At 32.5% G+C, this 277,617-nt stretch overlaps 28 protein-coding genes, 2 long non-coding RNA genes, 4 other non-coding genes and 1 pseudogene across 49 annotated transcripts; 16 read left to right on the forward strand and 19 right to left on the reverse strand.

Moving 5' to 3' along the window:
- Positions 1 to 11,140: 11,140 nt before the first annotated feature.
- Positions 11,141 to 22,143, forward strand: LOC11413448 (phosphoinositide phosphatase SAC7). 2 transcript variants are annotated; one of them, XM_003612289.4, is made up of 21 exons: positions 11,141 to 11,324; positions 11,904 to 12,069; positions 12,194 to 12,277; positions 12,905 to 13,032; positions 13,122 to 13,213; positions 14,194 to 14,251; positions 14,782 to 14,838; positions 14,935 to 14,968; positions 15,121 to 15,201; positions 15,656 to 15,762; positions 17,380 to 17,466; positions 17,549 to 17,626; positions 17,838 to 17,908; positions 18,012 to 18,110; positions 18,444 to 18,543; positions 18,690 to 18,798; positions 18,936 to 19,008; positions 19,443 to 19,536; positions 20,047 to 20,139; positions 20,740 to 20,806; positions 21,616 to 22,143. In XM_003612289.4, exons 2-21 carry the CDS (start codon positions 11,922 to 11,924, stop codon positions 21,744 to 21,746), a joined length of 1,791 nt encoding a protein of 596 aa, XP_003612337.2. In that variant the 5' UTR covers positions 11,141 to 11,324; positions 11,904 to 11,921; the 3' UTR covers positions 21,747 to 22,143. The 2 variants fall into 2 exon arrangements, with proteins under 2 accessions (XP_003612337.2, XP_039690187.1); XM_039834253.1 differs by having other exon boundaries at positions 13,125 to 13,213.
- Positions 22,144 to 26,044: 3,901 nt separating this feature from the next.
- On the reverse strand, positions 26,045 to 26,557 carry LOC11405454 (uncharacterized). Its single transcript, XM_003612291.3, has one exon. It carries the CDS (start codon positions 26,555 to 26,557, stop codon positions 26,045 to 26,047), a length of 513 nt encoding a protein of 170 aa, XP_003612339.3.
- A 3,047-nt stretch (positions 26,558 to 29,604) lies between these two features.
- Positions 29,605 to 32,211, reverse strand: LOC11420510 (probable serine/threonine-protein kinase CST). Its single transcript, XM_024783391.2, has 6 exons — positions 32,063 to 32,211; positions 31,453 to 31,811; positions 31,177 to 31,312; positions 30,945 to 31,087; positions 30,456 to 30,579; positions 29,605 to 30,351 (listed from the first exon to the last, which is right to left on the reverse strand). Exons 1-6 carry the CDS (start codon positions 32,130 to 32,132, stop codon positions 29,978 to 29,980), a joined length of 1,206 nt encoding a protein of 401 aa, XP_024639159.1. The 5' UTR covers positions 32,133 to 32,211; the 3' UTR covers positions 29,605 to 29,977.
- Positions 32,212 to 51,338: 19,127 nt separating this feature from the next.
- LOC11409882 (seed linoleate 9S-lipoxygenase) lies at positions 51,339 to 57,735 on the forward strand. Its single transcript, XM_003612297.4, has 9 exons — positions 51,339 to 51,712; positions 53,463 to 53,752; positions 53,826 to 54,066; positions 54,154 to 54,474; positions 54,865 to 54,950; positions 55,665 to 55,772; positions 55,884 to 56,185; positions 56,357 to 56,620; positions 56,784 to 57,735. The coding sequence occupies exons 1-9, from the start codon at positions 51,475 to 51,477 to the stop codon at positions 57,535 to 57,537; spliced, it is 2,604 nt and encodes an 867-aa protein (XP_003612345.1). The 5' UTR covers positions 51,339 to 51,474; the 3' UTR covers positions 57,538 to 57,735.
- A 2,561-nt stretch (positions 57,736 to 60,296) lies between these two features.
- On the reverse strand, positions 60,297 to 61,040 carry LOC112422011 (uncharacterized). Its single transcript, XM_024784711.2, has one exon. The coding sequence runs from the start codon at positions 61,038 to 61,040 to the stop codon at positions 60,297 to 60,299; it is 744 nt and encodes a 247-aa protein (XP_024640479.2).
- Positions 61,041 to 68,825: 7,785 nt separating this feature from the next.
- LOC11410905 (FBD-associated F-box protein At3g52670) lies at positions 68,826 to 70,249 on the forward strand. Its single transcript, XM_024783760.2, has 3 exons — positions 68,826 to 69,357; positions 69,603 to 69,776; positions 69,872 to 70,249. Exons 1-3 carry the CDS (start codon positions 69,238 to 69,240, stop codon positions 70,208 to 70,210), a joined length of 633 nt encoding a protein of 210 aa, XP_024639528.1. The 5' UTR covers positions 68,826 to 69,237; the 3' UTR covers positions 70,211 to 70,249.
- Positions 70,250 to 82,992: 12,743 nt separating this feature from the next.
- On the reverse strand, positions 82,993 to 86,544 carry LOC11426252 (protein RKD5). The gene is made up of 5 exons (XM_003612302.4): positions 86,362 to 86,544; positions 85,964 to 86,216; positions 84,361 to 84,608; positions 83,936 to 84,150; positions 82,993 to 83,395 (listed from the first exon to the last, which is right to left on the reverse strand). Exons 1-5 carry the CDS (start codon positions 86,411 to 86,413, stop codon positions 83,171 to 83,173), a joined length of 993 nt encoding a protein of 330 aa, XP_003612350.1. The 5' UTR covers positions 86,414 to 86,544; the 3' UTR covers positions 82,993 to 83,170.
- A 6,191-nt stretch (positions 86,545 to 92,735) lies between these two features.
- Positions 92,736 to 95,669, forward strand: LOC11415506 (beta-galactosidase 7). Of its 2 annotated transcripts, XM_039834159.1 has the most exons (2): positions 92,736 to 92,875; positions 93,185 to 95,669. In XM_039834159.1, exon 2 carries the CDS (start codon positions 93,277 to 93,279, stop codon positions 95,578 to 95,580), a length of 2,304 nt encoding a protein of 767 aa, XP_039690093.1. In that variant the 5' UTR covers positions 92,736 to 92,875; positions 93,185 to 93,276; the 3' UTR covers positions 95,581 to 95,669. The 2 variants fall into 2 exon arrangements, with proteins under 2 accessions (XP_039690093.1, XP_003612351.2); XM_003612303.4 differs by lacking the exon at positions 92,736 to 92,875 and having other exon boundaries at positions 92,994 to 95,669.
- Positions 95,670 to 98,136: 2,467 nt separating this feature from the next.
- Positions 98,137 to 103,602, forward strand: LOC11416508 (glutamate-rich WD repeat-containing protein 1). Its single transcript, XM_003612304.4, has 13 exons — positions 98,137 to 98,417; positions 98,725 to 98,781; positions 98,898 to 99,049; positions 99,202 to 99,280; positions 99,646 to 99,822; positions 99,924 to 100,022; positions 101,669 to 101,822; positions 101,930 to 102,036; positions 102,177 to 102,313; positions 102,404 to 102,485; positions 102,794 to 102,912; positions 103,051 to 103,168; positions 103,299 to 103,602. Exons 2-13 carry the CDS (start codon positions 98,743 to 98,745, stop codon positions 103,401 to 103,403), a joined length of 1,368 nt encoding a protein of 455 aa, XP_003612352.1. The 5' UTR covers positions 98,137 to 98,417; positions 98,725 to 98,742; the 3' UTR covers positions 103,404 to 103,602.
- Positions 103,603 to 105,495: 1,893 nt separating this feature from the next.
- LOC11426253 (pentatricopeptide repeat-containing protein At3g02330, mitochondrial) lies at positions 105,496 to 107,559 on the forward strand. The gene has a single exon (XM_003612305.3). It carries the CDS (start codon positions 105,496 to 105,498, stop codon positions 107,557 to 107,559), a length of 2,064 nt encoding a protein of 687 aa, XP_003612353.3.
- Positions 107,560 to 111,005: 3,446 nt separating this feature from the next.
- LOC112422345 (U5 spliceosomal RNA) lies at positions 111,006 to 111,121 on the reverse strand. Its single transcript, XR_003012707.1, has one exon. It is a non-coding gene; the product is annotated as a U5 spliceosomal RNA (small nuclear RNA).
- Positions 111,122 to 114,079: 2,958 nt separating this feature from the next.
- LOC11409369 (F-box/FBD/LRR-repeat protein At1g13570-like) lies at positions 114,080 to 117,493 on the forward strand (annotated as a pseudogene).
- Positions 117,494 to 118,221: 728 nt separating this feature from the next.
- Positions 118,222 to 121,318, reverse strand: LOC11413449 (stearoyl-[acyl-carrier-protein] 9-desaturase, chloroplastic). Its single transcript, XM_003612308.4, has 3 exons — positions 121,065 to 121,318; positions 119,382 to 119,886; positions 118,222 to 119,042 (listed from the first exon to the last, which is right to left on the reverse strand). The coding sequence occupies exons 1-3, from the start codon at positions 121,178 to 121,180 to the stop codon at positions 118,482 to 118,484; spliced, it is 1,182 nt and encodes a 393-aa protein (XP_003612356.1). The 5' UTR covers positions 121,181 to 121,318; the 3' UTR covers positions 118,222 to 118,481.
- A 4,164-nt stretch (positions 121,319 to 125,482) lies between these two features.
- On the reverse strand, positions 125,483 to 125,602 carry LOC112422347 (U5 spliceosomal RNA). The gene has a single exon (XR_003012709.1). It is a non-coding gene; the product is annotated as a U5 spliceosomal RNA (small nuclear RNA).
- A 158-nt stretch (positions 125,603 to 125,760) lies between these two features.
- On the reverse strand, positions 125,761 to 126,537 carry LOC112421781 (uncharacterized). The gene is made up of 2 exons (XR_003012027.2): positions 126,297 to 126,537; positions 125,761 to 126,150 (listed from the first exon to the last, which is right to left on the reverse strand). It is a non-coding gene; the product is annotated as an uncharacterized lncRNA (long non-coding RNA).
- A 100-nt stretch (positions 126,538 to 126,637) lies between these two features.
- On the reverse strand, positions 126,638 to 129,728 carry LOC112421780 (uncharacterized). 6 transcript variants are annotated; one of them, XR_003012023.2, is made up of 5 exons: positions 129,037 to 129,728; positions 128,247 to 128,316; positions 128,045 to 128,127; positions 127,556 to 127,776; positions 126,640 to 126,705 (listed from the first exon to the last, which is right to left on the reverse strand). It is a non-coding gene; the product is annotated as an uncharacterized lncRNA (long non-coding RNA). The 6 variants fall into 6 exon arrangements; XR_003012026.2 differs by lacking the exon at positions 127,556 to 127,776 and having other exon boundaries at positions 129,037 to 129,159; positions 129,458 to 129,722; XR_003012025.2 differs by lacking the exon at positions 127,556 to 127,776 and having other exon boundaries at positions 129,037 to 129,348; positions 129,458 to 129,722.
- LOC112422307 (small nucleolar RNA U3) lies at positions 129,480 to 129,694 on the forward strand. Its single transcript, XR_003012675.1, has one exon. It is a non-coding gene; the product is annotated as a small nucleolar RNA U3 (small nucleolar RNA).
- A 1,122-nt stretch (positions 129,729 to 130,850) lies between the features above and the next one.
- LOC11406283 (rab escort protein 1) lies at positions 130,851 to 137,216 on the reverse strand. Its single transcript, XM_003612310.4, has 9 exons — positions 136,354 to 137,216; positions 134,924 to 135,046; positions 134,718 to 134,817; positions 134,195 to 134,233; positions 133,838 to 134,075; positions 133,647 to 133,722; positions 132,028 to 132,220; positions 131,787 to 131,867; positions 130,851 to 131,471 (listed from the first exon to the last, which is right to left on the reverse strand). The coding sequence occupies exons 1-9, from the start codon at positions 137,058 to 137,060 to the stop codon at positions 131,370 to 131,372; spliced, it is 1,659 nt and encodes a 552-aa protein (XP_003612358.1). The 5' UTR covers positions 137,061 to 137,216; the 3' UTR covers positions 130,851 to 131,369.
- An 8,254-nt stretch (positions 137,217 to 145,470) lies between these two features.
- LOC11407325 (HMG1/2-like protein) lies at positions 145,471 to 146,942 on the forward strand. The gene is made up of 7 exons (XM_003612314.4): positions 145,471 to 145,631; positions 145,732 to 145,830; positions 146,037 to 146,094; positions 146,196 to 146,240; positions 146,332 to 146,412; positions 146,518 to 146,598; positions 146,686 to 146,942. The coding sequence occupies exons 1-7, from the start codon at positions 145,591 to 145,593 to the stop codon at positions 146,701 to 146,703; spliced, it is 423 nt and encodes a 140-aa protein (XP_003612362.1). The 5' UTR covers positions 145,471 to 145,590; the 3' UTR covers positions 146,704 to 146,942.
- Positions 146,943 to 153,508: 6,566 nt separating this feature from the next.
- Positions 153,509 to 156,175, forward strand: LOC11411926 (cancer-related nucleoside-triphosphatase homolog). 4 transcript variants are annotated; one of them, XM_024785295.2, is made up of 6 exons: positions 153,509 to 153,648; positions 153,749 to 153,836; positions 153,916 to 154,006; positions 154,751 to 154,835; positions 155,381 to 155,537; positions 155,634 to 156,144. In XM_024785295.2, the coding sequence occupies exons 1-6, from the start codon at positions 153,607 to 153,609 to the stop codon at positions 155,792 to 155,794; spliced, it is 624 nt and encodes a 207-aa protein (XP_024641063.1). In that variant the 5' UTR covers positions 153,509 to 153,606; the 3' UTR covers positions 155,795 to 156,144. The 4 variants fall into 4 exon arrangements, with proteins under 4 accessions (XP_024641063.1, XP_013453589.1, XP_024641065.1 ...); XM_013598135.3 differs by having other exon boundaries at positions 155,664 to 156,144; XM_024785297.2 differs by having other exon boundaries at positions 153,922 to 154,006; positions 155,634 to 156,069.
- Positions 156,176 to 156,271: 96 nt separating this feature from the next.
- On the reverse strand, positions 156,272 to 167,990 carry LOC11407835 (uncharacterized). Of its 2 annotated transcripts, none has more exons than XM_024785293.2 (25): positions 167,946 to 167,990; positions 164,214 to 164,347; positions 164,001 to 164,085; positions 163,826 to 163,879; positions 163,606 to 163,697; positions 163,027 to 163,127; positions 162,798 to 162,870; positions 162,096 to 162,474; positions 161,603 to 161,926; positions 161,132 to 161,335; positions 160,719 to 160,814; positions 160,550 to 160,610; positions 160,138 to 160,253; positions 159,767 to 160,019; positions 159,496 to 159,650; positions 159,289 to 159,413; positions 158,946 to 159,069; positions 158,811 to 158,869; positions 158,570 to 158,663; positions 158,310 to 158,487; positions 158,103 to 158,204; positions 157,363 to 157,484; positions 156,928 to 156,987; positions 156,680 to 156,790; positions 156,272 to 156,339 (listed from the first exon to the last, which is right to left on the reverse strand). In XM_024785293.2, exons 1-24 carry the CDS (start codon positions 167,988 to 167,990, stop codon positions 156,689 to 156,691), a joined length of 3,138 nt encoding a protein of 1,045 aa, XP_024641061.1. In that variant the 3' UTR covers positions 156,272 to 156,339; positions 156,680 to 156,688. The 2 variants fall into 2 exon arrangements, 1 of the variants encoding a protein (XP_024641061.1); XR_005646380.1 differs by having other exon boundaries at positions 156,301 to 156,339; positions 156,891 to 156,987.
- A 578-nt stretch (positions 167,991 to 168,568) lies between these two features.
- Positions 168,569 to 171,331, forward strand: LOC112422012 (zinc finger MYM-type protein 1-like). The gene is made up of 2 exons (XM_024784712.2): positions 168,569 to 168,603; positions 168,751 to 171,331. Exon 2 carries the CDS (start codon positions 168,848 to 168,850, stop codon positions 171,329 to 171,331), a length of 2,484 nt encoding a protein of 827 aa, XP_024640480.1. The 5' UTR covers positions 168,569 to 168,603; positions 168,751 to 168,847.
- A 23,054-nt stretch (positions 171,332 to 194,385) lies between these two features.
- Positions 194,386 to 199,460, forward strand: LOC11408564 (uncharacterized). Its single transcript, XM_003612319.4, has 6 exons — positions 194,386 to 194,682; positions 195,343 to 195,529; positions 195,747 to 195,823; positions 196,291 to 197,868; positions 198,222 to 198,390; positions 198,579 to 199,460. Exons 2-6 carry the CDS (start codon positions 195,448 to 195,450, stop codon positions 199,211 to 199,213), a joined length of 2,541 nt encoding a protein of 846 aa, XP_003612367.1. The 5' UTR covers positions 194,386 to 194,682; positions 195,343 to 195,447; the 3' UTR covers positions 199,214 to 199,460.
- A 524-nt stretch (positions 199,461 to 199,984) lies between these two features.
- TRNAT-UGU (transfer RNA threonine (anticodon UGU)) lies at positions 199,985 to 200,056 on the reverse strand. The gene has a single exon. It is a non-coding gene; the product is annotated as a tRNA-Thr (tRNA).
- Positions 200,057 to 202,769: 2,713 nt separating this feature from the next.
- LOC11424785 (DNA mismatch repair protein MLH3) lies at positions 202,770 to 212,697 on the reverse strand. 3 transcript variants are annotated; one of them, XM_039834416.1, is made up of 25 exons: positions 212,420 to 212,697; positions 212,275 to 212,326; positions 211,979 to 212,026; positions 211,081 to 211,235; positions 210,933 to 210,990; positions 210,175 to 210,232; positions 209,956 to 210,048; positions 209,716 to 209,881; positions 209,583 to 209,598; positions 209,239 to 209,459; positions 208,064 to 208,133; positions 207,891 to 207,968; positions 206,239 to 207,687; positions 206,073 to 206,151; positions 205,866 to 205,975; positions 205,405 to 205,478; positions 205,082 to 205,276; positions 204,548 to 204,592; positions 204,421 to 204,474; positions 204,200 to 204,306; positions 203,876 to 203,924; positions 203,713 to 203,772; positions 203,539 to 203,611; positions 203,273 to 203,358; positions 202,770 to 203,193 (listed from the first exon to the last, which is right to left on the reverse strand). In XM_039834416.1, exons 1-25 carry the CDS (start codon positions 212,543 to 212,545, stop codon positions 203,020 to 203,022), a joined length of 3,696 nt encoding a protein of 1,231 aa, XP_039690350.1. In that variant the 5' UTR covers positions 212,546 to 212,697; the 3' UTR covers positions 202,770 to 203,019. The 3 variants fall into 3 exon arrangements, with proteins under 3 accessions (XP_039690350.1, XP_024640987.1, XP_003612368.2); XM_024785219.2 differs by having other exon boundaries at positions 205,082 to 205,273; positions 207,891 to 207,971; XM_003612320.4 differs by having other exon boundaries at positions 207,891 to 207,971.
- Positions 212,698 to 214,201: 1,504 nt separating this feature from the next.
- LOC112422013 (F-box/kelch-repeat protein At3g06240) lies at positions 214,202 to 215,039 on the forward strand. Its single transcript, XM_024784713.1, has 2 exons — positions 214,202 to 214,912; positions 215,007 to 215,039. Exons 1-2 carry the CDS (start codon positions 214,202 to 214,204, stop codon positions 215,037 to 215,039), a joined length of 744 nt encoding a protein of 247 aa, XP_024640481.1.
- Positions 215,040 to 217,525: 2,486 nt separating this feature from the next.
- LOC11410596 (SRSF protein kinase 1) lies at positions 217,526 to 221,470 on the reverse strand. The gene is made up of 4 exons (XM_003612322.4): positions 221,038 to 221,470; positions 218,983 to 219,771; positions 218,305 to 218,352; positions 217,526 to 218,227 (listed from the first exon to the last, which is right to left on the reverse strand). Exons 1-4 carry the CDS (start codon positions 221,218 to 221,220, stop codon positions 217,907 to 217,909), a joined length of 1,341 nt encoding a protein of 446 aa, XP_003612370.1. The 5' UTR covers positions 221,221 to 221,470; the 3' UTR covers positions 217,526 to 217,906.
- Positions 221,471 to 232,554: 11,084 nt separating this feature from the next.
- LOC11416523 (amino acid transporter AVT3C) lies at positions 232,555 to 234,506 on the reverse strand. Its single transcript, XM_003612324.4, has one exon. It carries the CDS (start codon positions 234,292 to 234,294, stop codon positions 233,026 to 233,028), a length of 1,269 nt encoding a protein of 422 aa, XP_003612372.1. The 5' UTR covers positions 234,295 to 234,506; the 3' UTR covers positions 232,555 to 233,025.
- Positions 234,507 to 240,774: 6,268 nt separating this feature from the next.
- Positions 240,775 to 243,072, reverse strand: LOC11410937 (pentatricopeptide repeat-containing protein At2g17525, mitochondrial). The gene has a single exon (XM_003612326.4). The coding sequence runs from the start codon at positions 242,930 to 242,932 to the stop codon at positions 241,070 to 241,072; it is 1,863 nt and encodes a 620-aa protein (XP_003612374.1). The 5' UTR covers positions 242,933 to 243,072; the 3' UTR covers positions 240,775 to 241,069.
- Positions 243,073 to 244,866: 1,794 nt separating this feature from the next.
- Positions 244,867 to 247,913, reverse strand: LOC11409906 (probable protein phosphatase 2C 47). The gene is made up of 4 exons (XM_003612327.4): positions 247,133 to 247,913; positions 246,805 to 247,002; positions 246,516 to 246,721; positions 244,867 to 245,906 (listed from the first exon to the last, which is right to left on the reverse strand). Exons 1-4 carry the CDS (start codon positions 247,310 to 247,312, stop codon positions 245,351 to 245,353), a joined length of 1,140 nt encoding a protein of 379 aa, XP_003612375.1. The 5' UTR covers positions 247,313 to 247,913; the 3' UTR covers positions 244,867 to 245,350.
- Positions 247,914 to 250,351: 2,438 nt separating this feature from the next.
- LOC11408589 (glutamate receptor 3.6) lies at positions 250,352 to 255,333 on the forward strand. Its single transcript, XM_013598139.3, has 7 exons — positions 250,352 to 250,881; positions 251,233 to 251,514; positions 251,832 to 253,183; positions 253,270 to 253,547; positions 253,982 to 254,013; positions 254,103 to 254,509; positions 254,710 to 255,333. Exons 2-7 carry the CDS (start codon positions 251,247 to 251,249, stop codon positions 255,226 to 255,228), a joined length of 2,856 nt encoding a protein of 951 aa, XP_013453593.1. The 5' UTR covers positions 250,352 to 250,881; positions 251,233 to 251,246; the 3' UTR covers positions 255,229 to 255,333.
- Positions 255,334 to 255,351: 18 nt separating this feature from the next.
- Positions 255,352 to 259,357, reverse strand: LOC11405487 (putative pentatricopeptide repeat-containing protein At3g05240). 3 transcript variants are annotated; one of them, XM_024783970.2, is made up of 3 exons: positions 257,275 to 259,357; positions 256,930 to 257,019; positions 255,352 to 256,680 (listed from the first exon to the last, which is right to left on the reverse strand). In XM_024783970.2, exon 1 carries the CDS (start codon positions 259,310 to 259,312, stop codon positions 257,606 to 257,608), a length of 1,707 nt encoding a protein of 568 aa, XP_024639738.1. In that variant the 5' UTR covers positions 259,313 to 259,357; the 3' UTR covers positions 255,352 to 256,680; positions 256,930 to 257,019; positions 257,275 to 257,605. The 3 variants fall into 3 exon arrangements, with proteins under 3 accessions (XP_024639738.1, XP_024639739.1, XP_024639740.1); XM_024783971.2 differs by having other exon boundaries at positions 255,352 to 256,683; XM_024783972.2 differs by lacking the exon at positions 256,930 to 257,019.
- Positions 259,358 to 265,228: 5,871 nt separating this feature from the next.
- On the forward strand, positions 265,229 to 266,176 carry LOC112422014 (serine/threonine-protein phosphatase 7 long form homolog). The gene has a single exon (XM_024784714.1). It carries the CDS (start codon positions 265,229 to 265,231, stop codon positions 266,174 to 266,176), a length of 948 nt encoding a protein of 315 aa, XP_024640482.1.
- Positions 266,177 to 266,230: 54 nt separating this feature from the next.
- Positions 266,231 to 267,346, forward strand: LOC112421843 (uncharacterized). Its single transcript, XM_024783818.2, has one exon. It carries the CDS (start codon positions 266,231 to 266,233, stop codon positions 267,344 to 267,346), a length of 1,116 nt encoding a protein of 371 aa, XP_024639586.1.
- A 2,787-nt stretch (positions 267,347 to 270,133) lies between these two features.
- Positions 270,134 to 271,420, reverse strand: LOC11405488 (increased DNA methylation 1). The gene has a single exon (XM_003612331.1). It carries the CDS (start codon positions 271,418 to 271,420, stop codon positions 270,134 to 270,136), a length of 1,287 nt encoding a protein of 428 aa, XP_003612379.1.
- Positions 271,421 to 277,617: the final 6,197 nt, after the last annotated feature.

Raw genomic sequence — 277,617 nt, forward strand, 5'->3', positions numbered from 1 at the left:
CACGGAAACTTTCCTCCTTCTTCTGAGATAGGGACCTGAGAAACTCCCTATTTGGCTTCAGTCGGGTGTTAAACCCGTAGTGGCTCTTGAAAGCAGCGGCTAATTCATCAAAGGTATGGATGTCATTCTTGCTCAAACTAGTATACCACTCTGCGGCGTCTTCCATCAAACTATCCTGAAAACAGTGGATCATAAGGGAATCATTGTCTTTGTAATTGCCCATCTTTCGGACGTATTTGATGATGTGGTTTTGAGGACAAGTTAGCCCGTTGTACCGGTCGAAGTCCGGGATTTTGAACTTTTTAGGAACATCCACTTTTGACACTAAGCAAAGGTCTTGAGTTTTGAAAGAGTCCGCATTCCCCCGATTGGCTTTAATCTCATGACGGAGTTCTTTAGCAAGTTCCTCCATCATCTCTTCCATGGTCTTGGTTACGGGGATGCTTCCGTGCTGCGTGTTGATGTTAACACCTTGGGGCAGGGTATGCACAAGAGGCTCAGTGGCAGCTGCTGTTGTTTGTGGCAAAGTAGCATTGATGGAGGCAGCATTTGTTGCAGGGATCAGAACATTGTTAGCAGTGCCCGAAGCGCCTGCTGCAGTACTGGGAGTGAAGAACGGTGGAAGCCCATACGGAAACCCAACTGGCATAGCAAAGCGAGCGTCTGCAGAAGTGGTTGGGAGCACGCTTGTAGTCACCGGTGCAGTTGTGGCTGTAGGGATAGCTGTAGCTGATTGCTCTTGAGCGGCTAGCAGAGCAGTCATGACATCATTAGCTTTAGCCAATTCCTCCCTTAGAGTGGCTAACTCGGTGCGGAGCTGAGCGTTCTCTTCTTCCATAGCCTTTTTCTTTCTTCTGTATTCTCTGGTTCGATCAATTCTATCAGGTTCGTAGACCCTCTGAGCACGAGCCACTTTTCACACTGAGGTAGAGAAACCAGGAGAGAGTGAGCACTTGGAAGCCTTTGTGACCAATGCATGATGCATGATATGCAAATGCAAATGCGAAAGACTTATTTTTTCATCGAAGGATTTTTAAACAAATTAGAAATCTTGCAAATAATCAAAACTACATAGTATTTTCAAAAGGAAGACTTTGAAATTTCAACAAGATAAACAAATGAAGCCCTCAAGCATAGGAAGTAGTCGGAGAATCATCGGACTCGGAATCTGAATCACAGTATCTGGCAAAGAAGTCTCGTCGTCCTCTGGCTCTCTTGGAATCTCTCATAAGCAGCTCGTCTTTCTCTTCCAATTCCCTCCGGACTTTAGCTAGTTCCTTCTTCAACATCAGGTTCTCATGAGTCTTCTGCTCATCTCTACCATCCAAAGTCATGATTAGATTCTCGGCTTGATTGTACCGAGCTTTCCACACTTGCTTCTCACGACTCTCCATAGCTAGATGTTCCTGATACATATCCTGAGTCGCGGGGAGCAAAGGTAGAGGCATAGATGGAGTAGACGAAGACACGTATCTCATAGCTGGATAAGGCATACCAATCTCCTCAGCTCGATCTATCACCCACTGAGTATAGGCCTCATGAGCAACACCAGATCTCACACCTAGATGCTTCACACTCTTCCTTCGAACCTTGGACCAAGCATCCGTGAAAGCTTTCCTTTGTCCGGTAGGAGCATTCGTGTAGAAGAAGAACTCTGGAGATGTAGCAAGATTGATGGGCTTCGACTTCATAGGGAAACCAAACTGTCTCATAGCAAGCTCGGGGTTGTAGTTAATTCCTCCACGAGTACCAAGAAGAGGTACATTGAGAAAGTCCCCACAACCCATAATGATTTCCTTCACCTGAGCGGCAGGAGTGAGCCAGACGACCTCATTAGGAGTGAGGGCCATAATCCGCTGCGAGTAGGACCAGTTCTCCGAGTTGTCATGGAAGGAACTCGGAAGGTGCGAAATAAACCACCTATACAAAAGAGATATGCAGCAAAGAATATACCCACGGCCCTTGAGAGTCCTGTCATGAATGGCGTGGTAGGTATCCGCTAGCAAAGTAGGAACCGGGTTCTTGGAATGGAAGACCTCGATAGCATTCATGTCCACGAAGTTGTCGAGGTTCGGAAAGAGAATGAGCCCGTAGATAAGCAAAGCAAGAATAGCCTCGAGTGTATCCTGACAAGTAGTACTGAGATTAGCCTGCTCAAGAAGATACTTCGAAGTAAACCCCCGGATGTGAGACTTGGTAATAAGATGGTTGGAGACGTCGGAAGTCTTGAGGTAGAGATCCTTAGCAATAACCAGAGGAGTAAGAGAAGTCCCGGGACCGGTGAAAGGCGTCTTCTCGGCTATAGGTAAACCCACTAGATTGGAGTAAGCCTCGAGAGTAGGAACCAACTGGAAGTCCGGGAAGGTGAAGCAACGGAAGCTTGGATCATAAAATTGCACTAGAGTGTGCACTAGCTTCTCGTCCACATCGGTTCGGAGCAAAGTAAGCAATCCCCCATACCGGAGTCGGAACCCTGTTTGACTCTTGACCTTGAGTGCCAACTCTCTTAAACTGACCAAATCCACTTCCTTGAACTTGTAGCACTTAGTCTTCTTCATACCTGTGATTATTTACAAAAATTTCCACTTGTTTAAGCCCTTCGATGAATGCATGAAAAATGTTTATGCATGAATGCATGTATGCATGATTGTGTTGTTTAGTTTACAAAGAACAAGGTGGGTTGAGATTCAAAGTAACAGGGCCACGGATGGACACGGCGTCCGGTGAACTAAGGCTTTAGATAGTAGTAACCAAGGTTCTAACACAGTTCCCAAACTGCAACCTCTCTCACATATATCATGGTAGTACAGGACGACACCCGTTCCATAATTATTTGTGAGAAGGTCTAGTTTGAGTGTAGTATCGCGTGACGACTAAAGTTTGAGACAACACTCAATTTAGCCACCGCACTACATCCTAAAAAGGCTAGGATGGGTTTGGTAACTACGGTTCATAGCTTCGTCGAACAATTGAAAGTGAAGTGCCTAAGCATGACAACACACGCCGACAATATCACCTTCAAAATGCCTCAGCTATGTGAGATTGATCGCATAATCCAATACACGAGGCAACCCCCGGATCGAATTGTCGATTATATCTCTACCTAAACATAAGTTCACTCAGCCCGGGTATAGGACTTTTGATATTCTCACCTCACACGTCAAATGAAAATAAACAAGTATTCACATATGTAAGTAATAAAACAAAGCGTAAATATAAACTGAGGAAAACTAGGCGCGACCCGCTAAAAAGACTCCCCAGTGAAGTCGCCATTTCTGTTATCATGGTTTTTGGGTGCCAAGCCATTAATTGGACTTGAACCTTTCGACCGTTGATATCTCTCTTTTTTCTTGGGAAGGGTAAAAGGAGAAAAACCCTTAAAAAGTTCTAGATTCGGGGGTCGTTTTCACTACGGGAAGGTGTTAGGCACCCGGAGCGATTATGGTATTCCATAAGAACCGTTCTCCTAAGTTTATTTCTACGCTTTATTTTTAGAGACTATTTGTAAAAAAATGAAGGTGTGATTAGTTAAGAATGGGGGTGAGAAGAAGTAGAATTTGATTTTATTTCGGCTTGGAGGGGTTAAAGTCCCTTGCCTACGTACCGTTTTACGGGATCAAAACCGATCGTAGTTCATTCTCAAAAAATAGTTTTTGTTTTTGTTGGTTGATTTTAAGTTTGAAAAGAGATTTTGAAGAATAGAGATGAGAGGCCTCAAGGGCATGAGATTTGGAAAAAAGTGAGGTGGAGTTAGCTTTTTCTAAATGAAGTCCAAGTATAGTTAAGTTTTATTAGAAATTTTACTTAAGAAAATAAAAGGGAAATAAGGAGTTTTGACTCCTATTTTATTTTCAAAAAGGTTTTCAAGTTAGGTTATTTGCATGTTTTGGAAAAAGTTGGATTTTTCTCTAAGTGTTTAAATCTAAGCATTCATCTAAACATGCAATCCTAGCCATACATTTACACATACAATCCTAGGCATACATCTAGGGTGAGTGTGTGCGTGCCGGTGCGTCATAGTGTCCATAGTCCATATTACAAAAATTGCCTAAATACATTCTATGGCCCCTTTGCCAAGCTACAAACCAATGATAACAAATTACACCACCAAATGAATTAAAACTTGCAAAAGTAAATGCTAAGCTAAAGAAGTGGAGGAAATAGTGGGATGCTATGAAATGTACGTCACATGAGATGAAATGGTTAGTAATCATAAAGCATGAAATAGTAGGAAATAAATAAAAAGAGATTGTATAAGAATAGCAAAAAGGAAGTAATAAAGTGGTAAAAACCTATAAAAAATTTGATATGATACCTAAATGTGCTTGTGACCCATAATCATCACATCATGGCAATTTTGAAAGAGATTTAGTTTCAAGCCATGATGTGAAATTAATAGAGATACATGCAAGCAAAGTATCACACCAAATTCATAGAGGAATTTGACACTTTATTCCTTAAGACACACACTTGTTGCTTGCAAAACAAGAAATTTACAAAATCATATCCAAAAACCAGCAAGAAAGCACATGACCAGAGGCATATTCATCATAAGATTGGGTATCATTTATTCATGTCACACATCAAAGTGTCAAGAACAAAAACATAACCAAAATAATACCCAAAAATGTAAACACACATGGAAATTAATTCATGCCGTTTTACCATTTTTTTTTATGCAAAAACACCATAGAAATACCAAAAATATATCAAGAAACAACTAGGATTTTTTTAGGAATTTTTTGTAAAAAAAGTGAGCAAGCAACAGGTGCAGATAGCAAAGACATATGGTGCAGATAGCAGGAAAATAACAAAAAAACGTAAAAAACCTAAGCCCAAACCAAAGCCCAACACACAAAACTCAGATTGCACAGGAGACGTTGGATTGATCTAGAGGCTGAGAAAGAAAGGGAAAAACCGAAAATAAACCAGACCGGTTCAAAGCTCTATATATATGCTTCAAATCCGATTTTTTTTCATTTCTTTCTTTTCCTTCTCTCTCTTCTCCCCTCTAGTGAGAGAAGCTCTCACTTCTCTCTAAGATTCCGGTCATCTTCTCCGGCTAACTCCTCCGTTCCGGCGCGGCGGATGGCGGCGGCGCCACCGTGCCGGAAAATCAAACTGCTCCGATTCGAGAAATTTTTACATTTTTAGATATCCTTTTTTATATACTTCTCGAATCCGAACTTAGATTTTTCGAAAAAAGCTTGAATCGGAGTAGATCTGAGTTTGAATCTTGACGAAAAAACTTAAGAAAACGGAAAGGAAAAGAGGGAGAACGACGGCGGTTACCTCACGATTGCGATGACTCTTGGCTTGGCGTTGTTGCTTCGTGTGCTTGTGTTTCTGTTGTTTCGCGTTCTGCTGCTGTGCTTCGTGTGCTTGCTTGCGTGTTGCTTGCTCGCGTTTGCTTGCTCGCGCTTGCTTGCTCACGTTTGCTGGCTCTTTTGCTTGCTGTTTTTGCTTGCTGTTCTGCTTGCTGTTTTTCGGTTTCTTCTTCTTCCTTGCAGATTCGGTTCCTTCTTCTTCTCCCACCGTGATCGGTGCTTGAGTTCTTCACTTCCGGTGAGGAATTCGCACCTTGTATTGCGGTGGAATCGATTCGATGATGAAGATTCGTACACGAATCTCTGAGAATTGATGATGAATTTCGGTTAGGGTTCCTTTTGTTCTTGAGAAATTTCTGTTTTTGATCTAACAGAAAAGAGAGAGAAAATGGGAATTTGTTTTTGGTGATGTGTATTGTAATGAATGGATCTCATCTATGTGGCACTGTGAACAGTATTTATAGCTGACATGTGTGAGTGATTGGACCATTAGAAAGCTGACATGTGGCATTGGAAAAAAAAGAGGCGCTGCCCTGTAATTTTTGACTTGAAGGACCTGTTTGCAATTTTGAAAGAAATAGGGACTGGACTGAAAAAATAAAAGCAAGGACTGAAATGAAATAAAAAAACTTTTTGGACAAAAATGCAATTTTGGAACCTCAATTGAGGGACCAAAATGTAATTGAAATAAAATTGAATAAAAAACGCAATTTGACCAAACGTAAAGCGAAACAAAAGTAAAATTGACAAAACGGACTAAAACGAACCAATGGCCTAAATGAGGTACTTCAAAGTAACCTCTCTATGCCAAAATTTTGTGTGAAATGACCAAAATGCCCCTAGGGCTAAAAATGACCTAAACAGATTCAAATTGACTTGACACTGACTCAGATGCAAGTTTGAAATGAGTTTAATAAGGTTTACTGATAAAATGTTAAAAACAATCTGAAAAAGACTCAGAGACAGTCACAAGGATGAAAATGGGTCCCACTGCAGGAAATGACCAAAATACCCTTCTGTACGACTTTTTGCAAATTTTGAAATAAACTGTAGAAAAAGCAATGTAATGATTCAGAGACACTTTTGAATGACTTACAAGACAAGTAAAGACATTTCGAAAGGTTTTATGCAAGAAAAACATAGGTAAAATTGTGATTGAAAATACTGCGAGGCAGAGACAATTTGAACTGTGCAGTTGAAATTTGATAATTGACAAAGTTTGAAATGAAATTGGGCCCAGTATTTTTAGGTCCAAAAACAGGGTATAACAACACCCCTTCCATCAAATCGAGATATTCAACTGTTTGACAACATGTTTATCCAAACTTCCATCAAACCCCATATGATATTATATACATTTATCAGATGCATACAATTTTAGTTTAATTTTTTATTTTTATTACAATTAAAGTGTATACTTAGATCATGATGCATGACCATATCCCACTCCAATCACCTAAATACCACTGTGCAAATTCAGGTGATCGTTTGATTTCTTAAAGGGGCTATATTGTCTTTGAGTGTCTTATTTGGTGTTTCATTTGTATGTTCATCCCCTTGTACGGATTCAACTAATCTAAAGTTAGGCTGTCAAACCCTGTTTGATCACCATATATCCTTTTTCAATAGTTCTAAAATATTTTGGGTTCAGAGAATGACAACATGGCCATATCCATGGCTGGGAAATGATCGGTATCAGTGACCATTTCCAAATATTTATTATCTACTAGCTTAATATTGCCTTCCTTAACAACCTTTTGGATGACTCTTCGGAAGACAATATAGTTAGTCGTGGCTTGATTGTAGGAATTATGTCATTGGCTATATTGTTTGCATTTGATCTCCTCATATGGGGGATTTTGTGACCATCAAGTAGTCAAATATGTTTATCTTTGAGAATATAATCAAATACATGGTCAACTTTCGTTATATGGAAGTCATGCTCAATTTAGTCTTTTGATTAACTTATGTCCTTCCATTTTGCCCACATTAAAGCAAAACACAAATAACTTTTCCCTTTTAAGGAATTTAGCCATGAGAATATATGTCGTTGGATTGACTAACATATCATCATCATATTAATCCTCTATGTCAATGATGGAAATTAGGTATGGACTTCTCCCTTGGCAAGCACGCATCGTTTCTCTTTATTTGATGAATTTCTCGATGGATGATCCTCAAGAAGTCAATTCATATGAATCATGGAAGGCTTTCCCAACCAATTTCTCTGTTAGTTGTGGTTGCATGACAATGATGCAAATTTAGCGCCAGAAAATTAGATTGAGCATTTCTCAACCATTTTAATGAACCTCTCGATGAAGTCAGTAGTTGGCTCATCTACTTGTTGCTTGAGATTTATTAGTCATACTGTTGTAACTTCTGGTTGAGGCTAATAGAATATGCCATGGAAACATTAATCCATGTTTGTCCATATTTGGATCGAATTTGGTGGGAAAGAAGAATACTATATAGATGTTGTTCTTGTAAATAATAAAAGGAACATTGTAACTTTTGAATTCATTTTAGTTTCACCTTACCACACTGCGCAATAAATCTTTCGATATGCCCCACAATTGACTTACCATATTCCCCAGAAAAGGTAGAAAAATCATGAGTTTTATAACCTCTAGACAATGGAATTAATCATCGACTCATTATAGTTATAGCTTTCCATGCACAAACTTATCCATGAGTTTCAGTTGTATCCCAAAGTTCTTGCCTCGGAAATAACTGGTTGGTGCCACACATTTTCAGGGAGTTTTGGAAACATGGTCGAGTTTGAATTTTAGGTAGAGGAATTCTTCATGATTGCTATTGATTTGGATCACCATTGTTTCTCCATTGATTTATTGGAACCAAAGGGGTTATGAATTGGTAAAATGGATTCATGATTTATGATTGTTCACAAGGATAACTCACTATTGGTCAAGGTATCGTCAAACCCATCAGGGGGTTGTACAAATGCATCGAGTTGTGGAAAGTATTTTACAAGATCAAACGACAGAGGTGGATAATTCCTCCATGGTTGCTTCATTATATAATCCAAAACAAGACTTTGTATTCTTGATGATGGGACGTAGATGTATCCTCCAACGTAAGACATATTGTTGGCTTGCATAATACTGTAATAAGACAAACTTGCGACATGCCAATTTGCCATACTGCTTCAGGTGCCCTCCTCACCATATGTACATGTTCAGCTTGAAGGTTAGTCCAAGAAGGGTCGTCTCAATCAATATATAGGACTAAGCCGACTTTAATAGTGGGACCTTTTTAAAATTAATATTTTTTTAAGAATATTTTATGTAATTTGTATTTTTTATGGTTTTTGAGATACAAAATCGTTTATCACTTTATCATAATCGATTTCATTTAAAATTTCATTTCAATAGATAATGAAGCTAACACACAAAGATAATTGTGAGACGAAGAGTAGGACATGAATAGAAATACAATGCCTAAACCTTAAAAAACGAGTGTGAATCATAGTGTCAAAGAAGAAAACTTCAAAAATTAATCTTAGAAAATCGCTATGTATTCCAACAGAAACGTACATGGTAATGCAACATTAACCACAATTAAGGTGTGTGAATCACAGAATATATACTAATTGAAAAGGTTAAAAACTTGAGGCCTAAAACAAGGGCTTTACTGACCTAATAATTCATACGACCCTAAGTTTGGTTAAAAGTATCGTTCATTTTTGGGTGGCCATAGGGTTAGCCGTGGCATAAATACTAGGCGATGAATAAGGAGTACAATGTACTTGTTGTATATGTATCGACTAAACCTATTAGAGTCATAAGAATGCAATAAGCGGTTGGCTTTGATTAACAACACCAACTATATTTTGGTTCCCTTGTACCACTTGTGGAGTAAAAATGACTGAGTTGTCACCAAAATTGGCTCATAGAGCTTCCAACTCATTGACTTGTCAAACCTCATTATGCACCAGGAGTTTAAAAATGTCAGCAAACTTATGTGGAGATCTGATACATGATGTGATGTATCAACAGGTCAATCTATTTTCTAATGAAAGACGTTGGCATTACTATTTGAGTCGTAGTTGTATCAATTAGTTGTGTCTCATAAACAATAGGTGGAGCAACAAATGTTGGCTGGCAATCCCAACATTTGTGAAGGCTTGTTTGATCGAGGTTGGCCTGACCTTCTAGTTGTTAATTATGATGGTTGATCCATACTGCTGAGACTTTTTCCATACCTTAGGTGCATATGCTAAACATAATCCTAACCTAAGGAACTAGGATTTTCAGTGTTAAAGGCCATGTTGTCCCACTAGGTGTGCCAAATTTGTTGATGAAGCAAGTATTTAGTCGAGGCTTGACTGGATTTCCTCAACTATGATTCCATTTGTTTCAAGCGATTAACAACGGTGAATGAACTTCATATCTCAATTGTGGGTTCCCTAACTTCTCCTAGAGAGCGTGCTTTTGGGGTTTTTGAGTTACATTAAATGACTTAATGTCTTAATTACAATGTATGAATTTAGTATTTATAATAAAACTATTACCTGTTGTCCAAAAAATACCGCTTACAATGCTAAACTTTGCTCGACTAATTTCACGAGTAATGCATCAATTTTCCTTTTTTAGGGGATTATGGCACCCTACATTTGGTTGCCAGACTCCCTTTTCACGACATGATTCATCGACATAATCCTTGGTGCCTAACTCCACTATGATCGTGCTTCCTCCCTCATCATCTTTGCAGTTAGTGTCACAACAAACATGGAACATGGGTTTTGGTTGTCATTGTTCAGTTCGACTTCATTTTGGCCAAGTCCGAGGCCATTAGGTGTCCTCGCTCGACTGTCCCAACATCGTCTAACCTTTCATCGGCTAGAGTGTTCTAACCCTTAAAATCCAATTACCTATCTTCCAATGTTGGCAACACATGATAAATATTTTTAGGTGTAAACACGACTTAAATGCACTTTTGATCCTTCTAATTCAAAAATATTTATGTTTTGGTCCCCCCATTTTAACAATCAGTTTGTTGGTCCTCAAATTAATTTTTTTTTCTTGAGTTTTGGTCTCCCGCACATTTTTGGGTAAAATTTGGTGACCCGAGCTTATTATTATTAATTTATTTTTTGGGTATTATTATTTATTAATTTGTTTTATTCAATGATTATTATTTTATAAATATTCTAATGATTAAAATATATTATTTTATTTTAATTATATCATTATTTAGTCTTTAAAATATTATTTTAATTTAGTGTGAACACTTTCATCCAAATTCAAATTAAGAGGATAAAATTAAGCTTGAAAATGATTTTAGATTTTATACATCCAAAATTTCAAGACCCTACCAATTGCACTTTTGGATCTCTATCTTTTCAAAAGTTGCGGTTATGGCCCTCTAACTAATATAAATACAAAACAGCCTTCTATGTTTTGATTCTTTGGCAGTTTTGGACCCCCAGTCCATAAGTGAGGTGCCACGTGTATTATTTAGGGGGCCACGTGGCACCTCACTAATGGACTGAGATTCAAAACTGCCAAAGAATTAAAACATATGGGGCTGTTTTGTATTTAAATTAGTTAGGGGTCATAACCGCAACTTTTAGAAAGATAGGGGTCCAAAAATGCAATTAAGCCTATTTCTAACCATCAATTTCACTTCAGTATTCACATCCAACGGTAGATACAATCCCACACGTTGCTCCTCTATTGACCATGTCATAATCATAAGGCTCTCCATAGTAGTAGGTCCCGCTCACACAAACCTCTAATCCACCCCCACGTGTATCGCTAACACACACCCCCTCGGCACCGTTTAAGCAGAACCGGTAAGTCACTTCACCCAAAAGCCTCATTTGGAACACCACGAATACAAACCAGCGATTATGTCCACATCACCCATCATTGACGAACATTCCAAACACGCCCTTAACTTTAGCTTAAAACTAAAATGAATATTATTATATCATTCTAAACGCGAATTCGAATTTGGATCTTAATTTTTATTCAGGTACATTTTCTTCTCTGTCTCTTCTTCATTTTCTTTCCTGAGAAAGTGTGAGAAAATTTCTGTAACTAGCTTCAACGGTTTTAGCGGGAAATTAGTTTTCTCTTCCTTTTAGATCAATTAATGTTTGATTTGAATGATTTGAACTTCGGATTACTGCTTTGATTGATCTATGAAATTGTAGAAAGGTGAATTGAGATTTGAATCGTTGATGATTGATCGTGAATTTGGTTTAGTTTGAATTTGAATTGTTAATTTGAATGAACAGTGTTAGTGCTGGATTTGATTACTGCTGGATTTGAACAGTTTGAAGTTAGTGTTCTTGTTTCGGTTGATTTGTGAAATTGTAGAGAGCTTAAACGGTAAATTGAGATTTGAATCTTTGATAATTGATCGTGAATGTAGTTTAGTTCGGTTTGTTAATTTGAATGATTTTAACGATTTGAAGTTAGAATTAATGCTTTGGTTGATCTGTGAAATTGTAGATAGCTAAGAGGTGAATTGAGATTTCAATCGTTGATGATGATTAATTGTGAATGTAGTTTAGTTTTAATGTGAGTGGATTGTGTTTGATGTTTTCAGTGAGTTGGAGTTTCAATAATGATGGAGAGAGCAGATTCTGTGCAGAAGCTGTACACACGTATGCGATTATGGGAATTTCCTGATCAGTATGTGATTGAGCCAACAGATGGATCTTCTGGTTCTTCTTTGGCTGTTAGTCGAGTTGATGGATCCATGAAACTCATCGGTTAGTTGATTCGATTGATTTGTCTTCGTGTAGTGCTTTTTATGCAATTCATCTACAAAGGATCCATCGATCATTTTAATTTTTTTTCTTTTCGTTTTATATATGCGTTGTTTTGCTTTGACAGATGAGGTTCCAGAATGCACCACTGTTCGAGTTCCGAAGATTTATACGATTTTCGGTGTTGTTGGGATATTGAGGCTTTTGGCTGGTGAGCAATCTTAAGAGAGACATGGCCATGTTTTGCTTTAATGAAATTTTACATGAAGTGGCTACTGTATGTTTGTGTTGCTCTTTAAGTTTTAATTTCCTGATTATCGGCAAGGTCGATGTTCATCTTGATCTATATGATTGTGTAACAATGTGAGATGATTATATTACGCATTTTTTATTTTTTAGTTGTGTGGGCGGGGTGATTGAAGTTAGCAATTGGGATGTTCGACTAATGATAAATGGTCATTGATTTTGGCACACAAATGGAAGTAAGAAATGAATAAAATATCAATGATGTTTGGTGCCATATGGGCTAAGGAAAACAAAGTGTTTTTTTTTATTTCTTCATTTATTTTTGCAAGAACTGGCACATGGTTTAATGATCATGCTAGCTTTTTGCATTTATATAGATTTCTTTTAGTTCATTTATGTTTATGGCTTAAGAAAGTCCTTACTACCCTGTTTATTAATTGCTTACAATAGAGAATTTGATATTGTTATCCTGTTTTCTCGATCTTGTTTACATAATTGATTTCCTTTTAAATACCAGATAATACATTATTTGAAAAGCATAGTTCAATTTGGGCAATTATTTTGATGTTGCTAAGTTTTACCATGCCCTTAGGATCATATTTGATGGTCATAACTGAGCGTGAATGTGCTGGATCTTACCTGGGGCATCCAATTTTCAAAATTTCATCCATGAAGGTTTTTCCATGTGATCATTCACTTAAAAGTACCCCTGCCGAACAGGTATATTTGCTACAGCTCCACCTGTTTCCTATTTGCTTTCATGTATACTTCCAATTTGGAACTCATAATTGCTGCACCATATTTGGCAGAAGAAGGCGGAGTTGGAATTTTCTGGGCTACTAAATGTTGCTGAGAAAACTACTGGTCTGTTCTTCTCATATGAAACTAATTTAACTCTGAGGTGAACTTCTTTCGATATTCCTAGTAGTCTTTCATTTTTATGTCTCTAGAATATGTTATGGTTCTATTTGGATTCTAAAATTCACTGCCTTACTTATTTACATACATTTATGAATATACAGAGAAGAAACTACCCATACATTCTCGGTTTAATTGGTAGGTGCAATCATGCAGCCTGTAAACCTACGTAATATGCAGTTCCCACCTCCCTATTTATGTATTGTAGTGTGTAGAACTTTTAGCATGGCACCTAGGATGACATTACTTCACTTTGACATTTATGTCCAGAGTATCAATAATATATGTTTGAGGGCTTCTGCAAAATAATCATTCATACTACATGTTGAAAGATATCATAAATCATTGCATAGGAAGGGGGAATATGAGATACTTTAAGTACATTTTGCCATTGGTTGCAAACCTCTACGCAGCTGATATCTAGGATAGGAACTTATTTTAATATACAGTTCTATTGATTTTTTTTAAAAAAATGAATCTGAAGAAGAAGGACTTCTGCAATCTGACTTTTTTAGAGCTGCAGGTCATTGTAACCTTGGTTAAATTAAAAGGCATTAGTTTAGTGATAATAGTGACAATAATATTATCTTAGAAAAGTTGGCTTGTTTTTTTATCCTGAATGAAAATTGAGTGCATGCTACGTAAATAAAGCATTACCATGTAAATGTTCCTTCTAGCAAAAATAGTTATCACATATAAATTAAATTCTATAAATAATGCTTTATGTTGCCTTACCATTCCAAGACAAAATTATTTTGGTAAGTTTTTTAATAAGACAAGATTAGATCACCATCAATCTATCTATCAATAAAAAACTCTGTACAAAAAATATTTGTAATATACTATCACTTGTTTTTTGGGAGTAGGATATTTACAGCCCCCCATAAAGCACATAATTTATGGGGGTTAAAATAAAATGTAAATTTGTATTTATTAATACAATAAAATTATCATGTTTTGCAGTGCCCAGCGGTTGAATGACCTGGGCGATGAATCTAGATTGCTTCCTCTTTGGAGACAGGTATCTATTGCCTTTTGTTTTGCCACTGCCCTCCTAGTTTAGAGATTTTCTTTTATTGTGTTAAACCATGTTAGTTGAAAGAAAGTAAAGGGAAGCATATAGGAAAGAGAGGAAATGATAAACCAAAGAGATAGGAATCCAAGACTCTGTTGTGTGAAATTGATGAAATAATTCACTGAAACATTCAGTAACAGTTAACATATGGGGAAGTCGAGCCTTGAGAAGCTCAAGGTAAGTAAATCATAATATGTTGATTCAGCATATTTTGTGTTAACACAATTATTAGCCACCTATGGCAATAACATAAACATACTCTTATACTGATATTTATAGAATATTGCCGTTACACTGATATACCCACATATGCTGACTCTGGTAGAGAAAAAAGAATCACAGTTTCTTCTCGATACCATTCCTGAGCGACACTCCTCATGTTTAGGAGATAATGTCCACTCCGAATTGATACCTTCTGTAGTTTTTGATTTTCCCCTGCTCTTATTCTGCTTATGCTACCAAATTTTTGATCACAGGCAGAACCTCGATTTCTATGGAACAATTATATGTTAGAAGTGCTCATAGATAACAAGGTAGGTTTATGGTAGTTTTTTCACTTGTTCAATTTCTTCATGACTTCCACATTTTTATAGTACTAACTAATAAATTTGTGATTCTCTGCTTGCCAGCTTGACCCATACTTACTCCCTGTAGTCCAAGGCAGTATCCTTATTTGATTATTTCAATGATAGATCATCATTTATGGATGTTCTTATAACTAATGCATACTTTTGGGGTTCATATAAGTTTTTTTGTTTATGTTTTGTGAGCACATAACCATTTCTTTTTCAATGTTATCCTTAGCAAGATATCAGGTTTCCATTACTTTCAAGCAGCTATTGGGAAAGATATTATTGATGTCACTTTGATTGCTAGGAGATGCACAAGAAGAAACGGTATTTTAAACTTTTGGATGAACATATATTTATTTCTGTCCAACCAAAAAAATCTTGTTTCTAGCTTGACTGTGCACTTACAGATATCACGTGTTCCTTACCATTCAAAGAATCAATATCCTGTAGGCCATGAACTTAGTGAAATTAATGCGGTGATATTGAAAATAATCATTGAAGTTTCCGAGGATTTTTACATTACCTTGTAGTTGTCTGTTAGGAGCATATACAGATCTAAGTTACACCTTAAGAAAAAGATATATTGTTTCCTTTGTTTTCATGTTAGGGTTTGAATTTGTCATGTTTGAGGTTTAAAATTATTTTTTGAATATATAATTTGAAGTAATTTTGTATGAGAGAATATGGGGTTGAAATTTATGACTGCTTAAAGAAAGCAATCATAATCTTTTACTGATTGGTTGGCTGATGGTACAAATGAAATTTTATTCCTTGAAAGGAACTCGAATGTGGAGAAGAGGAGCTGATCCAGATGGATATGTTGCCAATTTTGTGGAAACAGAACAACTTATGCAGTTCAATGGGTATACTGCTTCATTTGTTCAGGTATTACTTTCTACGACCACAAATCGATTATTCTAAGAATTAAAATGATGGGCTTGTCATGCAAGATATGTGTGTTCTGTTGACTTAAATCAGAGCAGCAGTCCTAATCATCCTAAAGAGTTGTCATTATTTTGAAAATAAGATGGACATTATCTTGTACACTTATAAGCTACTGCATAATTAATGAACCAATGATATTTAACTAGATTATTTTTCTTAGAAGTTGGAAAATTGATTTCAGTTTTTTATGTCTAATATATTTAAAAAGTTCTTAATTGTCTATACCTATTTGCATTTGGTATTTTTGGACCGTCCAATTAATGGTGTTGAACTTTCAAGAAGCCAGATTTTTGGGGGCTGACAATTGACGAACTAAGAAGTGTTTAATATTTTGTAAATGATGCTTTGATATCCTTCCAATTGTATATACGTATTTAGGCTCTTTTTGGTGATAGTGTGACCAGGAACTAGAAGAGAAAGACTATAGGAAGTGAGAAACTAATATACTTTGGTAGTAGTAGGCATGGAAGTAATATGAATATTAGTTGCCATTTTCATCTTGCTAATAGCAAATTATTCAAAAATAAAGTTCATGTTTAATGATGCTGGTGCAAAAGCAGTGTCACAGTCTCGCAGACAGAAAAGAACATTTTTGTTTCATTGCCAATAATACCTGGAGCAGCTTTCCATATAATGATACAGAAAGCAATTGCCTTTTCTTTTCAACTCTATTTTTCTGTCACTTGATTTTTTTCATTGGGAAATAATTGTTTTAATTCTACCTACTTTCTCTTGATCTCTTGTGTGCAACTTACTATATAACTACCTGGAAGTTATCCTATCTCTTTTTATCTGCTATTCCATGTTTGTTTAAATACAAACTCTACCAAACATGACCATTGGTCCTTGCTAGATTTTGATACTGGCATCATTAACTGTTCAAATTTATATTAGCTTTCCGGCTGGGAAAAATACCAAAACTAAATTCCTGACTAAAATATTTTGCATTTAGTAAAAAATTTATGTTTTGCTACAAATCATCATATTTTGTTGTTCATTCCATTTTTTTTTTGTTATATTAAGTTACTTTTATTATTGTTAATTTGATTTTCCAGTTTCAAGATGGGTTGATGTTGAACTGAAAAGGTTACTCTTATACTTCTAAGCCAAAGTATTCTCACATGCAATATTGGTAGCTTTAAGGTTAATACAAAAATAGCTTAACCTTCAACTATTTTGGGTATTTTTTTTTAATTTTGAGACATGGACCCTCTGAAAAGATTTGTTGTGCCTATTAGGATATAGGACTTCTATATTAAAAAATGCTGAGCTGGACTCTTATTTATTTGGTTTGAATGTAGCAATACTAATAGTGATAGTTGAATGTAAACTAGTATTTCCAGGTTTTTCGTGGATATCACTACAACTCTTGTATTATAGTGAAAATAGGGGATTCTTGCTATTATATGATTAAAAGATCAAGCCAAACAAGGGGGGCTAGGATGCTCAAATTCTGATTTTTGGGATAAATGTTAACTGTGTTTGTACCAAAATATAGTATTAAACTTTTATTTCATTTCATATCAATTAGAAAACATCATGGTTGAGCTTTTGCAGATTCGTGGTTCGATTCCTCTGCTCTGGCAGCAAATTGTTGACTTAACATATAAACCGAAGTTTGAGTTATTGAAACTCGAGGAAGCTGTAAGTGTTTGTTGATTGTTGTATTTCTGTGGTTTTTACATATTTTGTGTATTTCACTTCCATTTCATTGCTTGAGATGCAGCCACGAGTCCTGGAGAGGCATATATTAGATTTGAGAAAAAAATATGGAGCAGTGTTGGCTGTTGATCTTGTTAACAAGGTGAATACACTTCCATTGTATTACAAACTGAGAATGCTTGTATATTGGTTGGGGATTCTACTAAATGATACTAGTCTATGTAATTGCATGGTAAATTTCATTGACAAGTGACAACTGTAAAGAATGCATGCAACTTAAAATGTGCATGGAATTGTTATGTATCGGCATGCATCTATTTGAGTGATCTTCTTTCTCCTTTGTATTTTATCAGCATGGAGGTGAAGGACGGCTATGTGAAAAATTTGGCAGTACAATGCAGCATGTGGCTAGTGACGATGTAAGGTAGAAGTCTCTTTCAATTAACTTTTAGATTGATTATATTGATATGCATGAATTCTTCAGTTTTTTTGGGGATTGCTCATGTGTGCTTAATTATTCTTTGCAGATACGTTCACTTTGATTTTCATCATATCTGTGGACATGTTCATTTTGAACGTCTATCAATGCTATATGATCAAATATCAGATTTTCTTGAGAGAAACGGGTATGGAATTTTTTTAGTTAAGCTATTCAATATCTACTTTCTCGAGAATTGTTTAGTGACATTTATTGGTGTCATTGAAGCAGGGAGCTATTTTTAAACTACTGATTTGCTAACAGATTCTAACAAGTTATATTACTATGTTTGTTTATGTTGCTTAATTTGGACCTATCTGCTATATTATCATTGACAATTTTCCAGCACGATGTCATGATCTGTCTTAAAAAAAACATTCACCTTATTATCCTGTTTTATAATAAAATTTTGCGTTACCAAAGCATTTTTTTAAAAAAAAATAAAAAATGACCCGAGTTGTTATTTTTTATGCAATTGTAGATATCTTTTGTTGAATGAAAAGGGAGAGAAAATGAAGGAGCAACTTGGAGTTGTTAGGACCAACTGTATTGATTGTCTAGACCGTACAAATGTAACTCAGGTTGGTTGGTTTCTATTATTGAAGTGTTCTGTGCCATCCCCAATTAATGGAAAATATTTCTGTCCCTCTATAAGGAACACTATCTTTTCTTTTTATTTGTTCTGGGCATCATTTTTCAGCTTACTAATGTTAAAATACATGTGTAGAGCATGATAGGCCGAAATATGTTAGAATACCAACTTAGAAGGCTTGGTGTCTTTGGTGCTGAAGAAACCATTAGTTCACATTCAAATCTTGATGAACGCTTTAAGATCTGTAAGTTTATTATTACTTTTCAGATTATGTGATTTGAAATATAGATATATATGTTGTAATATGTAGTTATTTTCAAGTTTTCATTGTTTGTCTCTCTTGAAACCTTTGATTCAATTTGTAACTGATTTTGTGATCAGTGTGGGCTAATCATGGGGACGATATAAGCATCCAGTATTCAGGAACTCCTGCTCTGAAAGGAGACTTTGTCAGGTATTTTCCCATTAGTCTTTACAAAAAAATTCATGTTCCTCGCATATTTAGAGGATCATGAAATTATGTGTCCATAAAGGCTTTTCTATGTTGAATTTACAATAGCATGAAATGATTTTGAACCATCATTGCATCTCTCATATGATATGCTGACTCTCATTGTATACGTTTTCTAGGACGGAAATTGTGATTTTCTTTTCCATGTTAGTCTGTTGCTTTCAATTAGAATTACAAAAACTGGCACCTGGCAATATGAAAAAAAAAAAGTAATGTGATTGTGCAATTCTTTTATATGTTATGGTTGAATAAATTCCGTGTGACAATTTGATAAGATCTCCGGGTATAAAGTTTCAAATATGTTGCTATTGCGAATTATATGATTTGAAATTTAACCTTTTGTGACTGCTCTCATTAATTTTTTTGGTGGGATTCAGGTTTGGGCACCGCACCGTTCAAGGGATAATAAATGATGGTTGTAATGCTCTCCAAAGATATTATTTGAATAATTTTGTCGATGGAACAAAGCAGGTTTGTAGACCTTATTTAACATAATATATGAGGAAAAACCAAGTCCCACATAGAATGAAGATAAGTCATGAAACGAGTTTATAAAAGAGGGACACCCTCACATTATAAGCCGATTTTGTGAGGATGCCTTACACTCAATATAAAAATCTAATAATATGTGTGGGGTACTCTAGTTATGGTCTCTAGAGTTCGTTAGGTGTCTACTAGTTGGCTATAACTCAACTTTTTTTCATCTTAGTTTTGTCCTTTGTATATTTGATTTCTCCCTTCTGCATCCTAATCTGTGCTGCCATACATAGTAATTATGCTGCAGAAGATGCCGAATTTTCATGTACATATTTCAATGCTGATTACTCTTATTTCTTATGATACCGTGTCTGAAATGATCTCGAGTTAAATTACTTTTAAGCTTCCTGGATCTATTACCGTTTATAAATTTGTTAATTAACAACTTATTAATTTATATGTAATTGATGGTTTGTATTGTTCATATATTTATTTTATGTGAAGGATGCAATTGATCTTCTGCAAGGACATTATATAGTTTCTGTCGGCCGAGATACAGCTGCCTCTTCCCAGAAAGGAGGCCTTGAATCTATAGCTGTGAGTACAATATCGATGAATTTTTTTAATTGATGTTTGTGGCATCAATTTTATTTTTTAAGATCGGTTCTTAAAATGCTCGCACAATTTATAAACACATTTTAATTTATATGTACGGCTAAATTCATAGTGGTATACTAATTATGAAATGATTGAATTGAAATGTATTTTTTGTGGAAATTTCTTATATCTCAGAAGAAGAAAAAATTAAATGAAAACTTACTATTTTCTCTCTTTTACTGTGTTTTGAAAGACATGTGTTCCTTTCAAGGTTTACATAAAGCTGGTTTTGTAACCCTACCGCAAAGTGGTGGGATGCAACGGGCCTCATGAAGCCAAGTCGTTTAAGCTTTATTTAATAAGAAATAAAATCTGCCATTGATAGTTAAAAGAGCAACCAGATTATTCAGTCAAGGAAATGTTAAAGTGACTATATTGCTGGATAATGCATTACAGCATTGCCCTTATGTTTGAAGACCTAATATGATTTTTATTTTGCATTCTGCACTTTGCTGATATGCAGTTCGCTAATAGAATTCTTTAAGGAAGTCATGTGCATTTAATGGAAATAAATGTTGATATTATTGTTTATGTTTGCAGTCATTTCCTTTGGCTTTGGGTCTGGTTTTTACTGGATTTCTTTTTGCAACCATGTCGTTGAGACAAGGTGAGTTTACTTTATTTAGTTTCAAGGTTTAAACTAAAAATTAATTGGTCACTCATATGCGCACACATTTGTGCATGGATGTATCTCTGTGTTGGTTTAAAAAAAAATAAAATAGAATCAGCTTACTACTTTAAAGGCGCGTGGTCTAAAATCCAGTGTGACCTTTTCAGAATTAGTTGGGGCAATAAGTTTAGACAGGGACAATATAGAGGTGGTAGAAGACAATCAAGTGAAATGGAGAATGGGGGACTAGGGGAATCACTGAAGTTTTTTATGGCATGTTAACTTTGAGAACTTGCTTTCTGTTTATTTTATTTTTTTTACAAGCAGTGAAAACAATTTGCTTTCACCTTACAAACTTTTGAAAATAGAAAACAAACCACAAATAAGATGAATTTTTTTTATTAAAAGTGATATCTTGCCTACTGCTGACAAATGTTGGTGGTTTATTGAGATGTGGTTTAAAGTGTTCGGATATCTTGTAGCCTACTGCTGCCAAATATGCATGCCCAGGGTTTCTAGACATTTAAACTTTAAAGCAAAAATGTGTGATGTGAAAGTTTACGAGAATTTCTGTGCTTAACTCTTCACAAGCATACAAGCTCACAGTAAAAAATATTGCATATGCCTGTACTTAGTTACATTATTACAAAGTGAAATTTTGTCTGTAGTCTTTAACTGGATAATTATACAGACTTTGCTAGGGTAGAACAATGACTCTGTACTAGTGATAGGTTAATCAACTATGCATTACATATATTGTGAAATCTATGCCCTTAAAAGTGTTATTTTGTTTATTGTTGCTGCAGTTCGATATGATTTTCGGCACTTCTTCTTTTCGCTAATGTGGGCAAGCATTAGTGTCGGTTTGGCAGCATTTGTGAGGGCCAATGGACGGGTTTTCTGCAACAGACCACGTCTACACAATCCCCCACGTTAAGTTAACTTCTACATGAATCAATTTGAGCAATGAAATTTTTGTGAAGTATTCAACTTCTGCAGCAGGAGTCACCGTCAGGGGATTTAGTTCTACATTTAAATCACGTCAACGAATTCTTATTTGTTATTTCTTACTAATTTGTAGTCATTGTAACTCCCATAAATTATTTATATCACAGTCAATGACATAATAGTCCAATGACATCCTACTCAAGTGCTACTCAAGTGATTACTGCTTGATTGGTGTTTCTTACTACGCTTCAACCCCTCCATGTATATTTGAGTTTTTGTCTGTGCCCTGTGTAAGATGGAAACATAGGTTCCTTGGATTATACTGTATGCTTGTAAGCAAATTAATGCAATAATTTTACATTTTATTTTAGAAGTCAAAGTTACTACATAATATTTTTCCTTGATGAATGTTGGCAGTGGGTTTAATGCAACTCGACACTGTTCTTTTTCTCTTTTTAAAGTTTAGTTATCAAAATGAATAGGAGGATGATTGATAAAAGTCATGTATGCAGTTGCGTACTTCCTGGTGTAGGCGATTCGACTGCTGAATGTGACCCTTGTTTAGGATAAAAAAAAGAGAATGCAGTAATCTTTTAAAACAACCTTCAAATGTATCATTTGACATATCATCATTCTATTCACCAAGTAATCAAATCTGCTGCACTTTGTAGAAAATCCAAGTTTTCACCCTTAGTTAGAACTGTAGAATAGATGCTCTATTCATTTCCTTCAATCATGTGTACTTCTCACCCTTCTTTATGTGCTCAAATTTTGAAGTTATGAAACATATTGAAAGTCTTCTTGCCCGTTCTTCAATTTTTTTACTTGTTCCCATCTTCCATGACCATACAATTCAATTGACTCCTCCATTATATAAATTTTAAAACATAACATGAGATAATACAATATTTAGTTCTGTCAGAACAATACAATTTTTGTGCGAGAACACTAATAAATTGAAAATAAAGTCTTTTCTGAAATAATTTAACACTACCAGTTTTTTTATTGGTTATTTCAGCTAACCTTGTGTTCATCAGGCATCAGTTACTCTTCCATGCCTTCCTCAGCAACCTTCTTTTCTTATCCTTGTACTGTTGTACACATACCACTTTGCTCAAGCCAAATATATCAGCAAATTTATAATTACAGCACTCAACAAAGTCAAAAGCCAAGAATGGTCATAAGCCTCCCTTGGTTAAGGTAATCTGTAATCCATGGCTTACTTGGACCTGTTATTGTATTCCCTGCTGACAGTGATAAAGAACTAAAGAAAAACCTTATACGAGTATACTCTTTAGATATTGTAAAAGCGGAAAGAATGAGATATTGAGAACAAAAACCATTCGTTGGGCAGAACAAACCAATCCAAGACGTCAACTAAAAAAACGTTTAACAAAGATCTACAAAAATAAACAAGGAAGCTAAGAATCATGACTCATAACATAACTACAACCAGACAAACCCGATCCATAGGACTTTTCATCCCTAAATGCGTAACGAGTAATCAGAATAGTCTTTCAATGTATCGAAATTCTAAAACCGTTATTGTTTTGCACCTCATTAGTCAAAATAGTCTTTGACGTTAAAATAGTCTTTTACCGTTGACACAACCTCTTTTTTTTTTTTTTTTTTTTTATGGAGATTGATATGACAATAAATATATACTTATAAAAACTAATATGATAGTAAGTAAAATATTGAAGGACTGATACGACAATATTAAAATAATATTTTAACGTCAAAGACTATTTGACTAACGTAATATACAATAAATGACTATTTTAAAATTTCGATACATCCCAAAGACTATGGTTACTCATAACACATTCATGAAAATAACTATTTACCATTTTTCTTTGTCTCCCATTTTTCTTTACCTTTCAAAGACTGAAATATTTACTCAACTTGTATTAGTGTTTTACAGTACTAATATCTTTAGAGAGTTGGATATATAAATGTGTTTGGATATTTCATTCATTGAATCAAAATTTAGTGGTAAGATTCAAATTCATTTATCGGAGTTATATTAGATACTAAACTAATTGATTCACAAAAGACTATTTTTAATTAACAAACCATTGAAAAAAAATAAAATTGTCTTGTGAATAGTTTGTATATTATGTAACAAAAAAAAAAAGTTTGTATATTATATTACAATTGGTGTATTATAATTTTCATCAAAATTCAATCTAGAAGATACTCAAAAGAAACAATTCTAATTACATGCTTATATTTTAGCTATTTGATTCGAAAAACACCATACTTTAAGTAATTAACCAATAACAAACATTTTTTTTCGTGTATGATTTATATCTAAGTAGTTTAGTACATTTTTCTTTAAATGTTTATGCAGAAGACATTTAAGAGATATACTATTAATGAAATACATATTTTTCTTTTAATTAATGGATTCATAATATATAATCTTTTAACTCATTGGTGAGTGATAAATATATATATTTTTTTAGAAAACGTAAGAAGGATAAATGTGAAAGTTAAAAAATTAGGATGTCCCCCCTCAAAAGAAAAAAATAGGATGTCAAAATGGCCTAATTGAAAAAAATCCATAAGCTCAAAAAAGTTTGTTTTGTTAAATATGACATTGCTAATCAAATTAGTTGTAAATATAGTCGAGAATTACCCTAAAAGAAATTTTGTACAAAACTCTTTCTTTTGGTTTCTCAACTTGTATTTACAATCAATTCATTAGCATTCTCCTTTTGTAAGAATAAGGCAGATGAATAGTTTCATCGTAATATGTCACATTGAACTGATTTTATAACTTGAGGAGTCTACTGTCAATTAAGCGGTAGCCAATATGGGCTCTAGTCGCAAACATATATACACACATATGCACCAACTCACTCAACGATCCTTCAAGTACCTTGACAATAAGTGCTTATTTCCCAGTGGTCCCTGATCCACTCACCCCATTGAAATGCTGAATATTTTCTTCCACTTTCATAAGCTTTGAATCAGCTTATATTCCATACCTCAAAGCAAGAAGATACACGTTTTAGACATTGCTAATCGTTACTTCCAAGTTGCTATGTTTATGTTACATCACATTAAATTTGGTCTTCCTTCTCATGTTTGCAAACTGAAGCCTCCCTCTTCCTTATACCATGATATACTTCTATAATTTTATCTAAGAAATATTCAAGATACACACTACTAATCAAATATATTTTTATAGAATCAACAAGATTCTAAAAACGCCATTATCTAACCCCGGTTAAACCCTACTGCCACACTTTCATCTTCTTATATTCATTTTGTATTTATCTTTCTCGATATTTCGGTACACCTTAAAAAACCCGCATTGCTTGAGAATCGAGGTCAGTCATAGTTTATAATACAACACCCACACTCCGTGCCTTTTACAAATAACAAAATTGTGAAGGCTCACACAACAATCCAAGGGTCAATACTTCAAAATGTAGTGGAGTCAAGAACATTTTGTCTCACTTAGCCTCGATTGCGGGTAACCCTTGCAAACGAGCTGGGAGGAAAGATATGAGACGATTGGTATGACTTCTTGTGGTAAATGGCCATCATCTCCTCGTGTCTTCTAGAATCATTGTCCTAAGTCTGCAACTATGGACAATTTATAAAAAGCTAAATTGTCCATTTAAAAATTGAGGGTTAAGATTCTTTAATCAATCACTTACTAGACATTTTCTTCATTGTTTGAGTTAGTCACATTTTTTTAAAGTGAAAAAATATTTTCTTTGGTAAATAATGTTAATTTCTTTGTGAAAAAAAAAAATGTTACTTTTCTGAAAGACCAATGTATTTTCTAATAACTTTTACGTGACTTTATTTGACCATAAACTTTGTGACAATATCACACTTTCTAAGAAGGAATTGGATGTTTAGCTTTCGAGGACTCTCTTCCAATCAATCACTCTTGTTATCCTCTCATGTTTTCAACGTTCTTTTTCTTTCTTTAATTGTTCAAGGATTTGCCTGATATTACACAATTTTCTCTTGTTCTTGTTTCTTACCAAGGGATTTCACTTGTACCAACAAACTTCTAAAATAGCCACATAAATGTTATTTGGACAACAATTTTGTTGTCCGACACCGTAAGCATGCTAGAACTGCTTAAGAATTCTTGCTTTAGTAGTGTGCAGTAAATTTTGAGTATGTCTGGAAATAGTGTCAGTTTCACCGAGCTTACAAAGTATAAAAAATAAAATAGCACCTGTATTCATAGCTTATACATAAAATTTAAAAAAGCATTATTTTTTATTTAAAGCTCTTGTCTGAAGAAAAAATAAAAACTTAACTGTTTATTCCTTCAATCGGTAAAACGCTTTCCTCAAAATAAACCATTATCGGACAATAACATCTATCACCTTTAACACCAAGCTCTACAATTTTCTGGGTGATTAAATTAAACCTAGCTAATTGATTATCCTTTTTTCTAAAGAATATGTCACCCTTTTTACCAACTCCTATAGGATGCTTAACATAGAACAACGGATCTACGATGAAGAGTTTGGTCCATGACTCCTTCATTCCAACTTTATCCAAAACTGATATGTGTAAAATAGTTGTTCCTTCATAATTTAAAATCCATCCAATTAATCCATTGAGCACACTCAAGTGTCTAAAAACAGGTCTAGAATCAATACCATCCATGCTTGAAGGTATGGACGTTTTCACAAATACCTCATTGCTTAAGTTAAATGATACCAGATAAACTTCATCATGTGTTTCAGTTTCACCCCACCAGTGACACACTCCATCGGTGTACACTTGAACATCCACTCTATCATTATATTTTGTTGGCATATCTATATCGAGTTTTCTCCAATAGTTACTTTTTAGACAATATATCTCCCACAAAGGGGGTAATGAGGTCCATCTTTCCATATCTCATCGCTATCTTCTACAAAGTTGGGATAAAATGATACATGTCGAATTACTTTATAGTCATATGTAACTTGGTCATAACCAAATCCATGAAGACTTACTATGAGGCCCAAGTAAAGAGATTCAAACGCAAAAGGACTAGGAGGAGTGACTTTGAATTGATTGGTAGCTGGGTTCCACAATACAACTCTATGTGGTTCGTAGTCAATACAAAAATACTAGTCATCATCAACTCTCCCCGCATCTTCAAGACAAAGTATGCCATTAACACTACTAGACTCACAAACATAAAAATAAAATTGCTCTTGAAATGAATTTGGCCAATCAATTGGGTCATATCCCCAAACCTCCCACCAGGAAGAGAATACAATGTAGGTTGAAACATACCCTTGACACCAAACGAATGATATAGGAGGAAAGATGTATCATTGTAATAAGAATGATCCTTGTATAAGAAATTCCTCCTAAACATGCTCATGAAATAAGGGTTTTCAAACAAGAGAGTCCATAATTTTTGTACACAGCAAAATCGAATCAAAGATTTGAAAGGTAATTTTGACAAAACGACAAATTAGGCAACATCATCATGTATGTGATTATTACTAACCTTTTCATTTGCTGCATCCATTGATCACTACACTTGACTCTAAAGACAAGCGGAACGAGTTGAGAGAAGCCTGTTAAGCGTTATCTCTGTGGAAAAACTTTTTTGCAGCAATTGGATTATTGGATTTGTAGAAACAAAATTATTAGGTTTAATTTATAAACCTAAACTGATTTTTCCGCTCCCATGGCACCATGCGATCATTAGACCTAACTTTTGGTTACAGTTATTATATTTTTTGACAAAGGTTACAGTTATTATATTGTTGTTTTGCTTCAAAATAAGTACAATGTATATTTTTTTTTTAGATTTGTTGATACAGCGATTTTTATTTATAGGTATATTTTGTTTTTACTTCAAAATAAACAAGGAAGCTAAGAATCATGACTCATAATATAACTACAACGGGAGAAACCAATCCATCAGGATTTCGATTTATATATGTATATTTTTTCCACACGGAAAATAGCAATTTTTGTCCCTAAACGTGTAAGGAGTGGTTACACTAGTCTTTTTTTTTTTTTTTTTTGGTCTTAGATGAAGCGGGTGAAATTAAACTCACATACAACTGTGAGGTTCTGGGTTCGAACCCAGGTCATGACGTCTGGCCTTGCAATTTCAGCATTTGCCAGTTGAGCTAGGACTTCTAGACGTTACACTAGTCTTTTAATGTATCGAAATTTTAAAATAGTCATTGTTTATGCACCTCATTAATCAAAATAGTTTTTGTTGTTAAAATAATTTTTCACTATTAACACAATCTCTTTTCTTTTTATAGGGATTGATATGACAATAAATATATATTTATTAGTAAGTAAATATATTAAAGGATTGATATGATAGTATTTACAATAAATTTGTCCCGTGAGTATAACTCAGTTGGTAGGACAATGCATTATTATATGCATGGGCCGGGGTTCGAACCCCACTTATTCACCTTATAAGGTGAATTCTAGCCACTAGGCTACCTGACCAAAAAAAAAAAAAAGTTTAACTTCGGACTATTTGACTAACATAATACACAATCAGATACTACTCCCTCCGTCCCAAATTGTATGACGTTTTGACCATTTCACACGTATTAAGAAATGTAATTAATATTGTGTGGGGAAGAGAAATTATGAGTTGTTTTACAAAATTATCCTTAATAAATGTATGGAAAAGATAAATGAAATAATTGAAAGAATAGGGAGTAATTAATAGTTAAGGATATAATAGGAAAAGTAACATTAATATTTCATTGGTATTGTAAAGCGACATATAATTTGGGACGGAGGGAGTATTTTGGAATTTTGATATATTGAAAGACTATCCTTACTCGTAACACATTCATAAAAATGACTATTTAGCATTTTTCTATATCTCTCATTTTTCTTTCTTCTTTTACTTTACTTTTCAAAGACTGAACGATTTACTCAACTTGTATTAGTGTTTTACATATTTTTCTTTGGATTAATTGATTCATAAAAGATAATCTTGTAACTAATTGGTTAGTGATATTTTTTTCTTTGGTTTTCTCGTGTCTAAGATACATAAACGTCAAAATCGCATAATTCAAAAAATCCATAAGCTAGATTTTTTTTTTCTCAAACAAGACCTTGCTTATTGATATTTTTCTTTAAATTAATTGATTCATAAAAGATAATCTTTTAACTAATTGGTTAGTGATATTTTTTTGGTTTTCGCACCTAAGATGATACATAAACTTAAGTCAAAATCGCATAATTGAAAAATCAATAAAAAAAATATTGTTGTCAAACAGGACCTTGCTAACAAATTTCTTGTAAACCAAGTCAAGAATCACACTATAAGAATTCCATGCAAAACTTCTGCTTTTGGTTTCCTCGATTAGGAGTCCAAAAAATTCATTAACATTCTCCTTTTTAAGTATAAGACAGATGAATAGTTTGATAAATATATGTCACAATATTGAACTGATTTTATAGTTTGAACAATCTACTGTCAATTAAGCGGTATCCGATATGGGCTCTAGTCACAAACATTGTCATCCAACTCACTTCATTGAAATGCTGAATATTTTCTTCCACTTTCATAAGCTTTGAATCAGCTTATATTCCATACCTCAAAGCAAGAAGATAAACGTTTTAGACATTGCTAAGTGTTACTTCCAAGTTCCTATTTTACATCACATTAAATTTGGTCTTCCTTCTCATGTTTGCAAAATGAAGCCTCCGTCTTCCTTATACCATGATATACTTCTATAATTTTATCTAAGAGCTGTTCAAGATTCACCCTACTAATGAAATATATTTATATAGAATCAACGAGCTTCTGAAAACGCCATTACCCCGGTTAAGGTTAAACGCTACTGCCACACTTTCATCTTCTTATACTCTTCATCTTTTTCGATATTTCGATACATTCCAAAATCTCACATTACTTGAGAATCAAGGTAATAGTTTATATACATACAACACCAACACTCTAATATCCATTGAGGACCCACACAACAACTCAAAAGTTTATGGTCAAATAAAGTCACCTACAAGCTATAAGAAAATACATTGGTCTTTCAGGAAGTAACATTTTTTTTTTTCCAGAAAGGAATTAACATTACTTACAAGTTACAACAGAAAATAGTTTTCCACTTTAAAAAAATGTGACTAACTCAAACAATGAAGAAAACAAAAAAAAATTCTCCTCCAATTAACTAACAAAATAAACTAAAACATAGAAATGACCAGAAAGTGACTTATAAAATCTTCACCCTCAATTTATAAACTGTCCATAGTTGCAGACTTAGTACAACGATTCTTAGATATCTTCCTTTTAACCTTGATAGCTTTTATGGCTTCCAATATCCCTAAAACATCCTTCATTGAAGGACGTTTTTTAGGGTCAGGTTGAAGGCATTTAAGAATAAGGTGTGCTGTTTCAAATGCTGCCTTTGATGTATATTGACCCTCTAACCTGTAATCAACAATGTTGTTACTTTTCAACTTTCTTTTATCAGAGAGAGATGGCTTTATCCATTCAATTAGGTTTTGCTGCCCTTCAGGCCTATTTGAATCAAATGCTTGCAATCCTGTCAACATTTCAAGCAGCACTACACCAAATCCATAAACATCACTCTTCACATACAAATGACCTGTTGAATAATTTGACATAATAATCCATTAGACTATTTCTCATGTTCAATTATACAATTATTCTCAACTTCAAGTATATATCCATTACAAAATTTCTATTCACCTGTTGCCATGTATTCCGGAGCAGCATAACCATATGTGCCCATGATCCTAGTAGTCACATGTGAATCTCCACCAGATGGCCCAAATTTAGCCAACCCAAAATCTGAAATTTTTGCATTGTAATTCTGTAGAAGACATATAATTGACCGTTAATAGATATGTGGATCGAAAGAGAGAAAAAAAGAGATGTAGAAAATGTATATTAAAATATGATGATTGTTCTGTGAGGTTTATGTATGATGAATGTTCAGCTAACACACTATAGTGTGTTAAAGGTTTAGTTAACAGAACAGTTAGTGTCCAAATTCATATACTTGATGAATATCGCAACATCTAAAAGATGTTTTCATAATCTATTCTGGAGAGCTTAGGAAAATAACTAGCTTATAGCCGTGTCATAAGTTGTTTCCATAGCCTCTCACAGAGTCTTATAAGTGCTTATGTTAATATATAAAATCAAATAATAAGACCATCAGAAAAAATAACTAACCCCATCAAGAAGTATATTGGAAGCCTTGAAATCTCTATATATGACTTGCTTATCCGAGGAGTGCAAGAAAGCTAAGCCTCGAGCTGCATCAGTCGCTATTTTGAGTCGAGTGTTCCAAGAAAGTGGCTCTATGTTAGTATTTCCTAAAAAAACAGAAACAAAATTGAAATTAAACTCAGATCCATAGAAAATAAGTTTGTTCTTATTCACTTTATATTGTCTCAGTTCATACTTCTAAAGAGATGATTCTCCAAGCTTCCCCTTGGCATGAACTCGTACACAAGGAGAAATTCATCGTTGTCCCTACAGTAACCTAGTAGCTTCACCAAGTTGGGGTGAGAAATCCTTCCTAAAAAATTGATTTCTGACTGAATTGTCATATGAACAAAAAAAATATTTAAGTCAGTAGCTGATTATACATATTCATCATAAATAATCATACACTGCATTTGACTCTAAAGATTGTGAAGAGTACAAAGTATCCTCAAAGATTTGGAAATTAACTGACCTGCCATTCTTGAAGACCTTGAACACTATCACGTTTCAATTTCTTGATAGCCACTATCATTCCAGAACCAGCTTTTGCAGGTGCCAGTGTCACAGCATTTAACCAACCTTTATACACTTTACCAAAACCTCCTTCACCAAGTAATGCATCTGATTTGAAACTCTTTGTGGCAGCCTTCAAATCTCCATAACTAAACACCTTTAAATTTGGCATTTCTAGAAACTTCCCACTTATCTCTATGCTTTCATATCCTTTACTATCACTTTCACTATTTCCAATCTCCCAAACTTTACTCTTATTACATGATGATGATGATGATGACTCTTCCTTTGTACTATCATCATTATTACTCCCTAACCCTGTAAATAATATAGTTAATTAATTAAAATTTTGAGCTTTGAACTAAAAAAAGTGCATAAAATTAAATTCTTAAAATTCCAATCCGCTCCCACACAATTTTTCGACGGTCCAATTCAGTCTCTCACAAAATATATATATATATATATCAAGATTAGTCATGTACTAGAGAGACTAACTTGTTTCTGGTATTATCTTTTTTGTCATGACTGAATTGAGCCGCGAGAAAATTGTGAAGGATACGATGACTTGCCTGAATTGTTATGAATATTGAGGGAAGAGGGTGGTGATTGGTGAGAGAGTGAGGTGAAGCAAAGACCCATGTTAAGGTTGTAAACAAATGAAACAAAGGAAAAAATGAGAAAGAGAAAGAGTGTGGATAACAAGTGTAAAAGTCGTAGGTTGTTTGAAGTATATATGTGTGTGATTGCCGTGTTAGAGTCGCGTTCGTCAAAAGGACAGTAAACAAACACAAAAATCACAATCATTTTGGCGTTTTCTAGCCATCATTAAAGAAACTCAGGTCCACACGTGCATATATACAACAACATTATAAAAATAGGATTTTCATTTAGAAAAATGATATTTGAACATCCATTTAGTGATAACTTTTGTGACAACTTTCTCTTTCATACTCACATTATTTTTTACTTTATCTCTCTATTGTTTTGGTTTCCGTGCAAATACCTACTTTTTCTTTGTAAATTATGGTTGTCACAAAGTTGTCAATCAAATTGGTTGTACTCCTCTTTGAATTATAGTGTAGTATAGGGGTCTTAGAAATCTTCCTTGTGTCTAACACAACCTTATAGATATCCGTTAAAATATCCACTATTTATGTTCATGAACCAAACTTAATGGTGTTAGTCGTGAGGAGTGTGTTAAAAGTCTCAAATTAGACAAAAGATGATATGGATATGTGTTTATATAAGTGGCGGCAATTCTCACATTTTATGGGATTGTGTAAGATCCAACCATAATTTATAAGAATAGGTGCAGTGTTTTATTTCTCAATCTCCCATTTATTCAACTTGCATTAGTGTTTTACTACATTGCTAATATTTTTAGATTGTTGGATATATATATATATATATATATATATATATATATATATATATATATATATATATATATATATATATATATATATATATGTATGTTGGTATTTCATTTTGACTCGGTTTTGAAGAATAAGATTCAAATTCATTTATCGAAGTTTTTTGTTAAAGAAACTAAATTAACTCACTCAAATTAGTAGATTCGAACATTTATCAGAGTTATATAATATAAAAAATATATATCAATAATAGTTATATTGGAGTTTTAAATTGCTAAGTTTCCAGCAATTTTCTTCTAAGTGGTAAATATTAATTTTACAATTAAAATTATAGAAATTACAAAATTTTATAATTTTCTTCAAAATTCTATCTAGAATATACTCAAAAGAAACGATATATTAATTACATTTTTATCTTTTGGCTAATTGATTCGCAAAAGACCATATTTTAAATAACTAACCAATAACAAATATTTGTTTCATGTTGATTTATATAATAAGTTAAATACATATTTTTCTTTGAATTAGTTGATTCATAAAAGATAATCTTTTAACTAATTTGTCAATGATAAATATATTTTCTTAAAAAATGTAAGAAGGATAAAAAATTAGGATGTCAAAATCGCATAATTGAAAAAATTAATAAACTAAAAAATGTTTGTTTTGTCAAATAGGACCTTGCTAACAAATTGCTTGTAAGCACAGTCAAGAATTTCCCTAAAAGAAATTTCGTACAAAGTTTCCTAAACTGTGTCTCACAAACAATTCATTGGCATTCTCCTTTTTAAATATAAGAAGACAGATGAATAGTTCGATAAATATATGTCACATTGAACTGATTTTATAGCGGTATCCAATATGGGCTCTAGTCACAAACATTTTCATCCAACTCACTTCATTGAAATGCTGAATATTTTCTTCCACTTTCATAAGCTTCGAATCAGCTTATATTCCATATCTCAAAGCAAGAAGATAAACGTTTTAGACATTGCTAAGTGTTACTTCCAAGTTCCTATTTTACATCACATTAAATTTGGTCTTCCTTCTCATGTTTGTAAAATGAAGCCTTCCTCTTCCTTTTAATTGGTTCTAGATTTTTGTCTTAAAATTCAAGCCAAAACAACATGTTAAACTTTATCAATCAGAATTTGTTGAATACAAAAAATTATACTTTATGGAAAAAGTTTTTTAATTTTAAAAAACGTCAATCACATTGAACTAAACCAACATATATTTCGTTGGTTTTTATGAGAAAATACTGCAAAACCAAATGAGATAGTTTATAAATTGTTTGGATTGAAAATTCTCCAATATTAAACACATAAAAATAAAAATAAAATGGCTTCTTAATTCTTGAATTTATTTTTTTAATTGAAGAAAAACCAACTACCTTTTACGCGGCTGTGTAAAATAATGTACTCCAGCTAGGAGGAGAGTAAAATAACGAAGAAGCATCGCCGTTCATATTCAACGGCGCGTCGAGTTAATTTCAACACCACGCTCTTGACTTTATTTATTTGCTTGCATGCTTTCCCACTCAGTGGGAATACTTTGTACTATTTGCTAGTAGTTCTTTTTCTTTTTTGGATGCATTGTATTTGCTATAATTTTAGCATTAACGAATATAATCCATGTCATCAATCATGAATTAGTTTAAGTGATAAACAATTTAAACCTTTCAAGTTAGAGGTCAATGGTTTAATCTATGTTATTGGGTATTAAGAAATTTGGTTAACAGAGAATAACTCATAAATTCATCAATAAAGATTAATCATTGTTAAATGACGATACAAGTATCGTACATAAAATGTGGTAACTCAAAAAATACATATTATAAATCTCTAAAATATATTTATGAAGTTTTATTGTAATTTTATCAGAGACTATGCAAGACAATGTGTATGATCTCCATCTCCATCTTCGTCCCTCATTGCATTCAGAGTTTTTTTTTTTTTTTTTTCTGCTTATCCTCGTCCACGCGAACAAGTCTTCTATAGACATAACCCCAAATCATATTATTTGAATTTCGCTGGGTAGTCTAAGATGCATTGTATATATGTTGCAATATTATTTGGACACTGCAAAAATTTTGTATATATGCTACAATGTATGTAATTCGTCGACTATTAACAAACAGTAGGGTAGTCTAAGACGCATTGATCGCACTATAAACCTATATTAATCAATTTACAAAAACTTCACTTTCAATATCCTCTGTTTCACATCACCTAAACAGCTAATTAAAAAAATTCCCTAAAAAAACTAATTGAAAAATTATTTTTAATCGATTTTTTTTTTAACTATTGTAGTTTTACAAAATTAAATCATCATCGCTTTCAACTTCATATTAAAGTAAGAAATTTAAACTCTGGTTTTCTCATCATCGCTTTCTTCGTTTGAGCCCTTAATCTCTTAACCAATGTTATGGAAGATGATTTCTATTGGCTCCAAGAGTGAAACCAAATCATTGTGCTTTTTCTTCACCTCCATTTCATGAAAGCCAACAACTTATTAAAAGAATGAACTTCTGTCATCGTGAGTTTAACTCAGTTGATTGGAACAATGCATAAAATATGTAAGATTGTGTTTCAAACCCCGATCACTACCAACAAAAAGAATGAACTTCTTCTACATAGAAAACTCTTACAGCTCTAAAAATCCACCCAACATGATCTATTCTTGTAAAGTCAGATAGTTTTATTTTCTTTACCCATAAATTCTCCATCACTTGCTTTCCCTCAAGAATCTAGGAGGTTGAACCAATTGATAGGAACTTGAATTGTAGCAAATGCAGAAATTGTATTATCAATGGAAAGGCAAGAAATATTACAACATACCTCTATAATTCTAGAGCAAATAATTTTACTCTATCAAACCTCACAAAAGGGTTCTAATCGTAAAGACACTCCATGAATAATCCATTGCTATATATTAACACATCAAGAAAGAAAAAAAATCAAAGACGGAATTTTCCGTCGCACAGTAGTTCAAAATTCTGTAACAAATAGAATTTGAGACGGAATATGCAACAAAATAATTTAGTCGCAATAATTTGGGGACGGATTGCTACTGTCCATCGCAGAGTTGAGACGAAATCGAGGATGCAATATATTTATTTAATAAAACATAACTCCTTCATTTTGTCCCAAAATATTGACAGGATCACTAAATTCGTTCCAACTTTAGATTAGTGATGAAATTTATTTTTGATTTATTATTTATAAATTCATTGTGAGGAAAAATATAAATTAACTCCGTCACAAATATATTAAATTTTGACAAAATCCATTTTCAATATGTCACAAATTTATCACATTAAATTGTATCTATTTTATAAATTATATTTCAATAAATTCATACACAAATGCTTATCCATTTTTTCAATACGAAACATGTCATCATACTAAGCACAACATATAAGTATCTCTCAATACCATCAAATTTTAGTCAATTCATTCAAAGGATAATATTTTTTGAAAATTCGGTATTCGATCTTAAAATCGAATAATTTGAGTAATCCCATTTAAAATCAGAGTAAAGCTCTGTATGGATTTTCCCATTGAAATTGACATTAGAGGGAATCAAACCTGAAATCTTGAGAGGAGCGAACTCCAAGATCCTAAATCAACAACTAAATCAACCCCAAATGGGTTCATTCAAATGATAGTTGATTTGAAAGTGGCTATAAAATATCCAACTACATCTTCATTCTTTCAATACTAAATATTCCATCATAATAAGCATAACACATAAGTATTTGTCAATAACATCAAAGTTTACTCAATCTACACATAAGATAAAAGTTGATTATAGAAGTGTCTTCAAAATATCAAACTAAAATTAAAGTAGGTTCTTCATTCCCAAAGTCAACAACATCATTTGTACCATCTGGTTCTAGGACTAGCTTTACAATTAGAAGAATTGATATCCAAATCTATATTTGCATGTTTGCGAATATGGAAAATAATTTATTATGACAAGCGATGATTGATTGATTTCTGTTATGCAATCTTGTTCCTCAATCGTTCTTCAACCTCTCCATTATACCATGAACAATATCAATATAATTCAAATATTGATTCAACTTAGAAATTGAGGCACGAGCATGCACGATTCCATCAAAACCAAGTCCATATAGGCATATACTAAACCCTTTCCATTTCTTCCAGCAACAGCTCCAATCATTAAAGTATCATTAATTATCAGACTTAGGTTGAATACAACTCTCATCATTACCAGAATCAGAAGGTTGAGATTGAGACTCAACTTCTGAACATAGATTTAAGAAGTTATCGTTGAAAAACAAAAATTATCAACTAGGAGATTGTTAATGCTCTAGGAACAACAAAAACAAATCATTAATAGTCCAATCATTATGTCCAAATTATTATATACTGACTATTAAACAACTAGATCATTGAGCTATGTTTGGTAAAAATAGCGGATAGCTGATAAGTTAGCTGATAGTTTTTAGCTGATAAGCTAGCTGATAGCTTTTAGCTTATAAGCTAGCTGGTAGCTTTTAGTTGATAAGCTAACTGAAGTGTTTGGTAAAAATAGCGGTTCAACTAGCTGATAAATGTAAAATGACATAAAGGGTATTCATAATTCATAATAAAAATTATATCATTAATTTAAGTATTTGTAATTTTGTAAACTAATTTTTCTTTAAAAAAATACTTTAAATTTATTAATTTAATATATCCTATGTATTATAAATTAAATTAAATTTTATTCACTAAAATTTTATCTTATATTTATTATCATTTAAGTGTTTCTACTTTATAAAGAAAATAACATTTACCTCAAAAACAAAAAAAAAAAGGTAGCACTAATAGAGTAATACTAATAACAGAGAATAAAGAAAATAACACTTACCTCAAAAAAATAAAAATAAAAAGTAACACTAATAGAATAATAGTATTTTGTTTCGTAAAAAAAAATGAAGGTATATATTTTTTCAAAAAAAAAAGAAAGAAAAGGCCAGCTGATATATATACAAAAATTGGAATAAAGGGATAATAGTCTTTATTACGTAGCTTATTATAAAAATTATAATGGATAAAAATACAATTTAAATGAAATAATAAGGGTAAAATTGGAATAAAAAGTGAGAAGCTATAAGCTCAAACGCTACTTGGAATAGCTTCTGAAAAATAGCTTATAAGCTCGTGAAATAAGCTATAAGCTCATGGTGAAAAAGTGTTATCAAACAGAACTTTTTTTTGTCAAACGAGCTTATAAGCTATAAGCTATAAGCTAAAAGCTCTTTTTTTTAATTTCCCAAACAGACCCGAATAAGTAAACAACAAGATCATTGAATAACTATGGATATATCAATGTCTTTATATAACTAGTGAATTTCTTATCTCAACTTACTGACTTTTCGCGCGTCCTATTGGATTTTAGATTATACTTCCGAAAATGTAAAACACGTTGAAAAAGAGTAAATAGACAATTACCCCCCTGAAATTGTAAGTTTCGTCAATTATCCCTTTAAAATTAACAAAACTTCAATTACCTCTCTGGAATTGCACAACGTTAATCAATTTACTCTCTCCGTCAAATTTTTCTATTAATGAACATGACGTTTTGTAAATACCCCCCTAAAGTTTTGCATTTATATGCAAAATGCCCCCTGAACTTGAAAATTTATATGTATTTTTTTATGTGCAATGAGAACTATTGTTGTTCTTTTTTATTTATTTATTTGGGGGGAAATAGGATACAAAGGTAACATATTGATTTCCTTGATGATTGATTTATTAAATTTAATCTGGAGAAGTGAATGAATGATACCATCTCCAAAACGTTATGTTCACAAACAGAAAAATTTGACGGAAAGCGTAAATGGATTAACGTTGTAAAATTTCAGAGAGTAATTGAAGTTTTGTTAGTTTCATGGAGATAATTAACGAAACTTACAATTTCAGGGGTGTAATTGCATATTTAATCCGTTGCGGGTAAATTGGAGAGTGGGAAATGAAATTCTCACACATCCAATTTGTTGAGCTAAGGCCCAAAATGGCTATCTAACATAAGGAAACAACTTTTCACACCCTTTTTTTTTACAAGATCTTTTCACGCCCTTTAGTATCACTTGGAAGAAAAAATTGGGGGGGGGGGGGGATTTTTTTTTTTGTTGCTAAAAATATATTTCTTGATAAAAATGTCATTCAAAAATAATCTTTTGGAACAACATAACAACATAGTTAGTTATTGGGATGGTTGCTCTTTTCACCCGTGTGTCTATGGCTCGATCCATTGGTGATTATTACTCTTTAAATTACGTCGGCTAAAATATGGTTTTGGTCCCTGCAAATATTTTGCACGGACCTTTTTCAAAATCAAAAGATTTTGCATGGACTATTTCTCTAATAAATGGGTTCAGTCATCATGTGCCACGTATGTAAATTATCACAAAAGTGGAGTCAGCGATCAAAACCAAAATGAGGCATATTTGCAGAGACCAAAAACAACAAAAAAATTTACATGGACTAAAACCAAAACGAGACATATTTGCAGGGACCAAAAATCATATTTTAGCTAATTCTGTCAAGAACAACATAACAACATAGTTAGTTATTGGATGGTTGCTCTTTTCACCCGTGTGTTGCTCAAAATACTTGCATCATCTAAAGATATCTTTCGTTAAACAGACAGAGTAAAAAAAGTACTTTAAATAAAGAGCAATAATCTAATTAGTGTAGATTACATTGAATTTCAATCGTTCATGATTTGGCTAATTGGATATTGGTCTAACTTGCCCGTGATTTTTTTTTTCGACAAACAAAAAATTAAGAACTTGCCCATCATTCAAGGGTTCATGTTGTCACACCATATGAGCTGGAATGGATAGATTTACTATGTATAACTGATTTGGTAAAAAGTCAAATGTCTTTATGTTTATGTTTTAATCTTGATCATTTGTGGTTTGATCTAATGACAATTAATTTATTTATGGATATTTGGATGGTTTTGGTGTCTTATTTGTTTAAATATTTATTCTACAAGAATTTTTTATTCTCAACAGATCCTAAGAGATGAAAATTTTGGTCACTTAAAGTCATCAGACTTCCTTACATACGGATTAAAATCATGCTAGATACCACAATATATGGGGATCTAACAAGTACTATAACAAGGCAAATTCTATGGTACACCCAAAGATATGAGTGTATTGGCACACCAAATCATTAAATTAATAGTTAAATATGTTATTTTTTGAAGAAAAAAATTATTTTCTATCACCTATAATTATAATAATTAAATCTTATTTATCAAAAACATCGACGAAATAAAATTTGATTTTTCTGAATTTTTAGTACTAGTGATAGAGAATTTTGATTATCTTTTACAATAAAATGTAAAACAATTAGTATGATTTTTATAAACAATGAAATGATGCTTTTTTCTCATGAAATGATATTTTCTAAAGTATAAATATCAACAAATAGCTTTTTATTTCATAAAAATGATAGTTAATTTATAAATTTTTGAAGTAAGAGTACCGATACACCTTAATTTGTGGATGTACCGTAGAAGTACGCCTATAACAAAAGAACACATAGAGATTAACCTAGGTGGGCTCGCATTAGAAGAGGTAATACTATAAACAGAGCCGGTCCAATAATCATAAAAAAAAATAAAAAAAAATAAGTGTGACTTAAAACAAGTTTTAATATTTGAGATCTCATTCGTATGTATATGAGGTCTTTTTGCCTTTAAAATTTAATGAAAAATAATTCTTATGTTGGTAAGCCTAAAACGAGGGTTTTAGTAGCCTTACCCTTAGACCGGTCTTAACTATATATATTTCTAACTAAAAAGTCATTGGCTTGTGATTTGTGAATCAATCAAAAACTATAAACCAAGTGATTAAAATTAAATTTGTGGAAAGCACTTAATGATAAGAGATTATTTTATCTTACATTACCATGATGTGGTCATGCCTTATATGGAAAGGATCAACACGAATGCAACGGCTTATGCGACAAGGCCGATCTTGTTCTTGAAACCAGTATCATTGAATTAAGCATACCGCACTCAACTCATAAGCCATCTTGCATGCAGATCAAGGTGTTGAAACTTGAAAGTACAATTTGGCTATTGGCCAAGGCTCGTGTAATTGTAAATGATTCATGCTACCATGCTTCAACTCATAAGCCACTGGTATGGTATGACCCCCTAATAGCTAAATATACTACTTTTTCTGTATCATAATAATTGTTACATTTGCGCACACAAAAAAATATTTTAAAAAAAGTGTCATTTTTAGGTAAAATAAAGATTAAATTAAATAAAAGGAAACAAATGCAAAGACCGGGAGCATTAGACCCTGATCCTCGTATAGCCAAAAGGTGATACATCGATAAAAAATAGACCTAGTGGATAAAAGACCATGTCTCCTTGTATTACCCAACTGATGAGGCAAAAGAATAAAAGACACTGAAGTACAAACTTGGTGAAAGGAAGTTGTAGAAAAGGGTCATGGTGACTTAAAAGACAAGCAATGGTGGCCTAGCATGCAAACTCTTCAAGACCTGATTCAATCTTGGTCCATTATCATATGGACTACTCCTGCTCTTCATGCTGCTGTTAACTTTGGACAATATCCTTAGATGTTTTATCCTAAACCGTCCAATAGTTGGTAAAAGATGGATACCAGAGAAAGGAACTCTTGAATATGAAGAAATGGTGAAAAATCCCCAAAAGCCATATTTGAGAACAATTACGCCAAAAGGGCATTACAAGCCTTCCAAAAGTTTGGAATAATCATAGAGGAACAAAATGATTCTAGTTTCAAAAATCGATATGGGCCAGCTCAATTGCCCTACACTTTGCCCATGTTAACTTTTAGAGGAATTCCCATGCTACAATATCTACAACGTTAACACTCAAATTATTGATTGAATTTGTAATTGACTTATGCCGATATTTCAATAAGAACTAAACGAACACATGTGAAGTCAAACAACGCCGCACAAGACAATGAACAACACAACACCATACTCAGACGAGGAAACCATGAAAAAAACACAAGAGGAAATTTGATATATGCGGAAACTACTTATTTAAATTTAAAAGAAGATACGAAGGGTGATTCTATGTGAAAATTTAACCTTATACCACCATTCCTCAATGAGTGAAGAAGAAAGAGAACTAAAGAGAAAGTGGAGTTTGCGACGTTTCCTTAGATATGCAGAATCCACTTATTGCATAAGGTAATCCGAATTAAAAAAAAAATTTGTTGTTTGACTCAATAATTGTACAAGCCTCTTATAAGTTATACTTCCTCCGTCCTAAATTCTATGTCGCTTTAGGAAAAAAATTTGTCTCAAATTGTATGTCGCTTTACAATATCAATGCAACTTTAATGTTATTTTTCCTATTATAACCTTAACTATTTATTACTCTCTCTTATTTCAATTCTTTCATTTATTTTTCCCATATTATTTATTAAGGACAGTTTTGTAAAACAACTCACAATATCTCTTTTCCACACAATATTAATTGCATTTTTTAATATGTGTGAAATCCGGTGAGGTCTACATTACCCTCTCTTGTTTAGAGGGTAATTTACCCTCTCATGATATCAACCAATCAAAATGTAATATACATAGGTAACATTAAATGTCAAATAAATGAGAAGATTTTTTCTAAAATTAAAAGAGTTAATCTTAATTTTTTTTTTTTAAGGAGAGTTAATCTTAATCATAAGGTTACTTTTAATACTTTTAATTTTTATTTATTTATTTTTTTAAAACAACAAATGATTTATTTTTTTTTTATATTAAGGTGTTCAATCTTAATTAATTTACACTACAAGACTTATAACAAATAAAATTTTACATCAAATTTCTTTCATCTAGATGTTGTTAAATTCATCATTTACATTCATAAAATTTCTTCCATTCCAGAACCCTGAACGTGAGAACAAAAACATCTCATTCTTTCAAATTTCGTCTTCTTTATTCTTCCATATTGATCAATTTTTGTTTCTTTTTCATTCTTCTTCCCATTTTGATTGTTCAATTTTGTCGTTCCAAATTACAGCAATTTCCAATTATCGTGAGAATTGTCGTTGTTTCTAGAACCGCGTCAGATATCGTGACTTATTTTTTTTATTTAAGCAGCCAACGAAATAAAATATGTTAACACGCATAGACCTGTCTCACTATCAGCAAAAGCTTTTAAGTCCAAATAAAAGAACAAAAGCCTCATCACATAACCATTTCAGCAGCAACCAAAAAAATGCTAGCAAACTCCCACAACATCACAACGGCAACACTTGCTAGCAGCCCTCAAAGTACAACAGATGATTTACTCAATTGTTATAATTAACTACCTCACAACCAAGAAAAATCAAATCAAAAAGAAAAATCAAGTCATCATACCTGACGTTGTACTGGAAATAACGTCAATTCTCACGATATTTAAAATCATGACGATTCTCACGAAAATTGAAAAATGCGACAGTTGGTAACGATAAAATTGAACAATCAAAATGGGAGGAATAAATTTTATGAATATAACTGATAAATTTAAGGACATTCAGATGAAAGAAATTTGATGTAAAATTTTAATTGTTCTAAGTCAGTCCTGTGGTGTAAATTAATTAAGATTGAACACCTAAATATAATTAAGGCAATATTACATTATGGGTCCTTTATCTTATTTATTTGTAACACTTTGGTCCTTTGTCTTTATTTTTTCCCGTTTAGGTCCTTTATCTCTCTTAAAAGCACATATACATCTTTTTTTCGCATTTTTTTTATTAAAAAATACATAATTTTATTTTTAAAAATATATTTTTATTAAAACTGAAAAAAAAATCCAAAAATATGATGAAGATGTTCATCATCTTCATCTTCTTCCTTTGAATCTTCATCATCTTCTTTAAATAAATAAAAAAATTCTACTAAAATATATCTCAAAATATCGGTAATTAATGTTATATTCACCTCAAATCTTATTTTAAACACAAAAATCAAAACCTTAATTTCACAAATGTTGCAAGACGGATGGTGGAGGCTTAGTCACTGGCGGAAGGGTTAGGCTTTACGAAAGTTAAGATTGTTCTGGAAACAACGAAATTGATGTGCAAAGCTGCTATCAATTTTGGGGTTATTTTTATGTCGGACTTGAATATTGAGTTATAAAATAATAATAATAATAATAATAATAATAATAATAATAATAATAATAATAATAATAATAATAATAATAATAATAATAATATACAGCGTGACAATTTATATAACTAATTTTATTTTTTTTGTGATGAAACTAAATCTCTTTCTCTATAGGGGTTTGATTTTTGTGTTTAAAAGAAGATTTGAGGTGAATATAACATTAATTCATGATATTTGGAGATATAGTTGTGTAGAAATTTGTTTGATTCAATGAAGATTCAAAGCAAGAAGATGAAGATGATGAACATCTTCATCATATTTCTGGATTTGTTTCATTTTTAATAAAAAGATATTTTAAAAAATAAAATTATGTATTTTTTTAATATAAAAAAATGAGAAAAAGGATGTATATGTGCTTTTATAAGAGATAAAAGACCTAAGCCGAAAAAAAATAAAGATAAAGGACTCAAGTGTAACAAATAAATAAGATAAAGGATCTCTAATGTAATCATGTCTATAATTAAAGAAAAATTAAAAGTATTAAAAATTACCCTATGATTATAATTGATTCTTTTTTAAAAAAAAAAATTGACTCATTTATGACATTTAATGTTGTCAATGTATATTATATTTTGATTGGTTGATATCATGAGAGGGTAAAATACCCTCTAAATAAGAGAGGGTAATCTAGAAAAAACCATGAAATCCGCAAAACTTTATACAATTTGAAACGGAGGGAGTAACATATTATACTTGTTTTTGTCATTAAAGATTATAGGAAGTTTCAAGTGTGTAACAATATAATATATGATATGATATGATTAGTTTCATGTGTTTGAAATATTTATCATTGAAATAAATTTTTTATATTTAAACTTCCATTGATGAACTTCTAACTTGCGCATTTTTTTTCTATTTCTGAAATTTGACATTATTAAATGTTTACATCAGCATAGCATACCTCTTCAAAGCTTATCTGGTGTAGATTACAAATGCATTTGTTTGACGGAAGAAATTCAAAACTTTGACTTTATATTTATGAGGTGGTTTCGATTTTTTTTTTTTTTCAACTCTCATGTTTTTAAGGGAAGGAGGCATAATAATTTAAAATTCGATTGAGAGATAGGTAAAGTCTTACTAAAAATTGTTTTGATCAGCTGATAATTGTTTTATCCATAAATCAAATTTGGATTCTCTTAAGCAATTTATTTTTAGAAGAAATTTATTAATCACTCAACCTCAATTATTTGGTTGAAATATTCATTTTCAGTAGAGAAATGATATTTGTACAACCAATTTGTGACAACTTTTGTACAACTTTCTCTCTCATACTCACATGATGGTCTTATCCTCTCTCTTTCTTTTTCTCTCTCCATTGTTTTTGACCAATAAGAAGAGAGAGAAATAAGGTTGTCACTAAAGTTGTCATGGAATGGATGTACAAATATCATTGCTCTTTTCAGTACTAGCAACTACTAATGTACATAATTGGCGACTGCTTTGTTTGTTCATCCTTGTCTTCACTTTCTTGGCGACTACGCAGTGTTATGTTGTTATCTTATTCGGTTTGTGTATCTGGTTGCGGTGAATCAAAAACCGTAGCCCATTTATTTTTTAGTTGCAACATTCTCAGTTTGCTTTGGACTCATGTGTTACATTGGTTGAGTCTCTCTGGGGTGCTTCCAGGTGACAGTCGACAACATTTACTTCAATTTACTAATATGGTTGTATTGCCTAGAGTCACTTATTCATTTTTGAGAGTAATTTGGTTTGCTACTGTGTGGGCTATTTAGAAGGAAAAAAACAACCATGTGTTCCAAAATATGACCTGTGATTCTTCTACTATAGCTGAAAAAAGTTAAACTAAATTATTTCTTGTGGCTGAAATCAACACAGACATCTTTTAGCTATAGTTATCATGATTGGTGGAAAAATTCACCTCTTTATATGGGTGTTCCTGTGTAACTTGCTCTAACTTTTTTATGGTGCTTTTTTAAGAGCAGCACATACCTGTTGTATTTTGTTGGTTGAATTACCTTTTGCATGTCTTGTGCACGGTAAATTAACTTTGTTTATATTAATATATCTCATTTGTTAAAAAAAAAAACTTTTACATAAATTAATAATCAATTTTGTGAATCAACAAGCTACTTTAGTACTTTCTAAACCCATGTAGTTTAAGAGTCATTTCATAAAAAGAATATCATTCATTGTCTATGAGCGCCAATGTATTCTGCTAATTTTCAATATTTTCAATTATAAAATATTTAACAATCAATGTTTTTTCTTTTTGTTGAGATTTTCGGTAAATAATATTACATGATAGTTATTGCAAATTTTGTCATCGTGAACATAGCTTAGTTGTTAAGGACAATGCATAAAATATGTAAGGTCGGGGTTCAAACCCCGGTCACCATAAAAAAAAAATATTATTGCAAATTTTAAATGATATTAAATCGTTTTTATCCAAAATATTCAATATTACATGCATAACCTGATGAACCTCTAGTTACACCGCCCATAGTCTCTACTTGATTCACATATTTATCATGTCCGGTGCTCTAAGTTAAAGTATGTCCAAATATATGAAAATTGAAGATACATGAATGAAGTTCACGTCAGTCTCCATGAACTCATTTTGAGTAGGTATACGTGAACTCAATTCATGTGCACCCTAACACTTTGAAGGAAAAAAAAAAAGAAAAACATAACATGTGTAGAAAAGAGAAATGGAACATGTGGTGGAGCCAGAAAAAAATGTCAGGATAGGCCACTAAAATTAACTATTAAAAAATTGTTTAAAGTCTCGTAAATTAGATCTATAATTGAATTATTTAAATTTTTCGGGTGGGCCACTACACCAATTTGCAGGAATTTGAATCAACACAAACCTAAAACCGACATAAAATTGTATAAAATCTCACAAAATAGATCTATAATTGAATTATTTAAATTTTTGGGTGGGCCACTACACCACTTTGCAGAAATTTGGATCAACTAAAATATAAAACCGACACAAAATTGCATAAAATCTCGCAAAATAGACATATAATCGTTGATTTTTTAATTTTTTTGGGTGGGCCGTGGCCCACCCCAGCCTTTGAAGGGCTCCGCCGCTGGGAACATCGAAAATGGGTAAAAAAATGAGAGGAAGAGAAAAAAGAATGAAATGGAGATGGAGACAAGAAAGAGGATAGATAAACATGAAAAGAGATTATGATATGGGTACTGATTGAAAATTTGAATAAGAATTAGTCGTATTTTTTTTTTTTTTTTTTTTTATCACCTTGGGATATAACAAAACTCTCATGGAATGAAATTAGAAAATTCGATATATAATGGTATAATTTCTAATTAATTTCCATCATTTTTTCGCTTACGAACTTATATATTTCTGTACAAATATTTATAAATAATTATGCCTCCACTTGTTGAAATTTTGGATAGTTCCTACAACATACATATAAACAACCTTCAGATCTATGAAATATTCATGAGCAATGATATTTGTACATTCATTCCATGACAACTTTAGTGACAATCTTGTTTTTCTCTCTTCTTATTGGTCAAAAACAATGGAGAGAGAAAAAGGAAGAGAGAGGATAAGACCATCATGTGAGTATGAGAGACAAAGTTGTACAAAAGTTGTCACAAATTGGTTGTACAAATATTATAAAAAGAAGGAAAGACATGTAACAAAAATCAATTGGTTTATGGTTCTTTTTCAAACGGAGCTCTTTATGTCTTAAATGATCTTCAAGTGGAGAGAAGAGGCCATATATGAGAAAGGATTACAAAGTGAATAAAAATATTATTGCATAACTTAATAAAGATGATTAAATTTTTCAGAGGAAGTTCGATTGGTATATTAGCATGGTTTGGATTCTAAAATCCTTAATGTGTTTTTTGGATTATAGAATTCAAGCATGAGTAAAATTTCAAAACAACAGCATAGCGGTTTAGAGGCATTAGGAGTGAGAAATTTTTTATTTCCCCCAATAATTTTTCATGAATTTCTTTTTTTAACTTCCACATTTCTCAAACACATGCAACAAAAGTTTAAAAAAAAAACCCCTTTTTACACGTCCAAATTCAAACTTTGAACAAATGAAGAACATCTGATAAGTGTGAAGTTGGAAGACAAAAATTCGCTATTTTTTTTTATTGGACGTTAGGAGACATTTTGTTTTTGAAGAATTATGAGCCACTTTGTTGTGAACACAATTTGTTTTCGACAATTATACTTTATACCCTTACACTGAAAACACTCACGAAGTAATGTATCCCAAGGTGGCAAAAAAATCCGTGCCCGCGGATATCCATGGATAAAATCCGTGATGGGCACGAGACGGGTAGCTAAAGGGTACCCGCAAGTATAATAAATGGGTATTTAACTATCCGTTACTTTATGGACACAGACACGGATTTAATGATACTCGTGCCCGCGAGTATCCGTACATTTTAATAAATTAAGTAAATTATTAAAATAGACATGTGAATGTATAAAAGAGTTTGGTGTCTCAAAAACTCCCTAGTTTTTTTTTTTGAATCGGCAAAATATTATTAACCAACAAGCCTGTGCAAGAAGCACTAATAAGGTGTCTCAAATTCTATTCTTGAAGCTTGTAATTCATATGAAATTTTGAATGTTTATTTGAATTTTAGTCTTTTCTAGCTTTTAATTGGAGGTTTTGATGCTTTTTGGATGTTTATTTGAATTTTGGATGTTTTTATCCTTTTATTTTACTTTAAGAATTTGTATGGATTACGTAAGAATCATGATTTTTGTTGGTTTAGGGTATGGATTATGAAATTTGAATGGAATATATTATGTATGGATCTTTAAAAGTTTAAGTTTGCAGGTAATTAAAAAAGTATTTTTCTTTATAAAGAAAATAATTCAAAAATTTGTTGGTACCCGTGGATATCTAAATATCCGTGGATTACCCATATCAAAATACCCGCACGGGTACGGGTACCATACTTATCCAACGAAACGGGGACGGATATCATACTACCCGTACATATGGATATTCATTGACATTACAATTTTATTTTTATACCCTAACTTCTAAAAATCCAATTAGTCATGTTTTCAACGAACTTATAATCATTGGATCTTGTTAGCATCGTCAGAGATACGTTGTTATTGATGGGCGTTGGCTTTTTGACATTTTCCACAAATCTTTATCTTCAAATATTGATCTTCATGATAAAAAAGATAGTTATTTGATTTTTATGTTAAATAAGGTCATTGCTCAACATGCACAAGTGATACATGCATGATACACAAATAATTTTATTTTTAGATTTATTTATTAACACAAACATATGATGAACTATAAATATATTTTTTAGAGAAACTATAAATACATTATTTTTTTCCTCTTAAATTTTGGTTATAGTTTTTTCCTCTTAAATTAGTACAACTTTTCTTTTTATTTTAGATAAATAAATTTGATTAATGTCGAAATTACAACAATAACCTTCAAAGTTCAAATAATAATTGGTGAAATGGTCAAACACGTAGGAGTGCATTGTAATATGAATATATTTTGTGTTATTTTAGATAACGTATGCTTCCACCTTTAAACACTACTTCCTCCGATTACTATTATAAGCAAATGTTAACTTTTTAAGTTCATTTAATATATCTAGTGTTTTATTAGAGTTTTTGACGAATGGTCAAGGAAACTAAACAAAGCTACGACCCTCAAATTAAAGTATAGTTTTTTTTTTTTAGCAAAAATTAAAGTATAGTTAAATCATTATTAGATGGGATAACTAATTTATTACATTTTGGTTTAATATATCTCATTTTACTTTGTACAAAAACTAATCGAATTACACATCAAAAAGAAAGAAAAAAATAGTCAAATTAAATAAAATCAAAGCATCCTTCACTTACCTTTAATTATCGATCGGGGAACTAATGGTGTCTTTTTTTAGGGAACTAATTGTGTCTTTGTGTCAAATTAAACCAAAGTTCAAATATATGTTAAAAAATGTACCATATTTTGGAAAGGCTCAGGGTTCGATCCACCGCATCTCCATACGTTCTTATTATTTTTGTTTCCGTGAATATAAAGCAAAAGATTGAGAGCCTCATAATTCCTAGCTCAACTGACAAAAATGTCGAAATTGTTAAACCAGACGTCTTGATCGGGGTTCAAACTCTGGTACCTCCACTTTGTGTGTGTGAGCTTATGATGACTTTGCCATTTCTTCTATGTACCAAAAAACAAGCAAAAGATTGGGATATTGTCATATGTTTAGGTGAAGTTCAAATTTTAGATTTTCCAACTACTCATTTTAATGGATGAAATTTTAGACATTAAACTAATTGATCATAAAAAAATGTACTATGTTCTGTATCCGACCGTATATTAAACACGATTATCTTTAGTGAAGGAAATATGTGAGAAGCAAATAATGATAAGAAATGATTTGAGCAATGATATTTGTACATCCATTTTATGACAACTTTATTTTTCTCTCTTCTTATCGGTAAAAAACAATGGACCATCATGTGAGTATGAGAGAGAAAGTTGTACAAAAGTTGTCACAAATTGGTTGTACAAATATCATTTCTCAAATGATATATATCGCTAAAGAGCCGTTCACGTGTTTATATATATATATATATATATTAAGCTTACATACTCAACATGTTTTACGCCCATGAACAATTTTAACTGGTCAACCCATGTTAAATTATTTCCGCGAGTCAATCGTGAAAATATTTCTTTTTTGTATAATAGTCTAATGACTAAATTGAGTGTTTGAGATTTAAACCTAGCTTTATTTGATATATATATATTATGAAATGTTCATACCAACTGATTTAAACTCACAAAGATCCTTATGAAAATATCTTTAGCCAGAAATAACACTTCTCATAAATTATAACATGTAACTTATAGCATTCCAGGTGTAAGAAAAACGTAGTAATTTTTTTTTGGTGTGGTGATGGCTGGGATTTGAACCCCGATATCGCTTATATTTTGCATTGTTCCTACCAACTAAGCTAAACTTACGAGGAGAAACGTAATGAAATTTACTCCAAAAGGATAAGAACAAAATTTAAAATAAATTAAAATTACAAGAATCTTATCGCCGTCGGATAAGAAATAAACATTTATAATGCGTGTCAAAAGAATTCCCAAGTTAAAAAATAATTATACTATTACAACTTACAATTTAATATACAATAGTGGATCCATGACAGCAATTAATATATAAAAAGTTCATTTCATCATTCTAACGAATGTTTTTGATATATTCCACGTTTGACATGTGATGGCACTAAAACAATATTTTCCATTTGTACACACACTTGTAAGCATGATTATAATCCAATCTTCACCATCTATAAGTACCTTGGCTTCTTCAGAGTCTAACACAACAGGCTTTAAGCTTATTTTCTCTCATTTACATCAAATAATATTGTTGATTTAGAAATAATTAGCTAAGATGTTTGGCATATTTGATAGGGATCATAGCCAAAAGATCAAGGGCACTGTGGTGTTGATGCCCAAAAATGTTTTGGACTTCAACGCCGTAACGTCTGTCAAACAAGGTGGTTTTCTTGATGCCGCCGGGAACGTTCTTGATGCTGCTGGCAGCTTGGTCGGCGGGATAATTGACGGTGCAACCGCCTTTTTAGGCCGCAACGTCTCCATGCGGTTGATCAGTGCTACCAAGACGGATGGTTTGTAATCTCTACCTAGTTATTTACGTTTATTCAACTCATTCTCCAATTCTTTCCATATTCCAAAAGAGACAAATATTTTATGCTTTCAGAATTTTCACAAAATTATTAATATGCTAGCCAACTCACCACATTCTCATGTTAAATATTAACTGTGATTAATAATAGATTGATGCAAGTAGTAAAAACTTTGAACCTTTAAGTAAGTGGTTGGGGAGTTGAACTGATCTATGCATGGAAAAATTTCGGTTGAGAGAAGAAAATCACTCTTGTATGCTCAACAATTTTTTTTACGGTGATTAGTTAACGTTAAAAGATATATAGAGAAAACTTTATATATATATATATATATATATATATATATATATATATATATATATATATATCAAGTCGACTAGATTTAAAACAAAATAATAATACATGATGCTACAATATATAGTATACATATAAATAATTTTTTAGAACTTCAATTAATAAGGTCGGATCATTGCAAAATACCTGAAGATTGAATTTTAACAGGTACAATCTTTATTCAAATTTTACATACCTTTCAATTAAACTTTAAATTATTAAAGTCTCTTTCTTTAAAAACTAGAGGTTTGAAGACCCAAAAAATATAATAATTTTTGAGTAAATTAATGGTGACGCACAATGGTATATAAATTATATACTCCTTCCGGTCCTATTTACAAGAGAAAGTTGACTTTTTAGATACATTGAATAATGTATGTATCTAGTCAAAAATCTAAACCAAATACATAAATTATTTGATGTATCTAAAAAGTAAATTGTCTCTTGTAAATAGGACCGGAGGGAGTAGTAAACAAGAATTTTTTGCTGTTCCCTATTGAAAAGAAAAAAATTTGTGTTGTTAGTAAGGTCTAGCCAACTCAACTAATAATATCGATAGCATTAGATTAAACACTTTCATCTGAATTTAAATCTAAAATTCACAACGATGTATGTAAGTTTTAGGTCGTGTTTACCATCTATTTTAACAAAAATAGGAGTCTTGTGTTTGATGTTCACTCTAATAATAATTTGATAGAAACTAGTGGCCGATACATGTGTGATCTACTTGAATTTGTTTATTCAATTAATTATGTTTATTTATACAAGTGGTCATCGTTTATTCTAAAGTAATCCCTTCTTTAAACGGTCATTCATAGAATGAGTCAAAAAATGATTATTCACACAAACCCCTTCAAAAAATGATTATTCACACAAACCCCTTTTTTAATGTTTAGGATTTTGAATATTATACATAAAAGTGACTCTTTCCTAATGATTATGGAGATGAATTGGGTGACTTTACTATTTGATAATTTTAGTACTTTCAATGTATCTAAATGATAAACGAACGATTAAAATAAGAGGTTTTTTTTATCCTATGTAATATTGCATAGTTTAAGACAACTAAAAATTATAATTTTGTTATTGAAAATAATAATTATTTATTAATTCATCCGTCAAAATTATTTATAAGAATAATACACATTATAGAACTGCGACATGTATTCAATATAAAATGTACAAGTTTTAAGATAAATTTGCTATTTTTGACTTTTTATACCATGCAAATTTACACATAATTAAATGAGAAAGAATGATTGATTAAAAGGATTTAGATAAAGTTACGAAAGTTTTAAATGTAGTACATTTTGATGATGATTATGACTAATGTTTGATCATGAATTCATCTTTTAAATTTATTGATTCATTTATTTGTTGGAATATGTTATTTTTGTAGCAAATGGCAAGGGATTAGTAGGAAAGGAAGTATTTTTGGAGAAACATGTCCCCACTCTACCAACCTTGGGAGCAAGACAAGATGCATTTAGTATTCACTTTGATTGGGATGCTGATTTTGGAATCCCAGGAGCATTTTACATAAGGAATTACATGCAAGCTCATGAGTTCTTTCTTGTTAGTGTAACTTTTGATGACATTCCCAATCATGAATCCGTTGAATTTGTTTGCAATTCATGGATTTACAATTTCAAAAACTACAAAAAAGATCGCATCTTCTTTACCAATGATGTAAGCTTCAAATCCTTAAATACATTTACATTTTTCTTAAGTAAATAAAACAAATTAATTGACTTTGTTACAGACATATCTTCCAAGTCAAACACCAGCTCCATTAGTCTACTACAGACAAGAAGAATTGCAAAATCTAAGAGGAGATGGTACTGGACAACGAAAAGAATGGGAAAGAGTTTATGATTATGATGTCTACAATGATCTTGGTGATCCAGATGAAGATGTCAAGCTTGCTCGTCCGGTCCTTGGAGGGTCTAGCACTCATCCTTACCCTCGAAGGGTTAGAAGTGGTCGAAAACCAACTAAAAAGGGTAAAAAAAAATATTAATTTTCATATACTTTAAAGACTAAATATGAGAGACAATAATGCGGTTCTAATGATATTTTATTGTTGACAGATCCTAAAAGTGAGAGACCAGGTGTGATGTATGTTCCAAGAGATGAAAATTTTGGACACTTGAAGTCATCTGACTTCCTTACATATGGAATAAAATCATTGTCTCAAGATGTGTTACCTTTGTTTAAATCTGTAATCTTTGATTTGAATTTCACTCCAAATGAGTTTGATAGCTTCGATGAAGTGCGTGACTTATTTGAAGGTGGAATTGAACTTCCTACACATATATTGAGCAAAATCAGTCCCTTACCAGTACTCAAGGAAATTTTCCGCACTGATGGTGAACAAGTCCTCAAGTTTCCACCACCACATGTAATCAGAGGTACATTATTAATCTTTTGTAAAATAAATTAACATATTTTCCAATGCCCTAACCCTTAGGGCAAATGTTAGCATTTCCCATAAATATAGATTATAAAGTCACAATATCTGTGTTAGCATTATATTAAGAGTAATGATACATATACATCCTTAGGTGATAATACACTCATTCACACCTACACAAAAATCTGACACATGGTCATATGGACCCCATACAATCACACTTTCTCTTTCATTTCGTCTTCTCTCTTCTTAGTGCTTGGGATGTACAAAGGTGTATGAGAATAAATGGTGTCTACGTAACATTTTACTTATATTAAGTAAGATAAAAGAAACATGTGCATTTATTGAAACAATCCAATTTAATATATATATTTCTTATTTTTTATAGTCAGCAAATCTGCATGGATGACTGATGAAGAATTTGGAAGAGAGATGGTTGCTGGAGTAAACCCTTGTGTGATTCGCCTTCTACAAGTAAGTTTCAAATCTATTCTTGATCATCAAAAGTCATAAAATTTTATTTACAATTTTCTTTATTTTATAACAATGATATTTTTTTATCTACTGTATCTATATCAATGAGGGGGTCTGTTTAATGATAAGAGTTTTTTTCTTGGTTACAATTTAATGATAAGAGTTTGATATTGTAGTTTTTGAAAGAAATCGGTTGTAAAATGATGAATAATGTAATGTCACTTAATGAATAATGCTTTCCACATTCCTCAGTTTAATATATATTTTTAGAGAACTTCTACGGTACACTCACAAAATGAGGTGTACCGGTACTCCTACTTCTTAATTATATAAATGAACGATCATTTTTTATGTATTAAATAGCTATTTGTCAATATTTATATTTTATAGAACAACATTTCATAAGAAAAACATCATTTAATTGTTTATAAGAATCAAAGTAACTTTTTTTACATATTATCGTAAAAAATAATGAATGTTCTCAATTATGAGTGATAAAAATTTAAAAAAATAAAAAATTATTTCTTTGACACTTTTGATGAATAAGATTTAGTTACTATAATTATAAATGATAAAAAAAAAAATATTTTTCTTCAAAAAACAATTCATTTAACTATGAATTTAAAGAGTGAGTGTACCGGTACACTCAAATATAGTGGGTGTATCATAGAATTTGCCATATTTTTAAGCCATATTAAATTATTTTTTTGACAGGAGTTCCCACCGAAAAGCACGTTAGATATTGCTGTCTATGGTGATCAAACAAGTATATTAAAAAAGGAACATTTGGAGATTAATCTAGGTGGGCTCACAGTAGAAAAGGTATAATGATATAAATATAAAACATGTTTCACATAAAAGTCATTATTAATTGGCTTATAAATTATTTAAATTTATGAAAAGTAAGTGATTGAAATTAAACTTGTGAAACAGGCACTTAATGGTCAAAGATTATTCATCTTAGATTATCATGATGCATTCATGCCATTTTTGGAGAAGATAAACAAAAATGCCAAAGCTTATGCAACTAGGACAATCCTTTTCTTAAAAGATGATGGAACTTTGAAGCCAGTGGCCATAGAATTGAGTTTACCACATCCAAATGGTGTTAAGTATGGTGCTGAAAGCAAAGTCATCTTGCCTGCAGACCAAGGTGTTGACAGTACAATTTGGCTATTGGCCAAGGCTCATGTAATTGTAAATGATTCATGCTACCATCAACTCATGAGCCACTGGTATGGCCCCTACTAACTAAATCTACCACTCACTCTCTCATTTTTTTTTTCATTTGCAGTTTCTTCTTAATCTATGTGAAATGACCTAGTATAACGGTTTTTGTGGAACGAAATGAGTATTAAGTTTAGTATAAGCAATGTATAATACTTTTTTCAACTCGTACGTACTAGGTTGAATACTCATGCAGTGGTTGAGCCATTCATCATAGCAACAAACAGACATCTTAGTGTTCTTCACCCTATTAATAAGTTGCTAGATCCCCATTTCCGTGACACAATAAATATCAACGGACTTGCTCGAAATGCTCTAATTAATGCTGATGGAATAATCGAGGAAACATTTTTACCTGGGCCGAATTCTGTTGAGATGTCATCAGCAGCATACAAGAATTGGGTTTTCACTGATCAAGCATTACCGGCTGATCTTATCAAGAGGTAATTCGCCACCATCTAAATTGGATGCATATTGCAATTATGCTATGCTAGTGTTGGAAATACGTTGTTCTCCACCAATCTAGCGGCCAATTTAAAAAATTGGTCGCTAAATTGATAACAAAATTTTAACTGTTATTGATAAGAAATTGTTTGCTTGATATAGAGGATTAGCCGTTGAGGATCCATCGTCTCCACATGGCCTTCGTCTTGTGATCGAGGACTACCCTTATGCAGTTGATGGACTCGAGATATGGGATGCTATTAAGTCATGGGTCCAAGACTATGTTTCCTTGTATTATCCAAATGATGAGGCAGTACAAAAAGACACTGAATTACAAACTTGGTGGAAGGAAGTTGTAGAAAAAGGTCATGGTGACTTGAAAGACAAGCCATGGTGGCCTAAGATGCAAAATATTCAAGATTTAATCCAATCATGTTCCATTATCATATGGACTGCTTCTGCTCTTCATGCAGCTGTTAATTTTGGACAATATCCTTATGGAGGTTATATTCTAAACCGTCCAACACTTAGTCGAAGATGGATCCCGGAGAAAGGAACTCCGAATTATGATGAGATGGTGAAAAACCCTCAAAAGGCATATTTGAGAACAATTACACCAAAATATCAAACCCTAATTGATCTTTCTGTGATTGAGATATTGTCTAGACATGCTTCTGATGAAATCTACCTTGGAGAGAGGGATGTTAAGTTTTGGACATCCGATTCAAGAGCATTGCAAGCATTTCAAAAGTTTGGAAGTAAGCTGGCCAAAATTGAAGGAAAAATCACAGAAAGAAACAATGATTCCGATTTGAAAAATCGAACTGGGCCGGTGCAATTGCCCTATACTTTGCTTCATCGTTCTAGTGAAGATGGATTAACCTTTAGAGGAATTCCCAACAGTATCTCTATTTGATTTAAAATTACGTGTTTGTGTTTTTAATATGATTTGCATTTGTGATTTATAATAACATCTGTATGATGCTTGTGGGATGATTATTATGTATTGTTGTATTTGGGAGCTCCAATTCACTCCCATATTATAAATTATTTGTGTTTCCACTTACTGCATTGTCAATTGAATTTAATCAATGTCATTGTAATATGTTTTCTACTTTGTAGTGTGTAGTCCCTTTTTATAGAATATTTTATATTGTCGATCTTAAATATAATGTCCTCTACGAATTTCTAGATTCATTTACTACTATTTTTTTTAATATTTCTCTTGTTAATTCTATCAATTTATTTCCGAATATTAAAAGTTAGAGGTAATTGTTGTTTTGATCTCTGAATATGGAAAAAATACTCATAATAATCCATCAATGTATCAAAATTTTAAAATAGTCTCTGATTTTGCAATGTGTTAGTCATAAATATAATAGTTCCTGATGTTAAAATAGTTCTTCAATACTAACAATAACTCTTTTCCTATATTGATTGATGTGATAATAAGTAAATTTATAAAATTGAAATGATAATAAGTAAATTTATAAAATTGAAATGATAATAAATAAGTATATTGAGAGACTGATATGACAATACTAACGGAACATTTTAACACGAGGGATTATTTTGATTAAGAAAATGCACAATCAGTGACTGTTTTAGAATTTGGATACATTCAAAGATTGTTGTGGCTACTCGTTACATATTTAGGGCCAAAATAACTATTAACTCTTAAATGTTAACATTGAATATATCTATAACTAATGATAATTTAGTAACATAGACGTATATTATATTTGAGATACAACTTTTCTTATTAGTCGTGTTTTTTGTTACAATTGCTATTTTACTAATCAGAAACCGAATTTATGGATATGAAAAAATAAAATTTGATTTAAGACTTAATTTGATCTCTCAAAATTTGGAAGCGACCCAATTCAGTCTCAGACAAAATATATCATCTAAATAAATCTCTCACATTTTTATACATGGAACACATTCCCTTTACCCTCTGTCTTTTGTATATCATTGTAATGTTTTCTATTAATCTCAAATACACTCTACTTCAGATTTGGTCTCTTCTACTAAAAGATTCCATTGTGAATGCTTATTTTAATCAAAGACGAATCTGTTTGATGGAATTTAAATCCACTGTGTTTGTTTCGCCACGCCAGCTTGAGAGTAAATTGTTTAATTAGAAACAAAAGAATAATAATCACTATGTATGCTTTTCTTTATTGCTCTAGTGTATAGAAGGAGATAATATTGTCATTGTCGGAGTGATAAAGTTATCTAAAATGTGTGTAAGTATAATTTATGGAAAACAAATTTTATTATATAAGACATCTTTAAAATGAAGCTGTTGAACAAATATTCTTTTTCGGCGTTCTGTCGTGCTTATAAAATATTCCAAATGTGGATATCCATTCAAATGCATTTTTTATGTAAAGCAATAACACTTTTACAGCTAACCTGTAGATTCCTATAACATAATCATTCCTTAATATTCCTTTTTTTAAAACCATATGCATGCGTACAAAAATACTATTTTTTTTTAGAGATACTCTCTACCATCCTTTATTACAAAAAGAAAACAAAAAAAAAATATTGAAATCAATCGATTGTTGATTGTTTTCTCTTCAACAAATCTAAATGGAATATATTATCAAGAACAACATATTCTAACATAAGGTGTATCTAGATAGAACGCTAATAGTATTATAGACAATTACAAATCCGAAACAAATTAAGGGATTAAGTCACAAGCCATATGATAACCAAAAAAAAAATTAAATTTTTTTCGTCTTCAGCCACCGGTAAAAGAGAAGCTTTATTTTATCCAAAAGATGATGCATTGAGTCTTCTTTGTGGTTGAAGATATCTTTATTCCTTTCTTTTAAAATCACTCAAAACAAAATAACCAAATTAAATGCATGAACGATCGTTGACATTTTGAATATCCACCCTATTGACCAAACTAAATAAAGTGTCGAAGAAATGTCAATCCAATGACGAACAAGATGTCAAATACAACCGAAATAATGATAGCTCATGTGTCGATTCCACAACACCACATCCACCCACACAAAGTTGTGATCCTTGTAGAATGATACCCTGTCTAAATAAGTTATCCAATCCAATTATGGAGTAGTCGCCAAACAAATAAAGATATTTTCAAAGGAACTTCCTTATGTCAAATAAAATCCGATGAGTATGAAAGAGCATGTGATTCAATATTAGTGAAAATTTGATAAGCGCCACTAACTAAATAACCATCAAAAGGGTCTAATTGCCAATGCCGCAAAAGTCTACTATTGGCACAGGTGAGTAGCTTAATAGATAATCAGAGATAAAATAAAAATATATGTAGACTACCCATTAGTTAATGGATACATTATACATAGATGTAGATAATGGTATCCGATTCTGTTAGTAACTTAGTAAAATTATTAAAATATTATGTTACCAAAACATAAATATTACCTAAATAATTAAACCTGTATCTACTTTCCTAGTGATTATACATAGATGTAGATAAAATCGCAGATATCCGTTTCTGTTAGTAAAATGGTATTTAAAATCGTAGATATCCGTTTCTGTTAGTAAATTAGTAAAATTATTAAAAATTATGTTACCAAAACATAAATATTTCCTAAATAATAAAACCCGAATCTAATTTCCTAGTTCGTGTTTATTGTTTAACTAGTAGTTTTTTTGACAAGAAGAAACTTATTGCATTTCATACAAAATAATAGTAGAGATACAAGATGGAATCCTAATATGAATATGGAAACTAGCATGATGCAAAGCCACTCTAGCGAAGCTATGAGCGACTTCGTTGGCTTGTCTCCGAATGAACCTAACATCAGAGGTTACTAAATCAGAAGCTAACAGACGTCTACAATCATTAATAACTGCGCTAAAATTAGAGACGCCACTAGTACTACCATAAAGACTGTCTACCACAATTTTGGAGTCAAGCTCAAAGTCCACAATACCTAGTTGCAGATCACGAACCCAGTGCATTGCTGATAACAAACCCAAAGCCTCACCCAAATCGACATCAAGGAGCGGAGTCATCCATTCAGTCTTGGCTAAAACAAAACGACCTTCTTCATCTCGAATGCAAACACCAATACCAACCCGATTCCGAGCTTGAGAAAAGGACGCATCAACATTACAAGTAAACCTATCGGGACTTGGTTTAATCCACTTCAAATCATTCGGGGTGGAAGGATTTTGAGGGCTAGGATGCCGAATATTCTGAGCATTCCTCCAGCTAGTAAGAAGAGAACCTGCACGAGCACAAATATCTTGAGCTGTATCAGTGATGTTGTTCCATACCTTATTGTTTCGATGCTTCCAAATACTCCAAAGGGTCACACTGAAGATTTGCTTTTGTTGCTGATCCAGGTGTTGTAGGATAGCAAACACATTGGTTGGAAAACTGACATTAATATCAAAGACAGCCATCAAAGGGCTCCATAAGCCAATACGTTGCCAACAAAGCATACTTTTACTACACATAAAGAACAAATGGTTGCTATACTCTCCGAAATCATCACACACTGCACACCTGTCAGTACACTGAACTCCTTTAGATTGCAAACGAATTCTCGTGGGCAAGCAATTGCGGCAAGCTCACCAAAGAAAATTCTTAACTTTCGGGGGCAGTTTTAAGCTCCAGATACAATTCCAATTACCCGGTACACGGTGTTGAACAATTGCCATATCATGATTCAGCATATCTTTATAAGCACTTTTAACTGAATAATTACCATCCCTTTCAAATTTCCAAACAGGCATATCATGAGTTACTGAAGGAAGTAACGGAGTGTTAAAAATGTTTCTGGCAGTACTAGAGTCAAAGAAAGTATTAATGAGCTCCATATTCCACTGTTTCTGGGGTGTAATCAACAAGTCAGAAACAGTGATGGAAGGCCACTCCAATTGATGATGAGTTGAAGGTAAAATTCGTGCAACATTACTGATCCAAGGATGATCCCAAACTGGTATGTGTTCGCCTGTACCTATACTCCACTGAAAACCACGCCGAATCACATCTTTAGCACTCCAAATACTACGCCAAACATAACTAGGATTATGGCCAATGCTTGCTCCAAAATAGTCACTTCGAGGAAAATATTTAGCTTTGAGTAAACGAGTGATTAGAGACTCTGGAGAAGAAACCAACTTCCAAGCCTGCTTACCAACCATAGCCATATTAAAGGCCTTAAGGCCCTTAACTCCCATACCTCCATATACCTTTGGAACTGAAAGCCGCTCCCAAGATAGCCAGTGTAATCCTCGAGAATTTGCTGAATTATGACCCCACCAGAAGGAATTTAACATTTTTTCTATCTCATTTATGAGGGAACCCGGAAGAAGGAAAATACTCATCACATAGGAAGGAATAGATTGCAAAACAGACTTAATGAGAACCTCCCTACCAGCCTGCGAGAGACATCTACTACTCCAGGAGTTTATTTTACTCCAAATGCGATCCTTAATAAATTTAAAAGTTGCATGTTTGCTGCGGCCAATCATAGAAGGTAGACCAAGATATTTACCTGTACCCAACACTTGACGAACACCGAGAGTAGTAGCAATGAGATTCTTCAAATCATCTGGAGTATTGCGGCTACAAAATAATTCAAACTTTTGGAGATTAATGGCTTGCCCCGAAGCTTCTTCATAAGTAGTCAAAATATTTTTCATACAGACAGCCTCACTCTCACAGGCTCTAAAGAAGAGAAAACAATCGTCTGCAAAGAGAAGGTGAGAAACAACTGGTGCATTTGTGCAAATCGAAGTACCTCTAATATTATTGCAACGTTCGGCTTCACGAATAAGGGAAGAGAGACCTTCAGCACAAATGATAAATAAATAAGGTGAGAGAGGATCCCCTTGACGGAGTCCGCGTCCTGGCACAATAGGACCCACTGAAGCTCCATTAACCAAAACCGAGTAATCAACCGTCTCAACACAAAGCATAATCCAACTAACCCATCGAGATGAAAAACCCATTTGAATCATGATTTCTCGTAGGTAATCCCAATCTAATCTGTCATATGCTTTACTAATGTCCAACTTAAGTGCAACATCTCCACTCTTACCTTTTGCCTTAGCCTTCATATAGTGAACAATTTCAATAGCCACCATTGCATTGTCTAAGATAGATCGACCTGGGACAAAAGCTGACTGATTAATAGAGATACATTTACCTAGTACCTGTTTGAGCCTGTTAGGAAGCACTTTGGCTACAATTTTGTATACAACATTGCAGAGAGCAATAGGTCGCCAATCCTTCATTGAATTCTGAGAATCACCTTTAGGAATAAGAGTAATATTAGTATAATTGACATGTGGTGGGAAAGCACCACTAGCTAGCCAATGACAACCTGCCTGATAGACTTCATGAACACAAGTATCCCAAAAATGTTGATAGAAACCTGGAAAACCATCTGGACCTGGACATTTATCTGCTTGCATGGAGAAAGCCGCCTGTTTGAATTCTTCTAAGGTGAAATTCGCAGTCAACATATCATTATCATCTCCGGTGATTGAAGTTGGAACCAAATTAATGACACTTGCACGCGAGCTTGGTGATTTTTGAAAGAGATGCATGAAATAATCACGTGCAATGTGCTTCAGACCATCTTCAGTTCGACATTCAATACCATTCTCATCCTCAAGATGCTCAATTCTATTCAACTTTCTTCTGGTGCTTGCTGCCGCATGAAAAAACTTCGTATTAAGATCCCCATCTCGATACCAAAATGTCTTAGCACGTTGTTTCCAAAACATATCATCTTTGATCAACAATTTATCTAATCTCTGTCTTAACATATTGAAATAATTCACATTAGAGGCATCCACATGTGAACGGATAGTTTCAAGCTTACGTTGAGTCTTGCGAATCTCTTGTCTGGTGTTTTGGTTAGTATTCATACTCCATTTAGATAGATCCACAACACATTGATTAAGTTTATTCACAAGAGGACGATCACCATAACCTTGCCATCTTTGAGAAACAAAAGGCCCAAACTCAGGTTCAACAAGCCACGCATTCTCAAATCGAAAGCGACGTTGACCGGGACTAGGCGTAGGCTGCGGAGCACAATCCAACAAAAGAGGGTAATGATCAGAAGATGTGGTAGTAAGACATTCAAGCTTAGCGTTCTGAAATTTATCAAACCAACTATTATTAGCCATAGCTCTATCCAATTTCTCCTCCACAGCGCGGACAGTTCCAAGACTTTTGAACCAAGTGAAAGCATAACCATCCATATGAATATCAGCAAGCCTAGCATCCAAAACAGCTTGCCGGAAACCTTGAATAAGCCATGGTTGACGATCAGACCTTCCTTTCTTTTCATCAGCTGATAGAATATCATTAAAATCACCAATAATACACCAAGGAAGTGGAGACATATTGGATAAATGTCGAAGTAAGTTCCAAGACTCTCTTCTCCTCCCTCCTTCTGGCATACCATAGAATCCAGTTAACCTCCATCTTCCCTTAACAGAGTCATTTACCTCCATATCAATATGATTCTGGGAGAAATTTGTGATAGTACAATTAAAGTTCTTATTCCGTAAACAAGCCAAACCACCTCCCCTACCAATACGGTCAACAGAAAAACAGTAATCGAAAGCCAACATATATTTCAATTCTTCAATTTTATTAGATGTTGTCATTGTTTCAGACAGGATTATTGCATCCGGTTTATAGGTCCGGACTAGGTACTTTAAATTAGGAACTGTGCTCGGGCTACCTAAACCCCGACAGTTCCACCAAATAAGACTCATTTGCCTTGGCGGGCCTGGTGTTCAGGTCCCGCCATTACATTATTAATCCCACCTAGTCCCCTATCCCTCATGTCAACATCCTTGCTAGCCGTATCTTGACCACCATCAGAAACATTAGAGCCTTTCGTCGCAACACCTTCCTTAGTCTTCTCCACAGTGTCCTCGCGATCTTCCATGCGAAGCCTTTTGAGTTGCTTAGGTCCTTCGGAGGCAATCTTAATTGTACCATTATCACTAACTTTCGGTTTAGGCATTCCACTTTGGCCAACCTTCAGCATGTTAGCCAATGACGCTGTTAACTGTGATATAGGAGGCTGGGCAGCGGCATTAAAACCGAACGGAGCACTTTCAATTGAGAGAGGATTCTTGAGCCTAGCTTCTTGAACCAATCGGGCGATGCGTTCCTCATCACTTTCAGTAGCACAAATACTATGCGGACCATGAGTAGCAAGCTGCGGAACTGGAGTAGCATTACGAGTAGTTGGAACCTCTTGAGGCTCACTTTCTTCCAATAAGCACCTTGTTGGATCAAAAGACACCCAAGTACCATTCACAAGCTTAAAGAACAGCAACACTTTTGTAACCAAATCCCTACCAATCTTCACCCTACCAAACTTAGCATGAGTGAAAGAATGCACCACTTCACCCATACCAACCTGCACTGCACCGTCTCTCTCACCACCACTCTTCCTACTATCATGAAGCCATTGATTGTCCAACCCTCCGGTACTGCTGCCCTTGAATTCAACACGAAGAAAAGGTCCCCAACGCTTACCTTCTTCAATATAGCCGTCCTCATAACGATCCGGACAGTAGTTGTCATTATGACCCATCCTACCGCAAACATAACAAAGATTACCGAGTTTTTCGTAGCGAAAAAACACAGTAACAGCATCAGCACCCTCTCTTTCAAATTGCCAACTCGCCACAAGAGGTTCTCCAACTTTCAGAGCAACACGGAGACGCATGAACCTCCTCCAAGAACCGAAGTTATTCTCTGCATCATACTTAACAAGACCACCAACCTGACTGCCGAGAAGAATACCCATAGATTCTGTCATGAAGCCAAAGGGAAGGTTGTGAGCTTGAACCCACATCTCAATAGTGTCCAACGGAGAGGTTGTTGGGTCATCACCGAAGGAGACTTTCTGCAGCACTAGAGGGAAGTTATCAAAGAGCCAAGGACCAGTACGAATCACACGTTCCATGTCCTTATGATGAAAGAACTGAAACATGAAGCGATTGTTGTCAATTCTTGAGATTTCGACCTTACGTTCAGGTTTCCAAATTTCAGCCATGCGATCACGAAACGAGTTAAAGTGAACTGGTTTAGACATCAGCAGCCTGCCCACCAAACAGCAGTCCAGCAAATCAGAGTTGGAATTTGCAGGAGCAGACCGATTGGCAGCAGTGTTGTTAGCAGGGAACTTGGAGGCCATTGTGAGGTAATCGCAATAGATATGAAGGTAGAAGAAGAAAAAAAGCTTGTAATTGCAATTTGATTGAGTGTGGAGAACTCCTTTGTACTGAATAATATTTATAGAACCAGGAAACTTAGATACTAGAACCTTCTGTTGATCCAAAAAGCCCATAGCCAGCAATAAAAACCAACCAAATCTTACTTTACGAAACATAAATTGAAGCTGAATATCCAATATATTTTGGAACCAAATCAAAATATTTTTGCAACCAATTTCCATGTACAAACCGCCACAAACCAATATATGAGAAGAAAATATAAATATGCAAACTCCACCCATGAGCTGATAGTAAAGCAATGAATTTTCTAACCAAATATATCCTCTCAATAATACACACCAAATAAAATTGAATCCAATAAACATATTTAGAGAAGAAATAAATTTATTATGAGAAAGAATAACCTGAAGGTTACTTCCAGAACTATCTAGAAATATATTTTTGGATTCAATATTCAAAAACTTGTAGTAATCTGCCAGGTAGCATCCTATGCAAGGAACTGAAGTGTAATATACCAAAAATACCCTACCATGTATCACTGTTCCAGATTGAGCTTTCTGATGAGAGACAATCACCATACCACATGAGACCGTAAGCAACTGATAACTAAAAGTGCAAAGCATGCTCCTAAAACCTGAAGAAAGGCTAGCCATATTCTTAAGTGCAAGAGTACTACAAGTAATCACATAAAACCTCCTTCGTCCCGAGACTGCCATCGCTCCTTGCTCATCATGATCCTTTGTAATAACTATACTCCTATAGGTTGATATAGCATCACAAAGATGAGAAGAAAAGAAAGGAACAGACCATACAGAGAACATAACACCACCAATCATTCGAAATAACCACTAACACAACCCAAAGAAAAAGCAGAAACACAACAATCAGTTTGAAGCACAAACGATTGAAAACAAGCTCTCACAAGGGTAAAAAGAGTGGAGAACTGATAAAACTAAAAGGAAGATGGTGAAAACCCTAGGAGAGAAAGCGGCGGCTTATAGCCTCGTTGTTGTTTTCTATTTTCATATTCTTATTAGTTGTCATTAGGTTGTTGTTTAACTAGTAGTTTTGTTGTCAGAGTTATGTGCAATATATTAATATTCTTTTATATATTAAGACTCTTTTTTCTTTTTTTGTTAATAAAGAAGGAAGTAATTCAACATAATTACAAATAAAATACTTTTATATATAAGATATTTTCAAAATTGGACATATATTCGTATTGTGTTTGTTACATTTCTTTTTTAAATTTTGAATTCACTCCCATCAATTATATTTTTTAAAGAATAAATAAATGATAAGAAAAAAATTGATATTTTGTAGACAATAAAGATTGAATTTGTTACACTTTTTTTAATATTTGAATTTACTTTTATCTATTGATTATATGTGTTATTTGTATTTAAAGTTGATGGTAATTTAGGAAAGAGAAAAAATCAGCACAAAAGAACCAAAAGTGATTATTTTCTTTATACATAATATAGATAAATAAATTTATTTATTTACCACAAACAAAAGTTGTCTATTCATAGATAGATAAATAAATTTATTTATCTATCTATATTATGTATAAAGAAAATAATCATCAACTTTAAATCAGCACAATATATTATATATTTATGTACGATATAGATAATGAGATGATGAAATTACTCACAATTCACTTTGGAGGAAGCCTCAAGCAGTCGTTGACAACAACAAAGTAGTAGTAAGAGCGGTTTGTACATCTAACAAATAAGAGTGGTAGATTATATAATAATAAAAATTGTTACAAGGAAAATATAACAAAATAATAATAATAATTGTTACAAGAATAAGATAACCTAATAATAATAATAAGATTGTTACAAAAATAATATAATCTAATAATAATAAAAGTTGTTACAAGATTAATATTGAGATTTGAAATTAATTTAAGGATAATTATGGCAATGCAATAAAATTTTAAAGAGATTTGCTCCCCTCCCCTCCCCTTCCCTTCCCTTCTAAAAATTGAACCAAACACTTCAAATTAAAAATCTCCCCTTCCCTTCCCTCCCCTCCCCTCCAAAACTCTCGAACCAAACGGACCCTAAACAGGGTTTTCTTTTCACAACAATACCTACATCACCAATTTTCCTCTACACTTCAACCAAACCTTCTTATTCGATTTCCTCTTCAATTTTCTTCTTCACAAGATCAACTTCCTCTAATCAATTATAGATGGAAAACATTCTTCACCAACCACTGCCTCCTGCCACAAAAAGGCCACGGCTGTCATTGTCGACCACAATTAACAATTTACCTGATAATATAGTAACTCACATTCTCTCTTTTCTCCCACTCAAATACGCTTTCAGAACTATCGTTCTCTCGAAAAGGTGGGTCCCATTATCCCACTCACTCTAAGTTCTCGACTTCCACAGTAACGATGTCGAGAACACATGACTTCTATCGATTAATCAACGCAGTCATGATCTCCGTCTAGCGTTAGTATTAGGCTTCTCCCCTTTGCCGCCTACCATTTTCTCCTCCTGCGAAACACTTGTGATTCTCCATTTTGGAGTTTACGTGTAGCCACTATGACTCATTGTTCTGTTCATCTTCCTTTACTTAAGACCCTGGATATGATGAATGTCCGTTTCGATGATATGGAGGATTTAAATAAACTTATCTATGGGTGTCCCATATTAGAGAATTTGACAATTTCATATGTTAAAGCAGAAAGTGCCGGAAGCATTATAGCTGGAGGAGGGTACTCTAAACCCCTACCGAAGTTGATCAAAGCTAGTATTCATTTATTCGAGGTTCCACTCAGAGCAGTTTCTAATGTGCAACATCTAAGTGTACTCGAGGTAATAAGATATATCATATTATGCATGCTCTTTTATTATGAGCAATGATACACCAACCACCATAGGTGGCAAAACCATTCTTGTACCACTCATATGTGGCATTTTTTATTAATTTCATTAAGGGTAATTCTGTCTATTCCAACTCTCTTCCTTCACCCTCTCTCTCACGTGTTTCTTTCTTTCCTTTCTTCCAACCATTTTCCCTCTCTCTTCTCTCCCTTTCCACACCACCTCCTCCTCCTTTCTCTTATTGACCACCGTCTTCCACCACCGGTTGTCGCTACCACCACCCTCGTAAGCCATATTAGCCTCAGATCTCACCACCACAACCATTAGATCTCACAACCACCGTTTCATCCTCATATCTGACCACTACCACATCTCCGACTCACCACCGAAACACAGAACGGCGACGACAACAACGAGTTCTGGCGAGATGAAACAGTATCGTCGTGGCCATTGGAGGTTGAAACGGAAAATACAAGGAGGAGCGCGGAGAGAATACGGAGGGGAAGAGAACCGGTGGCCGTGAGATAGAGAGAAAGATGTCGGTTGGTGGTGGATGGGGTGAGAGAGGGACGAAAATAGCAGTCGGTGGCCGGCGGAGGCATGACCGAGAAAGTGGAGAGGAAAAGAGGAAGTGGCTGAGAGTGAGAGAGAGAGGGGTTACGTTGCTGTGTTTTCTTCTTCTTCTTCTTGTTTTTTTTTTTTCTTTTTCTTTTTTTTGAGAAAAGAGGAGTTTTAATTGGTTTTTGTTGTATTAATAAAATAAATAAAAAAGAAATTAAATGCCACCTAAGGGTGGTACAAAAGAGGTGTGGGAAAAAGGGTGTACACCAAACTTAACCCTTTTATTATACATCTATTTTGCTTAACAAGCTATTATTTGATTTTGTTTGTATTTTTGCAGTTGTGGAAAACTCATCCCATTGAAGAAATCAATTCATATTACATTGACATTCCCGTGTTTGAAAACTTAACAGTACTTCGACTATATTGGATTTTTCATGTCCTTTTTGACTGGGATGATGTAATGAAAATGCTCCAAAGTTGTCCCAAACCTCAAGATTTTACCATTTCGAAGGTAATTGTTTGTCACGTCCGTAGATAGTGTTAATGGCTTTTATTTATTCTCTCTTTAACCGTTTTAACAAATCCTATTTTATTTTTGATTGACAGTGGACAAGCGATTCAGAAACCAAAGAGGATTGGAAATACCCACATCATGTTCCTGAATGTGTTTCATCTCATTTAACAACATGTAACATTTTACACTATCTAGATGTGGAACCTGATTTTCGATTTGCAAGGTATATTTTTCAGAATGCGAGACTTCTACAGGATATGAAAATTCACCCTATATCTTATAGACCCAAACGTGAACTTTATGAAGAATTATCCTCCTGTCCAAGGATCTCTAATTATACAAATAAATGGTCTTCTAATTATAGGGTGCACTTAATAACTGTGCAATGTATGTTATGCTTAGCATTTTCTGTAACCAAATTGCTTGAGTAAAATAATTTGTGGCTGTTATATATAATGTCCATACTTGCATTTATGATATTGAATATTGAACTTATTTTGAAAAGAGCCGTTACTTCTACTTCCGTAGTTGGTTCTAGAAAACCTTTCTCTACCTCCAAAGTTCTGCCCTCTTTGGTTGCGGTCTACCCTCCTTTGCACAAATCACTTATTTGTCAGATTTGCTGGAGCTTTTACCTTTCATACATTTGAATTTCATGTGACTCCAAGAATACTTGCTAATCATTCAGCGTCGTTGTTTAAGATCTTTTGGCTCTTGAATGGCTACTACGGCATAATCGAACTGCCTTGTAAGTGTGCGCGCAATTTTTTCCCTGACCAACTTATCAATTTTGAAAAAAATAAATCATTTTCATGAAATTAGCAGCTCAAACTGTCGGTTAAATTGGATCCATTCCTCGTTGTTTTGAGCATAATTTCCCATGCTTCCTTAGCTGTTGTAGTATGAATTTTTTTCTAAAAATCATGCAGCTCGACATATATGCACATATTAAAAACCAAGCTTTTTAATTGGGTATAATATCCTTTTCTACCTGTTTTTATAATCAAACCTTCGATTTTTCTACTTTTTTGGTTCAGCAAAATCTTATTTTAAACGTAGTTTCATCGAACTTGTAAATTGTTGATTAGACTTGCTGAAGTTTGGTTACTCGTGCACTTGAAATTGCAGCCATTTTAGTTCAACCAGGCTCTTGATACCATTTACTGGCAATTAATACAACCTTCTAGATAAATATAGATATAATAAAACTGGGCTGTTAATGTAACATGTTCAACTCCAACATAATTTTAATCACAGTCTGCACCAGGAACTTATTGTGGTGTCTGCATTTTGGAATTCTCATGTAATTCCATTTGCTAGCCTAATTGAAACAAATAAGAGTTGGTTGAATGACACCATTGGGAACATGGCTATGAATGTAATGAAATAACCCTTACATCTTTGATCACACGCAAAAAAAAAAACCTTTAGGGACATTTGATACGCCTAAATATATAATGTGTACTGAAGATAAAATTTTGATTTGGAGTCGTACTTTTCAAATATGTTTGTCGCTTAGTTTTGTTGTTAGTTATCGGCATGATTATTTCTCATTATGAATCATCCAACTCTATATTCTTGTCTTAATGCAGTTTCGCGATTATTTATTTTATCGATCAGACCTCTAAACTCTTACCGAAACCTTTCCAGCTGTTTGTATTTCTCCATTACACTATATATGTCTTAGCCTCCTTGCGAAATTGTAGAATTGATTTAGACTTAAACAACTTTTTGGTCCATTCATTTATAAATATACAAATTTAGGCACTTTAACCTTCTCCATTTTTACCCGGTCAAAAACTAAATAAAAACTTTTTTATATCTGTTCTTACAAGAAGTGATCCAGTGCATGTAGTATGATAAAAAAAATATGAAGCCACTTGAACTAAGATGCATGTCCATTCCAGATTACAACAGCTTAAGACAATACCTACTAACATTTGAATTCTCATTGACACATGATTGGATTTGGGAAGAAAATTGTCCACTCTTGACGCATTCACTCTACATTATAGGAAGGCTTACATTCATCGTAATATTGAGGAGGCAACCCATCTAGAAGCACCTCTTCCTTTTCCTTGCTGAGACATCTTAAAACTGTCTGTGAAAGTCAATGGCAAATGTGAATTGTTCTATAAAATATGGTAACTTACTAAGTAGAAATAAAAGCACCCAAAAGAGAGTAAATGTAGCAACTGCCAGCCTGAACGGTCTTTTTTGTTTTGCTTCTTTAGAATGGATCTGTCCTTTGTTATGTAAGTCCCACATCGGTTTGTTTAGAGTGATTAGTGTAGACTTTGTGGTATAAAAAGAACAAACCACTTTATATATGGTCCATAGTCATAGTTAATTAATATTGTTATTGAACTTTGCTTGACACATGGGGCTACTTTGATGTTGTTTTTCATAAAACATGTGAATGTGAATTAAGTAGAAATTCACGAATAACATGAAACTGGTCTCATTTGTTAAGATATTTCAAACAATAAATTTATTGAATAAATTGTTAGGGTTACATTTTTACTCTTTTTTTTTAAAACATTGCACATTAAAGCAACTAAATATGTTGTTTTTACTTTCTATAAATTTATCAACTTTCCATTTTAGCCCCCCAAAAATTTTCTTTGTTTTTTAGTCTCCAAAAGTTTTACATTTTCACTTTTGGTTCTTCAAAACTCATATAAAATTTAAATAGAATTCTTATTTTTGAATAAAATTTTGCAAGAAAAGTTTACAATATTACAAGAATTTCTTTCAAAAAAGTTTAGATTTTTTTAACATAACATTAATTAAGTATGAATTTTTATATTTGGGAAAAATAAGGGAAAATGAAAAAACCTTTCACATTTTTAAAAATAAGAATTTTTTTTCAAGAGAATGATAAATTAATATGGTTTTGATTCGAATATTTTTAATTTTAAAAATATTATAACAATATAGATTAAATTTGAAGAATTCATATAAACCTTTTTAAAAAAAACCTCAAAACCCGCATAAGATATAACTCAAATTTTCTATTGTTTTGCTTAAGATATAACTTTGAATTGGTATTGTATTGTAACATATCAATACAACATTAAAATAACCCCACATGTCATGGATGTCAATTAACTCCAAAATCAATGTTCCTCTTGTATGTACTTAGAGCATCTCACATTGGGTGTTTAAGTGGGTCCACTATGTCCACATCATCAATTCTACCGTAATACTTAATAAGCATCAATTTTCTCCAACCTAGCATCTCAAAAGAGATTATTATTAACTAGGCCCCACAAATAACTCTATATCATTACATATTTTAACAAAGTTTATTCATTTTACTAAGATTTATTAAATAGGACTCATGAAAATTGAAGAGAGAGAGAGAGAGAGGGTGCTTCCATAGTCACCCTCTTCCATAAGCACTCATATGTTATACTCCACAATGGGGGTGTCTATTTAATGTGGTGCTAAATAGGTGAAGCACCCACCATTGTGGATGGTCTTACTTACCAGTTTAAAATTTGCATCCATTTGCAATCAAGTACGAAATATACTGAATTTTACTACCAATCTAGTCTTACCACAATGGCAATCTTCAACTCCCACGTTTTATATCATGCCATTAGTACTCAAAATGAATCTTTTGAGTGACACTTGAGAGGTTTTCTACTCAAAATTGGTCATGCATAAGAGTTAATGGATTAGATTTTAACTAACGATCTCTCATAGCCTTTGGCATGCATATCATCATCGGTTTAACAAAAATTATTAAATTCCACGACTGCTATGTGGTTATATTATACTCCTACTTTAACTATTTGTATCTTCTCTTCAAAAAAAAAAAAAAAACTATTTGTATCTTAATGGGGGTGGTAGATGTGAATTGGTGTATAAAATATATCTTGGGGAAATGACAAATAGTATTTAACAAAAAAATATGATGCAACTGTCAGCTTGAACGGTCTTTTTTGTTTTTCTTCTTTAGACTGAATTTGTCCCATGTTTTGTGTCCCACATCGGTCTGCGAGTTCATTGAGCATATGGATGTGAATTAAGATCTAACCTTCACAATTCTATGCTCTAATATGGATTCCACTCTCAAGTTTTAAACTAGTTCAAGTAACGTAATAGTTTAAGTAATATACAAATTTTAATAAAATGCGAACTTATAGTCAACTTTTTTTTATTTCCATATCTAAGTTGACAACTTGCTTTTTTTAACAATCAACTTTCGATCTGTCTCACGCACAAATGCTCCCTCCGAGCTCATATCGTCATTTTCTAGTACACCTTTAACTGCCATCGTTGATTACATAACTCATTTACACTCCCATCAAATTGGAAGCAAAGATTTAAACTTTAACAAAACCCATATGCAAACAAGGTTACCCAAATTAAAACCCTTTAATGGGGGTGCATATACAAAGCAACTAAGAGTAAACATTGTTATCGGTACTCAATTAACTCCAAACCAATGTTACCATATTTTTGGACTTTTACTTCCATCTAATCTAGCCACAAAATGACAATCTTGAGGTAGTAATCACTTCCCCTCATCTTGTTCGACCTCAAATTCCTCATGCCACATCATCATTAATTTACAATTAGATCCAAACTTATTCTTAACCAAGTGATTGGACTCAAGTAGTTAATATGCTCCCTAAAGAACAAATCTTTCTCAAGAACCTGAATTCAATTCTTAGGTGGAACAATTCTTGATCAGTTTTAATTACCTTTCGGTTGAACTTCGGATTAGGGCCCTGCCCCCAAGAATCAGAAGGTTAACAAAAAAAATCCAAACTTCTTGGTTTACTCCTCCACCTTTTTCAAGATAAAAAACTATAGTATCTTGAAATAGAATAAAGATTGATATGAAAGATGCGAGACCATCTACGTTCGGAGTAACTTAACTCGATAAACTTAATAGTTGATAGGTACTCTTATCGTGAAAAAAGAAAAGTGGTACTTAGTCGAAGAGTATATAAAAAAACATTCTCTCTTTCCAAGGATCCCACTCTACTTAAATATTAAAATATAATGATTTAAATATATTAATAGATGATATAAAATTATTATTGGGAACCTATTTTAAAACGTTGTAGATAACGATATGATGGTATACTTGAAATAGCAATTTCGTCAGTTTGATGTCCCGAAAACAACTCCACATATTAAAAATCTAATCAAAATACAGTTTTCTTTCTTGCTATATTTACCACTTTTCCTTACAATTTTGATACAATTATTTTTTATAAGCCAGCATACTTACTATCATACGAGGAGAAAATTTTCCTTTTATCAAATGGCGTTGTTGCCGGACTGCCGGAGACTTGCATCATATAGTTTAGAGATTGGAAGCTTGCTCTTATTTTGAATATGGGCATATTTTTGAAGTATTTTTCTCTATTCTGTGTAATTCTCTAGAAGAGAGAAATCCACTAGACGAGAAAGAAATTAATTTCTCTAGGTGCTTAAACATAGTTCCATCGAACTTGTAAATAGTTGATTAGACTTGCTGAAGTTGGGTTACTCTCATGTGCTTGAAATTGCAGCCATCTTAGTTCAACCCGGCTCTTGATACCATTTGTTAGCAATTAAAATAACCTTCAAGATAAATATGGATATAATAAAATTGAGCTGTTAATGTAACATTGTTGAACTCATATATAATTCCATTTGCTTCCTTTAAATTGACTTAAACAATTAACAGATGGTAAATTACCATTGTTATCTAATTACTCTAGACCCTTCAACATGAGTTGTAATAATTAAGCTTTGCTATAATAATTCCAGTTGGTTCGATTTCAATTTAACATCTATTCTGCAATGGCTTGATTTCAATTAAAATGTTCCTGCAACTTTCTTCTCAAAGTTAGAGGCATGTAAAATGCATGTTGAAGATACAAAGGAGTTTAAAAATAGTGGTTCTTTCGCATGTGTTGAGTACTAAAAAATATGCAGCAACTGCAGCTTGAACGGTCTCTTTTGTTTTGCTTCTTTAGAATGAATCTATCCTTTGTTATAAGTCCCACATCGGTCTGCTTAGAGTGAACGGTATAGACCTTGTGATATAAAAAGAACAAACCACATAATATTAGATCCAAACGCAAATAAAGTTAAAGTTCATCTACGCTTTTACTTGTTACTTGAACTTGGCTTAACGCATGTTTGAAATAGTCATGTGAATGTGAATTAAGGTCAAAAGGTCACAGATCTATGCTTTAACATGGCTATCATCATGTTTTAAGCTAGTTCAAGTAATACTTTTAAGCCAGTTCAAGAAATAACTATATAAAGGAAAATAAGAGAAATGTTAGGGTCATATTTTCTAAGATAGAAGATGAAACCTTTGCTTTCAGATTTGAAGATGTTCCCTTTCTAGCTTTGATGAAACAATGAGGATCAAAGATGAAGGTGAGAGAGAGGAATTCTGTCAAAGAAATAATGATAGAGTGTGGTGGAGGATCAGCTAATGTAGCAAATTCACACAGTTTGTCGCAGTAGCAAATATCAGCTATCAATCCATGATCTGACGGTTCCAATTCATAACACAGATTTCAACAATTTCACGCAATGTCAGATCTTAACCGTTCACTTCAGATTAGACGGTGTAGAACAGCTAAAGCGTGCAACTGCGTGTAAATATTACAGCAGTAAATCCCATCCCGTGGAGCAAACGTGCGTGGATGTGTGTGGGAATGTCTAGCTGATCTCATCTTTATATCAAACAAATCCGAACCATCAATAAAATCCAACGTTAATTTTTTGGGTTGGTTGGTTGCACGGATGAAGGATTTAATTGAGCATGTTTTTGTCCTTATAAATATTTTAATTTTTTGTTTTAGGTTTCATAAAAAATTTCTTCTACTCCCCTTCAAAAAGAAAAAAATTCTTCGACTTTTAGTTGGACAAATTCTATAATTGTTTATTCTTCGACTTTTAGTCCTCATAAATTTTTTAATAAATTCATACGTATCATTTGAAAATTTGATTTTTCTATTTACAGTTGTGGTTAAAATATTATAACAACATTTCCCAAGAAAAATAGAATTTTTGAACAACATGAATAAGAATTTTTATGTTTAAAAATTCATATTTAATTCTTGTTTTGTTAAAACTTTTTAAAAAAAATTGGACAAATTCTTATAATATTCTCAACATTGTTGCAAAAACTCATTCAAAAATTTGATTGGTATACATGAAATGACTTAAAATGGAGTAAAAATGATGATTGAAATTTTTTAGAAGACTAAAAGTCGAAGATATTTTTTTATAGAGACTAAAATGAAAATTTGAAATATTTATGAAAACTAAAATCATATTTAACCCTTTTTTTTATAAAAATTTAACACTATTTTCTAACCCACTTCAATTGTTTTACATGTTCCATTATGGAATTCTTGAAATGGAAGCGACGGTGGTGGGAGGTTAAAGTGAACATGAAAATGAATTTAAGTTTTTCTTCAAGTAATGATAAATAAAACAAATGGTTACTCTATTGCTCAAAAAAATGGAGGTTCTGTTTGGTAAAAACAACAAATAGCTTATAATAAGTTAGCTGATAGCTGATGACTGATAGATTATAGCGGATAGCTGATAGCTGATGACTTATAGCTGATAAACTAATTAAAGTGTTTGGTAAAATTAGCGGTTCAACTAGCTGATAAACATAAAACGACATTCCTGATTCGTAATAAAATCTATATTAACTAATAATATTTCAGATATTTGAAAAATTCTTGTTTTTTAAAAAAATTGGTAATTTAAGTATTTATATATTATTAAATTAGTTTCTTTTTTTTTTTCCTAAAATTTTATTTTGAATTATTTTTCATTTCAGTTTTTATACTTTATAAAAAAATAAAGTGTAAAGTTTTATTTTAAATCAAAATACAAAATAATATACCCATAAGCTAAAAAAAAAAGTGCTAAAGGAAAAAAACAAAGATTCATATATATTGAAGGGACAAGTTGTATATATATACAACGATAACATTTTTTTTTAAGAAAAAGAAATTGCTATAAAAAAAAATTGTATATTAATTTTTATATTAACTTATAGCCTCATTTTGTTTTAAATTATATAAGTAATATTATTATTATTATTAAGGGTAAAAGTGGATTTTAATTAAAATAATAAGAGTAAAATTGGAATTAAAAGTGAGACACTATAAGTTATAAGCTCAAACGCTACTTGAAGTAGCTTCTGAAAAATAGCTTATAAGCTTCTGAAATAAGCTATAAGCTCATTGTAAAAAAGTGTTATCAAACACAGTTTTTTTTGTCCGACGAGCTTATAAGCTATCAACTATAAACTATAAGCTCTTTTTTGGATATTACCAAACAGACTCTATATAGACCATGTGGTTAATTGTTATTGGAGCGTGTCAGAAGGTGTCATTCTATAATTGTTTATCATTCTATAATTGTTTATTTTGTGTTATGCGAAGTCAATTAACTCCATCTAATCCAGTCACAAAATGATAATCTTTAGGTAGTATTCACTTCCCCTGAGCTTGTTGGACCTCAAATTCCTTGTGCCGCTAGAATTAGATTTAAACTTCTTGATTTTCTCCTCACCTTTTTCAAGATAAAAAACTATAGTATCTTGAAATAGAATTATTGAATAAATATCGATGCTCTTATCGTGAAAGTGGTGGTACTTAGTGGGAGTTTATCTCAAATAAGCATTATCTCATTCCGTAGATCTCATTCCGTTTAAATATTAAAAATATTAAAATATAATGATATAGAGTTATTAATAAATAATATAAAGTTATTAATGGAAACTCAGTTAGATACGTTGATGCTTACAATATAAAGGTAAATATGAAATAACAATTTTTGTTGTCCCAAAAACAACTTCAATGCGCTCACCATCAAAAAAGGTTAATACAAAAGATGCATTAAAGAGTAGTTCTACTTGAACACGACAAACACTAAAAAGAGTGTGCACTTAAACACGACTCCAACCGTACAAACACTAGAACATCGAGTCTAAACAAAGTTTACTATCTTTTATTTTTGTTACACAAAATTTACTATCTACCATATCGTTAGTTTCACCATTACATTTATATATGCAAAATAAATAAAATGAAGAACTATATATATTCTCATAATATTAGAATGCACGTCTTCGTGAGCTTAACTCATTTGGTAAGAGATAATGCATAATATATGCAGGATTCGGGGTTCGAACCTCAGACACCCTATTTATTCACCTTTAAGGTGAAATTCTTTAGTCGATAGGCTACTTGAAGAAGAAAAAAAATGTATACTCGTAAGTGTAGTTTCAAAGGACATAAAAATTCGTGTTCTTTTTTGTGTGCATCTGAAGCCGTGTTGTAGGGTGAAGAAAGTTTCTCACATTATATTATCTCTGTCAACCCCCTTATATTGGGGTTATATGTGCACTTCAACACCTCATCGTTCATTCTCTCAAAAAAGAAACACTTCATCATTCATTTTATGGCTACTTAAGTTTGGCATCAATCGTCTTTGTATCATTCAAGCAAGGGATTCAAAGCCAAGAAGAAGAAAAAACTACACACTTAACCAAAAATTGAGAGCAGTAATTGGTGAGCAATTTAATTTGTCCAAGTTGATAACAATGACATGTCAAATGTATCACACATTATAATCCTCAACTTTGAATGAAAGTGACCATCATTGTTTGACTTCAATGGAAAAGGACAAACGGGATAGAAACACAGTAGAATGCATGTTAAAGATACAAAGGAGAAATTTAAAAATAGTGGTTGTTGGCATGTGTTGCTGATGTACCTCATAACCGGTTGAGTGACACCACAGGGAACATAGCTATGAATGTAATTGTTGAAAAGTAATTCAAAATTGATGTTTGAAGTTCTAAAAAATCGTGGTGATATTGGGAGCAATCGTGACACGATTTGGTAATGCTACAAGCATGTTTTAGTTCGTCAAAAATCGTGGCGCGATTGGAAGCAACCGTGACGCGAATGAGCAATCTGACAAGATTTGACTGATGACAACATAATACATATACGTAACTGGAATCATTCAGTTGAAAATCTGTTATTCATATATAAGTTGGTAGAGACTAACCTGCACTAGATGTGCACTTGTTAGAGAAAGACCAACGTGGATTGATAATCTCTATTGCAAAATATTGAAATAAACAATTTTTTAGGCATGTGTGGAGGAATGTCGAGCTGATCTCATCATTATATCAAACAAATTCGAACCATCAATAAAATCCAACACTAGTTTTTTAGGTTCCATGGTTGAGAGAATTAATTTATTTTTTTGTTCTTATAAATATTTTAACTTTTTGCTTAAGATTACATTAAAAAAAAAAAAATCGACTTTTAATCCTCATAAATTTTTCAACTCATGTTATGTGTATCATTTGATATTTTGATTTTTCTATTACAATTATGGTTAAAATATTATAACAATATTTCCCAAAAAAAATAAAAAAAATTTAACAACATGAATTTGAATTTTTATGTTTTTGATTTTTTTTTTTTTAAAGAGTGTTTTTAATGTTTAAAAATTCATATTTAATTATGTTAAAACATTTTAATTCTTTTTGGACAAATTCTTATAATATTATAAACATTGTTGCAAAAACTCATTCAATTATGTGAAAATTGACTTAAAAACATGAATAAAAAATGGTGATTGAAATTTTTTTAGGGCGTAAAAGTCGAAGAAATTTTTTATGAGAACTAAATGAAATTTGAAATATTTATGAAAATTAAAAACATATTTAACTCTATTTTCTAACACACATCAATTGTTTTACATTCCCTCAAAAGAAAAAAAAAATCAATTGTTTTACATGATCTGTTGTGGAATGCTTGAAATGGAAGAGACGTGTGGGAGGTTGAAGTGAACGTGAAGATGAATTCAAAACAAATGGTTACTCTATTGCTAAAAAAAAAAAAGGCAAATTCTATGGTACACTTAATATATTTGAGTGTACCGTTACACTAACTCTTTAAATTAATAATTAAATGAATTATTTTTTTGAAGAAAAATATTATTTTCTATCATTTATATTTATAATAACTAAATCTTATTCATTAAAAGTGTTAACGAAATAAAATTAATTTTTTTTGAATTTTTAGCACTCATAATTGAGAATATTGATTATATTTTACGATAATATGTAAAAAAAAAATACTATGATTCTTATAAACAATGAACTGATGTTTTTTCTTATGAAATGATGTTCTATAAAATATAAATATTGATAAATAATTATTTATTTTATACTTCTTCTAGTCCTTATTATAAGAAACAATTAATTTTTTTGGTTCATTGTGTAAGTGATATATTTAGATTATATTTACAATAAGATACATTAATTATTCTATGAATCTAAAAAATCAATTTTTTGTTATAATAAAGACCGGAGGGAGGGAGTAAAAAATGATCGTTAATTTATAAAATTATGAAGAAAGAGTATCAATACACCTTATTTTGAGAGTGTACCGTAGAAGTTAAAAAAAAAAAGATTATGAGGACCATGTCATTGATTGTTATCGGAGTGTGTCAGAAGGTGTCATCCTATAACTGAAATTTTGGGTGTAACCTTTGTTATGGAAAGTCAATTAACTCCATCTAATCCAACCACAAAATGATAATCTTAAGGTAGTACTCACTTCCCCTAAGCTTGTTGGACCTCAAATTCCTCGTGCCACTAGAATTAGATCTAAACTTCTTGGTTTTCTCCTCACCTTTTTCAAGATATAAAACTATAGTATCTTGAAATATAGTTATTGAATAAATACTGATAGGTACTCTCATCGTGAAGAGAAGAAGAAAAGTGGTACTTAGTGGAAAGAAAATGGTACTTAGAGGAAAGAGTATCTCAAATAAGCATTATCTCTTTATGTGGATCCTATTCCATTTAAATATTAAAATATTGAAATATATTGATATAGAGTTAATAATAAATAATATAAAGTTATTAGTGAAAATCCATTTAGAAACGTTGTTGCTTACAATATGAAGGTAAATATGAAATAGCAATTTTGTTCCCAAAAACAATTTCAATGCGTCCATCTTCAAAAAAAGTTAATACAAAAGGTGCATCAAAGATGATTGGTTCAATTTAAGATGATCAATTTGAACGTTTAACTAAATATTCATCTTTTTTTGAGCATATCGACTCTTTACATCTAGATACACCAATTTTACCGTCCAAATCATCATATTCATCTAAAAAGAGTGCGCATCTAAACACGACTCTTATCGTACAAACACTAGAACATCGAATCTAAACCAAATTTACTATTTTTTATTTTACACAAAATTTACTATCTACTATATCGTTAGCGGTTACTTTTCACCATTACATTTATATATGAAAAATAAATAAAATAAAGAACCACGCATATTCTCATAAGCATACTTTCAAAGGACATAAAAAATCGTGTTTTCTTGTTAATGTGTTCATCTAAAGTCGTGTTGTAGGACGAGGAAAGTTTCTCACATTTTATTATCTATGTCACCCCCTTATATTGGGTTATATGTGCACTTCATCATTCATTCTCTCAAAAAAAAAAAAAAAAAAAGCACTTCATCATTCATTTCAACAATGGCTACTTAAGTTGGGCATCAAGCTCCTTCAAAAAAAAAAAGTTGGCCATCAAGCGACTCTATGTATAATTCAAGCATGGGCAAAACAAAATTCAAAGCCAAGAAGAAGAAAAAAACTACACACTTAACCAAAAATTGAGAGCAGTAATTGGTGAGCAATTTAATTTGTCCAAGTTGATGACAATGACATGTCAAATGTATCACCACAAATTATATAAACCTCAACTTTGAATGAAAGTGACCATCATTGTTTGACTTCAGTGGAAAAGGCCAAACATGAAGCGAAAATATTCTCTCCAAAAGGAGACATTTTCAGGATTGAAAGTGAAACCTAAAATCACCTTAGTTCCTTGTTTTCCAAAACCACCTGAGTTTCTAATCAGGAATGATTCCAGTTGGATTAACCTCTAAGCGTCTCCGAGTCTGTTAAAAAAACTTAATTAAGCACTAATTATATACAAGTATGTGTATAATACAATCAAATTTAAATAAACAAAAAAATATTATAAACTTTGTATACGTTTTTTCTATAAACTATTCTAGAAAGTTTCAAAAAAAAAAACTTAAAACAACTTAGCTTATGATATATCATAAGCTCTTCCAAACACTTAGACTAGTGCTTATGTCATAACTTATTAGATAAACCAAAATAAACTCTTCAAATACCCTTTTAGGTTGACTATAGACATTGCAATCCACATACAAGTCACAGCAAAATTATAAAGGTCAATGACCAATTAGAAGAGTTTGACAGGTTTTGGTGTTAATGTACAACTTGCAAAATATGGTTTTGTTTTTCTTTGTTCCATCAGAAGATGCTAATTGCTAGGTTTAGGTGCTTGCAACTGTAGATTCTGTTTTTCAATAACTCTAGCTCTGTGCCTTCTCTTGAAAATATCTTGCCTGAATCGCTTGGTCTCAATTTGTATGTCCATGAAAGGCCTCTTCTCTATGTTTTCTTTTTCACTTTCCAACATCTTTTGCCTTCTTATCACTGCCATGGCTGCATCTTTATCCTCCATTTCCTGATGTTTTGCCTCTTCCTGCAGGGATGTTGTCATGTGTATAAGGAGTTCGCTTAAAGATTAGTAGGAAAAATGAAGCATAAAAGAAAATAAAGCGAAAGATGAAGATTTTATAGACCAAATGCTTTATAGGCTTCGGTGCATGTTTGGATTAGCGTTGAGACTGCCCGAATCATGGTGAGCCACCGTGATTTTGGCACAAAAGCTACTCTTTGTAGCTTAAACAAAATCTCGGTGACATTGTGATTTTATCAAACTCTTCGCTCATCCAAACATATACTAATTGACAACAAAACTACAGAAAAGTTTTGTATAAGGTTACCTATCTAAAGAAGCCTCAGATACTATAATTTTTCATGTTTATATTTCAACCAAATACTATAAGGTTTGCAATCACATTAAAATGACAGTCATGTTCGAATATCTAAATATTAGTTCAAGAGTTGGCTGTAAATCATAGAAGTTTTCTTGGAAATTGATATATATGTATGTATGTATATATATAGCTCAACAGAGATTCTTAAAGTCATAATAATAAATAAAAAAGTGGAGTAGAACCTGAAGATCATGAATGAGACTGTCAAGTGATTTGATCTTCCTATGAGGCCAGCGAGGAATACCAAATTCTCTGCACTTTCTTTTGAGAACAGTAAGCCCGACATTTAGATTATTTGAGGCTTCTGCAATTGGCATATCAAAGTACTTGGCCAAATCTGATAAAGTAATCTTTGCAACATGGTCACTGGCTGCCCTCTTTTTCTTTCCTAAAAACCCTGCAAACACTCAATTAACTCATCATTAGGAAGAAATTATGCATTGGCAACATATTTATCGCACTACAACTTTTTTATGTCCATGATTCCTTATTAATAAAATAAGTGTATAAAGCCAGGACTGAGTTGTTAGAATAAAATGTTCAAAAGCAGGAACAACGTGATAACTGACTAGGAGCATTTGAATCTAAACCCGGTGAACTTTCAAACCTGCTGAACTTCCAAAATCTGTCTCATCATCCAGTAACTCAGCCTCGTCTTCTTCATAAGGAAGACAATTGAGATCCTGATTAAGCACAGGCAAGACTTTTTTTGGTGGTTGGAAATCATTGTTGTTTCCTTTCAATTCTTCACTTGCAGAGCTCTCTGGTGTACTTTTTTGTTCCTTCTTCGGTTCCAACTTGTATATCATGTGGAGATCATTGAGCAAGTTTGGAATAGCCTGAAGCTTTGGATTCCTGAAAATTAAAGAAGAACAAGACAGAGGAAGTTAGGTATATGGCAATGTTGTCACTCGCTACGCTTTGCTAATTTCTCAGGACAAACAAGAAATCGAAAAACATATTCAAGTCAAACATTAATTTTGTTTTGTTTGTTATGATTAAAATATGTACTAAAAATAGTTACAGAGAGATATATTTTCTAAATTTTATGCCATCCATTGTTGGACCATGCCCTCGAATTCTAACTTCACCAAAAGTATGTTGTGGAACAGTTAGGGATATGGATACCCTGCAATCAACATTTGCAGCAGCCGCAATTGCAACTGTAGGATAAAAATCGGACAACTCGGATTTCAAATCATATTTGGAATTCGATTTAATAAAGTTAAAATACAAGTCATCTGATCTTCATCCAATGCCAAACATTTACTGCACCATTTCATAACTGTAAGGAATCCGGGTTCAAAAATCAGTTACCAATGGCCACATACATAAAGAAATCAATACTTGAACACATGTACAGACTGCAGTTACCTAATCTAACAAACAGGACTGTTACTTATAACTGAATTTGAACCTTTATGTTTATGAAAAGAAACTGTTTATTATAGAGTGAAACGCCGTTACTTGTGTAGGGACTTTATTTTTCATTCTCATAAGAGAACTGAACTCTCTCATTCTCTCTCAAGGAATAACAGAAATCTCAATCAGTTATAAATCATAACCTAAAATTAGCTTTAAGCTAAAATACATTTATATATCATTCACAGGGTCCAATTTGTACACAGTACACCATTTTGCTGCTCTGTGTGCTGTTTTACAATACAAATTGATTAAAGCAGGGAAACCTTGACCAGGCCTAAAAGCTAAGGCCCTGTCTGGATAAACAACTTAGTTAAGCACTTATGTAAAAACTACATTTATAACAAAAGATGAACTAAAGTCGAAGTATTTTCATATATGTTATAAGTTGTTTTCATAAGCTATTTTGGCGAGCTTATTTCAATAAACTGAAAACAGATTATGTACATTTCAATGTTAACAGATTATGTACATTTCAATGTTGTCAATTGCAGATTACAGAAAATAGCGGTTTGTTCAAATTCCGCTACGCAACATTGCTATAGCGCCGCTATAGTTGCTATTTCAAAATATTTTATACAAAATAGTGTATGCGGAACAATAGCCATTTGTTCAAATTCCGCTAAGCAATGGCACTATAGTGCCGCTATAGCCGCTATTCAACAACATTGGTACATGTCATAAGCTATAAGTTCAAATAAGTTAATCCAAGCAGACCCAAAAATACATAATCATACAATCAAATTAACCAATTCAAATTCAATAAAAGGGTAAGCAGATATACATACCTTGTAACCAACAAAAAGGTTGGAATGTGAGAAAATTGAGGGACATTATAAGCATGAAAAGCAAAAACACAAAGCCAAACTCCATTCTTATACCCTTCAAAAATCTCTTCACAGACAAAAGATTTCAACAACCTAAGAATCGGAGTAGCTTTCATTTCAACATAAGAACCATTCTCAGAAAACACAAACTCTCTTTCAACTTCCTTTTCTCCTCCATCACATTCACGGTACACATGCACGCTTCTCATCAACTCTATAAATTATTATTCACACCCCCCAAAAACAAAAAACACCCCACAAACAAAAAAAAAAAAAATTATCAATAGCCCATTAAAAAAAATCAATTTTTTATACAATTGAAGATGAAAATGAAAAATGGGTATTGCATTGCATGGTACCTGGTTGAATGGTGTTGTTGAAGAGAAGAAGGGTAATGAGCGAGGAATCCATGAAGATGAAGAAGAAGTTGGAGAAAGCATGAAGGAATGAATGAGAGAGAAAGAGAAAAAAAGCAGCTTTTAAGTGTAAGTTTGCATGATCTTCCGCTTTTTTCGTTTGTTTTTGGATCAGTTATTGTACTTTAGGAGTCCTTTTCCTGCTTTCATTCACTTGCTTACTTCATCACTTTTCATTTTTCTTTTCTTTAGAAAAAAAATAATTCATTTAATAAATATATTTACTATAGGTGTAATTTAATTTTATATTGACATTGTCTTAAAAAAATTATGTTAACATTTTTTTACAAGAGTTTTATATTGACCATTTAATGAGTGTCATTCAATTAAAAACAAAAAAAGTTTGGTCAAATCTTTAAAAGAAAAAAAGTTTGGTCAAAATAAAAAAATTAGTGTCATTCAATTTTTCGATTGAGCAATGATATTTGAACAACCATTTGGTACAACCTATTTGACAACCTTCATTTTCTCTCTTTTCATTGGTCAAAAACAATGGAGAGAGAAAAAGGAAGAGAGAGGGTAAGAATATAATGTGAGTATGAGAGAGAAAGTTGCCTAAAAGTTGGCACAAAGTGGTTGTACAAATATCATTACTCTTTTCGATTACAAATTTACAATTTGAACAATTCTTGATCTCATTTACTTTAATTTTAACCAAACAACTAAATTCTAATTGTTTCATCAAAAAATGATTTGTTCATGAGAACATGAATTTGATTTTCGAGTAGAACAATTTTTGTTAGGTTTTATTTACCTCACAATCGAACTACGCATTACTAAGATCTCTTTTTCATGAGAATCAGAGTATGAACACACAAAAAAAATTAAAATTATAACAAAATATTAATAAATCTTGTACTCTCTCCGAATTTATTTATAAAAGATATTTTAAGTAAAAAAGAAATATTATATATGATCCAAATTTTGAACTACATACATAATTTTTTTTGTTAACTCAAATATCTTTTATAAATAAGGTTTGAGAGAGTATTAAGACTATGTTTGGTAAATATAGTGGATAATTGATGGTTTAAAGTTGATAAATGATGGGTGATAGCTTATACTAGTTGATGACCGACGATCAATAGATGATAAACTAATAAAATTGTTTGGTAAAATTAACCGTTAACTAATTGATAAATGAAATTTAAATTAATTTTATTTTTGTTCAAATTTTATTTTAAATGTATTTCATCCCCGTATTTACACTTAGAAAATATACAATGTGACATATGTTTGTAAACTTCTTGCTTTTCTTACCGGATATATCTTTTTTTAATAAAAAGTGGCAGGACTTATCTTTTTCTTTTTGAAAAAAATTACAAAATACAGTATATTTTCTAAACTTATAGTACATATTTTGACACATTTTAATAATCTAGGGATTATTTTGGTCAAATGAGATTATTTTGGTCAAATGCTTGAAACAGCTTGATTTTGAAATAAACAATAATAAACCGTTTTTATATTGGAATACATTAATTAAAGTAACCACTCGTAATGCTTGACAATGACATGAATGAACCATTAATAAGTTGGTTTGCATTGGACTACCGTCAGTTTAAAATTTACAGTATAGGAGGATTTCATCACTTGAAACCTCCTCTGGTTTTACATCTTTGGAAACTGTTCAAATTCACACAATTTGAAGCGATTGTTCAAAAGCAATAATTTCTTGTTTTCAAAACACACTCATGGACTGGTTAAAATTGCTCTATTCCCCATCTCATCTCATAAGTGATTTATTTTGACCATATAGAGGATTTCGGGTGGTAAGGGGATCTAGCTCCCACCCCACCACCCCACATGTTATACTCATGCTAATCTATGTTAAGGATACAAGTCAGAGAATATTAAAATGGTGAATTTTATATTAAAAACAAGTTTGATTATGTATATTATTTATACGGTAACATATTTTAACCATATCTTTTTACTAATATATAAAGATAAAAACCATATTTTAATTATTAAATTGATTGATGTCTTCGTAAGTGATTCTCAAATTAATGTATGCATGATTCTATTAATATTTTAAAATAGTCTCTGTCTTTGTCATAAATTTTTCAATTAAATCCCACATCATTTGAAGGAAAAAACACAGAAACATTGGTCTAATTGAGAAACTTTTGACAAAGACATTGACCATTTTAAAATAATAGAGTTAGGGACTAATTTGAGAATCACTTACAAAGACACGGACCAAATTGATGGTTTACTCGGTTTTTATTTATAGGGATATTTTAGTAAATGACACATATTTTATCATTAAAATCAACATTATTAATCATTTCCTTAATACTCGTATAAAACTCAAATGAGACATCTAATATAAGATGGAGGGAATATATTTAAGAACGGATGGAGTAATTTAATGTACAACTTTTGAGACAATTTCTACAATAAGTTTTTTAACCTATGTTATTAGAGCACATGTTAGCATTTTCTTTATGCAGAGCATTATAGTATACTTTATGAGCTTATAATTATAATTTTTTACTATTTTTTTAGATATATATTTTATTAATACTATCAATTTGTTTAGTCATAGATAAAAGATACTCCCTCGACTTGGTTGATTTATGGATTCCTCGGCTGGTAAGATGATATGTAGGCTAATTTACACTAAGACAATAATCTTTTATTTAGATCAAATGATTACGCTGAGAAAGAGACTATGTTTCTCAGGTGCAGGTTCTAGATTACTCTAAAAAGTGTCTATATAATGTAGAAGGGTGAACTACTGGATTTCACTTGTGTGACATTGTGGTGGGAATGTCACATGACATTGCCCAATCATGACACGTGGATTCTCATTTCTAAATAAAACAAAAAGCCATTGTAAAAGAGAGAGAGAAGAAAATAAAAAATCTATGTGTCAAATGTCACGTGATATTTCCACCACAATGTTACACAAGTGAAATTTGTGAACTACTACTTAAGAAGACATAAAAATAAAATCAAAATCAAAATGATAAAGGAAAGAAAAAAAAAACGTAAAGATTTGTTTGATTTGATGTATGTTTGAATAATCTTTAAGATGAGGTATTTACAAAATTAGAATAACTAAGCAGCCTACTCTAACATTGCTTGCCACATTTTTGACCCATTATCTACCATATTACAGGTATGATCATGACCAACATCATTAATGTAAGTAACAGGCTGAGTTATAGCCTAACACCAGTTTGTTGGGGGTGTTATATCAGCTATCCATGTCCTCCATCATCCTATTATTAAGAAAATAAGTCTTTATGTACATTCCAGACTTAGTCAACTTATATCTTGCTCATACGACTGAGTTGAGGGAGATTTTTTACTTGTACGACTGAGTGTTTGATTAACATCTACACATGTTATCCACCTTTTTATTTTGGAGGGGTGGATGTTTGACCACGTTCTATATTTCAAACTGGCCTTGGAGTTAGTTCTATCCCTTTTTCTCCCTCTTTGATCACTTCATTTATCATGTCACATATGTAGGAAAGTGGTTGTATAGTCTTTGGACTTTGACAAATATATGTTGGAGCCTCTTGGACTCTAATTAATCATTATCATGACCTCAGTAAGATCTAATAAGTAATAACAACCTCAAAGTCTATTGCGACTTGGTAATCACCTTTAGTCGTTAGTTGAAAGAACCACTCTTTAACTATGAAATATCAACCATATTCATTAGAACTAAAATCATCTACAAACATATTATGCATTGTATAATTAAGTTTTTTTTTTTTTTTAAGAGTTTGCTTCTTCACTTTTTTTATTTGTTAATTTGGCAAACCTTTTCTCCCTATTGTGCTAATTCAATAAAATTTTGATTAACTAGCTTATTTCCAATATGGAATTTCAACCCACGGAAAACCCTTTTGACCAACTCACTTCCAAGATAGGTGTGAAACATTTGACTTTCATCTATCTAAACCTAGAAAGGTAACCATCAACAAATTCATTACATTTTCTATAGATATTGAACAAATCTTTAACCTTAAATGACCCCTAAAGAACCGATTTTCAATTGGGCCTTAAAATTAAAAACCAAGAAGAAAAAAAACGTTATTTTTCAATAAGTTCGAGAAAAATTTCATTTTCAAACCTTCTTCATAGACAATTTCTCCTAATTCTGTCATATATTTGACAACATGTTTAATAATTGATTCTCCACTTTCACCATAAACTTTATTAAGTTTACGGACTTTAATCTCCCTTGAAATTTTAGACTGTTGTACCCAATCTAGGAAAGAGAAATGCCTTTGATTTGCTTATACACAATCTAGACCAAACCTATTAACAATTTGGTTCACATTCAATGTCTAAATCGATCTAGTCTTGAATTTTGCTCATTCAAATAATTTCTATTCAACAAATGTACATGGCTATAGTGCAACCCATGTTGATTAGCATCCCCTACATCCAAGTTCAAATTATTATTTTCATTATAATTTTGAACAATCTCTAATCAATAAAGGGTTGTGGTGCTTGAACCATGTCTCTGTGCCCTTGTTGGACATTAACATCATTTGGAGTTATTAATCCCAATGCTTGGTTCAATCTTGTCATCTATGTGGCTAATGAAGCACAAGCATTATTACTAGTATTTTATATTAGTTGTGTAATGACTGCACCCATTTGTTGGGTTAGTGTATTCACCATATCATGATTGTAACAAGATTTGAATTAAACATTTAAACTGTTGTCCAAAAGTTTTGTGTCCTACATTTTATTCCTTGTGGCATGTTAACATATGCCATCACAAGTATAGAAACCATTATATACCATGAACATTGCTATTAAAAATTACAATTACCCCTATCAGAAGTAACCGCTCCAAAAGTTACATTTGTAACTACAGGAACAACAGTTAAACTTCTTAGGATTATTATTATTATTATTATTATTTTGGTAGATAGACGAAATGGCAAAGCCATTATAAACTCACACACATAAGTGGAGGTACCGGGGTTCGAATCCCGATTATAGCATTCGGCCTAACAATATCGGCATTTTGCCAGTTGAGCTATGACTTCTGGATGAATTATTATTATTATTATTATTATTATGGGTATGCAAGCAGCTAAATCCTGTTTATAAGGGTCTCAACATAGTTGGATATCTTTTAAACATTTCCGTGCATGTTAATACTCTTAAATTAAAAAAAAAAAAACAATTTATCATAATAAAATATAATAAAATTAATTTAATTTATTTATAATCCGATAAGTTAGCAAGCAGGGTGGAAAAAAGGTAATTAGTAATGAAACTATATATTGTAATTTATTTGATCAGAAGAATGGAATTGTAAATAAAGATAACATTAATAGGTACATATAATTTTATTTTTGAAATAAGATTCACAAAAACTTTGTGTTTTACACATAATAGTTACATACTTCCTCTGTCCCAAATTGTATGTCGCTTTGGAAAAAAAATTTGTCCCAAATTATAAGTCGCTTTACAATACCAATGAAATATTAATGTTACTTTTCCTATTATATCTTTAACTATTAATTACTCCCTCTTCTTTCAATTATTTCATTTATCTTTTCCATACCATTTATTAAGGATAATTTTGTAAAACAACTCATAATTTCACTTCCCCACACAATATTAATTACATTTCTTAATACGTGTGAAATGGCCAAAACGTCATACAATTTGGAACGGAGGGAGTATAATTTTATTTTTGAAAACACGGTATCCGACGTTAAGGATTAATTAATCTGAGAGGTTCAATTATACCATTCATTTGTGAGGAGCGCATTTAAATCCATAGCAAATCTGAATGAGCGTGACTCAAAATCGCAAGTCAACATCGTCAAACCATTACAAGTAGGTTATGATATATATCCATATTAATGATAATATTTATCTAGTTTCATATCAAATATACTTCAAATATGATTAGGTCCTAGTCCTACAAGGTACGTCCGTGTCAAACTCTTCTATCCTATATGTATCTTATTGTGAACTCAACCCAACCTTAAAGGACTTTTAATCAATATTTGCAGAGTACTTATCCATTCTTATGAATAAATTAGCATAATAACAAACTTAAATCTGGTAATAACAAACTTAAATAAGCCAACTCAGTCATTGCGATGAACCTAATTTTGTGTTATTTCTTCAATTTTCGTTTGTGTCATTTATTATTTTCATTACCAAAATTGCAAATTGAGAAATTAACTTCCATATTTTTTGAGAGGAAATTAACTTCATGCATATACAAAATATAAGTTTTAGAATTTACATTATTATTTTAGTAAGATATTTATATATTACTCTACCTAATTGGTGAGTGCTTATCCATTCCTACATGTCTTCTTATTGTTGGTCTCATTTATTATTTTCATTACCAAAATAGCAAGCAAATTAAGAGATTAACTTCTTACACACACACATAAAAGAAAAATATTTACATTCTTTTTTGAGTAAGATATTTACATATTACTCTAACTAATTGGTAAGTGCTTATCCATTTTTATGTCTTATTGTTGATTTGTTGTGTCCAACTCACATGATATATACTTCACAAATAAGGAAAAAAATATGATTTAACATTGATTAGTTATAAAAACCAATTACTATGCTCCTCTGTATAAACCACTTGCTAAGTTATATTACAACAATAACAAACACAACAATCATATATACATCCTCTCAAAAAAAAAAAAAAAAAAAAATCATACATACATGTTTACAATGAGTTCTTTATCTTGTGCTAGCATTCTCTTATTGAGTCTAATAATGTTGTACTCATGCTTTGCAACAGAGGTTACTTATGATTCAAATGCTCTCATTATCAATGGAGAAAGACGTCTAATATTTTCAGGTGCAATTCATTATCCAAGAAGCACTGTGGAGATGTGGCCTGACCTTATTCAAAAGGCCAAAGATGGTGGCCTAGATGCCATTGAAACTTACATATTTTGGGATCGTCATGAACCCGTTAGGCGCGAATATAATTTCTCCGGAAATTTGGATTTTGTCAAATTTTTCCAGCTTATCCAAAAAGCTGGACTATATGCCATCATGAGGATAGGTCCTTATGCATGTGCTGAGTGGAACTTTGGAGGGTTCCCATCGTGGCTTCATAATATGCCGGGGATCGAGTTGAGAACCAATAATTCGGTTTACAAAAATGAAATGCAAAATTTTACCACAGAGATTGTGAATGTGGTAAAAGAAGCAAAGTTGTTTGCATCACAAGGTGGACCTATTATTCTAGCTCAAATTGAGAATGAATATGGGGACATCATGTGGAATTACAAAGATGCTGGGAAGGCATATGTTCAATGGGCTGCTCAGATGGCTCTAGCACAAAACATTGGTGTTCCATGGATCATGTGTCAACAACAAGATGCTCCTCAACCTATCATCAATACTTGCAATGGATATTATTGTCACAATTTTCAACCTAACAATCCAAAAAGTCCTAAAATTTTCACTGAAAATTGGATTGGTTGGTTCCAAAAATGGGGTGAAAGGGTTCCACATAGAAGTGCTGAAGATTCAGCTTTCTCTGTGGCACGTTTTTTCCAAAATGGTGGTGTATTAAACAATTACTACATGTACCATGGAGGAACAAACTTTGGTCGCACCGCAGGTGGGCCGTATATAACAACATCATATGACTATGATGCACCAATTGATGAGTATGGGAATTTGAATCAACCTAAATGGGGACATCTGAAGAATCTTCATGCAGCAATCAAATTAGGTGAAAATGTACTTACAAATTATAGTGCAAGGAAAGACGAGGATCTCGGCAATGGACTCACACTAACAACATACACTAATTCCAGTGGAGCAAGATTTTGTTTCTTGAGCAATAACAACAATACTGACCTTGGTGCAAGGGTTGATTTGAAAAATGATGGTGTTTACATTGTTCCGGCTTGGTCTGTTTCAATTATTAACGGTTGCAACCAAGAAGTTTTCAATACTGCAAAGGTTAATAGTCAAACATCAATGATGGTGAAAAAGAGTGATAATGTTAGTTCTACTAATCTCACTTGGGAATGGAAAGTAGAGCCAAAGAGAGACACCATACATGGAAATGGAAGTCTCAAAGCACAGAAGCTTCTGGAGCAGAAGGAGCTAACCTTAGATGCTAGTGACTATTTATGGTACATGACTAGTGCTGATATCAATGACACTTCAATTTGGAGCAATGCAACTCTCCGTGTGAACACTTCGGGCCATTCACTTCATGGTTATGTTAATCAGAGGTATGTAGGATACCAATTTAGCCAATATGGAAATCAATTCACTTACGAAAAACAAGTTTCTTTAAAGAATGGAACAAACATTATAACTTTGCTAAGTGCCACTGTTGGGCTTGCAAACTATGGTGCATGGTTTGATGATAAAAAAACCGGCATATCAGGTGGTCCTGTTGAATTGATTGGAAAGAATAATGTGACTATGGATTTGTCAACAAATCTTTGGTCTTATAAGATTGGTTTGAATGGTGAGAGAAGACATCTATATGATGCTCAACAAAATGTTAGTGTAGCATGGCACACTAATTCATCTTATATTCCTATTGGAAAGCCACTTATTTGGTATAGGGCAAAGTTTAAATCTCCTTTTGGAACAAACCCTATTGTGGTGGACTTGCAAGGCTTAGGTAAAGGACATGCTTGGGTGAACGGCCATAGCATTGGTCGTTATTGGTCTTCTTGGATTTCACCTTCTGATGGATGTAGTGACACGTGCGATTATAGAGGAAACTATGTACCGGTAAAATGCAACACCAATTGCGGAAGTCCATCACAAAGGTGGTACCATGTGCCAAGGTCATTCTTGAATCATGACATGAACACATTGGTTTTATTTGAAGAAATTGGTGGAAATCCTCAAAGTGTTCAATTCCAAACTGTGACAACAGGAACTATTTGTGCTAATGTATATGAAGGTGCACAGTTTGAACTATCATGTCAAAGTGGACAAGTAATGTCACAAATTCAATTCGCTAGCTATGGAAATCCAGAAGGTCAGTGTGGTTCTTTTAAGAAAGGAAATTTTGATGCTGCAAATAGTCAATCTGTCGTGGAAGCTTCTTGTGTAGGAAAAAATAATTGCGGATTTAATGTGACAAAAGAAATGTTTGGTGTAACGAATGTCTCAAGTATACCCAGATTAGCAGTACAAGTGACATGTTAAGTTTAGGTTTCCTCCAAATCAATGTAAAAATTCAATGTTCAGGTCTATGTTTTCCTTGTTGAGCTTAAATAAATTGTGCTTAAATTCAACGTGCTATTGTAAAAATTCAATGTGCTAGTTTTTTATTCAATTTCTCAGCATGATGTATTTTTTAGTACCTTGTAACTCAAGTTAATAGGTTAATTTCTGATACAACAATTTGTTGGATTTCAGTAGCTGGTTTAGTCTGAAAGTGAACCATGATTTCAATCAATATTACATTGTTGGGGTATTGGTCAATTGAGAAATCATGTGTCTAGTGTCTAGAGCAATCATGTGACAGCATTTTCTCTAAAGTTGGCGCGGGAATATCACTATGCCTTTGGAGAAATTTGGTCTGTCCGGTACCATGATAAAAAATATGTTGTTCCAAACTAAGTCATGTGGTCCTGTCTAATTTTTTAAGAAAAAACTTAAAACAGAACAGAAGGTATGAACTAACAAGCACAAAAAGTTCAAGTGAAGAAACAAAAGGATAGTCATATGCACTCATTTAGATAGTTAGCATTTCATTTTCGTTTCATTGTAATTTCAATTTCATAAGTTACTACTTTCTGTTGGACAATTTTTGTTGTCATGTAGTGTTACCTTCATATATATAGCTTCACTCTATAAACTCTTAATTCGTTCAGAACACCAAGTAGATAAATTGAATACCACTCAAAGAAATTTTCATATAACACATTTGTATACAATTTGTCAATTGATGGGAGAGGTGAGAAGACATAGCTAAAAGTTGTCTTACTTCAAACCTTTATGGACCCTAGCAGCAGGGCTTAGCACATTTTCAAGTACATTACTTCAGTCTTTTGTTTCCAAATAGATGATTTTGTTAGTGGTAGTTTAGCTCATCATCTTTTTATCGCATGCAGAACATAGAAGCCTAAAATTCCCGCGCTTGCACCTACAAATACAAACTCCTACTTGCTTCAAGTTTCTTTTTACACATGAAATTTCATGTATTAAACTTGAAAATACAAATACATATGTATTGCAGGGTTGTCCAAATTGCTATATAGTGTGAAGGAACGTCCTGAGAACTCACAAAAGTGGCTAAATAAAAGCCAGATATAGTGGAAATTTCTTAGCAGTATGCTTAAGGGAAAATGTCCATTTTCCATAACTGGAATAGGATTCCAAAGTAGAAATTCCAATGTGTTACAGAAATACATAATGTTTACAAAAAATTTCATACCTTGAACAAGGACAAACTTTTGGCCCTCAAAAACTTGAACAAGGACAAACTTTTTCTTTTCCTATTGGTTTGAAACTGAATCTAACAAGGAATTTTCTGTTTTATGGTAAAGAAAACCAGGAAGAGGACTCACTTACTTTCCATGTTTCCTGTTTCAATTTACACAAAAAATAGTAAGCATTACAAAATGCATTCTAGAAATTTTCTATGTCGACGCGAAGACCTCTTTGGTGGTGATTTGTAAGCGTTTCTTGAGTTTGACGCCTGCCCTGACCTTGGCTAGTCCCAGAAATCAACTCATCTGAACTTTTCCTCATTAAAAAAAAAACATTCACATTACTGAAAATTATAAAAGCAATTGACATTTGTATATGTTTCCGGAACAACGAGAATATTGCAAAAAGAAATTAGTACTATACAAAAGAATGGTCTCCAAAAACTTGTCTAATATTCACTACTTAAGAGTTAACGAACCGACAAAATGGCGAACCCTAGCTAAAAAACTTTAATTGGAAAATCTTCTCCAATACGCGTCAAATTGTATCAAACATGTATCAGTTGCAAATACGTATCGGACACATATACTTTGACAATTTTGGAGTGTTTGGGCTTCAGAGGCAACCACGTTTGTTAAGACATAAAAAATTTAGATGACATAATGCATTACATTTAAGGGAAATGCTTAACTTCCCGATTAAATTATAGCGAAATGTTCCCGATGAATGTTGCTTATTGAAACAAAAAAAAAAAAAAAAAAAAGCACCATAATCACCTTTACTCCGCTAATACCGGACTTTATGCCAATCCACATTAAACATAAACACGTAGGCATTCTAGATTTTTCACGAGCCGTTTGTTCGCACTCTATAGCAGTGTACATCTCAAATCATGGTAGAAATAAGCCGAATTGAATTAAAATTTACAAAATCTAAAGTCCGGTCTGCTAGCTTGTTGAAAAACCTCTTTCATATAAATGTATAAGTAATATATAATTTATGTTTAAATACACCAACGAACTAATAAACTAATCACTAATGAGATTAAACTCTCTTTTAATTTTAATGTAACATAATATTTTAAAGAATTTGATTATATTCCTTAAAAAAAAAAAGATTATATATTATATATTTTTCATGTTTTTTCTTTTATAATAATACATTCAAATATTTCAAAAAATGAATGTGGATTAATAAGCTTGAATTAATGAAAAAGTTAAAAAATAAAAATAAAAATAGGGTAACAAGCCTCCACCAAATCACTAGAAGCACCCAAGTGACAAGACTACAAAATAGATTTTTTTTAAAGCATAACTTTTCTTCATTTTTCGAAAAAACGAGATTTTGATCATGCAACGGCCGTTCCGTGAGTGTCAAGTCAAAGCCAAGAAATAGGGTACACCAAAAATGTCCATTGTTATTTTATTTTTTTTAAACTCGGTATCCGGCCCAAAGACTAATTGATCTGGGATCAATCGCTCCGTCCACTGGCGGACCCAATTGAAGCCCGAACAACTTCTTCACCACAGCCGTCCAGTCAATCACTCCGCCGCCCCCACCGCAATCCTATCTCCCTCTGTCACTCAAGCAGTACAAACAACCGACAGGTATGTCAAAAGTTCAATTGTTAACCTTGGATTACCACTTTCACAAATAAACATTCATAAACGTGTTATTATTATTATGAATTACGTTTCAACGTTATTGATTTTGTAGTCATTTTCTGCGTTTCATAACATGTTATATACTTGCTATCTCTGTAGCAACCAGATTGAATGCTACTCACACTGACACATACGATTACATTCAATTTCGCAAATTATTATCGTGTCTGTATCTTTGTCGGTGTTTCATAGCTTACTATTCCTTTATAATTCATTTGGCTTACTGTTTTTTTTTTTTTTTTTTTTTAAGACTCTGAGCTAATCAAACATGACTCGCTGCATAAAACATCGCCAAAGAAAGACCAAGGTGTATTATTGTTTGCTTCATTCAATTCAACCACTTCATTATTTATTTTATTTCTTTCATTGTGAACACGTCTAATTTTTGTGGCATTGTGCAAAATTTATATCCGGGACTCCAAGAAACGAAGCGAATCATCTTCTTCAGTGCCACAGCTTCCAGTTAAAGTGTGGCAACCTGGTGTGGACAGGTTGGAAGAAGATGAAGAACTTCAGTGTGATCCTTCTGCTTACAACTCTCTTCATGCTTTTCATATTGGATGGCCTTGTCTTAGGTAATTTCCATACAGTTGTTAAGTTCCTTTTGGCATTAGCATTGCAATTCAAGAGGAGAATCTACGCCACATTTTTTAGTGTTTGCTTAAATTCTGCTTGGTATATGTGGAATTCATGTCATGAATTCTGTTTCGTTTGTGTATTTTGACAGCTTTGATATTGTAAGAGACACCTCGGGCTTAGTTCGAAAAGAATTTCCACACACGGTGTATTTCATGGCAGGGACACAGGTTAGCTTTATTTGTTTTGTGTGTATTCATCGTTTATAGGATGTCTCATGATTCAACTTAGAGGCTGTTCTATTCATTACCAATCAAATGGTGCAACAGTAAAGTAGATATTGTGTTTTGTAGACGAATATCTAGGAGAATTTTTTGTCCTTTAATGGACTTTTGAGCTTTTAATTCACTTTATTTTATTTTGATGCTATATGCTAGCTTTTGTATTATGTTCATCATCATAACTAGTGATTATCACTATAAAGAATAACAATTAGCATTTCCTAGTCATGTTATTCTAGCTTTTTTCTTGCGTCTTTCGATTTGATTAGCAATTTCATTGATTTCATTGATATGATGTTGCATGTGCCCCCCAGGCTGAGAAACCTTCTTGGAATTCTATTGGGATTTTTAAAGTATCCAATATTTCTGGGAAGACACGTGAGCCGGTGCCTAACCATGAAACTGATGACTTTGGAATGGATAGCGAGGACAGTGATAGTGAGGATGATAGTGAAGATGAAGAAGGTGTTGTCGGGGGTCCTAATTTGCAGGCAACTTCCTCTCCATTTGAGTTTTTATTATTTCACTTAATCACTTCTTGACTGTTATGAAGTTCATCTTACTGATATTTTGGTTCTGTTCACACCTACAGTTGCGGAAGGTAACTCATGAAGGTTGTATCAACCGGATACGCTCCATGCCACATAAGCCCCATATATGTGCATCTTGGGGAGACTGTGGCCATGTGCAGGTTAGTTTTAAAAACCTTATGATTTAGTTTTTTGCCTTGTGGTTAACTTTGATGAAAGGTTTGTTTACAATTTTGAATTTTTTAGAAAATTCATGTGATAAAGCAGTGTCAGTGTTCAATATGTTATGATAATATATATAGCAACACTAATAACAATTGCCTTTTGATTTATAACAACACATATCTGTTGGAGAAACTTCCAAGTGAGTTTTAATTTGTTGATTTTGTTCTGTTCAATGATTATTGTGGGACACCTATATTTGATTTTAACATAACAGATTAATTTTATACATGATCCCTTTTAGAACATGTATCGATAACAACTGTGACTTGTGTGCAGCATTGGTACTATCAATGACGTATAGACTCGACCTTAACTAAGTAAATATTCGGTTACGCTAGTCTAGAGAGTTATTTTTTGAATTGGCTGATCATATTTAGTTATTGATTTGTGCAACCAAAAAGTTGTTCATAATTTAATCAGAGATGAATTCTGATTATGTTAGTGTAGGAAATGAGCCAGTATTTGGAACCTTTGAACTCTTTTGTAGTATCGCATCTTTCCTAGATGCTACGAAGTACTAATTTAAGTTTATCATATTAGATTTTATAATTTCTCTTGAACCAAGTTATTTCTATTGGGCTGGAGGGTTATTTTTACGTTTCAATGATCTAGCTGAATACCATAAAGGGTTCACATTGGGAATAGAGGGAGGATACTATTAAAACGATCAAGCTCTTTTCAGCAAACTGTACTGGTTGGTTTTGTTTTGATTGTTGTGATTCTGCCACGGGCTTATGTACCGTATTTTGTTAGCACTTATTACTCAAAGCATCCTTTGACAGATGTTCTACTAAGAAGTAAAGAATAAACACAAACCTCAAATTAACTGTTGAATGATTGAAATTTGCTAGTAATAAAAGCGAGTATTTGAGAGTTTGGAAGTGGAACTGACTACTGAGGGCTCATTTGGGATTTATTTTGGTCGATTACATAAAAGCCACAAAGATTTTGTCATTTTGATTCTAATGACTAATGAGTTTAGGTGTGTTGGTAGAATGTATAAGATTGAAGTATCTGTAAAAAGATAGTTAGCTACATGATTGTGGCTGGACTTTATTGTGTTGGTAGAATGTCTTGCTTTTACAAACCATGAAGCCACTAATTGTGAAACATAGGGATAAAATAGAACCACACAACCTTGTAAATTAATTTTTGAAATAAGGCTCATAGAATGTTTAGCACTATAACAAACAGTTACGTAGATCGATGTTCCGATCCCATGGTCTGATTCGTGATCCTACATACACTGGTAAGATAATACTTATGCGGTTCTATAACATGTTGGAAGATAATACTTACAAAAAAATTCAGAGCTAGTTACAAGTTCGATTTGATATGATTAATATTGTCCAGATATAATTCTTGCTCTATGATAAAAATGAGGTTACTCAATCCTAAGTTTTGCAATTGCAACATATTGAAATTTCTGAAAGTTCTTAAATTTTAGCAGCAGCTAAGGTTCAGGGTTGCAATTTATCTTTTTCTGCATCAACTCTTTCAATCACAGAAGTTAAACTCTATTCATTCTTACCGAGTCGTATATTTTTGTATAAATCTGATACTTTGAGTGATGAACTTGTAGATCTGGGACATGAGCTCTCATCTCAAGGCTCTTGCAGAGACAGAAACGGAGGGTGTCCAAGGAGATGATGTAGCTCAGGTTCCACTACAAAAATTTAAGCACAAAGATGAAGGTTATGCTATAGACTGGAATCCTCATGCATGTCTTTTATCTGGTAATCGCTGTTTTTTTTTTACTTTAGCTATATATTTTTCTGTAGCATGTCTTTATATTTGGTTATTAAAGAGATATGAGGCTAAATGCTGATCTTCATGTTTGAAGGGGATTGCAATAATAATATTTATCTATGGGAGCCTACGTCTGCTGCAACATGGAATATTGACCAAACTCCCTTTACGGGACATACGGGTAGTGTTGAAGATCTGCAAGTATGTACTAATGTGCAAAGTACCACCTTGTTTTCTTCTGGTTTTGGTTAAATATTTAGAGCATTCCAACCTCTAACATATTTAGTTTTTATTTATTTACATGTATAATGAGAGTTCTATTGTTTAATGAATCCCTGCAGTGGAGTCCTAAGCCTGATGTTTTTGCTTCTTGTTCTGTGGATAAAAGCATTGCAATATGGGATACTCGTTGTAGGAGGTCACCAAGGTTGACTTTTATAGCACATAATGCCGATGTGAATGTCATTTCATGGAACAGGTATTATTGCATTGACTTTTGGTGTTGTTCTGTCAACTCAATTTCCATTCTATATCCCTTCATGTTGTTGTACTTCATTGTACTGAATAGGTCTGCCGGCTACACCAGTAATTTATTGGCATCTGGTAGTGATGATGGGAGTATATCTGTTCATGATCTCAGATCGCTTCAGGTATGAATAGAATATTTCCCTTCCGCCATCTCCATGGTGCTTTAGTTATGTCAGATTTGGCTTCAATGTTATTATTTTTTCCTTCTGTCCTAGTAATAACAAATTACATCATTCTGAACCTTGAATCAAGCGCCCGTTAATGCATTCTTTAAGTACCTTCTAGATGCACTTGGGGAAGAACTATCATGACATGAACTGGGTTTTGAAAGAAACTTTCATATTGTCTGAGTTCTTGTCTTCTTCCCGCCGACTATTTTGCCTTTGTTATTTATTAAAGATGATGTGAAAATGCATTATTTTGTGGATAGGAAGGGAAAGATCCCGTGGTGGCACATTTTGAATACCATAAGCATCCGATCACATCCATTGAGTGGAATCCAGACAATACTTCTTCTTTCGCTGTTTCATCCTCGGATAATCAGCTCACGTAAGTAAACACGATATTAATAGCAGTACACCATCAAATTGTTTGTCAAATTCCTAACAAGTTTTAGGGCTTTATTCTTCCCCTTTTTCTTTATCATTACCTTTGGATTTTAATAAGTTTTTTAATCCTTTGCCACAGAATATGGGACTTATCTGTAGAAAGGGACGAGGAAGAGGAGGCTGAATTTATAGCTAGAAACCAAGGACAAGTAAGGGCTCCTGAAGATCTGCCTCCCCAACTATTATTTATTCACCAGGTAATTTGAACTTATCTTATGACATAAACACTAGTGTAAGTTTTTGAAATTGAAAGAAGTTTTGAAAATAGTTTGCCGTGTCTATAAATTGTTTTCGGCTTATCCTCTTATTTCTTTTAACTTGAAACAGGGACAAAAATACCCTAAAGAATTGCACTGGCACCCAAAGATTCCTGGAATGATAGTATCTACTGCAGCAGATGGATTCAATGTCCTTATGCCTTCAAACATTTGAGAGCACCCTGTCATCAGACGGTGCTTGATACATGTCATTTGTTGTTCAGTTTTCAAGCATGTTACCACGGAGTTATGCCAAAGAAATTTTGATATTTGTTTGTGCTAAGTTTTGTAATATTTGAGTTGAACGTTTTCGGATGGTGGTGGAAGATAAGCTGAGATTTTATCATTATTTATGCAAAACTTTGATTGCATTATGCTTCTTTTCGATTAAAATTTTCCTTGTTAATGTTAGATGATGATAATGAGCAAATTTTCTGCTGTGTCCATTTTAGCTAAACTCATTTGTTTTGGGTTGGGGTAACATCATACCACATATATGTATGTCACTGATCACTATTTATATCCACCTAAAATCACAACCGTCCCATTGTGGAAAGGTGGTCATTGAACCAGTGACGGAACGACATGAAATATGGCGGTAGTGGCAAGAAAGATATAGATATCGACGACGTTGTCAATGCAGAACAAAAACTGCACCATCATGGTGGTTTAGTGCAGTCCGGTAATGTTAGACCGATAATTATGAAAATTAAAAATAGATTAACTTGTTAATATAATTAAACGCAGTACACCAACAAAAAAAAACGACATAAGAGCATTGTTAGTTGAATTAGCAAATGTATGTATTTTCACCAAAGTACTATTTAGATTAACTTCTTAAACACGTCATTTACGCAAATGTACTTTTTAGATTTTGTACTATTCTCTCTCAAAAAAAAGATTTTGAACTATTCAAAAATATTTTTTTATCATTTTTTTGGTTCCACTTGCTTTGTCATCCACCCTTTTCACTTCAACAATGTGTTTTAACTATTGAATTTTGTTATTTTATTAATATAACTAAATACTAATTAATGAAATGCAATTCGATACTTCATTTAGAAACTCCATTGTATTCCAATGGTGGAATATAATATTGAAAGAAAAATACTCTTTAAATCAAACAAATATTTGAATTGTTCCCATCTTATTGTCACGGGAATACAGATAATTGGAAACGGATTACTACTCCAAACTTAATTCTTTTTAAGACTTTATATTTCGATGAACTGGTTACCACCAATCTTTTCTAAATATGAAAAACTTTTTCATCGAATCCCCTGATCAGTTGTCAATTATTTAATCAATTTAATCAATTCATTTTTTTGGAATACTAAAAATAAAAAGATTATTTTTTTCCCTGCGTATTCTGCACCGATATTTGCCCGATACTTCCCGATACGTATCGGAAGAGTATTGGATGATTAAATTTTATTTTTTTTAAAAATAATTATCCAATACGTTTACGATACTTCCCGATACATATCGTAAGAGTATCGGAATTTTATTTTTTTATATTATTTTGATTTCTGTTTTTTCTTTAAAAAAATAAGAAAAAAACATTATATTGCTATAGCACACACTAACAATATTCCTTATGGATATATTATAACATCAATGGTGCTCTTTTTGTGATATATTGTGTATGCAATTGACTAATCATCATTTTCTTAATTGTTAATATTACTTATATTTATGTTGATATGCCACAAGCCTATGACTGGTTTCTTGTGTTTGTTAATATATTTGCATATTAAAAGAAATTGCTATAATTATATTGTACATTTAATTATATAATATTTTTTATTAACGTATCCCATCGTATCTTGATTTTAAAAAATTTATGTATCGATGTCGTATCGTATCTTGTATCCAAACTTCACATTACCCATTACAACAAAAAATGATAAATAAATTGGTATCATAACCATTTCCACATCTTCTTCTAGCAAAGTTACCATTTTTATTACTCAAATTTCATTTTTATTGCATGAGTAAATATTAAAAAAATGATTTACTTCTTCTAGCTAAGTTACCATTTTTATTACTCAAATTTTTTTATTGGAATGATTGGGCGTGCGTTGTTGGAACCATTTTTGCTATCACTAGCAAAGAAATCAAATCCCATAATACTAACACAATGCAATCAAATCCATGCACAACTCATAATCACCCAATACATTTCACAAACCCATTTAGCAAACACCCTTTTGAGTTTCTACTCAAAATCTTCAAACTTTCACTATGCCCACAAACTGTTCGACAAAATGCCTAACAGAAATGTTGTCACTTGGACAACCTTAATTTCATCACATCTCAAATATGGGTCTGTTTCAAAAGCCTTTGAGATGTTCAATCACATGCGTGTGTCGGATGAGAGACCAAATGAGAACACTTTCGCTGTTTTGCTTCGAGCATGTACCAACCGTGAACTTTGGAGTGTTGGTTTGCAGATTCATGGCTTGCTTGTTCGGTGTGGGCTTGAGAGAGAAAAATTTGCTGGGAGTTCTCTTGTGTATATGTACTTGAAAGGTGGCGATGATTTGAGGGATGCGTTACGTGTTTTTTATGGATTGTTGGAGAGAGATGTTGTTGCTTGGAATGTTATGATTTCTGGGTTTGCTCAAAATGGTGATTTTCGCATGGTGCAAAGGTTGTTTTCTGAAATGTGGGAAGAGCAAGGGTTGAAACCTGATAGAATCACCTTTGCTAGTTTACTCAAGTGTTGTTCTGTGTTGAACGAGGTAATGCAAATTCATGGGATTGTGTATAAGTTTGGTGCTGAAGTTGATGTTGTGGTTGAGAGTGCTATGGTTGACTTGTATGCCAAATGTAGAGATGTGAGTTCCTGCAGGAAGATTTTTGATTCCATGGAGAAGAAGGATAATTTTGTTTGGAGTTCAATGATTTCGGGCTATACCATGAATAATAGAGGAGAGGAAGCTGTGAACTTTTTCAAGGATATGTGCAGACAAAGGGTGAAACTGGATCAGCATGTGTTATCTAGTACTTTGAAAGCTTGTGTTGAAATAGAGGACTTGAATACTGGTGTTCAAGTACATGGCTTAATGATAAAAAACGGGCATCAGAATGATTGTTTTGTAGCAAGTGTGTTGTTGAATCTCTATGCTAGTTTTGGTGAACTAGGAGATGTGGAAAAGTTGTTTAGCAGGATTGATGATAAAGATATTGTAGCATGGAACTCTATGATCTTGGCTCAAGCTCGGCCAGGTCAGGGATGTGGTCGTTGCATGCAACTATTTCAAGAGCTTCGACGGACAACCTTTTTGCAAATTCAAGGTGCCACTCTGGTTGCTGTTTTGAAGTCTTGTGAGAAAGACTCAGATTTACCTGCAGGTAGACAAATTCATTCACTTATAGTGAAATCAAGTTTGTGTCGTCATACTTTGGTTGGCAATGCGTTAGTCCACATGTACTCTGAGTGTAAACAAATTGATGATGCATTTAAAGCTTTTGTTGACATTGTAAGGAAAGATGACAGTTCATGGAGTTCGATTATTGGAACTTGCAAACAAAACAGGATGGAATCCAAAGCTTTAGAGCTATGCAAAGAGATGTTAGATGAAGGAATCAATTTTACAAGTTATAGCCTTCCACTGTGTATTTCAGCCTGCTCACAACTTTTAACTATAAGTGAGGGTAAACAGCTCCATGTTTTTGCCATCAAGTCCGGTTACAGCTGCGATGTCTACATTGGGAGTTCCATTATAGATATGTATGCTAAATGCGGGAACATAGAGGAGTCAGAGAAAGTTTTCGACGAACAATTAAAGCCAAATGAAGTAACTTTCAATGCCATAATCTCTGGATATGCACATCATGGAAAAGCACAACAAGCCATAGAAGTATTAAGTAAGTTAGAGAAGAATGGTGTGGCCCCCAATCATGTCACTTTCTTAGCTTTGATGTCAGCCTGTAGCCATGCAGGGTATGTAGAAGAAACTTCGCATTTGTTTACATTGATGCTTGACAAATACAAGATTAAGCCAAAATCGGAGCATTATTCGTGCTTGGTTGATGCCTATGGTCGTGCGGGAAGGCTAGAAGAAGCTTACCAGATAGTGCAAAAGGATGGAAGTGAATCAGCTTGGAGAACGTTACTTAGTGCTTGTAGGAATCATAGTAACAGAAAAATTGGAGAAAAATCTGCCATGAAGATGATAGAATTGAATCCTAGTGATCATGCTCCTTATATTCTTCTTTCGAACATTTACATTGAAGAGGGAAATTGGGAAGAAGCTCTTAATTGTAGGAAGAAAATGGCTAAGATTCGTGTGAAGAAAGATCCAGGAAATAGTTGGTTGATTTGAGGATCAGGATCGGTGAGACTCGATAAGGAGGATGTGTTCCTCAGTGACTCACGGTTTTTGGAGGGCAGCTAAACAAATTTTCTGATGCTTTATCATTTGTTTATAGATTTTGGCAGTAATTATGGCTCTGATCACAAGTTCACATCATTATTGTCCTACAACTTGCTGAGTGACTCACAAAAGATGCAATAGAATACAATAACTATGAACACTGAAGTGTCCTCCTGATATGTATTGGATTTGGAGTGATTGACCAGCCAGTTTCTGATTGATCTGTTGCCTGAAGGAGCACAATTTGGTGATGTTTAGCATGGTGATATAAAAACTCAAAAGATATCATTATCATGAAACTATGGATTTGGACTACAGGTGTAACATCAAATAAAAATTCAATGGTCAAGATTTGAGGAGTGTAGCTTGTTGCTGACTGTAGTGTAGTGGGAATGAAAACTCTTTGCACAAAGGGCTCTAAAGGATAGTGGTTTACTTGCTTAGATATACTAGTGAAGATTTTTGAAAATAGAAATCAAGTTCTCTAGTAATTTTGCCTCATTCTTGATTGGTTCAAAATAAACAAGATCTTGCTTGCTTTCATTCTTCTTTTAGATTTTGCACATGGTAAACAAAATCAGTTTTTGAGTGAATCATTATTTTGATCTTCAAACTCGTAATGGTCCCTCAAATTTATAAAATAGTAGTAATTTAGTTTCTTAAATTGAAGGATGGTAGTCAATTGTCCCTCTACCAAAATGTATCTTTAAGGAACATTCATCGAACTAATGAAATATATATATATATATATATATATATATATATATATATATATTATTAAATCCTGTTGTATGCGGCAAGACAAACATGAGATCCTTAAAACTGTAATTTAAAATTTGAAAAATGACTAAATTGAATACCAGTCATTAATTTAATGAAATAAATTGTCAATTTATAAATGTGATAAACTTAATTCTCAAAACCTCACCTCAAAAAAATAATGCCAAACCCTCATAATTTTGATTCAATTTGTTAAATCTGGTATGGCCTTGCACCCAACTTTTGTTCCAACAAAAGAAAATGGACACATGTGATTTGTAAGTGTTGAGAAACGGTTCACTGTCCAAAATGCAGTTACTGTTAATAAAACATACAAAAGATAGAGTTAGTTTAATTCATATATTGATTCATATTGCAGTTGAATTCAACTGCAGGGCAATCTCAATCCATGTTTTTAGTCTGACATAATACATGAAGAATGTATGATCCCCAACATTTCTCTACTATACAGTACAAAGTAGATGATACAAAAGTAAATTATAAAATATTATTCACAGTACTTCATGTTACTGCTGAGTAAAAGTCTAAATTTAAAAAATGCATTTGATTCTGATAATTACAAGATTCACACGAAAAACTTCAATCTAGTTTGAGTGGAATGTGTCAACTCCGTGTGCTATATATAGCTCGATAGCATGGATTGTGACACGTTTTGGGGCCATTATTCTATTTAGAATTTAGACAATAAAGGAGTCTAGTGTAGTGAGTTGCACTCCTTGATGATGGAGAATGGATTTTTTTCAAGTGATATTCAATCAATTTTGTTTTAAAATGTTACATCTAAACCACATTTAATATCCTCACTTGGGAGTATTCATTCCCTACAAGATGGGCACACACTTTTTTTGTTTTGTTTTTTTTTTTATGATTTTGGGTTGAGTTAAGAAGACGTTGAAGTTTATTCCAAAAATAAAAAAAAAAACATTGAAGTTCATATTTCATTTGAATAATTTTAACACATTTTTGACATACATTGTCTAACGTATTTTTCTTATTGATTAAAATTCATATGAATTTCACCAAATTTATATATACGGGAATCGAATGAATTAATAGAATTCATGTGAATTTTAAAATAATGAAAGATATTGTGCTGAAAAGCGTGTTTGAGAGCGTGTGATGTTAACCATCTCGTTTTCTTTTGTGTATGAGGTATATTTTTTTAGGCCTAGGTTGTATTTAAAAAATTGTATGTAATTTACCCAACCATAAATGAAAATTAGCTTTGAGAATAAATTTTAAAGTGGTATTCACAAACTAATTTTATTTCACGAACAAATTAACTCATATGATTAAATTTTCATTGGTTGTTCAGTTAATTATCAACAATACGTCAGGGGTAATATCGAAAAAAAAGCCTATATGGCAACTAGAAACTTACAAAGTGGGTATAGAATATTTCATGATATTCTTAAGGACCTATATGGCTAATATGAGGTGTATCATTTCAAATATTTTCTTTTCAAGAATAAGCACACATAAACTATATGCATGGCAATGCTGCTTTGAAATGACTCATGAATACAGATTTGTATTTTTGTTGCTAAATCCTTACACTTAATCTTTGTTCCAAATTGTTAATCATATGACTTAAGGTTGTTATCGAGTAAAAGTAAGTTGGGGGATGTGCTACGACCACACTAGTGCAAGGAATGGGCGACACAGGAGTTTCAGCAGCAAGCAAATAATTTTATTTTTTTTTTAAAACTCGGTATCCCATCCAAGAATCAACTAATCCGAAGGGACCAATCCCACCGTCCACTTGCGGGGGGCCCATTTAAAGCCAGAGCAAGCTGTGTATGGACTTAGCCCACCGAAATTGAGCAAGCAAATAATATTATGTTGCAAAGATACAAAAGGACCATCAAGGAAATGTTCTGCATTAAAAAAAGAACAAAGCCAATCAAATGAAATATTATTGAAGACCATTCAGAATATGTATGCTTGTTTGGAATCATGGTGACACCATGATAAATTCACCGCGAATTCAAACATTTCCTTTAAAACATACACTAAAATAAAGTTTCATGGGGACAGTAGTTGACAACTAGCTCACTCATAGCTCAATTGAATGTGCATATATCAGTGTATCACACAATACATATACGCACTCAAACCATCATTATTTAGATATCCATCACCATTGGAACTAAAATCTAACACATATTATCTGTTAATTTAAATTGACATAAACAGTACACTTCCAAAGCAGAATTCTTCTGAGGTGAAAAGTGTTCTTTAAAAAGCATGCAACTTTTAATGAAAATCTTCATACGATAACTTGAAAATGTTTACAGGATAAACTTGCTACTGTTAAAGAAATCAACTTGCAAAACTATTTACAACTTATTACAATGTCAGCTGTTAAATCTAACCTATCATGAAAAGAACAAAGTGGCTCCTAACTCATTGAAATGGTTACAAAATCTGGAAACAATACCAAATATAAAAGCATTTTTTATATGAAAATTCCAAAGTGAGTGTTAAAAACAAAAACCCATTATATTAGTCCACACCACTTAATAACAGTAAAATTTACTACACTCGGCCATCGAAATGGCACTTAGAATTAGAATACCAATAGCAACCAAAAAATATTGAACTAAAATTGCAGAGCACTCCATGAATAGGACTCTTCCAAAAACTGGCATATGCTGCTAATTGTGACGTTCACACAGTATTCTTTAGTAAAAGGCAAAATAATAGTTCGCTATGTGATCATCACAAGGCTCCATCTCTAAAAGAGGTAGAGGCCAATTCTTTTTATATGTGAGAAGTTTAGTTTCAGTTTATGCATGGGTCGATGTGGGACTTTTCTGACACACCTACTCACTTTGACTCCTTCCCTTTCTTTATCCCCTTGAGAATAAAGAACCTGTTGTCACATCTTTCCCCCATTCACTCATCCACACATTTATTTGAAAGGTTTAATCTTTTCTCTTCGATTTCATATGTTTAAAATCATTTAGTTTTCTTCAATATCTCTAAGCTAGAACATTAAACATTCATTGAAGCATTCCTTCCGAAGAGGATAAGATACAGAGGCATTAGACCCATCCTTTGTTTTATTTAAGAAAAGAGAACGGACACATGGTGTGAAGTTCTAAAAGTCAGCTCCAAACCTTGCTTGCAAGAGCAGAATTCTGTTTAACAATGTTATCGAAGTCATTGTAGAAACTCTGAATGCTTTTTACTATTTGTGTTGCACCTCAGAATGTTATCAAAGTCATGTATTTTGTTGATAGATATCGAATGACTCACATCATGATTTTGACAAGTCAGAAACTCGAAACCTCAATCATTCGATCTTTATAAACAACTGAGATCACTAATTGCAGGGAACTTGTTTTCCACAACTTTCAATTCGGATTCTCAGCAGTCAAAAATCCTTATTGTCGTCGCGGATTCTCAGCAGTCAAAATTCCTTATTGTCGTCGCAGTCAGTCTATCTAAGCCATTGCTACATTGATGAAGATCAAATGGCTTACATCATGACTTTGACCAGTCAGAAACTCGAAATTTTAACTATTCAACCTTTATCAACAACTGTGATAAGACAACTAATTGCAGGAAATTGGTTAAGCATAAATTTTTAGTATATGTTTAACTCTTTGACTTAAAAATATCTTATATTATATGTACCTGTTAAATGAGAAACAATCTTTTGGACAGTAGCATGGATTAAGTACCTGCTGTATCAAAAAGAATATTTTGGACAGTAACATGGCTAAAACAGTATGTTTGTCGGGGTTTCAGAAGCAAGAAGTTCGGCAGCTGTGTGTCGGTGACTAAATCTGTCGAAAATGGTTCCATCAACATTTGTTCCAAAGATATGATCATAGGTGAAGCCATTAAAAGGAGAAACTCCATGTGTCTGTAAGACTGTCACCTTAATTGATGGATGGTGAGTATCTATTGTAACAAATTTTCATGGAGACTGTTATTGTTGTATTTGTTTAGTTAGAGTTATGTTATTCTCTATTGTCACTATAATTGATGGATAGTGAAAGTGTAACTCGTATTCTAAGCATAACTCTCCTAAGGTGAAAAGTAATATTTTAAAAAGCATGCAACTTTTATTGAAAACCTTCATACGATAACTTGAATCACGGTGAATTTGACGAAACAAAGGTGGCACCGTGATGTTGTTGATTCTATAAAGTGTGGTTTTTGCCAAAATCACCTTGGTTCCCTCGATTTCGCCTAGCTCGTTGTCAATTCAAACATGCACTAAAGTATTAAACACTACTTTTAATTTCATGGATCAATGAAATGCAATTTTTTTTGAAGTAAAGTTAAAAATCAAAATTTTATAGCTACATTCTCAATGAACCCACGTTCACCCATTCTTGACTCAAGTAAATGACAGTTAATAACCATGAAGCAAAATTTGAATATGTAATAAATATTATACTCTAAATATTTTTGTTATTAACTTTTTTTTTTTTACATCGTTTTTATTTAAAGAATTTGTTTTCATATTACCTTATATGAATGCAAACAATGCATGGAAATTAACACTCCCCTTATATTTCTTCTATTTTCAATGATGATTCCATGATTCTAGATGTGAATTTCATGTAACAAATAATCGGGTTAAAGTTAAATATATTTTTTTTGGGCAAAAATTTTATGTTATATATGACTTTCGTTATCTCGTTGTTGGCTTTGTGTAATTCCCTAATTAGTTATAATTAAATTGAATTATGATTCATTCATGTCTTGAAAATTAGTAATAGAGAATTCACAGAAAATGCAATTTGAAGTTAAAAACCATTGCTCGTTGTGAGTGGCTGTAATTTTGGTTCAAACGGGAACAAAATTAGAACTTCTGACTTGCGAGAGAGCAATATCAGGAAGAGAACACACATGATTGATAATAAGTTAATGAGAAAAAAATTGGAATAAAGGAAGGATAAACTCTAACATCTATAGTAATATTCATTAAGTCGACATATCAATTGGAATAAATTGGAAGAAATGAGAACATTTATAGATAAAAGTTAAACAAATTTATTGATATTAGTTTTTCGACATATCAATTCATTAAATAATATTCAATCAACATAAGGTATATAAACTCTAACATCTTGATTCTATATCAAATACAAAACATTGCCTCGACTAAAAATTGTATTGCTGATTTTGAGCATCTTGAAGTCGAATAATATAGACACCTGCTCTTCAATGGGATCCTGAGAAAGTAGAATTAACGATTAACAATAAGATACATAAAAAATAAAATCAACCACATAATCTACAACCAAGTGATTTAACTTCTATGTTTTTTTGTTTACAAAAAACATCCATGCTTTTAAAACATAGAAAATACTTTCTTTTTTTATGAATAGAGACATATGAAAACAATGAAAAACAAATTGTCAATATATAGGGGAAAAAATCATGACATGAACAATTTTGATTGGCTGATGAAAACTAGAAATGTGTTATGAATCATTTTGATTGGCTAATAAAAAATAAATGAGTCATAATTCAATTTGATTGGATGATAAGAAAACATTAAATGCACCTTTTAATATAAGGTTGTCACGTGTACTATCAAAATAAAATAGGGAAAATGTTTATAATAAAGATAAAGATAAAGATAGAGAGATTGGAATAGTTTATGTTGAATAATTATTGTTTAGTCAGTCGTAGATAGATGAGTATATTTTAACAACTGTGTTTGTTATTGCTTGCGGTGGCAATGAAGAGGTGTAAAAAGCTTAAGAGTGAGTTGCCTGATAGTATTATATCTTATATCTTTTTCAAGTTAGCTTTGAAGGATTTGGTGAAAACTAGTGCATTGTCCAAACGATGGGTTCACGAATGGGGATTAAGGACGGACCTCAACTTTGATCTTCATACCATGTTTGACTATAACACTATCCAAGTACCAAACACATTTCCACTCTTTCAAAGATTACACTTTCAATCTGAATTTGTCACAAGATTGGATCAATTTATGCTCCATTATAAAGGTGCCATCATCCATTCAATCCGAGTAAAATTTCCATTAGTAAATCCTCAACACGGAGATGCCATTAGTAATGTCATTAATAGATTGAACTTCTCTTGTCATCTGATTCTGCTACGTCATACATATTACCCCCTACTCTCTTATCTGCCAATCATTCTCTCACGTATCTGCACCTACAAAGCTGCCTCATTGGAGAACCTCTTGACTACTACTCTGGATTCAATAATTTAACAACTCTTGTGTTGCATCTAATTTTTGTCACGCCGAAACTGGTTCAGAGTCTGTGCTCCATTTGCACCCATCTTGTAGACTTGGCCCTTGATGATTGTCGATTCCCTTCTGACCTGATAATAAACTGTTCAACATTGCTTCGTTTGAACATTGTTAACTGTATGGTTTACCTTTGAAGTTGTCTAACTATCATTGCATCAAATCTCTCATCCTTCGAATATTCTTGTAATGATGATTATCAAGTACACCCAATCAACATTCAAGCTCATATGTTATCCAAGTTTAGCTTTAGAGGTGTTGAATTTTTTAAACCTGTTGGGTTTTTCCGAATGCCTCCAACTTGAAGACGTCACCTTTAAGAACTTCCGGCACATGAGTTCAATAGAAATTATTACCAGTCCAAAGTTGCGTCATTTGAAAATAATTGACTGTGGTTGGGCGGATTGCTCTCCTTCTGAGATAGCTATTGATGCATTCAATCTCTCATCCTTTGAATATAGTGCTCACATCCTGAGGATAATTTCTATTACGGCTCCCAAGTTATTGAAGGTTTTCTGGAATGCATCTCCGGGAAGGAAAACACCACACCTCCTTGATCCTATTGCAAGATTATCACATATTGAGAATTTATCTATGATCATACTCACTTCACAGGTGAGTCACCCAAAACCTGTGTTTATTGTTTGTATATAGGTTGCCAATCTCGGATAGCGTTTGGTCCCAAATGTGAGACAACGAAATAGTGCAAAGCAGCACTGCCTATGTTTCTTTTAATTAATTTGATCAGTAGTTGCTTTTAATCCACTTTAAATGTCACTATTGTACACAGATAGAGAATTAACGAAGGTCTTGGTTCGATTTCAAAATCTTAGACAATTGGAGTTACTTATTGAGGGAGGATATGATCCTAGTAAGGACTATTTTTGAATTTTAGATATTGCAATGGCTTCTCAGCATCTTCAAAAACTTTCTCTGACAGTAAGTTATTCAAACTCTATTTTTTTTTTTCTGTTCACTTTTTTTTAACATGAATGGAACTAGAAGTTTATTTTCTTAATTTAATAGTTACAATGTGTTTATCTGCATGTATCAAGAAATTTATAAATTAGAAGCTTATTTTATATTTTCTGCAATTTTGCATGTATCAAGAAATTTTTAAAATAAAAACTAATTTTATATTAGAAAATAGACAATAAAATAATAACCTAATTTTATATTTTTTTTTCTACTCATAACTAATTTTATATTAGAAAATAGACAATTTTGCGGATAGATTCACATTAGATGATTTACAATGATCTTGATTGATAACTTAATAAATGATTATTGTAATCTTTTTATTTACTTTCTTAAATTAATTGTTAAATTTATACGTGTATATCTCGGTAAGCATAATTCAGTTTGAAAGACAATGTATTGTAATATCTTGGTAAGCATAATCTAGTCATAAGGTTACTTGACCAATTTGTTTTTATTTTTTTTATTTTTTGTGTTATACTAAAACAGGAATATAAAATTTAACTCAATTAGTAACTCCTGTATCGTTACTTGCAAAGAAGTAGGATAGATTTGTACTTTCACTTTTTGAGGTGTAAAGTGAATTGTATAAGTCTTGAATGTGTATTTGAATTGGATAAGTCTTGAATGTGTATTGTGTAACATAGGTGGGAATATATTACAACTTATTGAAATCTGTATGATTAATTTCAACACAATTATTCTTTCGAAAAAAATGAAAGTTTAATTGCACTTTTCCCCTATCTTTTGCTAATTGTGCAATTTTGCACCCCATCTTTTTGCTCCCTTTCTGATTTTGCACCTCATCTTTGTGTTCAATTGTGTTTTTGCCCCCTATCTTTTTGCTAATTGTGCGATTCTGCATCCCCTCTTCTTTTTTATTAGCGATTTTGCACCCCATCTTTTGCCCTTTTTCCCCTCTTTTAATATTGATTTTGAACAAAACACAATTTGCAAAAGATGGGGTGCAAAATCGCTCAAAAAAAATAGTGGGTGCAAAATGCACAATTAGCAAAAGATAGGGGGAAAAGTGGAATTAAGCCAAAAATAAATTAAGACTAATGGTCAAAATAGTTGATAGCTGATAAGCTAACGGTTAACTTATGATGACTGATGACTAATAGCTTATAGCTAAATATTGGTGGTTGATGACTTGTAGCTGATAAGCTAATTGAAGTGTTTTGTTAAATGTAAAATGAAAGGACATTCTTAATTCGTAATAAAGTTAAATTAATATTTAGAATTTATTAATCTATACTATATATAAAAAAAATAGGAGATTTTGGACGGACTTTTTTTGTTATTTCGGTTATACCCTTAAACAAATATTTCTATAATAATGTTATATTGTTGTTGTAATTAAAAAAGATAAGAATTTTTGTTACATTTGTTATATTATTGTTGTCATTGAAAAAGATAAATATGGTTTCTTGAGTTTGTTACATTTGAAATATAGCAAGATTGTAACATATTTTCATATATGTAATACTATGATCGTTATTTTTCAATTTTCAGATTAGAAATCTACATCGGGAACATTCACATATAGTTGGATTTAAGAGACAAAAAAGAGAATATACGGGGTTTTCTCATAACGATTTGAAACATGTGGAATTTCATGGTTGTGTTGGCTCCATAAATGTTATCGAGTTAGCTAGTGACTTATTGATGGGTGCAACTTCACTTTAAAAAATGATTTTCAGTTCTCGTGACAAAGCCTATATTGGAGTTGGTAGATGGACCAGAGACGCTAATGATCGTCGTAGAAGGACTATTTTCTGTGGTGGTGGTGGTTGTCGTTGGTTTGGAGAGAATGTTATTCATGAGATGTTTAAAGATGAAGTAAATGAACAATGCCAACTTATAATTTTGTAGTGTTATTTTATCTATTTATTTTTGTTAATAAATCCATTTATGAAAACTTTGTAAAATTTACTTTATTTATTTATAAAATTTAATTTATTTATGAACTTCAATATTAACTATTCAGTTGGGTATTTTTATTTTTATTCGTTGTAGTATTAAACATATAGTTATCGTTGGGCTATACATTCTCTCTTTTATTTATCAAGAAAATTTTAAGATGGTGTATTTGCTAACACCTTTCCATAATTAAACCTTGCCATTTTTGTTGAGTGAGAGAACTGGGCCATATAACTTTTGGGCTTTTTTTGAAAACGACTTTTGTTTTTTACTTAAAAACAGACCCCATTTTCTTGCTTTTTGGAGGGAAATTATAATTTTCAAATTCCTTGTGTAAAAATGAATGAGAATGATTTTAAAAATTTGAAAAAATGATGAAAATGATGTTTCTTGATCATGAATGCTAAAAGTGGTTAAAATTTGAACTTTCGAAAATGATGATTTGGCAAGGATGGCTTAAGAATGTGACTCATAGGATTAGAGGCCTAGAAATTGTTCCTCCTTTGTATATTATTAAGATTAAGATACCAATATAGCCTTATTCCAATGTAGCTACAAGCAACAAATTTGCATGCCATTCGCACCAACTCAAGTATTCCGGTGACCGCAAAGAATAATAAAGGACAAATCGTTCCCACCGCAATCAAAATTGCCTTTAAAGGACTTTTCACACATGCACGGACCATTAACTAAATTTTCTTTATCATCAAAATTGCAAGATAAAAACGTCAACTTATACTTGAAACATATCACTACTGCAAGGAAAAGGAAAAAAAAAATAGCATTCCTATTACTACAGCTGCCCCCTGATTGCTTATGCTTAACAGACCACGCAAGAGAACAATTGTTTCAACAAACAAAAATGACAAACTGAATTTTCAACTATTCAACATTGCTCCAAGTAGAGTTGTTGGAAGATTTAATATGATCCTTACTATGCTTAGAGTAGTACTTCCCTATCATGAATCCAACTGAATGCAAGTTTGGATGATTCCTTTGCTCTTGCTGAAGCTCTCTCCTCCAGCCTTCTGATTCTTGGTGGCAACCCACAAACATACTCCTGTGCCTTTCGTCCCTCACCTGAAAGTCCGGTTATGTCGGCCACCTTCCACCTCCCAACCAGAAACTCAAGTATATCAGCATAGTCCTTGGCAGTGTAGACTCCAATGCGCTGGGCAACAGCAGAATAGTTATCAAACAGGTTGTCGTCTCGGCCATCATACATCAGGTGTGCTGGCATAGCAATTTTCTTCCTCATCATGTCAGCAAAAGCAATAACTGTTCCATCAGGATCAATCTCCAATAGCTTTTCCACTATCTTTGTGTAAGCAGTCTCATGGCGTTTCTCATCTGACGCAATCAGACCACAGATCTGAGCCAACTTCAAATCACCGCGTTCCTTAGCAAGCCTGGCTGTGTTTCCATGCGATATAAAGGTCGCCCTCTCTTGAAATGAAGTGTAGATAAAGCCAAGGTAAGGGCTATTCTCAGTCCGAGGATCCTATCCATCAAATTCCATCAATCCAAAATTAGAGAGATATAAACAATAAATAGAACAAGATTAAACAAGCATACTATTTTGAGTCAAGAATGAATTTCATGGAAGTTTGACCTTGTTCTAGAAATTCAAAACATAAATATGAATTATACTGACAGTGACACATTGATGCATCTGGATGCATTAGACATTAGTTGATAAAATGTCCATTTTAAGCACATTCTCTGTATTATATTGACTGCGATAATGTTGGATGTAATAAATAGTTCCTTTAACATTTGCATGATTATGCAATTTATTATGAAACTAACTAAGATCATCAATAGATGCCTAGGATCTTACCATTCCAGAGCCAATCAAGTACTGAATTGTCTTTTCAATTTGTCTCATATCAACACGTCCGGACAAGTAAAGATACTTGTTAAGAAGATCACCGTGTCTATTTTCTTCAGCTGTCCATGCCCTTGTCCAAATAGCCCAGGGAGTAGGGCTGGCACCTGTTTCATCACGAACCCCGTCCAAAGTATTAAGCATAGTTTGGTAAGTAGGAAGAGCTTCTTCTGTGACCATATCTCCAACCAGAACAACAAAGTAGTCATCTGGAAGCTCTTTTGCCCTCTCTCTCAGTTCCTTCACTTGCTCTTCGAATCCATCTGAGGAAGGATCAGGGAGAAAATCCTGTGGTTGCCAACACTTCTCCACGGGTTTAAGGTGAGTCAATAAGGTTTCCTCAGCCCAACCCTCCAACGATTTGAAAATTTCAATCTTTTGGGGAGGCATAGAGTGGGTTACTTGAACATGCACTTCTCTGGGAGGTGTGAAAGCCTTCTTAATATTTTCAACCTCTCTGCAAAGTAATATAAAATGACTATTTAGAGCAACAGTACAGCACCATTTAAATGACCTTAACAGGCAAAATAATTTATTTATGTATTAAATTATTACTATCATTCATCGAAAAAACATCACAAAACTCCCATGTAGAGTTCATCAAAATGACAATTTGGCAGAATATGCAGTGCATACCAGCACCATAAATGCATAGGTTAATCAATCAAATCACTAGAGGTGTTACCAATACTCTGTATTCAGCTCCAACAAGATGATCATAAAAAAGAATCGGTAAACATGGACCCGGATTTGCTGCAGTGAGCAAATCCGGCAGTCACAAGTCGATGCCAGTCTGATCAAAATCGACAGTCCAGACTCAAGTTCAGTATTTTTAGAATTAGGAAAAAAAAAAAAAAAAAAAATTCTAATTTTAATGAGCCGTCCATTCTTGGACGGCCACCAACATGGCGAAAGTATGACCAATTTCTGTAAACAGTTATCAAATTCACATATGCATGAATTAAAGACCAAGAAACAGAGAAAGCGTATCAAATCAAATCAAGCAGAAGGTAATGTAGAGTATTGACCCAACAAGTTCCAAAATTTATAATTGATTATAGACACAGAGATTCATGTTGAATAGGAATGAAATAAAAAATTCCCAAATTGTATTTATGGTGAAGTCACCTAGGGAATATACGTTTATACCATAGAATACAATAAAAAAAAAACAAAAAAAAAACAAAACTAAGGTGTACTTGTTAAGAATATTAGAAGATACTAGAGAAAAACATAGGGTAAAATCATTAAATACGTTACTGACGGAAACATGCAAAAAAAGTGGAATAGTAACCATAAAAAGTGATAATATGAAAAATAATCAGAAAGAACGTTGTGTTGTGAATATAAGTTGGTGAGAAAAATTAAATTATTGAACCAAACAAGCATCCTGAATATCCTCACCAACCAGAAGACTATACATGCAAAGAAGAAGAAAAAAAAACTTGAATGCAATCGAACCACCCCAACAATCATTTCACCAAACCAAAAATGAATTCAATATCATATCATAAATTAAATAATCAATAATCAACATAACATAAAAAAAGTAAAAAATTGAGAATGAAAATTGAAGATGAAATGAAATGCGCGATGAATTGAAATAGTAAGGGATCTGAAAAAGGGATTACTGACTTGGAACCAGAACGGAGGGTGGAAGCCATGACGAATTTGGGAGATCTGAGACTGGCCATTTGAGGGAGAGAGAAGGAGGATGTTTGTGTAGGGAAAGGGGTTGCTCTGAGAGCCATTGTTGGATTCGATTGAAGAAGAAGAAGATGAATTTGGGAATCACGGATTTGAGAGAAAGAGAGAAGAGAGAGTGTATGTGTGTGAGTATGAGTGTATTGTTGTGAGGCAGAGGCAAGAAGAATGGACAATGGGAAGGGACATCTTTTCGCCATATAAAGTTATTAAAAGAGTAAATAGGCAATTATCTCGTGAAATTATAATTTTTGTCAATTACCCTTCAAATTAACAAAATTTCAATTACTTTCTAAAATTTCACAACGTTAATCAATTTACCGTTTTCGTCAAATTTTTATGTTAGTGAACATGATGTTTTCCAAATATCTGAAGTTTTGCACTTACATGCAAAATGTCCTTTGAATTTAAAAATTTATATTATTTTTTTCTTAAAGTTAAACAATTAACAGTTAAATATTAAAGCTAACTATTAATTTTGAGTTTGGGAATACTACTTATATATATACATCAAAATAGGCTTGTACCTGTTTGTTTTTTCCAAAAAAAAATAAATAAATTGGGGAAGGGAAAATTGTGTATTTTTTAAAGTGACAATAATAGTTATTTGGCTTACATACGTAAAAAGTCCCTCTAAGTTCGCGCTTTTTTTGTTTTCGTCCCTGTAAGTTTTTTTTTCTCTAAAATGAACCTTGTATCTTCTTAACCTTTTGAAAATAGTCTTTGTCGTCAACTTCTGTCAAGTAAAACGCCATGGTGGCTAACGGAGCACACGTGGCAGTTCATGAGTTGGCACATTTGATGAGATGGCATGAGAGATGATAAGTTGTTAAAATACAAGGACTAAAATCAAAAACGTAAATTGACACAGGGATGAAATTAAAAAAACGTTCAATCTTCTTCTTCCTCTCAAGTTTCAGTCTTCTTCGTATGTTTTGATTGTAATGTTAAGTTGAAACATTGATACTACTTAAGTTTGATTAATTTAGTGATGTTTGTTGCAATTGATTGCAAATCCCTCATTTTTTTCCACAATTCCATCTTATTCTTCCAGATTGCTACCAATTACCATACATAAATAGTCAGATCCCCTTTCATCTTTTCTCACTCACATTCAAATTCAAACCCTAATTTCTCAAATTTTCATATGTATAAAACGTCAGGTTGTGGAAAGGGTCATTTCAACATACACATACTTGAAAATCCAAAAGAAGTGGCACATGGGTTTCTTCCATTTTAGCAACAACAATAATCTGAGTGATCCATGGCTTATCCTTTTGAAATATCAAACTAGTAACGAATATATCACATAATCATTTTATTGGGTGAAATCGTGTATAATCACTCCTATTAATTGTGAAATCGTAGAATCCACGATCTTTGAATCGATTTCTCAATTCTGGTCACAGTGGAAAAGATGCGAAGTTTTCAATCGCGGGTCAGAGAAAGGAAGGAGAAAAGGTTGTTTCATTGTGACAAAGGGAGAGAAAGCATAGCCATTTTCAACTGTGTAATTTGAACATGTGTTTGAATTGTGTAATTTTGTGTTTTTATGTAATTGATGAAGAGAGTTTGTGTTGTTTTAATGTGTTGATGAATAGTGGATCTTGTTGTTGTTGATTGATGATTATTAGTTTTGTTTAAAAAAATATGTTTGTTTTTTCTTTCTTTTCCTGGGTTTGGTGTTGATGATTTATGAATATGGTGATGAAGATGAAGAAGACAATGAGGGAAGAAGAAGAATAAGATCTTGATTTTAAATCTGAAATTTTGATTTTACATTTTTTATTTTAGTCCCTATGCTAATTTAAATTTTTGATTTTAGTCCATGTCTTTACACAACTAATCATCTCTCATGCCATCTCGTCAAATGTGCCAACTCATGACTTGCCACCTGTGCTCCGTTAGCCAAAGTGGCGTTTTTGTTGACATAAGCTAACTGCAAGGACCATTTTCAAAAGGTTAAGAAGATACAGGGTTTATTTTAGGAAGAAAAAAAAAATTACAGGGACGAAAACAAAAAATGCGCGAACTTACAGGGACCTTTTATATATTTAAGCCTAGTTATTTTTACAATGGTCCAGAGAGAATTCACACTCATCACTTTGAGTTTACCAGGCTTAGGCTTAGCATGAGTAGCAATAAGGAGAAACAAAGTCACGATTAAGGAGTGTGCACCACCTTCACAAGACAAGAACAAGATTAGTACATAATTAGATGTGAACTAATTTTCTTGTATAAAACATGACACAAAGCCTTTTTTCATTTCGATACTAAAACAAGCAAAGAACATTGGAGCATAACTCACACTTCATAGATATAAAAGCTTTCCATTTCCCAAATAGTTCACATAGTCTAAGATTTAAGGTCTATGCATTTTCCTCTAATATGACATACAATGTGAAAAAGAAAAGACCAAATCTCAAATTAGTTCCTATTTTTAAGATGGTATCATTCATTCACTTCTCCATATTAAATTTAATAAATCAATCATCAATAGAGAACATCAATAGTACTCATTACACATAAAAAAATATTTAAATTTTTGGGTTAATGGTGCTTTACCCCCTGTAATATAGGTCATTTTTTGTTTTCCCCCTTGTAATTTTTTTTTTATTTACCCCCCTGTAATTTTTTATTTTTTTTTGGAATACCCCCTAATAGGTCATAAAAAAATGACTTTATTTTTTTTTTGCAGAATTTTTTCGTTTTTTTATGACCTATTAGGGGGTATTCAAAAAAATAAAAATTTACAAGGGGGTAAATCAAAAAAATTATTTTACAGGGGGGAAAACCAAAAATGACCTATATTACAGGGGGGTAAAGCACGATTAACCCTAAATTTTTAAGTTCAGGACGCATTTTGCACATAAGTGCAAAACTTTAGGGGGGGGGGGGGGGGGGGGGGGGTATTTGCAAAATGTAAGTTCACTAAAAGAAAAATTTGACGGATGGGATAAATTGATTAACGTTATGCAATTTCAAAAGGGTAATTGAAGTTTTGTTAATTTCAGTGGAGTAATTACCTATTTACTCATTATTAAAAATTAGAAAATAATTAAAAAAATTGATGATGGACAAAATGGGAAATATGGCATAAAATAGGTGAGGGGGCAACAACCAAATCCATCACTTAGAAAATTACCTAAATGCCCCTCCTAGAAGCAAAATGGGAAATTCATATGGCATCAATTTTAATAGACGACATTGTAGAGAATGTTGACTTTAATTTTTTTTTGAGAGAGAATGTTGACTTTAATTGATATTTCTAATTTAATATAATACATTTAAATATCTAAAAAAAATCATGTAGATTAATAATAAACTTAAAATACAACGAAATTAACAAATTAATAATTTAATCCAAATTACAAAATAGTAATAAAAAATAGTATTTATATATTTACTTGGGAATGCTAGCTTAGTAGCCTAATTTTTCTGCATCATTCTTTCAACAAAATAAAATAAAAATGTTTCTCTTCTTCATTTAGCCAAACCTTCTTATTTCTTCTCCTTTGCCAAAATAGCCGAGTCAAAGTTTTGTTGTTTTTGAATCATCCATCCCCTGGAAGGACTTGGATGATTATATCCTACTAATCTAATTCTACCATATTACCCACAGAATTAACACCGAAAGGTAAGGAACTAGAGCACTAAGCAAGAAGCATACCAATACCGATACCAATTATATCACAACCAAAAAAAGAATGGGAAAACATTGTACTAATATTGCAGAGCCCTCAATGAAGATGACTCTTTCCAAAAACTAGCATATGCCGCAAATTGTGCACAGAGATATTTTCTTGGAATTTGTGCATTCAATTCTTCAAAAGTTTAAAAATTGTTTCTTTAAATACAAATTTCTATTTTTAGATAACTTAACATGTTCCCCAAGATCCATCGTTTAATATGAAAAATTAATCACCCGGTCAAGTACATAATGGTCTGCCGTGGAGTTGGCACCGGGAGTATGCAAAAAATGATGATAGACTGCCTCGTTGACATTAATTTTAAGGTAAATTTAGTATACTAATAGTCATTAATAAATAAAAATATTAATTAATAAACTCATTTCATTTTTTCGTGAAAATATAACCTTAGGAAAAAGAAGAATCAATACATAGGAGTCACGCTTATACTTGACTGATTGGTGGAAATTCACCGGTCTTCTAGTTTGTAGAGGGTTTCAAACCTTCCTTATATTATCTTGTCAACTAAAACATTCCCGCAAGGTTTCGATAAAAAGGGTATAATTCATATCTAACATTACAGCTAGGAAACAAAACTCTCCCACCTTGCTTTCCATCACAACACTGTGGAAGAGCTCCAATAGCATCACTAAGACACGTTCTGCAATCTTGCTGTGATAAATCCTCTGTACACTGAGCCATACAATAAAGTGTCTGAAAACACGGTATTCTTTAGTAAAAGGCGAAAGAATAGTTCACTTTGTGATCATCACACGGCGGCTCCGTGCTTTAAAAAGGTAGAGGTTCTTTAATTTTATATGTGAGCAGCATAGTTTAGCTTATGCATTGGAGGATGTGGGACTTTAGTCAGACACCAACTAACTTGACTACTTCCCTTTCTAGTTCTCGACAATGAACTTGTTGTCACAATCTTCCACTATTCAATCATTCACACATTTATTTGAAATGTTTAATCTTTTCTCTTCAATATCATATGTTTAAATCATTTAGTTTTCTTTGATATCTCAAAGCTAGAACATTAACCATTCATATGCCTATCATGTACCTTTCTCATGTTTAATATGCCCCTGATGCTTAACAAAATGCAGAGATTAAATCTGTTTTACATTTAGGAGGATACACCACATAGCAATTTGATACATCTGAATATATAGCACTCCTTGTGATGCAAATTTCCCTAGCCACCATTCCTTGTGATGCGTATTCCCCTAGCTACCATTCCTTTAGGAGACAAACACTGTGTTGATGGAATTACAAAGGATGGATCCAGGATAAACTGATCTAACACCTTCATACGACTCAGTGATCTGCGACATTAGTTTAAAAATGACAAAGAAGCTTGTTCAAAAAAAAATATGACAAAGAAGAAATTGCTTTGCACTTCGGGGATATTCAACCTCGTCTCTTCTCAAAATTAATATATAACCGGCATATCAAAGAATCATTTCTGTACCTTATCCATAAGCAGAGATATAACCGGCATTCGTCGAACCTGATTCACAAAAGTTTAAGATGTAAATAAGCATATAAGTTCAACAATATGCAATATTAAAAGAGAATGAAATTAAGGTATTTGGAAATTTAAAGAAAAGGCCTCCTTAGACAGCAGCACGACGACAAAAGGCTTGTGTTAGACTATTAGTTCTCCTTCACCATAAGTAGGATAAATCAAAGTCCCCGGTGCATTCGGAAATCTGAAAGAACAAAGATAAGTATCTTTTGAAAAATATTAACCATAATCACTTGATTACAAATCAGGGCAAATACATGAAACAGCGTGAATAAGAACTCGCCTTTCAACAGCTGAGCTGTATTGAGCTAAACGATGAAAATCTACCATGGCTATAGAATACAGAAGAATGCTGTTGAAGACAATGAACTTTATCTTAGTGTACTGACGCTGGTCAACAGGTTACGCATGCACTATAAACAGTTATTAGGTTTAACAAAATTCCTTCAAAAATACCAATGAAACATAAAACGAGATAGTACTCTTCATTGCATAAGAAGGTAATTTAACTTTTTTAAAGAACATAGTACACTTCATTGTATAATTTATATTGTTGCACTTGGCAAATACATTTTTCAAACACTGGACATACAGAGATTATGAATGCTGCTTTGAAATGACACAAATGCAGATTTGTATTTTGTTTCCAAATCCTCACGCTATCAAACAAATCTGTTACGATGGTTTTAACTCCAACTCCAAACCTTACTTATCAAGGTCACAGTTGTGAAAGTTCTAAACCTCAACTCCAAACCTTACTTATCAAGGCATTGTAGAACTCTGAATGCTTTTTACTATTTGTGTTGCACCTCAGAATGTTATCAAAATCATGTATTTTGTTGATAGATATCGAATGACTCACATCATGACTTTGACCAATCAGAAACTTGAAATCTCAATCATTCAATCTATATAAACAATTGAGATAACTAATTGCAGGGAACTCTTTTTCCACAACTTTAAAATTTGGATTCTCAATAGTCAGAATATCCTATTGTCTTCGCAGTCAGACTATCTAAGCCATTGATGAAGATCAAATGGCTTACATCATGACTTTGACCAATCTGAAACTCGAAATTTCAACTATTAAACCTTTATCAACAACTGTGATAAGACAACTAACTGCAGGAAATTAGTTTTGCATAAATTTTAAGTATATGTTTAACTCTTTGACTTATAAATATCTTATATATTATATGTACCTGCTGTATCATAACAATCTTTTGGACAGTAGAATGGACTAAAACAGTAAGTATATGTTTAACTCTGTCGAAAAATGGTTCCACCAACTTTTGTTCCGCATATATGATCATAGGTGAAGCCATTGAAAGGAGAGACTCCAATGTCTATAAGGCTGTCGCTGTAATTGATGGATGGTGAAAATGGTACCCCTTTATAAGTGGTGGTATGGTTTACCTTTTATCTATTGTAACAAATTTTCATAGAGACTATTATTAGAGCTATATTTTCATTAGTAATAAGATATTCAAGACAACCACATAAATAAGGGTCAACAGTTGTGTTGTGCTTGTGCCTAAAAGGGCATTGTAGTTTAGATTTCCATCTGTTGTAGGAAGTGTAACTAATCTCAGTTTTTCTAATATATAGAATCTAATTCAATATTTAAAGAGAGTGAAATTAAGGTATTTATAAATTTTAAGAAACAGCCTCATAAATCCTTTAAAACTTACATAAATGTGACCTTTGACAGCAGTATGACGGCAGAAAGCTTGTGTTGGTTCTCCTTCACCATAAATAGGATAAAGCAAAGCCCCTGGTGCATTCGGAAACCGGAAAGGACAAAGATAAGTATCTTTTGAAAAACATTAACCATAATCATCACTTGATAAAAAATCAAGGCAAAAATGTGAAACCGTGTGAGTAAGAACTCACCTTCCAACAGAATGAAGACAATGTGACTTTATCTTAGTGTACTGATGCTGGTCAACTGGTTATGCATGCACTATAACAGTTATTAAGTTTAGCATACTTCATTCAAGAATACCAATGAAAGATGAAATGAGATATTGCGCAAGAAGGTGATCAATTTAACTTTTTTAAAAGCATAGAACACTTCATTGTACAATTCATATTGTTGCACTTGTGATTGCTGTTTTGAAATGGCTCGTAAATGCATATTTGCATTTTATTGCCAAAGTTTACACCATCAAACAAATTTGTTATGATGGCATTAGACCCAGCCTTTGTTTTATTTAAGAAAAGAGAATGGACACATGGTGTGAAGTTCTAAAAGTCAGCTCCAAACCTTGTTTGCAAGAGCAGAATTGTTGACAATAGAACAACATTCTGTTTAATAATGTTATCAAAGTCATGTATTTTGTTAATAGATATCGAATGACTCGCATCATGACTTTGACCAACAAAAACTCGTAATCTCAATCATTCGATCTTTATAAACTGAGATCACTAATTGCAAGGAACTCGTTTTCCACAACTTTCAATGTGGATTCGGTCATTGCAATCAGTCTATCTAAGCCATTCATGAAGATCAAATGGCTTACATCACGACTTTGACCAATCAAAAACTCAAAATTTCAACTATTCAACCTTTATCAACAACTGTGATAAGATAACTAACTGCAGGAAATTCATTTTGCATAAATTTTAAGTATATGTTTAACTCTTTGACTTAAAAATATTTTATATTATATATTATATGTACCTGTTGTATCAAAAACAATCTTTTGGACAGTATCATGGTGTATTTGACGAAATCACGGTGGCACCGTGATTTCGTTGATGCTGCACCTTTTTCCAAAATCATGGTGGCTCGCGGTGATTTCACCTAGTTCAGTGTCAATTCAAACATGCACTAAAGTATTAGCCACTGCTAACTACCACTAAACAGCACTGGAAAGGAAAGATATTCATTAATGTTAGTTATAAAATCTTATCAATCATGAAAAGCTGAAAATAGGCCCAAGCTTCTTGAAACGGTAGCACGACCAGAACTGCTTTTGTTTTGTTACAGAATCTTGAAAGCATTGTATATAAAATAAATCCCATAAAACAAGAGTTAGAACAAAAACCACAAATTTAGTCCCACATCGCTTAATAACAAAAACTTTTAATTGTTTATATACCTGAAACTCAGCTTATTTAAGCACGACCTTACTTGAACAGGATCTGTTCTATAGGATCGTACTACTGTGTCCTTGATTTCAAAGGAGACAGGAACATACGTCTGGTGGATGAATCATGACTGTGTGATCAGAGCGTGATTAACGGCTAGGATGATGTGTGCATCATCTACAGCTGTAGATGATCGTTCTCGGCCTAGTTCAACTGACCGAGATGGTCACACGGTTGTCTGACAGACTCAACCCTCAACCCTTTTTTTTTTTTTTTCAACTGATCCAAAACTTATGTACAAGTTTTGCAATAGAATTATTATGAAAGAAAAAACAGAACTTATTATATTACCAATATGGAAGCTTTTGGTGTTTTGCAATAGGATGATGTGTGCATCATCTACAGCTGTAGATGATCGTTCTCGGCCTAGTTCAACTGACCGAGATGGTCACACGGTTGTCTGACAGACTCAACCCTCAACCCTTTTTTTTTTTTTTCAACTGATCCAAAACTTATGTACAAGTTTTGCAATAGAATTATTATGAAAGAAAAAACAGAACTTATTATATTACCAATATGGAAGCTTTTGGTGTTTTGCAATAGGATGATGTGTGCATCATCTACAGCTGTAGATGATCGTTCTCGGCCTAGTTCAACTGACCGAGATGGTCACACGGTTGTCTGACAGACTCAACCCTCAACCCTTTTTTTTTTTTTTTCAACTGATCCAAAACTTATGTACAAGTTTTGCAATAGAATTATTATGAAAGAAAAAACAGAACTTATTATATTACCAATATGGAAGCTTTTGGTGTTGATGTATGATCAGTAAAAGGGAACTTGGCTCCATTCCCTCTAGCAGAGATAAATTGCATGCATTACAAATTTCCACAGACAGAAAAGTGCTTTTGTTTCTTCTATTTTTCGGTTTAGTTTGGTTTATGGAGTTGCCACGCAACTAAGTAACATTGTGATTGTGACACCTGTTGAGCAGGTTTCTTTTCCTTGGTGAATATTCTTTCCAACATTTTTTTATTAAACCACCAAATTAATTCATGATTTAATTTAGTTGGACGCTCTCTGATATTAATCCTTCAAAAAATATACTAAAATTAAATTTATAATGCATTAAAATATAGGGACTTAATTGATAGTAAAGGCTGAGACTTATTTCAATGTGCTCTACAAATTCATGAACTAATTTGATGATACTTGTTAATTGCTTTTAATTTGCTTGTTTTTTTGAAGGAAATGGAAATGTAAATTAAATTCTAATCTAATAAGGTAAATGTTTGTCTTGTCGTGAGTTTTTAAAAGTCGCATATTAAAGGATTATGCTAACTTGTACTAAAAGCACATGTTAAGTTATCTACAACTAGCTTCAAAAAAAGACATTTGAATCAGTTTGTTAAGACAGTCCAATTTTTCCCAAGTGTGTTTGTACTTTGTACAATCTATATTGTTGTCTTCAGTTAGATATTTTTGCAAGATTCACACATGTCATAAGCAACTTTCTACAAAAGTACAATCAAATCGTTTTCCAAATACAAACTACAAATCTAGATATAGAAACTTTGAGCGCTATACTTCAGCCCCTACCAGCTTTGAAACCTCCAAGATTCCACACCTTCATTGAGTAGCAATTTGTTCTACAAACGTTCTTAAATGCATATACAACACCGAATCAGTATTTTATGCTTCACAAAAAATTCATAATTAACACCAACGACTGCTTTGTAACCTGCCTTGAAGGTCCGGCCCCTATTTTTCAGTTCACACAAAAAGCAGGACCCGTAACCATTCTCCTCAACAATTTTAATATATATCTTCAATCTATCTGCGAATGTGCATATAATTTCACAACTCCCTTTCTCCAAGATCTTGGGTGTAGTTCTCAATGAGTGCAAGGCAATTTGATCTTGGTTAGTTCTCCATAATAATCCCATTATCATCATCATCCATGGTATCTTCAGGGGATGTCGTCTTTGGAAAGAATTCTTCATTGGGGTACATTTGACCAAATAGCTGCAAGAATACCATCATTAAAATAGTAGCATTAGTGACACTGATGATTATCGATTAATGATCATAACTAGTTTTTGGTTTTTACACGGTCATCGTGTATAGATGCTTGAGGGCAAAAAGATTTTCTCAACTCATTTCCCTACTTATTCAGCGACTTGATTTCTTTTATTTCTTCATATTTTCAATCTTAGTAACAAGATATTCAAGACCACGCTCAAGATAAAAGGCTTAAGAGACAGTGTGTAGCTATTAATTAACAGCAACATTAATCTTACAGACATACACTGAAAAATTAACGGAAGAATAAAGACATACCTTCTCAGTTTCATCTAAAAGGTCAACGTAGTTTAGATTTCCATCCGGTGTCGGAGTGGAACTGATAGCTTCAAATTTACTCTGAAATAGAAAAAATCCATTGTCAAGAAAAGGGTGTCCATATCAATGTCACATGTGTCTGCGTTGCCTCTTTCTAGACAAAAGTCTTAAAACACTGCCTAATAAAAAGAAACATCATGCAATAAAGAAATCTGTGTACAAGTCAGTATTAGAAGCATACCGAAGTTAATTTTTGAATATAAAAGGCACTCCAGAGCACAACAGGTTTTTTATCTTCACTTCCACTTTGAACATTGGGAGAACTTTCTGTGTTTCCAGATACAGGTGGTGTAAGAAGAGCATTCATGGATGCTTTTAGTAACTTCATTCCTTCATTGGCATCATTGCACAAAGTGGAAAAGTATAAAACAAAGCTGAGAAAGAAAAGGCAAATATGGTTAGTTTAAGTTCAAAAGTTCACTCGGCAAGGGAAACTGTTACTATCTTAAAGTCTACAACCAAAATACATAGCATAATGATATAAATAAAATTAAAAGTCAGGGAATTCACAGCTAAAACCAAAACAAACAAATAAAATGCACATAAGAGCTGAATATTTTTAAATGTTAGTTCTTGAGAGTACATGGACCAGGCCGATTTGGTTAGCTCTTGCTGGCCTATTGGGTTCGCATTAGGGTGTTAGATAATGTGGAGCCGATTGCTAGCCAGCTAGGTTCACTCACTCCATTGGCCTATTGGGTTCATTGCACTATTGAAATAATGAGTTTGGTCATGTTTTTCAACTCATGGCTTCATTTATGTTGGGGGCTACGCTGCTACAGGGTTGACACTGAATACAGCATCCTTCATCTCCTGTGCAGACGGGTGTCATGGGTTCACATTGGAGTGTCGGATAATGTGGAGTGAAGCGGGGCAATTGTGAGGTTGATGTTTTTTACAAGGTAATTAAAACTAGACCGGATATTGAACCGGTATAAGCTTCAACAGGAGTGCTATGAACACTCTCTAAACTCTTTAATTGAGTGAAATCAATGGGAGCCCTGCACTTTAGAGTGTTGGAGTGAAGATAATGTTGAAAAGAAAGAGAGTGTCCTTAGCACTCCGCTAAGGTTCAATAGCCTGACCGAGGTTGGACTGGGGTCCGACTGGTAGTAGTTAAAACATATTTTTTATTAATTTTTAATATCTTATACCAAACAGAATACAAATACTAAGCTAAAAATGACCAATTCCAGGTAAGACTGTCTAATCCAATTTTGATTACCTTGGATTTTTATACTGCAAAATCTTAGAATTTGTGGTTGGACCTAACACAACCTCACAAAACCGGCTTTGATACCATCTTAGAATGTGCAGCCTAACACAAAGCCGGTTTTGTGAGGTAGTGTTATCTAAGATGGGATTATCATTCAGCTGTTTCAATTTGGGTTTTTCAAAAACATCTCAGTTACTAAAGTCCTGCCTTTCTCAATTCTCAGCCTCTCTTCCTTAGCTTCACTCATACAAAGGATTTTTTACACACTAATTTTGAACTCCGGAGGTAACTTGCAGAGTGAGTACGGTTGACTGGGTTTTAAGCATTTTACCTCAAGAAAGGATTATGATCCAAGTGGAACTAAGACCCGGAAGTTTTGAAAAAAAATATTTAAATCATTTAGGTACTCTATTATGCAAAATAAACTGCTAGCAACACTGCAATACTACACGAATACCAGGTTCCAATCTATATAAAACAATGAAACAAAATCTGACATCAAAAACCATGATTTAAAGAAGGGGAGAAAAGAAAAGGGTACTACAAATAGGAGCATTTCATTTTTATCAAGTAAAATAACTTACGTGTCCGCAGGACAAACAGCAAGATTCGATCCTATCTGAAGAGCTCTGACTGATGTAACCTGATCAGGATACAGAGCTAGAAGGAAGAGAAGAAAAAAAAGTTAATTTCTCTCATGTTTTTTTGAACAACTTTCTCTCTCATGTTTAATATGCCCTTGATTAACAAAATGCAGAGATTAAAACTTTCTTACATCTAGGAGGATAAACCACAGAGCAATTTGATACATCTGGCTTTATGGAACTCCTTGTGATGCATATTCCCCTAGCAACCATTCCTTTAATGTCTACATGACTCAACATCTGGAGCGAAAAATCTTTAGGAGACAAAGACGGAGTTGATGGAATTGTGAAGGATGGGTCCAGGATTAACTTATGACTATATAAATCTTGACCTGAAGATAATCTAACACCCTTATACGACCCAGTAACCTGCAACATTTGTTATAAAAACAACAAAGATGAAATTGCTTTGCACTTGGGGATATTCAACCTCGTCTCTTATCAAAAATATTAATTAAAAAACCCACGTCAAAGAATTATTTACGCACCTTATCTATAAGCAGGGAAATAACCGGCATTCTGAGAACCTGATACACGAAAGTTTAAGATGCATATAAGCATATATGTTCAGCAAAACAACAAAAAAATTAAAAAATAAAATTAAGCAAGGAAATAGTTAATGAAGTCATTTAGACGGACCATAAAATATCAGAAAATGACCAAACATTGATATCAAAAGAACAGGAACTAATTGGTTTCATCTTAACCAAAAAGATAAATTGTTATGATGACAACAATTTAGCACAAAGATAATGGCCTCGCTGAATTCAATAATAGGTACCCTCATCTACCAACAATTTATTTTAATTCCTTCGACCATAACTTTCACAAAGAAAGATCTAGGATATGCCAGGTATGGAAAATTCAATTACAACAGGATTGTTAAATCGTGATTACTTTTCTTGATAAAAATGTATAGAACAAAAATATGAAAGATTTAAAGATAATAAAATATGTTATTTAGAAATTTTTTAGAAACACACACATAATTCATAAATCCTTTAAACTTACATAAATGCAACCTTTGACAGCAGCACGACGACAAAAAGCTTGTGGTAGTTCCCCTTCACCATAAATAGGATAAAGCAAAGCCCCCGGGGCATTGGGATACCTGAAAAAACAAAGATAAGTATCAGTTGAAAAATATTAATTTGGATCCCTTGAATAAAACATCAAGGCAAATGTAACACCATGAAACAAATTGAATAAGAACTCACCTTCCAACCGATGAGCTGTATTGAGCTAAACGATCTATTCCATCTTTTGTTTTCAGTAAATCTTTACAAACCCCACCATTTTCTTGATCAAAATCTACCATGGCTATAGCATACAAAAGAATCCTGTTGAAGACAAAGAGGCCTTATCTTAGTGTACTTACGCAAGTCAACAAATTATGCATGCACAATAAACAGTTGGGCTATACATACTTTATTCAAAAATACCATTGAAAAATCAAACAAGATAGTACTCTTCATTGCATGAGAAGGTGATCGATTTAACTTTTTCAAAGAAAAATATATACAACACCCCACCAGATTGTTTAAGCATACAGCGCATACAAACTGAGCCACCACCAAACATCTCAAGTCTTCAAACGTTTTATCTAATCATCATCCGATTTCACTTAGGCTTTGTTTGGGAGTTTGGAGACGTTTTATCTAATCATCATCAGATTTCACTTAGGCTTTGTTTGGGAGTTTGGAGGGGAAGGGAAGGGAAGGCTTAGGAGGGTTGGAAATATAGGGGAAAATGGGAAAATCTTCCACATTTTTTGAAAGAGTAATTTTTTAGAAAATGATAAATTAATGCTTATGATTAATATATTTTTAATTTTAAGAATATTATAACTACTTAGATTAGATTTGAAGAATTCATGTAAACCCCCCAAAACCTTCCTTCAATGCAATTTTTTAATTCCCCCAAATGAGGAGGGTTTTGTATTATGAAGAAAATTGAAATACCAAAGCCTTCCCCTCTCAATATCATCTATTTCTTTCACTTGCTCCTTCAATTTTTTCCAAACCCCTCCCCTCCTTTCCTCTCCCAACTCACAAACAAAGCCTTAGGAGTATAAAAAGCAACAGCTTCAGTAGGAATGAGACAACTAATAGAATTTATAAATTAGTCAAGCATCAATTCACCAATTATTGGGGCGAAAATATCAACGGTGTCCAAAAGAGTCTCTTATACTATCCCATTTGTGTAAAATCACATCGGTTAGGGGATCTGATTATGATTTTCAAAGTACGTCATGAGAAATTACAAGGAAACAGAAAAGTTAGAGTGATTAAATAACAAGCTAGAAGCCACAAATTTCAACAGCATGCAGAATAAAATGCCAAATGACTGGCTCTAAGAGTAACATGGAATCGCAGAAACTACCACCTCCAGAACATTGGTAATTATCAGATAACAAATCACCATCCATAATTCAAGTCAACAGTCAATGAAGTTATGCAATCATCTCAAAACTAACACATTAACATAAACATAATCATATTATACATACACCTTATTATTCTATAATAATCAGATAGAACAATCAAACAAACAATGGCATATAAATTTCCTACATTGCTATGCAAAAATGAATCAAACAACATATAAAGTAAATAAATTCTCACTAGCAAATAGAAATGGTAAATACGCTTTTATCTTTGACGGCAAACCAAGCTTCTCCAAGTAACTAACAAACGAACTCTCCATATCTTCCTCCGAAATCTTCTCATCCTCATTACCACCCAAATGTTGCTGAACAAGCTTAAAAAACTTCATCAACTGATTCTTCTCCTTAAGCGAAAGATTCTTATCTCTAAAAATCGCTCCACGTGAATCTGGAACATTCACTAAACCCTCATTCGTATTGTAAACAAGACTCGCATCGATTCCTTTGAATTCTAAGTACTGTGCAGCACCTGATTTCAACAACAAATCGATTGTTTTGTCCGCGCTAAACAATGCCCTAGGTCCTGCTAAATCGAGGTTGAATTTTCTCGAATTTTCGCGAAGGAATTGGGATTCTTCGATGGAATTGCATGAATTGAACTCCGCATCGGAGAATATAGTTTGCTGGATGAGATTTACGGTGGTGTAGTCGGAATTGTCGGTGGTGGCGGTGGCGGTGGCGGTAATGTATTTGGGAGGAGAATTGAGGTGAGAAATGAGATCTTCGAAGGAGAGAGAAGCGAAATGGCTACCGTAGAAGGGATTGGGATCGAGGTGGAGGATGGTTTTTCCGACGGCGGATGCGGCGGCGGAGATGATGGATTCGGAAAGGCCGGTGCCGACGATAATAAGATCGAAGTTGATTGGGTCTATTGGAGGGTAGGGGGAGTATTCTAAGGTTTCGGTCATGGCAACGACGGCGCGTGGTGGTTATTCGCCGTCTGTGCCGTGAGAGAAATCGAAGAATGGGTGGGAAAGTTGTGCGTTTGAAGGAAACGACCTTGTAGTTATCGTTTCGCCAGCATATATTTTCCCTTACACGAACATTTGACTGATGTGTGATCGACCGACGGTGTAAAGCTCTATATGCTGCGAGTGCATGCAAGTTATATGCACTCGCATATAGACTAACAGCTCCCTTCTAGGTTAACGCCGTTAATTTTCCGTTTTTTCACTATGATCCATCGTCAATCAGGATCATTTGGGGTGTGTTTGGTTTAGGAGAGAAGTTGCAAAGAGAGAAGTTGTGAAGAGAGAATATAGGAAGAGAGAAATAGGTGAGAAATAGAGTAGATTTGACCTATTGTTTGGTAGTATAAGAGATAAATGAGAGAAATAGAGAAGAGAGAAATGTGTTAAACTTTTGAAAAGATCAAAATATCCTTACTAAACTTTAATATACAATTTTATTATATATGAATTAATTTCTTATAAAAACTGATAACTTATAATTTTTTACATTAATTTAATTAAGAAACTAAGTAATTTTTTTACAAAGAAATTTGATAACTTATTTGCTTAATTAATTATTTATTTACAATTTTACAATTTAATCGGTTAAACTATTTCATTAGAGTTAACTAACTACTAGTTTAATTTATTTATTATAATATAAGAGGATTCCAATCAAGAGGTAAAGGAAAGAGAGTTGCGTTTTTGTTTTTACCTTGCTACAACAAAAACCATGAAAACAATACAACAATGTTAACAAAAAAAAAAAAGACAATAGTTTTATATTAGCCACAATACCAGGGATAGTTTTGGAAAAGAGCAAAAAGTTCACATCTCTACTCTATTTCTTCGCAATTCAAGAAAGAAATAAAACAGTCATGGGTCCCACCATATTTGGTCTCTCTCTTCAATTTTTATTCTCAACCAAACAGGAGAAGTTGCTTCTCTCTATCCAACTTCTCTCTTCCCTCTTTCTCTCTTTCTTATTTCTCTTCTATCAAACACAGTGTTGGAGAAAGTTTGTGTACAGTTTTAAGGATGCTAAAATTGGAATATAATTACACCGTTTTCCATTATAAAAAAGGTTAAATATGTTTTTGGTCCCTATAAAATTGGCAACTTCTAAGTTTAATCCTTACTTAATTTTAATAGGTTTTTTAGTCCCTACAAAAAAAAATTACTTTGAATTTTAGTCCCTGTTACAACAAAGTTTGTTTAATTATCCTTAAACTCTTAAATTTTTAATCGATTTTTTTGATATAAGTTTAGAACACTATAAAAGGTTCGTTTACTAAAATTTAGAATTTTTTAACATGAAACGAATTAAATATGAATTTTTTAAAACGAAAAAAAGTTAAAGATAAAATTAATAAAATTTTGACGTAGATGATCTTTTAGTAATGTTCTTAACACGTCTGCAAAAAATTGTTCAAAAACTTAAGAGTTTAAGCATAAATTAAACAAATTTGAATTGAGGAGGGACTAATACTGAGTGCAGAAAAAAAAAATTAGGAACTAAAAGAACTATTAAAATTAAGTAAGTATTAAACTTAAAAGGTTCCAATTTTATAGGGACCAAAATCATATTTAACCTTTATAAAAATTGTTCTCATAGAGGTATTTCTTCGATTGGTTCTTGAATTGATCCTTTAGAGCACCACTCCATGGTTTCCTATGAGCATCATTATTGTCTTGTTGCTCTAATTCAAGAGTCTCGTAGTTCTTAGGAAGTGATTCGTACAAGTAATGCAATATACACAATAATTTGTGCAAAATCTTTAAAACTTATTAGTGGTAATTCCTTTACCTTTGAGTTCTTTGAAAATTGTTGAAATATCGTTTATGTCGAAAGCAACTCCAATATCACCTAAAATAAACTATCCATTAAATTATAGTCATTATTAAGGTCATAATTGTTATTTAATAGAAATAACTTGTTAAAGTTTCCAATTCCCTTGTTTTCTTTTCTTTCTTTGTATCACGTTTATTATATTATACTATGTACATTTTCATAATAACCTGATTCGATTCTTTTCCAATTGAAACTTGTGTATTGGATTAGGAATTTAGAAGACAATTTTTACATGAAAAAGTTTAGTGGATTTTAAAAGATTTTGTAAGATTGTCATGACTTTTAAGATTTTAAAAGACTATCAAGATTTATCATATGGATTTCAAAGGATTTGCATCATAAGATTTTAAAAGACTATCAAGATTTCAAAGGATTTATAACAAGAAGGCAATTGTATTTTTCCTAGATGCTTATGTGTTGAGAATTATTGTTGTGATGTATTTTTTTTTTTGTCTAGTGGTTAGAGCTCACACAATTTAATTGTGAAGAAGTGTAGTGTTCGGGGTTCGAACCCCGACCTCTGCATATAATATGCAATATTTCTACAAACTAAGCTAAGCTCACGGGGATGATGTTTTTATATTTTTCAACAATGTGTATTACAGAATTATATTCGTGGTTCTTACAAAATTTGAAGCCAAGTATTCAATATAATGGTTGTATACAAATGAAAAAATTAAGCTTGATGTAGATCTAATAAAAATTTGAAGCCAAGTATTCAATATGGTCTTCAATAAAAAAAAAAAAAAAAAAAAAAAAAAGCTTGCCGTAAAACTAATAAATTGAACAAGAAGCCACCAGCATGATTTCGATTACGTAGAAGGGAAGGTTTATACCCCAGAACAAAGTAACAAACCACCTTTTGTGCCCTGGAAGTCAATAAGAAAATGAATCTCGTTGGACAACATGAAATGAAAATTGTGAAAGTCTCCCAAAGTCTTGCAAGTTTTTGTGAGATTGTTGAATGAGTATTTTGTTTATATTTTTAACTAAAAAGTCTCACAAAATTCACTCCATCCAATAATCCATTAAAATCTATGTATTTTTGAATATCAATGGACATTTTATAAGTAATGAGAAATCTCAATTGAATACCAACGGATTTCGTTGCATTGAAAAAAGAATTATGATTGTCTTAATTAAGATTTATTTATATTTTATAAAAATCTTGATTGAATACCTCAAGATTTTTTTATAATTAAAAAATCTTTTAAAATCTCTTGAAATCTAAATCAAATACACCCCAAGTTATTACCTTATATAGTTAGAATGTTTAAATGTCATTTTAATAGCTTTTACGCCATTCTTAAAACACTTCGTTTTTTTTCTTCTTTAAACTATAGAAAAAAATATGAACTAAACAAAATCTAAGGTTAGTGTATTGGATTATGATTCTAAGGGATTTTAATAGACTTTTTATTATGAAAAAGTCTTGTGGTATTCAATCAAGACTCTTTCCAACTTAAAAGAAGTCGTCTGGTATTCAATCAAGACTCTTGTCATTTAAAAAAACATCGTGGTATTCAATCAAGACTCTTCATCACTTAAAAAAAGTCTTGTGGTATTTAAAATCATTAAATTTCGAATGATTGTTTGATAAATTAGATTTTGATGGATTGTGTGAGATTTTCTTGTAAAATTTTATTATGAAAAAGTCTTTCATAAAAACATAAGATTTCTTATGATTGTTTTTTCTTTTAAGATTTTATTATCTCTGATGACAGTACGTCATTGCTAGTTTTTTAGTCATATTTGTGTCCTTTTTGTAATGTTTTGAGAGTCAAATGCTTGTATACATGGTTAAATCAGTTCAAGATTCATAAAAGAGAAGTTTTGCACAAATTGAAGAAGAACCAAAAATTTAGCTACTGGATCGTGCCACGATGAACCTGAATCGTGGCACGTTTGAAGCGTGAAATTTACCTGAAGATACTGGAAAAATCGTGGCACGATGGATATGTAACGTGCCACGATGGTTTAGTAAATTTGCTACCACGTCAGATTAATGAAGGAATCGTGCTACGATGGACGTGAAACGTGGCACGATGGTGGGCTTTTCTCAAACCCTAATTCTTTGTCTATAAAAGTCATATGCGATCAGAAGCTTTAGTGTGCGATTTTGGAGACCTAAACATAGCATAGACGATACTAGGAAGCCGAAGAGCACGCATTGGATCTCACAAAACTCATAGTTGGTTCTGGTTTATGTATGTTTACTATTTTCTATGTATTTGATTGTTTAGTTATGAGTAGCTAAACTATTAGATTGATTGAGCCATGAGATGAATCTTTGTGATTTGTGAACCATATAATTTGTTACGAACTCTCTTTGACATCAATGAAAACCTAGTCTTTATTCATAATTATTTGTGTTCATTGCTTTTCGTACGATTGTTTGCATGACTATTAACCCTAGCTTATTTCAATCACATAAATTGATCTTAGGAATTGAACGACTACTAACCCTAGTTTTTAATCCTGAAATAGTAATTATGTTTAATTCAACATAGGAACCTAGAGATGTGAAATTGAGAGTTATAACTTGTGAATTAACGTTCTGACATAGCTTCCACGGTTATTCAATCGGTTTAAGAGATTAAAAGGTTATAACTTAGGAAAGGGTTTTGAGTCAAGAGATTGATCAAAACCACTTAGTTAATCCGTCGTAAGCTAGGTTAATTTATTTGAGAGAGAAGAAAGGCAAATTACTCACAGTGAGCAATAGAGGATTCGAAAGGCTTGATCATCTGTTTTAATCCAATTATCAAACCATTTTATTTTCTGTTATTTACTTTTTATTGCAATCAGATCAAACTGCCTAGGGCAACCCATAAATTTAATACATCCTTTATTTTAACGCTTTTGCCGAGTAGAAATTGAAACAATCTCTGTGGATACGAACTTTATTACTACTTCGATGGTTTTGGTACACTTGCCAAATTTCTATCAATCTCTCTCACTCTCCTTCTTCCTCTCTCTTTCCATCATCTCTCCAGCTCTCCCCTAAAAAATAAAATAAAAGAGTTTGTATTAAAGTTTGTGAAAGAGATTGTGTTGTGATCATTTTTTTCAACAAGTCCTTAAAATTCATAAAATCTTTTGAATTCCATAAAATCATTTCAAATCATTTAAGATCTCATGATTTGAATCTTTTGAAATTCAATTGTAAATCTATATAGTCTTTTAAAATCATTAAAGTCGTTAAAATCCAACAAAGTCTTTATTCTTTGTTCATAACACACTATTTTAAGTCATTATTCTTTTATATGGTTCAACCGATTGAACCATGACCCGAAGGTCTTACCGATTTGATGTCCGATCCGGTTTTGAAAACATTGGTTTCAACCTTCATAGTTTACAAAATATCAGTATAAAAATATAACAAATAAATCTTGTATCTTTTTCTTCATAAACAGATATGAGATCATTTTTAATTAAATGATGGTTTTGTTGAAAAAAATGGTTGAAAAGAAATAAACAATTTTGATGAGTTTGTTTGATCAGGTTCAAAAAAGGAGAAAGATATTTTATTCAAATGATCGAGACAATAATATGCAAACTGAAAAGCGACAATTATCATAAATATGAAAGGAGCTACAGATGATCTTTGACGTTCTTGGATTTCTTCATCTTCCATAATTTGCCCTCCTTTGTGATCCAATTTTAAGAAAGTTGGTGTATGATAAACTTTAATATACGTGTTCTAGGTTGATCTATAATACTTTATTTGTTTTTTATCTTCGAGAAAGAAAAAAAATCAAAGGAAATACAAAAGGTCCAGCTCGGGTCTTTATCCAAGAAGTTGGGGTTGGCGAAGTTTTCTCTTTTTATCACTATTAATATTTAAAGCTTAAGTAAACAATAAGATGACCGTTGTTAGTGGTTTAATTCACCGATGTGTATGGCGGCTTATAGGAAATTGTTTAGTCAATAGACATAATCAATAAAGACATAAAGGAAAAATAACTAGGGCAAATTGTAAAAGTCGGGGTTTGCAATCAATTGAAATTGGATCATATCATGAACATCCATATACATAAAAAGCATAAATAACAAGTTATTCAAACAATGAAAATATATAAAGAGTGATTGTATTCAGGTAGACCAATGTATACATAGTTCAAGCAGTTATATAGACGTTCCTCTACATGATTGTACCCTAAGAGTTTAGCTCCTCATGTTATTCTAAACATAAACAAAAGTATATGAGAGTAAATATATGAATTATGATCGTCGTTGGTCGACTCCTTGTCTCCTGGATGCATATAATAATGATTCGAAACTTTCCTAAACCACGTTTTCACCTTCATTGTAACTGAACATCGTCTCAATTGTTTGAAGACATGAAGAACTTCATTTAAAATAAAGAATCACACAAAAGATATTGTTGTGTAATTTTTATAAACATTAATTAATATTTTTTAAATTATTTTTTTTATTTTTTATCTTAAAGGACATGTATTTTTTTAATACAATGGATTTAAACAACATTCAACTTTGTAACTTACGTGGAGATGAAGAAATCATGGGGAGGTCGATTCTGTTTAATCGGATCTTTGACTCTCTTTGATTAACAAACAAAATCAAAACGAAATTGAAGAGTTACAATTTCTTATAGTAAAGTTGATTTTTTGAGGAACGAGAGACTGTGGTTGGTTTTCTTTTTGTTGGGGAACACTAGAGGCTCACGGAGGAAAACTAAAAATTGAAGTATGAGTTTACACGAGATAGCAATTTTTTTGGGCTAAATTGTATTTTTGGTCCCTAACTATTTAGGTAGTATCGCTTTGGTCCCTTAATTAAAATTCGATTTATTTTGGTCCCTTGACTTCTCTCCGTTACACATTTTGGTCATTTCCGTTAGTTTTAATTCAATAACGTTAGGTTTTCTTCCTCTTCTTTTCCTCTTTTTCATCTTCATATCATCTCTACCAACCTTTAACAACAAGAATCCCAGGAAAATTCCAGAAGAAAACGAAAAAAACCAAACATTTTTGAATTAAAACTAACGGAAATGACCAAAATGTGTAACAGAGAGAAGTTAAGGGACCAATATAAATCGATTTTTAATTAAGGGACCAAATCGATACTACCTAAATCGTTAAGGGACCAAAAATGCAATTTATCATTTTTTGCCACATCATCAAATCTATGTGCTCTTGTGCCATTCATTGCTTTTGGATTAAAAGAACACTATTGTCTCGAAGTTAAAATGTTAGGAATAGTCTCTTTCTAATACTTTCTATAACATCCATTGTTTTATTGGACAAAACTCGTGAGGGTCTCACCACATTATGTGGGATCTATTTACACATTGTGGAATCCACATTAGTTTCATTCAATAAAAAAATGTGTGTTAGAGAGATTGTTAGAAAAATATTTCTACAACACACCTTTTGTTTGGAATTGAGAACAATCCCAAACCACTCATTGATATAAAAGTCAGCCCATTACAAAAACGAGCCCCATTCAGATACACATGATTTACGCGTGAGTATTACTATGACTAACCTTTTTTAACATAAAACAAATTCATAGATTGATTATCTGCTTAAAAACACACATAACCATAGATATCCAAGACAAACCTAACTACTACATGTCGCTCCTCATTCTTATCACAAATACCACCGCTGTTGGATTTTCCCCTTGTCAAACCTTTCATTAAACATCAAAATGCAGCTGTATATCAATTCCATTTATCTATGGGTTACTAAGCTCAACACTTTGATGCTCCAATCGACGACTTTTTGAAGGGTAAGATGTCGACTCGTCTCAATTTTCCCTGATGTTGATAACCTAAACTACTCTCAATCTGAGGTAATGTTTCTCTAATGCTTCTTTTCATCCAATCGTCATTTCTAATATCATTGATTCATGATATGTTTCAACTTTTTGTCGCATAATCAAATCAAATAAATCTAATCAAATTTTATCATTTCAAATAATTTTTTAGGTCAAAATTATAATCCAATCAGTGTCGAGCCTCGATGTTAGATCCCAGATCCACAATACACCATATCATGCGAATTAAAATAAAAAAATATATTATTTTTATCATTTATATATATATTTTTAATATTTTAATTTTTTTATCCATCAGAATGCAATATTTTTTTTAATTGATCATTTATTTTAGGATATGAAATTAGAAGTTTAGAACAACATAATTTTGCAAACAGGAAAAAATACCTTGAAATATCATTCCAGATAAAACCGATTTTACGAGCGTAGCCTTCAAATTTCCCTTTGTAGCGGTGCATCAAACGCAAATCATCTTCGTAAATTCCCAAAATCTCAAAACCCAAAACAGTCATTTCGTTCAAATACCACACGTATCACCCTCACGTGTACACTTCACAACTCCTCAACCCTCAAAACACGTCCACTTCTTCTCACAAAGAAAACACAAGCTAGCTCGAAAGCACGCGGATCGCTGACGTGGCACAAAAATATTTCATTATCCCGCGCAAACCCGTGCTTCAATTTTCAATTTCCCTCTTTATCCTTCTCAATACAAAAACCCACTCACGCTCTTTCATTTCTCACATTTTCATCTTCACTCTCAAAAACCCTTTCTCTTCTTCTTCTCTCTAACCGTTTTCTCTCTCTTCGAAGTTCAATCACCGTTTCACCATGCCGAAAGCTGTTTCCGACGCCAAACCTGCTGATAACCGGTGAGATTCTTCTTCCGACTTCGAGATTTGTGATTTTCATTGGTTTATTTGTTAGATCTGAAGTTTTTGCTAACGTTTTTGATTTGATTTTGTTTGTTAGGTTGAAGCGCAAGGGCGCAGGTACTGGAACCAAGCAGTCGAAGAAAGCTAAGGATCCTAACAAGCCTAAGAGGCCTCCAAGTGCTTTCTTCGTTTTCATGTAAGATTCGGTGCTAAAAATTGTTGGAATCGGTGCTTATTGTTCACGAATTTGTTCCGTTGAAGTTTGATTTAATTTTGACGAGTTTTGTTTTGTTTTTTTTCCTTTTGTTTTTCTGCGTTTCGGTGAAGTTCAAAACGTTACGAACGTGTTCCGTTGAAGTTCGATTTGATTCTGATGATTTTTTTTGTTGTTGTGATTTTTAGGTCTGAGTTCAGAGAGAGGTTCAAGAAGGAGAATCCAAGCAACAAGTCCGTTGCTGTGGTGAGATTTCTGACGCTATTTAGTTTTTACGGTTGAATTTTCTTTTTATGAAATTTTGAACGTTGAGTTTTCTAACGTGATTTACGGTGAATTTGAATCAGGTTGGGAAAGCCGGTGGAAAGGAATGGAAAGCTCTGTCTGATGCTGTGAGAATTTTGCTTCTGTTTCACCGAAGGAAATTAATCTAATTCTCTTAGTTTTGATTTTAAAGTCGTTTTTGTGATTTGTGTATTTTAGGATAAGGCTCCATTCATTGCTAAGGCTGATAAATTGAAGGAGGAGTATGAGAAAACAATGCGTGCTTACAATATGGGAATTGTAATTACTTTTATCACTTTTCTGTGACTTTGATTTTTCCGTGTTCTGATTTTACTTGGATTTATATCTCGTGTTTGCTGATTTGAGCTAATTTTGGTGCATTAGACTGAGAAGAATGCTTCGGAGGAAGAAGGATCTGAGAAGTCCAAGTCTGAAGTGAATGATGATGATGAGGATGGTGATGATGTAAGATTTTTCTCATTGTTTGTATTATTCTATGATTTTTTAGGTTTTTATATATTGAATTTTGATTTCATTATTTTATGTTTTCAGGAGGAGGATGAGGAGTAAGGTTGGTGGTGCTGAAGGAAGAAGCGTAGGATTAACTGCAATAGAATAATTTTCATTATTATAGGTTGGAATGTAATTGGGAAACTTTTTAGATCCAAAGCTGTTTTGCGATGAACAAACAGTTGTTAGGTTTATATTAGCGCATAGTTTAAGTGTAGATTCAGCTTCATGATCTGTACTTAAATCCCACCTTTATTATTAATACAGACTCAGTTTGTTATGGTACATTCTGTTGATTATCTTCTACCAATTGAATGCTGTTATTCAGTGAAGTTATGTTATATGTTGCATCGTGCTTATATATCCAAACACGTAGTTACTTGAAAGTTGAAACTCGCAGGTATTTATTTTTTCTTCATTATATTCTATACTAGAATACAAGCTTTGGCCAACATTCAAGTTTTTTGTATTTTTTCATAAGGACAAGTAATCTTGAATTAAAGAAGATAAATTGGAGTTGATTCACTGGAATGTAAATGAGAGTCTATATATAGCACCAGCTACAAGTTTATAAAAATATCTAGGTAGGTAACTCGTGCAACTAATAAACTAAACGGGATTAGTGAAATCTGAAATGATAATCAGTCAAGATTGTTGATAAATGTTGACTGTACTTGGAAAGGGGTTGAGGAAGGAGGCCTTGACGCCTTGTTGAACAAATTAGTACTTGTCTTGTCTACTTGATGCCTAGAAGTGAATAATATAGTTTCATGGACAAAACTTTGGTAACATACTTATATGCTCTTGGTGTTGTTTGTCGGTTAACATGTACTTTTTGTGAGCATAATAAACTTTGAGATGCATGTTTGGATTTGAATTAAGTAGATTATGGGTGTTTATGATCACAAAGAGTACTGTACATTTTAAGAAGAATAATATCAGCAACATATAAAGTACATTAAGTTTTGTACGATTTAGTCATCTATATGAAGGGTAGTTTCTTTGCTACAATATAGTACCAATTGCTCTGTACAAGTGATACACAAATTAGCAACTACACATAGCAGAGCCACAACAAATTCACATGTGGTTTGAGGCTAATGTTTAAGTTTCTGCTCCAAAGTTGGGTCTAGCAGTGTGGATTGCTCCTTAGTTCTCAGCATAAAAGTGTGAAAGCATCCTAAGAGGCTTGGAGAATTCTTCAAAGGTTAAGTTTGCCATGATGTGGAAATAAGAAATTGTTTGAAATCATTGTTGAAGCTCAAAAACATATAACAAATGCATTATTATTGATGGTGGGCGTTTCATAGATCAAGGTTACATTCCATTGGGATGTGTATCTGTGATTCTATTGGCTTTTGTGCTTGATTGTCTCTCATCAGGGATTAGAAAAATGCCATCATACAAATGGCCTGAAGTGGTGAATTTCATGAAACACTCTAGGGATGATATAGAGGTGATATCAATTTTAATTTTTAAATGATTGTCAGTTTTTTTATCCAACCATCTAAATATTTTACTGATGTTTATTAGGATATAAACAAACTGAGCTGCTCACATTCTGGACCTACTCTTTTCATAGCTAATAATAATCTCCAGTTTATTTATTTATTTTATCAAGTTTCACCTTGCATTATTATCTTGCTGGTTAAGAAAATGCTCTAATTCTTTTGGTTAAAATAAAAGTAATTGAACTCTTAAATCAATCTTAGTTATATTGATAAATTAGTATGTTGTGCTGTCGAAATGCACATATTATTGGTGCAAAGTATTCATGGAACATACTATAGTCGTCTCAAAATATCTTTAAAACTTAAATCATTTGAATCCACTATGAGACTAATCATCGAGTCGACAACAATATATCTAAATTTTCTTTTTCCCATGAACCAAATTCATTTTTTTCGCATAATATCTATTATTATCATTAATTATAAAACTTAAGTACTTCTATACCCTTGTCTACTAACTATTTATTAAAATTGATGCAATATAAATTTACAATTTTATCCCTAAAAGGGGCAATTTGGTAATTCCATAATTTCTTAACTTTGGGGATTGCCACCTCATCCAATTTTATATTATTTTCTTTTTAATTATTTTTTATTTATTTTATATTATTTTCTTTTTTATTTTATATTTATTCTATAATAATAAAAATAATCTTAAATTCAGTTGTTTCTACATTGCCGTTGTGGGAGATTAATGTATCGTTTGACGTGGCTTTTTCCAACTTCTCTACATTTTTAAGGAGAAGTTAGACTAAACACAATATCAATTTAGTACTTACTAAAAAAATATTTTTTTTGAATGCCTAAAATTGAATGGAATAAACTTTAGCCAAAAGCTGTTGAATCTTACTTTAAAAAACTACTTCTCGATAATTTATTTCACAAGCACCTTTTTTGAACTCACGCTGGGAACCTTTTCTTTTATTTTATAATATTATATTTCAATTTGTTTTTTTTCTTCCATTTAACTTTATTTTATTTTTTGGAACCGTTCCATTTAATTTTTTTAAGGGGGTTCCATTTAATTTTATTATCTTTTTTTCAAATGAATATTATTATTCTTTTATCACTTATATATTTAATTTCAATATCGTTTAATCATCACACCCTTACAAATATTTTTATTCACGTTGTCATTTAATAATACAAAATATTTTTATTTGCTTTCTTCAACCTCGCGAATATATACACAAACACATTAACGTTTAGAGTAATATTTTACGTCCGTCTATCTGTTTTTTTGTTACGCGAATGCATATAATTTTTTTAGTGTTGCTTGGTTGAGTGCTACCTCACCTATTTTTTTTTATCTTTTTTCATTTTTTATATTTTAAAAAACTTTTAACTATTTTTCAATTTTTTTATTTTTAACTATTTTCCAATTTTTTTCTCCCAAATTCAGTTGCTTCTACACTATCGTTGTGGGATATTAAGATACCGTTTGACTCGGTTTTTTTTTCAACTTCTCTACATTTTTAAGGAGAAGTTAGGCCAAATAAAATATCAATTAAATAATTATTTAAAAATGTACTTTTTTAATGCATAAAATTGAATGGAAATGAGCTATGGCCAAAAGTTGTTGAATGCTACTTCAAAAAACTACTTCTCGACAATTTATTTCACAAGCATCTCTCTTCAATTTATGTTGGGAACCTATTCTTTTTTTTTTAAATATTATATTTCAATATGTGTTTTTCTTCCATTTAATATTTTTTAACCGTTTCATTTTTTTTTTTTAAGGAGGTTCCATTTAATTTTATTACCTTTTTTAAAGGAATTTTATTATCTTTTTATCACTTATCTATTTCATTTTAATATCGTTTAATCATCACAACCTCACAAATATTTTTATTCACGTTTTTCAAATAGTTTTATTTTCTTTCTCCAACCTCGCTAAAATACACACACACACATTAGCGTTTAGAGTAATATTTATGTGTGTCTGTTTTTTGTTACGCTAATGCTTATAATTTCTTTTGGCGTTGCATAACGCGTATGATTATTTTTATTAAATTTTGATTTTAATTAAGAGCAAAATTGTAGATGTCTTTTCTTCAAAAAAGGTATAAATGCCTAAAAAAATTATACTTTTATATATATATATCGCACCTTTATATTATAACAAACTATGGATATCTTTTTCTTATTCAAAAAAATTAAACATATTTGTTTCCATGACACCAACAACGTAACAAGCATAATATCATATAATATAAATTCTTATATTTTTGAAAGACACAAAAAATATGGTATTCTTATAACAAAATTTGTTATAGAGTATAATTGAAATAGAAAAAACTAACTATTTTGATATTATTTATGTTATTATTTCAGGTTTCTTAAACTGTTTCTCCTATTCAAATATTTAACAAGTCATTTATATGATGATACAAATTTGTATTCATGTTACACAAAATAAACGTTATTGAGTAAATATAGTATTTGTCAAAAAAATATCTTTTATTTTTTAACATTTTTAGCCTTCAGAAAATATTTTAAACATTTTATTATTTATTATGTTAATTCATAATAAATTTGAAGTTTTGTCCTCGTGAGCTTAACTCAGTTGATAGGAACAATGCAAAAATATATGTCAGGTCCGGGGTTCGAACCACGGACACCATAAAAAAAAAAATCAAAGTTTGTACAATATTTTGGCAAAGAACATTTAACTTAAAAATAGCTTTAAAATTAAGAAAACAAAGAAACCAAACAACTTTAGATTCTTTCTTAAAGGTCTTTATTTTAACTTTGTTTTGAAATAACATTTAGACCGTAAAAACCATTGGTCAAACGGTAGCAGAGTTCGGATGGGAAAACTGTTACGCTTTCTTCTTCTTAAGAGGTCATTTTCTTCCTTTTTTCATGGTTCTGAGACCATGCATGACTTGAGTTGACTGATTTTTATGGCTTGAGGGGTTCATTTTTTGACACTGTTTTAGTTTTTGCTTCATCATAGGTGATTTTCTTCCTTTTTTCACGATTATGCATTTTAAGAGTTTTTTTTTTCTTTCCAATTGTTAGTGGATTATGTACCATAAATTTTTATGTTGCATGGCTATAGAAAAATCTTCCTTTGTTATGTGGAGTATAGTAGAGATCATGATGATTGAATTTTAGCTCATGGTAAGATTTTGACACAATTGTTATTTTAGCTTCTCGTACTGTAGTTGAAAAAAATTGATGCATGTGAGTTATTTTAGGTTTTTTGAGTAATCCTAAAGTTGTAACAGTTTTCATATTTGGTTTATTCTTTCCTATACATTGAGCCGTACGAAAGCTGATTGGTGTAAAAAAAAATTGTCATATCATTGAGGTCCAGAAATTCGTGCATTTAAGATCAGGTTGATTTGATGATACAAAAATTGATCACATAGAAATATGTTAGCTTCTTCCGATATCAGAATGAACAAAGTGAATAAAATTAAATGATGTATTATTTTATTTCCATATAGGACTTTCAATGTCAAGGGATTATGATTACATTAAGGATTTCAAAAATGATTGGACATTTGAAAAATAGGATTTGTAGTGTTGGATTCTTGGATTGTGACTGGTAGTAATGAGAATCAACATATGAAGCTCATTATTTGTGATGCAAAGGTTAGATGAGTTAGTTAAGATTTGTTGTAATTTCATTTATGATTTATCAATATTACTTATTAGTGTACATTTTGATTTATTTATATTTTTTTATTTCTTTCTCGGATTTAGCGTGATCGAGTTCATGTAATAACTCGATATAGAGAATTGGAGCATTGGAAGGCTTTGATCGAGGAAAACAAGACTTATAATTTGTATAATTGTCATGTGTTTGATAATGACATTGCATTTAATTCTTTTAAGGTTGTTTTTTTTTTTTTTATTCTGGTACAAAGGTGCAGAAGTATGACAAGTTAACCAACGTTCTTACTCATGAATTTCGCTTAGAGTCATTTAAGGAAATTCAAGATGAAAAATTCAAAACTGACGTTTTATATGGTATAGTTACGTTTTATATGGTATAGTTATGTACTTTAATTTATTTTTGTGTTTTCTCCGATTATAATATTCTTATAGATGTATTTATTTATTTTTTTGAGAAATCATCGGGTTTCTTCATGAGATTGTCAAGCCAACGCCAATTGGGACGGGAAAGAAATCGTGTACAAACATTGTGTTGAAAGATAAAATGTATTATTTTCTAATTTGTCAGCATCAAATGATAGGATTTTGTATAAGTTTGATAATGACCTAAAAGATGTATTTCCTTATGCATGAGAATATCTGGGAGTGATGCTTAATTTCCATTTGTTTCAACAATGTTAATTGGCCAACGGGGTACATATAATCTACATGCATGCATTTATCTAGAATTTATAGGAAGATAGTAGGAAGATAAATTAGAAGTCATGGTACATTTTCTTTAGCTTAAAATCTATCATGCTACCTTCATTTTATAAATTATATGTAACTATATTCGCATACATCTTATCCATGTTAATATGCATTAGACTAATATTGCAGTTATTTCCGTGTTTAGCATTTCCCAAACAAGGTGTCAAGAACAATTCTGAAAGAAAAGCGCAAAACAAACATTCTCATTGATGACCAGACACAGAGAAAGTATAAGTGTCGCCTCATTACCGCCAAAAGAGCATGCTATGAAAAATACTTGGATGGGCAGTGGTTCAATTTCTGCAGAGAACGTGTCATGGAAGAAGATGGTAAGCTCATCTTTGATCTCGAAAAGTCACCGAAGAACTTGCACGTTCGAGTTGTTCCAAAATAGATCTTTGCTGCTGAACTATTTGAACTTCTACTATTTTGGCGTATCGCTTTGGACTGTAATCGTAAACTATCTTGTCTTTGGGATGCCATTTGTTCTTTTCATTTTATCTGATGTAAATATTGGCAAAAATCTCTTTTTTGTTAGTCTATGACACTTGTAGTCTCTTTTATAAACCTAACTATTATGTAACGTTAATCTGCACATTGTTGGTTCCTTCGTTGGTTCCAATTAGTATCATGTTAATTATAAAGTTGTTTTCCTAATCTCTTGAACAAAATAGAATATGCTCTTTTCCCACATCAAATCTTTATAATGCTTTGGTAAATGTTTTAGAAATGTACATATAGCTGAGATTTGTGCAATATGCTTGCTTGATTTTCACATTTATGAACGACAACAATTTCTTAAGAAAAATGCAGATATTTCCTTTAATTTGCTCATTTCTTCTTTATAACAAAGTTTTTTTTAAAAATACAATAAAAATGATTCATTTATAATATCCGAGTTTGTGCAATATTCATTAATTTGCTCATTTTTCCTTTGGAACAAATTTTTTACAAGATATGTTATTCAACCCGTGCGAAGCACGGGTTTGTAACTAGTTATAATAAAAAATGTAATTAAGTTCCATCATAAGACAAAAATATTCATCACTTGGGTGAAGGTTGAGAAACAGAAACAATGGTTGGTACTGGAAAATGCTTTCTAGTGACAGGTCCTCCGGTGAGTGATTCCTCCATCAATTTTAACTTTTCCTCTCTTTGAAATCTCTATCACTTCAATCATTAATCATGATTCATATAATTTATTAAAATGATTTTAGGGTGTGGGAAAAAGCACTCTTATTATGAGAGTCTTCGAATCCCTCAAAGCCTCAAACCCCACACTTAAGGTTCAGGGTTTCTACACACGTAAGCGTCTCTTCCTCTTTCCTTCACACCATCCCTTCACAAATTCCCAAAACTTTTCATTGGTTTGTTTTGTTTGTAGGTGAAGTTAGAGTTGCAGGTGAGAGGGTTGGTTTTGAAGTTGTCACTCTTGATGGTCGCACTTGCCCACTTGCATCCTCCAATTTTTCAAGGTTCTATTTTTCAGTCCCTTGTTTAAGTACTTAATGCTTGTTTGGGAAAACTTATAGAAATAACTTATGAAAACAACTTGTAGCTTATATGAAATGAGTTTGACTTTATTTTATCTCTTGTTACAGAAATAACTTATGGATAAGTGCTTATTGATAAACACATAATTAAGCTATTTATAAAAACAGGGTCTAGTAGGAATGATATTTTGTTTTTCTTGGTGATGACGGTGCTTATGGATATGCTTTTAGCAAGCACAAAAAAAACTTGAGATGTTTTTTTAGGTACTTCTAAAAATGTTGTTACATAACCAAATTTGAGTAAATGCAGTTAAAATACTCTTTAGGCTATGTTTGGGAAGGAAAGGGAGGGGAAGACTGATTTTTCATTTCTAAATTTCAGAAATTATGAAATGTTTCTAAAATCGACTAAAAGGGTGATTGAAATATTATATGATCATCTATCACATTTTTATTTAGTCACTGCAGTTAGAACTTAGTACATCTAGACCGCTTCGTTAAGATTTGACGGTTTTAATTCGAAATTTATATCTGTAATTTGGTTTGGTGAAGTCAAAATATGAAAAGTATTGATCCAAGGACCGATATGTGCTGACTGCTGTTACTTCATGTGGCAGCAGAGCATACAACCTCGGCCCTGCATGAATTCGGTTTCATCGGTTAGATTGTTTAGTTCTAAGATCTTTGTTTATTTGATTAAACTGTATTATTTAATGACATTGGCAGCCAAGAGTCTCACAGATGGCCTAATGTTGGGAAGTATAAAGTTGATGTTGCATCTTTCGAGTCACTAGCACTGCTCGAGTTGCAGGTGAGCTTGCTTTCGTGTACTGCTTGGCACCGATGTCTTGCTTACGTATTTTTCTCATCTTTAAAAGATTATAGTCACCGTAGGTGGAGAATAGATGCATATTTTGTACAATATATGGCCATTCTAGCAGGCATTTAAATGCCTATAAAAATATTACAATGCCCGATTCAAAGGAAGGAAGGTGAATCTGCATGTAAGGAAGCGGGGATCTTTAGGGAGAAGGGTCTAGTTCGTAGTTGCAGGTGGGAACGTTAAATACTGCCTTCGATCCGTTGACCCGGGCAACCTCGTCCCTCATCGCTTGTTAGAGAGCTCTAACTTCACCGGTGAGATTGCCAGCCAGGGGAGATCTATTTGATTGGGAAGTTCTTAGCGGATATGTAACATGGTGAGACCAGAACTGGCGCTATTTGCGCTCTGCTCTTGAGTTGCTTCATTGCATTTCTGAGTGTAAATTTGTCATTCAGGATATACAGAGATATTATTTGCAGATTCCCATATGTTAGATCAGTCTTTGAAATTTGAAGAGACTCACTTAATGATAGGTTAGAGAAGACACTGATCTTTTCATCATTGACGAAGTTGGTAAGATGGAGTTATACAGTTCGTCGTTCTTCCCTGCAGTTCTAAAAGTTTTGGAGTCAAATATTCCAATTTTGGCTTCCATTCCAGTTCCAAAATTTGGCAGAGATATACCTGCAGGTAAATTTCCCTTACTTTCACCCCCCCTTTTCAAACATAAAATTTCTTTCTTGATGTGAGCCATTTTTTCTTTTCTTGATTCTTTAAATAATCGAGATGGAACAAATCTGTCACGAGATTTGATAGGCAGAAATCTGGAAGATCAATTGATGTTTGAAGCCCCCTATTTGCTGAACCTGCAAATTTTCTCTCTACATTTTGGCAGTTGCAAGGTTAAAGAATCATGCAGGAGCAACTTTGTTTACATTGAGTGTTAGCAACAGAGATGCCGTTAGAGAACAGATGCGGTCACTTTTGGAAGATCTGTTGAAAAAGCATTAGTCATTGCAAAGTTTGTCTTCTGAACTCATGCTATGTGGAATTTTCTTTAAGTTCTAATTGCGTTGTGATAGGGATCACATCTGTCACAACTCATGGCCATGGGCTAATATTTCAATTAGTGAAATAAAAGTAGAAAATCTCAATGCAATTTGGATGTAACCTTTTAACTGTCATGTTTAAGAGTTGGCATTTAAATTTGCTATTGTGTGTATGTGTAAATATTCCTAGGTGAAAACAGTTCTACCAAAATAATTATTCTCTCCAAAGAGTGAGAAAAGAGAGAAAATATGAATACAAGCTTATAATATTTTAATTTACAAATTCCTGAAAAAATGACTCATATACGTCCTTGAATCAGTCACGGGTCTTAATATATTGCATGACCTAAAGTAGGAGCGATTGCTGTTTATTTGTACTGTTTGTTGTAGCTAGTCATCTTTACTTCAGGGAGCGTTAATTGCAACGATCAAGCTTCTCTACTCTGCAACATATGACAGTAATGGAGCAGGTTAGTTTAAAAAGAAGCAAAACTTGCACAGAATAAATAAAGCAAAATTAGTTTTTCTTTTAGATAAATTGTAGGCTGGTGAGTTTGTTGAGCCGTAAATACCAAAGGAATTAGGACCTATGAAACACATATACTACAACATAACGTCTAAAATCCCTGGCAGCATCTTAGCTTTGCATCAGTGTGAAATGAGAAACTAAGTATAAATACAAACACAATTTGAGCAAACTTACATACACAATATTAAAAAGAATATACAAACATTTGAAAAAGGAAAATAAAATAATATACCACATTGCACATTACTACCTACCAGGTCTTATCAACTTCGTTTGTCCTGTTCAGCATTTTGAAGCACTTGTTTTGCCATTGATAAAAATGATTTTGCTGTATTTTCCATCTCTGCGGTACGTAGCTCAACACCCTGCCAAGTTATAAGAAAATATGTAAACAATATATCTTGGAATTTTCATCATCATTCTTCTTCTTCTTCTTGCATAAGTTTGCACGAGCTAATGACATACCGCAACATTTTTGTGACTTCGTCGACATATAAGGTACCTGCAACTTCCTTGTATTTTCCCGCAGCTTGCTTTCTGCCAATTTAGCAACCCTTGTTTCCTGTAGCGCCAGATTTGTAATTAGTGTTCATATTTCAGAAAGAAGTAATAGTCTTTTAACTTTTAAGTATATGTCATCACATGTGTCGCAGTATACTTTTGATTTTATGTAAATTAAAAAGTTGTATTTGAACAAACAAGTCTTTGTGAATAGTTGATTCTTTTGCAATATACTATCATTTTCACGCTGATTGAAAATCTTAAAATGGTAGTTCTGAATTGTGTATTGCAGCTTATTGATAATTGATAATGATGAATCTTAACTACATTTGCATTAACAATCACGGGTAAAGAGGTGCCTTGCTTGTGAACTGTTACATGGTAGAATGCAAGACAAGCCTTATAATGATGGTGGATGTGATAAACATATTCTTACGTTCGACGACGAAGAGAATCCATATCTCTTCTTAATTTGATTGACCGCACCAGCTTTCTCATCTTGCTGCTCTTCCTTATCTGATGCTTTCTGGTTGTTGCCCTTCATCTCTCTCACTTTTCCTGTATATTGGATACCCAGTAAAATTAGTTAATATATAGTAAAACTCTTTACCATCTTTCATTTTTCTCTTCTTTTTGGTAGGCAAAACGTATTTTACTTAACTGGTATTTCTCCAATTAAATACAAATCATGCCAGAATTATAGTAGCATACTAGAGTTATTATATTTATCACCAGCCTACTGTGGTTAGTAGTAGTAGCACTGAGCATAGTATGGTTAAAAAGCAGAATCTCATTAGTGATATAACTCATTAAGTATTAACATTATGCTTAAAAATTAACTCAGTTCACTCCAGCCTTAAATGTGCATTTTGCCACAAAACCAAGGACAAAACATGAGAGATTATTATCAATTTGACCACGAGTACTGGAATACACCCTCCAGTCACTATTATAAGCAAAAATTTACTTTCTAGGTTCATTCAATAAATGAACCTAAATAGTAGATTTTTGCTTATAATAGTGACCGAAGGGTGTACATAACAAGATCCTGACCTCTGTATAAATCCTCTCTACTGGCCTCATGTTTCATTGCATCTATTCAAGTTCTTAATTCTTAGGTGAAATATGAACATACAAAACGATAATTCACTTAAAATTGAATTCATCGTCACAAACCTTTTAGAGCCTGAAATTTGCCAGCCAATTTCTTCTTATTAAGAGCTCCTAATATGCTTTGTTCTTTGCGTATTTCTTTATGATCTTCCAGATCGATGTCATCTACATAGGAGGAAAAGAGAATACTTTAAACTCAAGTATCTATATGCTATTCCACAAGACACAAATTTCTCCTGTATGTCATACATATCTGAGGCATTGTTATACCTAAGGTTAATTCTGGCTGTTTTTCATCTACTGTATTGTTGGCATCCATTGAAAAATTTGCTCGTGAAAATATTGCAGAGAGTTCCTCGATACTTTCTTTAGGATCTTCTTTTTCCATAAGGGGTATATGCTTTTCTTTACCGCCAGTAAAATCTTTGATGACGGAGTTGAATATGCTCTGCCGATAGACAAGATTAAATAGATCCTGTTATAAAAATGATAGATATAATTGGAAAAGTTATTAAGATGTTACTGTCAACCTTCTTTTCCTTATATATGACCGGGTTAGGAACAAGCTCTGCTTGTGATAGCATCCTTTCCTTCCTGTAAATGCGGCCAACAGAGTCCAAGAGCCTACGATGAAGTCAAACATTATGTAATGGGACTGCAAATCTACCATTATCATCAGTATTAATTTTATTTATTATAGCCAGGAATAAGTATTTGAACTGCAGGAGATTGATAACAAGATTCTCAGTTCCATTCTTTAACTATATATACCTGAAAATGTTCCTCTGGGCCAACAATGAGAAAACAAAAATTTCCTGGTCACCATTCACCTGTATATTTGCCTTGAGTTAATTTGATTTCATAAGTATTAGAAACTTGATATCCTAGTGAAAGATACAGTCATACCAAAACAAGGTCTCCTCTGGATGAACAACATATCTGGCTGTCAGAAAACGACTTTAATTTCGGAGGTGAATAAGTGAAACCTCTAATTGAAGTCTTCACTATCAAAGACAATTCTGGCAAAGACCTAAATCAATGAAGAAGAATAGTTAAAAACAATGTGTCAATTGTCATAAAATTAAGAATGTGAGACTGTTACGGATTTAGGATACAGGAGGATTCATGAATATATGATTCTGTATGTGAGACAAAACTTCTTTCTAGATTTTTCGATCTTCACAGTCACTGTACTGTTTAACTGCTGTAGGGGATCCATTTCCGCATAGACATGAGAAAGAACCACTACCTTAATTCTACTTTTCCAGTGGTGAAAAGTAGTACGAGACCAATATCAGAGGCGCTGTAAAATGTTGATGCCCAGCAACAGGAAGAAGGAAAGAACTTCTTTTTGTAAAGCACCTTTTTGATTCCCTAAAACAATAGAGAGTAATTTCAACTAGCTAATCTTCTGGTTCCTTATAACTCATAAGGATAGAAATAAAGAACACCATACCAGTAGAGCATACTCAAATGAATAGATATATAAAGCCTTTTCAGAACACAACAAAATGTACAAATTCTTTGTTGTTACACTGTCAACATGATTCCCTTCTCTCAAATCCAAGCTATCTTTTCTAACTGATCTTGTAATTGGTTCACACTGTCCATCTGTACAACATAGTAAAAATAGTTTAGACATTTGAATGCTAAACAGAATAAGCATTCAGATCATTGATAACTTATATCAGTGTGTTTTAATAATTTATCTCTCTGCAAACTCTTACCCAAAATCTGCATAAATAGAGCTTTAGATGGATTCTTAGGACGAACAGCTCCAGTTCCAGTGGTCAGTGTGTTTCCGGTTTCACTATCCAATACCAGAACAGACGAGTCCTTTGTTCCGACTACTAAGATGTTTTTTGCGAAACCGTATACACTGCAGGTTATGAACTGCAGATAGATGATACCAACAGAAATTTCACTTGCAATGTGTTTTTGATACAACAGAGATGGACCATCTATGTTAATAACTGAAACCTGTAACAAATTGATAAATCATTGCAAAAATTAGTAATGTGAAGCTAATAAACAACTATAAACTCCAAGTAAAAGATTCTAATATCTAGAAAAGTTAATAACTATAAAAGTATCTCACATTTCCTTGATCAGAACCAACACCAAGATGCCTTGTGCTATGATCTATATTCATACAAATTACAGCACCAATAGTTTTTACAAGTTTCACACTCTGGATTACATTCTTTGTACCTCCTACAAAAGAGAAATGGAAATTCAAGTCACTATAAACAGAAGTGTGAACTCTGCTAGTTGATCAATAATTGATTAAACAAGTTGTAAACTAACATGCTGTACATAAAATACTCGCATTTTAAAATACACGTAGTTACACATGAATTTATCTCAGCCATCAATATGAGATCGATTGGTTTATATTACACCTTCACCAAATCGTATTTAAATAACTTTTATCTTAGATTTGAGACCAGACAATCAAGATCAATAACTACATGACACGTTTACAGGGCGAAATCCAAATCTTAAAATACCTGTAAGAGACATGAAGCTGTTAGAGGCATACGGTTCGGGTTTGAATCTGAATATACGAACCTGTAAATCATGTTTATATCATGCATAATATAAAATAAGCAAGGCTGCTGAAAATTTGCGAAAAAGAGAATATCAATTTTTAGCCATTCATTGTTGAATTAACCTCACCATTCCACTCTGGTCACCAGAAACCAGGAGAAGAGACTTGATGTCAAAATATAATTCTGTCAATGGTACACCACTTAAAGATTGATCATTTTCACTCTGCATTAAGATGAATGAGAGAATAATCATGAGCCAAAAAAAGTACGTGTTCTTAGACTTTAATTACACAGGAAAGATAATATCTGCACTTGATAATAAATACAAGAAACTATAGTACAATCAAGATTTTATTAGCTAAGCATACAAGTGACTGATAATAAATACTAAAAGCCTATTTCATTATCAAAATTTGTCCAACAACAAATTGAAATTATAGTATTTATATTTCGGAAGAAGCTAATAGTTTTCTTTTGTATACTTAAAGTAATAAAGGTAACATTTGAGCACCAATCAATATTTTTTGATTAAAACATTACCTGCTGCTTTAATTGCAAAACTGGGATGAAGAAGGGACATGATGCATCCCAAAATGTTATGGCTCCATTATGGTGTCCAGTTATGTACAAGTTTTTAATGTTTGAAAATCCAGTGAAGTTGGCAGAACTCAGGTTAAGCCCATCTTTGTGATTTGTTTCAATTGGAATAAGCTGTGGATAACTTTTGATCATTTGACTATAATACTGTGACCAAAAAGAGAAAGAAATCTCAAATGAATAATACATTGAGGAATCTAATAATGATAATTAAAGAAAGATACAATTCATATACATCGTTAGTATAAATATTTTACATTGTCGATCTATCATAGTTATCAGATCATTAAAAACGTTTGACTTCTATCATTACTACTTTTAAAGCCAAACATATAACTTGTTGATAGTGCAAAACTTTTTTACACTGATAAAAGAATTTGATCCAGTAACAGAATAGTCTCACAACCCTATTACCTCATCTGCAGCATAAAACACATCAGTGGTGTTGGAGATGAATTTTGATATGGTGATGCCTGAATCAGTAAGTGGCAACCTCACCATAACTTCTTTTGGCAGTGAGGGAGTGGACTTAGATTGGCCTTGCAATAGATACTTTTCAATCAAACTATCATCATACTGATATACACGGCCTGACTTCCCAAGCAAAATCAATGAATTTTGTTTATGTTTGCTTTGCTCATTTGTGGTTGATATGATCTCCATGTCAACACAGCATTCAGATAAATACAGTCCTAGCTTAATTGTGCGAGTTTCGGTATGATCGTTCAACAACACTACCTGATTCATACAATCATATCAGTACACATTAAGGATTTGTTTGAATTTTCTTATTTGATCTTATCTACTGCCATAAGCACTTGTAAGAAAGCACTGTTCGAAAGAGCTTATATATAAACACTTGATCAAGCTGCATTAATTAAATGATGTAAGCGAAGTATTAAAATACCTGCATTGACTTAGAAGCTCCCATGACATATAGTCTACTGGCCTTTCCTTCAGCATATATCCATTTTACTGATCCTATGCAAATTTTTTCTGATTTATATCCTAAGTTAAATTTAAACATAGGAATGTTTTTGGTGCTATAATAAGAAGCTGAGTTATTTCCTGTGGTTAGAGAAGGGATGCTCCAAATGAAGAGCTCTCCATTGTTGTACCCTACAACCACTTTGCTTCCAAAAGGACACACCCAACATGCACAAGACACTTTCTTTGCTTCATTATGCAGTGGCTGCTGTGACACATTTCCACCAGTTCTGAAAATGCATTTGCTTTCTCTAATATCCCATAATATTATTTGGCCATTTCTAAAGATTATGACAACTCTGCATTGAACACATTGAAGAAGAGAAGTTTGATTTGTGTGTTGCATAAACAAAAAATGAATTTAACACTGACAGGGTATTTTCTTTTACACACATATCCAATCACATAGTGTTGTTTGAGTCATGAAGTAGACTAGTTGAATAAAACTTGATTATATATGTTGTAGATATATACAATTACATCTTACCATGTAGGTATTTGTACAAATATTTAGAAAATAATATTATGATTTAAGGTTATTTGAAATGTGATTGGATTTCTGTCTAAAGTGCATAGATATTGAACTCAAAATATTGATAAAGTAAAAGCAGGATCAGGTTACCTCTTACTTTCAGCTGCTGGTTGAGGCAATATGTGTGTCACAACAGTATCATCAAACATTTCAGTTGAATTCCCTAGAAAATTATCAAGGAACTTAGATGACAATATATATATATATATATATATATATATATATATATATATATATATATATATTCTAAAGGAAGATTTAATTGTAACAAGTGAATGGAGAAGGGCCAAAAAAGGCCAAAATATGTATCCCATCTCACCAATAGAAGCAGAGAGGGGTATAGTGTAACTCATCCGTACCACATGCAAATTTTGATCAAGCTTCAAAACTGAAATATTACCAGTAGAAACTCCAATATACCTGCCAAGCAGATACATGTTCATAACCTTTGATGCTCCTTAAAAATGTAATTTCTCAATGGAGTAAACAATCATTTTGGACCTTACATGTGTGATGTGTTGTCACAATAGTCTTTGAATGTATCAAAATTTCAAAGTACTCACGGCGCCATGATTTTGTTGAAGCTCTAAAATGTAGCTTTTGCCAAAACCATGGTGGCTTGCCGTGATTCCGCTAAACTTACCGCCAATTCATTTCAGACATGCACCAACATACCTAAATGCGACTTTCATCAGCCATTTTGGTCATCAAATTGTCTTTCATTAGTTAGTTTGATTCTCAAATGCATCTTATGTCAGTCAATTCGTCTATAAGACACACCTGCTTTTGTTATTTCAATATATTCAAACACAATTCTGACATCGCCTCACACGTTTAGCTACCAAATGATTATTTACTCTTCCACAATATTTTATTTCGAAGTACGCGTGTTACTTACATATAGAGGCTATGCTGAATGACTGCAAAAGATGTGATTTCTTCTTTAACAATGTACAAGTCTGACAACAGTTTCTTGTCTATGTCCCAAACCTAAATGTGAAATGATAAATTAATGAATGATAATGATTTTAATGAAATATCAACAATGTAATTCTATGTCCCAGATTCTTGGTCTTTGTATAACAAATTTGAACATATTCATATGCATATATACTTACCTCAATATGGTTATTTGAGGTGACATTTATAAGGATGCCTTGATTCTGGATGAACTGTGCATGCATATTAAACACCATAGTATTGTTAATTAGACAAACATATTTGATATCCTAGAAAACACATTTTCAAAACATAAAAAACATGAGACATTTGAAAGGGATAGAAAAAAATAACCTGTAAAAACTTGCTAGGCACCAGCTTATTAGATTCAAGTAGGACTTGAGCATTATCCTTACCAAATAATTTAATCCTCCCATCACTTCAAAATTAAAATAAAAAATGTCATACAAAATCAACTTCAAACATAAGTTCAAGAAAATATATAGTTGTGACAATTTAATTCACATGTGTACATAAAAAAATTGATAATGTAAACAATGAACATACTTGGTAGAAAGAGCTAATATGTTGTGAATATTGTCACAGGTAAACTTGGTAGCACCTGATGGCACACCATGATGAAATACCAAACGTGGATCAACATCACTAGCTTTTAATCCATTTGATGAATTTCCACCCGGCTGCAAAGAAAATACACAGTTGAGATTTTTTATTTTGTTTTCTAGCTGCAAATGAAATACCACTTTTTCTAGTTCTCTGTTTAATATGAGATTTTGAGTAAATCCATCAATTTAACATCTAAATTATCACCCTCTCTTCAATTTTGTCTCTAAACTATTTAAAAAATATGACAAGTAGATGAATAATTGTCATAAATTATCATATTTGAGGTCAGAACAATGACACACAAGGCTGGGGTCTAAGCTCACGTGCCCTTTAATTCTTGCATTTAGACCAAAAAAATCGCACAAAGTCACATATTGCTTGAGAATCGAAATCAAATGTAGTTTACAAAAAGTTTCTAAGACACCTTTTAATTAAGAAAAAAATTGGGCGAGCATTCAGACAAACCAAAGTAGCCAATACCTCGTTAAACAATGCAAATGGACTTGATGTCAAAGTATTTACAAATGAGTAGTGATATTTGAACAACCATATGATACAACTCTTGTGACAACTTCTATTTTCTATCTTTTTCATTGGTCAAAAACAATGGAGAGAGAAAAAGGAAGAGAGATAATAAAAGTATAATGCGAGTATGAGAGAGAAAATTGTTAAAAAGTTGTCATAAAGTGGTTGTACATATATCATTTCTCTTTACAAATTAATCCATTCGATTTTATTTTTTTTAAATAATCATTTTTTTTTGTAACTTCTATTGTACATCAACAACTATTGTGAAAATCCAAATCCCACATAAATAAAAAGAGCACTACTTTTTCCACCCTATGACTTTCCTCGCGCGACCTATTTTTTTTCCTCCATTTTTACCCCGGGTCCGGATTTCGTTTTCCAGATTGCAATGTTAGAATTTTGCAAATGTATCCGAATTTTAAAATTCAGAATAGTGTTTTTCCAGAACTTTTACAATTTCAAACTTTACAATTCGTAAAATAAAATGCAAATAAAATAAAAAATAGAAATAAAAAGACACAAACATAAAAACAACTCATTTTATTAATATATGAACAATATAATAATTTTCAAGCTTATTACAAAAGATCCTAAATCTATTTATAATCTCCTAAGAGCCTAATTCTAATCTCCTAAGAGCCTAACCACTACTATGTGATATGACATAATAGTAGTTTCCCATTGGAGGGCAACCAGAGGAGGAGGGAAGAGGAGGGCGAGAAGAAGAAAACAATGCCTCTGAGGGAGGTAGGGGGTGCTCAAACTTACGTCAAGACAGACCAAGCTAAGAACCACACTGACCCACATGACCCCCAGATGACCCGCACTTTGTTGCAGCACGGTTCCATCCTCATTGACCGTTCATACAAACCTTGAAAGTTTTCAACGAGGCCCACATCTATGAAAGACCAACGATGGAAAACCATGGTTATAGAAGGAAGAAGAGTGGGAGAGGATGATGTGAGAAATTGTGGGGTTTGGAAGGCTATTTATAGGGAGGTGGTGGGTCAAAAACGGTTGGGAGGTCATAAATGTAGTCAAAAAACGTGGTAAAACACGTTTTTTGACTTTGACCACCGACAAAAAACATGTGGTGCAAAGCACCGACCATGACACTAATGCATTCCGGAAAATAAAATCCGGAATGCACTTTTGATTTCCGGAATATATTTTCCGGATTAATACGATAATGGTGAACGACAAGGGAAAGTTGACACTTCTTGTAGGGTTAAGGAAGTTCCGGAATGTATAATCTGGAAAGCTTCAACATTGGATTCTTTTGAAAGAGAGTCATTGATGTAGGTTTGGACGGTTACAACCACCAACACGTTTTCATTGACTGCACTAATGACCTATGACTTTTTTTAGGCTATAAATAGACTTCCATCTTCAACAAATAGCTTCATTCTTCACTTCACCTCTTTTCTTCCATTTTCTTCAAATGTTTTTAGGTTTTTAGAGGTGTCTGTGGTGTCATGGTCATTGTTGACCGTTCATATGAACCCTGCAATAACATTGCAGCTTGTGTGGGGGTTCATATAACGGTCAACAGAGACCCTTGACATCAAAGAAAGACGCAAAAAAGCACATAAATCTGGTCCGGAAATCACTAACAATCTGGTCTGGATTATATAATTCGGACCAGGGGTATTTTCAAAAATATTGCAGGACGCGCGAGAAGGCAGCAGGGTGAAAAAAGTAAAACTCAAAAAATAAGGTTTGATAAGAGTTTATAAAGATAAAAATTTCTCACCTTACAAATCGATTTTATAAAAATGAGTTAGTCCCAATGATGAGAGACTGAAAAAAGTTTATACATGATATGCCGGTGGAAGTAATCATTTGGGAAAGATGAAGTTTCTTTTTTCATTTAGGTTAAAAAGACGATTTTTTTTTTCTTTCTTTCTTTCCATTTAGTATTTTTTTTGAAGGTCCATTTAGTATTATTATACTACATGATGTTAATTTTTCCTCCAAACAAAGGGGGTTAGGAATGCAGAAAACATTCCAAAAAAAAAAAAAGGAATGCAGAAAACATGTATCCACAATGAATTAATATGGCACAGGTAGTTTAATAAAATACTCACGAAATAAAATAAACAACTATCTTCATTCTTCTTTTAAAAAAAAACTAATCTTTCATTCAATTATTTAAAAAAAAGCAATCTTCATTAAAAAAAAAACCCTATCTGTTTTTTTAGTAACTTTATATCAATATATATTAATATTATGATGTATTTTTATATAACGTAATAGAATTTATGAAAAAAAATACGGTACTCAATTGGTAAAATGCCGAAATAGGCCAGATGCCATGACCGGGGTTCGAACCCCGGTACCTCTACTTGTGTCTGTAAGTTTATAATGGCTTTGTCATTTCGTCTATCTACCAAAAAAAAATTATGAAAAAAAATCAATTTGTATTAATTATTCAGTTGATATACAATTACAATTATTGCATGAAGAAGCACTTTATTTTAAAAGAAATTTATTTTTCCTAAAAAATAATTTTAGCTATAAATACCAGCAAATATTACCCAATATTGGAAAATCCGCTATAAGTAGTTTGACTAGTGAGTGACCGTGCGAAATGTAAAATGTACTATAGTTAGGATATCTGGACAACCATTTGATTACAAGTCTCTGACAATTTTATTTTTCTCTCTTCTTATGTGAGTATAAGAGAGAAAATTATTCAAAAGTTGTCATAAAATGTTGTAGAAATATCATATGAAATCATGTTTGGGTGCTATTAGGAAATCTTGAATAATGAATTAGATGCAAAATTATCTTTCATAATTATTGATTTATGGCTTGTTTGTTTCCATGTTTAGATTGGCATTCTTACGTTCCATGACTAATATATCATCGTGTGAATATCAAAAGCTAGAAACTGGAGAGTTCGTTGTGACTTTCAATTTTTCCCAAACACACACTAATATGTATATATTGTTTTTTATTGACAAATTATATGCATATATATTGTTGATACTACAAGTACTTGAGAATTAAATTAAACGAAGAACTAATCAACAAGAAAAGAGAAAATACTAAAGTATGATATATGAAAAACATGTAAGCAATTAAGTAGAAATATGCAGTTTGATCAGAAAAAGGTGAAAGGGAAAATCGATATTAACTTACCTTCTTTATTATAGAAGCTTTCTCCACGAGCTTCTTGACGAACATGATGAAGAAAAAAAGAGAGAACTTAATTAAGTGTGTAATGTCAAACTCATCAAATGCACTTTGTCAGGGCCGGCCCATAGCCCGTCGGGGCTGGGCGACGACACTGGGCCTCAAATTTTTGGGGGCCCATATATTTTTTTTATATGTAAGGTCCTATTGTAAGTATTATATAGAGCTGAAAGCGAGAATTTGACAAGCTGTTAACACTACTTCAGTGGTTGAGCGTTATGTGCAAGACCGCTTGGCCAAGGGTTCAACTCCTGCTGGGCGTTGCTGGGCGTTTTTCTTATATTTTTTTCCTTTACAGTTCTTCTTTACCGTGGGGCCCAATATATTTTAATTTTAATCATTTTTTTTGCTCAAACTAATTCCTTTTGTTTAATTAAAAATGAAAACCCTTCAGTTCCTCAACACAGACCTTTTGTTGAATTAGAAGTTAGAAACTCATAAACTCATAAACCACCACACCCACCCATATCCTCAATTCCTCACCTCAGACCTGCCTCCGCCAGCCAATCGCTGCCGCCGCTTCTCCTACAGCCAATCGCCGCCGCCGCTTCTCATCCAACCAATCGCCGCTGCTTCTCTCCTTCTTTCCACCGCCACCAAAAAGGTAAAAACTAAAACCCTTTTTATTTTTTATTGAATTTTCTTTGTTAAATTCATGGAATTTGAATGTTATTAGGTATTATGTTTACTTTTATCTTTGTTTGGAAATTGGAATTGGAAAACACTAATGAGCAGAGCATTGAAATTCCAGGTTTTTTTTTGGAGAACAACAAGCTATTGAACTTGGACAGAAGCATTGCTGACTGATCATAAGCTAACAAAACAGTGAGAAATTCCAGGTTTTTACTATGCCTCCTAAAAAGTATGAATCTGGATGTGAAAAGCGTAAGAGAAAGAAAAGAATTGAAAAGTTAATTCAATCTCAAAAAGGAGCTCTTAATAAGTTTTTGATAAAAGAACCGCAACAAATTCCTATTGAAAATGAAAATGTTGATAATGTTGATGTTGGAGTTCTTGAAAATGTGGTTACTGTTCAAGATATTGAGAATGAAAGTGTTGATCCGGAAAATAGAGATGATGTGCCCATTGTTGATGATGTTAATTTGAATAATTTCCTTGATATATTTGATCCAAGAAATTGGGATGCTCTTGATTCTAAAATGATTGACTTATTAGCTATGAATGGTCCTAAAAGAGATTTGTCCGTTGTAAAGGGTCCTAGAGATAAACTGTCTAGACGTTTTACGGCTAATTTGTATACTAGAGTTTTACCAAATGGAGAGAAGTGTGATAGAGATTGGCTTGTTTATTCCAAAGAGCTTGATAGAGTATTTTGTTTTTGTTGTAAAGTTTATAAAAGATGGGTTGGTAATGGTCAATTAACAAATGAGGGTTTTAGTGATTGGTCACATGTTAGTGAAAGACTTAGAGAGCATGAGACAAGCATGGAACATGTTAAGAACATGACTACTTGGTATGAGTTGCGTCAAAGGATGCAGAAGAATCAAATTATTGATAAAACATCTCAAAGACTACTCCAGAAAGAAAAGGATCATTGGATAAATGTTTTGAAAAGAATTATTTCAATAGTGAAATTCCTTGCTAAATATAATTTGGCCTTTCGTGGTTCTAAGGAGAAATTGTACGAAAGTAGCAATGGTAATTTTTTGGGCTTAATTGAAATGTTAGCTGAATTTGACCCAATTGTCCAAGAACATGTTAGACGTATTACACATGATGATCTCCACTTTCATTATCTTGGGCATAACATCCAAAACGAGTTAATACTCTTGCTTTCTTCTGGAATTAAAACTGAAATCATTAGAAGAATCAAACAAGCAAAGTATTTCTCAGTGATACTTGATTGTACGCCTGATGTTAGTCACCAAGAGCAAATGTCTTTGATAATAAGATATGTGGATGTTTCTTCAAATTCTGTAAGCATTGAGGAATCTTTTTTAGGATTTTTGAATGTTAATGATACAACTGGTCAAGGGCTTTTTGATGTTTTACAAAATGAATTGAAAAATCTTAATCTTGACATATTTGATGCGCGAGGACAAGGTTATGATAATGGGTCAAATATGAAAGGAAAACATCAAGGTGTACAAAAGAAATTTTTAGACATTAATTCGAGAGCCTTTTATACTCCTTGTGGTTGCCACAGTCTTAATTTGGCATTGTGTGATATGGCTAACTCTTGTACCAAAGCTAAAGATTTCTTTGGAGTTGTTCAACGCATTTATACAATTTTTGCCAATTCTATTAAGAGATGGCAAATTCTAAAAGATAATGTAAAAGGGTTGACTCCAAAATCACTCTCATCCACTCGGTGGGAAAGTCATGTAGAGAGTGTCAAAGCTATAAGGGCTCAAATGTCAGATTTTAGAGAAGCTTTACTTGAAGTATCAGAAAAGGATCCTGATTCTAAATTATGTTCTGAAGCCAAGTCCTTAGCAACAAATGAGCTTGGTGATTTTGAGTTTTTGATGGCTATAATTATTTGGTTTGAAATTTTATCGGCAATTAATTCGGTTAGCAAGCTTTTACAATCAAAGGCTATGCTTATTGATGTTGCTCTTGAAAAAATAAAGGGGTTGATTTATTTTTTTGAGGGATATAGAGATAATGGTTTTCATAATGCATTGGCTAATGCTACGGAAATCGCTATTGAATTGAATATCGACCCAACATTTCCTCAAAAACGTATAATTCGAAGAAAGAGACATTTTGATGAGGATTTGAATACCCCATCAGTTGAGCTATCTGGAGAGGAAGCTTTTAGGATTAATTATTTTAATTGCCTTGTTGATCAAGCTGTTGTTTCTCTTAATAAGAGATTTGAGCAATACAAAGAGTATGAAACTATTTTTGGTTTCTTGTTTACTTCTCACAAGTTACAATCGTTGGACAATGCAACTTTGAAGTCTTGTTGTAGTCATTTTGAGCAGGTGTTGAAACATAATGAGGAATCTGATATTGATGGGAATGCATTATATGTGGAGTTGCAGTTACTAAGACAAATGTTGCCTGGAGAAAAAAAAGGACCTGTTGATATATTAAGATTCTTGACTGACATGGATTGTTTTCCTAATACAATCATTGCATATAGAATTTTATTGACTATTCCTGTGACAGTTGCTTCAGCAGAAAGAAGTTTTTCAAAATTGAAGTTGTTGAAGTCTTACTTGCGATCTACCATGTCACAAGAAAGACTTAATGGATTAGCATTGATAGCAATTGAGAATGATATTTTGGAGAAAATACAATATGAAGACTTGGTTGATGAATTTGCTTCAAAAAATGCTGCAAGAGTGGCTCGTTTTAAGTAGCCAGAAGAATGATAGTAGCTTAAAGTTGTATTTTGATGTTAGTGATTTGAACATAAAGTAGCTTCAAGTTGTATCCAGGGGCCAATTTATAAGATTAAAACGGGGCCAACGAATTGTTTAAGACGGCCCTGCACTTTGTGATGATCGAAAAACATTGTAGAAAATAATTTTATAGTAGTAGTTATTTTCAGTTTCTCTTTCTCCGGACTCCGAATAATTTCAAGACAAAAGACTAAAGAAACAATATTTCTCATTTTTTATTCGTTTTGTTTTTAGTACAAAGTTTCCCATTCACTTTTTTTTTAAAGAAAAGTTTCCATTCACTTTTAGTTCTTCGTTTTATTATGATTTGTGTTATGGATGGCAAAACATGGTCAAACCGTCGGACTGACATGTTTAACTCGTTATTTTTTTATAGGATAAGATAAAGTTTCGAACTCTTCCCATTTAATTGACTTGTTCAGCTTAACTCGTTGAAAAACACGATGGATGGGGATGGATCGGGTCGACCCGTAAACTTATCAATTTTTAATTTTGTTTTTGTGTTTAATGGATAAGACAAAATTTAAAGTGGAGAGTGACCAAATAACCATCACAACCCAAATTTGTCTCATAAGTTTGATTTTACCACAAATTTATCTGCTGTCAATTTTTCTTAGATGACATGTTTTTTTTTTTTGAAGAAATAGATGACATGTTTTTTCATAACAATATTATCAAAAAACTGCATTACAAATTTTTTTGACGAACCGACTCACCAACTCCTTAGTCAGCCATTGAGTCGGACAAGATGAGATTTTAAATTTAATCATCTAAATTTACTCGACTCGTCTCGTCCCATTTTTTATTGCTTAAGTGGGACAAACCTTAAAGGGAAAGGCGGTTTTTGGGTTGACTTTGTATATTATTATTTGTTAATATTGGAATTAGTAATTTCTAATATGCTTTTTATGCAAGATTTCTAGAATATGTTGACCATGCATATTGACTTTAATTATTAGTTCCTTAAAATATATTTAGACTGCAGTAAGACTAAAATCAAAATAAATAATGGGTCATGCTAACCGGTGCCCTGGTGCATGAATTAAACATACCATAAAAGGGAATTATTATCATAAAAGAAAACTGTTTTTGACTTTATTATAAATTAATTAAACAATTTCAATGCATTAATTACTATATAATTTCCTTTTTCATATTCTTAACCAGTAGCCCGAGGACACCGGTTAACATTTCCCATAAATAAAGTATGATACAACCTAACTCAAAAATAAATACTAACAGAGATTAATCAAACAACACAAGAGCAAAAAATGATTCTATTTAATTAATAAATGTTATAGGTTAGTTGTTAGATCATTTTTTTTGTCATTCGCTATGATTTGAAAGAAAATCTCTATCATTCATTTTTTTTTTTTGACTTAAAACAACTGAGCTATTGAACCCTCCAAATAAACAATTTTTCTGAGACTAAAGAATCAAGCAATATATTTGAAGAGAAGTATAATTTTTTTTTTGGTAGATAGACAAAATGACAAAGTCATTTTAAACTCTCACACACAAGTAGAGGTACCGGTGTTCGAACCCCGATCATGGTATCCAACTTAACAATTTTGGCATTTGTCAGTTGAACTAGGACTTCTAGATGAAGAGAAGTATAATATTTACATAAAATTATTATTATTTGACTTGGTCATTACTCCTTACCCTTCCCAATATAACAAAGGGCAAATACAATAAATAAATAAAAATTTATATTTGCTCAAAAAAAAAAAAATTGATATCAACATCTATGAAAAATTTAAGAATGATTTTCGTTTTTCCCAAAACAAATTGTCCTGTCGTATGTATATGAGCGGATTCAAAAATCTATTAAACAAGGGGTTATAACTTTTTTTTAAGTCATAAATAGTATAAAAATGGAACCGTAGTGATTTTTTGAGCAATGATAATTTGACCACCTTATGCGACATACACCATTTTATCCTCTACACATAAAAGTGATACGTGGCGACGTAGCCCCCACACACTCACCAATTTTATCTCTCACTTTCTCTTCTCGCGAGTGCCACATGGGGGTGTACAAGGATGATACAAAAAAAGGGTGTCAACATAACGTTTTTTTTTTGTCGGTAGATGAAGTGATTGTACCATATAAAATTCATATAAACACAATTAAGAAATTTTGAGTTCAAATTCGAATTAAGTGTCCGATCCATCAATATCAACATTATTGGTTGACTGAACCTTACAAGCATCACAATGACATTTGTTGACAAAAATTAGTCATATCAAAGTTAACATGAGTGATTCTTATTTCGGTAACCCATGTAATGCAAACTTTGGAGGCCTTTTGAGAAATAATAATTGTATATAGACTCATGATTTTTTTGATTCTTGTGGGAGAGTATCTAATTTGTTTGGTGAACTTTCAATGATTTGGCTTTTGATCTTGGTTATATATGGCTCTCTTAATTAGCATTTCCCTTTCAACTGATGAAATTTGTATACTCATTTTACCATATGAAATCTCCATGGTTCATTTATGGTTTGTTTCTGCACTAATGGATTTGTTGAACATGTAAATGATTAATGTTGTCCTTTTTGACAGTTGAGTAACAGAGATTGTATTAGAGAACAGATTCACTCACTTTTGGAAGATCTGTTGATAAAGCATTAGTCATTGCAATTGCAAAGTTTTTCTTCTAAACTCATGCTATGTCGAGGGAAAACTTGAATGAATGTTTAATATTATATTCTAACAATGAGATATTGGAGACAAAAAATATATAACATTTCAAATAGGTGTATATATGGATGAGGGAATAGAGGAAGATTGTGGAAATATGTTCTGAATAAAGGCCCACATCGGCTAATACAGAGACGAAACTAACCTGCTCACTTATATAAGCAGTGCCACTGCAACCTTTCTAAATACCTAATTGAAATTGAAATATTATACATTTCACAGATCCTATACAACTTTGTTCTGATTTATAATATCCTAAGTTAAATTTGAACATAGCTATAATATCCATTGTTGTACCCTACAACCACAAGACACTTTCTTTGTTTCATTATGCGTGGCTGTGACACATTTCCCCAGTTCTCAAAATGCATTTGCTTTCTCTAATTATCCCATTATAATAATATTTATCAATTCAAACACATTAGAGAAAAAAGCTTTATACAGGATGTTGTTTGATTTATTTAGCCAACCCCCGTCTAGTTGAATAAAGTTTAATTTGTGCAAATAATTATGAAAATAGCATTATGATATGAACACGTGATGGCATATATAATTAAAGGTCTTTCTAAAACTTATTTACAGTGTCAGTGCATAGTTATTGAACTAAAAAAATATTGATATAAGTAAAAGCAGGAGCCAAATTAACTATATACCAATGTCTCAAGGAACTTAGATGACAATATATTGTAAAAAATACCAAAATATGTGTAAACTAACATTTTTGTCCTTAAAATCACAAATGTTGCTTAATTTAGTCATTCAAATTTAATAAATAGCAATTTAATTTCTTAAATTGAACAATATCAATCAATTTGGTCCTTTTTTCAAATTGAGAACTACAATTTTAAAGATAATGTGCTTGTATGAAGTAAAGACTATTCAAGTCAATATGTAAGTCTTTCATTGTTTTTGGTAGATGTTCATTAAATAGATATTTTGATGGAGGGATTAAATTTAATGACGTTGGAAGGAATGAATTTGAGTACCAAAATTCTGATTTACTCGCAAAAAATACACATCTCATCTTACCAAAACAATCCAAGAGGGGTATGGTGTAATTCAACTTTACCACGTGCAAATTTTGATCAAGCTTCAAAACTGAAATATTAACAATATACCTGCCATGTTCACAACCTTTAGTACTCCTAAATGTAATTTTCGATAGCTTAAATCAAAGTATGTGTATTGTGCTGAATGTTTGCAAGAGAAGTGATTTCTTCTTTAACAATATACAAGCCAGTCACACAACAATTTCTTGTCTATGTCCCAAACCTATATGTGACTAGTCACACCATATTGTCTTATTTGATCATTCTTTAGAAGAATTTTATGTATTACATTATTAAAATATTAAGCTCAAGCGCTTATTTTTTTTACTAACTACCCCCGACATTCCTCGGGTGGAAGGTGCAGATGCTCTTGTTTGGCATAAACATGTTCCACTTAAGGTCTCAATTTTTGCTTGGCGGTTGGTAAAAAATAAGCTGCCTACTCGATCAAATCTGATGCAGTGTGGTATTCTCTCAGCTTCGGATGCGGGTTGTTTGTTAGGATGCGGCCACATCGAGACTTCTCAACATTTATTTACCTCTTGTAGTTTTTATGGCACTTTGTGGAGTCAGGTGAGGTCCTGGCTTGGTGTCTCAGGCCCCGACCCCATTATTGTCTCAGATCACTTCCTTCAGTTCTCTCATTCAGCAGGTGGAGTTCGTGCAAGGAGCTCTTTCTTGCAGCTTGTGTGGTTGCTTACTGTGTGGATCATTTGGAATGACCGCAATCAGAGGTTGTTTAATAACTCAGGTAGCTCTATTGATCACATGATGGATAAAGTAAACCAGACCTCTCTTTGTTGGCTAAAAGCTCATAATGTTGTTTTTGTTTTTGGTTTTCAATTGTGGTGGTCAAGTCCCTTGGCTTGTTTGGGGCTAGGCTAATTTTTGTTTGATTATGTATATTTGTCAATACTCTTGAGCTTCCTGGTACATCTTGTACTAGGAAGTGTCCGTGTTTGTGAATATAAGTTTCATTTTTGATTGTTAAAAAATAATAAATATTAATGTATATTTACTTTGTTTATGTTTCTGCTTCCATAATATGATGTTTTAATTTTTATATAGAACACTAATAGGTGTAAAGACTTGCACCAAAATATTTATAGCAATTCTCGAAATATTTATAGCAATTATTTGAAAAATTAAATGCTGTATTTGATTGTATATACATATCAATAGAGACTAACACCAATCATTACTTGAAGAAAATGAACTTCATTCTTATTCTTCCCACAACTACTGTTAATGCATCAAAGATTGTTGACTTGTTAGGCTTAAACTTGCAGAACACTGCTGTTAAAGATGAACACAACCAGCAAAAATAGTGCTTCGGAAATTCAGTAACTCACTTCAACATAACCAAAACTGTTGGAACATTGGTGTCAAGATGGAAAGAAATTGGAAGGTTGGAAGATTAAACACCAAGTTATTAAACTTTGATATAGTGTTGTGTGAATTGAAAAAAATAGAGTGTGGATGTCCCACATAAAATAGAACACACAAGTGTTTAAATAGTGGTATTTAATTTTAAATACCGGATAATGATGAAGATAATAATAATAATAATTTTTTATTCATGATATCACTTTTCATAATTTTAGGTTATGTTTATTGTGATAAGATTGAGAATCCAACTGAATTTTCTATCTTTCCTTCATTAGTTTGTTTCATCTAATCTTGTGGGTTTGTTTCTTTTTAAACTTATCCGATTAGTTTGTTATTTGAGCTGATATGTGGGTTGCTTAATTTTTAAATTTACTTAATTCTCAAGTTTCTCCAAATTAGTTACAAACTCTCCCTGTAAAAGGAGAGCTCACCTAGTTCAAAAATCACACCAAAGAGTTTCATTGAATTGTCGGAAACTCTTTCTCTCTTCTCCATTTTTTGACTTGTGTTGACTAGTCTTTCTTCTCTTCATCTCCTTTTTCTGTCCCTTCGGAATTAAGAGTGTTCTTAAGACCGTAGTCCCTTTTCGGTTTAATGTCCCTTCAGAATTAAGAATGGTCTTAAAACATAGTCCCTTCGATAATATATGTCCCTTCGGAATAAAGAGTACTTTTAAGATCATAGTCCCTATTTGGAATAACAATGTCCCGTCGGAATTAAGAATGATCTTAAAGGTATATAAAAAATTATTTCAATATTTTTTTATTTGAGGAGAAATGGTGGAATCACCATATTTGAGTGGTCTCAGCACCATAATAGAGTGGTAACAATACCATATGAAAATGGTTTCAGTATTAAAGAATGGTCTTAATACCATATTTAAAGTGTAAACCTTGAACGGTTTTCTACAGTGCAGTAGTTAACCGCACAGTTGTAACTATGCTTGTCTTATACTTGGATTGCACCTGATGAAGGATTGAATATGAATGTCTCAATCTGTAGGGTGTGACATATCATAGGCTGCATAGGGAACAATGTGATGTAACTGAGCCCCAATTAACTCATCTTAGTTTACCACTTCAACACCTACATTCCAATCACCAAGAGGGAAAAGAAAGAAGCCTTCGTATTTAATTTGTTTATGTGGAGGAAAAACTTCGATGAATGTTTAATATTCTAGCTTTGAGATATTGAAGAAAACTAAAGTTGATTTGAAGAGAAAAGATTAAACATTTTAAATAGGTGCATGTGACGATCACAATTAGCGGCAAAGGACATCTTTTAGGTACGGAGTGTGTGACGATCACATAGCTCATTTGTTTAAAAAAATGAAGGAGTTAATAAAATCCGTCTTGTATAATCTGTTCTTTTGTTATATGAGACTCTTGAAGGTTCTAAAGGGAGTGATACTCCAGATTATTAAATTACGTAGCTTTGCTTTTTTATAATGGTGGAAGACAAATCAATTATGATTACCTTCTTTGTTGTGGAATGAAACTTACGTATGTCATGATGATGACTATGTTTATGAATGTGGAAACTGGCACATATTAGCCCAAAATTCTTCGTGGGAGAACATAACAATTACTATCAACAATGAAGAGAAATGTTAACTAATACCCCGTATATATATAAGACCTTAATTAAGTGGATATTTACCTCCGTCCTTAATTATAACATTTTTTTTTTCCCTTTTTATACGATTTTTTTGTTATTTTCAACTATATTTACCTACATACCTTTATTTATTGTATTTTTTTTTTCAATCAACAATAAATAGCATGTTAAAAACATAAACTAACTCTCTCTTAAAAGATATAATTATAAAAATAATAGTGATTAGAAATAATTTTAATACTGATATCAACTTTCTTAATTTTTCGTGATTTTGACAAAAAGATATTATATTTAGTGACGGAATATAATTGAAAATAGAAATTGCAATTGGTTATTTATTATAGTGCAATGTTTTAGACCAATCTTATAAAAAGCGCATGTGCAATGGTTAAATTAGACTAGTAGATAGATGGGTGCATGAATTTTGAAAATTGCAATCAATTAAAGTAAAAAATTGAACACCACCAAAAAAAAAAGTAAAAAAATTGAATGTGTAATTTCTTAAAACAAAAAAAAAGTAAATGTGTTATTAGAAATGGAATCATAGGGAAAAAACCTATGAAGCCCGAATACGAGATACGATACTGTACCGATACAGAAAAATTTCAAAAATCAAGATACGATGCGGCTGTGATGCGTTAATAAAAAAATTATATAATTAAATGTACAATATAATTATAACCATTTTTTTTTTTAATATGGAAATATATTAACAAACACAAGAAATCAGTCATAGGCTCGTAGAACATCAACATAAATATAAATAATATTGATGATTAAGAGAGTGATGATTAGTCAATTACGTACACAATATATTGATGAGATAAAACCGCAAGTGCACGGTTTTACCGAAGTAGTAATAAAAGAGTATCGTTCCGACAGAGAGTAGTTTAATTCAATTAACCTTTGATGATGTTTAGAGGAGAATCGAGTTATAAGTTGAGGTTTTCAAACGATTGAAAGATAATAATATAAGAGGAACCTTGGGATCATTGGTTCATCTAAATGACAAGTCCTTCACAAACCAAACTATAAGCTTATAACTTTATGTTAGACTTAATTTCTCAAGACAGTTTCTCTTTTGTTTCTCTAGCAACCAAGCCTATTTCGCTGACTTGATTACTATCAGATTTTGGTTCCTCTAACAACCAAGCCTATTTCGCTGACTTGATCATTATTAGTTCCCTTGAAGATCGAAACTATATGTCTCAAAGATTTCAAAGACTATTTCGCTGCCTTTGAAATCCTTGTCTAAATTCACTTGTTCGAATATCAAAGCTCCACTTTCGTTTTATGAATTGATATTTGAGATGATGGATAAACAATTATTAAATCTTCCACTTTCGTTTCCACAGTTTGATAATGGTTGATTCATGTTAAAGCGGTGAATTTAGATAAGAAATTAGGGTTACATAAGATTAAGGCTTAGAGTTTGGTTTGATTAGGATTATATCATTTAGACTTATCCAACAATCTCAATACAAAGAGAAGTTTACTCACTCATGTTCATTGTAGACATGGAGAAGAAGAGAGAAAGCATAAAAGTAAATGACAAGAAAGTAAAAGAAAAGAAAAGAACTTTTATTAGAAAGACAATTGTCACTTATTGAATTCCAAGAAAAGATCAATATTTGTGATGGCTAACTACTCTATTTATAGCATACATTCGACTTAAATTTTAAGCAATTACATTACTAGAATGTTCCACAAGAAACTGCGGGCTAAAATAGAGTAGCTTAAAATCTAAGCAAAAGCAGCAAAAGTGACTCTGGAGGGTGGCACGGCCGTGCCAAGCTTCTGACTTTGAGGGAGACATATTTTTGTCTCCAAATCTTCGTATTTTCGTACTAAATCAGCTCAAAGTCCCTTTCTTTTACTCCAAGACTCAATCCATCCAATATTCATTCTTGAAATAAAATAAAATGCAATTTGTAGTAAACTATCTTAAAAAGGAAATAATACTAATATAAAATAAAATAAAATCTAATTAAAACTAGACTAAATAACATATAAAAATAGATAATAATTAACTCATCATATATCTCAAAAAGAGCACCATCAGTGTCGCAGTATATCCAAAAGGAACATTGTTAATGCTATACTATATCGATAAAAAAAAAACTATATAAAAAAAAAACACATTAGTACTTAAAGAGTTAAGTTATTTTAGTTAATATTAATTGTCTCAATCTCCTCTCCTCCATTCCGGTCATCAAGATACAAATCAACTTCCAAATACGGTTCATCCAAAGATAAGTGCTAACTCAATTCCAATACCATCAAACGGTTCATGCGCATCTCCACTAATGTTCCACATTCTAGAAATCAAAATTATATAAAAAACAAACGTACCCGTGCGTATCGTGTAACAACCCGGTTTTTAGCTAGATTTATTTTAATTACTTTTATTATGTGTTTATGTGTGATTATTTGTGCTTGTGTGTATTTAATTGTCGTCGGGTGCATTTACGTGGATTACCGTATTAGAAGGGTATTTTGGTCATTTGGCGAGTAAGGGTAAAATGGTAATTTTGGTGAGAATTATTTTTAATATTAAGTGAGAACCCTTATTTTACTAAGTTACTAGTGTAGTGATTAGTTTTTAGCGTTAGTAACCGTTGGTTATATTTTACCGTTGTTAGTAATTACCGTTGAGTGTATAGAAACTTTCTAGAATTGTGGTTTGAATAGAAACGGGTTAAGCCCACTAAAATTAAGTTAAGCCCATTAGTAGAGATAACACTAGGGTTGTGTTAGGAGAACCAATTCATTCATTCCTTTTCATTTCACTAAGTTAGAGAGAGGTAGAGAGAGAAGTGAGAGGTGAAGGAAGAACAAGGGTTAGAGAAAGGGAGAAACTTGAAGATTGAAGCAATTAGGAGCTAAAGTGAAGCCCAAGTTTGAATTGATCATAACCTAAGGTAAGGGGGTTAGTCTTCATCATAATCATAATTGTTTGTTTGCAATTTTTCTTGGTTTGTATGAAAAAGTGCTTAATTGAGTGAGAATTCATATGAACCCAATCTCTAATTTTCGTGCTCTTGTTTTGGTGATAAGATTGAGTATGTTAATTGAATGATAAATGAATTGTTGGTGATGAAATAACATGTTCATAATGTATGAAAATGGGTTGTTGTGAAATTATGCTTAATTGATGACTTATGACATGTTGTTGTTGAATTAAGGTGAGAATCAAGTTTCGATTGATGTTGTTGTTGCTGAGACATATTGTTGTTTATGATTTATGGCTTGGGTGTTCATATATCATGATTGTTTGTGAGAAATAAGATGTTGTTGGTGGTTTTGTGAAATTGGTGAAGTTGAGTTAAGTGTTCATGTGAAGGACCAAAATGAACTTTTGATATATATGGTTGTTGATTGAAATTTTGTTATTGTTGGATGAATTGAACCTAGGAGAATTTCTGTTTTCATGTTGTGGTTATGTTAGTTGAGTTGTTTGGGAGAAAACGGGTTTTTCGTGTGAAATGTTGATGTTTAAGCATTTTCGCCAATAAGTGATTGTGTGAGGTTTTGGAAAATGACTTTTGGGATGGTTGAAACATGAAATTTTTGTAGATTATGATAGTGCCAAGTGTTAGGAGCATGTAGGCGAAAACGGCGTCGAAAACGGATTAACGGTTTGATTTTTATGCGCGAAAAAGTAGAAGTTGAATTTTTGCATAGTCTGCTACTGTCAAAATCATGAAGCGATCTTACAAATCGTGAGGTGATTTTGACAGAAACAATAAATTTTCTGCATAGCCTGATGTTGTCGAATCATGAAGCGATTTCGCAAATCATGAGGTGATTTTGACAGCAACATCAAATTTTTCTACTCAGTCTGATGCTGTCAAAATCATGAAACAATCTTACGAGTCATGAAGCGATTTGGCAGACTAGAAACCTTAAAAATGCAATTTTCTTTGATCCAATTGTTTCCAAACTTATTTCTATGTATAGGGACTTTATCCTAATCATCTAGGGATGTTTTTATGGAAGAAATAGCTTCGTATTAAGGGCTTAGTGAGTCCTTTTGTTTTCTTGACTTTAATGAAACATTATGATATGAATCTTTGCAAAACTTGAATTTAAGTGAGTTGGCCTATGAAACGTTGATGTATACACTACTGCACTCATATGTGATTTGTGTATATACATGGTTGAGGTCCTAGAGTTTATTTATTTGGTTTTAGTTCATTTGTTCTAATCATGTAAAAGGTGATATTTCGGATGGGAATGTGAAAAGTTGTGAAATGGGGTTTTCATACGAACTTAAGTTGTTCTTGGATTAATGTTTAATGGTCCGGAGGCAACTTAAATTCATGAATACATGATTGGTTAAGGTTGCTTGAGAACTCTCAACTTGTCTATGTTGTTTTGTCTTGGGAATTGTCAATGTTGGCCGTTTGCCACTTGACACGGTCTTTGGTCGGAAATGTTTCTTGAACTAATTGTCTTATGAATTGTGGTGACTATTCTTATATGGCTAAGTGAAGTTGTATGAATGAATGATTGTATTGGATATGATGTTTATCATGAGATATGTATGTGATCTTACTTAGAATGTAAGGAATGCTTGAATGGTGAAACTATATGTGATAGTTGATGTTGAATGGTTATATGTTGGATATGATATTTGTCATGAAATGTTGTATGTTCTCTTACTTGGAATATGAGAATTGTTTGGAATGGTGAAACTATATGATATAGTTGATGTTGAATGACATTGTTGATTATTGATAATCATGTTGATGTGTGATGGTGAATACTATGATTTAATTGTGTGTGGGCATGTTTTCTTGGTAATGCAATGTTGTGGAGATAATCAATATAATTGGGTGTTGTCCTATATATTGAGTTGAGATTGAGAATTGTTGTCGCATTATCGAGTCATTACACATGTCCATGCATCATAGTCGTTGTTGCTGTAAAAGGGATAACTCTTTTACTTCGAGATTATTGTAAGGCAGAGGTGAGCCTTACATACGATGTGCAAGTGGCATCGAAAGGTGACGACCTTGTTGAGATTTGGTACCACATGCATCTATGTGTTAATAAGTGCATATCATAACATGAGTCTTATGTGAAATATCTGATTGGTGATGAAATGAGATGAATGATTATTGATGATGTTTGTGATTGATGATTGTGAATGAATATTTGTGAATTGATATTTGTTCCTGATACATGTGATTGGTGATTGTTCATGAAATATGATTAATGACTGTTCATGATGTATATGATTGGTGATTGTGTATGAATAACTGTGAATTGATCTTTGTTCATGACACATGTGATTGGTGATTATTGATGCGAGATATTGGGATGTGATGTAAGTATTAATGTGTGATTATTATTGATCAAATGCATGATGTTTATCTTGAAATATTCATGTTACCTGTTATTTGGATTATGATAATGTAATACTTACCCCCAGTGGATCTGTTATGGACCGCCTGCCTATCTGTATGGATGGGTAGACGTTGTGCAGGTTTAGTTGCTTGGTGAGTTATTGTGCTTGGTGGATATCTGGAGCTTTCTCCGATATCGGTGTTTAGAATTAGTCGGCTCTGATCTAGGCTTCGTTGTGTCGGTCTAGATTAGGTTATCTTTGGTTTTGTTATGTTTGGAGATTACCCGTTTGTTGGGATTTTTGAGATGCATCTATGTTGATGTAATTTATTTATTCTTAACATGTATATTTGAATTTACTCTAGTTTATATTCCGCTGCGACTGTTGAGGTTTATATACATGTTTATTGGTTTTTGAATTTTGAATGTGGCGTAGCCTCTATTTCTTGAATAAATGTATTATTCGCATGTTTAATTGCTTTAATAGAAATAGGAGTGTTACATATCGTACCACATAGATGTATCCTTCGCGTATCGGAAAAGTATTGGATAATTATTTTTTTAAAAAAAATTTAATCTTCGATACTCTCCTGATATGTATCGGGCAAGTATCGATGTAGGATACGCAAATGATATGATACATCATCCATTTTAAAATATTGGGACTTCGTAGAAAAAAACCAATCATAAACACCGGCAATGGTTGCCTAAAATTTAACGGGGATGCATCACAATTAGGATGTATCAACTAAAGGAATGATAAGCATCTAATTTGAAAAAAAAAATTGTGTATTCTATTCATTGAAATTTGTATTCAATGCATCCCTAGTTAGATGAGAAAACTGATACGTGAATGTCCATTTAAGAAAAAAAACCTTTCGTCAAGATTCACAATTTTGAATTTTTAAAATATTTCAATTTTTATAGAATATTATTAACAGACATTGCAGAAATCCGAGCAAAGAATTCTACAAAAAGAAAAATTTGATAAAATTTTCTTTGAATTTATAGTTTCTTTGCCAAAACTTTTACAATATCCCATTAAAAATATCCTTGGTAATAGAAATAATTTGGTATGTGTTTGTCTCACATCTCCATGAATTGTTCAAGCGGAGGTCCTTTTTTTTATAGCTTGAGTGATCTACCTTGATTTAAGGGATAGCCGATGTGGGCTTAACTCAAAAACATAAATATTACACTCACTCAACTATACATGTCCAAAACCATTTTTATTGATTCCCAAAAGTTGATGTAAGAAATAAAACAACAAACTTCCAAATCCAATTTTCATTCATGATGATGACTGCTATGGTTTTCTTTTTCTGCTGGGATAATTGTGTTTTAGGATCTTAGAACTATGGTGGTAATTCTGTTCTGAAGTTTTTTATGATTCAAAAAAGGTGTTACTTTGAATGACTAGTTGAACCAGCATTGCTTGGAATGTTGCAATATGCATTCATTTTGTCACTTCCTTATGGATTTGTTGTTCTCAAAGATGTTGAAGCATTTTGGCTTGAATATGAATATCCAGAAACACCAATCATTACTTGAAGAAAATGATCTTCATTCTTATTCTTCCCACCTAGAACACTGTTGTTAAAAGATGAATGCAACCACCAAAAGTAGTGCTCGGAAATCCATTAACGCACTTCAACATAACCAAAACTGATTTTGTATTTCAGTGTATACTAATGATGCTGAATACTACTAACAGTTTTCTAAATATTAATATAGTTAGTATTTTAGGGAGGATACATAGGATTATAGGGATCAAATTCTCTCACTCTTTATCATCCAACTTTTTCACATCTACATTTCAATCACCAAGGGGAAAAGAAGCCTCTGTATTTAGTGTGTGGATGAAAAGCTTATATGAGTGATTGATTAATTGTCAAAGGAGACAAGGCATTGGTTGTTATTTAATTAACTTTAGTTCATAAATAAATTCACACAATATTTTCATAGAGTTATAAGGTTGAATTATCTTCATAAATGTTTCTAGAGAAGTGACTCTCGTCTCTCGACAAAACAACATACTACCCATTTACCCATCAACTGCTCAAACTAACAAACTTGTTTTGAAAAATTGATTATAGTGATGTTTTTGAAACTTCATTTTCATTTCAATTTTATAATTCATATAAAAAGTCAAATACTCAAATTTGTTATTTATTTATTTATATGATATTGGTATCGAATCTTTTGAATTTCCAATTTTCGGTATAAATATTTATTACTGGATCATTTTATGAAACTTCAGCTAATTCTTTAAAAAACTTACTTGGTCGTGTAAGATTTTAGAAAAAATAAATTGTTTTTAATTTGTTAGAATCAAGGTATTTTAGAAAGTTCAGGTCTTAAGGGAGGGGGTAGGAGTATACATAAATTACATAAAATTGAACTTCTGACCCCAAGTATTATTTATTAATGGGCCTAATTTGCCAGCCTAAAATCTACCAACCATGCATGATAATTTCTTTTTAGGCACCCTCAATATCTTTTAGCCCTCATAATTCCATGGTTACACGTATATAAATGACCTAACAGTGAACAAAACTATCAGTTACGTTATTTTAGTGTTTTAAAGTTTCCAAACCACCTCATTTTCTCTTCAAATCTACATTTCACCAAATTCTTGATGTTAAACTATGTAATTTATTTGTTTAAGTAATTTATGATAAACATATGTACTTTGTTTAAGTTCTTTGCTAACATAAGGAATCTTACTGGACCTGCAAATGGGTCAGGGGAAGGACATAAGAACAAGGAAATTGCTCTTTAAAAGCCCTAAAAAAAAACCAAACGGTAGTTAATTGTCATATGAACACTTTCAAAATCAGTTTAACCGATTTAAAAGTGAATGAACGATAATTAACCACTCATTAATTTTTAGGTTTTTGTAAGCAATGGTTAGATGGCTAAAGAGCAATCTTCTAACAACAATGTAACACTGTCCTTAGAACTGCACTAACAAGACTTACCAACTCTTACGAAAGATCCCAAAAATATAAGATAAAGGTACGTCCCTCTTAAGAGAAAAAGGAACCTAAAGTTGTTATGGAGCCACGTGACTTTGGTTAAAGTTATCCAAAAATTAGAATAAACTCAAGACAATGGTCCCCAATTGAAATCAAAATCATTTATAGTGATGGAATCATTACTTTCATCGATGTCATGTTATCTAAGATTTTTATTTATTTAGGTTCTCATTCTCATGCACATGAGCAAATCAATGGTATCAACATAATTAGGATGATAAAGGGACCCTTTACAACTTATGTTCAATCGGCACCATTATGCCCCATGAGTTGTAACTTGTAAGAGATTGAACTTACTTTTTAATGGGAACCACCACAAGAGGAACCATGCCCCTCCTTTTCGAATCTACACTATTTTAATGGATTTTACCATATATTAATGCTTATGACTCATAGTGAATCATAAAACTAGCTACAAATTAGTTGTGGATTAAATTTGAATTATTTGTCAGATGAAAATTAATTTATAGATCATTCATGATCAATAAATTAATTTATAACATTCTATCTGTAACATATTTAAAATTAACATTATGAAGTAACATTATTACAACTTATTGTACAGAAAAAGCATTGCAACAACTTATGATAATAAATTTTTCTCACAAGAATATAATTAATTTTAGTAACTTATAAGTTTTTTTATTAGCTACTTCTTATTTGGGGAAATATGAATCATACAAGGTGAACTCTTCCTTCTCAACTGAATTTTCATCATATGCAAGAGTCAGAGATCAAACATTTAAACACTTATTTAAAAGATTCAAGTCTCTTACCAGTTGAACAAATTCATCGTTGATGTTACCTTTGGTATCCTAGTATTACCTTTGATGAATGTGTAAAAAATGACACCTCGAATGTGAGTATTTATTTGGTTTTCATGGTTACATGTAACATGATATTATATGAAAAATATATGACGAGCACGCAATATTCATTCTATGTTATCTTGAGAGAGATCATAATCAAGAAAGTGATGTAGTATATTAATGATATGATATGAAATAAGAGATAGAAAAGAAAAAAAAAGAGGTGTTAGATAAGTATACATAAATTTAAGTTGTTTAAATATCCTTGTTATATCATATATCATATTGATATATTCAGTGATATAAGCATTTTGACTACTTTACAAATAACAATATTATAATACATAATTTACTTTAATTTTTGCCTAATCTGTTTAATTTTTCTCACCAAAAAATGTAAAAGAGTGTCGAATCCAAGACTTTTTGTACTGGCCCTCCATGTGAGAAAACAATGAGTTGTAGCCAACTTTTTAATCTTGGACTTTATCTTCAAAGATCTTATAGGCTTATAGCACGTTAAAAACGACAATCTCTTCATGTATTTTACTACAGTTCGGAAAAGTATATAGTTAATTAAAATATCATTTTGATAAATTGCACTGATGACAGATAAACTTATTTTATAGTGGATAGTAGATAAACTAGTTAATCAATAAGAGATAAATCAACTAATTAAAATATGAAGTGTTTCTTATTTGATTATTTGTCTTTTTTTAGAAAAATAACTGCCACGTAGGCAAGTGTATACACCAATAACCTTCCCCATGAATTTTTTTCTCTCCCGCCATCGTTTTCATGAAGAGATTATAACTAGATTTATTGTGTATACACCAGAATTTTCATCTCACATGCATAGAAAATTTATCTTCATTGCTAGGGCAAATTAAGGGAGTGGAAATGATGCCTTGAACTATGATTAGGAAAAAGTGAATAACATGTTCTCCACATTCCTAAAAAAATAGATGTATATGTGCGTGTCTATATATATATATATATATATTTCTCAAAAAAAAAAAAATATATATATATATATATATAATGGCGGAGCCAGAAAAAAATATCAGGGTGGGCCACTAAAATTAACTATTGAAAAATTGTTTAAAGTCTCGCAAATTAGACCTATAATTGAATTATTTAAATTTTCGGGTGGGCCACTACACCACTTTGCAGGAATTTGGATCAACAAAAACATAAAACCGACACAAAATTGCATAAAATCTCGCAAAATAGACCTATAATCGTTAATTTTTTAATTTTTCCGGGTGGGCCGTGGCCCACCCCAGCCCATGAAGGGCTCCGCCACTGAATATATATATATAGCTGCTAATTTACACCCACCTAAAAACACTAAGATGTAATTAGCAATCTACACCCACCTCATGGGCGGTTCTATAGCACGGCGGCGACCCTAGGCTCTGACCCAATTTTTTTTCAATTTCTTATGTAAAAATCCCTATGAATTTCTTATATAAATCCCTATAAATTGGACAATTTCTTTAGATTTTTTGTTTATTTGCTTGCAATTTCTTATGTAAACCCCTATAAATGCGATGCAATTTTTTTTGTCCGGGCTTTACAATAATCCTGGCTCCGCCATTGACCCACCTAAAAAAATAAAGGTGCAAGTTAGCAACATACACCCACTTGATTATAGACACTCATTTTTTTATAAAGTTTATCAAATTATATATGTTCTCCACCCACATCTCACATTCGATCATCATGCATCATATATTCCTTCACAAGGGCGGAGCCACCCCCAGCTAGTTTGTGCACTAGCCCTGACTCAGCTTCTACTTTCTTTGAAGCAAGCCCAACCATTACTAGAACTTCTCGCATTTCCTGCGGATTTACCTGCAGATTTTTGTGTAAATTCTGCAAATTTTGCGAAGGATTTAGGTTCCCAGGTAAATGTGATACCTTCGTAGGTAATTGTTTCCTTAGGATTTTAGGATCCGCATGATAGGTATATCCGCAGAAAATATGTAATTATCCGTAGGAAGGAAGTAACATTATATTGAAAGTTTATAAAATTATTCGCAGAAAATATACAATTTTTACCCAAATTTTATAAAATTTCTGACTCCGCCACAGTTCCTTCACAACCATATTATAGATTTCATGATAATAAGCCAAATATCATGATGAATGATAATATGCATGTTACTATCCAAACTTCAACCGAAACCCATCGATATCGCATTGCTTAACACAATCATGTGCTCAACATGAAGAAGGGAAATTCTTGATATAGAATGTGTCATGTGACTCGTACGTACAACTCCCAAACTTATGAACTATATTACTATATATGAATAATGAAGTGCACACATAGTATTCATATAGGAAGTAGGGGAAATTCTATCAGAATTAACCTTCATGTTCAATGGACCCCACATATGAAATTGGTTCTCTCATGTTTGCATAACACATATCACCAAATATCAAATGACAAAACAACCTATTTTTTATTTATATAAAAGTACAAAACAACCAAATTTTCAAACAGAATGAATTTAATTAGTCTAACCTAAAAAGTACTTAAATACCAATCATCAATTCTTGTTTAATTTTGAAAACTTTTTGCATCTTAGTAGTAGTTGATGATTGAGTTCCTCAATCAATTTCAATATATATCACATCAAAGTCTGCACTTTTCCCTTACAAACTTGGTTATATGAGCATGTTAATGAATATTGATCTGAAAAATAAAACAAAAAAAATTAATTACTCAAATATTTAAAAATATTGTTACATTATTTACAACTAATCAAAAATTCATTTCAATTTTGTGTTAAATTTCAGCTCATTACATTCATCACCTTTTGACTTGTATATATTCATACCTATTGGTAAATGAAAAGTGAGTATTCCATTTCTCTTTATGAGTATCGTGCCATTGGCACCACCACTACGGAAATTCTTTGGTTGAAACAACTAACTTGGTGTTTACCCATCTCAACCGCCGATCATTTTTTCCGATAATATTGGTGCAAATTATTTGTGTGCAAATCCAGGCACCTAGCTATCGACTACAATTTCGTTCGTGATCTTGTAACAAAAATGAACTTCAAGTCTCTCATGTCCTATCGAGTTACCAAATTGCGGATTTGCTTACCAAGCCACTCTCGCAAGTCCGTCATCAATTCCTTACCAAGAAGATTGGAGTCGTTGACCCCTCCTCCATCTTGCGGGGTCGTATAGACAGTGCATTACCTTAGAATTGAAAGTATTTGATTTAGTTAACTTTTGTCATTACTAGCACTGAGTGTTAGAGAAATATTATCCTAAATCAGTTCTTCTAATCTTTGTGCATTATTACTCTTTATTAGTATTATTAGGTATCATAGATTATAGCTCGTGTATATTCATACCTATTGGTAAATGCAAAGTATTCCATTTCTATTTAGTAACAACGCCCATGAAGTGCGCATCATCATCTTCGCCAATTTACACTTATAATTTTTTTTCTCAAACTTGTTAGTGATTTCATTCAGACATCTTTTTTACTTTGGAAGTATAAAAACAAGTTAACCTAAACTTGGCATTTATCATTCACCTTCTAAGGTGAAAAGAATATGAATTATTTTCCTTCAAAATCATATAGTAAATTATATTAATATTAAAATTCGTTTTGATATTCACACACTCAAAAACAATTTTAACTAAAGTTATCCATGCAACTTGAATTGATAAAAATCACATTTACGGGAATGTATCGAAACATAGAAAAAAAATTCTGCTTCAACTTATTTTTACCAGAATTAATCCAGTCAAAAGCAATTTTCATCACTACATAATAAAATATGCACAACAACAATGGTTGTGTTAGTTTCCCTTTACATTATCTCGTTATGTATCGGTAAACCAAAATATCCTCATGCATAATTTAGATTCATTTAAAGGATTAAACTCTTTCCTCTGCATGTTTTTTCAAGGATCAAACAAGAAAAGAGAAATGCTAACGAGGGCTCGCAAAGACACTTTTAAAGACCTTAAATAAGTTTTTATGAAATTTATGTATTCAAAGTATTAAAAATTAAAGTATTTAACTTTTCAATAAATAACTTCTTAATGTAGAATCCTTAAAGAATACCCTAAAAACACTCGTTAGCAAGACTCATAAAAATCGAGTTAGTATTCTCTCCTTTTATCAAAATTAATAGAGTATGCCATTTGAAGAGATATACAAACAAAAGTAGATAATGTGTCCTACCTCTAAGTAAATTCCACCGCCACTATTAATTATTTTATAACTTTTTAAAAGTTTTATTGTGTCTTTCTCTTTTTCACAGTAAGAAATGAAAATATTCCTAGATAGAGAGAGGATTCTAACAAAAAGAATTGTTAACGAGTACATCCATAAAAAATTTTAAACATTCTAAATTAAGTAATTATTTTTTAAAAAGTCAAACATTTTAATTTTCAATACACTAACTGCATAAATTATCTTTACCAAAAAAAACTACACATACTATCATAATAACTTACCATTTAACCTCGGTAAAAAAAGTATTCCGGATATTGTCTTAGCATTTTATTGAAAGAGGGTGCTAAAGTCAAAGAAACAGTTATTATATAAAAATCATACATACATTCGTACATAAGTATATATTAAAAATAAATAGACCGACAGGTACAGTTCGTTACAATTGTAAAGAGGGTGCTAAAGTCAAAGAAACAGTTATTATTCATTAATTATTTATTTGAGTGTGTAGAATAGAAGAATGAACAATGAAGTGTAAACGTGTGAAGAGAAGAGTACAAGTAAAAGAAAACAAAGAGAATGTGATAAGGTGTTGTAACTCCAAATGCAGTGACTGCAAAAAGCCACTGCCACCATATCTGAGCTGTTATAAACTAATCTAATAATCACACCAATAATCTAATTCTATCATGTCATTGTCAGTTATAAACTCTTTCTTGTTTAATAAGAACGTACGGCATCATTCCCTCCTCTAAAATCATTATTACTAATATTGATTGATATATACACTAAAGTGCAAAATTACTTAAAAAACACTTAATTTCTTTTTATTTTTATTTTTATTATCATCCTGGTATTAATACGAAGTTTTCATTCCATGTTAATAATATGAGTTCTCTAATTCCAACTACACGATTATTGAAGTTGGAAATCAAAACCCTAATTATATATTTAAAGGGTTTTGCTAGAAGACACATTTTATGAAGGTGTCTTTTAACAAATTATTCTATGAGCATTTGCTAAAAAACACCAACTAATTTTTATGAAGGTGTTTTTTAGCAAAGTTATAACTAAAAAGTGGAAATCACACCTTGAGATGTGGGTTGCTAAAAGACACCTTCATGAGTGGCTTCTAGCAAAATCCATATTTAAGAGCTTCAAATCTCTTAGCATTTGAATTAATCTATTGTTAATTTCATATCTAAACCAGCTTCATACATAAACTTTGAATTAGCTAGCACACATGCAGTAAACTTTAACTTCCGACATAATAACATGTCACACCACCTAAGATATTTCCAACTATACATCTTTCAATTTTCAAACAAAATCAAAACCAAACGATGATAATCAAAATACAAGGAAAGCCACTCACAACTTTGTCAATCACCATTTAACCATTCAATTTTGTTCCATTCATTCATTTAAATCCGTACCATTCCTCCTAGATCGTGCAAGTTGTCAATTTTATTCACCGGACTAACCTATCAATAAATAAAGAGGTGTATTATTTGAACAACCAATTGAATGACAACTTTTGTGACAATCACTAATTTACAAAGGAAAGTAGATAGTGACTCGGAAACCAAAGCAATAGAAAGAGAAAATAAAAAAATAATGTGAGTATGAGAGATGAAGTTGTCAGATAACTTGTCACAAAATGGTTGTCAAAATATCATTTCTCATAAATAAAACAACAACAATTTAAAAAGTGAAACTTGTAATGTGGGTGAAAATTAATTTTAGAGAATAACTTTAATCCAATTATATTACATCGTATACATGACTTTTAAGTTAAATATGATGAATGTCCAGCTTTTTAACATTTGACGATTATGATTGACCGTCTTATAAAATATAATTACATTGTTAATGCATATTTCCTCCTTTTCTAAATATAAGTAAAATTGACATTTTAGATTCATTCATTTAATGATGTATGTCGTACATATTATGAACCATATACATCATTAAATGAATGAACCACATACATCATTAAATGAATGAACATAAAAAGTCAATTTTACTTATATTTAGAAAGGAGGAGTATGAATTAAATCTTGATTTTATACCATCAAATTAGTTGAGTCAAAAACACTAATGAATAAACTTCAAAAGTTTGATATAATGGTAAAAAGACAGATTTAGGAGTTGATAAGTATAAAACCATTTGTAAGTGTTTTTTTTAAGTCAAAAGATCTTTTTTGCTGAGACCAAGACACCACTAATGAGTGAATAGAATATTGAAATTAACAATAACAATTATCCCAATTCGAGAAGGGACATCTCTCTTAAGAAAGGGAGGAAGACTAAAACTTTTGTTTATACATGTATCATTAGCTAATTTTACATCGATGTCTAATGAAAATTCAAAATTTGTTGTTATTTTTAAATTGTGATTATAAAATGGACTATATGAGCCTACAATAAATTGATTCAAATTACAAGAGATTTGAACTCTAAGTAAGTGATCAAAAGTTCGATTTCTAACCCTTAGACATCAAAAAATAAAATGATCTAGAAAAGAGAATCTATCTTATATATCCAATATATAATTTTCAACGAGATTAATCATCGATAAATTTCGTACATATAGAATGTACTATATGTTATTATCTAAAAAAACAAGACAAACCTAGGAGGCTAGGTAGTGCATGTCATGTGGGCACTATGATTTTCAGCCACTTCAACATCATAAACACCACTGGCTGCATCTTTATCACACAATAAAAAGAAGAAAGAAAAATAAAACAATTACTACTACGATTTACAAAGAGAATGATTAACCAATAAAGAAAACAACACAACACAGAAAGAGAGAGAAAAACAGAACAATGTATAATGTCTTCTTTCCCTTAACCTCGTAGCCTGTTCCTCTGTCATTATCATTAGTCACAATTAATTAATAATTATTACTATAATTGTTCAAAAAGTCTTCTTTTTTTGGGTTTCTTCTTCATTATTACACACAATTGCAGTTTCATAATTTTCCACTTTTTTTGTTCAACCCATTTCCATTTTTTCACAAAGTTTGAAGCTTTTCTACTTTTCAACAACACCCACTTATCCATTTTCTCAATCAGAATGTGTCATTGAGTTGTAGCTGAAGCTTCTTATTCTGAATTTTCTCACCATTTATTGGTATGATGATTATTATTATTATTTTGTGTGTGTTTGGTTACCATGAAATTTGAATCATTCTGTGTTTGGTAGTCTTAAAAAAAAAGCTGAATTTGATTATAGCCATAATCAAATTGTTGTTAAAATTCAAGAGTTCTATGATTTGGTTCAAGTGTTCAATTTCTAGCATGTGCTCAACTCAAGAAATTTGATGTTTGGTTTCTATGAGTGAATTCTGAGGATGAAACTGATTTTTGAGTTTTTGGAACGAATACTACTTATTCTCTTTTGAATTAACATGAAAACATAGTTTTCCAAATTTGTTTATTTCAGTTGACTTGTTGACATGAATGTTCAAAAGCTTATTTGACATTGGAAGATTGGTTTGCATGAATAGTTAGTTGTTTCTATTGATTGGTTTTATGCTAATTTTGATATACATAGATAAAATTGTTATGAAATAGGCCTTAAGGTAGCAGATTATTCCTTCTATAAAGGAATCTTACATGCAAATATGCTGTTTTTTCATAGCATATATGAATCTTACATTTTTTTGATTAAAATTCTCAATTGTAATCAATCTTAAGATATTTTTGTCAAACTTCAAGAAAGATGTGTTGGTTTTTAATTTTTGTTATAGAACAATGAATTCTCTTTGACTGATACATGAATATCTTGTAGCATTGTAGGGTGAAAACTACAAAGAAAAGTTAGAATCGGCGAAATTCTCATGGAGTGACACATGGAAGCTAAAATTGAGGACATGAGAGTCTTTTGGTAGACTGTATGGGAGGTTTATTACACTTTTTTGAATTCAATCAAGGGAGGATGGCCAAGAAAGTCCATGCTCACAAGAGACATCATAGTGGTAAGTCTTGTTTTTATACAATTTATGAAAAAATAAATAAAAACTTCACTCATGTTATGATGAGAGGTGATTAGTTTGTTACAACTTTATGGTTTTCCCCCTTATTTTCCTCGGTTGTCACATGTTCTTGACCGTAATTTTTTCTCTCTTCCCTTTCCTCTTTTGCTTGATTGTTTTTAGTATGTTTTTGCTGATTTTGTCATTACATTTCACGCAGACTTTGAAACTCATCGAAATAATCTAGATCTGCAAGTTGAAACATCTCAGAAGTACAGCCCAGAAGGAGAATTACCTGTAAGTTTCTCTTCATATGACTTGTTAAGTGTTTGAAAACACCATCATATTGAATCAAGCGGTTAATGAGCTTTGGTTAAGGACGAATCGTTCGAGAGAACCTGAGTTCGAATTCTAGCTGAAACAATCATTGACTGGAAAAATACCATCATATTTCCTTCTTATATCCCCTTGTTCATGGTAACAATGACCATTGTAATTATGTTCAATATGTTCCTTTTAGAATCTTGAGAAAGACCCGTCAAGGTTGTGGGACAGTAGAGCACATGTATAGGCTTGGTCTTGGCTTTTAGTATAAACATTTTGTCACCATCTCTGCAAATGACGGTTTCATGGATTTTGATTGATAGATGCATTCGTGATTCATTATTTGATTGATATCCAAATATAAACCATAGTTCTTGTTCTGGTATTATGTTTGTCTACTCCAATTGTTGAATTGAATTTAGTCTGATTTGAATTTTCAGCACTATTATCACGTAGAAGAAGAATTGTCTGAAAATAATCGTTATTCAAACGCTGGTTCAATGAAAAAGCTGATCAATGAAGAACTATCCAATCGATCAAGCACACGGCAGAATGCACCAAGCCTTGTGGCAAGGTTGATGGGGTTAGATATGATGCCTGTAGACACTAAACCTGCTCCATCAGATAAAAGAATAAGTGAAAATATGGGGAAGAAGTTTTCAAACAAAGGAACAAATGGAAGGAGTTCAGTAAGTTGGGAATCTTCTAACTTTAATTCTTCTAGCCATATTGAATTCGACTCATTTCACAAAGTTAAAGATGACGGCGATGATGATGGATGGAGCCAGAGTTTTGGAGAACAAAGGCGTCGAGAACATCCACAGGAAAAGGAACTTCAGAAATTCAAGAAAGAGTTTGAAGCATATCAAGCAGCAAGGTTTCAAGAATGTTCAAAGTTTGCCGAAATCGGCAGTGTTTCCAGCAGATTGATTTTTCAAGAGAATCGGAACAGCGAAAAGGTTGCACTTGCACATAATACAAGTATGCAAAGGAAAATCTTTCCTTCAAAGAGCAGAACTCTAAGTAGAGATTTTGAAGAGTCCTTAATGATCAAATCTTATAACAGATTAGATGCATCTTCTCCAACCCGGATCGTTATCTTGAAACCTGGTCCTGATTGCATATTCAATCATGAAGAGAACTGGACTAGTTCAACAGGGACTTTACCAGGTAGACATAGTATAGAAGATTTTCTTGAGGAGGTGAAAGAGCGTTTGAAATGCGAACTGCAAGGAAAAACTGTCGGAAAAGGTTATGCGGTCCGAGGAAGTGATATTGAGACACTACGCAATAAAAAACCATCTGATCCTAAACTTATCGCTCGTCAAATAGTAAAGCAAGTCAAAGAAAATGTGACAAGAGATAACGACTCAAATTCAGTCTGCTCAGAATCAACAAGATCATACGAAGGTGAAGGGAAATTCAATGGACCAAGTTTCCCCGAATTTATCAGTAGAGATTCAAGGAGTTACTTGTCAGAGAAGCTAACAGATGTTGTAAAAAGTGAAAGACATGATACATTTGACAATCACAGATTTAGACTCAAGAAGACAGAAGATATTTTGAAATGTGCAAATGAATGGGAAATATCGAAAGAAGAAACAGAAATACAAACAGGGTCTTTCAGGCATGAACAAGACAACAACATATTGTTCCACAGGGAGTTGTTGTCTCCAAGGAACCTTGTAAGATCCTTGTCTGCTCCTGTATCAAGATCAGGAACATCGTTTGGAAAGCTTCTTCTAGAGGACCGGCACATTTTAACCGGGGCTCATATCCGGAGGAAGCTTGAAGCAGTTGAAACTATGTCTCTTGATGTTAAAAAACAGAAAAAAGAGAGATTTAATAATATTAAAGAAAAAGTTTCCAATTTGAGATACAGTTTTGCTCTAAGAGGGAGGATTTTTGGTAAGAGAAATCAATCAATGGTAGAATCACATGGCACTGAATACCGCCCGACAATGAGAGATATCACAAGTGGTCCAACAGTCCTTGTGAACGACGGTGGTGAGAGACATGTAAGTTCATCATACTCCCTCCATTACTCATTCCTTTTCAACCCTCATTTCTGCAGAAGAATTCGTTCATACTTATTTGTCGTTTTTAAATTTTAATGCAACATTAACTATTATTTTGTCAATAATACACTTACCTATATATTTATTGTGGAGGGATAAATAGATGGAACAAGATAATAAAAATTAAGGGTATTATAGAAAAAGAAATAATTTCATCAAAAGTAACAAATTTTATTTATTTCATCAAAAGGAATGGACAGAATATTTTTATTTAACTGTTGCCCATGACGACCTTTATATTTCATTCAGAGTTGTATAAAAAATCATTTGATTTTCTGCTATATGCTCTTTAGGAGAACTACACTGAGGTACCTCCTAGTCCTGCATCTGTGTGCAGCAGTGTCCATGAAGACTTTTGGAGGCGAACCGAATATTTAAGTCCAATATCAACTCCTGATTTGTCCTCAAGAGATGATACTGCTGTGCCACAAGTTTTCCGAGACATCAGCTCTGGTCTAAATGGTACGATAGAATTCTTAAGTTTCAAGCATTGAGCAATGATACCATAGTTTTGATTTAAGAAAAGCCGGTTAATGTTGTTTTATTATGTTCTTACTTCATGTGCAATTTTATCGACAAATAATCTTTTTTCAACGTGAATATCTTTTCAGACTCTTTCTGATAGATTTATTTGCTTGTTGATTTGGCAGAGCTAAGGAGACAACTCAATCAACTTGATTCTAGTGATGTCGAGGACTTCACTACGAACCAGAAACCGTCCGAGTCTGAATTGGTGCAAATAAATGATCCAGCAGAATCTTACATAAGAGATTTACTTGTTGCTTCTGGTTTATACTTTGGCTCTTGGAATAAGTCTTTGTTAAGAGGGGACACATATGCAAAGCCTATTGGAAATTCTGTTTTTGAAGAAGTGGAAGAATCTCATAAAAAATTGATCAAGGAGAATAACGAAAATTCTATGAAGGATCAAAGTGAGAACAAACTAGACCACAAGATTTTGCTTGATTTGTTAAATGAATCACTTTCAGTTGTTCTTGGACCACCTTTGACACTTTCTAGATTCAGAAAAAAACTATGCAACTCTTCCATGTTGTCGCCGCCTCAAGGAAAGGAACTGTTGAAGTTAGTATGGGAAAATATCCGCGCCTCGTTATATCCTTCACTGGATATGTCTCTTTATTCACTTGATACTTTGGTAGCTCAACATTTGACTTCAATCCCTTGGTCTGGAATAATCAATGATGAGATCAATATATTGGAAAGAGAGGTTGAATGTCTTATAACTAATGATCTTGTTGAAGAACTCACAAAGGATTTGCTCTGAGAAATACATCTTACATGAAAATTATGACAATAAAGAGTTCCATACATTGGAGCAAGGGTTATATATGATCATTACACAAATTGGACTATAGCAGCCTAATTGATATAGTTTTGTAGATGGAGTATTGCATTAATATGTGTGTATATAATGTATTGTGTGTGAGTGTGTGTGATGTAGAGGGCATTGAGTTGTGGTAATACATAGTGTACATGAGTGAAGTGAATAATTAGATTATTTTTTCAAAATAGCTAATTTTTTTTTTTTTTTTTTATAGCAGTTAAAGGTTTTTCTAACAAGTGTGTTTTAGTTGTTATTCTCTTGTGAATGTTCTCTTTTTAATAAGAACATACACAATTTGATTAGTGAATTTAGGGCATGCTTGGAAACTCAGATATTCTATTCCATTACTTTAAACTCAATTGATTTCCTTAAGAATTGTTTGTCATACTCAGTTTGATGAAATAATTTATTTAAATGAATAAGTTACCAAATATTCCTTAAGAATTTTTTTAAAAACTCTAAACGAGCTTTTCCAAGAAAAATCCAAATTAGAGTTGGATGAAAAATTTATACCAAAAGGAAAAATGGAAAATGATGAAATATATTTTGTTTTGTACAAATCTGATGAAAGATTTTATAAGAACAAAAACTGAAGTATTTCTTTACTGACAAACTGAAATTTTATATACAGACGAAATCACAAAATATATATAACTGCATAGTATATGAAACAAAAACAAATAATAAAAATAAAAGCCAAAAAAGAAAATCTGCCCCCATGCAGGATCGAACTACAGACCTCCAGTTTACAAGACTGGCGCTCTACCACTGAGCTATAGGGGCAGATGTATTTACAAGTTGTTTTACTTATATTTATTTTCAAGTTATTTATTATGTAGATACTAATAAATGTCTACATGCGTTTCTTTGTTTTGATTCGTTAAATTGAATTGTGATTTTTTAATAGAAATTATCTAAAATTTATTTGATATACATTTTAATATATATGAAATATTTACAGAGGTGTATTCAAAATTTAAATTTTAATGTAACTTCTTATGTCACAAGATTGAAAAAATTACTTTAAAAAGTCCTGAATATCTAAGTTATAAAATGGATCAGTTGTTTTTTTCCGAGGGATAGATTAGTCAAATTGAAATTTGATAAACTAATATTAAAATGGTTTGTCTAACATGTGTAATATTGTATATGTTAAAAAAAAAAAAAAAGTAGTAAGTTTTTATTGAAATACAACAATTATCTATCAAAAAATTATAATTTCTTGATAAATTATTAAAAAATTATATATGAAATACATTTCAATGTAAAGTTACTATTTTAAACTTTTTAATATGTGCAAATTTAAAAAAAAACTCATTAAAAAATATACAACAAAAATGGTGGTTGTAGGTAGTTAGAGTGTGTTATTAGAGCGAGTTAGTCAATGCTCTAGTGGTTCTATATAAGAGCACCACTTACACTCATCTTACCATCTTTTATTCAATCTTTCAATATGAAACACAAGGAATTTTCCTATCAAGCCTACGACTCATGAAGTTCATCTTCAATCTTTGATGCCAAGATTCATAACAATTACACTGATAATATGACATAAAAATAAGATAATATTACCTAAGAAATAAGATACCAAATTTTCATACTAAATGCAAAATAAATATGCTTTTCTCACAAATAATCCTATTTGATGTATGTCATGCACCAAATATGGGTATCTCACACAACCGAGGTTTGAAATGTAAAACATATCTTAATCATGCCAAAAATAAAATTAAGTGTATCTATCAATTTGGATCACACAACTTGAGTTCAAATATGAAATTCTTCGATTGATAAGTTATACAAATTTTATTTAAATCTTCAATGAAATTGATTACTCTCCTGACTCTGTATAGAACTGTGTCTTATTTATCAAAAACATTTCACTGTACATAATAAATTAAGTGTATCCAAGTTTTATTCTATACTGATGCTATATATTTTTTATAGGGTTAATAGGCCTTTACCCCCTTGTAATATAGGTCACTTTTGGTTTTGTCCCCTGTAAAAAAAAAAATTGGATTCGGTCCTTTTAAATTTTTTTTGTTTTGGAAAACCCCCCTAGACCAGCTGACTGTGCATTTTTGCTGATGTGGCATGTTGCGTCACCTTTTTCGGATGACATGGCGCGCTGACTGTATAATTTTTTTATTTTTTTATGGGATACAAGTGGCATTTATGATTTTTTTAAAAATAAAAAATTCTTAAAAAAACGAAAAAATATTATAAAAAATAAAATAAATTCTGGAAAAATAAAAATGATTAAAAAAACGAAAATAATTATGGAAAAATAAAAAAAAACTGGAAAATTTTAAAAATTCTAGTAAAATCTAGAAAATTTAATAAAAAAAATTAATATATATCAAAATTTTCAAAAAAATTATTAAAAAAAATCTGAATTAAATTAAAATTATAAAAAAAAATTAATATATATCGAAATTCTATTCTTCATGATCTAATGTTATGTTTTTTTAATTATGAATATACTTTCCAATATTTTGATTTTCTGTATAAAAAATAAAAAAACAAAGTTTTTAATTTCGAAAGAAAAATTTGAACTTTCATTTTTAATTCTATTCTTATTAGATTCATAAATTTTGAAATATTTTAAGTTGCTGAATTTTTTATTTTTTTATAAAATAAAACTTCTTAATTTCGAAAAAAAAAATATGAATTTTTTAAATTTTTCCTCTATTGAAAATAATATGGAAATATGAATTTTTTGAAATATATTAATTTTTCCAGATTTTATTTTATTAAATTTTCTATATTTTTTTCATTTTACCAGATTTTTTAAATTATTCCAGAATTTTTTTTACGAAATTTTCTAGATTTTTTCATTTAGCAGATTTTTATTAATTTTTCCATAATTATTTTCGTTTTTTTTCATTTTTATTAATATTTTTATTTTTCTAAAATTTATTTCATTTTTTTATAATATTTTTTCGTTTTTTTTTTAATTTTTTAAGAATTTTTTTAATTTTTTTTAAAAATAATCATTAATGCCACGTGTACCCCATAAAAAAATTAAAAAAATAATAATTATACAGTCAGCGCGCCACGTCATCCAAAAAGGCTGACACAACATGCCACATCAGCAAAAATGCACAGTCAGCTGGTCTAGGGGGGTTTTCCAAAACAAAAAAATTTTACAAGGACCGAATCAAAAAAAAAAATTTACAGGGGGCAAAACCAAAAGTGACCTATATTACAGGGGGTAAAAGCCTATTAACCCTTTTTTATATTTACAATTACACCGCAATTGTTTGTTCCATTTTTCTTTTCAATTTAAGAAACTCCAAATCCAAATACTTTTCCTCTCATTTTTAGTTTTTTTTTTTTTTTTTTGAGAGATCTCTCATTTTTAGTTGTGTATACGTATAATCCATATGCATGCAGTTATGCATCTGCAATAATAACCTGTACGTTGAACAGGTCTATAGCTAATTTTATACATTAGTGATGTTTACGCATTTGTGTTTGTGCTACACTACACAGATAATAAGGCCAAACAAAATTGCATATTGATTATTGACTTATTTTGTGTCTGCATTCGATCCATTGTTATTACAAAACTTGATCAAATGGTATTACATCAATATCCATGTTAACAATTGTTTGTCAGTTGTTTTATTATTTTTTATGTACAGTCAGATCAAAAAGAATGATTTAGCAGTGAAGCATTATTGATGTCGAACTGATCTCTCCACTATTAGCAGTAAGTAACAACATTAGTTTCTTCTGAAGTCTCAACTATTGGCAGAACTTAAACGCTGTACTGCACGATCAATAGACACTTCATGTCTTTGTAATCCATGCCACTTGTTACTTGAGCTCTTATTCATCAGTCCAAGCTTGTCTATTTGATTACGCAGTGCCTCCAAGTTGACTAGAGGAACAGTGGTTGGTCTCCCATGAGCACACTGCACAGTGAATCGCTCAGTTCGTCATGAAATTTCCCTTCCAAAATGCACAAACATGAAAAACATTTATATATCTTACCTGGAAACAGAGGGATGTATGCTTTAGCTCTTCAACTAGAAGGGAGCATTCTGATGGTAGCAATGAATCCCCAAACATAATTGCACCTTAAGAAAAAAGCATTTATAAAATTAAAGGAAAATGCAATACGTGGATAAACAAATTACCAAAAGATGGGAATTTTTGTGCATGTTATTCAAAAAAATGATCCTCGTATGCATGATAAGAGCAAGGCTTTCTAAACTACTGAGCGTAAGTGGTCGTAGCTAGTAAGATTAAGCATATACCTCTGCACGATTTCGAATTTAGGAGTCGTACAACGGAGGGTGGCATTGTTGATGATCCGTCAGTATCAGCTAGCTGAAGGTAAAGATAATTTCAAAGTTAAAATGCAAAAGATGTCCAGTTATTAAACAATGATAAATTGAAGATAATAAAAAGGCTTTAATCAAGGTTGTAACCTGCTGAAGAAACTCTAAAAGATCAACATCATTTAAATTGACACCTAAAATACATGGTACCTAAAAGTAAATAATTAACATCAGTAATATGAAAAGCAAAAGCATGACACATATAATTAAAAGAAAACTGTTGATAACAAACGTAAAAAGATAGAGAGCTGACCGCAACAAGAGCAATTGTCATTTGTTGTCTGTTGAGAAGATCCAAATTCCTGCAAAGATAGTCAAAACAATCAAAGAAGCCACAATAATAAATTGAATGAATTTGGCATCCGTTTTTCTATATAATCTAATTTGAGCCTGAGATATAGTTTCATAAGTTGAATCTTATAAGATTTTGTGATGCGTGGATGGTGAAGTTACGGAAATCACAGAATCTTGATTCATTACAAGATAATCAAAGACTCTGCAGACTTCAATACTGAAACATTAATTATCTTATGAGTATTTCAAACACCGTATGAGTAAGACAGCCTGTGAGATATACCTTCTAAAGGATTCAGAATTTTGAGTATGAATGTTACATATCCAGCCCCAATCTTTAATCTGTTCCCTGTAACTATGAAGTAGTTGATAACCAATCTCTGGCAGTACCTGCATGAAACATTTTTCCAACAGTTTAAAAAACCAAGACTCAAAAAAAAAATTTCACACTTGACATTTACATTAAATCCTGTAATGCATAACTACATATGATGGGATGCATACCAGCTCCTGTTCAGCATCTAGATAGGTTATTGCTTTTGCTTCTCCAGATAATACCTAAATATTCAACTAGTTTGTGAGTCATAATGGAGAAATAATATTTATGCCATATTAAACGCAAGCAGTTTACCTTTTGACGCAAGTCTTCCAGTCTGATTCTTTCATCTCCAGCATGCTGTGAAAAAAAGTACAATCAAAATATTAAACATCCAACTTCCCTGAAGGGGGATTCTCAGTTCTCACTGGTCAGGAGAATACACATGTGTGTGTGTGTGTGTGTGTGAGCACTTAGCAGGAGTTTCTGAAGGTTCTCAAAGTAATGATCTAAGCCATGCTGGGAAGTCCAGGAGGCGAGGAAGAAGATGCAACCCAATGTGTCTGTATGGTAGAGGCAAGGGGTGTTTGAGGAAAGATGTCGTGGGTTTGTGTCAGGAGTAGAGTACACTATGCCTGCTTGAAAGGAGAGCATGATAAAAAATAAATTGTGGGCTGTGCTTTGAGTCACTGTGCATGTTGATTTGTACTAGACAGATGCAACAAAAAGACTAACTATCTGTTATGTTATGTCCTTGTAATGATGTGTCATGGTAAATATCCTTAAATCCTATGCATTTTTAACTAGGACAGAAATTCAACCAAAATGCAATGATGTTCAACAACAGACCTGATCAATAACAGCAAGGGTTCTGCCAGCCATGATTGGAATGAATTTCTTATCCACCTGATGAAGAACTTTGGCATCCTCAAGGCATTTCTTGCTGATAGTATCAGGGATCAGTGAATCTCCAGCAAGATGCAAGAATCCAGAAGAGATATCAAGTATATTATTTTGACTTTGAATGTCAATTTTATCATTCTTCTGCACAAAGATTGTAATCCTAGTCAGATCAAAGTCTCCTACATACAAATGGATGTCTCCTATGTAATATAATGTGTGCCTAAAAGATTGACAACATTATCTCCTCAAAAAAAGACCGACAACATTACTGGAGTTTGAGGTGCGCAGCTCCTCCATTTAGTCCCATAATCTACGGAATCTTGCACTTCCTTAGATATCAATTCTGAAATAAATGATAGTTTGAAAGCAAACTATTAGGTGAATGATACGACAAATCATTTTAAGTGTTCATTTATTGATCATATAAACATGAAAAAAATAAATCACAGTCCAATTAGATTGAGCATGAACTTCTTCAGCACAGAAGATGATAGAAAATGCAAGGAACTTTTGGCAGATTTTGTAACAAAGAGAAATAACCAGTTTTACAAAGCATATAGAACTTAATTGTAAAGAAACATCTTATTTTAGAATTAAATAGTTGCTCAAGATCACATCTAGAGATAAGACATCTAATACGACATGGTTCAGTGCAAAAACTATTTCAAGTTAGCTAATATTGTTGGACAAGACCTATGAGACTAAAGTTTTGCCAACACATTGAGCTCACCCCTGAATGGATCATTCTGTTGAACATTGAAACTTTCAAACCCTTCAGTCTCAGCAGTGTCATTAACCTGTGTAGCCCCCAGAACCTCTGAACTCCGTTTCACATTAGTTCTACGATCAGGGAAAAAAAACCACAAAGGGTCAGTTAGAAATTATTCCTAACAGTTCATCAGCTTAAGAAAGGATCAATAAGATAATAATACTATACTTAAGATTATCCAATAGATCTTCATTGTTGGGGCTAAGAGCGTCAGGAGAATGTTGAGAATATTTAAAATCACTTGCTTCTGCAGATTCAAAAGCATTTATTGAATATGATGTTACATTAAAAAAAGGGACCAAAAGGTGTAAATGCAAAGAAAAAAAATGAAAACCTAGAAGACTGGAAGCAGGGTCGGATGCTAGACCGCTAGGTCTTTTAGCTACCATTTGAGGAGGCTGATTTAAAGAGAAAAACCTCCTTCTACTTCTGTGAAATGGAGGAGCTGAGAAGCTTCTTTTAGATCTTACACGAGTCTTTTCCAAAGTTGGGTGCCTAAAAAGATCCCTATCGCCTTTTATAATGTTGGGTCTGTTACATTTTATAACACATGACTCAGGTAATAGGCAGTCTGGCTCCTCAATTAAAATATCCGACCTTTTTGTGAAATGTGTATCATGGAAATCAGGCCAGTCAACCAATCTGTTGAATATTTCTTTACAATCAACAGCACCATCAAAACTAAATCCACTATTTGCAAAACTTGAGGTGCAGGGATCCTGGTTAGCATTCCTTGACATGTCATAACTGAAGTTGTACCCATTTTCTTCATCGTCAAAAATATGTGTAATCCTTGTACTGCATCTGGATGCTCCTCCAAGATCGTAGCTGAAAATGTTCCCATTTTCTTTGTCATCGAAAATTGGTGTACGAGGAATCCTTTTATTGCATCTAGATGATCCTGCAAGATCATTAATATCATTGGTATGATAAACACTCAATGCAGTAGCTCGAGATGAGGATTCTTGGTAGACATGATGCCATTCAGAGTTTGATAACCGATCATCAGAACCAGAGTTACCTATTTGTGTTGCTGAATACCATGAATCTAGAGGGAGACAATTTTCTTCAGGCCATGCTTTTACAAGAAAATCAGAATCTTCAGACATCTTTAATTTTTTTGCAACTTCTACACAGGGACGGGTGTATAAATCCTTACTACCACTGCAAAAATCCTCCCCTAGGTTTTGCTTACTCCAAAAGCTATCGGTTTGGAGTTGAAGTTCATCATTTACAAGCAAAGTCTTCTCGTTCAGGATACTATCTTTTTGTGTAGAGCAGCTCTTTAGAAAAGGCTTTTGAAAATTCCAACCAATCTCTTCATCATAACCGAACCCATGGCATTCATAACCTTCAAATGATTCACAGATCATGCCAGCATCTTCTTCATTTAATTTTCTTCCACGTGAAGAACTTCTTGCATAAGAAGGAATATTATCATAGAAACTTTCGGCAGCAGGACACATACCATCCAAAAAGTGAACTCCTTGCCATAAATCATTGTTATCATACGTCAAAAAACTGTTACTCTTTTTCATAATGGTGGACATGCTTTTGGCATAAGAAACATCCAGTAAATTGCCAGAATAACCGGTCTGACAAAGATGGCCTCCCTTTTTTTGTTTCTCTTTCAAGATCTTGGTCCCTCGATATAAGTAATCAATAGAGGTTATCACATCCTCCCTGTAGCACTGATGATTGTCATCTTCATTTAGCTTGTCTGAAGTGGAAAAGAAGAGGTCTAAACAATCCTTACGATTTTGGCTTCCAAACTTTGATATATCTGCATGAAAGATATTTAACAACAATCTTCAAATGTTAAAAGAGAAACCAAACTAACATGATCTACTGTAGCCTACGTAGTATTTATACAATTGCTATTCTAGTAATATTTTCCAACAATAAGTATGTTACATGATCAGAATTTATCAGACTTAATCAGAGTAATGGAAGGATATTACTTGATCACCAAATTAGAAATTTTACCTGCTTCTGCTGAAATGGTGGCATCTACTTTCTCACGTTGATCTTCTTGAACCATATAAGAGGCTTTGTTGGAGGAATCTCCTGAAAGCATCTCAGAGATTAATAAAAGCATAAAAACCAGTAATTCTTTATATTTATATATATTATTAATAAGATGCAGTGAGAGGGTATACCACAAGCTATGCTTCCCTCCCAGAACTGTTTGATGACCTTTTCAATGAAGTTTAGTATTGGAGCCCAATCCTTGGAAGTTGGGGAAAAAGCAAACAATCAAATTTGTGTAGGATGCAGGGCTGTGATAAAATAATTCATACTGAAACTATAACATGTGTAAGAAGCTTCAAATCTCTACTAACCGTTCCTTGTTGGAGTTTATATACACCACCCAGATTACATGAAGTATTATATAAGCTAGAAACTAAACTAGAACACCAAGACCCAAACATTTTCCCACTAAATGAGGTCGTCCGTCTACATGGATTAATTGACGCCATAAAATCTTGTCATGTATTTGGTGATTTGGTCCAAAGATAGACTATATATCTCTAATAATCTCTTAATGGTTTGACTTAGTCTTCTTTGATCTCCCTCTACTTCTAACTATTGAACTATCTTCTATCTTTTCAACCCTCTTACCAACATTACTTCACACATGCTTAAACCAGCTAAGACGAGATTCTATCATCTTTTCTACAATGGGAGCTACCCAATCTTCTCTCTAATCATATTTCTAATTCTATTTTGTTTTGTGCGACCACTCGTCCATGTAATATTCTCATATTTGAGATGCTAAGTTTTCTTCTCTCTTTTTTTACTCTCTACTGCTCAACTTTTAATTCCATAAGACATTATAGGCCTTATAACTGTGTGGTAAATTTTCCTTTAAGTATGTGTGGTATAGATCACACCCAAAGCATTCCCTTTTTTATTTGCTTGGTTCCTATGGTTGACATTTCCTCTATTTCCCCATCACTTTGTACGATGGATCCAAAGTATTATTGTATGCTCTCCATATTTTACCTCTGCAAGAATTTGTGTCTCTCCTGCTAAATTTGTATTCCGTATACTTTGTTTTATGCTTCTATTTCTTCTTAGAATGAAATCATGTTTGACATGACTTGGCTCCATGAGTCCATGTCTCTAAATTGAATCTAGAGAAGGACTCAAAGTTACCCTTGGAACTTATAATTATGTTTAAATCTTGTGTGCTTCCCTTCTATGTTCTCATAACCAGTCGTGTACCATACAAAAATCGTTTATGGACATTAAGAAAACAATTATACAGCACAAAATCAAAATTACTAATAAGATAATATAGGAGTCGTTAAGAGAAAAACCAGGAGACTACCTTGAATTCAACATAAGTTTTTGACGGCTCAAAGCTCAAAACATATAAAGAGCGGGGGCACCTTAAATTCAAGATATATGCCGGGCATGGTTGAAATCTGCCTCTCTTTTTGTTTTGGCTTTCATTATCAGCACTCCACGAGTTACGATGCTCAAATCTAATAGCTAATTGACTTAAAAGCTTATGAACAGGTCCCTTGCAAACGAACTGGGAGTTGATATCTAACCACGTTAAAGTTAAGGAACAAATGTTTATGTCATTTGATTCTTTTTCAAGACTCAACAAATCCATTTTGTACTATTATTACAATTAAAATATATATTCATATATTATCACATGGATACAGAGATACTGTAAGGCCTGCAAAGCAAATATAGAAACACACCAAAAGTTAGGGGTTGAGACAGAAGAACCAACCCAGAAGTTACGATGAGATGAGATAGGTGATTGACTTTTTGCATTAGAAATATGAATCACCTTCATATCCAGGGTATTGCAAGGACCTGATATGTATCCAGTAAGCTTTATGATATCGTTTTCAACTTCTAATTCATGGAGAGAGTTTGTGACCTCCACCCCAAAGCCAGTGGTTACAAGTGACAGTGGAGAAGCAGCAGAATGTGAGCAGAAAAGTTCATATTCTCTACATGTAGGGTATAGAAAGTGTTACAAAACAACAAAAGAAAGATGCAACCTGAAGTTTTGCAGAGAAGATACCTTTCAATATCAACAACTTTGAAGGAGATATTTGGGCACACGAGTGCAAGCCGCATCACACATTTCTTGATTGATTGAAGTACCTTATTGGGGCTTCCAATTCAGAGACGGAATTCATCAGTCAATCCCAAATTTTTGTAAAGGAGACATAGTTTCCATACAAAATAACTATGACTTCAGAAAACATATCACTTGTACGGTGGTCAAGAGAAAAGCAACCTGGATTGGATTTGTTTCCTCCGAACTGGTTGGTTGTAGAATATTTCAGAGACAATGACTGAAAGGCATTAATTGTATTAAGTAAACCAGATAAAAGTAGTCATCATCAAGACAGGATTTTCTAGTCACATAAATGCAATGAATATGGAACATGTATTGCGGATTGCCCGGTGTGGAAGAGAGATTATGAGAGAAAATAATATACTGAAAGTCAAATTGAAGATTGATTATCAAGTGCAGGAGGAAGACAAATTAAAAATTAGCTAATCTAGCAATCAATAAAGTGAAAGTCAAAAGAACTACCAAAAAAGTATAAGTCAAAAGACCAAAAGCATATAATAATTATTCCCTAAATGAAAGAGCCACAAAACACAGCATAACTATCTTGATACCCTAATTAGCTCAAATTGAAAGTCGAAAGTTAATGATTTTGTAGGTTTTCCATAACTCTAAAGTAGTGTTTGGTATGCGAACAAAACAGAACTCTTTCATTCCACCTTTTCAGTGGAACCAAAACGCACCACTTTCCTTACATTATACTCTATTCTATTCCCCTTTTAAGATGCATCAAATATATAACAGACTCCATATGTTATACTACGCCATATTCTAATCAATCTACCAAATACTACCTAAATCTCATGCAACAGCATGTAAGTTTAGGAAAAATGAATGGCATCTGTGCATTAATTGCTGTCATCCTTAGTGAAACAATGAAACAAGAACTATGCAACTGTCAGATTAGTCAAAATTATCACCTGTTGTGCCTACTTCCTTTCTATCATCATCAATACCAAGATATATACACTTGCAACCCTGCAGTCAATAAAATAAAATATCAAACTTTGCATCAATAGCAGCAATATTACGATTAGTCGACTAATAAACATTAGAAATCATCCCTACCTTCAATACTTTCCTATATCCATTTGGCCGTCCATAAGCTCTTGTCACTATTTCCAACAAAGAGACTTCAGAAATGGAAGCTAAAGCTTCACCACGAAAACCGAAGTTTTCACTGGTAGCATTCAGGTCCGCCAAATTAAGAAATTTCGATGTAGCTGCTTGACAAATATGCATACACCATGATCAATGGAAACTTAATTCATGAAATATAAACACCTAATAGAAACCCACTCGTTGTTGCATTTTAGATGTCAAGCTTTACACATAGCAACAAACCGTATCCACCCAGTTACCTTTACTAACTAATATTTAGAGTTTAGGAACAGAAAATTCTATTAATACACATATAACACTGACCATGAAGGACAGGTTGGACAGCAGCATATATGACAATTAGAAAAAATCAGTTAAAGCAATTGAATATTAAATCATATCGCATATAACCGCTAAAGAAAGTTGAGCACGCGATATGTGTAGCTTCATAACACAGTAGCAAGCCATCCCCCACATGGAAAGCCAACACTCTCTGGTAAGTGTAGCTTCATGACCAATGTCTGTCTTCACCGTGGAAATTAAAGTATTCAAACACGCGATTATTCATGTGGCTCGCCACATAAAGAGAACTTTATCTAGTTACTCTGTCCTGTTAGTAAGAAAATCTTAAAAAATAACGTAAGTGTCTTTTGATTGCCCTTCAATCACCACATATCTTCAACCAGGCAATTGTTTTAGTTGCAAAAATAAAAAAACTAATTTTTCCAGAGACTGTTGCATTCAGAAACAACTAACAAGAGAAGGAACATGCAGACACATCAAAATGATCGCATATTCACATGAATCAACCAGCAACAAGTCAACAACACAGAAGATAAAGAACCAAAATTGAAGGAGTACACACCATATCTTTCTCCCACCAATTCCAGTCCATCTCGAGTAATCCCACCTCCTAGAAATCCATCCATTGAAACCATAAAGATAGTCAAAAACCAAAACTTAGTTACAAATCTTGACCATGCAAACATAAATATCTATGTAGCACCTATACTTCAGATTGAAGGCGTGTTTAACAAGTGGTTGCATTCAACTACTATATTTTCTAACATAATTACCGGTGTCAGTGTCAGTGTCATGTCCGGTATCCGGTGTGAGAGCTACAATGATAAATATACATTTCTCTAAAAATGAAAAATTTACCGTCATCAACTACTTTCAAGTAGCAGCTTCCAATATCAACAAACACTGAAACCTAAAACAAAAACAACACAAAGTTAATGGCAATTTTCATTTCTCACTCTATAACTTGCTACGATTACCAAAACATTGAAAACAATGGAGATACCTTTGTAGCGCGAGCATCGAGGCTATTGTAAACAAGTTCCTCAACGATTCTTGTGAAGTCGAACAACGAAAATGCAGAACGAATTGAGCTACGAACAGATTCCGGTAAAGGTCTTACCGTCGCCATCACGCTTCGCTGCTACGATCGCGATGAAGATGCGGAATTCTAGGGTTTCTGATTGAAACGTCGACGTTTTGGAAGCTTCACTAATAATGGCGGTTGATTCAAACTGAAACTTGCAAAAGTGACGTGTGGTGGTTAACTGTGTTCACAAGGCCATGTTTGGATAAATAATTTAATTTAACACTTATAATATAAGTGTTTATGTGAAAGCTGTTTTTAGAATAATAAAAAAAAAAACAATTGAAAGTCATGTTATTTTCACGTAAACTGTTTTCATAAATTTTTATGAAGAGTTTACCTAAATAAGTATAAATAAGCTTATAAACATGTCATAAACGAATTTTTTAAGCTCTTCCAAACAACGCCACGCCTACTTGTATAAGTAGTTAAATTCAAGTAAATTAATACAAACAAGTCCAAAAAATACTAGCTCTAATATTTTCTTTCTACAAGATACTTACTACAAAATGTGATAAAAAGAATTCATTCATTTAATTGATCGAGTATATAAAAAATAACTATATACTTAACATCACTAAAAAGATAAATGATGAATCTGAACAAACTCATAACATCCAAGTTAATAGCTAACAACGACAAAGTGTCTACAAATAATATAATAAAATCAAAGTGACAGGAATGCTCATGCCTCGGAATTTTGCAACGTTAATGTTTTGAATATGTAATTGTTTCGATCGATTTACATATGAATGCATATTCGATTAATTAGTATGAGGTTATTGACAAAAAAGATTTGAAGTCGAATTTTCAATCAGAACTAAACGAACACTGAAACCAGACGGAAAATCAAACAACATAACATTGCACTCAGACGACGAAATCACGAAGAAAGAAAACGTTTAGAATGATGTGAAAATCACTTATTTAGATTAAAATGTGGAGGAAAAGATGAACAGGTGATTTCAAGTAAAAAATTGACCAAACCTCTATGTCAATGAAGAAAATGGAAGAGGAAACCTAGAGAGAGATAAATTATGGAGAGCATGTTGGAGAGGAAGAAACTCATGTTCTATATGTAACCAAGTCTAGTTCTATCTTGTGTTGTGTTGTTCTATCCAATGTTGTTTAGTTAGGGGATGTTTGTTTCGGGAATGCAAAAATTACTTCCTACAATAACTTTTCCAGAAAAATATAATGACAACTTTATTCCTATCATTTTTTTTTCTCTCAAAGAAATGGATGATTATATTGATAGACCTTATGTCTCATTACTCAAAAAAAATAAAACTGTTGTGTTAATTTATTAAAAGTGGAAACAAAATGGTACATATGAGTTTTGACATTTGATTAGAACGTCGGTTCAGAATATAATTTTCCCATCCCTTTTATATGGGAATGAAAATGTCTAGAATGTGAGTTAAGTAGATTCATAGACATTAATTATTCATAAGCATCTTATGTTTGTTCTTTTCTATCAAATACGAATTCTTTTTTTCTAACCTCTATTTCAGGAAAATTAGTGTTATTTAAACATTCATTTATGAAGTTGTCACAAAAATAATAAAAAATGTTTGTTGAAACATAAGAAAAGAAACACTCCACTGAACTGAAGTAGATAAAAGGCACTTATAACAAAGACACCCTTTGCCCTAAAATCTCTCGTTCACTCTACTGTAGCTCATGAACATCCTTCTATCAATGTCTCCAACAAATGTGAAGAAGAAGAAGGTTAGTAGTAGCTATATACCAGATGACATTGCTTTCTGTATTCTCTCTAAACTTCCTGTTAAATCTGTTAAGCATTTTTCTTGTGTTCGCAAATCATGGTCTCTTTTGTTTGAAAACCCTATTTTTATGAACATGTTTCGCACCAATCTCATATTCAAATCTCATCCACTCTATGATGATGCATGTCTTGTTCTAAACCAGCATCTGGATTCTGATAATTGGAACGTTTATTTGCTTTCTGGAGATAAGTTTGAGAATAAAGTGAAATTTGATTTGCCACCTATTCCAGAATTTGGTGTTAACCCTATTAGTGTTTTGGGTTCTTCTGCTATTAATGGTGTTCTTTGTCTTCATGATTACGATGATACTCGTACAACATCACCTGTATTTGCTGTATTATGTAACCCTGCCACCAGGGAAATGAAAGTCATTCCTCCTAGTCTTGCTGAGTTTCAATCTGAGTTTACCACCGAAATTTTTCTTCATGGGTTTGGATATGATCATGTTAGAGATGACTATAAAGTTATTCAACTTGTGGAGTATTGTACTGAATCTAATGATGGTGTCAAGCCAGACCCCTTTTGGGAGATATATAGTTTAAAAACTAACTCATGGACAAAGATCAATTTTGATATGCCAGAAATTGAATGGTGTTTTAATAGTGATGTGTACTTCAATGGGGTGTGTCATTGGTGGGGGAAAACAAATAATCAAAGATTTTTGGTGTCATTTAACTTGTGCAATGATGTGTGCGTTCTTACACCTCCACCCTCAGAAGATTTATTTGATGGTTTTGATGTTGATCTGACGGGTTTTTATGTTGATCTGATGATGTTAAATGGGTTTGTTGCTATTATAACTCATTGCAAAAAGACTAAGAGTGTGTTTGGATGGGGGAATATTTTGAGGGAAAGTAATGTTTTGAGGGAATTCAACTACTTTAAGGTGAATTCTATTGTTTGAACTCACCTCAAAGTAGTTGAATTCCCTCAAAACATTACATTCCCTCGAAACATTCCCCCATCCAAACACACTCTAAGTCTTCTCAAATATCAATTTTGGGTGAACTTGGTGTCAAGGAATCATGGATTAGACTCTTCTATGTTGAGCCCTTGTCTTGCATTGAGCATCCTATCGGAGCTGGGAAGAATGGAAATATATTCTTCATAAAAAAAGATGATGATGAACTAGCTTGTTTAGATTTAGCTACTGGGGTGATTGAGAAGATTGATGTTAAAGTAGTACAATTATATGACTATGACACCCAGATGGTAATTTACAAGGAAAACCTTCATTCAATTGAAGGACTAAACAATTAATTGCTTTTGCAGGCCATCTGTGAAGTTGTTACCCTTGAGGTTTGTGTTTAGTTCTCAAGATATAATTGTTAAGTTCAACTTTATCAAGTTATTTATATGCAAATTGGTTTGTCAATTGCATATGTAGGGAAATGCTAACTAATGGGGCACTTGTTAAGAAGTCTTAAAAGGAAATTTTAACTTGGAAATTGTGTATTCAACGCTTTGAAATTTGTAAAAAACAATTTTTTCTACATAAAACTTAACAATTATTTCCTCTTTTGAATCCTTAACAAGTGCCCTTATATGTATTATCAAGAGGTAGAAGAAGCATTTAGTCTTGCTTGACCAGTTTTGTTTCATTGCTTTACTCCCTTTCTATGGCTTATTTTCCTAGTTTCTATTTTAGCAGTATGAATGGACTCTTCTCTTTATCGGTTGTTCTATGTTTTATTTAAAAATTGCTCATATTTAGGAAACTTTTGGTGATTTGATGTAAAAAAACCAGTTTAAACTTCAATACATTCTGCTTGTAATGTCTTTGCACTTCGTTTACTTTTGTAAAAATTTGTCTGAACATCAATCTGCTTGCGCTTTTGATGTTCGGCAGGTCATCATAAAGGCAATTTATTCATCATCGGAAGAAAAAAAAAGGACGAGGAACTAGTTTTGATTTAATACCTAGGTGATTGAGGATATCAGTGTTAAAAGAACAAGACTTGGTTGTCAGATACATGTTAGCTTCTTATATTAGTGTGAAAAATGTCCACTATTGTAATAAATGACGATGGTTTCTATGTTGCTTCTAATTTCTAACAAACAACGGTGTAATGTAACTATATTAGCCTGCAACAGTTTTTCATTAACATATTACTTTTTATAACAATACCGTGATTCCAGTTAAGTAGTTTAGATAAATTTTACAGTCTATATATGTTCAATTTACTGTTATTTTCATATGCAATCACTTCATTAACTTAGGCTTCAGTCATGTGCAGTTGGAATCTTCACTTGTTTTTGGTATCAAAGCTTGATATGTATGTTAGTAATGATATGACATGAGTTTTGAAGTTGTTTTGCTTTTTCAGAATTTCATATTATCTTTGAGGTTGTATATCATGTTACTGGAATTGCAAACATTTTGTAATGTTTTAGTTTTTTCGGAACTGCAAAGTTTGTTTTTTTTTTACGAGTTTTTGTCTAATGATATTATTAACATTTGTGTATGATTTTATTTAAACCAGAATCAAAATTGTGATAGTGAAGCTGTTTGATTTGGAAGCTGAGGCCTGAGGTTGAGTTTTTTGTTTTGAAATTCATTACTGCATAGTTAGAAGTTCTGTTGATGGTCCGTTTCATGGAAGTTGTGAAACATGAACTAGATGAATGAGGTGAAGATAGAGAGGGATGTGAGCTACTAGGATTAGTAAATATATGAAGTTCCCTCTAGTTTGGTTTAGTCTTCTGCATTATGCTTTTATGTTTTTCATATACCTATATGTGATAGTTTGTTTTGCAGTGTTCGACCTCTAGTTAGCATAAGACTAACAAATTTGAGCAATGAAAAATCTTAATGTTTGTGCTTGAATTAAAAATTTATGATTATTCATAGCCATCGGTTATTCCAAGACGTCTCCAGCCATGTAACGTCCACATTGCAAAGCCGGGGCTCGACACAATTACGTTGGAATACACATACAATAGTATGGTCACGCTTTCGTGTGGCATGCAAATTTCCGTGGAGTCTGGGAGCCAGTTTCCCACAACTCTATAAATAGGTCATTGACTCCAAATCTGAGACACTTTCTCCTTTTTTTTTCTTTTCCCCTATTGGCTTTGAGATCACAACATATGAACATTTTTTGCTTATTATTCTTTATTTCATCTTAAACAGTAAAAAAAAAATATTTATCAGTGTATTTGGTGGGACATCACTTAAAACGCAAATCCCCCAATGACATGAATAAGTGCTAACAAAGTCAAAATGTTAACATACTAAAATCAATAAAAATCTAGACTTTGATATAATGTAACAAATTACAACATGTGAATAATATACACGCAAACTGTTGTCAGATATCTCTGCATGAACAAAATTCTGTACTAATTTTACATCTCTGTAGTTAATAATCCAATAGAAAGAATGTCATAAAACAAAAATAAATCACAATCAATACTATAGTCATTGATGTTAAAGTTGTGTCTTTGACTGTCAAAACCCGGATTTGGATTCCTTGCAGTCAGACCCGCATTTGCCCAATCAAACAATTCAAACCATCGAATTAAGATCGGATGATGCACATCTGACTTTGTTTCGATCCAACGGGCCAAATTGTTTGATTGTGGTAAAAGCCATGCCAGAACACATATTCCACCTTCACTTTCCTACCTTGATTTGAAGGTTGCTCATACCAACATTAACCTTTTCCACAGTAGATTCACTTCTCATTTCATTTGGTGCTGATTCATTGCAGTTCAGCCAGGGGTGTTGCAGATATTGCCGTGCAGTTGGTCGTTTTTCTGGGGCAAAATCAAAAAGTGGCAAAAGAAATTCTGAAAACTCTTGAGCATCATTTGCTGAAAATTTATATCTATCAATCAGCAATTTGTCAAGTGGACAAAATTTTAGCCTTCGAATCCTTTTTAGATCACCATGCCGGTCAAAGTAATCCTTGGATTGAGCTCCACCAATAGCAATCTGCAATCCACAAGCATTAGATATGCCACAATACTTATTTTAGAAATGAAACATGCCGACAGTGGGAGTGTACTCACCTTCCGCGGCATCTTTCCGAGGAGTTCCATCATCAAGGCAAGATGATCCTGAAATCAGCACAATGGACATTTTCATTATTCCAGTAACAAATAATATATAGCCTGCAACTCATAATGCAAACAAATATATCTTGACAATTTTCCGTTCAACATGATCATAAAAAAAATAAAGGAAAGAAAAATATATAGCCTTTTGCTTACAACTATTTCAAGAGTTACCAATCATTGATTACTAGCATGAAACTTTGAATTTCATTCTGTGATCATAACCATTCTTTCTTTTACACACACTATCAAAACTATTTTCTTAACTCAAAATAAAAACATGTTACATACATATAGAATCTGTAGAAAATTTGTCAATTAACTTGACATTTGAACTAATGCATTGGTATAACAAGCTGATTCAATGAAATATGTCCCCGTGTCTCTTTTTATCACTGTTTCCCATTGTTTGATTTACTATACTCGAGTCTACCAAACCATAAGTGATATTTGTTTATTAATGATGTAATTGAGCTTATTAAACCAGTTTTTTCACATAATTAAACCTCTGAAAACTCATTAACCAAATCATTAGATCAAATTTATATACTCCAGTAATGCAAGGAAATCTAAGCTAAACAGTTCATGGTAGAAAATTTAAACCACAACAGTTAACTAGAAAAATCATCATACCTCATCCTCACTATAACCTTGTCCACCACCTTTGGGTGTAAATAACATATCTCCAGTGGCAAGCTCAAAAGCAATGCAAGCAAAAGACCACATGTCTACAGAGAAGGAATAACCGGACTTCAGTATAACTTCAGGGGCTCTATACTGCCTTGTTTGTATTTCTTCTGCAAACTTGTTATCAGCCCAACATGCATTTCCAAAATCGACAATCTTGCATCTCATATCAATCCCTTCAATATTTCTACTAGACTTTGCAGCTTCTCCTCTTCCTTCAATTGAAGCCGTTCTTCCCGATATTTTAGCAACTGCACGCTTTGCTCTTCTCTTCAACCTTTTCTCAATAAGACTTGTAAGTCCGCCATTTGTGTTTCCCTCGGTCCGTTCTAAAGTTGGGGAGAGTCCGGATCTAAAAGGGTCTTTGGAAGGATCAATAGTTGAAAATAGAAGAATGTTTTCAGGCTTTAAGTCCGTGTGGATTATACCAAGTTCACTATGCAAGTAATCCAAACCAATCAAAATGTATTTACAAATCTCTCTAACTTTATTCAATGGAAGACCTTTGTAATGGCTATATTTGATCAAACGAAGCAAGCTATCGCCAAGAAACTCAAGGACCATGCAATGGTGCTGCCCATTTGGACCTGTGTGCTTAAAGTTATCAATCAATTGGACAACAAACTTTGAATTTGATGGGTCCCCATCAGCAATGGATGAAAGAACGTTGATCTCATGAAGGGCGGCCTGAACAAACTCGGCTGCACTTTTCTGGATTTTGAGAGCAACGTATGACTGAAAACAACAATCATAAAATTAGAAAAAGATATTAGTGGTGCGCAAAAATAATTGAAAAAATCATCACTGGTTGAGCAAACACAAAGCAATTCATGCACACCTATAATTGTTTACCCATATAGAAATAGAATATTTTTGAAATCAAACGTAAATACATGAACAAAAGATGAAATTGGATATTATTCTTAGCAACAGGGCCAGGAGACTGTTGTTTTAATATGGAACCACCCTGATTAGATTAATGAAGAGTGACATAAGTATTATATAGCACCCAAATAAAACAGACCAATTGTCCTGTTTTGTTCTCTTTGGTTCCATATTCTCAGTGGAATTGAGTACCACTTGTTTTACACTTTTACTCTGTCCGATTTTGTTAATTTGCACCAATAGCCTGTTTTTTTCTGCGGTGGGAGAAGTTAAACTCGCATCCACTTCAAAGCTACAAGTTGTAGCTTCTAAAAAATCACGGCCAACTTGCGTTGGGATGTGGTATTGAAGAGTATCCAAACATAGGTCAAACATAATATAGCACCCCAAATAATTTTTTTTTTTTTTTTTTGAGGGGGCACCCCAAATATTCTGTTTCATCCATTCTAATATGTCTAACAAATGTTTCTGTTTCTAACATTCAAACATTCGAAGATCCTACATTAACTCGCGCCATTTATGGTTACCAAAAGTCTTGGATCCATTAAATGACTCCTAAATCTTAGCAGCAAAAAACAAAAAAACTACTGAATCAAAAATTAACCTGAGAAAGACAATTATTCTCATTCCCTGTACTTCCAACAAACATAAATAGTACATCTACATGTGCTAGATTTGATATAAAAGACAAGGAGCATCACACACCAAAAAAAAAAAAACACCAAACCAGTTCAAACATACACATTTATTGCTTTTGTACATAAAGACAAAAACAATGTTTTGTGAGGACCATTCACCCATTTTCAGCTATTCCAATCCCAACAAAAAAAGGAATTATCGGAATTTGTAATTGTAACACACATTGAACAAAAGAATGAAAAAAAAAAAATCTGAATTAGATCCATTCATTCAATGACCAAAAAAAAAAAACATAATTATCCTTTAAAAAAAACATCATTAAACAAACAAATCAACCAAATTTGAGCTAATAAACATACACAAAACATAACAAACAATCATAAACAAAACAAAGAAAAAACCTTTCAAATCTAAAACATGAATCACATGTCAAAATCATAAAAAACAAAAAGTGGGGTGAATTAAAGAAGAACATACAGAGGTTGTAGTATCATAAGCAAGCCAAACGGTAGAAAATTGACCCCAACCAAGTTTCCTCTGAGCAATATACCTCCCACCGGCGAATTGATCAGCGACTCTAACAGCATGGTATCCACCTTTCCGATAGGACTCAAAGCCCTCATCATCTTCCTCCGATCCTGATGAAGAAGAACACGACATGACCCACTTTTTTCTTTGATCAGATTCACCAACAAAACACAAGACCCAGATGGAAAAATCAAAACTTTATTGATTATTTTGAAGTTTTGAGAATCACCAATGAAATGGGTATTTTTAATTATTATTTTTTTGAAGGAAATTGCTTGGATGTGAAGTATTTTGTTTGTGGTGTATTATGAGACACTCTCTCTTCCACTTTTTTCTCTCTTTTGTTTGTTTACCTGTTATTAATGTGGGTGGTCTTCCATTTTTCTTACTCATATGATTGATTTCAATGTATTAATTAATTAACCTTTTTGATTATTTCTTTCTTCTAATTATCTTATCCTTTTGGCTGCTTACTACATGTCCAAATTGACCATTTTTTAGTTCAATAACACACGTCAAACCATATTTTTCTAAATTTTTTATCTTTGACATGGTTTCTCAAAGTTATAGAAATATATTGTAACAAAAAATAAATAAATTATAGGAGTGTTAGCAATATTCTTTTTAAGACTCACTTATTCATTAAATAAAGTCAATGTAGATCCTACTATTTTATGTGGAATATATGTTTAAAGTTTGAAATTCACGTTAATCTCATATAATAAGATAGTGAGTGTTAAATAATATTAGAAGGAGAGTTCTCGGCACTCATCGCATGAACAAATAGTTAGAACTTTTTCATGTTCTAAAAGTCTCTTGACGAAACTCAAACACATTAAATAGGGAAAAAAAAAAGTGAGGAATTATGAATGTGAGCATGTGTGCCACAATATACAATATTTTTGGATTGTTTATCATTTGAGTTATATTTTTTTTTAGATCAAATAATTTTATGATTGGGACTCACATATATTAAATATAGAGAAGTAGAAAGTTTGGGGTTCAAACTCCTTCCCTACATATAATTGACCTTTTAACTACCCAGCATTTAACACTTTATCAATATTGTGTTGGTCGGGGGTAGAACTTAACTTGAATATTTTAACTAAGATCTCAAATATAAATTTTGTGGATGAAAAAAAAAGTGATTATCGATTAGATTTTAAGATAAAGTTCGTTGCCATAATTTGCACCAATAAATTGATAAAAAAAAAAAAGATATTTTTACAAGTAGATTCATGGCACGTTTGTTTTAGGTTAAAAAAAATGGATTTTCTTTTATATTTTTTAAAATAGATTTTTTTTTTTAAATTTACTTAAAAATAGTAAAAGTTATTTCAAACTCATTTGATTTAAATTAAAAAAGAGATTTTGACATTCACTAACTTAAATATTCATCGTTCGAGATTCTACATAGTAAAAATCATATATTTTTTTTCAAAATGACATCTTTCAAAGATGATTTTTATGAAAAGCTATTTGAAATAGTTTTTTTTTTAGAGATTTTTTCAAAATTTTAGTATAAAAAAAATTATAACCCAATGATGAAATACTTATAATAAGATTTTAAGATAAACTATTCAAACGGATTTTTCATTTGAAACTTTCGTTGAATTTTTTTTTTCTTCAATTGAAGCTTTCATTGAAAATTTCTTTGTTAAAAAAAATTATAACAAAATCACATTACACTACAAAAATCTATCATCACTTACAATATATGAAAACAAGATACTACCAAAATTACTTAACTACCCATACCTAATTTTCTTCCAAACTTTTTTCTTTACAACTTTAGGGTTATTTTTGTCAAATTCACAATCAAAATCCACTTTACTAAAACTCACTTTACTTTCTCACCTTTCTTTATTTAATAATAATAAACTTTTCTCTCTCATCTTTCTTTATTTATAATAGAGTAAATAGTCAATTTCCCCCCTGAAATTGTAAGTTTCATCAATTACCCCCTGAAATTAACAAAACTTCAATTACCCTCCTGAAATTTCACAACGTTAGTCAATTTACCCCCTCAGTCAAATTTTTCTGTTAGTGAACATGACGTTTTGCAAATACCCCCCCTGAAGTTTTGCACTTATGTGCAAAATGCCCCCCAAACTTAAAAATTTATATTATTTTTTTCTTAAAAACAAACAATTAATAGTTAAATATTAAAGCTAACTATTAATTTTGGAGTTTGGAAAAACTACATACATATATACATCAAAATAGGGAAAAATGTATATTTTTAAAGTGACAATAATGATTATTTCTAATAGACAAATTATTATTTTTAGAGGTTTATAAACAAATTAATAATCAGATTTAAATTTATATTTTCTCCTTCACCATCTTAGTCTTTTAACTCCTCCAACTCCTTCAACAATTTGCTCAAACCATTTAAACTACACAACCCCAATATTAATCCACAAATCATCACATTATTGTCATTTTAAAAAATACATATTTTTCCCCATTTTGGAGCCTATTTTGATGTATATATGCATGTAGTTTTCCCAAATTCTAAAATTAATAGTTAGTTTTAATATTTAACTATTAATTGTTTATTTTTAAGAAAAAAATAATATAAATTTTTAAGTTTGGGGGGCATTTTGCACATAAGTGCCAAACTTCAGGAGGGTGTTTGCAAAACGTCATGTTCTCTAACAGAAAAATTTGACGGAGGGGGTAAATTGACTAACGTTGTGAAATTTTAGGGGGGTAATTGATGTTTTGTTAATTTCAGGAGGGAAATTGACTATTTACTCATTTATAATAATAAATTTTTCTCTCTCTTATTTATTTATTTAATAATAAACTTTTCTCTCACATTTATTTTTTAATAATAAATTTTCTCTCTCAATCTCACTCTCCCCTCTTATCTTTTTCTTGCCAACTTTCTTCATTTTTCATTTTCTCTCTTCATTTTCAACTACATTTTCTTTACTAATTTTCAATTCGGTTTTACTAACAAGTTTTTTTTTTTTATAGAGGAAACTAACAAGTGTTGTTGTTATAGCAGAATATGATTTTGTATTTTATTATAACACTATTATATAATACGTTAATTATGTTTTTTCACGGGACACATATTAATATTTTTCACACTCAAACATATTAGTAAATAAAATCTATGATTATTTTTATTTATTATCTTTTCTCATATCGTCAATACTAAAACAAGAATAATATTATAATATACTTTGATTAATCATCATACTTCAATTTTTTCTGTTTTTTTTTTAAATGTATCACTAAAAAACCCGTTGGAGTGTACAATTGTAACACGGGACCCATTGTAGTAACTACAACGAGTGATCAATTTTAATTAGTATTTTTTTTAATATCTCTAATTAAACACCGTGATTGCCTAAGTTTTATTAATATATTAATAAAATATATGTGGGTGTATGGACTATATATTAATAAAAAAATATATATGAGTATATGTTTGTTTTATGGAAATATATTAATATATTTTTATTTCCAAAATTTAATGGAAACTATATATTGGTAAAATAAAAATGAGTATATGAACTATATTTTAACAAAAATATATCTCACTATATGTTTTTTTTACGGGAATATGTTGGTATATATTTATTTATGAAATGTATTTTCATTTATTAGCTTTTTTAATATCGTCAATACTAAAAACAAGAACAATATTATAATATATTATGATTAATCATATTCAATTTTTTCCGTTGTTTATTTTTTTTTAAATGTATCACTAAAAAAACCATTGGAGTGTCCAATTGTAACACGGAACCCATTTTAGTAACTACAACAAGTGATCAATTTTAATTAGTATTTTTTTTTTAATATCTCTATTTAAACACCGCGACTGCCTAAGTTTTATTATATTCAAAAAATATATGTGGGTGTATGAACTATATGTAACACCCCGTTTTCCCGACTTAAAAATTTCATTTAATTAATCAGAGTATTCAACATGTAAACGGAATGCTACACTTCATAAAATCATAAATAAGTTAATTAACTAATTTATCCTTCAACATATTAATTCAAACTTTGCAGCGGATTAAATTCATTAACATAAAAAGTCTTGGCACGAAGGCCTCATCAAAACATCTCATAAAAATCCAATTAACAACTTAATCATGTAAATTTATAAACAATACGTAAGGAATAGAAAAGCATGCAACAAAGTTCCCATCCCGTTACGTATCAGAGCACCTAAACGACTCAGTGAGGGATAGCCACTCACGACAGCAAAAACACAGCAACCTACTCTTGATCACCTGCAAGTTACTCATACGAAGAGCAACATTTTCAAGCAGAAGGGGTGAGATTCACAATCAATAATAATAATATATAATTCATCAAATGCATCTAACAACTTAAACTTCATCAATTACTAATAGTAATTCTTTTAACGACTCCTAAACCATATCATATACTCATCATATCAAGAGTCATAACTCGATATCATAAACAACATCATAACAGCATCATTTAACTTCATAATTAACATCTTAATCTTAATCATATAACATCATATTCATAGTTCGTATACAACATGACAACTTCATAATCAATGACCTAAACAACGTAACAACATCATATTCATATTAACATTCTCCACCTAGCACCTTATTAACAACTCATGAATAGAGGACAACTTAGCAACTATACGTAACATCATCAAGTACATTTAACAACTCATAGATAACATCATAATCAATATCATAAACATCTTCTCATAATAATATAAACGACACGACATAATCATCACATCATAACAATATAAAGAACTACATATATTTAACAATAATGTTATTACTTCTTTAACTTTAGTAACACTTACTAATTCAACCAACAACGACGATAACAACAATATTCAACAACAACAACAACAACTCTCTCAAGAACAACGACAACTACAATTATCCAATATATGTATATATTTCATAATCAATAATATCATCAATAATAGATATCTAACTCACCAATTAAATATATCACCCTGTCATAATAATAATTCATCAATATATAAGTATATCATCATTAACAACATCAACCAAATGATAATTAAAACCAACAACGACGATTCATGCAACAACTCGACACCACCGCTAAGACTCATGCAAGACATGACAACTCCACTAAGACTCCTCAACAAATGCAACTATGCATGTGGTACCAAAATCAGGGCCGTGACCCACACCACTGTCGAATGGTTAAAGCATTCTCATCAGGACATAAGTCCTCACCACTAACACCACTTTGAGCAACTAGTGCTCCACCACTTTGAACGACAAGGCGTTCCAGAGCCGAAGCTCTCCCACTGTTATGCTCATGCAACTGACCCACTTGAGTATATCTACATACAATCCCACCTAAGCATATATGTATATATGACTCACCACTCCAATTTACAACATTCATGTAAAACTTAATTAATTAAAAGTATACATCCAGCCAGCATCCATTCATCAATCACAACCAAATTAGAACATCCAGAGAAATACACCAACATACAAGCCATGCTTAATCAACAAGGTAAATCAACCATCAACAACAGAAGTCAAACCAACAAAATTCTGGGCAGCTCGCCTCGCGAGCACATCTGCTCGCTATGGCGAGCTCAGGAAATAAGGTACTCGCCATGGCGAGTTCGAGGCGAACTCGAGGCGAACAGAAATATGGTGCTCTCGGGAAAAATGATATTTTTCTCACTCAAACCTCAATTCTAAGCTCCCTAATCATCTTTTAAACCTAAAACTTGCTCCAGTCATCCTTATAATCATCTAGGTACATAGTACTACCCAAATTACGGCTTATAACAACATTTTAAAAAAATCCAGATTTTCACAAGGCTACTCGCCATGGCGAGTTGTATCACTCGCGAGGCGAGCCATGAAGTTGTTCACTCGCTATGGCGAGCATAGGCTACTCGCGAGGCGAGCGATGAACTTCTGTACGGGCAGAATGCAGGTTTTTCCCAAAAATCCCATTTTTCCTCGATTCACTCCCCAAATTAGTTTACAGATATGCAATGAAAGGTTTTATGCACTCAGAACCCATTTCTAACTCCAATTCAACAATTCCTACACTCAAAACCCATTAATTAACAAAACCTAACTTTAATCAAATATTAACCAACATTTCCCACAACATTAACCAACAGATGCATCTTAATCAATAATAAACAGCAACATGGCAGTACACAAACAATCTCAAGATATAACAACATCAAATGGTAATTAACATCTTAAAACATCATATATACATATAACCCTTCACCAATCATTGACAATATCGTATTCACAAATATATACATACATATATTAATTCATCAATCATAAACAATTCTTCACTGTGACCTACGTGCAGTAATTTGACCATAGCTCAAGTTCTATAAATCCTTTTGAAGTCAAACCAACGGTATTAGAAAGCTAACATAATTATCTACAACTTTCATGTTTACACCAAAGACCAATTCAAAACAGAAACATGTGAAAAAGACGGAAGAACGCGAAACTGGTGATGCTGTCTCTGTGCAGCTCGCGAGGCGAGTAAGTTTACTCGCTGTGGCGAGTTGCGACGAACAACCCTACGGGAACAGACCAGTTTTCAGCCAAAAACCCAATTTTTCATCCACCCAAACCCCAAATTTGATAGGAAACTTAACCTATGTTTATTCTACAATCTGAACATCGATTCTTAACATAATTGTCATGATTTCTACACTTTTCAATCCAAGAATCATACTCCAAAAACCTAACCCCCAATTCCCAATTTCAACTAGAACTATGCTAAATCAAAATCAGAATTATATAACCATTATCATTGAGAGATAGTCTCACCCTTACCTGAATTCAATTGCACAAACAAAGCTACAGCAAAATCGATCCCCTCTTGCTCTTGTTCTCCCCTTGGCTTGGTTTTCTCTCCCAAAACTTGTTTCACGTAAAACTGCTTCTCACCTTCTCTTTTCCTAACTCCCAAAATATAACTCCTCCTTTATTTCATTAAACTCCCCTTAATTCTATTAATTCCTAATTAACTCCCCAACCTCCAAAATAATATTAATTCTCACATTATTCTAACTAATATTAAAATAAACTATATAATAAAATAATACACACCACATAATCAACCAATATTATTTAAAATCACATAAATTATATAAATATATCCTAACTCAATAAAAATAATTAAATAATCAAATAATTCAAGGAGGGCGTTACACTATATATTAATAAAAATATATATATGTGAGTATATGTTTGTTTTACGGGAATATATTAGTATATTCTTATTTCTAAAATCTAATGAAAACTATATATTGTTAAATATATATGAGTGTATGGACTATATATTGATAAAAATATATCTAACTATATCTTTTTATACTTCAACCTTATTATTTAGAAAATATGTAATATAGAATATGTCAGATTGTTTTAGGTGTATTATTTAATGACCATGTTAAATTTTTTTGTTAATCATAAAACACTGTTTTGTGACGACTGATGAACAAAGCAAGAGATAAAACAGAGTAATTAAGTCATTTCTTAAGTCCACGATCTACATAGTGTTTGCAGTCATTATCGTTGTGACACCGATTTGTGTAACATGAAGTATAATGATCTCATTATTTTGTATACATTCGAAACTTATTGTTATGTTGTATACATTTTTCAACTTAAAGCCTCATTGTTTCAAACTTGTATACATTTTATAAGTATTTAGTTGAAGTGAATTGAACATATTATCGTGGAAGTTGTGTAACATGTTCTGATCAGGGGCGAACCCATGTATAGTTGAAGGTGTGTACCTGCACATCATGAATTTTTGCCTATTTGCACACCCTAGAATTTTTGTTTTGCACCTCACCTAAATTTGAGCCAGACTAACGCGTCTGGATACCGGCGTGCATACAAATGCGACATTTGGGTTTTAATGCTTTTTAAAGCTATTATTTTTTTTCTTCATAAAATGGCTTTTATTGTTGTTATTTAATTTGATTGACTTTTATTTTGCATAAAAGTATAAAACACAGAACATGAGTATTGAACTAACGATAATACACTTAAATTACTCATCCACTTCACCAAATCAAATGAATTTGTTATAATAATGTAAACTACTTAAATAAAATCTTTTTTTCTTCTCTAATTCCTGGTCATTTTTCTGTTCTTCTTGGTGATAAATGGTTGAATTTACAATTTGTCGAAATAATAAAATTTAATGTGATTATTAAAAAGATTTTTTTTTTTTTTTTTTTTTTGTATTGGGTAAAAGTAACAAAAATGCAAAATTAATAGTATAATGCATGTCTAAAATCATGTTATACTATCAACGCATATTAATTGAATCTTAAGAAAAATGATTAGATCAACATTCCCCACGTGCGTGCGTGCGCGCGCGCGCACACCCCCCCCCCCCCCCCACCCCCACCCCCACCCCCACCCCCACACACACACACATTTAATGTTAATAATAACTAATGAAGTTAAAAATTTCGCACCTCTAACTCGAGGTTTTAGATACGGCACTTGTTGTGATTATTGTTTTTGTTTAAGGGAGAAAATTGTAATCTCGATCACATTGTTTTCATAACATTCTTAAGGGACGCAAAAGGAAAATGAACAATTACTTGGAATGATTCATACTCCACCATCAGAAGTGGTGGGAAACAGTTGAAGACCTACAAGACGACAAGTGTTGTAGTGGAGGCTGATTATTTTATAGCCGTCAACATTATATTTGAGGTACTCTTCATAGTTTTTATGATGTTATTATGCAATATTTCATGTTTTTGGCAACTGTTAACTTAACAAATGAAGTTATAATAAGTATGATAAAGATAGTTACTCACCAAATTAAACTGCTTCCTAAAACAGAATACAACTTCCTATTTTGCACCGAAGGTGGAACAAACAGTTGTGCTTCGAGTCACTGAACACATATCTGCTTTTTACAATTGCAAGTTTAATACTAAGCACCGTTTCAACAATTAAATTTGACTCCATTAAAAGAAATATTTGTATTAATTATAATTCATTGTATTAATTGATCATAATATAATTTGAATATTTAAAATTTTCATATCAAATATTATGATATCCTTCCACATACTCTTCACTCCACGAAAACTGGTACGAAATCATGTTAAAATCAACAAGGAAAACACAAATAATTTTAGTTGGACGCACACACAAAAGGAAAAAGATAAAAGAAGAAACACGTAAATAATATATTATTTTAAATAATTTAAGGATAACTTGTGTTATGTGAGTGTTTAAATGCATTTTATTTGTGGTTGTGTCCATATAAGTATTTCTCCATTTCTCCCCTCTCTTTATTATTTGTCATATGTCACTTTGGATCTTAAATAACTAAACTTAATATTTAAAAATGATTAAAACTTATCCACATCAATCCTCATCGGATCGATACACCATTTAATCTTTATTATATGTCACGACAGTTTATACTTACACTCAATATGCATTGAAAATAAACAACTATTTTCTAAGCATCACCGATTCAACTTGCCTAATTTTTTTTCTCTATAAAAATGAAAATTGTTTATCACTAGAGTTTTAGTAATGAGTTCATTTGTTGGTAACCAGATCATATAGAATGAAATATGAAGGTACATAGTGAGAAGAGAAATATATATTTGTTCCATGATAACCGTGGCTTTCATTTTATAATGTATCACGAATTACTTTTATTCAATTACACATCTGATTAACGTTATATGCATCACTCTCAATTATGATTTTCTATTTACATTTATGATAATGAGAATGAACAAATACTAAGGTTAATTTGTTAAAATTGTTATTCGTTTTTCTTCATATATAGGGTGTGTTTGGTTTATAAGAGAAGTTGTGAAGATAGAAATAGGTAAGAGAGAATGTTGAAAGACAAAAATTAGAAAGAAATAGAATAAATTTGATGGATTATTTAGTACAAGAGAAAGAAGAAAGAAATTGAGAAGAGAGAAGTACTAATTATATGATCGGAATGGGAACAATTTCATGTTTAATTTTTTAATTTTTTTTTCCTTCTAAAATATTTGAATACCATATTTCATATTTAAGATGAATCACTTTCTAGCTACTCATTTCTTAATCAACATTTTCGAAACTACTCATCTAGCTAATGCTTAGCTGAATAAGCATACTGCAATTACTCCAAAGAAATCTCTCATACACACCATTGCGAATGTAAATTTTAAGATTACAGTTGCCAATTCCTTTGACACTAAGCATGGCAATATAAAATCGCAATTTTATAGGACTAAATTTTTTTTTTTAAAGAAGGACCAGAACACATTTAACCATTTATTTAATTTAAAGAAGGTAACTTTCTTCTAAGTTGTGTCATGTTATAATTGGGTCATACTAACTTGTGCCCTAAGGGCACATGTTAAGTAACCCATAAATAGAAACATTTTTTGGTAAATTTTGTGCATTCAATTAATTAAAAATAAAAAAATTAAATTCAAATGCATTAATTACTAAAAAAATATTTCCACTTTTGTCAAATTAACTTATGGCTTTAGGGGCACAAATTAGCATTTCCCTTTATAATTTTATTAAAATATATTAGGAAAAATAAATCCTATTTTTTAAGGAGCACAATTTCTTCGCAAACAACTATAAGAATGCTTAGGTTGAACATGAAGGATTAATTATTGAATGATATTCCATTCTTTCACGCCAAACGTCATGTCTGCCTATTTCACCTACTACATTGGTATATCACTTTTATGAAATTGTTTTATGCCAATTGACAATGGTTAGACACTTAGACTTAGACCTGGTGGACACTAAATACCAAATAGAGAGGCTTTTAAAAATAATATATGGTTTAAGGACTTTATGCATGGTATGGTGGTGGATATATAAATGCAATTACGATATCAAACATAAAATATTATGGTGGATATAACAATGTTAATCTATCCTCTAAAAAAAAAATTATGATGTCATCCCTAGTTTTTTTTGTTCCTTGCTCTTTTACCCGAGAGGGTGGGTGGTACCTTAGTTAATAGTTTTTGTTCTTGTTTGGTGTTAATAATACTTGTAAAGCTGTAAGACAGTTGCTATATAGGCTCTCATGTCCGCTCAAAACCTCATCAATTTAGTGGAACGTATCTTTCGATGACCTAAACCTATTAAGACGTATCTTTCGATCGACTTTTTTTTACTAAAAATCCATCGGAAACTATCTTCCTATCGACCTTTTACATGAGGGTTGAGCAACCTGGGTGGCTTATGGATCAACCATAGCCTCTAATAACAAGGTTGTAACACGTCTACAGATGGTATAGTATGGTAGTATTGGACTAGTTATATGAAGTCGTTGATAGCTTATACTCATTTTCCTGATAAGCTATTGCAGGCACTTCTGAAAATAAATCAAACTTACAAATCAATAAACTATTCAATTAAGCTAAAGCTATAATCTAAATGCAAAACACAGTTACAACTTTGCAAGTCTCTATTTGATCCATACCAACAACATTTTTTCTTTGCAATTCCACACAAGGATATTGATATGCCTATGACTAAGAGAGCAAAAAATTTACACAGCAAATGATGTAAATATTTCTCAAACTTACAAAAATGTTCAAGATACACTTGCATATGTTCCTTTTTCTCTTTATTTCCTTCAATTCCAACAAACTATAGACCTAAAACTTTTTACAGATTACAAAAAATCCAACAACAAAGAATAGAATTCGTAGCTTTATCATATATTCAATCAACAAAAAACACTTAACAGAAGCATCAAATCCAAATTGATGACCCATGTAAAAGAATTCCTGCCCAATTAAGGAACAACCAAGTATCCTTCAGCATGTAACATTTAACACAAAAAATTGTTCCTTCATCAAAAACACCTGAAAATTCACAGTTTTTAATCTTTCAAACTTTTCTTCTTCCAAATCAATTAAGCCTTAGGAGAAAGAATCTCTGAAACAGAAGTATAGGTTCCATAAACAGCAACAACAAATCCAAAAACCATAATTGCCCCATCTGAAACCAAGCATTTCCAACCCAACTCTTCCTTAAAAACCATACAATGAAACAAAGCAGGCAACACAAAACCAAGAACAACACAAACACTACTTCCAACAAGTGACAAAAAATCAGCAAAATTTGGCACCAAAACTGCCACCAAACTCACCACCAAAACCAACAACCACCTCACCCATAAACAATACCTAGAATCACAAAACCTTCTCTCAAAAACCTCATAAACAGGATTCATCATCAAAGGAAATGTAATAAACAAATTAATACATAGCCCTAATTGAACCATAACACCTATCACACCTTGACCTAAATTATTAGTAATAATATCCTTAGTTTCTTCACCAAAAGCAAAATAACCTAAAACACCAAATGCACCAAATAATATAGAAATCATACCCATCCCTAACCCTAAAACCCTTCCAAATTTCTCCTTATCTTTAGTCTCACTTTCCAAAGGCAAAACCATTCCAATCCCTTCAAAAGCATAAACAGCTACACCAATACCATAGAAAAAAACACCAAAACCCTTAAAAGCTTCCAAATTTGGTCTATTTTGCATGAAAACAAAAACATCTTCAACCATAACAACACTCTTAGCAGAAATATCAACAACATCAGCAAAAATACTCAAAGGGGCTAAATGGGTCAAAGTTTTGATCGAATTCAACCCTAATTGAAATGGAAAACAACCCCAAAGATACAAACTTTTCGCCGTTAAACCGATGAAAATAGTGTCTGTTTCATCACCGGCGGTGAGAAATGATAAAGTTGAAGAAATGAAAATAAGGTAACTGACACAAAACCCAGCTTGTGAAAGCACAATCATGGAGTCAACGGAAAAACGACCTAATGGGCCACAAATGGTGAAACCCAAATCGCCGAAAGATTTGATTTTGGAGAAACCGGTGATGGATTCGAGTTTCCGGCGAGTGTTGACGAGGAGGAGCATGCAGTGGTAGGTGAGGTAAGCGATGGTAAATAGGTTGATGAGACCGGTGAGGTAGCCGGTGCGTTTGAAGGAGTAAGGGAGACCGAGAACGCCGGCGCCGACGATGGCGATGAAGATGTTGGCGCAGGTTTTGAATTGGGAAGAGAGGGGGGGTGAGTTAGTAAGAAGGGGGGTGTCTTCGCGTGGGTAGGGTGGGAGTGAGTAGGATGATGAACCTGCTTCTTTGAACACCATGGTTGTTTTGTTGAATTTGGAAAATGAAAATTGATTATTGTTTGGATTGAGGAATGAGGTGAGTTTTTTTTGTGAAGAAAATCGATTTTGAAGTTAAGCTGTTCTGAAAAGTTTGAGCTGCGGGAAGAAGTGAATTTAGAGATAAGTTCTCAACTAGTTGGAATAAATATATGTGATCAGTTCTCCGGCGTCTCAAAAAAATGATTGGATTTGGAGTAAGATGAGTATTTTGAGTACACACTTAAAAAATGTCAAAGTTAAAAGAGAGATGCTCTTTACATATATGATAGGGTTGAAAAATACATGTAAAAGATGAAAATGCTCTCCTTCGACAGTTAACTACATACGAAAAAAAAAAAAAAAACTCAGCACTTTACTACCAAGGAACTCATCAATTTTTTATTTCTTTTTCATTTTGTTTAATTGGTATGGGCATGGGATAGACTTATATTTGATTTTGATGTATGAAAATTGTGACAGATCCATCACTTTGCAAATGTCACTTTGCTAATAAAAATGCTCAGTTGCATAGGCTTAGTGGCATCTACAAGAAATTGATGAGGCTTAGTGTCACTTTGCTAATAAAAAAAATTGATGAGTTCCTCGGCAGTAAAGTGTCGAGGTTTGTTTTTTTTTTTTTTTTTTTTTCTTTTCGTCGGCTGTTAACTGTCGAAGGAACTTCGATAGTTAACTGTCGCAGGGGCAAAAACATCATTTATTCGTGTGACACAACTTTATGTAATGTGGGAACAACAATTCTCAAGTTAAAACTATATCAGATTTCTTTTTAACTTAAAGTTTTTTATTTTTATTTTTATAATCACTTTTTTAAAAGGGGTTGTTAAGAATTAGGACACTTGTTAAGAATTCAAAAAATAGAAATAATTGATAACTTTTATGTATAAAACTTTTTGATGTTTTAATGTGTAAAATGCACAAATTTCAAGACAAAATTTCTATTTTAAACCTCTTATCAAGTGCCTTAAGAGCATCCACAATGGAAACCCTCAATTTGAAGGTCTTAAACGAGTCTCATCTGTACACATCACTTTTTTATTATTTTTTAATAACAATACTTAATAGGTACTCATTCACTCCACTAGAGACCTTCTGGCAAAAAGTCTAAATATGTCCTACAACTAACTCTTCCTCGTTTACATTCCACCACTAACATATTATTTTAATAAAAAAAAGTGTGTGGGAGATCACTAAAAGATGGAGTCTTAAGTTAGACCTTGAGTCTTAGAAGATCCCCAAATTTTCCTCCCACAATGGGAGTACCTATTAGGTACTAGGTCTTAAATGGTGAAGACCTCACCATTGTGGATGCTCTAAGGGCATTTGTTAACGTTTTCATTTTAAAAAGTGTCGGGTGAAAATGAAAAGATGTTAGGATTAGGAAGACGTATTATGTAATGGAAATTTAAGGAGTGTTATGATAAGATCAAATGTATTATGTTATTTTGATAAGATAAAATGTATTATCCTAGAAATAATAATAGATATATTTAAAAAGTCGTGTTTGATAAATAATTGATAGATTTATGGAAATTATTTGTGATAGCGGGTATATGGATAGTTATTTTAATTTTGTATTTATATGAGAACTTTTTATTCCCATCCACTTTCTTTGAGAATAAAATCATGGGTAAATGGAAGTTATTATTTTTCAAAGAAATTTTTATTTTTAGGAATTAATTTTTTATCTTAGTAACAAACAAAGGATTTTTTTTTTTTTTTTTGACAATTAAACAAACAAAGGAATTTATAATTGCTACCTCCACGTTTCTGGGAATAATTTTTTAAACCAGGAAACAAACACAATGTTGTCTAGGTTTAGAGAGATAAAAAAAAAATCGTAAAGACTATTTTTAGACCATTTGTTAAAGAAATAAAAATAAAAATATTAAAGACTATTTTTAAAACACTTGTTAAAGAAATTAAAACAGATATATTTTCTTGAAAAACAGGTGTGTAAACATATATTCAAATTTTTTAATGTTAAAAGTTGTTTACTTTTTTTTTTCTTTCTTAACAAGCAAGACCCAAAGATAAGCAATTTGTTTGAAAATTTAAATTAAGCTAAAGATCCTAATGCAATTTTGCTTAAAAAACACAACTTCCAAAAATAAATTTGAGATTCTATAAGCTATTTGTTACGAAGTTACGTTAAAGACATGATATTGACATTTTCGAAACAATATGGCAGAATAGAAGAAATTTAGGAGACCTAAATTGGTCCCTAACAAAATCTAATAATAAACACCTTTTGGTACTCTATATCCACATTGAACAATAAAATGCACCTGTTTTGGATAAACATCAATGTTATGATCATTAACACTTTAAAAAATAGAATCAACAAAGGAAATAACATTGAAATTAGAATACTCAAAGAAATGTTTATTGAGGTTTTGTGTGTGTTTTTGCAAGATACATGATAAAATCAATTCGACATCTTCTAGAATTACTCTTGATCCTCCAAAATCGTAACCAAACATATGTGCTTTAGAGGAATTGAGTGGACAATTTCTCCTATAATTTATAATAAATTTAATTTGATTTTGTGTGGTGGGTAACCTGATTCTACAAAACTTTGCTATAATATCCACAAATCGTGCCAAATTGAAAAGTTTGCAAGTAATATATAGAAAAACAGGAAAGTACTTGTTTTAATCGTGTGATATTTGCTTACCATCCATTGCAAATTGCAACCGTACAACAAGGCTAAAACAAAAAGACAACGACTTCATGTCGTTTTCTGAACATATTTGGACCTGCTATGATAAAGAAATGAAGAAAATTTGTTCATTGTTATCTTAAATATTAAGAGCCAAAGAAGAATACAAATATGCTGATTATATTTAATGACAGACTAACTACTATTGCCTCAATGGCTTAGTCATGGCCAACTAATCAAACTACTTGTCAAATTTGACTTGTTCCTGGTGATTATTTTATTTCACAATATTAAAACATGACTATGTGATTCATATCTAAATATGCATGCAATTCATATTTCATAAAATGCATGGTAACAGAAACAAGGAAATGAAGAATACTAGTGTGAAATGTGGAGGAATAAGAGAGGTTTATTTACAGTTTACAATTTGAAATGGTGAATTCATGTAGAAGATAACTCAATATTTCACCAAATAGGACTCCATTCATGTCATGGAGACCCATAACCATAAAGATACAAGGTGCATATAAATCATTGAGAACAATTTACATTAATTTTCACCCAACATACCATACCCCAACAAGTAAGGAGATTTAATGCGGGGCCTAAGTTGTATAAATCTCTAACTACAGTAATGCTACTAAAACTATTGATGTCAATCATTAATACGTGGTGACATACAAGTATCAATATCTAACTTGAGTTTCAATAAAAAATCTAAAATTGTAGCCACAATCTAATGCTGCCGTATCCTGCCAACAAAATAATTGGCTATGAATCAGAAATTTAATCATTGAAATTGTTGGACTGGGATTGCATGTGGTAGTGATTCCATGCAGCTTCATGCTATAAATAATTATGGTCATTAATTTCATATCGGATGACTCAGATTACACAATGATAAAATATGTTGTAAACGATCTCAAACAATTGTGTTCATATCGGATGCAAAACCGCATGATGCAGTAAACGCACCAAATCCAATTCTAAAATTGATTATCATAATAGTCTCTTGGAGACTATTTCAAAGACTAATTTGACGTACCTAAAAGAACTAATGTGAACAACGAATTTCTATTTCACAATCATTTTTAAATTTCAACTTCTTTTTAAGGACCAAATTATTAAAAGCCTTCAACATCATAGACTAAATTGAGGATGCACTTATCAATAACTTATATGGTATTCATCATTGACAACATGGAATGTTCCAATGCAGATGAAAAAATTGCACTGTGAAACCACCCTTTGGAACAAATTTGAAGTCTCCCTAATCCACTAGACTACTAGATTAAATAATCTATATTGGACACATTCTTCCTGAAATTGTTTTGTAGACCCAAACTAAGTAGCAGTGATTTCCAAATAAATTGGCCAGGTAGTGTAGATAACTTTGAATCATTTGAGAATGTGATTTGGTTTCCTTGTTTCAAAAATGCATCAAGTGCATGAGCAAGAGCATAAATAGTATCATATGCATAGAGAGACAAAAAACTAAGTCCAAGAGGGCCACTATCAGTATTTCCGCGAGTCAAGTTTTGCCATTTAGAAACAAACTTTCTTTTAAGCTCCGAATATGGCGTGTGCACGCGTGTTGTCAACACTTCTTGGATTTCATCCATTGCATCAGAAGACAATGGACTATTTATATCAAGAATAGCAGAAAGAAAAGCAGTGGTTATCCATACATAACCAGTTCCCATCATTCCAAGATTCTTCGCGACACTAAACACTTTTGGGCCACCAATAGTGTTGGCGTGAACTACTATAACTCTTGATTCAGCAAGAGCCACCTGAACTAGCACATTAGTTATCACCTAATGCACCAATTCCATTCCTTCCATTATCATCATCAATATATACAGCAACGGCTTCTTTCCATCCATAGTAGTCAACAAGGTCTGCTATTGCAGCCATTTGATAAAGATCGCTGTGACAAGTTCTGATAAAGAATGGGAATTGAAGTGAAGAAAGGGTAGGGTCTAAAGCTGAAAATGAGAGAAGAGGAACTTGAAGCTCATTTGCAATATGAGTTATGACATGAGCTGTTACAGAACTATGAGTGACCCAACTTGTGACACTTAAAGCACTTATACTTATCCTTGTTACCGCTCTTTGAGCTTCCTCGGTTACCTCTACCTCCACCATTTCCTTTTGAAACACTAAGGCCGTCACTGTTTTCATCCGCTCTCAAGTCCTTGGACTTGGTCAACTCCTTGGTTCTTAAAGCCGCTTGAACTTCTTTCAAGGTGACAGTGCATTATTTGCCATAGAGCATGGTATCCTTAAAGGATTCAAATGATCTCGGTAGAGCACACAACAAGAGTATAGCCTTGTCTTCGTCCTCAAGTTGCACCTCAATGTTCTCCAAATCATCAAGGATTTTGTTGAACTCCGCCAATTGCTCCATCACGGTCTTTGACTCCACCATCTTGAATGAGTAGAGTTGTTGCTTAAGGAATTGCCTATGAGCCAAAGACTTGGTCATATACAACGATTCCAACTTTGACCATATCGATGCCGCGGTTGGTTCCTTCGCGACATCCCTCAAAACTTTGTCCCCGAGGCACAAGACAATGGCACTCCTAGCCTTGTCCATCATCTCGGTCTTCTCCTCTTGTGACATGGTGTCCGGTAAAGCACCTTCACCCTTCAAAGCTTTCTCACACTTTTGTTGTATCAACACCGCTTGCATCTTCACCTTCCATAACCCAAAATCGTTAATTCCGGTGAACTTCTCGATATCCCACTTTGAACCCATGGTACTCACTAAACCAAATCACTCCTATGCCCCACGGTGGGCGCCAATTGTTGTGAATTCCGATCTCAAAACCACACCAATACAAAGTATGATGTGTGGAGCAAAGGAAAGTAGTAACCACCAACAAAGTGTGTGCAAGCAAAAATCAACAAAACAGCACCTAGATCTAATCTAGGAAAGAAGTGAAAAACACAATACACAAGCACAAGATAAACGGAGAGGGAAGAGGAAAACAAAGACACCAAAGAGATTGTTCACCCAGTTCGGTCCAAACTTGACCTACTCTGGAGGAGAGATTGAACTCTCCAATCCACTATCAATGAGTTCTTACAAAAGAGATACAAAAGAGTTACAAGAAATTAGATTTGACAAGTTCACAAGGAACAACCTTAATTTCTACCCTTTTTCCAATCTCACCAAGACACTCAATGATTTTCACTCACCAAGGTGTTTCCCATGTTTCCCAACCCAAGAGAAGCTCTAATCAAAGACTCTAAACCCTAGAGTTACTCCCTTTGATTTCCCAAGTTTCTCTCTCTTCCAACTCTCCTTCAAATCTGCACAAGAACACTTAAATACTAGCCCTCCACTGATAAAATCGTGTCACGATTTTCAGGTCGTGTCACGAATGGTGCGTTCGTCGCAAGAAACGACCAGTCCTTATCATGGAAACTTAACGAGCAAGTTTTCAAATCGTGTCACGATTTCCCACAATCGTGTCACGATTTGGCACCCTGCAAACCAGCTCACGGCATCACGAAATCGTGTCACGATGCCAAATTCGTGTCACGATTTCCCTGTTCTTCCAGACCACAAATTTGAAGACAAATCTCAACATAATAAATATTTACACTGGCAGTGTATATGTATTAAATGATTATAATAATGGATTTAAATCAAATCCATTATTATAATCTGAAAATAGTTGAACTAACTTTGACCATATATGTTTGTAACGTTTTAAAATATCCAATTCTGAAATTGTTGGGTGAGACAGTTTATTCATTAAATTAACAAAACATCAGAATGATACGTAAAATAGATTATCACAATAGTCTCCCGGAGACGATTTCAAAGCTATTTTGATATACCTAAAAGAACTCATGTAAACAACAAATTTCTATTTCATGATCATTTTCAAATATCATTTTTTTCAGACCAAATCATTAAAAGCCTACAATTTCATAGACTAAATCAGTGATTTACTTATCAATAACTTACATGGTATTGATCATTGACAACATGGAATGTTCCAATGCAGATGGCAAAATTGCTCTGGTGAAACCACCCTTTGGAACAAAAATTTGAAGTCTCCTAAATCTACTAGACTACTAGAGTAAATAATCTATATTGGACACATTCTTATTGAAATTGTTTTGTAGACTCAAACTAAGTAGCAGTGATTTCCAAATACATTGGTCAGGAAGGATACCCTTCTCTACCATTTCCAAAAAGACCTGCAAAGCTTTCTGAATGTCCCCCTTCCTACATAACACATCAATCAAAGGGCTGTAAGTTTCTGTATTTGGTACACAACCTCTTGCAGTAATATCTTCCATAAACTTTAAGGCACTTTCAATTTTTCCTTGTTCACAAAACTCAGTGATGATAGCATTGAATGTGGATGCAATGGGAAAACAGTTATTACTTATCATTTCATTGATAAGCTCAACGGCCTCTCGGATACTACCGTGTTGCGAAAAGCCATGAACAAGAGAGTTATAAACTAGAATACTTGGAATACCACCTTCATCAATCATCTTATCATATATATTCTTTGCATCTTCAATTGCACCTTCCTTGCATTTCTGTATAATAGTCATGCTTCTGTCAACAGCTCTAGGGAACAATTTTCCCATCTTTGCTAGAAACTCAGATGCCTCGTCGAAACGATTTTGCTTAAATAGACCATATATTATGCTATTGTAAGGACTAATGTGCCCTTTAGAGCCTTCCTTGGTTTCCTCCATTAACTCTAAAATCGAAAAACCATCTTCAATTCTTCCTTCTGAACACAAACCTCTAATCATCGTGTCGAAAGTAACAAAGTTCCGGTTGATCCCATCTGTCTTCATATCATTAAAAAGATCAAGAGCCAAATCCAACATTCTAGACTCACAAAACCCATATATTAATATATTATAAGTATCCACATTTGGAAGATAGCCTTTATTCTCCATCTGCTTCAGGAAATGAAGTCCAACTTTCACTTTTCCCACTCCACAAAACCCCTTTATCAATGTATTGTAAGCCACAGCATCAAGTGAACCCCCCAAGCTCTCAACTCTCTCAAGCACCTCGGCAGCCTCCGTTACACGGCCAGCATTGCATAGAATCTCAACCACCTTAGTCACGGTAACAACATCAGGTACAAGACTCAATGCAAAGCACTTCTCAAGCAAAACAAGAGCTTGGACTAAATTCTCTTCCTTATAATAAGAAGATATCAAAATATTAAACGTAACCTCATTCGGGTCCACCATCTCATTCATCAAGCTCCTAGCCCTACCAACTTTTCCATTCCTACAAAGTGCATGAAGCAAAGTATTGTAAATAACAGTATTTGGTGTAACCCCGTTATTCTTAATAAGCTGCAAAAGCTTAAAACCTTCACCAATCCTATTCGTTAAACAAAGTCCCTTCATCAAAATCCCAAAAGTATAATCATCACCACGAACACCACTCTCCATCATACTCTTTCTATAAAACTCTCTAGCCATATCAATATCCTCTTTCACAAGAACATCCAAAATCGAGTTAAAAATCTTCAAAGACGGCGTACCATGAAACTTGTAAGCCAAGTCAAGAACTGTGATGACCCGCCTGGTCATTCCAGCCCGGGACAGTCCCCGGACAATTGTTATGAAGATATCTTCACCTGGGTTAGCTCCGATTGAGGTAGGCATTTCGTCGAGCAGTTGCTTGACGGTATCAAAACGACGAAAAATGCAGAGTTTGTGGATTAATGTACGGTATGTGGATTGGGAGTGGGTGAATTTGGAGAAGGTTGAGGCCCATCTGAAGGTTTGGAGTGCCTCGGAAGAGGTTTTTTGGTCGAGGATTAGCTGACAAAGGTGGTCTTGTGTTGGTGGCAAAGATGATGATGAAGAGTAATGTGATTGGAAATGCGAATGATACTTAAGAAAACAAGCGTATGGGCGTGACAGGATTGTAGAATGTTGTAATAGTTTCATCTCGCGTGAAATGGTGTGCGAGAAAGACAAGCAACAAAATCAATGTTTGTTGTTCTTGAAGTACAAGTCTGTTCGGTTAGATGTTTTACTGTCGTTTTTTTTACTACAGAAGTACTCCCTGTCCAAAATGATTGCTTTTTGTGTGTGTGCTGTGAAGCCCCGATACTTTAAAATGGATGACGTACCGTATCCCCTGTGTATCCTGCATCGATACCTGCCCGATACTTCCCGATACGTATCCAGAGAGTATCCAAATATTAAATTTTATTTTTTTAAAAAATAATTATCCAATACATCCCGATACGCACATATAGATACTTGTGTTTTTTTTTTTTTTTTTTTTATGTAAAAAATAAAAACATTATATTACTATAATATATATACATTTCCTTTATCTTTCTTTGGTGTCAGTACGACCCACACCACACAGCTAATTGCATCTTTCCCTTTCTAAGAAATTAGGGTTCCAACTTTTTCTTCCAAAGTGGTCGCCGTCCACTTTGGCCACCGTCGAACTATCCAAAAGCTTGCTTTAAAGCTTCCTGTACAACCTTGTTCTTCCTCCTGTTGTGAGAGAAATTTGAGTACTTTCTCTTTTATCCATTCTTTGAAAAGAAACAAAATGGATCCAAAAAGGGTAGAAGATTTGGTTTATGTGCATATTAATCTTCGACTATTGTCAAGGAAAGAATGTGGATATAAGAAAGGACAATCAAGAATGTGGGACATTAGAGGAGATGCGCATGAACCGCTTGATGGTGTTGGAATTGAGTTAGCAGAGTTGTCTTTGGATGAACCGGATTTGGAAGTTGATCTGTATCTTGATGATGAGAATGGAGGAGAGGAGATGTAAACGTCAGTTACTTGTTAGTGTTAACTCTTAGTACTGATGTGTTCTTTTTTTGGATATAGTGATTCTTTTTTGGATCGATATAGTATATCACTAACAAGTTCATTTTGGATATAGTGTAGCATTGATGTATAACACTGATGGTGCTCTTTTTGGTATATATTGCGTATGTAATTGACTAATGACCACTCTCTTAATCGTCAATATTATATTTATATTAATGTGCTACGAGTCTGGTTTCTTGTGTTTGTTAATATACTTGCATAATAAAAAAATGGTTATAATTATATAGTACATTTAATTATATAATTTTTTTTATTAACGTATCACAGCCGTATTGTATCTTGATTTTTGAAATTTTGCCGTATCGACATATCGGTGCAGTATCGTATCCGTATCGCATCTCGTATCCGGGCTTCACAGTGTGTGTGTATATATGTTTTAAAGCATTCTTCCTACCAACTGAGTCATGCTTATAGAGACACATTTAGAGCCTGTTTGAAACACTTTCCGAAAACTCTTTTTTAGTTTTTAAAAACTTGAAAATTAAAAACTTTTTTGCTAAATTAATTTTTAAAATTACAGTTTTGGAAACTGTTTTGAACTTTTTAGTTTTGGGGACTAAAACTAAAACATGTAAAAGGATAACTATTGTAAAAAGGGGATTTGTATATTTCAAAAACTGAAAACAAAAACTATTTCAAACTAGTTTTGGGGACTAAAACTAAAACAAGTAAAAGGATAACTATTGTAAAAAGGGGATTTGTATATTTCAAAAACTGAAAACAAAAACTATTTCAAACAGGCTCTTAATTTTTTATTTTTTTTTTAATACACAAAATGTTAATAAGTTAGTGATCGTGTTAATTTGTACTGATTAAATCTTATCTCATGCTTAATTTTTTTTAGATATCTCTTAACTCATCAACGGAACTAGTTAAAAAATTATAATTTTTTATTTATTTAAATTAAACCTAGTTGAATATGCAATTATTGGATTTTACCAACTATGAGATGCTATACAATAAAGTAAGTGTACAAAATGGCGTTTATTGTTTGATTCTAATAATAAAGGTAAAGAGCATATTTAATTGAAGACAACAATTAGAAAACAAAATTGAATGTTCCTTACAAATTTACAACAAGCTTAAAAAATAAATTATGAAAAACAAACTAATAATAAGTGAAAAGCTTACCCAAATTAAAATTAACTAATTTACTTCATAGTTCTTCTGAATCAACAATGAACAAATTTTTTTGTGTTCTTGTGCAATTCACCACTTGGCTAAAAGAGACTTATTGATGATGAACCATCTTAAAAAATTGGATTGGATGTCTATAGTACCTTTATAGTATAAAAAAAGGGTTAATCCGGTGCACTAAAGCTTCTGCATATGCTGGGTCTGTGAAGGGATCCCACTATTTGGTGTATTGTATGCAGTCTTACCCTGTTTTCAGGACTTGAACCCGTGACCTTTTGATCACATGACAACAATTTATCAGTTGGTATGAGCACCCACAAAAACTCAATCTGTACAAATCACTAATCAAAACTTATTCATTCTTCTTCATCTACCATTCAACACACCTTTGAGAAGATCAAGACCTTCAGCTGAAATACTCCTTCTCCTATGTGATCTAGGAATTTCAATTTTAGGAGGTGGATCTTTAGAGAAACAAACCACAACAACAGTTAAATTATCACAAGTGTTTCTTTGAAGTGCCTCAGTTACAAGTACCTTAGCACATATATTAGGATCATTATGTTGCACAAGTTCCCTCCTAACCATTGTAACAGCACATTGACTACTCATAACATCCCATAATCCATCACACCCTAATATCAAAAACTCATCTTCTTCTGTTAGAACAATTTCTTCTAGCTCTGGCTCACAACTTAAGGGACTTTTTGAACCTTTTGTACCTTTTATGTGCCAATCTCCTAGTGCACGTGCCACTGATAGTTGTCCATTTAGGTATCCATCATAGATAACTCCACCTAGTTTTTCAATTCTTAGTTTTTCAGATGTGCAATTTGGTTTATGGTCTTTAGAAAGTTCGACTGCTCGGCCACGTTTACCTAATACTGCGCGTGAATCTCCAGCGTTCGCAATCAGCATGGACCTGTAACAAATTCTTAATCTTAGGCATGTTTTGATAAACAACTTAATTAAACGTTTATAGCATTATGTGTATTTGACCTTTCTTTTTTACAAATATATCCATGATCGCGACATATTGACTTAAAAATTTGTTACTAGCATACATGAAAAATAAGTACATAATAAATTTGTCCATGAAGTTGTAAGCAATAAGTTAAAATAGTCATTTGGTTAACTTTTTTCAATAGAGTCTATGGTGTGGCCCGTTAACTGAATATGTGGCCCCTCCATGTCGATCCCACATCAATGTCACCACACTAGAGATTAATATACCTATGAAATTTAGGTATTTTTGGGACTAAGCATAAATGCAATTCTTGACAAATTTGTTTTTAAGATGGCCTAAATTTCATAAGCAAATTAGTCTCTAGTGAGGGAATAATAATGTGGGATCAACATGCAATGTAACATGTTCATTAATAATACCATGTCACAGCCTCGAATGGCAGAAGTTATCCGAGGAACTATTTTGAATGATATTTTCCAATTCGCAAAAATCAAAGACTACTTTAATCGATCCTTACAATTTCAATCAACAATTTATAGATCTAGATGGTGCTTAGGTCCTTACCTTCCCAAGACAAGGGCTATTAGAGCAGTGGTTCCTGAAGAACTATCAAGAGAACTTGCATCTCTAAATGCATGATCAGCCTTCACAAATGCACTCTTAACTGCTTTTTTAATGCTAGATGGGAATTGAGAATCTTCAGTTATAAACTTAAGCATGTTCTTTTTGATAAATGATGCTGCATCAACACCACCATGTCCATCAAATACCTGCATATTAAATTAACATTACATAATCTCCATGAAAAAAATACAACCACATAGAAGATTACTCAACTTAGAAAGAAACATACCCCATAAAATGCTGATGGATATGGAAGGTCTACTTGTTGTGCAATAGATTCTCTAAGAATATCAATACATATAAATTCATCCTCCATGTATTGCTTTGGTCCTTTCTCAGAACTGCTTCCAGATCTCAATATAAGTGGAAATTCTGATTTATCTTCTGTATTTGTTTTAAGGCCAACAATAGTATTAAGATTTGATTCCTATAGCCACAATATAGAATAAGACATAATTGTTAATTAACACTATTAACAAAATACAAATACAAATACAAATGAACATATAATGACATAGTATTCTTGTTGTCACGATCTACTGAGATTCAGTCCTTACCGAATCAACGAGCCATGAAGAGCTGCTGCAATGACGCATAGTGGCAGAATGATCCCTTGGAGGCTTCCCAACAACATTCTGATTCAAACTCCCCAAGGTATCATCATTTTGATCTTCCATGATGGAACACACACTTAATGTAGCTGCTACCTCAGAGCTGCAACAATTCCCTGGTGCCATTCTTGTCCCATTACATAATTCATCAAATCCAATCTAATCACCCCTCAAACAAAAAATTGTCTTTTATATATAACCCAATTTCAAAAAATTTAGAAGAAAAATAAATGTTCAAATAAGTATTTCAACAACCACAGGAGACAAAGAAGCCATTTTCAAAGAAATCCCACTAGAAGACCCTACAGCAAGAAACAGCTATGCAAAACATGGTTTGCACGTGATCCAAGAACGTGAGTGACATCATGTCATATATTTATTTAATGTAGTTATATATCAGAAGATGTTTTTTGCATGTGACAAATATTGAAAAATGTGTAGGTAGTTGTTTGGGTTAGGAGATATTGATGAAAACACATGATGATGGCAAAGTAGTGAAGAATAATGAATCAAAAAGCTAAGAGGAGGAGAGAAAAAGGGGAGAGCGTTAAGAAGTGGTAAAATATATGTGAAGTGATTGGCCATTGCAAAATTTTCGGTGGTCATTGGAGGGCTTGAAAGAGAGATTAAGGGAAAGACATGTGGCTTCTTGTGCTTCCATTTGTTTCTGTTGTTACTACTAGTTGACCATTTGCCCTTGTGGTGCTGCTACTCCTACATCATCATCATCTTGTTGGAATCTATGATCTATATTCTATATATTAATACCAATCACTACATAAATATTTCTCTATTAATACTCCCTCGGCCCCTAACTATAAGCCCTTAAAATATATATATTTATTTCCCCTTAAGTATAAGTTTTTTAATGTATTTATTTCCCCTTTTATTAATATTACTAACTTATAAGATTACCAACTATACACAAATGAAGAAAAGTTTTGTATTATTATTTTTTGTTTGAATCATCACGGAACCTCTCGCGTCTCTCTAAAGGACAACCTCACTGCCTTAATCTTCTGTCTCCTTAATCCAAATCCTCAATTTTCAAGATGTAGATCTTTTAGATGGTTGTGAGTTCACTTTTTTAACATGGCAGCACCAACTCAAAACCCCAGACGGGGTTGGTAGTTGTCGGCTCTATTGTGACCTATTTCAACCTTCAGGCCACCATGACATCGGTCAATCAGACGGGGATTAAAGAGAAAAAAGCTCTACATGCAATAATAAAGTAACTCTCAACTCCTTTTATATAAGTACTTTTTATGTATATTTTCTTCAATAAAGAAAAGTACATTTTCTTGTTGTGAGCTTTATCTAGGCCAAACACTATCTTAGTCAATCATCAACTTTGGTACCATTGTTAGGTTGTGAGGCGAGTTTTAAAACAACGAAGACTTGGACTTTGGACCACCCCACAAGTAGATTGAACATCACATTTTAACCCAAAATCTTAAGCATTGAATATGAGTCTCATTACTTATGTTGTTCAACACTTATATTTTCTATCAATACGAGATTCTTTTACTCACACTGACACACTAACAATATATAAAAAAAATGTGACAATTGCTAAATATAATTTTCAATTGTGTATAAATTTTTTATGTACAAACAATAAATTAATTTAAGTGGTAAGAGATTTGAGCTCCTTAATAAGTGATCATCGGTTTAATCTCTAACTTTTGTATCTGCAAAAAATTTAGCTGGAATTTAGGAGTGGAGAAACCACCTTGTGTGGCCCAAAATTTTTTCGACGATTGATCCTTCCTAAACTTGATGGAAACTTTGCATTGATGACATGGTAAAAAATATGTGTAATATAGGCCAAACTTAAAGGTGTAATAATTAGTCAACCATATTGTTTTTATTTTATGGCTAGTGTTGTTTCCTTTATGATGAGGAGGTCCCACAGACCACACTCCAACTGTATTTTTGGAGAAATAAGAGTGTGCTAATAACGCGTTTCTACCTTTCACATAAAAAAAAGTATTGATGTTTAATGCGTTTCTGGTACGAGAGAGATGAATATTGAAGGCAACAACAATAGGATTGTTGCTTTGAGTTCACGACACCAGACAAGAATAAGTTCTAAATTTATATATTTCATTAAACTATATGTAAGTTTTATTCACACGTTTTTAGTTGCCTAAAGTATCTTCGACACAAAATTAATGATTAACCATTTGAAATTGTGTGTTTGGATGGAGGATTTAGGAGGAAAAGGGATGTGAGAGTTTACTTTTCATTTTTAAATTACGGATACTACGAAATGTTTTTTAAAAAGTCAATATTTTAACATGAAAAACGATCATATAATACTTCAATCACAATTAATTTATTTAAGAAAAACATGTTATATAATCTGTAATTTTAAAAAGAAAAGTAAATCCTTCCCTCCCTTCCTAAACTCTTAATCCACACACACCCTAAGATTCATTTAAGAGATTGAATCTACAATCACATACATGTGCGATCTGGTTTTGCCAACTACATCACACCATGTTGGTAAATATTCATTGTAGTTATATATACACATATTGATTGATTAAAAAAAAATGATATTGATAAATGGTAACATGAAAAAGAACATGAGTTTAATTTTTGAAGTCGTCAAATTTAGGAGTAGCCCAATTTCATATAATAAATTGAATTTTCCACTGTCAATATAAAAACAATTAGTCTCTTAGTAACTTCAAAATGTTTAGACAGTGTGGATATCTTAGAGCCTACTGCAAGTTTACAATTAATTAGTAAAATAAATATGATGCAACAAGATTATTAAAAAAGATGGTGCATGTTTAATACCACGGCAGGTTGAACAAAAGTCACGGTGGTTTGTAAGATGAGAAGTGTCTCAACTTATAAATTATTCAAGGTTGTTAATATCGTGAGCTAACTCGTAAAATCATATTATTTCATGAGTTTATAATTTCGAGTTAATTCGGTTGTAAACTCGAAATCTAATAAACTTGAAAAATCAATCTTCGCGGTAGTGAGACATTGTTGAAAAAATAAAGTTGACCTATTTGTTGACTCTAAGAAGAGAATTTCTTATTCCAAAAAAACATGAAAATAATTCCACGTCAATGACATCATCATTTCACTATGAGAGTGGTGGCTTTCTATTTAAGAATCATACCCACTTCCACATCAATCCACTATACAAATGGACATAAAGAGAAACCAAAGTCAAGAAATAATGAAACTCACACCATCACAAGATGTTCGTGTTTCTTTTGTATGAACTCACAAGATTGTTTTGTTGTGTCCACTTTCACAGTGACAATTATCTTCTTCTTATTTGTACCAAAATTTCTCACATGTTTTCAGTGGCTATAAATCATTTCCAATTGTCCCTCTTGTCCCGTACAAATAATTTGAAGAAAAAAAGACAAGAAGTCGGCCAAAATATCCAACTTGTGAGGAGTGTGATTGGTTAATCAGTGAACCATATTTTTCAATACCATATCTATATACCATTAAGTATTAACCTTGCCTTTTTGAGTAAAAAAAACTTTTTGAAATTTATTTGCATCTTCCCTTTGATTAACTTCTCCACTTTCCTTTAGTGCCTTGTCCATTTTCTCCACAATGCTTAAACTCTTTCTTTGTTCCTACTTTTGGTTCCTTCTTCATTCACAATTCTAAGCTACTGGTTAAATTACATCATATATCCTTTCTGAAGCTAGAAGGTATGTCTTTCAACTTCATGAAGTTACCAACACTGTTCTTTTTGTCCTTTCACATGTTAGGGGTTTTGATGTTACAATATGTTACTTTTTCCTTTTTTATTAGCAGATACTTTGGTTCTTTTCTATTTTCAAAATCTGCTTTATGTTATGCTTTATGTCTGTTGTTAAGTATGTCTTTTATAGAATAAATAGATACTTTGATTCTTTTCTATTTCCAAAATCTTTGTTCATGCAAAATCTTGTTTTTCTTGGTGCTTTATGACTTTTTGGCCTTTCAATTTGTAAACATTAAACCCTTTGTTTTGTTGTTGTTGTTGTTATGTTACTATTTTTATGTCTATTGTTTTACAGGTAAATCATCAACCATGGTTAAAGTTTGGCTATTAGCTCTAATGATTCTCTACAATGGCTTCTCTTCAACTGTGGCTGGCACTCATAATTCAACAAGGCCTGATATTGTAAATATTGGAGCTCTCTTTTCTTTCAATACTAGTGTTGGCAAGATTATAAAAATTGCTTTAGAAGCTGCAGTCAACGATGTAAATTCGGATCCAAATATTCTGGGCGAGACCAAGTTAAAGCTCTCTCTTCAAGAAGATTCTAAATATAGAGGTTTTCTAAGCATTGCTGAGGGTATGTCTTTCATAATGTCACCCTTTTCATGAGCTGATGAACCTTGTAAAACAATGATAAAGTTTTTTTTTATTTTTTTATTTTGTTACATAAACACAATGATGAAGTTAGTTCAACTCTATTCAGATTATACATACACTGTCAGTGTAAATATTTATTACACAGTTAATCAATTATAACCGTTGGACCATAAAAACATGTGACTTAAATCACGATTACTTCTAAAGTCACACATATGAATGATTTGTTGACCGTGTAAAAATTTTACACTTATAGTGTATCAAAATTAAACTCTGATAGTTCTATGTAATATACAGTTTTGCAGGTCATGGCTAGACACAATGTGGCAATAATTGGCCCTCATAGTTCTGTAACAGCTCATGTCATAACTCATATTGCAAATGAGCTTCAAGTTCCTCTTATCTCATTTTCTGCTTTAGACCCTACCCTTTCTTCACTTCAATTCCCATTCTTTATCAGAACTTGTCACAGTGATCTTTATCAAATGGCTGCAATAGCGGACCTTGTTGACTACTATGGATGGAAAGAAGTCATAGCTGTATACATTGATGATGATAATGGAAGGAACGGAATTGGTGCATTAGGCGATAAGCTTGCCGAGAAGCGTTGCAGGATCTCATATAAAGCGCCTGTGAGACCCGAAGCAACTCCAGAGGAGATAACAAATGTGCTAGTTCAGGTGGCTCTTGCTGAATCAAGAGTTATAGTAGTTCACGCCAACACTATTGGGGGCCCGAAAGTGTTCAGTGTTGCGAAGAATCTTGGAATGATAGGAACTGGTTATGTATGGATAGCCACTGCTTTTCTTTCTGCTATTCTTGATATAGAAAGTCCATTGCCTTCTGATAAAATGGATGAAATCCAAGGAGTGTTGACAGCACGCGTGCACACGCCAGATTCGGAGCTTAAAAGAAAGTTTGTTTCTAAATGGCAAAACTTGACTCATGGAAATACTGATAATGGCCCTCTTGGACTAAGTTTTTTGTCTCTCTATGCATACGATACTATTTATGCTCTTGCTCACGCACTTGATGCATTTTTGAAACAAGGGAACCAAATCACATTCTCAAATGATTCAAAGTTATCTACACTACGTGGAGACAACTTGCGTCTTGATGCATTGAACATATTCGATGGAGGAAACACATTGCGTAGGAACATTTATGAAGTTAACATGACAGGTGTGACAGGCTTGTTCAAGTATGCACCTGATAAAAACCTTGTTAATCCTACATACGAAATCATCAATGTGGTTGGAACCGGGTCTCAGAGGATCGGTTATTGGTCTAATCACTCTGGATTATCGTCCATTCCTCCAGAAACACTTCATTCCAAACCAGGCAATAACTTCAGGGAGAGTAAAAGGCTATCCCCTGTGATTTGGCCTGGAAACACAGCTCAGAAGCCCCGTGGTTGGGTTTTTCCAAACAATGGAAGGCTATTAAGAATTGGAGTACCAATAGGCGTTAGTTACCGCCAATTTGTCTCGCAAGTACCAGGCACCGATACATTTCAAGGATTCTGCATTGATGTATTTCTTTCTGCAATTAACCTATTGCCTTATGCTGTCCCTTATAAGTTTATTCCATATGGGGATGGTAAGAACAATCCTAGTAACACTGAGCTTGTCCGTCGGATAACAACTGGTGTGAGTATCATGTCAATAATCTTTAATGGAGTTTGGATGTTTTATTATGGTAATCATCTGAGACTGGTTTTTGAATTTTCATACAGGAATATGACGGTGCAGTAGGTGACATAGCAATTACTACAACAAGAACAAAAATGGTGGATTTTACTCAGCCATATATTGAGTCTGGTTTAGTGGTAGTAGCACCTGTTAGGGAGACAGAAACTAGTGCTTTGGCCTTTTTGGCTCCATTTACACCAAGGATGTGGTTTGTCACAGCTCTCTTTTTCATAATAGTTGGAACTGTTGTTTGGATTTTGGAGCATAGGGTGAATGATGAATTTAGAGGACCACCTAAAAAACAAATGGTTACTATTTTTTGGTAAGTCAAATCTTCTATCTCCCATCTTTTCCCTGGCTCACCAATATTGAACCTTTTTTTGAACCAAACCAATGCTAATAATGCATGCAATATTCATGTGGAGGTTGCAATTCTGTGAGAGGAAAAGGTTATTTTATTTTAGAAATATAAAATGGATTTTAACATGTATAGGTGTTCTTAAGTAGATTTGCGTACATTCTAACTTGAAGTTGAGATTAAAGGCTTTTGCTTCCAAACATGATTTTTAGTTTTAAATTTATTATTTAACTCACTTTTACGTGAATAAAATCAAAATATAATTCAATTTACGTTCAATTCACTTTTAACCAAAATAAATTTATTCAAAACCAATTTTCGCTTATGGTAGAATCAAACACGCACTAATATCAAACTATTGATATGATTGTGACATTTGTTTGTGTTGTATTTGACAGGTTTAGCTTTTCAACAATGTTCTTTTCACATAGTAAGTTCCAATTCTGCCTTCTATGACATCTATGGTCAAAGTTTTAACTTAGTCTTTGATTAATCTAGTTTCATTTGATCCATACGTAGGGGAAAATACAGTGAGCACATTTGGTCGTTGTGTGCTACTTATATGGTTATTTGTAGTTCTTATAATTACTTCAAGTTACACAGCAAGTCTAACATCAATCCTCACAGTTCAACAGCTTTCTTCCCCCATTAAAGGCATTGAAAGCTTAGTAATTGGCAAAGAACCAATTGGTTACACTCAAGGTTCTTTTTCTAAAAACTATTTAATCCAAGAAATTGGTATTGATGAGTCTAGGCTTATTGCTTTAAAAACACCTGAAGAAGCTGCTAGAGCACTTGAGAAGGGTCCTCAAAATGGCGGCGTTGCTGCTTATATCGATCAACGTGCCTATATCGACATCTTCCTTGCAAGCCGGTGTAAATTTACTATTGTAGGTCAAGAGTTCACCAGAAACGGCTGGGGATTTGTAAGTATCTTTCAAGTTTTCTTTACAATTTCTTGCAACAAAATTGGCCAATTTAAAAGAATTAATGTGATAGAAGATTTTTAGTACCAGCATGATTCTGGAATTTTATTAATTTCACGGGCCAAATTCCCTGAAGTCCTACAATGCCAGAGTCTAAAATTGTAATGTATTCATTTTTTGTTCTTAATTGTGCTGTTCAGGGCTTTCCAAGAGACTCACCATTAGCAATTGACCTATCAACTGCCATTTTGCAAATGGTGGACAATGGGGACTTGCAAAGGATTCATGACAAATGGCTTTTGAGTAGAGCTTGTTTAACACAAGGTGCAAAGCTTGAAGTTCAAAGACTCAAACTAAAAAGCTTTTGGGGATTGTATGTGATCTGTGGATCAGCATGTTTGGTTGCTCTACTAATATACTTCATACGGATAATTAGACAGTACACCAAGCACCGCTCAGAGGAACTTGATTCTCCTGACCAAAACCCTAGCTCAGGATCGTCGGGTTTCAAAAAATTCATGTCCTTTGCAGATGAAAAAGAAGAGACTGTTAAGAACCGATCAAAGAGAAAGAAAATGGAGAGAATCTCTTATAGAGGTAGTGAGGGAGGATCATCCTCCATCATCTCCAATAAAGATTATGATGCTCAGCCATCTCGATGCATAGCTGATTCTGTTCCTAATGGTGGAAGTGAACAAGTATTTGTCAAAGTGGTGTAATTATGGTTTCTATACAATATAAAAAAAATTAAAAAAATTAAATGTACAAGTTTTATTTAGGAAATACAGCTTGCCTCGGAAGAAAATAAACTTAAGATGCGCAAACCATGCAAATAGCATAAATATACAAATTCTATTTTTTACAAAACAAATATTTCCAATTAACACTTTCATACAACACATTTGTCTGTTGTCGCAGCTGATCACCACAGTCGCAGTTTGTCATTCTTCGGTACAAAAATAACAATAACTTAGGTCAGCTAGCACTCATCTCCATTTATAACATAGCAACTGATATTTCACAACTTTGGTAATTAGGTCTTTTATATATGAGAAATTGTAATACATCGAACTTTACAGTTCCTTTACCACCAAGAGGGTAACAGGTTACAGTCCCTAACTACACATACTGAATGTACTAATAATATACGGCGGATGCTAGGGTGGATGGGTGAAGTAAGTCATCCACGGTGGGCAAGTAATGTGAACCGTCGGATAAGTGATGTTACGATACACTGTCAGTAGAATATACATTTCTCAGAATACCGGGTTCGATTCCCAGGGGGAACAACGCTTGGCCAGTGCGCATGCCTCTACGCATGAGCCGGATTAGTCGTCCACCTTTGGTGGGTCGGAAACAGGTGCGAAAGCCAAAAAAATAAAATAAAAAAGTTAATATACATATCTCTCCCCATCTGTCTATGTTTCTGCTCCCTTTCTCCTAATTTATTTTAGCTACCAACTTTGAAATTTGAATCTTCCCTTTCTAAGATCTTATGTTACTATCATTATAGAATATAAAAAGTTTTGATTTTTCGTACCTCCAAATTGTCCATTAAAAAAAATATTGGAATTCCTACCATGAATCCTTGTTGTAGAATCCCAGCTAAAACCTATAGACTTCTGTGTTTTCTTCAATTAAGTTCAGTGATTCAACAATGATGAGTATCTTGTCCGGATCAAGTTATTCTAGATCAATCAATAGTCATGGATAATATGATCAAGTCTTTATCTGTGATGGGAAGAGAGGGAATGTAAAGAGGATTTGGTTATGGTGTAGAAGGAAGAAAGGAACGGGTAAAGCATGGAAAGATGACAGAGATGGTGGAAAGAGAGAGAAAAGAAATGTATAACCTACTGATGGTGCATCATAACATCACTCATCCAACGGTTCACATTACTCATCCACCGTGTATGACTTACTTCACTCATCCACCCTAGACTAAGCCATAATATACATGTAGTTGAATCCTTTGAACGCTGGATTAAACAGATGGCCTTCCATCCTAACTTTGGGTTAGATTAACCAGTGCAGCAAACTACGAACAGGGAAAAAGAACTAAACCAACCTTTAGATGACCACACTTCTTCACTGCAATTATGCTCTCCCTTGAAATAGCTCCTTCAGGTCATCTTAGTTGTCATCCCTGTTTGAAATATTTTTCTACACCCCTGCTACATATTGTCAACCAAATATATTAAAAAGAAGTTACTGCATATATTTAGTGTACTCAACTGAAATGAAATAACTATCAATGGAGTAGTACCAAAATTAATCAGCTCAATAGCACTAGACTTGTGAAAGCACATAAATTGTGTTTCATCTGATGAAACTCTTTGTATCAATCACATAGTTTTACTTAAATATATTATAATGAAACCACAAAAGTCATTATTTTTGCGTCCGAAAATGCCAAGTACCTTGCATTTAGGAAGCTTCACATATTAGGAAGAAACAAACAGTATATTCTGGCTTCAGGTCAGTGTGGATTTGGTGTAGTTTGTGCATATCTAAAGATTAAAAACAAGAAACATGTGAAAGTAAGCAGAAACAACAGAAATACATTTTGCATCCAGAAAAATGTTATATGATTATTGTATCACAATAAAAAACTTTATTGCAGAATCAAAAAAAAAAAAAAAAACCTTCACATGAAAAATTTGCAAGATCCGAGTTTGAGAAATTCGATTTCAATATTGGTATGCTACAACTAACAATTTGATCAAATGAGTAGAGAAAATACTGATAAGATGTTTGAAACTCACATTTTTAAGCAAAATGCAATTTCAGGGGAAATTTTTCCGGGACAGATGGAGCAGCACAAGCAGAGTAGAGGAAGTTAGTTGCAGAGAGAGAGTGGGCGCGAGAGAGAACTAGGTCACAGAGAGATCCCCCATCCAAACACTCAAGAACCTCATCAATGCCAGAGTAAACATGACCTTGATGTTAATTGGAACAAATTGACCAAGGCAGGTGAAAGGAAATGAACTGATGCTCCAGGATGGTTTTGATTTTCATTTCAAAACACTCATTTGTTGAAGCTACTCCATCAAACACTACTTTATAATTTGAGACAACAAATGAATCTTGAGATAATCATAAGGTTAACAGCTTCATTTCAACTGAACTATGACCAATTGTCTTTGCAATCCTTTTATGCTTCATCATTTTTCTAGTCCTATTTACCTCTTCCCATTTTCCAGAATTAGCATATATGTTAGATAGAAGAGCATAAATTCCACTTTGAATAGGTTCCAGCTCTGCTAATCGTACTTTCACTTGACTAGCAACAGGGATGTTTTCATGAATCTGGCAACCATTTAAAAGAGCACCCCATATGGCAATATTTGGTCGTATTGACATTGTCTCCATTAGTTTTTCCGCCTCTCTAAAATGACCTGCCCGACTCAAAAGATCAACCATACAACTATAGTGCTCTTTTTCCGGCAGTATACCATAACTCTTTGTCATAAGGTTAAATTGTTTTTGAGCCTCTTCGACCAATCCAACATGACTACATGCAAATAAAACTCCAATGTAAGTAATATGATCAGGGACTAGAGAACTATCCTCTTGCATTATTTGAAACAAACTCAATGCTTCATTTCCATGACCATGTATGGCTAAAGCATTTATCATACTAGTCCACATCACTACATCCTTTTTTTCCAAACTATTATTAAAAATCTTTTGCGCACTTCCTAATTCACCATTTTTGGCATACATATCCAAAAGAGCAGTTGCAAGGGCAATATCTTTTGCCATGTTGCTTTTCAATAGATAAGCATGAACCGTTTCTCCCAATGCCAAAACACACCGACGGGCACAAACACTCAACACACTCAAAAAGGTAGCCTTATCAGGACAAAATCCATTAGCCAACATATAAAAAAACAGACCAAGCGCCTCGTTATACCTCTCATATTGATTATATGCATTAATCATACAGTTCCAAGCAACAATATTTCTCTCCGGCATTTTGTTAAACAACTCTCTCGCAACATTCAACCAACCACATTTCGCATACATTTCAACAATAGCAGTTGCAAGAATAACATTACTATTAGACGCAAACACAAAAGGATCATACCCCGCCTTACAAACCCTCTCATGAACCCATCTCCCAGTATCAACATCTCTACAACGAGCACACGCAATCAAAGCATTCACCATCGTAACCTCATTAGCCTCGACACCCCAACGACCCATTTCCTTAAACACCTCCAAAGCTTCACGTGGTTGATCATTAATCACATACCCATTAATCAAACAAGTCCAAGCAACAACATTCCACTTAGGAATTTTATCAAACACCTTCAACCCACTTTCCATATTCTTACATTCCACATACATATTCAGCAACCCAGTTGCAACATAAACATTTGCTTCAAACCCAGATTTCAATATACAACTATGAACACATTTTCCACTAACTTGATCATAAATAAAAGAACATGCTTTAAGTACAAATGGGAAAGTGAAATGATCAGGGGAATAACCATTTTGCAGCATTTGTTTATACAAATGCAATGACATTGTTGGGTTGTTAGATTTGGCATAACCCTTTATCATAGAGTTAAAGATATAAACATTAGGTGAATGAATTTGGCGGAATAATAAATTTGCATAATTGAAGTATTCATCAAAATGTGAATCAACACAGAAATCAATAAGCTTGCTTAAAGGGATTATTTTAGTGTTAATGGTTGTTGGGGTTGTGAGAATTAATGCGTGTGAGGTTTTGAATTGTAGCAAAGTTTTACATTTTGGTAACAGAGAGAGAATGGTGTTTGGGTGGATCATGATTCCTTAACATGTAATCATTTGGTTGCGAGTTTTTAATTTTAACATGAAAGTGAAACGAAAGAGTTTAATTTTAAGAATTTATTCTTCAGATTTCAATTTTAATTTTCAAAAATTTATTTTCATATTTTAATTTTAAAAATCATAATTTTTGTCTTGTTCTAAATTTTAAAAATCATAATTCAGATTTCTCATTTTAAAATCTACCAATTTTGGACTAAAAAACAACAACATGACAGGTTTTAAATCAGGCGGCATACAATCCTATGATTTTGAATGAACAACACCATCAACTCTCATCTAGACGATTTTATATCATTAAGTCGTATATCACGTCATTTAAATCATAAATTTGATCTCTTTGAATAAAACTCAATTGACAATGGGGGGATGCTCCACTCTTAAGCATCGAGGAGAATATATTATTAGTGGTTGTGGAGCAAGCAAGAGTGTTCAACTAAGCACTCTCCTCCGTGAGTCCCACATCATTTTAGTATTAAAATGAAATAATATAAAGTTACTAATAGATGACGTAAAATTGTTGGTGAGATCTCATTCTATGAGAATATTTGTTTCACAGATGATCCTGTTGCAATTTTTTTCCTTCTTTGGGTTTTAACTTTTAAGCCATCTTTGTAAATGAGATCCATTTATAATTTTTTTAGAAGTGTTGGGTTGGAGTCATCAAATACTTATTAGGTATTATTATTAAATAAATTATAAATGAGTGGCGTGTATAAGTAGAACCCTAAGTACCCAAAAGTGTGTTTATATTGTGGATTTTCTTAGGGGTGAATTTCCAGGCACTGGAATGCTTGACGAAAAAAATTATAGACTTAAGTGCATTTTTGATCGCCTTATTCAGAAAAACAAAATGAAGTTTTGGTCTTCCATTTTAAACATTGATTTTTTGGTTTTACCATTTCACTTTTATGAATTTTCCAACCTCATTACATTTTGGAGTCTTTTTTTCTGAAGTCATTTTTGTTGATGTCTCTTGAACCAACACATCTCAACTTAGTTTTGTGAATTAAATCTAGATTTTTTAAAATTGAAACGTTATTATATTTTTTTTTACTTTTATATATGAGACCGAAAAGAATATCGTTTAATTATTTTTTTTTTTAGATAAACGAAATGATAATAATCATTAAAAATTTACATATATAAATAGAGAAGTTTGAGTTCTCGATCATCACGTCTCGCCTAGTAATTTTAACATTTTTGCCAAATAAGTTATGACTTATAAAGTCAATTATTGTTTTTCTATGAGAACTAGTTACAAACCCGTGCTTCGCACGGGTTGAATAATGTATCTTGTAAAAAATTTGTTCAAAAAAAAAATGTGCAAATTAATGAATATTGCACAAACTCGGATATTCTAAATAAATCACTTTTACTGTATTTAAAAAAAAAACTTTTTTTTTTTAGGGATTAAAATAGAAAAATCTTTGTTATAAAGGAGAAATGAGCAAATTAAGGGAAATAGCTGCATTTTCCTAAGAAATTGTTGTCGTTCATAAATGACAATCTAATGAAGAACCACAATGATTTCTTAAAAAAATTACATCTATAAGAACATTATAATCAAAGAAAACACGTAAATAAATTAAAGCACATAACTATACAATATAAAACGTCAGTTTTGAACTTTCCATCTTGAATTTTCTTAAATAACTTAAAGCGAAATTCATGAGTAACAATGTCAGTTAACTTGTCATACTTCTACACCTTTGTACCAGAAGCAAAAACAACATTAATGTCCAATCCAAGAATCCACACATAAAAATAGAAATAGAAATACAAAAACAAATAAAACAAATATGATTTGGACATTTGGAAAATAGGATTTGGAGTCCTTTGATTCTCATTACTACCAATCACAATCCAAGAATCCAGCACTCCAAATCCTATTTTTCAAATGTCCAAATCATTTTTGAGATCCTTAATGTAGTCATAATCCTTTGACATTGAAAGTCCTATATGGAAATACAATAATATATCATTTAATTTTATTCCATTTGTTCATTCTCATATCGAAAGAATCTAACATATTTCTATGTGATCAATTTTTGTATCATGAAATCAACGTGAACTTAAATGCACAAAATTCTGTATCATCAACTTTCTTGACCTCAATGATGTGACCAAAACAAATTTTCACCAATTTTTCAATGATCAATGATATAGGAAAAAATTAACCAAATATGAAAACTGTTACAGCTTTAGGATTACTCACAAAAACTAAAATAAACCACATACATCAATTTTTCAACTACAGTACCAGAAGGTAAATTAACAATTGTGTCAAAACCTTACCACTGAAGGAAAATCGAATTCAAAACAGAATAAGCAGCGGATAAAAATTTTCGATTTTCTTTCCTTGGATCATTACGAATTACACATGAATCAGTGATCCGATTGTTACCTCGAAGTGTGGAATCTGAAAGCTGAAAACTGGAAACTGGAATCACGATCACAACAAAGCAGCAGCAAAGCCTCTACAAGTCCAAACGAACAGTGCTCCTCCAAAACTCGGTGCTAGCCAAGGAATCAAAAGTTTCAGAGAGCTAAGGTTTCTCAAAAATGTGCAACCTCAAACTTCAGTAATAGGGTTCTATTTATAGAACTCCTTGTGTGCTCTGCAAGTCAGAAGCCACTATTGGGCTTCAGTAAGCCCAATAACTTGTTTAGTAATTCTGCTAACTAATTAACGTTATTTACTAAACGCACCCTTATATAAGTCATACTTATATATTTCTCTTTTGACTGTTATTTGTGTGTGACCCTATAGGTTCTAGTCACGTTGGTAATAATATTAAATCTAATATTTATTACTATAAATAATGAGCGGTATCTAGCAACACATCATTGCTACCCAAGTGACAAGAATGTCAAGTGATCTGACGAAACCTTTTCCATGATAATAATTATGTGTACAATTACTCCTTTGTCTCGATATCTTTATTGACCCCAATGCATAGATATTGTCACCCTTGTATAGATCAATGTTTATATTTCTTGATTCCGAAATATACTGAATAACGAATAAGTCCAATATCTCATATTGACTTAGTTCGGCATGGCCATGCAATTTTACAGTCATATTTCATCAAGAGGCCTAAAGATATATCTCCTGTTTATGAGGAGGGACAAATCTCATCTACGACACTCATGTCCCTCAACATGATTCATCAAGTACCCATCAACCAACGTTATGGTTATTCTTTTACAGACAACGTTAGAATGGAAACAAAGTACTTGAGTCCACATCAAGAGATCATAGTGGTTTCAGGTCTAAGAGCGATATACACTATTATCATTGTGAGAAAATCTTATGACAATTAATCTCATAACGTACTATGTAGTATTCTCACGGTGGGTCTATCCAATATAAATATTACTCCTAATATTTATACATATGTATAGACTTAATATCTCATATCTATAACCCATGAGATGTGGTCATCAGTCTACATACATAGTAGTCTCGACGCTTTATTATTATCCTAATTATATTAAAGCTTGACTACGGATACATTTAATAATAGTGTTCTTTATGATAATGTAATCTCATGATTAAGTCACAATTAATATATTATTACACGAACTATCTATTTTAAGGACTTTATTAGCATTACTATAAATATAATAAAGAGTGTCATATATTATTCAATAATAAAAATCATGATACATAAGATAAGTTTAACATAAACTATTGGCCTCTAGGGCTTACACCAGCAATATAAAGGTGCAATATATATAAGTATAATTTTTTTAGGCATCTATACCTTTTTTGAAGAAAAGACATCTACAATTTTACTTTTAATTAAAATAAAAAATATTATAAAAATAATCATACGTATTATGCAATGCCAAAAAAAAAATACGCATTAGCGTAACAAAAAAACCGACACACAAAAAGTATTACTCTAAATGTTAATGTGTGTGTGTATATTAGCGAGGTTGAAGAAAGAAAATAAAAATATTTGATATCATTAAATGACAGAGTGAATAAAAATATTTGTGAGGTTGTGATAATTAAACGATATTGAAATTAAATATATAAGTGATAAAAAGATAATAAAATTCCTTTGAAAAAAGGTAGAAAAATTAAGAGGAACATCCTTAAACAAAATTAAATGGAACGGTTCAAAAAAAATTAAATGGAAGAAAAAACATATTGAAATATAATATTAAAAAATAAAAGAATAGGTTCCCAATGTGAATTGAAGAGAGATGCTTCTGAAATAAATTATCGAGAAGTAAACCAAGTTGTTTGGACTCCAGTGGCAAGGAGCTCCTTCCAAGGACGTACCCGGGGAATACCGGGTTCGATTCCGAGGAGGAACAACGCTTGGCCAGTGTGCATGCTTCTACGCATGAACCGGATTAGTCGCCCACCTTTGGTGGGTCAGAAACCGGTGCGAAAGCCAAAAAAGAATAAAAATTGTCGAGAAGTAGTTTTGTGAAGTATCATTCAATAACTTTTGGCCAAAGCTCATTCTATTCAATTTTATGCATTAAAAAAAGTACCTTTTTTAATAAGTAATAATTGATTTTGTATTTGGCTTAACTTCTCCTTAAAAATATAGAGAAGTTGAAAAACAACCGGGTCAAACAGTATCTTAATCTCCTACAACGGCGGTGTAGATAGCACTCAACACAACACTAAAAAAAATTATATGCATTATCATAACAAACAAAAAAACAGAGACATAAAATATTACTCTATACATTAATGTGTGTGTGTGTGTATTCGTGAGGTTGAAGAAATGAAATAAAAATATTTGGTATCATTAAATGACAGCGTGAATAAAAATATTTGTGAGGTTGTGATGATTAAACGATATTGAAATTAAATATATAAGTGATAAAAAGATAATAAAATTTCTTTGAAAAAAAGATAATAAAATTAAATGGAACCTCCTTAAAAAATTAAATGGAACGGTTCAAAAAATAAAATAAAAGAAAATGGAAGAAAAATATATATTGAAATATAATATTAAAAAATAAAAGAAAATGTTCCCAGCGTGAGTTGAAAAGAGGTGTTTGTGAAATAAATTATCGAGAAATAATTTTTTAAAGTAACTTTCAACAACTTTTTGGCCAAAGCTCATTCCCTTCAATTTTAGGCATTCAAAAAATTATTTTTTTTATTAAGTACTTAATTGATATTGCGTTTGGCCTAACTTCTCCTTAAAAACGTAGAGAAGTTGAAAAAAAGTCGGGTCAAACGATAACTTAATCTCCCACAACGATAATGTAGAATCAACTGAATTTAGGTTTATTTTTATTCTTACAAAATAAATATAAAATAAAAAGGAAAATAAGGTAAAATAAATAAAAAATAAAAAAATAAAAAATAAAATAATTTGGATGAGGTGGCACTCACCAAGATTAAGGAGTTATAGAATTACTAAATTGCCCCTTCTAGGGGCAAAATTGTAAATTTATATAGCATCAATTTTAATAAATAGTTAGTAGACAAAAGAGTACTCTTTATTTTTAAATTTTTTAAAAGGAAAGGAGTACTTTTAATTATATTTTTAAAATAAAAAAAATGCAATTACCATCACATTCACGCGTATAAGAATGCCGTACCCAGAAAAAGAGAATGCCATCACACTAGAAAAAAGACAAAGCTACCCCTCCACATAACACTTGTTTAGTTTGAGGATTTGTTTCAAACAATAAGCAGAAAAGGGTAATTTGGGGATTTCACTTTTCACCATTCTTCTCATTGTTGTGTAAGTTGTCCAAAACAAAACATGCTACTGCTGTACTACATTCTTTGTGCCAACAACGTTGTATTGTCTGTATCCTTCACAAAGTAACCATTTTTCTTATAAAATATCTCATTCATCCTTGTTTCTCAGTAAAGGTTGAAGCTTTTTCAAGAACAGAGTGATATCCATGATGAATGAGCAACCATTGATGGAGGTGAGGGAAGATTTCATGATCTCACCAACTGGTCACAGTGAAGCAACTCTTAGAATGGCTCATTTTCTAAAACCCATTTCAAATTCCATTCATGAACCATCACCTTTTGGTTTTAACCCATCATCATTGTCTTATGTGTTTGATCCAAATGAGTGGCCTTTGAAATTCCATTTCAATGGATGGCGTTACCCACAAGAGAAATGGATTTATTGGGTTGATCAACTTAAACCAAAGTATGAATCTTTGTGGAAGAAAGTAGGTATCTTTGATGCTATAATGAGTACCAAGTGCCGCATAATGAAAGATCAAAACTTGCTATATGGGGTTGTTGAGAAATGGTGTTGTAAGACGAATACATTTGTGTTTCCGTTTGGTGAGGCGACGATTAGTTTGGAGGATGTTATGGTTTTGGGGGGTTATCCTGTCATCGGTGATCCTATTTTCATAGATGTTAAAGGCCGGGAAATGAGAGAGGTGGAAGAGAAGTTGATTCTTGCTAGACAGAAACTTGGGGAGAGTAACAGGTGTCACGCTACCGCGTCAAAATGGATGGATTTTTTCATCGACAAAGGTAGTGAAATTGAGCATGAAGCGTTCATTGCTACGTGGTTGTCAATCTTTGTTTTAACTCATAAATCTTTGGTGAAAAGTTCTTTGTTTTCTATTGCTATTCATCTTGCTAGAGGAAATTCTATTGCTTTGGCACCAGCTGTTTTAGCTAGTATTTATAACGATTTAAGTTTGTTTAAGAAAACAATAGTTAATTTGTCAAAATTATCTGTTGGTGGTGATAGATATCCTTTAGAAGTTACTCTTCAATCACCCTTTTACTTGGTTCAAATTTGGGTGTGGGAGAGGTTCCAAAATTTACAGCCAGAACCCATGTTGATCAATCACGGAGACCCTTTATTGTTTAGGTGACATAAGGTTCAGGCCTTGAAAATTGACAATGTTAAGCTGGCATTAGACTCGGCTATGGATGATTTTCTTTGGCGTCCATATTTTAGATATGCTGATAACTGCGGTGTGTTTTATCCAAATGATGCGCTTTTGGTACCATTTAAGAAAGATTTGGATAAGCTAATGCTCTCATTTGTTATATGCTTGAGAGTTTCCGAGCTTGTTGGATTCGACTCTATAGAGCAGTATTTGCCACATAGAGTTGCTATGCAATTTGAAATGGATCAAGATGTTCCAACTTATGTGCCTAGATTCAATGAGACTAAACTCATGGCTTGGAAAAACTATTGTAGGCTTATATCTGATCAAAATTTGTATTTTCCACCAAGACTTTTTGAGGCAGATGTTACCACACGATATACAATGTGGTGGAAGCAATCGGTATTGGGTCATGTCGATTTTGTTCAGAACATTGTGAAGCGGAAGAGAAGTCAAAGTTCAAGGAAGTACAGATCTCATGTAGGAAAAATTGACAGAAGTTGTAATGATGTTGGTTTTCCACCTGAATTTCCTCCCAATCTTGTTGACCTTCTTAATGTTGGAAAGCTTTGTGTTGATGTTCCTGCTGAAAGTTCTGCTGATGATTGTATGATAGCTGATGAACATATTCATGCTCCTTCCATGTCTATTGAGGATTGTAAGCCTGTGTTAAAATCTAAGTATTTAATCAACCAATGTTCTCCATCCTCTTTAGAAGATTTTGAACTTTCAATAGGGAGTTTGGAGGAAGATTCTGAAGATGCAAATCGAAGCAAAGAAGCAAGGATTTATGGTGACAGAGTCTGTTTATCTGAGACTCAAGGTGAAAGCAAACACTTTTCTATGAGGAAAAAAGTCTCTTCATTCAACAATGTAACTGTCGTGGAGCAAGATCTTCAGTTTCGCTCTGATATTTCTGCTCACGCAGAAGCTGAAGAAGTGGTTGAAGAAAAAGGAAGAAAAGAAAGTGATCATGATGTTCTGGTTTGGTTAAAAGAGCAACACTTGAAGGATCAAAAGGAACTTAGGCGTTTGGCAAGACAACAAGAAGAGATGTTTCAGTTAATAGATTTGAAGGAGAAGAGGGATGAAGAGTTGAGGCATCTTCTCACTAGTTTTCTCAAGAATCAACAACCACCATCGTCTTCTTAAACCTTTATTTTGCTTTTTAATTCTCTTCCTGAAACTCATGACAGTGATGCTATTTTCATATCCTGCATTTTGAGTTGTGATATAAAGAATCAAATTGAAAATAATATTTGTTTTTATGAGTTATGATATAATGTTTTTATTATCTTCTATGCTTGCCTTATTTATCTTTAGTAATATTGGCATGACTAACTCATGTTTTACTATGCTTTTACATGCACATATACTATTGAGAGACAACAAGTCTTGTTAGAACACTTGGTTAGGGTAATAAAGAGTGTATAATGAAATGCAGAAAAAATAGTCATGAAGTGAATCTAATCTTAGCAAGGAAAAGGAGTGAAATTTCAAGAAAATGATTGTTAATCACTTTGTATATGGTAGCCTGTTGTTCCACTAGTGCCTTTTTCTTGTACGATAGCTTTCATTGGTTGTCATTAGTAGTAGTTAAATAAATATAAAGGGACTGAAGTTGAAGCTATTATGTAGATCATGGCAATATTGAAGTCAGTGAAAATATTGATTTTGAGATATGAAGAGCTTAATCTAGAGTATCACTTGATCTGTTGATTAGATTTTTTAGAAGAGTGCTCTCTAGGGGTCTAAGGAGTAGCATAAATGATTCTATGTTTAACACATCTGTTTATGTGTTGATTCGGGTTAAAAGTTGAAGTCTGATTTTCTGTGTTCTAATCTGTATTGAAGTTCTTGGCGTGCTGTTAGTTTATATGGGCTAATGCCAGGTTGGATGCTGTCTTTGGTGACAGCTGAAATTGGCTATTGCCTATTGCCTTCGCTTGCAGTCATATTATAGGAAGTCGGAATGGGGGAGCATATGTGCTCGTAACACCATTAATGTTTTTAGTGGAAAGATGACATTTAAAGCAAGGATCAAAATAATACTATCAAGGATCAAATATTGAGAATTTTTTTGGTTGTAGGGAAGTTAATGATTTTCATTTTGCAATGTCTAAATGAGTTGGTTTGTGCTGAAATTTGTGACAATGTCTATTTTGAATCTTGAAACCTGCACAAGGGAGTAAAGTACTCGACTACTTAAGCATCAAATACTTGGTAGAAAGAGAAGGCCAAATTTCAATCATAATAGTGAATCTATCGTCTAGTACAAGGTAACAGTTGGAAAAAGAAACAAGACAAAATTACAATATTAAACTTTCATTATCAATCATATCAAATGCATAATTGGAAAGAGTAAGGAATTTTTTGTAGTATAGGTAAAAGTTCAACTTAAGTAGTCAAGTTCAACTTGTGAGTTGTGACAGCTTTTCATATGAGAGCTAAAAATGCATCTTTGTTAACACATGTCACCAAGAACATATTATAGACATGAGTGGCTTATAATTTCTTTCTTGCTGGTTTATCAGGAACTGATAGGACCTGTTCCAGAAGGATTCGATGACTGCTTTACAACAGCTATCTGCAACTATTGCAAAAGGATGATGAATGTTTTCAAAGATATTTTAGAGACATTGATTAATGCATTAGCCTTGATCGTATAGATGGCTTGATAATTTATCAAATGGCAAAGAACGGTTGTCTGCATGCACCAGGTTATGTTTACGTTCATAATCTCAACCAGTTGCCACTTGCCACTGATCAGTCTAACCCAAAGTTATATGATGGAATGTCATCTGTTTAATCCATTGGTAGGGACTGTAACCCTCTTTGTAGGGAAATGGAAAGTTGAAAATGTATTCGACTACATGTATATTATTTAGTACATAATACCATTGGTAGGGACTGTAACCCTCTTGGTATGGAAATGGAAAGTTAAAAATGTATTCAAATTTCATATATATCAGACACTAAATTACCAAAGTTACGTAATATCAGTTGCTATGCTACAGGTGGAGATCAACAGCAACAATCTGTTCATTACCGTGTTTTAAACAAAATAAGAGATGACGATGTTTAAAGTATCTAGTCGTTGTTTTATTTTATCCGATTCTGTTGTATAGAAACCTTAGTTATGCCACCTTTGGTAAATATTTGTTCATTTCCATCAATAGAAACAGAATCAGCTATGCAAGAAGATTCCTGAGCAACATGATTTTCGGAGATGATGGAGGATGACCATCCCCAATTACTTATACAAAAAATGGTTAACACACAAAAAATGATTTTGCCTCCATAATTGATTCTACTTGAAGCTATGATTTGTAGCTTTTGATTCTAGAATTGATTTTTTAAACACAAATTTATAGTTCAACTCACTTTTATATGAATGCATCAATTATCTCACTTTACTTTCAACTAATCACTTTAGTAAGAATCAATTCACTCAAAATAAATTCTTGTCACCGCAGAACCAAACATACACTTAAACGATTGATATTGTAAAACGGAGAGGGAGTATAAATCTTGATTATTATTAGCTTATACTTAGCTGTGTACTGAATGCATCTATAAGGCTTTGTTATACTTACTAATGGGTTTTTTGAAACATCTATGATCAGTTTTACAGACTATGAAAGTTGACAAAGAGACTAAATAGATTGATAGTCTTCAATTTTATAGACTAATTGTCGTATTGTAAATTGTCAGAGAACTATAACTTTGAGAACCAAAATAGTGATCTAACTCATTCAAATTACTTAACACTATTTATAATTCAACTTCTACATACTGGTATTTATTATAACAGCAAACATGAATGATTTATCTATTTGAAAAATGAAATCAAACTAAAATGTACTTGCAAAGTACATCATTGAAAACATTAAAAAAAACCATTAAAAACATCTCTAGAACTGTAATATAACTCCAACATCAAGCAATGCAAGGCCATTTAGGTGTTTTCAGTGCTTTGAGACACATGGTACTATTCTGAAATTCTAAAAAAGTATGATCAATAAACTGACACTTATCTTTACTGGCCATCCTGGCAAAACCAAATGATCTTGTCCAAGTGTTCATAGCATCCTCTGAGGAATGCAGAAGTAATTTCTCAACTCCTAAGCGAGTTAACTGTTTCTCAATCTCATCCATCAACAAATGACACATTCCTTGTCGTCGATATTGTTCCTTGGTGGCCACGAAAACTACCTCTGCAACCTTTTGACCATAAATCCTTACAGTTGCCACTGAAATCACTTCACCCATTTTCTCCAAAATTACATTATAGAAACCACAAAAGTTTAAGCGATTGTGTTCTGATTCTCTGCTAAAAACAACATCTTTAATCAACTCTCTTCCTGATAAAGCATCAAAAGTTGGATTAAAACCCTCATACAATACACCAAGAGCCATATTCAACTTACTCTCCTTTTGATTAAACTCCTTGTCATCAACACTACTCACATTCTTCACCAATGTCCATGTTAAATTATCTGCAACCTTAATTGGTTTTCCTAACAACTTCTTTAGACATAAGAACATGTTCCCACAAACCACACTGCAAAACCAATTCTCCATGTGATTAAATTCAATTCCTACAGCCTTTACACATCCAAAGTGATATTTTTGCTCACATTGAACACAAACAAGAATATTGTTATCCTTGTGATCTTTACATTCTTGTTTGCATTTGGGTCGATAGCATATTTTGCAACAACAAGTTGGACAGAACCATTCACCAATTGGAACTCGATTGAGACCTAAACAACCTAGGTGGAATGCAGAAGGGCATCGATCACATAGTGCTAAGTCACCTCCAAAACCACAAATAGAACAAACATTATCATTATTTGCTTCAGATTTTTCTTTGACAACACAATGATTCTTCTTTCGATTTTCTTTGACAATAGAATGATTCTTCTTTTGATTTTCGTTGACAACAGAATGATTCCCTTTATGATCACTCGAACTCAGAGCTTCCCTTTGACAATCCAACAACGATCTTCCATCTTCCAACAAGATACTAGTGGATGGTCTATGTCTTGTACAACCAGCATGAGACTCGAACCCGGTGATAGTAAAGGTAACATGACAACAATCACAAACTATAGCATCAGAAAACAAACTTCCTCTTTTGACAACTTTGTTACTGCCCTGACAGAACACATTAGTCCCTGAAACCAAAACTTGATTCTTTATCAACCAAGAAACAATACCCATCGTTTAACACTTTTTCTCTACGAAACGTAACTTTTTTGAGTTTGCAGAAATATATTTTATAAGGAGAAGTATGATTCAAAACTTTTGTTCTCTGCTCTCTCTATATATAGGGCTAAATAGAAATCATATTTTTAAATCATGTCTTTTAATATGGAACAAATCTTCTTAAAACAAAATAACGAACAAATCTTTAAGAGATTCTAAACATAAATATAAATTTATAATATTATAAAGATATTTTAGCATGTTACTTATTCTAACATTTATTCCACACCCTTCGAATTCTTCTCGGTTATATTACTTATCTCTAATACCTTTGACGTTGATGCCGTAATGACATTAGTTTTTTGTTTTTGTTTTGATGGAGCTGGAATTAGAGGCGTGAGAGAATCCTCAACGGAAATTAGAATTCAGACTTAAATATTTATTCTTTTTCTTAAATATTTAATGTTTTTATTCCAAAAAGATCTTTGATTGATATTTTTTTTTTATCAAAAAATGCAACACTTATCGATTAAGGATGTTATTGTGAAAACATGGTTTATTATTTTTTTATTTTTTATTTTTATAAAAATATAGTCTGTTGCTATTTAAAATTAACAAATATCTATAAATAATTAAATATAATTTTAACCAAATTCAATATTTATAAAAAATAAATAAATAATAATATACGTGTGTTATCACAATAAATAATACTAACATTCGTACCCTTGCATTAATAAAGGATAGTATTTAGGGGTGCCAATATGATCCATGAGATCCATATCCATCCACTATAAAATCCATCCAATCCATCCATCAAACAAAATAATTTGTTAATGGATTGGATTTGATTCATCCACATTATTTTAAAAATTCAATGGATCACCTCTTTAAATTAAAAAAAGTCCAATGGATATCTTCAAAAAATATTAATCTTTTTTATTTAAATAATTATATTTTTGATTATCACCTTATTTTTTTTAGCTAAACTATTTAAATAAAAAAGCTTATTTATGCAAAACAGCTTATTAATATCTCATTTTCAAAAACAACTTATTTATGCAAAACAACTTATTACGATCTCATTTTCAAAACAACTTATTTATGAAAAATAGCTTATTATGATCTCATTTTCAAAAACAGTTTAATCATGTAAAACAACTTATTTATGCAAAATAGCTTAGTATGATCTCAATTTCAAAAACAACTTATTCGAAACAACTTATTTATGCAAAACAGCATATCAATATCTCATTTTCAAAAACAACTTATTTATGCAAAACAGCTTATTTCGATCTCATTTTCAAAAATAGCTTATTCAAAACAACTTAATTATGCAAAACAACTTATTATGGTCTCATTTTCAAAAACAGCTTATTCAAAACAACTTATTTATGCAAAACAACTTATTATGATCTCATTTTCAAAAACAGCTTATTCAAAACAGTTGTTTTTGAAAATGAGATCATAATAAGCTATTTTGCATAAATAAGCTGTTTTGAATAAGCTGTTTCTGAAAATGAGATCGAAATAAGCTGTTTTGCATAAATAAGTTGTTTTGAATAAGCTGTTTTTGAAAATGAGATCATAATAAGCTGTTTTGCATAATTAAGCTGTTTTGAATAAGCTGTTTTTGAAAATGAGATCATAATAAGCTATTTTGCATAAATAAGCTGTTTTGAATAAGCTGTTTCTGAAAATGAGATCGAAATAATCTGTTTTGCATAAATAAGCTGTTTTGAATAAGTTGTTTTTGAAAATGAGATCATAATAAGCTGTTTTGCATAATTAAGCTGTTTTGAATAAGCTGTTTTTGAAAATGAGATCATAATAAGCTATTTTGCATAAATAAGCTGTTTTGAATAAGCTGTTTCTGAAAATGAGATTGAAATAATCTGTTTTGCATAAATAAGCTGTTTTGAATAAGTTGTTTTTGAAAATGAGATCTGAATAAGTTGTTTTGCTTAAATGAGTTGTTTTGAATAAGCTGTTTTTGAAAATGAGATCATAATAAGTTGTTTTGCATAAATAAGTTGTTTTGCATAAATAAGCTGTTTTTCAAAAGAGATCCTAATAAGTTGTTTTGCATAAATAAGCTGTTTTTTTAAAAAGAGATTGTAATAAGTTTTTTTGATAATACACCTATATAAAAAAAATAATTCACCTATAAAAAAAAAAAAAAACTTTAAAAAAAATTATACACTTTGATTTATGGATCGGATGGATTATCCATCCATTAAAAGCTAATAATGGATGGATTGGATGTACTTTATTCTAATTGGATGGACTTGATGGTTTTTTTTTAAGAAAAAAGAATAGTGGATTGTAATGGACTAATTGACCTTTTTTGATCCATCCATTAGGATCCAAATCCATATCCATCCATTTTGCCACCCCTAATAGTATTACGTTAAATTGTGTAATCACTTTTTTGTAGGGGGGTTTGCTTTCACTTTGTTACTTACGGCGCTTTCGAAAAGATAAAAAATTTATTTGTCTTTTTAATCTTTTTCTCAATTAAAGTGGTAGCATTTTATAAGGTTCTTCGAGGAAATTTGAACCCTACATTATAGTTATAATGTTAATTCCAGACTACTAAGCTTTACTAAGCTAGCACCTCAAACGTGAAAGAGATAAATTTTCAAACATATATAAATTCACAAAATATAAAAATATTTATTTTCGATAGATTGAAAAAAAATAATAGCTATTGCAAGGTTGATTGTCTTGCCTCCACATGATCCGAACATATGTTTATAAGTAAGACAATCATCACCACAAAAGCTACTTGTAAGGTGAAAACTGTATCTACTAATAAATACATGTTCAAACCATATTTTATCCGATGTAGGACTCTTTATCGTGTAAAGTATGACTCATAGTTGCATTAAAGGTATTTTTAAAGTATGACAATAAGCTTTATGGAGTACTATCCATTAATCTCTTCGGTGGTAAATTATCATTTAAATGTATTTTTCTAAATTAAAATAAAAAACAACAGAAGGTGTCTTTGCAAATGCAAGTGCGTTAGCGATGGCTGGAAACAATAAGCTTTGTGTCGGTATTTCACATCTGCACTTACCACCATGCCTTGTAAAGCATATGAATCATGCAAAACACCATAATTTCCATCTAATAGTAGTGATAGTTAGTGTGGTTGTTGAAGGTGCGAATTACATGAGAAGAGGGGTTGAATTGTGTTGATTTTTTATGGTTTTTTCTTCTTCTTAGTGTTAAAAACCTAGTCAGAATCTGAGGTATGCATATTCTGACTCAGAGTCTGAATGCAATGGTTAAGTATAGAACATAAAGATAAAGAGACAGAGAGAGAAAGCAGACATAAAACAATTTTATACTGATTCCTCCCACAACACAGAAGTAGTCCAACCCCCTTGCACTTTCAAGGGATTTCACTATCATCACACATGATTACAAATTGCTCAAGGACACTTCCAAGAGACTTCCCTGCAAGAGGCTTTTTGCTCTAGGAGACTGCCTAAACACTTCTATTCTCAAGGACAACTCCAAGAGACTTCCCTTTGCTTAATCGCAACTGATTGAGGCTTCCTAATTACTCAAGGTTTCACCAAGATACTTATCTGCTCAAGCACGCAGGCGAGAGACTTTCTAATTGTTTACACAAGTAAACAAGTTAATTTTTTCTTGCACTAGATTTAACAATGGTAGTGTAAAATGAACAAACTCTTTAAGATTTCTAAGATATAAACTTGAAAGATAAAATCCTAAGTGTTTTGTGGTATTTGTTTCACAGAGTAATGACACAGTAAAATATCAGAGACTTGTTATTCTTCTTCGTCGTCTTCAGCTCCTTATATAGGTAGGGATTTGAGAGATGTTGAAGAAGAGTGCCAGCGCAAATAGAGTCGTTGAGAAGCTTCAATCAATAACGTTCACCATTTGCATGATATGGATAATTATGTTGAATAGTCCTTTGTTGGAAGAAGAATTATCCGTTGCATTCATTTTTTTTTTTTTTGAGGTCCTTTGTCTGTTTGCATACGTAGAGAGAGGAAGACAAAAGAACTGCTCTATCAGATACTAAGATAGGGACAATTCACATAATAAGATAAGGCCTACATGGATTCTGGGTCCCTCTGGATTTTCTCAAATGTGAGGGTCATCCAAGCATGCCAGTTAGCTTTTGAGTCTAATGACCTTCACAGAATCCGTTGAGGTAACTCTCCAGCTTCTGTGAGGCATCCTTCTTCTAAGGACGTTAACTTCTGATTGACTTTCCTTTAGATCTTTTACCATAGTCTTCTAAGTTTCTCTTGGTCCTTCTGATGTTCTTCATATGTTCATTCTTCATGAATAGATTCTTATCTGATTCTGCACACTTGAACATATGTTAGTATTTCAATTGTTCTTCAATACTTTGTTATCATCAAAACCTAGAGGAATTGTATGAACCATTTTTGTTCTAACAGTTGTTTCTCTCATCATAATGGTGTTGCTTATTCTAGCTATCTACTTGTCAAGGAAAATAAACAAGAAATCATCTCCAGAATCACCAACAGTTGACCAACTAGATATGGTTTCCTACCAAGCCTTATATCAGGCAACGAATGGGTTCTCGGCTAGAAACTTGATTGGATTAGGAGGCTTTGGTTTTTGTGTATAAAGAAAATCTTATCAGAGAAGATAAAGTTATTGCCATAAAGGTCTTGAACTTTGAAAAGAAGGGAGCTCACAAGAGTTTTATTACCGAATGTAATGAACTCAAAAATATTAGACATCGAAATTTGGTTAAGATTTTAACATGTTTTTCTAGTATCGATTACAAAGGGCAAGAATTCAAAGCTCTAGTTTTTGAGTACATGCAAAATGGGAAGCTTAGAACAATGGTTGAATCCAAGGATAGAGAATGTAGAGCATCCTAGAACATTGGATCTTGATCAAAGATTGAATATCATTATTGATGTTGCTTCATCGTGATTGTGAGCAATTAATCCTTCATTGTGATATAAAGCCAAGTAATATCCTTGTTGATGAAGATATTGTTTCTCAGGCGAGTGATTTTGGCATTGCAAGACTTGTCTCATCTGTATCTCCTCCAAGGAAACTAGCACAATTGGACTAAAAGGGACTGTTGGATATGCTCCTCCATGTATGCTATTGAATATTTTTAGTGTTTCTCTGAGTTCTCCTAACTTTTGTTAGAGAATATTATCAATTTTTTTGCTATTTATTTTTAGAGTATGGAATGGATTCTAAAGTTTCCACTTATGGTGACATGTATAGCTTTGGAATTCCTATATTGGAAATGCTTACGAGAAGAAGACCAATAGATTAAATGTTCATAGATGGTCAAATTAAAATCTGCATATGTATGTTGAAATTTCATTTCCTAATTATGTTATGCATATTTTTCAGTAATCCAAGCTGAAATAAATTTCTGCAGTAATTTGAGAAACAGTGTGCAATACGATGCACTGCAAGTTCAACTAGACTCAAGTCACAAGTGTAAAATTGTTTGATAAATTTTTCTCTTGTTTTACCATTTGAATGCATCAATCCATCATTCATGTAATATCAAGCATATATTTAATGAATGCAATAGTGGGCTTATTATATATGATTTTGCGAACTTCATTCCAAAAACATAAAAAAGCTCTCAAGCTAGGATTCATTTTTGGAGGATTCTGTGGATCATGAATAGGTGGATATAAAACCAAATTGCATGAACAATTTTGTATGTATTATATAAAATAATATATTTAAAACAATAGAACTATTTGTCTTTTTTATTTTTGACAGAAACATACATTTTTTTAAGAGACCATTTTTTTTTGGCTATTGATTTTTTTTCTTTTCCTATTTTTTTTTTTTTTTTTTTTTTTTTTTTTTTTTTTGTGTAGATCCATGGTCATCTACATTTAAATTGTAGGATTGTGACACGATTCGTCACTAATAAAGAAATAATCTTTTGTCTGGAGGCTCAAAGTGGTTTCACATAGGATAATAAAAGTATAACGAGGTGGCTTGAAAGACTTTAGGTACCAAAGAAAAATTTCCTCGTGTGTAATATAACTTAATCGATCGTCCGTAAAGATTTAAGTATCTAACAACCTAAAATGGATATGAAAATATTTGGCTTTGAATCTCATCGGTTATGCTATTCAAAAAAGAGTTGGTGATCCTATAAGTACCTTCACTAACAAGCCCCAGAAAGTATCGTGCTCTTGAATGTA

Source organism: Medicago truncatula, chromosome 5 (assembly GCF_003473485.1).
Source record: "Medicago truncatula cultivar Jemalong A17 chromosome 5, MtrunA17r5.0-ANR, whole genome shotgun sequence".
Lineage (NCBI taxonomy): Eukaryota > Viridiplantae > Streptophyta > Magnoliopsida > Fabales > Fabaceae > Medicago > Medicago truncatula.

Bases quoted from the DNA above. Each gene is read 5' to 3' on its own strand.
- LOC11408589 (XM_013598139.3), top strand. From the start codon at position 251,247: ATGGTTAAAGTTTGGCTATTAGCTCTAATGATTCTCTACAATGGCTTC. The intron at 253,548-253,981 runs GTAAGTCAAATC...TGTATTTGACAG, and splicing joins CAAATGGTTACTATTTTTTG to GTTTAGCTTTTCAACAATGT. The intron at 254,510-254,709 runs GTAAGTATCTTT...TGTGCTGTTCAG, and splicing joins CCAGAAACGGCTGGGGATTT to GGCTTTCCAAGAGACTCACC.
- LOC11408564 (XM_003612319.4), top strand. From the start codon at position 195,448: ATGGGAGGTTTATTACACTTTTTTGAATTCAATCAAGGGAGGATGGCC. The intron at 195,530-195,746 runs GTAAGTCTTGTT...CATTTCACGCAG, and splicing joins TCACAAGAGACATCATAGTG to ACTTTGAAACTCATCGAAAT. The intron at 195,824-196,290 runs GTAAGTTTCTCT...TTGAATTTTCAG, and splicing joins GCCCAGAAGGAGAATTACCT to CACTATTATCACGTAGAAGA.
- LOC11413449 (XM_003612308.4), bottom strand. From the start codon at position 121,180: ATGGCTCTCAGAGCAACCCCTTTCCCTACACAAACATCCTCCTTCTCT. The intron at 119,887-121,064 runs GTCAGTAATCCC...ATTACTTTGCAG, and splicing joins ACCCTCCGTTCTGGTTCCAA to AGAGGTTGAAAATATTAAGA. The intron at 119,043-119,381 runs GTAAGATCCTAG...TTTGATGGATAG, and splicing joins ACTTGATTGGCTCTGGAATG to GATCCTCGGACTGAGAATAG.
- LOC11416523 (XM_003612324.4), bottom strand. From the start codon at position 234,294: ATGGTGTTCAAAGAAGCAGGTTCATCATCCTACTCACTCCCACCCTAC.
- LOC11409882 (XM_003612297.4), top strand. From the start codon at position 51,475: ATGTTTGGCATATTTGATAGGGATCATAGCCAAAAGATCAAGGGCACT. The intron at 54,951-55,664 runs GTAAGTTTCAAA...TTTTTTTGACAG, and splicing joins GTGTGATTCGCCTTCTACAA to GAGTTCCCACCGAAAAGCAC. The intron at 56,186-56,356 runs GTATGGCCCCTA...CGTACGTACTAG, and splicing joins CATCAACTCATGAGCCACTG to GTTGAATACTCATGCAGTGG.
- LOC112422014 (XM_024784714.1), top strand. From the start codon at position 265,229: ATGATGAATGAGCAACCATTGATGGAGGTGAGGGAAGATTTCATGATC.
- LOC11410905 (XM_024783760.2), top strand. From the start codon at position 69,238: ATGTCGGTTGGTGGTGGATGGGGTGAGAGAGGGACGAAAATAGCAGTC. The intron at 69,358-69,602 runs GTTACGTTGCTG...GTATTTTTGCAG, and splicing joins TGAGAGTGAGAGAGAGAGGG to TTGTGGAAAACTCATCCCAT. The intron at 69,777-69,871 runs GTAATTGTTTGT...TTTGATTGACAG, and splicing joins AAGATTTTACCATTTCGAAG to TGGACAAGCGATTCAGAAAC.
- LOC11405487 (XM_024783972.2), bottom strand. From the start codon at position 259,312: ATGATCCACCCAAACACCATTCTCTCTCTGTTACCAAAATGTAAAACT.
- LOC11426252 (XM_003612302.4), bottom strand. From the start codon at position 86,413: ATGGATTCCTCGCTCATTACCCTTCTTCTCTTCAACAACACCATTCAA. The intron at 86,217-86,361 runs GTACCATGCAAT...AATAATTTATAG, and splicing joins CAACAACACCATTCAACCAG to AGTTGATGAGAAGCGTGCAT. The intron at 83,396-83,935 runs GTTCTACTCCAC...ACATCCCTGCAG, and splicing joins GTCTCATTCATGATCTTCAG to GAAGAGGCAAAACATCAGGA.
- LOC112422011 (XM_024784711.2), bottom strand. From the start codon at position 61,040: ATGGCTGTCTTTGATATTAATGTCAGTTTTCCAACCAATGTGTTTGCT.
- LOC112421843 (XM_024783818.2), top strand. From the start codon at position 266,231: ATGGATGATTTTCTTTGGCGTCCATATTTTAGATATGCTGATAACTGC.
- LOC11424785 (XM_003612320.4), bottom strand. From the start codon at position 212,545: ATGGCGACGGTAAGACCTTTACCGGAATCTGTTCGTAGCTCAATTCGT. The intron at 204,593-205,081 runs GTCTGTTGTTGA...TTTTTTTCACAG, and splicing joins CCCTTGCTGTTATTGATCAG to CATGCTGGAGATGAAAGAAT. The intron at 204,475-204,547 runs GTAAACTGCTTG...TTGAATATTTAG, and splicing joins TGGAAGACTTGCGTCAAAAG to GTATTATCTGGAGAAGCAAA.
- LOC11415506 (XM_003612303.4), top strand. From the start codon at position 93,106: ATGTTTACAATGAGTTCTTTATCTTGTGCTAGCATTCTCTTATTGAGT.
- LOC11407835 (XM_024785293.2), bottom strand. From the start codon at position 167,990: ATGTTCGTCAAGAAGCTCGTGGAGAAAGCTTCTATAATAAAGAAG. The intron at 164,086-164,213 runs GTATGTTCATTG...TTAATTTTGAAG, and splicing joins ATATTAGCTCTTTCTACCAA to TGATGGGAGGATTAAATTAT. The intron at 159,070-159,288 runs GTAGTGGTTCTT...TCATTGATTTAG, and splicing joins ACTGGAAAAGTAGAATTAAG to GTCTTTGCCAGAATTGTCTT.
- LOC112422013 (XM_024784713.1), top strand. From the start codon at position 214,202: ATGTCTCCAACAAATGTGAAGAAGAAGAAGGTTAGTAGTAGCTATATA. The intron at 214,913-215,006 runs GTGTGTCATTGG...CTCCACCCTCAG, and splicing joins GTGATGTGTACTTCAATGGG to AAGATTTATTTGATGGTTTT.
- LOC11407325 (XM_003612314.4), top strand. From the start codon at position 145,591: ATGCCGAAAGCTGTTTCCGACGCCAAACCTGCTGATAACCG. The intron at 145,632-145,731 runs GTGAGATTCTTC...TTTGTTTGTTAG, and splicing joins GCCAAACCTGCTGATAACCG to GTTGAAGCGCAAGGGCGCAG. The intron at 146,095-146,195 runs GTGAGATTTCTG...AATTTGAATCAG, and splicing joins GCAACAAGTCCGTTGCTGTG to GTTGGGAAAGCCGGTGGAAA.
- LOC11405488 (XM_003612331.1), bottom strand. From the start codon at position 271,420: ATGGGTATTGTTTCTTGGTTGATAAAGAATCAAGTTTTGGTTTCAGGG.
- LOC11426253 (XM_003612305.3), top strand. From the start codon at position 105,496: ATGCCTAACAGAAATGTTGTCACTTGGACAACCTTAATTTCATCACAT.
- LOC11405454 (XM_003612291.3), bottom strand. From the start codon at position 26,557: ATGCCAACAAAATATAATGATAGAGTGGATGTTCAAGTGTACACCGAT.
- LOC11410596 (XM_003612322.4), bottom strand. From the start codon at position 221,220: ATGTCGTGTTCTTCTTCATCAGGATCGGAGGAAGATGATGAGGGCTTT. The intron at 219,772-221,037 runs GTATGTTCTTCT...TGTTGTTTTCAG, and splicing joins CTTATGATACTACAACCTCT to TCATACGTTGCTCTCAAAAT. The intron at 218,353-218,982 runs GTATGATGATTT...TGCTGATTTCAG, and splicing joins AAGGTTATAGTGAGGATGAG to GATCATCTTGCCTTGATGAT.
- LOC11413448 (XM_003612289.4), top strand. From the start codon at position 11,922: ATGATGGAGAGAGCAGATTCTGTGCAGAAGCTGTACACACGTATGCGA. The intron at 17,467-17,548 runs GTAAGTGTTTGT...CTTGAGATGCAG, and splicing joins TATTGAAACTCGAGGAAGCT to CCACGAGTCCTGGAGAGGCA. The intron at 18,544-18,689 runs GTTGGTTGGTTT...ATACATGTGTAG, and splicing joins ACCGTACAAATGTAACTCAG to AGCATGATAGGCCGAAATAT.
- LOC11410937 (XM_003612326.4), bottom strand. From the start codon at position 242,932: ATGAAACTATTACAACATTCTACAATCCTGTCACGCCCATACGCTTGT.
- LOC11409906 (XM_003612327.4), bottom strand. From the start codon at position 247,312: ATGGCACCAGGGAATTGTTGCAGCTCTGAGGTAGCAGCTACATTAAGT. The intron at 246,722-246,804 runs GTATGTTTCTTT...TTTAATATGCAG, and splicing joins ATCCATCAGCATTTTATGGG to GTATTTGATGGACATGGTGG. The intron at 245,907-246,515 runs GTAAGGACCTAA...AATTTGTTACAG, and splicing joins ATAGCCCTTGTCTTGGGAAG to GTCCATGCTGATTGCGAACG.
- LOC112422012 (XM_024784712.2), top strand. From the start codon at position 168,848: ATGCCTCCTAAAAAGTATGAATCTGGATGTGAAAAGCGTAAGAGAAAG.
- LOC11420510 (XM_024783391.2), bottom strand. From the start codon at position 32,132: ATGGGTCTTTGCTTCACCTCACTCTCTCACCAATCACCACCCTCTTCC. The intron at 31,812-32,062 runs GCAAGTCATCGT...TATTATTTACAG, and splicing joins CAATATTCATAACAATTCAG to GGTTAGGGAGTAATAATGAT. The intron at 31,313-31,452 runs GTCAGTTAATTT...ATGACAATTCAG, and splicing joins AAGGTCTTCAAGAATGGCAG to TCAGAAATCAATTTTTTAGG.
- LOC11406283 (XM_003612310.4), bottom strand. From the start codon at position 137,060: ATGACCGAAACCTTAGAATACTCCCCCTACCCTCCAATAGACCCAATC. The intron at 132,221-133,646 runs GTAAGTTATTTT...TTTCTTTCTCAG, and splicing joins GCTGTTTGTCCTGCGGACAC to CTTTGTTTTATACTTTTCCA. The intron at 131,868-132,027 runs GTATGCTTCTAA...TTTCTATTTCAG, and splicing joins ATATTCAAAAATTAACTTCG to AGTAAATTTGAAGCTATCAG.
- LOC11416508 (XM_003612304.4), top strand. From the start codon at position 98,743: ATGACTCGCTGCATAAAACATCGCCAAAGAAAGACCAAG. The intron at 98,782-98,897 runs GTGTATTATTGT...CGGGACTCCAAG, and splicing joins ATCGCCAAAGAAAGACCAAG to AAACGAAGCGAATCATCTTC. The intron at 101,823-101,929 runs GTAATCGCTGTT...TCATGTTTGAAG, and splicing joins TCATGCATGTCTTTTATCTG to GGGATTGCAATAATAATATT.
- LOC11411926 (XM_024785295.2), top strand. From the start codon at position 153,607: ATGGTTGGTACTGGAAAATGCTTTCTAGTGACAGGTCCTCCG. The intron at 154,836-155,380 runs GTGAGCTTGCTT...ACTTAATGATAG, and splicing joins TAGCACTGCTCGAGTTGCAG to GTTAGAGAAGACACTGATCT. The intron at 155,538-155,633 runs GTAAATTTCCCT...TAAATAATCGAG, and splicing joins TGGCAGAGATATACCTGCAG to ATGGAACAAATCTGTCACGA.